This window comes from Ranitomeya variabilis, chromosome 2 (genome assembly GCF_051348905.1).
Source record: "Ranitomeya variabilis isolate aRanVar5 chromosome 2, aRanVar5.hap1, whole genome shotgun sequence".
Taxonomy (NCBI): domain Eukaryota; kingdom Metazoa; phylum Chordata; class Amphibia; order Anura; family Dendrobatidae; genus Ranitomeya; species Ranitomeya variabilis.
The window spans coordinates 971,299,797-971,541,524 of NC_135233.1; the positions used below are offsets into that span (position 1 = coordinate 971,299,797).

At 44.0% G+C, this 241,728-nt stretch overlaps 2 protein-coding genes and 1 long non-coding RNA gene across 5 annotated transcripts; 2 read left to right on the top strand and 1 right to left on the bottom strand.

Annotated features, from left to right (window-relative positions):
* Nucleotides 1–4,229: 4,229 nt before the first annotated feature.
* Nucleotides 4,230–186,231, bottom strand: TM4SF18 (transmembrane 4 L six family member 18). Of its 3 annotated transcripts, none has more exons than XM_077290840.1 (6): nucleotides 185,933–186,231; nucleotides 180,013–180,223; nucleotides 9,100–9,195; nucleotides 8,741–8,883; nucleotides 4,939–5,119; nucleotides 4,230–4,484 (listed from the first exon to the last, which is right to left on the bottom strand). In XM_077290840.1, exons 1-6 carry the CDS (start codon nucleotides 186,127–186,129, stop codon nucleotides 4,470–4,472), a joined length of 843 nt encoding a protein of 280 aa, XP_077146955.1. In that variant the 5' UTR covers nucleotides 186,130–186,231; the 3' UTR covers nucleotides 4,230–4,469. The 3 variants fall into 3 exon arrangements, with proteins under 3 accessions (XP_077146955.1, XP_077146954.1, XP_077146956.1); XM_077290839.1 differs by having other exon boundaries at nucleotides 180,013–180,226; nucleotides 185,933–186,230; XM_077290841.1 differs by lacking the exons at nucleotides 180,013–180,223; nucleotides 185,933–186,231 and adding an exon at nucleotides 28,708–28,960.
* On the top strand, nucleotides 55,292–142,528 carry LOC143808315 (uncharacterized). The gene is made up of 26 exons (XM_077290838.1): nucleotides 55,292–55,573; nucleotides 55,941–55,972; nucleotides 73,422–73,460; nucleotides 82,351–82,404; nucleotides 86,722–86,844; nucleotides 91,041–91,079; nucleotides 91,605–91,658; nucleotides 94,607–94,750; nucleotides 97,998–98,036; nucleotides 98,554–98,607; nucleotides 108,060–108,158; nucleotides 116,971–117,009; nucleotides 117,529–117,582; nucleotides 121,741–121,779; nucleotides 122,957–123,010; nucleotides 123,157–123,408; nucleotides 125,671–125,733; nucleotides 131,024–131,062; nucleotides 131,800–131,838; nucleotides 133,369–133,407; nucleotides 134,975–135,010; nucleotides 136,588–136,650; nucleotides 137,480–137,518; nucleotides 141,009–141,046; nucleotides 141,241–141,306; nucleotides 141,758–142,528. Exons 1-26 carry the CDS (start codon nucleotides 55,544–55,546, stop codon nucleotides 141,820–141,822), a joined length of 1,632 nt encoding a protein of 543 aa, XP_077146953.1. The 5' UTR covers nucleotides 55,292–55,543; the 3' UTR covers nucleotides 141,823–142,528.
* A 23,662-nt stretch (nucleotides 186,232–209,893) lies between the features above and the next one.
* On the top strand, nucleotides 209,894–220,513 carry LOC143808318 (uncharacterized). Its single transcript, XR_013221920.1, has 3 exons — nucleotides 209,894–210,092; nucleotides 218,873–218,963; nucleotides 220,266–220,513. It is a non-coding gene; the product is annotated as an uncharacterized LOC143808318 (long non-coding RNA).
* Nucleotides 220,514–241,728: the final 21,215 nt, after the last annotated feature.

Sequence of the window (241,728 nt, forward strand, 5' to 3'; positions counted from 1 at the left end):
TAAAAAATATATCCAGTGGTCAGCATATAGAAAGCAGGGAGGGAAATAAAGCCATGTAAACCGATGTATTTACCTTTAGACATGCGGTGCCACTGCCCCTACAGCCGTTTCGGCTTATGTGCCTTCTTCCCTATAATACAACATTTAGTAAAATATTTTTCACCAATATAAATAGTAGTACAAAGCGACAGGTAGATTGTAAAGGACTCAGGTAAAGCGAGTCTGGGAGTCAACATAAAAGATTATAGCTAGTGATGAGTGAATATACTCGTTGCTCGGGTTTTCCTGAGCACGCTCGGGTGGTCGTCTCTGAGTATTTATGACTGCTCGGAGATTTAGTTTTCATCACCGTAGCTGAATGCTTTACAACTACTAGCCAGCCTGAGTACAAGTGGGAGTTGCCTGGTTGCTAGGGAATCCCCACATGTATTCAAGCTGGCTAGTAGCTGTAGAAAACTAAGTCGGAGACCACCCGAGCGTGCTCAGGAAAACCCGAGCAACGAGTATATTCGCTCATCACTAATTATAGTACAAGGATCGGGAGAATCATAAAGTGTAGTTTTCTAGTTCAGGACTGATCCTTAACTAGCCACTACACGCTGTCAGTGTTTGACAGCGGCATTTAACTAGTTAATAGCGGCAGGTGAATCACGATTCCACCGGCCGCTATTGCGGGCACATGTCAGCTGTTCAAAGCAGCTGACGTGTCCCGACTTTGAAGCGGGCTCACCACCGGAGCCCGCATCAAAGCAGGGGATCTGACCTCGGACGTTCTTTCCTGTCTGAGGTCAGAAAAGGGTTAAAGGAGAACCTGCTAGTCTCTGCGTCACTCAGTGGATCATACGGGTGCTTGCATAGCACATTGAGTACCAGGTTCAAGTCCCAAGGTGGGATGGATTTCCACACCAAGGGCTTCAATCTTGGGACAGCCCTGGAAAATCTCGCTATCCAAGAATGAGCAGCTAGAGGAGAATCAAAAAAGCTGAAATTTGGACTCTCAGGGTACTTGGTCTTAATCCTTCGTTAAATCCTGCTTACAGGAAATCCAGGATTCTCGGTATATCTGGGTGCGATATATTGACCGAGGATCCCTCACATTCTGTACAGAAATACTTCCAGATTTTGGTGCATATGGCCAATGTTACTGGCTTCCTACTTGCCTGAATGGTAGATGTAACCTCGCCAAACAAACCTCCTAACCTTAAGACTCGCCTTTCAGGATCAATGCTGAAAGATGCAGCCTGTCTGAGTTCTGATGATGCACTGGGATCTGGAAGAGAAGATCTTTTCTCTGTTGGAGCAGGATACAGTTCAAGCTGTCATTGATGTTAGAGGTGGCAATACACGGTATTAAGAAATGGGGTATGTGAACTTTTGATCAGGGTCATTTGGATGTTTTGTGTTGTCATTATGATTTATAAAGAGAAAACACAGTAGTTTGACAATAAATGGCTTCACCCAACCACTAGCCATGAGTGGATAAAACGTTTTGGTGTTATCATTCATATTCTCTGAAAAAAGGCGAAGAAAGCAAAAATTCTGCCGGGGTATGTAAACTTTTGAGCACAACTGTAGGTTCTTCCACATGCATCTTTTTTAGTAGGGGAAATCAGCTCCTCCTTGGCCAGAAGGGCACTATTAATATTGTTATTGCACTTTCCTCTTGTAGCTTTCTCAGTACCCTTGGAATTAATGGAAGTTGAGGGAATGCGTAGACCAGTTTTTTTTGCTCCAGGAGTGAGATGATGGGTCTACCCCTGCCGGACTGTCTAGGGGATTTAATGAATAGAAATTTATGACCTTTGCATTCTCTCTGGTAGCAAAGAGTTCTATTTGTGGGGTCCCTCAATGTTGACACAGCATGTGGACAACTTCCTCATTCAGTTACCACTCTGTGGGAGAAATTTTCTGCCTGCTCAGGAAGTCTGCCACCTGGTTCTGGGACCACTCCAGGTAAACCGCTGAAACGGACAGAACCATTTCCTCCACCCACCGAAAGATTCTCCCCACCAGCTACTGCAGTAAGGGAGGTCTTGGGCCACTCTGATGACGTAGGAAGGCCACAGTAGTCATACTGTCTGACAGGATTTTTACATGCCAGTTTTTGACTACCGACTGGACATGGCGTAGGACCTCCCAAACTGCACGCAGTTCCATGTAATTTGACGACCTAACCTGGATTTCCGGAGTCCATGTTCCCTGGAAGAAACTTCCTTACAGATGACTGCCTCAACCTAGCTGGCTTGTATCGGTGGAAACCAACACGCAGGGGGAGAGGAATTCTATGTTTTGCCTGAATCCTCCTTGCTGAGCATACAGTAGGGCAGCAATACAGACAACCGCATTTATACGGTACCATGTCTGATGAAGCATCATCCAGGTCCCTGCTTGAATCCAGCACTCTCTGCGTTCCACCGTGGAATGCACGCTGATTGTGAACCCGAAAGTGCAAGATGCAGACACCAGAGCCGAGAGCCCTCCCTCGGGATTAAGCGTCTCACAGCCTGGAAGCAGTGCTCTAGCGGGTTGGCTGAGGAACCACCCCTTGGGGGTGTCTTTCACAGACCGCTTGACAGCGAGAAGGAAGAGGCTGGGTCCCCTGATCTCTCTGAATCTATTCCAGGTACGATCAGAGATAAACGCTGGAGCTCTTTTCTTGCCGTTCCTACCTCGTCAGGACAGGATAAAAACTAAGGGGTGGAGGTGGAAGGGTCCTTTTAACCTCTCGTTGTTTCCTGTCTCAGTAAGGATAAGAAGGACAACCTCCATAGTGCTGTCAGGAGGGATGACCTGGAAAACAACACTATTTTCGGATTGCAATTGGACAACTACACTACTCCCTTTTTGAAATACATTCTTGAGTCCCGATACCAGGACATTAAATACATTCATCTTGTTATCTTATATTTCTATCTACTATCCACTATATGCTCAATATCTTCCTTCTGCATATACGCTTTTATACAGGGGTACACATAGGAATTATGGCGTCTCATAGAAATATATATGGTACTTTCAGTGCAGCAGGTGCAATATAGTTAGATTTTCTCTCCCACTGAACTGAGTCCCAGAAGTACAGACTGAATAGTGGAAGATAGAGCCGAAGGAAGGATGCAGAAATCGTTGCTTCAGGGTTCATACCAGACAGTAAGTGTCCGGTGCTAACCGTTGAACAAGGACTTCTCCGAGAAGTCTGCTGCAGTGTTCGGAGTTCCAGGGGAAGTGAGAGAGAGAATATTTTCCAGCTCAAAAGTTCGGGTCCCCAATGTTTTCAATGGGGTTCTGGTTCAATTTCAGGTGCAGTTCTGGTACCTGAACCGAACTATGGAATAAAGTTCAGGTTGGGTATCAAAACCCGAACTTGCATGGGTCCACTCATCCCTAACTGTCTAACTTTCTGCACAGATTCCTTTGAAAAAGGCAAAATTAATTGAAATGTTGGATGAATATTATCTTTATACTCACCCCTCACATTCATTGAACGACACTCTAAAGGGGTTTTCTACTTTTAAGAAAGTGGACCGCAAACACTCTAAAATAACAAGCAGCGCAGCTACTCACACTCCCAGGGTCCAGCTCCCCACTGCTGCTCAAATTTCGGTGTTTTGGCTGCAGTGGTGCCATCACATCGACAGTGCACATTACCGCTGTAGCCAACCACTTAAGGGTTGTGCCGAGGTATACTGCAAAAGCTGCTGAACTCAGTGATTGGCTACAGCAGTGATGTGATGTCATGTTACCACTGCAGCCAAAGCACCAAGACAGGAGTGCTGAAGGGGTGCTGGACTCAGGGAGTACGAAACCTGCGCTGTTTGTTAGTTTAGAGTGTTTGAGGTTCACTGTCCTAAAAATATAAAACTTCTATAGGCAATTGTGTGGTTCATATTACTATTTTCTGTGCTGGGGAGTTTAATACATTAAACACATTTTAAATCCCTTTCATCCATTTTTGAATGCTACAGAATATGGACACATATATAGACGCATAAAATGTAAGATTCCATACATAGAAGACAATTGTACACTAATCAGTGCAGGTCTTGGAAAGGTGTAGAGTATATATTCAAATATTAACCCCAACATACTGTATGACTCTACATGCCCTTAATTTATGGACTTTAACATCTCAGTGAACCTGGAGAATTAACGTTTTGCCTCGTGTATAATTGCAATGATAACTATTCTGATAATTTACTAAAAGCAGAGTGAAATAAACCAGTAATTTAAAATATGTGCCGTGCAGTCACTTTAATGTAGACAGAAGAATCCACAAATTAACAATGAAAATGTAATAAACAGAAGTAACCACAAGAGGGAGCAAATATAGCGCTACAGGCAATTGGCAGTAATATTTGTGTTTATTTATTTATTTATTTATTTATTTAGTATAAAGTCCAACTGTTCTTCATGTTCTTTTATGTTTTCTATTATAGTATATCTGGTTCAAATCTTGAAAAAAATGTCCTTTTTTATATGTGATCAGGCTGCAAAAGAAATATTATTATTATTATATAGATAGATCTTAAAGGAGTTGTCCACCTCACTGTTTTTTTAAAGGTTACGCTCCTAGCCCCCCTCCAGAAAAAGAAATAATATTCAGCTCCTTGATTCCCCTACTTTTTCACTTCTGATGCTGCCATTCTCTACTTCGTGGTACAGCAATGAAGTCCAGACAAGGGAACATGTGACTAACAGCAACCAATCAATAGCTGAGATATGTCAGTGATTGGCTGAGCAATCATTTCCTGCTGTATGTTAAGGAGTAAAACGAAGCAAAGACCAGAGGGAGACACCGAAAGCATCAGAATGAGAGTGGAGGAGCAATGAGGTGAGTATATTCTTTAATGGCCATGCTAACCATTTTTTTTATTCTAACGTGAACAAGCCTTTTAATTTAATAGTTGATGTTGGTGCTGAAAATTCAATTAATATTATTACCTGTGCTAAAATCTTATGCGTCCCACACAATGCGATCATACAATCATGTATGGCTTTACAGATGCAAATTATCACTTGAAGGGCACTGAGTGCAATTAGGATGGAGAATAAAATGATGTTCCACTCCACAACTTTGCTTGGTTCTATACACTGAGACCAGGAAGAATAATCCACAAGGTACCTGGAATAAAACATTAATATATCATATTAATATTTACAATTTTGTAAAGTTCAGCATTCAGCTATAAGTTGGGTACAGCTGAGCTGAGAGTTGCGCACAGCTGAGCGTTGAGAACAGCTGAGCTGATAGTTGAGAACAGCTGAGCTGATAATTGAGAACAGCTGAGCTGATTGTGGAATACAGCTAAACAGAGTTGGGAGAGGTTGGTACAGCCTGGCTGATAGTTGGATACAGCTGGGCTGAGAGTGGGTTACAGCCGAGTTGAGAATTGAGAACAGCTGAGCTGAGAGTTGAGTAAAGCCTAGCTGACAGTTGGGTACAGTAGAGCTGAGAGTTGAGTAAAGCCTAGCTGACAGTTGGGTACAGTAGAGCTGAGAGTTGAGTAAAGCCTAGCTGACAGTTGGGTACAGTAGAGCTGAGAGTTGAGTAAAGCCTAGCTGACAGTTGGGTACAGTAGAGCTGAGAGTTGAGTAAAGCCTAGCTGACAGTTGGGTACAGTAGAGCTGAGAGTTGAGTAAAGCCTAGCTGACAGTTGGGTACAGTAGAGCTGAGAGTTGAGTAAAGCCTAGCTGACAGTTGGGTACAGTAGAGCTGAGAGTTGAGTAAAGCCTAGCTGACAGTTGGGTACAGTAGAGCTGAGAGTTGGATACAGCTGAGCTGAGAGTTGATACTGGTAAGCTGAGCATGTTATGTGGAACATTGGTGACATCATGATCATGTGGGTTTAATTTTACGTTGGGCTACAGGTAAGCATACTGAAATGTTTTATATAGTTATTACAATACAAATGTTTGCTGCCAAAGGATTGAGTTATCTTTTCAGCGCTGCTACCTCTGAATGCATAGAGATTAATTCACTCCATTTCCTGATCTATGAGCAATATTGTGTGCACATAGCTGAGCATTTCATCATACAAAAGTCACATATTATTTACTACACTTCACTATGTTTACATTAAAAATCCTCTCCTTTGACACTTAGGAACTAGGCTAGTTTTGCCAGTTTTGCGGTGCAGAATATTTTATTGTTTTTTTCACAAATCATAACTTTTATATTTCTTGCTTTACATTTTCTCCTAAAAGTATATAAGCAGGTTGCGGGATGCAGTGACGCAAGGGAGGCAGAGCAGGGGTTAACAATATAACATTTTAATTGACACAAAAGAGAAACTCCTTACAGGGAGATAAATAGTTAAATTGAAAAGAGAAAATGTAAGATAAGTGCAGTCCAATTATCAAACATCCTGTCCCTATGTTCCTCCACCGCAGATGGTCCATTGGGGGTTGTAGTACCGGTAACGGCCGGGGTAGTATCCACAGATAGGGTCCCACAGACGACGGCTTTACCCATTGAGCCCCTAGTCCATGAGCCTGTGCAGCTAAAGTAACAAGAGCTGCAGCAATCCTGGGATTAAACGTGGGCTAATGTGCACTGCCCAGCAGAAAGGACAGCGGCCCTTAACCGACCCTCGCTTCTCTGTACTTGCGCGGTATTAACTGTCACTGGGCGCGCGGCGCTCTCTACACTCACTGTCCCGCTAGTGGTACCAGGAGATGTCAGCTTCAGTCCGTCGCAGCGCCGGCGCTCGGGGTGCAGAGCAAACTGCTCACCCTCCGGCACTCTTCCTGACGGCCGGACACTCCCTGCCAATACAGGTACCCGCAGTCCGGTCTTCCTCCTTACAAGTACACAGACAACTGATTGTCCTAATGTAGGGGGGGGGGGGGTGTGCTGTTATGGACAGTAAGGAACATGCTGCCACTTTAAGAGACAGCACCCCCTTGTCTGCTGTGATGGAATGTTCTGCTTCCTCCTGCAATAGACTGTGTAAATGAACTGCCCTGTGGGAGGAGTTGAGCCTTGGGAGTGTGTGAGCAGGAGCTGCAGAGAGCGTCTGTGCTAAGCTTGTACCTGTAAAAGAGGTCCCACAGCCTGAGACGGAGTGGACTTGTGAAATTGGATGGACTCTCCAGGTGCAGCAAGGGTGGCTGTCCTGTGTCAGTTTGAGAAGCCACGAAGATACCGAGAAAGGGATTTAAGGTTTCCAGGAGCACCTCCTGGACCCAGAAGCAAGGAGAAGACCACATTTCATGGAGCTGGCAGAGAGTCGTGCGCACCACCGTACTAGTCTGTTGGGGGCCCCGGGACTGTATCTGAGTCCCCAACATCACCGTGAGTTTGTTCCTGTTTTGTGCACATGTCAGGGCCTAGTGTAGGCTTCAATAGTCAGAACACGGCAGCCGTGTGGCCTGCTTAGTAGAGGCCAGGGAGGGTATACGTAGAGTAGCATCATTCTTTGTTTATTATTTGCATTTGATTGTGTGACATATATTGAGTCTGTAATAGTTGGAGCACCGTGCTATTTGTTGGCCCAGCTAAAGAATACAACTCTTGTAAATCTTTTGCCATGGCATACCCATTTGCACCTTCTTCATCCACTTTATTCCTTGCCTTCCTAAAAAATGACCTTTTGTTGTTTGCACCTCATCTTGTGTATGGTAGTCTCCGTGCACCATGGTGGTCCCTCTGCCATCGCTTCACTAATGCAAGTAAACATTGCCAGATAGCCAAGGGGACTTTAAGTGGACCTTGGGCTTTTTGCCTATCATAGGTATGAGCTTTAATCACGTTAGAAAGTTTCGTGTTCAAACGGAGGTTCCACTCACTTCATCCATATGAATGCAGTGATCAGGGTTGTAGCATTTGTAGGGCTAACCTGTAGAGGTTCTTCTGATTTGCTCCATTAGGGTAAGATTGTACCTGTGTATTACTTTTAAATGCCAGGCTGCATTGTCAGGTGTTTAAAAGGGTATTCCTATGTTATAAAATTGGTATAGTTAGATAAACAGCATCAATATAAGAAAGTTTGCAATTGACTTGTTTTTCTATCTGCTTTCATTCTCTTGCTGTAAGACCTTTTATCTTAGGTAGCATACAGCTTATTGAAAAGGAGCTCTGCCACCAAAACCTGACCAAGTGTGCACAGAAGTTACATTCCAGGAGAGGAGTTAACTCCTGAGATACCAGCCACCTCTCTTCAGCGCACTAATTTCTATACAGCAATTAGCTGCTCACCTTCCTCCCCTAGACTGTCAGCTACTAACCTCTTATCAATCTTGAATAATCACAAGCCACCCCCTTCCTGGCCCTCACCATCACCAGTTTTTACTCATGCAATATGCGCTTGTTCAAATGCACTGTTATCTGTAGATGCAAATTCATAGCAGGCACTGTTAACGGGTAACAGCAGTATGATGAAGCTATTGCACCAGAACTGGCGTTCAAGGAGGCATACAGGCCCCTCAGGAATAAGGAAGTAAGGAGACTGGAGACCTGTGTGCTGAACAAGGGACAACTTGAGAATAAACCTTTAAAGGGGTTGTCCCCTTTCAGAAAATCCCAACGCCCATCCTCGAGTACAGTCAACGTGACATCATCATGGCAGCCAATACCTGACACTAGGAGCAGCAGCAGAGACTCAATGATAGACTTGGAGATGGTTTAAGCCCAATTTTTTTTTTTATAACAATCATCGCCTGGCAACCAACATTTTCTGAAAGGGGATAACCTCTATAGTCATTATTCTCTGCTTTCTACATTTAATTTGAAAAAGAAGCGTACCCTCCAGCTGTGTTCACAAAGGGGTAACTCCATCCAGTCTCCGTCTTGCAGTATGGGCCCTGAGACAATCCCAGTGAGGAGATAATCAAGGAATATCCAGAAAACAACACTCCCAGAAGAGCAAAAACTGCAGACCCCAGTCTCTGAAATATAGCAAATAATTGACATGTGATCGGGGCTTACAATCAGCTTTATTCCTCTCAACGGAATATATAATGAAAAAATAGTATCTGAATTTAACATCATTGCATCTAGTCAATAGTAATGTGTATATAATCACATATCTTACATGGATGCCATAGAAATTAGTTGTCCAATCATGTACAAGGCAGGCATAAAATATATCAGGTTATACTTACAGAACAATGCATGCGATACACATGTTTCCGAGTACAGCAAGTTGAGCTGCATTTATAGAAATCTACCAACAGGAGGACAATGGATAAAATGATCATCTGTAATGAGAATAAGCCAGGTGTAAAAAGTATTTTAAAGATTATTTTTTTATTAATAAAGACGTACCGTATATACTCGAGTATAAGCCAACCTGAGTATAAGCTGAGACCCCTAATTTTGCCACAAAAAAACTGGGAAAACTTAATGAATCGAGTATAAGCCTAGGGTGGAAAATACAGCAGCTACCGGTAAATGTCAAAAATAAAAATTGGTACCAATAAAAGTAAAATTAATTGAGACATCAGTAGGTTAAGTGTTTTTGAATAGCCATATTGAATCAGGAGCCCCATATAATGCTCCATACAGTTCATGATGGGCGCCATAAGATGATCCATACAAAATACGCCCCATATAATGCTCCATACAGTTTATGATGGGCCTCATAAGATGCTCCATACAGACATTTGCCCCATATAATGCTGCACAAATGCCGATTATGGCCCCATAAGATGTTCCATAGAGATATTTGCCCCATATAATGCTGCACAAATGCTGATTATGGCCCCATAAGATGCTCCATAGACTATTATGCCCAGGGCCGGACTGGGACTAAAATTCAGCCTTGGCATTTGAAGTTACACAGGCCCACTTGTCACATGGTGACTGTATAATATCTTTGTACACTTGTAGGCAGGGCTGGCTTTAGTCAAAGTGGGGCTCTAGGCAAAGTTTAAAATGGAGTCCAAAATGCTAACATATTGCACATCACACAAAAGCATTTCGGTTGTATTTACATGCGCTGATCTCAGGACGCTAAATGAGTTTGATCGACAATACTGAAGTTGTTCAACGCTTGTTTCCCGGCCTCTTTCCACCGTCTGAGAAAGAATGATGGGAACAGAACGATCACTAACAGATCACTAACCGATCCCCATACAGTATCATGTTATCAGCAGCACATCTACAGTTTACAGCGGCGATATGCTGCTGAGAACAATGATTTTTGTTCCGGCAAAAACAATCTGAATATGCAGCATTTTACTTGTTTAGTAAAATACACCCCATAGTCCTCCATATATTATAATGTGCTCCACAGTCCTCCATATAGTATAATACACTCCCTATAGTCCTCCATATATTAAAATACACTGCTCAGTCCTCCACATAGTATAATACACTCCTCACAGTCCTCCATATAGCATAATACACTCCTCATAGTGCTCCATGTAGTATAATGCACCGCCATAGTCATCCATGTAGTACAATTCACATCCCATAGTATAATGCACCCCATAGTCCTTCATATAGTATAACGTATTCCCCATAGCCTCGATACAGTATAATGCAGCCCACATATAGTATAATGTAGCCACCACCCTACAGAATATAATGCGGCAACCACAGAGTATAATGCAGCCACCCCACAGTATAATGCAACCACCCACAGTATAATGCAGCCACCCCACAGAGTATAATGCAGCCACCCCACAGAGTATAATGTAACCCCATAGAATATAATACAGCCCACCTCCCCATAATATATAATGTAGCCCCCCATAGAATATAATGCAGCCCCCCATAGTATATAACACAACCTCCCCCATGGTATATAACCCAACCTCCCCCATAGAATATAATATACCCTGTTGTGAATTTGGATTCTGGGCTCCCCCGGTGGCTACTGGTGGAATTGAACTGGTGTCTTCATCTTCTCTGTTCACCTGTTCCCATCAAGATGTGGGAGTCGCTATATAACCTTGCTGCTCTGTTAGTTGCTTGCCGGTCAACAATGTTATCAGAAGCCTCTCTGTGCTTGTTCCTGCTCCTAGACAACTACTAGATAAGTTGGACTCTTGTCCATGTTTGTTTTTGCATTTTGTTCCAGTTCACAGCTGTAGTTTCGTTACTGTGTCTGGAAAGCTCTTGTGAACAGGAATTGCCACTCTGGTGTTATGAGTTAATGCCAGAGTCTTAAAGTAATTTCTGGATGGTGTTTTGATAGGGTTTTCAGCTGACCATGAAAGTGTCCTTTCTGTCTTCTGCTATGTAGTAAGTGGACCTCAAATTTGCTAAACCTATTTTCATACTACGTTTGTTATTTCATCTTAATTCACCGCCAATACATGTGGGGGGCCTCTGTCTCCTTTCGGGGTATTTCTCTAGAGGTGAGCTAGGACTAATATTTTCCTCTGCTAGCTTTATTTAGTCCTCCGGCTGGTGCTGGGCATCTAGAATCAACGTAGGCATGCTACCCGGCCACTGCTAGTTGTGCGTTAGGTTTAGTTCATGGTCAGCTCAGTTCCCATCTTCCAAGAGCTAGTTCCTATATATGCTGATGCTATGTTCTCTTGCCATTGAGATCATGACAGTTTGACCGGCCCACAAAGTGTTAATTGTATTGGCTGAAGTAGGAGGAAAAGAAGTCTGAGGAACCTTTTTTTTTTTTTTTTTTTTTTCCTCTCTCTTACTCAGAGTGTGCTGCCTAGCCATAATTGCAGCCTGCTGCTTCTTTCCTCCTCTTAATCCTTGAATGGCTCTGTGTCCACCTGTTTGTAATGGATCTTCAGAGTGTAACTGCAGGTTTGAATAATCTCGCCACGAAGGTACAAAATTTGCAAGACTTTGTTTGTCATGCACCTGTATCTGAGCCGAGAATTCCTTTGCCGGAATTTTTCTCGGGGAATAGATCTGGGTTTCAGAATTTTCGAAATAATTGCAAATTATTTTTGTCCCTGAAATTTCGCTCTGCCGGAGACCCTGCACAGCAGGTCAGGATTGTGATTTCCTTGCTCCGGGGCGACCCTCAAGACTGGGCTTTTTCATTGACACCAGGGGATCCTGCGTTGCTCAATGTGGATGCGTTTTTTCTGGCCTTGGGGTTGCTTTATGACGAACCTCATTTGGAGCTTCAGGCAGAAAAAACTTTGATGTCCCTATCTCAGGGGCAAGATGAAGCGGAAATTTACTGCCAAAGATTCCGTAAATGGTCTGTGCTTACTCAGTGGAATGAGTGCGCCCTGGCGGCGACTTTCAGAGAGGGTCTCTCTGATGCCATTAAGGATGTTATGGTGGGGTTCCCTGTGCCTGCGGGTCTGAATGAGTCCATGACAATGGCTATTCAGATCGATAGGCGTTTGCGGGAGCGCAAACCAGTGCACCATCTGGCGGTGTCCACTGAGAAGTCGCCAGAGAGTATGCAGTGTGATAGAATTCTGTCCCGAAGCGAGCGGCAGAATTTTAGACGGAAAAATGGGTTGTGTTTCTATTGTGGTGATTCTACTCATGTTATATCAGCATGCTCTAAGCGCACTAAAAAGCTTGATAAATCTGTTTCCATTTGCACCTTACCGTCTAAGTTTATTCTATCTGTGACCTTGATTTGCTCTTTGTCATCTATTACCACGGACGCCTATGTCGACTCTGGCGCCGCTTTGAGTCTTATGGATTGGTCCTTTGCCAAACGCTGTGGGTATGATTTAGAGCCTTTGGAGACTCCTATTCCTCTGAAGGGGATTGACTCCACCCCATTGGCTAATAATAAACCACAATACTGGACACAAGTAACTATGCGTATTAATCCGGATCACCAGGAGATTATTCGCTTTCTGGTGCTGTATAATCTACATGATGATTTGGTGTTAGGATTGCCTTGGCTGCAATCTCACAACCCAGTCCTCGACTGGAGAGCTATGTCTGTGTTGAGCTGGGGATGTAAGGGGGCTCATGGGGATGTACCTGTGGTTTCCATTTCATCATCTATTCCCTCTGAAATTCCTGAGTTCCTGTCTGACTATCGTGACGTCTTTGAAGAATCCAAGCTTGGTTCGTTACCTCCGCACCGAGAGTGCGATTGTGCCATAGATTTAATCCCGGGTAGTAAATACCCAAAGGGTCGTTTATTTAATCTGTCTGTGCCTGAACATGCTGCTATGCGAGAATATATAAAGGAGTCCTTGGAAAAGGGACATATTCGTCCATCGTCATCTCCCTTAGGAGCCGTTTTTTTCTTTGTGTCAAAAAAAGACGGCTCTTTGAGACCATGTATCGATTATCGGCTTTTGAATAAAATCACTGTTAAATATCAATACCCATTGCCGTTGCTGACTGATTTGTTTGCTCGCATAAAGGGGGCCAAGTGGTTCTCTAAGATTGACCTTCGTGGGGCGTATAATTTGGTGCGAATCAGGCAGGGGGATGAGTGGAAAACCGCATTTAATACGCCCGAGGGCCACTTTGAGTATTTAGTGATGCCTTTTGGTCTTTCAAATGCTCCGTCAGTTTTCCAGTCCTTTATGCATGATATTTTTCGCGATTATTTGGATAAATTTATGATTGTGTATCTGGATGATATTCTGATTTTTTCGGATGACTGGGACTCTCATGTCCAGCAAGTCAGGAGGGTTTTTCAGGTTTTGCGGTCTAATTCTTTGTGTGTGAAGGGTTCTAAGTGTGTTTTTGGGGTACAGAGGATTTCCTTTTTGGGATATATTTTTTCTCCCTCTTCCATTGAAATGGATCCTGTCAAGGTTCAAGCTATTTGTGATTGGACGCAGCCCTCTTCTCTTAAGAGTCTTCAGAAATTTTTGGGCTTTGCTAACTTTTATCGTCGATTTATTGCTGGTTTTTCGGATATTGCTAAGCCATTGACCGATTTGACTAAGAAGGGTGCTGATGTTGCTGATTGGTCCCCTGATGCTGTGGAGGCCTTTCGGGAGCTTAAGCGCCGTTTTTCCTCTGCCCCTGTGTTGCGTCAGCCTGATGTTGCTCTACCTTTTCAGGTTGAGGTCGACGCTTCTGAGATCGGAGCTGGGGCAGTGTTGTCGCAGAAAAGTTCTGACTGCTCCGTGATGAGGCCTTGTGCCTTCTTTTCCCGTAAATTTTCGCCCGCTGAGCGGAATTATGATGTTGGGAATCGGGAGCTTTTGGCCATGAAGTGGGCTTTTGAGGAGTGGCGCCATTGGCTTGAGGGGGCCAGACATCAGGTGGTGGTATTGACTGACCACAAAAATTTGATTTATCTTGAGACCGCCAGGCGCCTGAATCCTAGGCAGGCGCGCTGGTCATTATTTTTCTCTCGGTTTAATTTTGTGGTGTCATACCTACCGGGTTCTAAGAATGTTAAGGCGGATGCCCTTTCTAGGAGTTTTGAGCCTGACTCCCCTGGTAATTCTGAGCCCACAGGTATCCTTAAGGATGGAGTGGTATTGTCAGCCGTTTCTCCAGACCTGCGGCGGGCCTTGCAGGAGTTTCAGGCGGATAGACCGGATCGTTGCCCACCTGATAAACTGTTTGTTCCTGATGATTGGACCAGTAGAGTTATCTCTGAGGTTCATTCTTCTGCGTTGGCAGGTCATCCTGGCATTTTTGGTACCAGGGATTTGGTGGCAAGGTCCTTCTGGTGGCCTTCCCTGTCACGAGATGTGCGAGGCTTTGTGCAGTCTTGTGACGTTTGTGCTCGGGCCAAGCCTTGTTGTTCTCGGGCTAGTGGATTATTGTTGCCCTTGCCTATTCCTAAGAGGCCTTGGACGCACATCTCGATGGATTTTATTTCAGATCTGCCGGTTTCTCAGAAGATGTCTGTCATCTGGGTGGTGTGTGACCGTTTCTCTAAGATGGTCCATTTGGTTCCTCTGCCCAAGTTGCCTTCTTCTTCCGAGTTGGTTCCTCTGTTTTTTCAAAATGTTGTTCGTTTGCATGGTATTCCTGAGAATATCATTTCTGACAGAGGGACCCAATTCGTGTCTAGATTTTGGCGGGCATTCTGTGCTAGGATGGGCATAGATTTATCTTTTTCGTCCGCTTTCCATCCTCAGACGAATGGCCAGACCGAGCGGACTAATCAGACCCTGGAGACATATCTGAGGTGTTTTGTGTCTGCTGACCAGGATGATTGGGTTGCTTTTTTGCCATTGGCGGAGTTCGCTCTCAATAATCGGGCCAGCTCTGCCACTTTGGTGTCCCCGTTTTTCTGTAATTCGGGGTTTCATCCTCGATTTTCCTCTGGTCAGGTGGAATCTTCGGATTGTCCTGGAGTGGATGCTGTGGTGGAGAGATTGCATCAGATCTGGGGGCAGGTGGTGGACAATTTGAGGTTGTCCCAGGAGAAGACTCAGCTTTTTGCCAACCGCCACCGTCGTGTTGGTCCTCGGCTTTGTGTTGGGGATTTGGTGTGGTTGTCATCTCGTTTTGTCCCTATGAGGGTCTCTTCTCCTAAGTTTAAGCCTCGGTTCATCGGCCCGTATAAGATATTGGAGATTCTTAACCCTGTTTCCTTCTGTTTGGACCTCCCTGCATCCTTTTCTATTCATAACGTTTTTCATCGGTCATTATTGCGCAGGTATGAGGTACCGGTTGTGCCTTCCGTTGAGCCTCCTGCTCCGGTGTTGGTTGAGGGTGAGTTGGAGTACGTTGTGGAGAAAATCTTAGACTCTCGTGTTTCCAGACGGAGACTCCAGTATCTGGTCAAGTGGAAGGGATACGGCCAGGAGGATAATTCTTGGGTGAATGCATCTGATGTTCATGCCTCTGATCTGGTTCGTGCCTTTCATAGGGCCCATCCTGATCGCCCTGGTGGTTCTGGTGAGGGTTCGGTGCCCCCTCCTTGAGGGGGGGGTACTGTTGTGAATTTGGATTCTGGGCTCCCCCGGTGGCTACTGGTGGAATTGAACTGGTGTCTTCATCTTCTCTGTTCACCTGTTCCCATCAAGATGTGGGAGTCGCTATATAACCTTGCTGCTCTGTTAGTTGCTTGCCGGTCAACAATGTTATCAGAAGCCTCTCTGTGCTTGTTCCTGCTCCTAGACAACTACTAGATAAGTTGGACTCTTGTCCATGTTTGTTTTTGCATTTTGTTCCAGTTCACAGCTGTAGTTTCGTTACTGTGTCTGGAAAGCTCTTGTGAACAGGAATTGCCACTCTGGTGTTATGAGTTAATGCCAGAGTCTTAAAGTAATTTCTGGATGGTGTTTTGATAGGGTTTTCAGCTGACCATGAAAGTTTCCTTTCTGTCTTCTGCTATGTAGTAAGTGGACCTCAAATTTGCTAAACCTATTTTCATACTACGTTTGTTATTTCATCTTAATTCACCGCCAATACATGTGGGGGGCCTCTGTCTCCTTTCGGGGTATTTCTCTAGAGGTGAGCTAGGACTAATATTTTCCTCTGCTAGCTTTATTTAGTCCTCCGGCTGGTGCTGGGCATCTAGAATCAACGTAGGCATGCTACCCGGCCACTGCTAGTTGTGCGTTAGGTTTAGTTCATGGTCAGCTCAGTTCCCATCTTCCAAGAGCTAGTTCCTATATATGCTGATGCTATGTTCTCTTGCCATTGAGATCATGACAATACCCCCACAATAGTATATACCACAGCCACATAGTACATAACATGGCCTCCCCATAGAAGATAATATACTCCCCATAGTATATAGCAAAGCCCACATAGTATATAGCACAGCCCGCATAGTAGATAACACAGCCCACACAGTAGTATATACAGCACAGCCCGCACAGTAGTATATACAGCACAGCCCGCACAGTAGTATATACAGCACAGCCCGCACAGTAGTATATACAGCACAGCCCGCAGTGGTATATCCAGCACAGCCCGCAGTGATGTATCCAGCACAGCCCGCACACTGGTATATCCAGCACAGCCCGCACAGTGGTATATGCAGCACAGCCCGCACAGTGGTATATGCAGCACAGCCCGCACAGTGGTATATGCAGCACAGCCCGGACAGTGGTATATACAGCACAGCCCGCACAGTGGTATATACAGCACAGCCCGCATCTCTCCTCCTCCTCCCCCCCCAAGAATGTCCCCACAGTCCAGTAAAAAAAAAAAAAAAACACTCCTCACCTTTTCTCTTGCCCGCGTTGCTTCCTGCTCCTGTCTCGGTGGCTGCAGTCTGCCCGGGACACAGCAGGTGCGCCATGATATGACGTCATCGCGCACCCGCAGTGTCAGAGGCAGAGCGGGGAATGATGGGAGAGGGAGCGTCTGTAGACGCTCTCTCCTCCATCATTGCATTCAACTGTACCGGCGTCATAGACGCCGGTATAGTTGAATGCAACGGCAGGGGGGTGAGTCGGCGGCGGCAGGGGGAGGAGGATCGAGCGGCCCACGACTGGCACCGGCCCTTCTGGCATTTGCCAGAAGTGCCCGATGGCCAGTCCGGCCCTGCCAAGGAGAATGAAGTTCATTTTCTCCCCGCAGCGTTCGGCTACGTGCAGGCATCGGACAGGTTAGTAACGCTATTAAAATGAAGATTAGCCCCATATCTGCAGGTTAATAGTGTTTTTGCTGGTGACAGGTTCCATTTAAAGGGCCACTATCACCCCCTCCAGCCGTTATAAACTAAAAGAGCCACCTTGTGCAGCAGTAATGCTGCATTCTAACAAGGTGGCTCTTTTAGTTTTTGGTTCAAGTATACCCAAAATAAAGCGTTTTGAAACTTATCCAAAATACCTGTCTTTATCCAGGGAGGCGGGTCTGAACCCCCCTCTTTGAAGCGCCCAACTGCCGTCAGTCATCTCTTCTGGGGCGCTGGTCGCCGCCCCCTCAGCGATGTTTACCTCTGAAATCCGGCGCCTGCGCTGTGCTCTTCTGCCTGGGGCAGGCGCATTGAGCATTGGCCGTCAGCTCAGATGCCGGGTTCCGGACTGCGCCTGTGCCGTGCCTAGGAATCCCAGCCCCGCACTGTGCATAATGCATAACACACTGCGGGGTGGGGATTCAGTAGCAGGGTGGCCGCACTGCCCGCACAGGCGCAGTCTGCAAGCCTGACTGGGACGTCAGACGGCCAGAGCTTAAACACAGCGCAGGCGCCGGTTTTGAAGCGAAAAAAGCACGGAGGGGGCGGCGCCGAAAGCCCCTGAAGATTTGAGTGACGGCAGAGTAGCGGTTCAAGCTGGGGAGTGAGGACCCACCTCCCTGGCTAAAGACAGGTATTTTGGATAAGTTTCAAAACGCTTTATTTGGGGAATACTTGAACCAAAAACTAAAAGAGCCACCTTGTTAGAATGCAGCATTACTGCTGCACAAGGTGGCTCTTTTAGTTTATAACGGCTGGAGGGGGTGACAGTGGCCCTTTACAGGGTTGTTTACTATTGAACAACCCCATTTGAATGCCCCAAATGTGCTACAGAAAATTTAAAAAACAAATTTAACCCCCAGACCGATGCAGCTCCTCTGCTCTGACTTCCCCAGGGACATTGTTTATGTCACATGAGTGCTCCACATGCTCAGGGTGGCGGAGCAGTGCTGATCTGGGAGGTAAGTATGCTGTTTTATTTTCATGTTTGATATCTAAAAATAATTGTTACAAAATGAAGAACACATTTTTAAATGTATTTTATTGGTTCTTTGTGGTACAAAAAAAAAATTAGATAACTGGACACTAATTTCCCTTATTTTTCCACTGATACCGCCCGGTATCAGAAAAAAAGAGAAAATTTAACAGTGACATAAAAATGAAGCCAACGCATCACGAAAAAAAAAAGATGTAGCTATTAGTTGAATATCTGAATGAGAATTTTTTTACAGCTCTTTAAACCACATGCACAGAATAAAAATAAATAAAAATGTGCCCGGCCAGAAACCGGCGGTAAATGGCCTGGTATTAAAAGTCAGGGCTAGTGACCAGAGTGGCAACATTTCTTATGACAACAATAATACTTTATTATTAGCTAGTGACCCCCGCTGACCACCAGAAACTGAATGAATTGCTTGAATATAGCAAACAGCACTAGCCACGTGCAGCCAGAACAGAAGAAACATTTCTGAATGGAATACCTTATCCTTTGATCTAAAAATGGCCACATAACAGAACAAAGATGGTTCCCATAATAATTAACCCCTTTCTGACATTAGACGTACTATCCCGTCGAGGTGGTATGGGCCCGTATGACCACCGACGGGATAGTACGTCTAACTGTTTCAGCTGCGCTCATGGGGGAGCGCGGCCGATCGCTGCCAGGTGTCAGCTGACTATCACAGCTGACATCCAGCACTGTGTGCCAGGAGCCATCACGGACAGCTCCTGGCACATTAACCCCCAGAGCACTGAGATAAAACATGATCGCAGCGTTCCGGTGGCATAGGGAAGCATCGCGCAGGGAGGGGGCTCCCTGCGTGCTTCCCTGAGACTCTTGGAGCAAAGGGATGTGATCACGAATTGCTGGTTTTTGTTCATTCTGCGTAACAAAAATCTCAATAAAAAGTGATTAAAAAATGTCATGTGCCCGAAAAGGATACCAATAAAAACTCATCCAGCAAAAAAACAAGACCTCACATGACTCTGTGGACCAAAATATGGGAAAATTATAGCTCTCAGAATGTGGTAACGCAAAAAATATTTTTAGCAATAAAAAGCGTCTTTTAGTGTGTGACAGCTGCCAAACATTAAAACCCTCTATAAAAACCAGCTATAAATAGTAAATCAAACCTCTCACTATCACCGCCTTAGTTAGGGAAAAATAAAATAAAAAAATGTATTTATTTCCATTTTCCCATTAGGGTTAGGGTTGGAGCTAAAGTTAGGGTTAGGGTTGGAGCTAAAGTTAGGGTTAGGGTTGGGGCTAAAGTTAGGGTTTGGATTATGTTTATGGTTGGGTTAGGGGTGTCTCAGGGTTAGGGGTATGGTTAAGGTTGGGATTAGGGTTAGGGGTGTGTTGGGGTTGGGATTAGGGTTAGGGGTGTGCTCTGCAAACGCAACATGATGTCCAATCTCAATCCATACAATTCTGCGTTGAAAAAGTAAAACGTTGCTCCTTCCCTTGGGGGGTCTACTTTCCAAAATGGTGTCACTTCTGGGGGGTTTCCACTGTTTAGGCACGTCAGGGGCTCTCCAAACGTGCATGGCGTCCTATCTCAATTCCAGCTAATTTTGCATTGAAAAGTCAAATGGCGCTCCTTCCCTTCCGAGCTCTGCCATGCGCCCAAACAGTGGTTTACCCCCACATATGGGGTATCGGTGTACTAAGGACAAATTGGACAATAACTTTTGGGAAAAAAATTTCCAGGTGAGCTGACTACTTGTGTGTTTTTAAAAACTTTTGAGGTCCAGTTTCTCCTGTTACCCATTGGGAAAATACAAAACTGGGGGCTAAAAAATATTTTTACCTTTGCCTGACATTGCCATCTCCGTGTGCGGTTCAATCATTACTCCAAAGCAACATGCCCGCTGCCTTGGGGTCATCCTTGATTCCGAGCTTTCATTCACCCCCCACATCCGATCACTGGCTCGCTCTTCTTATCTGCATCTCAAAAACATTTCTAGAATTCGTCCTTTTCTTACTTTCGACTCTGCAAAAACTCTTACTGTTTCTCTTATTCATTCCCGTCTGGACTATTGTAACTCTCTACTAATCGGCCTCCCTCTTACCAAACTCTCCCCGCTCCAATCTGTCCTGAATGTTGCTGCCAGGATCATATTCCTCACCAACCATTACACCGATGCCTCTACCTTGTGCCAGTCATTACAATGGCTACCCATCCACTCCAGAATCCAGTACAAAACTACTACCCTCATCCACAAAGCACTCCATGGCTCAGCACCACCCTACATCTCCTCTCTGGTCTCAGTCTACCACCCTACCCGTGCCCTCCGCTCCGCTAATGACCTCAGGTTAGCATCCTCAATAATCAGAACCTCCCACTCCCGTCTCCAAGACTTTACACGTGCTGCGCCGATTCTTTGGAATGCACTACCTAGGTTAATACGATTAATCCCCACAGTTTTAAGCGTGCCCTAAAAACGCATTTGTTCAGACTGGCCTACAGCCTCAACTCATCAACCTAACTATCCCTGTGTGGCCTATTAAAAATAGAAAAAAAAACCAAAACACATAATCAGGTTCCTCGCATCGTGTTCTCATACACTTTATGCAGTTAATAGCACTCTGTGTCTGTACTGCTACATACTTAGGCTGTTAACTAGTTCATGCAGCTTTACATGAACACCCGAGCCTTACACTATGGCTGGTCCAAATAACTAAAGCAATTGTTACCATCCACCTCTCGTGTCTCCCCTTTTCCTCATAGTTTATAAGCTTGCGAGCAGGGCCCTCATTCCTCCTGGTATCTGTTTTGAACTGTGATTTCTGTTATGCTGTAATGTCTATTGTCTGTACAAGTCCCCTCTATAAGTTGTAAAGCGCTGCGGAATATGTTGGCGCTATATAAATAAAAATTATTATTAAAATTATTATTATTTTTTGTGGAAAAATAAGATTATTTATTTTCATGGCTCTGCGTTATAAACTTTTGTGAAACACTTAGGGGTTCAAAGTGATCACCACAATCTAGATAAGTTTCTTGGGGGGTCTAATTTCCAATATGGGGTCACTTGTGGCGGGTTTCTACTGTTTAGGTACATCAGGGGCTCTGCAAATGCAGCGTGATGCCCACAGACCATTCGATCAAAGTCTGCATTCCAAAACGCTACTTCTCTTTGATCTCTGCCATGCGCCCAAACAGTAGTTTTCTCCCACATATGAGGTATCAGCGTACTCAGGACAAATTGTACAACAACTTTTGGGGTCCAATATCTCCTGTTACCCTTGGGAAAATAAAAAATTGGGGGCAAAAAAATCATTTTTGTGAAAAAAATAAGATTTTTAATTTTTACGGCTCTACAATATAAACTTCTGTGAAGCACTTGGGGGTTCAAAGTGCTCACCACACATCTAGATAAGTTCCTTGGGGGGTCTAGTTTCCAAAATGGTGTCACTTGTGGGGGATTTCAATGTTTAGGCACATCAGGGGCTCTACAAAAATGAGACATGGCGTCCTATCTCATTTCCAGCCAATTTTGCATTGAAAAGCATGACAAGTTGCCCAACAATGTTTGAGGTCCAATTTCTCCTGTTACCCTTGGTAAAATAAAACAAATTGGATCAGAAGTAAACTTTTTGTGAAAAAAAGTTAAATGTTCAGTTTGTTTTTTTTAAACATTCCAAAAATTCCTGTGAAACACCTGAAGGGTTAATAAACTTCTTGAATGTGGTTTTGAGCACCTTGAGGGGTGCAGTTTTTAAAGTGGTGTCACACTTGGGTATTTTCTATCATATAGACCCCTCAAAGTGACTGCAAATGTGATTTGGTCCCTAAAAACAAAATGGTGTTGTAAAAATGAGAAACTGCTGGTCAACTTTTAACACTTATAACTCCCTAACAAAAAAAAAATTGGTTCCAAAACTGTGCTGATTTAAAGCAGACATGTGGGAAATGTTATTTATTAAGTATTTTGTGTGACATATCTCTGTGATTTAAGGGAATGAAAATTCCAAATTTCTGTTTTTTTCACAAATATACTCAAGTAATGGCAAGGAAATTTTACCACTAACATGAAGTACAATATGTCACAAGAAAACAATGTCAGAATCACCGTGACCCGTTGAAGTGTTCCAGAGTTATAACCTCATAAAGGGACAGTGGTCAGAATTGTAAAAATTGGCCCGGTCATTAACATGCAAACACCCCTTTGGGGTAAAGGGGTTAACCCCTTCCCGACCCATGACACCACGTAGGCGTCATGAAAGTCGGTGCCAATCCGACCTGTGACGCCTATGTGGCGTCATGGAGGGATCGCGTCCCTGCAGATCGGGTGAAAGGGTTAACTCCAATTTCACCCGATCTGCAGGGACAGGGGGAGTGGTACTTCAGCCCAGAGGGGGTGGCTTCACCCCCCCCCCCCCCCCGTGGCTACGATCGCTCTGATTGGCTGTTGAAAGTGAAACAGCCAATCAGAGCGATTTGTAATATTTCACCTGAAAATGGTGAAATATTACAATCCAGCCATGGCCGATGCTGCAATACTGGCCATGGCTGGAAAACCTAATCTGCCCCCCCACCACCACCGATCGCCTCCCCAGTCCTCCTTTCTGCCCCGTACTCCCCTCCGTCCGCCTGCCCGCTCCCCCGTCCTCCTGTCCGCTCCCCTGTGCTTCGATCCACCCCCCCGTGCTCCGATCCCCCCGTGCTCCGATCCCCCCCCCTCATACTTACCGAGCCTCGCGGTGTCCGTCCGTCTTCTTCATGGGCGCCGCCATCTTCCAAAATGGCGGGCGCATGCGCAGTGCGCCCGCCGGATCTGCCGGCCGGTACAAGTACATTTTGATCACTGTGATAAAACCTATCACAGTGATCAAAATAAAAAAAATAGTAAATGAACCCCCCCTTTATCACCCCCATAGGTAGGGACAATAATAAAAATAAAGAAAATATATATATATATTTTTTTTTACCCCACTAGGGTTAGGGTTAGGGTTTTAGGCCATGCGCACACGTTGCGGATTCTGCTGCGGATTTTTCCGCAGCGGATTTGGAAAATCCGCAGTGCAAAATCACTGCGGTTTTCACTGTGGATTTTCTCGCGGTTTCTTCTGCGGATTCCTCTGCAGGTTTTCAACTGCACTTTTCTATTGGTGCAGGTTGAAAACCGCTGCGGAATCCACAGAAAGAATTGACGTGCTGCGGAAAATAATCTGCTGCGTTTCCGCGCAGATTTTTCCGCAGCATGTGCACAGCGGGTTTTTTTCCCCATAGGTTTACATGGTACTGTAAACTTTGGGAAAACTGCTGCGGATCCGCAGCGTCATATCCGCTGCGGATCCGCAGCGTGTGCGCATGGCCTTAAGGTTACATTAGACTGTGCACACATGGTGCGGATTTGGCTGTGGATCCGCAGCGGCCAATCCGCAGTCGTAGCAGTTTTCCATCAGGTTTACAGTACCATGTAAACCTACTGCAAACCAAATCCACTGTGCCCATGGTGCGGAAAATACCGCACGGAAACGCTGTGCTGTATTTTCCGCAGCATGTCAATTTTTTGTGTGGATTCCGTTTTACAACCGCTCCTCAATAGGAATCTGCAGGTGAAATCCGCACAAAAACACTGGAAATCCACAGTAAATGCGCAGGTAAAATGCATTGCCTTTTACCTGCGGATTTTTCAAAAATGGTGCGGAAAAATCTCATACGAATCCGCAATGTGGGCACATAGCCTTAGGGTTAGGGTTGGAATTAGAGTTAGGGTTGGAATTAGGGCTAGGGTTGGAAATAGGGTTAAGATTAGGCTTGTGTTTAGGGTTATGGTTAGGGTTAGAGGTGTGTTGGGGTTAGGGTTGTGGTTAGGGTTGGGATTAGGGTTAGGGTTGGGATTAGGGTTAGGGGTGTGTTGGGTTAGGATTGTGGTTAGGGGTGTATTGGGGTTAGGGTTATATCTAGAGTTGGGATTAGGGTTTGGGGTGTGTTGGGGTTAGTGTTGGAGTTAGAATTGAGGGGTTTCCACTGTTTAGGCACATCAGGGGTCTCCAAATGCAACATGGTGCCACCATTGATTCCAGCCAATCTTGCGTTCAAAAAGTCAAATGGTGCTCCCTCCCTTCCGAGCCCCGACGTGCGCTCAAACAGTGGTTTATGCCCACATATGGGCTACCAGCATACTCAGAACAAACTGGACAACAATTATTGGGGTCCAATTTCTCCTGTTACCCTTGCGAAAATAAAAAATTGCTTGCTAAAACAATTTTAGAGGAATGAAAAATTATTTTTTATTTTCACGGCTCTGCGTTATAAACTTCTGTGAAGTAATTGGGGGTTCAAAGTGCTCACAACACATCTAGATAAGTTCCTTGGGGGGGTCCAGTTTCCAAAATGGTGTCACTTGTGGGGGGTTTCTATTCTGTAGGCACATCAGGGGCTCTGCAAATGCAACGTGACACCCGCAGACCATTCCATCAAAATCTGCATTTCAAAACGTCACTGCTTCACTTCTGAGCCCCGACGTGTGCCCAAACAGTGGTTTACCCCCACATATGGGGTACCAGCGTACTCAGGACAAACTGGACTACAACTCTTGGGGTCCAATTTCTCCTGTTACTCTTGCAAAAATAAAAAATTGCTTGCTAAAACATAATTTTTGAGGAATGAAAAATGATTTGTTATTTTCACGGCTCTGCGTTGTAAACTACTATGAAGCACTTGGGGTTTCTAAGTGCTCACTACACATCTAGATAAGTTCCTTGGGGGTCTAGTTTCCAAAATGGGGTCACTTGTGGGGGGTTTCTACTGTTTAGGTACATCAGGGGCTCTGCAAATGGAATGCGACGCCCGCAGACCACTCCATCAAAGTCTGCATTTCAAAACGTCACTACTTCCCTTCCGAGCCCCGACTTGTGCCCAAACAGTGGTTTACCCCCACATATGGGGTATCGGCATACTCAGGACAAACTGGGCAACAACTATTGGGGTCCAATTTCTCCTGTTACCCTTGAGAAAATAAAAAATTGCTTGCTAAAACATCATTTTTGAGGAAAGAAAAATGATTTTTTATTTTCACGGCTCTGCGTTGTAAACTTCTGTGAAGCACTTGGGGGTTCAAAGTGCTCACCACATATCTACATAAGTTCCTTGGGGGGTCTAGTTTCCAAAATGGGGTCACTTGTGGGGGGTTTCTACTGTTTAGGCACATCAGGGGCTCTGCAAACGTAACATGATGCCCGCAGACTATTCCATCAAAGTCTGCATTTCAAAACGTCACTACTTCCCTTCCGAACCCCGACGTGTGCCCAAACAGTGGTTTACCCCCACATATGGGGTATCAGCGTACTCAGGAGAAACTGGACAACAACTTTTGGGGTCCAATTTCTCCTGTTACCCTTGGCAAAATAAAAAATTGTGGGCTAAAAAATCATTTTTGTGAAAAGAAAAATTATTTTTTATTTTCATGGCTCTGCGTTATAAACTTCTGTGAAGCACTTGGGGGTTCAAAGTGCTCACCACACATCTAGATTAGCTCCTAGGGAGGTCTAGTTTCCAAAATGGGGTCACTTGTTCGGGAGCTCCAGTGTTTAGGCACACAGGGGCTCTCCAAACACAACATGGTGTCCGCTAATGATTGGAGCTAATTTTCCATTCAAAAAGCCAAATGGCATGCCTTCCCTTCTGAGCCCTGCCGTGCGCCCAAACAGTGGTTTACCTCCACATATGGGGTATCATCGTACTCAGGACAAACTGGACAACATTTGGGGTCCAATTTCTCCTGTTACCCTTGGGAAAATAAAAAATTCTGGGCTAAAAATCATTTTTGAGGAAAGAAAAATTATTTTTTATTTTCACGGCTCTGCGTTATAAACTTCTGTGAAGCACCTGGGGGTTTAAAGTGCTCACTATGCATCTAGATAAGTTCCTTGGGGGGTCTAGTTTACAAAATGGGGTCACTTGTAGGGGAGCTCCAATGTTTAGGCACACAGGGGCTCTCCAAACGCGACATGGTGTCCGCTAACGATTTGAGCTAATTTTCCATTCAAAAAGTCAAATGGTGCGCCTTCCCTTCCGAGCCTTGCCGTGCACCCAAACAGTGGTTTACCCCCACATATGAGGTATCTATGTACTCAGGAATAATTGCCCAACACATTTTAGGATCTATTTTATCCTGTTGCCCATGTGAAAATGAAAAAATTGAGGCTAAAAGAAATTTTGTGTGAAAAAAAGTACTTTCTCATTTTTACGAATCAATTTGTGAAGCACCTGAGGGTTTAAAGTGCTCAATATGCTTCTAGATAAGTTCCTTGGGGGGTCTAGTTTCCAAAATGGGTCACTTGTGGGGGAGCTCCAATGTTTAGGCACACAGGGGCTTTCCAAACGCAACATGGTGTCTGCTAACGATGGAGATAATTTTTCATTCAAAAAGTCAAATGGCGCTCCTTCCCTTCCGAGCCTTACCATGTGCCCAAACAGTGGTTTATCCCCAATGTGAGGTATCGGTGTACTCAGGAGAAATTGCCCAACAAATTTTAGGATCCATTTTATCCTGTTGCCCATGTGAAAATGAAAAAATTGAGGCTAAAAGCACCTGGGGGTTTAAAGTGCTCACTATGCTTCTAGATAAGTTCCTTAGGGGTCTAGTTTCCAAAATGGGGTCACTTGTTGGGGAGCTCCAATGTTTATGCACACGGGGGCTCTCCAAACGCGACATGGTGTCCGCTAAAGATCGGAGCTAATTTTCCATTCAAAAAGCCAAATGGCATGCCTTCCCTTCCGAGCCCTGCCGTGCGCCCAAAAGTGGTTTACCCCCACATATGGGTTATCATCGTACTCAGTACAAACTGGACAACAACATTTGGGGTCCAATTTCTCCTGTTACCCTTGGGAAAATAAAAAACTCCAGGCTAAAAATCATTTTTGAGGAAAGAAAAATTATTTTTTATTTTCACGGCTCTGCGTTATAAACTTCTGTGAAGCACCTGGGGCTTTAAAGTGCTCACTATGCATCTAGATAAGTTCCTTGGGGGGTCTAGTTTCCAAAATGGGGTCACTTGTGGGGGAGCTCCAATGTTTAGGCACACGGGGGCTCTCCAAACGTGACATGGTGTCCGCTAAAGATTGGAGCCAATATTTCATTCAAAAAGTCAAATGGCGCTCCTTCCCTTCCGAGCTCTGCCGTGCGCCCAAACAGTGGTTTACCCCCACATATGAAGTATCGGCGTACTCAGGACAAATTGGACAACAACGTTCGTGGTTCAGTTTCTCCTTTTACCCTTGATAAAATAAAAAAAAATGTTGCTAAAAGATCATTTTTGTGACTAAAAAGTTAAATGTTCATTTTTTCCTTCCATGTTGCTTCTGCTGCTGTGAAACACCTGAAGGGTTAATAAACTTCTTGAATGTGGTTTTGAGCACCTTGTGGGGTGCAGTTTTTAGAATGGTGTCACTTTTGGGTATTTTCTGCCAAATAGAACCCTGAAACTGACTTCAAATGTGAGGTGGTCCCTAAAAAAATGGTTTTGTAAATTTTGTTGTAAAAATGAGAAATCACTGGTCAAATTTTAACCCTTATAACTTCCTAGCAAAAAAAAAATTTGTTTCCAATATTGTGCTGATGTAAAGTAGACATGTGGGAAATGTTATTTATTAACGATTTTGTGTCACATAACTCTCGTTTAACAGAATAAAAATTAAAAATGTAAAAATTGCGAAATTTTCAAAATGTTCGCCAAATTTCCATTTTTTTCACAAATAAACTCAGAAATTATCGACCTAAATTTACCACTAACATGAAGCCCAATATGTCACGAAAAAATAAATCTCAGAATCGCTAGGATCCGTTGAAGCGTTCCTGAGTTATTACCTCATAAAGGGACACTGGTCAGAATTGCAAAAAACGGCCAGGTCATTAAGGTCAAAATAGGCTGGGTCATGAACGGGTTAATGGTGACCTTCAGCTTCTATTTGCGTCAATTTTGGGAAATGAATTATTTTTGTTCTGAATTCCATTTGTCTATTCCTATAACAGAAGAGATAAACGGAACTCCCACACGGACATGTGAACAGATCCTTAGACAGTTACGTATTGACATTCACGCTTTCTAGATAGATGATAGATAGAAAGATAGATAGAGACCGGCAAGTGCATGTTACATGGTAGCAGTTATATGTGTAAAGTCCTAATCTTATAGAAAGCTTCCATCTCTTGCTCACTAGTCTTCGCTATTTTCTAAATCCCACATAGTTTCACATTATTAAGTGTACCCAGCAGTCAATGCAATGAGACAGAATACGATACTTACCAAAATGCCCCCAAAACAGATGCCTTGGAAATACCAGACATAATTTGTGAGCTGATTGTTGGCAGCATACATGTTCTCCCCATTTGGAAAGTATAGCAGGATATTCACAACAATGCTCCATACGGCCAGAGGAATAACAGCAAGAATGGAATATTCTGAGCAATTCTTAAGAAACATCTTTGAATAGCAACGACCTAATACACAGAGCGCCGGGCTTGTATAACATCACTATGGTTTCTGCACGTGGCTGAGTAAGTGGACAAAGCAGCAGCTGAACGAGCAAGTTGCTGGGAGATGAACCAGTACACACAATCGTTGACTCACAAACAGTACAGCAGACACATAAGTGACAGCAGTATTTATGGGAGATCTGGACTGAACAAGAAACCGTGACTGCTTAAAAGTGAAGTAATTTCTAGGCTGGATTCATACATGTAGTTATGATGCAGTGTTTTACACAAAGCTGAAATTCAAATAATTGCATAATGAAATGTAGAAAAAATCTATCCTCTGTCCCATCGAACTTGATATGTGTAGTAAAGTATGCATTATTGGTGACTTTACAGGTTTTCAATAAAATTAAAATGTCAGGAAAATTCCTGTTCCACATAGACACATTATTAATGGAAATATATTTATTACTAAAGACTTCTAAATTATTGTACATATGGCCACAGAGTTATAGTCAAATGCCATTCAAAGTGTCAGGAATTGATCACAGTATAGTGACCGGTGACTGTAAGAGCTCCCTCTACCTTCCCCGTGACAGCAGCATCAGGACTTCTGGGAGGTGCTACAAGTTTATTTCCACCCGACAGCCGCACTTTCAGTAAGACGGCCAGGTAGCATTTTAACGCTTTTTACCTGCAGATTGACCCCATATCTTCATGTAAATAGTGTTATTGCATATGACAGGTTCCGTATAAACTGTGGCAAATTTATGATACTGACTTATGGCGTTTGATGAACCTAGATTAGCATAAGCTTACTTCACCTATTATCTTGTTTTGTGCCAGAAACGTGCGCTAAAATCTTGGTGCATTCCTTGGCACTTTGCTATGATTCAGAACTAAGCATTTGAAACACGTTGACCTGATACAGCGGACTTGGTGTATTGCTAATAACATGCATTAAAGCTGAAGTTATTAAGTGAATCGGACTATGTGTTGAATTGATTGATTTTTCTGGTTCATATTACCAATGAGTCCATATTTCCATGTACCGGAGAACCTAGCAGGATCTCCTAGCCAGTGCAATGAGCTGGAGTTTTTTTTTATTGCATACTTTGTCACACATTGTAGTTGTGAATAATATTGGATGCATAATTTCATGTCAATCATTTGAATCCTATTTGGCATGGGATTATCCCCTTCCTTTGTGCAGCTGTAACAGGACACCTAGCTCAGCAGGGGGTCAAAACTTAAAAGGCTGTGCGTGACAGATCTTACACCATGAGCCAGCTAAGATCATCCTCACACTCCCCGTGCCTCCCTGGTCCTGTGTGGACAGGCGGTGTCTGTGTGAAACTGCACCAAGCTGACCTTACGTGCCCCCATGGGGTGCAGAACGTTGGTGCACGTGAGGAGACAGCGCTAGGTGATCCTTCTGACTGTTATGACCTGGTGGTTACGGAGCAGCACTGATATGACCTGGTGGGTAAAACAAATCATGGACAAGCTCTGAGGAGGTGGTAGCTTTACTGACCGCAGTTCCTACTCCTAACACCAACACTAGAAATAGCCGTGGAGTGTTCCTGACTCTCCCTAGACACCTCGTCACAGCCTAAGAACTAACTACCCCTAAAGATGGAAACAGAAAACTATCTTGCCTCAGAGAAATTCCCAAAAGGAAAGATAGCCCCCCACAAATATTGACTGTGAGTGGAGAGGGAAATGACACACACAGAAATGAAAACAGATTTTAGCAAAGGAGGCCAATTTCTAATCTAGATAGACAGAGATAGAAAAGGATACTGTGCGGTCAGTATTAAAAACTAAAAATCCAAGCAGAGTTTACAAAAATAGTCTCCACACCGACTCACGGTGTGGAGGGGCAAATCTGCTTCCCCAGAGCTTCCAGCTAGCCAGAATATTTCATGGTGACAAGCTGGACAAAAAGATACATAACTTAAACTGAGCAGTAAATCCAAAGCAAAGGAACAACCCAAGAACTAGCAAGAACTTATCTTATGCAGAAATGGACAGGTCATCAGAGAAATCCAAGGAAAGGTCTGAATCTAACCCAGAAAACATTGACAGCTGGCATGAATTGCAGACCAGAGCCAAGTTAAATAGCAAGGCCAGGGGAGCCGATTAGTGAAAGCAGCTGCTAAGGCTAAACTCAAGGAGCAGCAGTTCCACTCAAAACCACCAGAGGGAGCCCAAGGGCAGAACTCACAAAAGTACCATTCATAACCACAGGAGGGAGCCCAAGAACGGAATTCACAACAGTACCCCCCCTTGAGGAGGGGTCACCGAACCCTCACCAGAGCCCCCAGGCCGATCAGGACGAGCCAAATGAAAAGCACGAACCAAATCGGCAGCATGGACATCGGAGGCAACAACCCAAGAATTATCCTCCTGGCCATAACCCTTCCACTTGACCAGATACTGAAGCCTCCGCCTCGAAAGACGAGAATCCAAAATCTTCTCCACCACATATTCCAACTCCCCCTCAACCAACACCGGAGCAGGAGGGTCAACGGAGGGGACCATGGGCACCACATATCTCCGCAACAAAGATCTATGGAACACATTATGAATGGAAAAAAAAACTGGAAGGGCCAAACGAAAAGACACCGGATTGATAATTTCAGAAATCTTATAAGGACCAATAAAGCGAGGCTTGAACTTAGGGGAAGAAACCTTCATAGGAACATGACGAGAAGACAACCAGACCAAGTCCCCAACGCGAAGCCGGGGACCAACGCACCGATGGCGGTTAGCAAAACGTTGAGCCTTTTCCTGAGACAACGTTAAATTGTCCACCACATGAGTCCAAATCCGCTGCAACCTGTCCACCACAGAATCCACACCAGGACAGTCCGAAGGCTCAACCTGCCCCGAAGAAAAACGAGGATGAAAACCAAAGTTACAAAAAAAAGGCGAAACCAAGGTAGCCGAACTAGCCCGATTATTAAGGGCAAATTCGGCCAACGGCAAGAAGGTCACCCAACCATCCTGATCAGCAGACACAAAGCATCTCAAATAGGTTTCCAAGGTCTGATTGGTTCGCTTTGTTTGGCCATTTGTCTGAGGATGAAATGCTGAAGAAAAAGACAAATCAATGCCCATTCTAGCACAAAAGGACCGCCAAAACCTAGAACAAACTGGGAACCTCTGTCAGACACAATATTCTCCGGAATGCCATGCAAACGAACCACATGCTGAAAAAATAATGGAACCAAATCAGAGGAGGAAGGCAACTTAGGCAAAGGTACCAAATGGACCATCTTAGAAAACCGGTCACAAACCACCCAGATGACAGACATCTTCTGAGAAACAGGAAGATCAGAAATAAAATCCATGGAAATATGCGTCCAGGGCCTCCCAGGGACCGGCAAAGGCAAAAGCAACCCACTAGCACGGGAACAGCAGGGCTTGGCCCGAGCACAGGTCCCACAGGACTGCACGAAAGAACACACATCCCGCGACAAGGAAGGCCACCAAAAGGACCTGGCAACCAATTCTCTGGTACCAAAAATCCCAGGATGACCAGCCAATACAGAACAATGAATCTCAGAAATTACCTTACTAGTCCATCTATCAGGAACAAACAGTTTCCCCACTGGACAGCGGTCAGGTCTATCAGCCTGAAACTCCTGAAGCACCCGCCGCAAATCAGGGGAGATGGCAGAAAGAATCACCCCCTCCCCGAGAATACCAGCCGGCTCAAGGACTCCCGGAGAATCAGGCAAAAAACTCCAAGAAAGGGCATCAGCCTTCACATTCTTAGATCCCGGAAGATACGAGACCACAAAATCAAAACGGGAGAAAAACAGAGACCATCGAGCCTGTCTAGGATTCAACCGCTTGGCAGACTCGAGGTAAATCAGATTCTTATGATCGGTCAAGACCACAACATGATGCTTAGCTCCCTCAAGCCAATGTCGCCACTCCTCAAATGCCCACTTCATAGCCAACAACTCCCGATTGCCGACATCATAATTACGCTCAGCAGGCGAAAACTTTCTGGAGAAGAAAGCACACGGTTTCATCAAAGAGCCATCAGAACTTCTCTGAGACAAAACGGCTCCTGCCCCAATCTCAGAAGCGTCAACCTCAACCTGAAAAGGGAGAGAAACATCTGGCTGACGCAACACAGGGGCAGAAGTAAAACGACGTTTAAGCTCCTGAAAGGCCTCCACAGCCGCAGAGGACCAATTCACCACATCAGCACCTTTCTTTGTCAAATCGGTCAGAGGTTTAACCACAGTAGAAAAATTAGCAATGAAGCGGCGATAAAAATTAGCAAAGCCCAAAAATTTCTGAAGGCTCTTCACAGATGTGGGTTGAGTCCAATCATGAATGGCCTGGACCTTAACAGGGTCCATTTCAATAGCCGAGGGAGAAAAAATGAAACCCAAAAAAGAAACCTTCTGAACTCCAAAAAGGCACTTAGACCCCTTCACAAACAATGCATTAGCATGAAGGATCTGAAATACCATCCTGACCTGCTTCACATGAGACTCCCAATCATCAGAAAAAACCAAAATATCATCCAAATATACAATCATGAATTTATCCAGATACTCCCGAAAAATATCATGCATAAAGGACTGAAACACAGATGGAGCATTAGAGAGCCCGAAAGGCATCACAAGATATTCAAAATGGCCTTCGGGCGTATTAAATGCTGTTTTCCATTCATCACCCTGTTTAATACGAACAAGATTATACGCCCCTCGAAGGTCGATCTTGGTAAACCAGCTAGCCCCTTTAATCCGAGCAAACAAATCAGAAAGCAAAGGGTACTGGAATTTGACCGTGATCTTATTGAGAAGGCGATAATCTATACAGGGCCTCAAGGAGCCATCCTTCTTGGCAACAAAAAAGAACCCCGCTCCCAACGGGGACGAAGACGGGCGAATATGCCCCTTCTCTAAGGACTCCTTTACATAACTCCGCATAGCGGCATGCTCTGGCACAGACAGATTGAAAAGTCGACCCTTAGGGAACTTACAGCCAGGAACCAAGTTAATACCACAATCACAGTCCCTATGAGGAGGTAGGGAACTGGACTTGGGCTCATCAAATATATCCTGGAAATCCGACAAAAACTCAGGAACTTCAGAAGAGGAGGAAGAGGAAATTGACATCAAAGGAATATCACAATGCATCCCTTGGCAACCCCAACTAGTCACAGACATAGATTTCCAATCCAGCACCGGATTATGTACCTGTAACCGTGGAAAACCCAGCACAACAACATCATGCAAATTATGCAAGACCAAAAAGCGAATATTTTCCTGATGTGCTGGAGCCATGTACATGGTCAACTGTGTCCAGTACTGAGGTTTATTCTTGGCCAATGGCGTAGCATCAATCCCCCTCAAGGGAATAGGGCTCTGCAAAGGCTCCAAGGAAAAACCACAGCGTTTGGCAAATTCTAAGTCCATTAAGTTCAGGGCAGAGCCAGAATCCACAAATGTCATTACAGAAAAGGACAACAATGAGCAAATCAGGGTAACAGACAAGAGAAATTTAGGCTGTACAGTACTAATGGTAACAGACCTAGCGACCCTCTTAGTACGCTTCGGGCAATCAGAAATAGCATGAGTAGAGTCACCACAGTAAAAACACAGCCCATTCTGACGTCTGAATTCCTGCCGTTCTGCTCTAGTCAAAATCCTATCACATTGCATAGGCTCCGGACTCTGCCCAGAGGACACCGCCATATGGTGCACCACCTTATGCTCGCGCAGGCGCCGATCAATCTGAATGGCCAGAGACATTGATTCGTTCAAACCAGCAGGTGTGGGGAACCCCACCATAACATCTTTAAGGGCTTCAGAAAGACCCTTTCTGAAAATAGCCGCCAGGGCATCCTCATTCCATTTTGTAAGCACAGACCACTTTCTAAACTTCTGGCAGTATACTTCTGCTGCTTCCTGACCCTGACACAGAGCCAACAAGATTTTTTCTGCCTGATCCACAGAATTAGGTTCGTCATAGAGCAGTCCGAGTGCTTGAAAAAATGCGTCTACATTGAGCAATGCAGGATTCCCTGGCTCAAGGGAGAATGCCCAGTCCTGCGGGTCGCCACGTAGCAGAGAAATGACAATCTTCACCTGCTGAATGGGGTCACCAGAGGAACGGGGTTTCAGAGCAAAAAACAATCTGCAATTATTTTTAAAGTTAAAAAATTTAGATCTATCCCCAGAAAACAAATCAGGAATAGGAATTCTAGGCTCAGAAACAGGAGTCTGAACAACATAATCTTGGATACTCTGTACCCTTGCAGCAAGATGATCGACACGCGAGGACAGACCCTGAACCTCCATATCAGCACCAGAATACTGAACCACCCAAAGATTAAGGGGAAAAAAAAAAGACAAAACAAGCTACAAAGAAAAAAAAAATGACTCAGAACTTTCTTTTCCCTCTTTTGAGATGCATTTAACACATTGTGGGCCAGCTGTACTGTTATGACCTGGTGGTTACGGAGCAGCACTGATATGACCTGGTGGGTAAAACAAATCATGGACAAGCTCTGAGGAGGTGGTAGCTTTACTGACCGCAGTTCCTACTCCTAACACCAACACTAGAAATAGCCGTGGAGTGTTCCTGACTCTCCCTAGACACCTCGTCACAGCCTAAGAACTAACTACCCCTAAAGATGGAAACAGAAAACTATCTTGCCTCAGAGAAATTCCCAAAAGGAAAGATAGCCCCCCACAAATATTGACTGTGAGTGGAGAGGGAAATGACACACACAGAAATGAAAACAGATTGTAGCAAAGGAGGCCAATTTTTAATCTAGATAGACAGAGATAGAAAAGAATACTGTGCGGTCAGTATTAAAAACTAAAAATCCACGCAGAGTTTACAAAAATAGTCTCCACACCGACTCACGGTGTGGAGGGGCAAATCTGCTTCCCCAGAGCTTCCAGCTAGCCAGAATATTTCATGGTGACAAGCTGGACAAAAAGATACATAACTTAAACTGAGCAGTAAATCCAAAGCAAAGGAACAACCCAAGAACTAGCAAGAACTTATCTTATGCAGAAATGGACAGGTCATCAGAGAAATCCAAGGAAAGGTCTGAATCTAACCCAGAAAACATTGACAGCTGGCATGAATTGCAGACCAGAGCCAAGTTAAATAGCAAGGCCAGGGGAGCCGATTAGTGAAAGCAGCTGCTAAGGCTAAACTCAAGGAGCAGCAGTTCCACTCAAAACCACCAGAGGGAGCCCAAGGGCAGAACTCACAAAAGTACCATTCATAACCACAGGAGGGAGCCCAAGAACGGAATTAACAACATCTGACGTAATATGCCCTTATTTGAAACCTCATTGGCATTAATATTTCGTTTCAGGCAACTGGGGGCTATTAGGTCCCTGATAGTGGGAGCCCTTCGGAATGTGATCGAGGGATTCCTTGCAAGGAATTTATTCAATATAGGGATTGAGACCATAGGGCATATTTAAATGTGGTACCAAGAATTGCGTTTGCTGCCTCAGTATTAATCACAAAACTAAGAATATTATTTGTTTCACTACCAAAGAGTTTTATGGTCCCCTTTTTCTTGAACTGCAACTCCAATTTTGTGATTTATGTTATTGAATGCCCCTGCGGAAAACAATATGTCGGGAGAACTACACAAGCATTACACCTCCGACTTAATTCACATCGATATACTATAAAAAATGGTCTCCTTACCCATGGCCTTTCTAGGCACTATACCTTGGTACATAATAAAGATTTTAAAGCTGTAAAAATTAGTTCTATTGATCATATCTCAGCACATGTCCCTAATAGAGTCATGAAGCTGAACAGAAAAGAGGTTTATTGAATTTACACGCTAGGCAGCCTGAAACCTCATGGTCTTAATGAAATTACTGAAGTTTTTATCTGATTTTTGCAGGCTTTTAATGTATGTGGGCTGACTATTTTTTCATATACCGTATATACTCGAGTATAAGCCGACCCGAGTATAAGCCGACCCCCCTAATTTTGCCACAAAAAACTGGGAAAACTTATTGACTCGAGTATAAGCCTAGGGTGGAAAATGCAGCAGCTACCGGTGAATTTCAAAAATAAAAATAGATGCTCCATACCGTTCATTTGGCCCCATAGATGCTCCACATAAAGCTGTGCCATATAGTGCTCTGCACCGTTCATTATTGCCCCATAGAAAGCTGTGCCATATAGTGCTCTGCACCGTTCATTATTGCCCCATAGCTGTACCATAGAAAGCTGTGCCATATAGTGCTCTGCACCGTTCATTATTGCCCCATAGCTGTGCCATATAGTGCTCTGCACCGTTCATTATTGCCCCATGGCTGTGCCATATAGTGCTCTGCACCGTTCATTATTGCCCCATAGCTGTGCCATATAGTACTCTGCACCGTTCATTATTGCCCGAAAGATGTACCATAGAAAGATGTGCCATTGCTGCTGCTGCTGCTGCAATAAAAAAAAAATTACATACTCACCTCTCTTGCTTGCAGCTCCTCAGCGTCCCGTCCCGGCGTCTCTCTGCACTGACTGATCAGGCAGAGGGCGGTGCGCACACTATATGCGTCATCGCGCCCTCTGACCTGCACAGTCAGTGCGGAGAGACGCCGGGAAGATGGAGCGGCGCCCGGCGTGTGGAACGCGGACAGGTGAATATGTAATACTTACCTGCTCCCGGCGTCCCGCTCCTTCCCCCGGACAGCTGGTCTTCGGTGCCGCAGCCTCTTCCTCTATCAGCAGTCACCATTATCGCTCATTAGAGAAATGAATATGCGGCTCCACCCCTATGGGAGTGGAGTCCATATTCATTTCTCTAATGAGCGGTCCCACGTGACCGCTGAACAGGGGAAGAGCTGCGGCACCCGAAGACCGTGGGACTGCAGGGACAGCGCCAGGAGCCCCGGAAGCAGGTAAGTATATGACAGACCTCTCTCCCCCTCAGCCGCCGACCGTGACTCGAGTATAAGCCGAGAGGGGCACTTTCAGCCCAAAAATTTGGGCTGAAAATCTCGGCTTATACTCGAGTATATACGGTATATATATATATATATATATATATATATATATATATATACAGTGGGGCAAAAAAGTATTTAGTCAGTCAGCAATAGTGCAAGTTCCACCACTTAAAAAGATGAGAGGCGTCTGTAATTTACATCATAGGTTGACCTCAACTATGGGAGACAAACTGAGAAAAAAAAATCCAGAAAATCACATTGTCTGTTTTTTTTATCATTTTATTTGCATATTATGGTGGAAAATAAGTATTTGGTCAGTAACAAAATTTCATCTCAATACTTTGTAATACATCCTTTGTTGGCAATGACAGAGGTCAAACGTTTTCTGTAAGTCTTCACAAGGTTGCCACACACTGTGGTTGGTATGTTGGTCCATTCCTCCATGCAGATCTCCTCTAGAGCAGTGATGTTTTTGGCTTTTCGCTTGGCAACACGGACTTTCAACTCCCTCCAAAGGTTTTCTATAGGGTTGAGATCTGGAGACTGGCTAGGCCACTCCAGGACCTTGAAATGCTTCTTACGAAGCCACTCCTTCGTTGCCCTGGCGGTGTGCTTTGGATCATTGTCATGTTGAAAGACCCAGCCACGTTTCATCTTCAATGCCCTTGCTGATGGAAGGAGGTTTGCACTCAAAATCTCACGATACATGGCCCCATTCATTCTTTCATGTACCCGGATCAGTCGTCCTGGCCCCTTTGCAGAGAAACAGCCCCAAAGCATGATGTTTCGACCACCATGCTTTACAGTAGGTATGGTGTTTGATGGATGCAACTCAGTATTCTTTTTCCTCCAAACACGACAAGTTGTGTTTCTACCAAACAGTTCCAGTTTGGTTTCATCAGACCATAGGACATTCTCCCCAAACTCCTCTGGATCATCCAAATGCTCTCTAGCAAACTTCAGACGGGCCCGGACATGTACTGGCTTAAGCAGTGGGACACGTCTGGCACTGCAGGATCTGAGTCCATGGTGGCGTAGTGTGTTACTTATGGTAGGCCTTGTTACACTGGTCCCAGCTCTCTGCAGTTCATTCACTAGGTCCCCCCGCGTGGTTGTGGGATTTTTGCTCACCGTTCTTGTGATCATTCTGACCCCACGGGGTGGGATTTTGCGTGGAGCCCCAGATCGAGGGAGATTATCAGTGGTCTTGAATGTCTTCCATTTTCTAATTATTGCTCCCACTGTTGATTTCTTCACTCCAAGCTGGTTGGCTATTGCAGATTCAGTCTTCCCAGCCTGGTGCAGGGCTACAATTTTGTTTCTGGTGTCCTTTGACAGCTCTTTGGTCTTCACCATAGTGGAGTTTGGAGTCAGACTGTTTGAGGGTGTGCACAGGTGTCTTTTTATACTGATAACAAGTTTAAACAGGTGCCATTACTACAGGTAATGAGTGGAGGAAAGAGGAGACTCTTAAAGAAGAAGTTACAGGTCTGTGAGAGCCAGAAATCTTGATTGTTTGTTTCTGACCAAATACTTATTTTCCACCATAATATGCAAATAAAATGATAAAAAAACAGACAATGTGATTTTCTGGATTTTTTTTTCTGAGTTTGTCTCCCATAGTTGAGGTCTACCTATGATGTAAATTACAGACGCCTCTCATCTTTTTAAGTGGTGGAACTTGCACTATTGCTGACTGACTAAATACTTTTTTGCCCCACTGTATATATATTTATTTATATTTTTTATATCTATTTATATATTATTAGAATATTTTATATATATTTGTAGAACTAAAAATTACCTAAATGATTTTAATACTAAGTTTTAATGGCTGTAAGGTTTTGCTTATATTTATATATTATGTCTATGTGCTTCTTCTTTGTCTAAATCATTAAGTTTCTGTGGCTTTCTGGGAAGCCGAACCCCTTTTTTGCACCCTGCTGGCACTTGAACCCGTCAGCTTTATTCCATACGACTGGGGGAGCATTTGTCCTCTGGACTCTCCATGAATTGATCAGATGTGCCCATTTTCTCTCTCTCCTAGCGAAGTGATCCTCATTTGGTGTATGCTCCAGTGTTTTAACTCCCCGTTCCTTAATTATTTCTTTTTGTGGTATGACATACTCCCAAATAATTTGACAAACACATTTCCACTTTTAATACAAAAAAATTATTTTAATATTTATTAATAAAGAAGTATTTTAACTATGGTTCAACACTGACAACCTGTGTTCTCCAAGAGTCTATCCTTCCAGCTCAGTAGCTCAAAGTAAATGCCTTCACCTCTGAATTTGTTTCATTTTTTACGATGTGAGTTCGGTTCCATTCTCAGTGAGACCGTTCTTCTCTTTTTTTTTTCCTTCTCTCTTTTCAATTTTTGTTATCCTATAAACAAAAATAAGGCTAAATGTGTAAAATATAAATTTGTATTTCTCTGATGATTTTTAATCTTGTCATGTGAACTTCCTGATGAGCCTGAACTCTGACACTGGGTGTTATCTGATCCATTGGGCGTTGCTTCCAAATACTGACATGTACTCAAACCCTGTATACCTATGACTCTTGTACAATATTTGTGGTATGTTCTGATGAAGGGGTCACCTGAACCCTGAAACGCGTACAATAAACCACGTTGAAACCTCTACAATTTTTGGAATTCTTCTTGCGGCAGCGCGGGGATGATCCTTTTTTCTCCTACCTAAGTGTGTGTTTCAATCAGGTCTTGCACTGACCTGTGGATCTGCAGCAGCCGCCATTAATATATGTCCTTCCTTCAATCTCACCAGGTGAGTAGTTCTCTTGGTGGGCAACTTTGTGTAACGTTTGATAAGACCCTATTTGCACTTTTTGTGTCTCCCTCTTTTCTCCTTTTGACTTAATAAAATTCCTATTTTTATAATAATAAAAAAATTTGGTTTCTTTGGTGCTATTTTTCTCTTTGGTTATCCAAAACAGAAAACAAGAAGAGATGTGTTTATACGGAGGATCACAGATAAAATATAACAGATAATTTTTATATATCAAAAAGCTAGAGATAAACATGGATGAAAACACTCAGAAATCCAAAAGGCTAAAAAGGAGTAAATATGGAGTATGCCAAAAATGTACAAATGACCATACCTACACCGACTCTGCAGAACAATATTAGTGAAAAGGTAATGTGATATATGTGATGGTGTAGTGACCCCTGTGGCAGTTAGGGGGCGCTCTGTGCGCTCTGCGGGATATGCATGGAGGCGTATCTGTTGTGGTGATATTCGTGGTGAACCTGTGATCGGCAGTGTTGTGAATGGCCGATATGTGTCGCAGAGGGAGTCTGCGTAGTAAGTCTGATGTTTTGTGTTTATGCTGGGACCTGTAGACCCTCAAGAGTTTCTGTAATGTGTATAGTTAAGTTTGGGTGACTTACTAGGCTAGTCATGAGAGACGGGAGGGTCAGACTAGCCACACATCCACACACACATCCAGGGGTGTGGTTTCAGGTATATAATGTGACCAGGATGTGGGTCACATGGGAGGCGTGTCCGGCAGGTCCTGTGTGGTTCCTGTGTGGAACCTGTGTATGGACCTGACTGGTGAAGGTGCTGGATTGGCCTGGGAATGACCAGGGTCCTGCAAGCACCTGGGAACGGTGCGGGATTGCCCTAGGAATGACTAGGGTCCCGGGGACTGTCCTAGGAATGACTAGGGTCCCGAATGGTGCTGGATTGGCCTAGGAATGACTAGGGTCCGGAGAGCACCTGAGAACGTGGACTAGGCCACTGGCGTGATCCTGGTAACCTGAGGTAACGGGTGGAGGACGGGGTCCAGGACCTAAGCTGATAGGTGGAGGACGGGGTCCAGGACCTAAGCTGACAGGTGGAGGACGGGGTCCAGGACCTGTTGTGACAGGTGGAGGACGGGGTCCAGGACCTAAGCTGATAGGTGGAGGACGGGGTCCAGGACCTAAGCTGATAGGTGGAGGACGGGGTCCAGGACCTGTGGTAACGAGGTGACGACCAGGATCTGCAGAGCCAGTGTCCGTTACGGTGTGGGGAAGCTGCAGTCCTTCGGTGAGGTCCGGACTGACTACTGTGTGCCGGACAGGCAAGTTGGGGATCCCCGTTAGGCAGCTTACCCAGAAGAGTGTGAACAGAGTGTGGGGAAGCTGGAGTCCTTCGGTGAGATCTGGACTGACTACTGTGTATGGACCAGGCGAGTTGGTGATCCCCGTTAGGCAGCTTACCCAAAGGCTGTTGGAAGAGTCGGCAAGGTGGAGCAGGAGCTCCCGTCAGGTACCAAAGAGACTGTTGGTGCCTGTTGTATTCTATGTAATGAACTGTGCTTAACCCGGTTTATGTGGCTTAATAAACCGTATGGACTGCTTTCTTTTATAAACCCGTGCTGTGTGCTTAAATATCGCGGTCAAGCGAGTGTCCCCCAACACTCTCAGTAAGAGAAACCTTACAGTAAGATAAAGATCACCAAAAGAATAATTGTAATAAACAGTGGCTCAGAATGATAAAACAAAGTATGATAAAAAAAGCCTCCAGCACTGACAACCATAGTGAACAAAACTCAGAGAGCAATAATATCAGATAATGGTAATGACGTAATAAAAAAGACTGGAATGGTAGGAAAACACTGCAAAAATAGTGCAAAAGTGACAGCATGTAAACAGAGTAAAAATATAGTAAGATACATGGACAAGTGGAAAAAGTGAAAATCCAAACACCAGGAAAACTAATGAGCTAGCTAAGATTTGGACTGTCGATTGAACAAGCAGTAAATGGAGCCTAAAATGTTAAAAGGGAACTTGTTAGCACAATTTTGTAATGTAAAGTAAAGACATGGCTGTATTGGTGCTGTAATATTATTACATTGATACTATTGATGAGCGAACAGTCAATCCCTACATGTGTTGTGGCTGTCTAAACAGTCGCGACTCGCGAATAATGCAGCTGCAGAGACTTGCACATATTTGAGCACAACCAAGATACTCAGATAACACATGTTCGCTCATCAATAATTGATACCTTTGGTGAAGAAAAACATTTTGTGGTTCTTCTTTAATTACCATTTGAAGATTTCTGCAAATTAGACTTCAGTGCAAAGGGGCCAAGTGTCACGGGGTTACCGCAACAGAGAGAGGAGCAGAAGACCGCAGCGTCTGATTGCTCCTACTCCTGCTCTGAAAAGAAGCACTTCATCTTCTTTTTAAATGATGTAAATTTCTTTTGGCAGTACAGGGGTTAATTGGCCATGTTGGGAGCTCTGGGTACTAGGCCTCTCAGCTGATCACTGTTAGCCACTCCTATCCCCTATATAATTTGGGTCCTGACTGACACACATCGTCAGGGGTAGCTCATGCATGGTTGGGAGGATAGTAATTGGTGGTTATATGATAAGGCGTTTGGTGGGTTTATCTGTAACTGTTGCTTGGTTAAGTAAGTGTGATAATTCCCTTACCTTCTCTTACTTTGGTTTTACTCCATCCTCCTCTCCACAGCGCATAACTCTGTTATATGTGAGTAATTGTATGCCTGGTATTTTCTTGTTTCCCCTGTTCGTATTACCTTGTTCGTCTGGTTGGTGTACTATGGTGCACAACTTCTCCCCTCTTCCCTGGGTGGGGGAAAGGTACAGACGGAGGGCAGATTCAGGAGATAAGGCAAGGTACTTGGCCCCAGCATCTTCACCTTCAGAAGTACCTGGGGAACGAGGCGAGCTGGGGCGCCCCCTAGTGTTAGAGACAGAGAAGGAGCCCCTGACATAGTCGTGACACCAAGTCTTTCCCTGCCTGTCGGTTATTTCCAGGCCTCCACTAAGTTTGTATTTTCACTTTTTCCACTTGTTAATTTATCTTCCTATACTGTTTACAAGCTGGCACTATTGCACTATTTTTTGATTTTCATACTACTCCCGGTTTCTATTATTGGGTCATTACCATGATCTGATATTTTTGCTCACTTATTTTTGGTTTCTATGGCTGTCAGTGCTGGAGGCTTTTACTATCAAACTTTTTTTTATCATTTTGAGCCATTGTTTATAGCAACTTTGGTGTTCTGTTACAACAGTATCTCATGGTTGTACCTTATTATTAGTATTGCTCTTACTGCCATTACTGGTGTATGGGGCCCAGTGAGCAGAGAGGGCATCGACCAGGTCCCCCATCTTTTGCTCACCGGGCCGCAGGGGCAGGAGCATCTAGCCAGTGCAGTAACTGAACCTTCGTCCGATACACATGGGACACCTGGAGCAGGATCATGAGACACATGTAGCAGGAACATGGGATAGATGAGGCAGGATCGTGGGACAGATGGGGCAAGATTATGGGACAGATGGGGCAGGATCATGGGACACATTGGGCAGGATAGACAGATGGAGCAGGATGGGGAGATCACATGGAGTAGGATGGGACATCACATGGGGTAGAATGGAGACACATGAGGGTAGGATGGGAGAAGATATGGAGCCAGGAATAAGACACAAGGGGCTGGATGGGGGATATTGGCTGGAGCAAGGAATAAGACACAAGGGGGCCAGGATGGGGGATATTATTACTGTAGGGGCTAATTAAGGGATATTGTTACTGCAGCGATGTATTTTATTTTTGAGAATACTGCTTTCAATGGGGGGTGCTGGTACTGTGCAGGGTGACACTGACAAGTCGCCTTTTTTTCTTCATCTGGTGTAGTATAGGGAAAAAATTAAATAATGTGATGTGCAAGCAGGGCTGTGTTATTTCCTGCAGAGACGATTCCTGACTACAAGAAATGGTGGTCTGTGCTGGATGAAGACGAAAAGCGAAGATGAAAGACTTCAACTAGCGATGTGTTATGAACTGGTGGTTTAGGAGCAACATGGGACGAGCTCTGGAGGAGGTGGTACCTGTACTGACCGCAGTTCCTGAGCTTAACACAACACTAGAAGTAGCCGTGGGATGTTCCTGTCACTCCCTAGACGCATCGTCACAGCCGGAGGACTAACTACCCCTAAAGATAGAAACAGGAAAGCTATCTTGCCTCAGAGAAAATCCCCAAAGGATAGACAGCCCCCCACAAATATTGACTGTGAGTGGAGAGGGAAATGACATACGCAGAATGAAACCAGGATGAAGCAAAGGAGGCCACTCTAGCTAGATAGATAGAATAGGACAGAATACTGTGCGGTCAGTAGTAAAAAACTAGAAAAATCCACCACAGAGTTTACAAAAATCTCCACACCTGACTAAAGGTGTGGAGGGTAAATCTGCTTCCCAGAGCTTCCAGCTTAACTGAATAAATCCATACTGACAAGCTGGACAAGAAAAAACATAGAAAATGCAGAACGATAAAGTCCACAAAATGTGGACAGCAAAAGAACCAAGCAAGGACTTATCTTTGCTGAACTGGTCAGAATATCAGGGAAATCCAAGCAGAGATGTGAATCCAACCAGGAACCATTGACAACTGGCACTGGCTGAAGGATAGAGCCAGGCTTAAATAGCCGAGCCAGAATAGACGATCAGTGGAAGCAGCTGCTGACTGCTAAATCCAAGGAGCAGCCGTTCCACTTAAAACCACCGGAGGGAGCCCAAGAGCAGAACTCACAACAGTACCCCCCCTTGAGGAGGGGTCACCGAACCCTCACCAGAGCCCCCAGGCCGATCAGGACGAGCCAAGTGAAAAGCACGAACCAAATCGGCGGCATGAACATCGGAGGCAACAATCCAAGAATTATCCTCCTGGCCATAACCCTTCCACTTGACAAGATACTGAAGCCTCCGCCTCGAAAAACGAGAATCCAAAATTTTCTCAACCTCATATTCCAACTCCCCCTCAACCAACACCGGGGCAGGAGGGTCAACAGAGGGAACAACGGGCACCACATATCTCCGCAACAAAGATCTATGGAAAACATTATGGATGGCAAAAGAGGCTGGAAGGGCCAAACGAAAAGATACCGGATTGATAATATCAGAAATCTTATAAGGACCAATAAACCGAGGTTTGAACTTAGGAGAAGAAACCTTCATAGGAACATGACGAGAAGATAACCAGACTAAATCCCCCACCCGAAGCCGGGGACCAACACACCGATGGCGGTTAGCAAAACGTTGAGCCTTTTCCTGAGACAACGTCAAATTGTCTACCACATGAGTCCAAATCTGCTGCAACCTGTCCATCACAGAATCCACACCAGGACAGTCAGAAGGCTCAACCTGCCCCGAAGAAAAACGAGGATGAAAACCAAAATTACAAAAGAAAGGCGAAACCAACGTAGCTGAACTAGCCCGATTATTAAGGGCAAACTCGGCCAACGGCAAGAAAGCCACCCAATCATCCTGATCAGCAGACACAAAGCATCTCAAATAGGTTTCCAAGGTCTGATTAGTTCGCTCAGTTTGGCCATTTGTCTGAGGATGAAACGCCGAAGAAAAAGACAAATCAATGCCCATCCTAGCACAAAAGGCCCGCCAAAACCTAGAAACAAACTGGGAACCTCTGTCAGACACAATATTCTCCGGAATGCCATGCAAACGAACCACATGCTGAAAAAACAATGGAACCAAATCAGAGGAGGAAGGCAATTTAGGCAAAGGTACCAAATGGACCATTTTAGAGAACCGGTCAAAAACCACCCAGATAACAGACATCTTCTGGGAAACAGGAAGATCCGAAATAAAATCCATGGAAATATGCGTCCAGGGACTCTCAGGGACCGGCAAAGGCAAAAGCAACCCACTAGCGCGGGAACAGCAAGGCTTGGCCCGGGCACAAGTCCCACAGGACTGCACAAAAGAACGCACATCCCGCGACAAGGAAGGCCACCAAAAGGACCTAGCAACCAAATCTCTGGTACCAAAAATTCCAGGATGACCAGCCAACACCGAACAATGAACCTCAGAAATTACCTTACTTGTCCATCTATCAGGAACAAACAGCTTCCCCACTGGACAGCGGTCAGGTTTATCAGCCTGAAATTCCTGAAGCACCCGCCGTAAAAAAGGGGAGATGGCAGAAAGAATCACCCCTTCCTTAAGAATGCCAACCGGCTCAAGGACTCCAGGAGAATCAGGCAAAAAACTCCTAGAGAGGGCATCAGCCTTAACATTCTTAGATCCCGGAAGATACGAGACCACAAAATCAAAACGGGAGAAAAACAGGGACCATCGAGCCTGTCTAGGGTTCAGCCGCTTGGCCGACTCGAGGTAAATCAGATTCTCATGATCGGTCAAGACCACAACGCGGTGCTTGGCTCCCTCAAGCCAATGTCGCCACTCCTCAAATGCCCACTTCATAGCCAACAACTCCCGATTGCCGACGTCATAATTGCGCTCCGCAGGCAAAAACTTTCTGGAAAAAAAAAGCACACGGTTTCATCAAAGAACCATCAGAATTCCTCTGAGACAAAACGGCCCCTGCCCCAATCTCAGAATCGTCAACCTCAACCTGAAAAGGAAGAGAAACATCCGGCTGACGCAACACAGGGGCAGAAGTGAATCGGCGTTTAAGCTCCTGAAAGGCCTCAACAGCCGCAGAGGACCAATTCGTCACATCAGCGCCTTTCTTCGTCAAATCGGTCAGGGGTTTAACCACACTGGAAAAGTTGGCAATGAAACAGCGATAAAAATTAGCAAAGCCCAAAAATTTCTGAAGGCTCTTCACAGATGTGGGTTGAATCCAGTCATGAATGGCTTGGACCTTAACAGGATCCAATTCTATAGACGAGGGAGAAAAAATAAAACCCAAAAAAGACCTTCTGAACTCCAAATAGGCACGTAGACCCCTTCACAAATAAAGCATTATCACGAAGGATCTGGAATACCATCCTGACCTGCTTCACATAAGACTCCCAATCATCGGAAAAAATCAAAATATCATCCAAATACACAATCATGAATTTATCAAGGTAATTGCGGAAAATATCATGCATGAAGGACTGAAATACAGAAGGAGCATTAGAAAGCCCGAAAGGCATCACAAGGTATTCAAAATAGCCTTCGGGCGTATTAAATGCAGTTTTCCATTCGTCACCCTGTTTAATACGAACAAGATTATAAGCCCCTCGAAGGTCAATCTTAGTAAACCAACTAGCCCCCTTAATACGAGCAAACAAATCAGAAAGCAAAGGCAAAGGAGATTGGAATTTGACCGTGATCTTATTAAGAAGGCGATAATCAATACAGGGTCTCTAGGAGCCATCCTTCTTGGCAACAAAAAAGAATCCCACTCCCAATGGTGACGAAGACGGCCGAATATGCCCCTTCTCCAAAGACTCCTTAACATAACTCCGCATGGCGGCATGCTCTGGCACAGACAGATTGAAGAGTCGGCCCTTAGTTCTATCAGCATACTCAGCAGCATACTCAGGACAAATTGGACAACAACTTTTGGGGTCCAATTTATCCTGTTACCCTTATGAAAATACAAAACTGGGGGCTAAAAAATCATTTTTGTGAAAAAAATGAATTTTTATTTTCACGGCTCTGCGTTATAAACTGTAGTGAAACACTTGGGGGTTCAAAGTTCTCACAACACATCTAGATAAGTTCCTTGGGAGGTCTAGTTTCCAATATGGGGTCACTTGTGGGGGGTTTCTACTGTTTGGGTACATCAGGGGCTCTGCAAATGCAACGTGACGCCTGCAAACCAATCCATCTAAGTCTGCATTCCAAATGGCACTCCTTCCCTCCCGAGATCTGCCATGCGCCCAAACAGTGGTTCCCCCCAACATATAGGGTATCAGCGTACTCAGGACAAATTGGACAACAACTTTTAGGGTCCAATTTATCCTGTTACCCTTGTGAAAATACAAAACTGGGGGCTAAAAAATCATTTTTGTGAAAAAAAAAGAATTTTTATTTTCACGGCTCTGCGTTATAACCTGTAGTGAAACACTTGAGGGATCAAAGCTCTCAAAACACATCTAGATAAGTTCCTTAGGGGGTCTACTTTCCAAAATGGTGTCACTTGTGGGGGGTTTAATGTTTAGGCACATCAGGGGCTCCCCAAACGCGACATGGCGTCCCATCTTAATTCCAGTCAATTTTGCATTGAAAAGTCAAATGGCGCTCCTTCCCTTCCGAGCTCTGCCATGCGCCCAAACAGTCGTTTACCCCCACATATGGGGTATCAGCGTACTCAGGACAAATTGCACAACAACTTTTGTGGTCTAATTTCTTCTCTTACCCTTGGGAAAATAAAAAATTGGGGGCGAAAAGATAATTTTTTGTGAAAAAATATGATTTTTTATTTTTATGGCTCTGCATTATAAACTTCTGTGAAGCACTTGTTGAGTCAAAGTGCTCACCACACATCTAGATAAGTTCCTTAAGGGGTCTACTTTCCAAAATGGTGTCACTTGTGGGGGGGTTTCAATGTTTAGGCACATCAGGGGCTCTCCAAACGCAACATGGCGTTCCATCTCAATTCCAGTCAATTTTGCATTGAAAAGTCAAATGGTGCTCCTTCCTTTCCGAGCTCTGCGGTGCGCCCAAACAGTGGTTTACCCCCACATATGGAGTATCGGCGTACTCAGGACAAATTGTACAACAACTTTTGGAGCTGAAATAAATTTTGTGTAAAAAAAAAATTTAAATGTTAATTTTTATTTAAACATTCCAAAAATTCCTGTGAAACACCTGAAGGGTTAATAAATTTCTTGAATGTGGTTTTGAGCACCTTGAGGGGTGCAGTTTTTAGAATGGTGTCACACTTGGTTATTTTCTATCATATAGACCCCTCAAAATGACTTCAAATGAGATGTGGTCCCTAAGAAAAAAAATGGTGTTGTAAAAATGAGAAAATTGCTGGTCAACTTTTAACCCTTATAACTCCCTAACAAAAAAAAAATTTTGGTTCCTAAATTGTGCTGATGTAAATTAGACATGTGGGAAATGTTACCTATTAAGTATTTTGTGTGACATATCTCTGTGATTTAAGGGCATAAAAATTCAAAGTTGGAAAATTGCGAAATTTTCAAAATTTTCGCCTAATTTCCGTTTTTTTCACAAATAAACGAAAGTTATATCGAAGAAATTTCACCATTATCATGAAGTACAATATGTCTCGAGAAAACAGAATCGCCAAGATCCGTTGAAGCGTTCCAGAGTTATAAACTCATAAAGGGACAGTGGTCAGAATTGTAAAAATTGGCCCGGTCATTAACGTGCAAACCACCCTTGGGGGTAAAGGGGTTAATAAGCACAAACTGCAAATTTTTAATGTGCTGGTACCTAACTTTTTCCAGAGCATTTCTTGACTATTCCCCTCATAGTTTATGAAGCTGTTTAGCTCTAGGTGATGTGTTCCTGTCCAAAGGTTGTTTGCCTCTGGATAGATCAAACCATAGCAGCAAGGTAAAAAAAACATTGGACTTCACTTAATGCAAATGTCCCCCGTGCTATATGAGCAACAACAAAAATGAAGGCATTCTTCGGGATAGTCTGGAACAATTTAGGAAAATCTGGGCCCACGTGTATGATAACACTCATTATATTCCAGAAGTAAACTGAACAGCTCTATTAACCCCTTCACGCCGCAGCCCTTTTTCATTTTTGCGTTGTTTTTCGCTCCCCTCCTTCCCAGAGCTATAACTTTATTTTTCCGTCGATATGGTCATATGAGGGCTTATTTTTGGTGGGACGAGTTGTACTTTTGAATGACACCATTGGTTTTACCATGTCTTGTACTAGAATATGGGAAAAAAATTCCAAGTGTGGTGAAATTGCAAAAAAAGTTGGCTGGGGATAATTTATAACTTAGATGATTATTAAATGTTCGAGTGGGAACAAATGTGATTTTTTTTTTCCCCACAAAGGCCCATAATATGTTTTAATTTTTCCTAGAGACAGAATTAACCAGATAGGGCAGAATTTTTGATTGTGGCGATTCCAATGTTTTGGTGCAGTTTGCTAGTTTTTCTCAATTTAATGAAAAAGTCATAAAGCTTAAAACACAAATTACCTTCTAGCTTTATCTCGTAATGTATGTAGCTAAGGAATCGTTCCAGCTGATGAGCACTAAGAATGGATGGTAATTAGACACTAAAACGCTTTAGTTTGTAGGCAGACCTCACCTCTGTAGATAAAGCTGTAGATGGGGAACTTTTTTCAATTCTATTACTCGATGGGTGCTTTTAGCTATTGGCATCAATTTCCACCCCCTAAGAAAATTACAAGTGGGTAACGTGCCCAAATAGTTTCATCCTTGGAAAATGTTGCCTCCTGCAGTCAGGAAAGGATGCCGCCGAGGTTTTTCCCTTATCTTCACTAATGCGCCCCTGCTGATACCTTGGATAATCTTCCACAATCTTACAACAGCATTAGCTGAAAGTTATACACTAATCAAACAATATCTCTGCTTTTTAGGGTGCTAAAACCTATCGTAGGGTTACCGATTCTACCAAAGGGATAAACCCGTAACCCGCTCACAATAGGACTCACCTGGGAGAAGGGTATCATCCAATCTTAAAATTCATCTAGTGGCAAATATAAACATTTATAATCTTTAATACAATGTATACAGTAGCCGTTTGGCTTCTAAAAATATACTTTGTAACCTCATTTTCAAATGTATCACCATGTCCTATATCTCATCCAATACCATCTTCATTTTTCTATCACATTTTTATCATATGAATGTATCGATATAACCGATTGGAATATGTTTAACTTCAGAAATGTCTAAATTAAAGACAAGTCTTGTTATAAATTAAAAAAAAAAGTTATTCTATACTGTATAATTTATGTATCTCTATACTTACTGTGTTTCCTAACATAATAAAAATGAATGGTGACGGGGAGCGCATTACTTTCCAGAAATGTCCTTGATATATGCCATTAGAAAAGGAGCAGCAATACCAAACATACTGTAGACTAGGAATAAGTAGGTGGAAAAAAAAATGAATGTTTACCCACATGCACCCTGGTACATGCTTCCAACAGTAAGGAACTGTAGAATTGTATACTACAGGTAAGAGACGGGACAAGCCTGTCACATGCCCCTGCCCAACGCAACCGCCTATGATACGACCCTATTATCACACATGCGCCATAGGGTAAGATGCATTCTCTGAAGGATAATGGTCAGTATATGGAATTCAAGGTATATTTATAAGGCAGCACGGTGGCTCAGTGGTTAGCACTGCAGCACTGGGGTCCTGGGTTCAAATCTCACGAAGGACAACATCTGCAAGGACTTTGTATGTTCTCCCCGTGTTTGCGTGGGTTTCCTCCGGGTTCTCCAGTCTCCTCCCACATTCGAAGACATACTGATAGGGAATGTAGATTGTGAGCCCCAGTGGTAATGTCTTTAAAATGTTGTAGAATTAATAGCGCTTTATAAGTGAGTAAAATAAATAAGTAATGCAGCTAACTTAGTGAGGCGTCCTATGACACTTTGTACAAATATTTATACCATGTTAATGATTGACACATGGTTAGGGTCCCTGCCCACGGACACATAATGGTACAGACACGTCATTAAATCTTCCAAACATGTCAAATTCAATGTACAAAAAATACTGCATATGAATGAAACCCACAGAGACTGTTGTAAACTGTCTACATGTAAATATATTTTTAGCCAAGTGGGTGTGGTCCTCAACTCTTCCCCATGTGTTTCTTCTTGAGAATCACATCCCCTTGCTAAATAAAGATGTGTTTCATACAAGGAAGAGGAGGTCATAGCTCAACAATGGAGATATGTAGGGACAAAAGAAAAACGACACCCGAATTCAGGCAAATGGCAGCATTTACACCAGGTAATATCGCGTACATATTTATGGCAAGAGGTGGGTCCTCTCTAAATCATCCCTCACCTTTATATGTTGTATATTTGCATGAGGTTGTTACCGATTCTCTATAAATGAGGCTTTGAGCACGTGCTCTCTGTCTAATGCACTGGCCTCTCAGCGGATCCTGCTTGATTAAATTGATTTTAATTGAATATGTTATTAAAATAAAAATAGGAATATAAGGTGTAGAAGTTTCTTCTAGTACAGTTTCATGGGTCCTGATCAATAGTTGGACGGTGCCCTCTGTACAATGCATTACCTTGGTAATTTCATATGTATCAAGGTGAAATATGTGACAACTCTTTATTTTCTGTGCTGAGATCTCTTACTGTATTAAAGTCTATTTCCAGTTATGTCAATAAAATGTTGTGTTCCACATAACACTTACCTTTCTTTTTATGTACTTATGTCATACACATGCTACTTATTAATTAAAAAAAAGCTAAGAAGGATGTAAGGTATTGAAATAACTAATCATTACCTTACAGAGCTCCTGGGTTCCCCACCAGTCTCTGCATTTCCTGCATTATCTGGAGGGACATGTGACCAACATATCACTGCTTCAGTAAGTGATAGGCTGCCATAGTCACATGTCCATGTCATGAGAACAAGAAGTACAAGAGGAAGATCTGTGACAGTGGATGATAAGGTGAATATTAGATATTTCAGTATTTTACATCATTTGGATACCAGATCATCCCTTTAAATACCAATCAATGACCTCCGTCACTAATATCACTACTGGTATTTCCCCCCTGATCTTTTTACTTTACAATCTAAATAGTTAGTGCTATGATAACTAAATAGAGCATAACTCAAGATTAAAAAAAAAAATCTTAAAAATGTGGATGCCGCTCATGACATCGTTTGCGCCAGGTTGGTATCTACCCTATAGATATACATGGTCGCCATTCAGATAAAAGGCTATCAATGTAATGCAAAGGCAGCTGAAGTCTATCAGAACGGGAACAGCTTGTACCACCCGGTGTTGTGTTCTGGCTCATAGAAGGGGGTCCGAAGCAGAGGGTTCCCCCCTGTATAGTAAGGTCGAAATGGGGCGGTCAGACAATGGTTGTGAGAGCAAAACAAGATGACCTCAAACAGCTAGAATTGCAGACTATAGACTTCTCACAAGTGTTACATTCAGGAGTACAGCGAAGTTTTCTGTTTCGGTTAGAGCTCCGCTCTAGAATGTCTGCATTGCAGTTACAGTAAATGGCATTCTACCTTACATTCTTCTTGGTTAAGATTACACCTGCATTTTTCAACTCCATTTGTCTATTCAACTTTAAGAAAAGAGAAATGGAATTCACACATCTTATTACATATGATAACGTAAGAGGGTCTGCTAATATATGAGCACAGGCTGGCCTTTGGTAGAGCAAGAAATGCAATATTCCTATCTTGACATTGACTTATGATGCAAATAAACTATAATTCAGGTTGAGATGCTGCCTTATTATTTTGCAGCCATTAGTGGTGACATCCAGGCCTCTTATTACCATAGATGCAATTGTTTAGTCATAAATGTTCTACCACTGAATAACTGACCTTAACTTGCATTTGTCAACTTCCTCCCTTAATGTCCCATTCTTGACCTCACATGACCTTCTAAACTTTTCAGATTTTTAAAGCTTACTTTTCAAAATAAACTGTGTACATGAGACTAATACTTTCTGGCCATTTTGACTTGTATTCTGCCTTTTTAACCAGTTTTCCCTTTTGCACACTTTATCTAGTTTCCAGTTGCCTCTGAGTTAGTGAGTGGAGACTAACTGCTATGATGTTGTTTAGGCTCAATTGGTGAAGTGGAGCCATTAAGCCCCAGGTCCAGGTGGATATACGGGCCCCGAGAGTTGGTGCAACTGGTAGGATGACATATGGAGAGAAGACAAGGCACCCTCAGGAATTTTGGAAACAGCAGAATGGATACAGCAAAATCGGCGGAGATGGAAGCAGTAACTCCGTGTGCACAAGAGGAGGAGAGTAACAAACTAAAGTGTTGAATAACAATCCAAAGACACAGGTTTCTGTCCTAATGAGCCTTAAAAGGCCCAGGGAGATGATGTCACATACCAGGCAAGCTGCAAACCCAATGTGGAGCACAACAGAGGGCAGTGGACCGAGGTGAAGGGAGCAGAGGCTAAACTGGGGACAGGGGACAGGTGTGCAACAGACGTCGCCCATACATAGAGACAGAAGAGCAGGAATCCATCTTGTCTATGTACTATATGTTAAAGGTAGTCTGTCAGCACAGAATGACTGTTCAAACTAAGTCCACCTGCTTGATTTCCATCTCTCCCCCTTCATCTTTGATTCATAGCTTTGTCTCCATAGAGCCACAGAGGGGTGAAGATAGATGGAAAACAAGCAGGTGGGAAGGTGTATATAAATGACTGGCCCCGTCATGTGTAGCTACATATCAGATAAGATCCCAATAGAGCACATTTAAGTTTGTGGGTGTAAAGTGAAACGTGGAGCAGTTCACAGGGTATATTGTGTCTATTATAGAGAGTTTCCAGGTTACAGGTAACAGCTGCTGTGAATGGTGATGTCACAGAGTAGCATGTGCTGGGCCTGCGCACTGTGACATCACACCTCTATATAAGCAGCTGCGCTTCGGAATGCTCGCTGAGGGTTCCGTAGAGTTGGAGTGTGAGTACGCTGCGTCTGAGTCTCCTGCTCTCTTTATTAGTTTCTATAATTCTCTATTCCTTTCCTATGTTTCCTCCATATAATGGCCACGTCCTGCTCTTCTCTTTCTTATCTCCCTCCAGTCTTTCCTCCTGATACTGAGCTTGGTGTCCCCAATTTGTTTCTGAGTAACCATTGGTCTGTTATTACTGACTATAAACTTTCTCCTCTTATCTCAATCCATTTTCAGTGCGATTGTCAAGAGTTTTCTTTATTGACTATTAGCAAGAGTTTTTCTGCATAATGGAGAACATTTCCCGTCAGCTCATGGATGTAAGTCATGAATTACCACCCAGAATGAATGTGCAGAATGGGGAGAAGTGAATAATATAGATACTAAATAGAATCTCCATGATGTCAGCAGATATCAGTGTTATATACTCCACTGAGATCTATAGAAAACATAGAGCGGGAGGTTATGGCTGGTACATGGTAATTCCAGGATAGATGTCTCATCTTTATGGGCCCTATGAGATAATCATCAGGAGAGTCTGGGGGACACTGATCACCCTCTACCTTATTGAAAATGCATATATGAAAGTGTGTATTTATGGAGAAATCAGGGCTGATCGCGACATTGCGGCCAATCGTAGAATTACTCTCATCACACTAAATATTATTATTATTTCTACATTTACAGATTTCATCTTCCAATGAAGTTGATGATTTTCAGTAAGTAAATGTTCATTAAGAGGTTGTAATATCTAGAGACCTATATATTTTATCATTGGTTTTATTTTTTTATGTTGTTTTGGTCCCTTTGAATCTGAATTTCCTTAAATAATGAAATACAAACGTAAATAAAAAATGATATATCCCCCATGTGTTATGTATTCTTACACTTGTGCACTTATTCTTATAGGATTGGTGTTCGTCCACATAATATATAAGTACCGTGTATCTCTGCAATGTACTATTTACATTGTGTGGTCAGTGGTGTACTGCTAATAGTGACAAGCCACTGGTCACTATGGGGCCTAGGAATCTGGAAGGCTTGGTGCCAGCACCGATCCCCCTTCCCCCATGCTCCCTCCCAGTACCACATATACAGTGGGTAAGGAAAGTATTCAGACCCCTTTAAATTTTTCACTCCTTGTTTCATGGCAGCCATTTGGTAAATTCAAAAAAGTTCATTTTTTTTTAATTAATGTGCACTCTGCACCCCATCTTGACTGAAAAAAAAACCAGAAATATTGACATTTTTTGCAAATTTATTAAAAAGAAAAACTGAAATATCACATGGTCATAAGTATGCAGACCCTTTACTCATACACTCATATTTAAGTCACAGGCTGTCCATTTCCTTGTGATCCTCCTTGAGGCCAGTCTCACACGTCCAGATAATTCCGGTACCGGAGAAAACAGTACCGGAGTTATCCGTGTCCGTGTGCCGCCCGTGGACCACACAGACCGTGCAGGAGAGACAGCGCTACAGTAAGCGCTGTCCCCAGCATGTGGTGCTGAAGGCGGCATTCATCTCTTGTCCCCTGCAGCGCTCGCAGGAGAGAAGAGATGAAAAATCTATTTTTTATTTTTGTTAAAAATAAAGTTTGCGGTCACCTCCCGCCTCCTTATGGGAGGTGGAGCTGCATATTCATCACTGTAATGAGCGGTACCACGTGACTGCTCACACAGGACAAGCTGCCGGTGCTGAGAGGAGGCATCGCGGGAGCTGGGTGAGTATTTCTCTGCAAGCGGGCGGGTGCGCTGGGGGTTGGGAGGGGTGGGACGCGGGAGGTGACCCCAAACTTTATTTTTAACAAAAAAAACTCGATCTTTCATCCCTTCTCTCCTGCAAGCGCTGCTTTCAGCCGAGCAGGACAGAAGGGATGAATGCCGGCTTCAGCACCACATGCAGGGGACAGCGCTTAACTGTAGCGCTGCTTCTCCTGCGGCGGGACGTGCACACGAAGGAGAGTGCACACTGTTCTCCGTGTGCTTGTGTGCGGGACCCTTTGCTGCCGGAGAAAAGCGGACATGTCTCTGTGTTTGGGACACGGACACACGGTCCGTGAAAACACGCAGGCATGTGCATAGACCCATTCATTTGAATGGGTCTACGTGTGTCAGTGTCTCCGGTACGTGAGAAAACTGTCACTACACGTACCGGAGCCACTGACGTGTGAAACCAGCCTGAGATGGATCTACTCCTTCATTGGAGTCCAGCTCTGTTTAATTAAACTGATAGGACTTGATTTGGAACGGCAGACACCTATCTACATATAAGACCTCATAGCTCACAGTGCATGTCAGATGAAATGAGAATCATGTGGTCAAAGTAACTGGCTAAGGAGCTCAGAGACAGAATTGTGGCAAGGCACATATCTGGCCAAGGTTACAACAGAATATCTGCAGTACTCAAGGTTCCAAAGAGCACAGTGGCCTCCATAATCCTTAAATCAAGGAAGTTTGGGATACCCAGAAGTCTTCTTGGACCTGGCCATCCAGCCAAACTGAGCAATCGTGGGAGTAGAGCCTTGGTGAGAGGTAAAGAAGAACCCCAAGATCACTGTGGCTGAGCTCCAGATATGCAGTAGGGAGATGGGAGAAAGTTCCACAAAGTCAACGATCACTGCAGCCCTCCACCAGTTGGGCCTTTGTGGCAGAGGTGCCTGACGGAAGCCTCTCCTCAGTGCAAAACAAGCCCACATAAGAGTTTGCTAAAAAACACATGAAGGACTCCCAGGCTATGAGAAATAAGATTCTATGGTATGATGAGACAAAGGCAGACTTTTTTGGTGATAATTCTAAGCGGTATGTGTGGAGAAAACCAGGCACTGCTCATCACCTGCACAATACAATACCAACTGTGAAACATGGTGGTTGTGGCAGCATCATGCTATGGGGGTGTTTTTCAGCTGCAGGGACAGGATGACTGGTTGTCATTGAAGGAAACGAATGCGGTCAAGTGCAGAGATATCCTGGATGAAAACCTCTTCCAGAATGCTCTGGACTTCAGACTTGGCCGAAGGTTCACCTTCCAACAAGACAATGACCCTAAGCACACAGCTAAAATTACAAAGGAGTGGCTTCAGAAAAACTCTGTGACCATTCTTGACTGGTCCAGCTAGAGCCCTGACCTAGTCCCAATTGAGCATCTCTGGAGAGACCTGAAAATGGCTGTCCACCAATGTTCACCATCCAACCTGACGGAACTGTAGAGGATCTGCAAGGAAGAATGGCAGAGGATCCCCAAATCCAGGTGTGAAAAACTTGTTGCATCATTCCCAAGAAGACTCATGGCTGTACTAGTTCAAAAGTGTGTTTCTACTCAATACTGAGCAAAGAGTCTCAGATTCAGCCAAGAACATAAACAAGTGTGTGCAGTCTATGGGGGAAACAATTCCCCTTTTCATCATGCATGAGAAGTCTGGAGTCTTACAGGTTTTGCTTGCATTGTCAAAAGCTGATTTTCTATTGCATAAAGAATACTGCAAAAACACTATGTGTGCCCATAGCCAAAGACAACCTCTTCATCTCATCTCCTGGAGAAATAGCAGATGAAACATAGTCATGTCTGATACACGTGTCTCATCGTACTGACCATACAAGTGCTGTGTATACTTGTGGTATATGACGAGGTCTCGCCCCGCACCACCCCAGGATTCACATAGGAAATACTTACCTTACTGGAGATTTCATAACCAGGGACAACAGAAACTTTTTCTGGAATTGTGTGGATGTGACACTTGATAACTATCATTGTCTTTCTTTATTCTTATAACAGATATACACTCACTGGCCACTTTATTAGGTACACCTGTCCAACTTCTTGTTAACACTTAATTTCTAATCAGCCAATCACATGGCGGCAACTCAGTGCATTTAGTCATGTAGACATGGTCAAGACAATCTCCTGCAGTTCAAACCGAGCATCAGTATGGGGAAGAAAGGTGATTTGAGTGCCTTTGAACGTGGCATGGTTGTTGGTGCCAGAAGGGCTGGTCTGAGTATTTCAGAAACTGCTGATCTACTGGGATTTTCACACACAACCATCTCTAGGGTTTACAGAGAATGGTCCGAAAAAGAAAAAAAATCCAGTGAGCGGCAGTTCTGTGGGCGGAAATGCCTTGTTGATGCCAGAGGTCAGAGGAGAATGGGCAGACTGGTTCGAGCTGATAGAAAGGCAACAGTGACTCAAATCGCCACCCGTTACAACCAAGGTAGGCCTAAGAGCATCTCTGAACGCACAGTGCGTCGAACTTTGAGGCAGATGGGCTACAGCAGCAGAAGACCACACCGGGTACCACTCCTTTCAGCTAAGAACAGGAAACTGAGGCTACAATTTGTACAAGCTCATCGAAATTGGACAGTAGAAGATTGGAAAAACGTTGCTTGGTCTGATGAGTCTCGATTTCTGCTGCGACATTCGGATGGTAGGGTCAGAATTTGGCGTAAACAACATGAAAGCATGGATCCATCCTGCCTTGTATGGAGCATCTTTGGGATGTGCAGCCGACAAATCTGCGGCAACTGTGTGATGCCATCATGTCAATATGGACCAAAATCTCTGAGGAATGCTTCCAGCACCTTGTTGAATCTATGCCACGAAGAATTGAGGCAGTTCTGAAGGCAAAAGGGGGTCCAACCCGTTACTAGCATGGTGTACCTAATAAAGTGGCCGGTGAGTGTATAAAGATAATATCCTGGTTCTCAGCATTCAGGGAAAATATTAATTTCCCTTAATGTTACAATTAGAGATACAGGATTATATCAGCAGATTGATGAGTGGGGACAAGACTGGTGACTAGGGTTGAGCGAAACGGGTCGATCATTTTCAAAAGTCGCCGACTTTTGGCTAAGTCGGCGTCTCATGAAACCCGATCCGACCCCTGTGCTTGTCGGCCATGCGGTACGCGACTTTCGCGCCAAAGTCGCGTTTCAATGACGCGAAAAGCGCCATTTCTCAGCCAATGAAGGTGAACGCAGAGTGTGGGCAGCGTGATGACATAGATCCTGGTCCCCACCATCTTAGAGAAGGGCATTGCAGTGATTGGCTTGCTGTCTGCGGCGTCACAGGGGCTATAAAGGGGCGTTCCCGCCGACCGCCATCTTACTGCTGCTGATCTGAGCTTAGGGAGAGGTTGCTGCCGCTTCGTCAGAAGCAGGGAGAGCGTTAGGCAGGGTCCACTAACCACCAAACCGCTTGTGCTGCAGCGATTTCCACTGTCCAACACCACCTTCGGTGTGCAGGGACTGTGGAAGCTATTTTTTTTTTTTTTTCCCCTCAGCGCTGTAGCTCATTGGGCTGCCCTAGAAGGCTCCGTGATAGCTGTATTGCTGTGTGTACGCCACTGTGGAAACCAACTGCTTTTTTCAAAGCACATATCCTCTTGTTCCTTCCTTTCTGCACAGCTATCTTTTTTGTTTGTCCACACTTTTTATTTAATTTGTGCATCAGTCCACTCCTATTGCTGCCTGCCATACCTGGCTTACATTACTGCAGGGAGATAGTAATTGTAGGACAGTTTTTTTTTTTTTTTTTTTTTTTTTTTGTGGGAGATTAAGATTGGCATTTCTGCTACAGTGCCATCCCTGTGTGTGCCATCTCTCACTGAGTGGGCCATAGAAAGCCTATTTATTTTTTCCGTGATTTGTGTTCTAAAATCTACCTCAACACAAAAACACTACATCAATCAGTGGGAGAAAAATATTGGCCTCAGTCAGGGCTTGTGTGCCACTGCTGTGTGTGCTATCTCTCATTCAGTGGGCTATAGCAAGCCTATTTTTTTTTTTTTTTTTTAATATTATTTGGTTTCTAAAGTCTCCCTGAAAAAAAAAAAAAACCTAAAAAAACAGTGGGAGAGTAATATTGCCCTTTCAGCTTGTGTGCCAGTCTTGACTCCTGGGTGTGCCACCTCTCTCCCTCTCATTCAGTGGGCCATAGAAAGCCTATTTATTTTTTTTAAAAAATATTATTGGGTTTCTAAAGTCTCCCTGAAAAAACAAAAAATACATAAAAAAACAGTGGGAGAGTAATATTGCCCTTTCAGCTTGTGTGCCAGTCTTGACTCCTGGGTGTGCCACCTCTCTCCCTTTCATTCAGTGGGCCATAGAAAGCCTATTTATTTTTTCCGTGATTTGTGTTCTAAATTCTACCTCAACACAAAAACACTACATCAATCAGTGGGAGAAAAATATTGGCCTCAGTCAGGGCTTGTGTGCCACTGCTGTGTGTGCTATCTCTCATTCAGTGGGCTATAGCAAGCCTATTTTTTTTTTTTTTTTTTTTTAATATTATTTGGTTTCTAAAGTCTCCCTGAAAAAAAAAAAAAAACCTAAAAAAACAGTGGGAGAGTAATATTGCCCTTTCAGCTTGTGTGCCAGTCTTGACTCCTGGGTGTGCCACCTCTCTCCCTCTCATTCAGTGGGCCATAGAAAGCCTATTTATTTTTTTTTTTAAATATTATTGGGTTTCTAAAGTCTCCCTGAAAAAACAAAAAATACATAAAAAAACAGTGGGAGAGTAATATTGCCCTTTCAGCTTGTGTGCCAGTCTTGACTCCTGGGTGTGCCACCTCTCTCCCTTTCATTCAGTGGGCCATAGAAAGCCTATTTATTTTTTTTTTAAAATATTATTGGGTTTCTAAAGTCTCCCTGAAAAAAAAAAAAAAACCTAAAAAAACAGTGGGAGAGTAATATTGCCCTTTCAGCTTGTGTGCCAGTCTTGACTCCTGGGTGTGCCACCTCTCTCCCTCTCATTCAGTGGGCCATAGAAAGCCTATTTATTTTTTTTTTAAAATATTATTGGGTTTCTAAAGTCTCCCTGAAAAAAAAAAAAAAAACCTAAAAAAACAGTGGGAGAGTAATATTGCCCTTTCAGCTTGTGTGCCAGTCTTGACTCCTGGGTGTGCCACCTCTCTCCCTCTCATTCAGTGGGCCATAGAAAGCCTATTTATTTTTTTTTTTAAATATTATTGGGTTTCTAAAGTCTCCCTGAAAAAACAAAAAATACATAAAAAAACAGTGGGAGAGTAATATTGCCCTTTCAGCTTGTGTGCCAGTCTTGACTCCTGGGTGTGCCACCTCTCTCCCTTTCATTCAGTGGGCCATAGAAAGCCTATTTATTTTTTCCGTGATTTGTGTTCTAAATTCTACCTCAACACAAAAACACTACATCAATCAGTGGGAGAAAAATATTGGCCTCAGTCAGGGCTTGTGTGCCACTGCTGTGTGTGCTATCTCTCATTCAGTGGGCTATAGCAAGCCTATTTTTTTTTTTTTTTTTTTTTTTATATTATTTGGTTTCTAAAGTCTCCCTGAAAAAAAAAAAAAAACCTAAAAAAACAGTGGGAGAGTAATATTGCCCTTTCAGCTTGTGTGCCAGTCTTGACTCCTGGGTGTGCCACCTCTCTCCCTCTCATTCAGTGGGCCATAGAAAGCCTATTTATTTTTTTTTTTAAATATTATTGGGTTTCTAAAGTCTCCCTGAAAAAACAAAAAATACATAAAAAAACAGTGGGAGAGTAATATTGCCCTTTCAGCTTGTGTGCCAGTCTTGACTCCTGGGTGTGCCACCTCTCTCCCTTTCATTCAGTGGGCCATAGAAAGCCTATTTATTTTTTTTTTAAAATATTATTGGGTTTCTAAAGTCTCCCTGAAAAAAAAAAAAAAACCTAAAAAAACAGTGGGAGAGTAATATTGCCCTTTCAGCTTGTGTGCCAGTCTTGACTCCTGGGTGTGCCACCTCTCTCCCTCTCATTCAGTGGGCCATAGAAAGCCTATTTATTTTTTTTTTAAAATATTATTGGGTTTCTAAAGTCTCCCTGAAAAAACAAAAAATACATAAAAAAACAGTGGGAGAGTAATATTGCCCTCTCAGCTTGTGTGCCAGTCTTGACTCCTGGGTGTGCCACCTCTCTCTCTCTAATTGTGGGCCATAGAAAGCCTTTTTTTTTTTTTTTTTTAATATTATTTGGTTTCTAAAGTCTCCCTGAGAAAAAAAAAAAAATAAATTAGGTGGGAGATTAATATTGACATTAGTGCTTGAGTGACAGTCCTGCGTGTGTGTCATCTCTGTGATTTTGTGCCACAGAAAACAGAGTGTGTAACATTGTGCCTGATTTTCCTTGTGGTCTCACCAACCTGTTAAGGGATATTGAAATCATACTGAAGTTATAGCTCACCGTGTAAGTTGTTTGACAGCAACAAATAAAGTTACTTTGGTTAAGATTTTAAAACAATGAGGAAGTCTGGTGCAAGAGGTCGTCGTGGGCGTTCATTGTCAGCTGGTAATGATGGTAGTGGTAGAGGAGCATCAGGTGGTCGTGGGGATAAAAATATTCCACCTAAGTCTGGAGCTGTGGAGCCAGTTTCGTCGTCAGGCTACACAAGGCCTCGAACGCTCTCTTTTCTGGGAGTAGGAAAACCGCTTTTAAAGGCGGAGCAGCAACAGCAAGTTTTGGCTTACATTGCAGACTCAGCCTCTAGCTCTTTTGCCTCCTCTTCCGAAACTGGTAAATGTAAAAGCAGCGCGTCGCTTGTGGATGTTCACGGTCAGGGACAAGTCGCTTCCTTGTCCTCCTCAGCAAAAACTACAACAAGAGAGAAGGATGCAGCAGGCGACACAACGGGTCACTCCATGGAGCTCTTTACACATACCGTCCCTGGCTTAGAAAGTGAAACATTTAACAGGCCATGCCCATTACAAGTATATTCTGACATGGAGTGCACTGATGCACAGCCACAGCCAGAGTACTATGCTGCTCCTTTGACTCAGACCACCACATTGCCCTCTCAGGGTACAGATCCACAATCAGACCCTGATGAGACTATGTTGCCCCGCCACGAACGCTATACCACCGACCGACACAGTGACACAGACGAAGTTGCACACGAGCTCGAAGAGGAGGTAATAGATGACCCAGTTATTGACCCCGATTGGCAGCCATTGGGGGAACAGGGTGCAGGCGGCAGTAGTTCAGAAGCGGAGGTGGAGGAGGGGCCGCAGCAGGCATCAACATCGCAACAGGTTACATCTGCCGGGCCCGTATCTGGCCCAAAACGCGTGTCAAAGCCAAAACCTGTTGGAGCACAGCGTTGCCATCCGGTTAAAGCTCAGTCTGCAATCCCTGAAAAGGGATCCGAGTCTAGGAAGAGTGCAGTCTGGCATTTTTTTAAACAACATCCAACTGATCAGCGCAAAGTCATCTGTCAAAAATGTTCAACTAGCTTAAGCAGAGGTCAGAATCTGAAAAGTCTAAATACTAGTTGCATGCATAGACACTTAACCACCATGCATTTTCAAGCCTGGACTAACTACCAAACGTCCCTCAAGGTTGTAGCACCCTCGGCCAATGAAGCTAGTCAGCAACGCAACATCCCTTCCATCACTGTAAGGCCACCATTTTCCGCACCACAGGCAGTATCTGTGCAGGTTTCTTTGCCAGCCAAAAGCAGTCAGGGTCAGGGAATCACCAGTTTTGTAGGAGGAAATATTGCATCTAGGGCACCGGCGGAAACAATACCGTCTCCAACCGTCTCTCAGTCTGCCATGTACACCGGCACACCCGAAAGTTCCACGATCTCCAGCTCTCCAGTCCAGCTCACCCTACATGAGACTCTGGTTAGAAAAAGGAAGTACTTATCCTCGCATCCGCGTACACAGGGTTTTAACGCCCACATAGCTAGACTAATCTCGTTAGAGATGATGCCCTACCGGTTAGTTGAAAGCGAAGCTTTCAAAGCCCTGATGGAGTACGCTGAACCACGATACGAGCTACCCAGTCGACACTTTTTTTCCAGAAAAGCCATCCCAGCCCTGCACCAGCATGTTAAACAGCGCATCGTCCATGCACTCAGGCAATCTGTGAGTACAAAGGTGCACCTGACTACAGATGCATGGACCAGTAGGCATGGCCAGGGACGTTATGTGTCCATCACGGCACACTGGGTGAATGTGGTGGATGCAGGGTCCACAGGCGACATCAATTTAGGGACAGTTGTGCCTAGCCCACGGTCTAGGAAACAGTTGGCTGTAGGCGTTCGCACCCCCTCCTCCTCCTCCTCCTCGTCCTCCTGCAGAAGCTACAGCTCTTCCACAGAACGCAGTCTGCCAACCACTCCATCGGCAGATGACACTGTTGCACACCAGTTGTCCCATTATGGGCCAGCTACTGCCAAGCGTCAGCAGGCTGTATTGGCTATGAAGTGCTTGGGCGACAATAGACACACCGCGGAAGTTCTGTCCGAGTTCTTGCAACAAGAAACGCAGTCGTGGCTGGGCACAGTAGATCTTGAGGCAGGCAAGGTAGTGAGTGATAACGGAAGGAATTTCATGGCTGCCATCTCCCTTTCCCAACTGAAACACATTCCTTGCCTGGCTCACACCTTAAACCTGGTGGTGCAGTGCTTATTGAAAACTTATCCTGGGTTCTCCGACCTGCTCCTCAAAGTGCGTGCACTTTGCTCACATATCCGACGTTCGCCTGTACACGCCAGCCGTATGCAGACCTATCAGCGGTCTTTGAACCTTCCCCAGCATCGCCTAATCATAGACGTTGCAACAAGGTGGAACTCAACACTGCACATGCTTCAGAGACTGTGCGAACAGAGGCGTGCTGTTATTTATTTGTGGGAGGATACACGGGCAGGCAGTAGGATGGCAGACATGGAGTTGTCAGGTGTGCAGTGGTCTAAGATACAAGACATGTGTCAAGTCCTTCAGTGCTTTGAGGAATGCACACGGCTGGTTAGTGCAGACAACGCCGTAATAAGCATGAGCATCCCCCTAATGCGTCTGCTGATGCAAAGTTTGACGCACATAAAGGAGCAGGCGTCTGCACCAGAGGAAGAGGAAAGCCTTGATGACAGTCAGCCATTGTCTGGTCAGGGCAGTGTACAGGACGAGGTAGCGGGCGAAGAGGAGGTGGAGGACGAGGAGGATGATGGGGATGAGTATATTTTTAATGCCGAACCTTTCCCGGGGGCACAGGAATTTGGTTGCGTGTCACGGCCGGGTTCTGGTTTTTTGAGGGACACAAGTGACGTAGATTTGCCTGCAACTGCCCCTCAACCAATCACAACCGGAGATTTGACAACTGGAACTTTGGCCCACATGGCGGATTATGCCTTACGTATCCTAACAAGGGACACACGCATTACGAAAATGATGAACGATGACGATTACTGGTTGGCCTGCCTCCTTGATCCACGCTATAAAGGCAAATTGCAAAATATTATGCCACATGAGAACTTGGAACTAATATTAGCAACCAAACAATCAACTCTTGTTGACCGTTTGCTTCAGGCATTCCCAGCACACAGCGCACGTGATCGTTCTCACACGAGCTCCAGGGGGCAGCAGACTAGGAGTGTTAGGGGTGCACACATCAGAAGTGGCATTGGACAGAGGGGTTTTCTGACCAGGTTGTGGAGTGATTTTGCTATGACCGCAGACAGGACAGGTACTGCTGCATCAATTGAAAGTGACAGGAGACAACATTTGTCCAGTATGGTTACTAACTATTTTTCATCCCTTATCGATGTTCTCCCTCAACCGTCATTCCCATTTGATTACTGGGCCTCCAAATTAGACACCTGGCCAGAATTGGCAGAATATGCATTGCAGGAGCTTGCTTGCCCGGCAGCAAGTGTCCTATCAGAAAGAGTATTCAGTGCTGCAGGTTCAATATTAACCGAAAAAAGGACTCGTCTGGCTACCCAAAATGTTGACGATCTAACATTCATTAAAATGAACCACAACTGGATTTCGAAATCTTTTGCCCCACCTTGCCCGGCCGACACCTAGCTTTCCTATGAAAAGCTCTTGCCTGTGAATTACTTTTCTAATGTCTAATTTGCTGCAGCTGATTGTACAGCATACGACATGTTTACACCTCCCTAAATGGCAAAACTCCCCACACGGGGCCGTGGTATCGCGACTTGGCGCAAGCACCCGTGAGACTGCTGTTTGTCTGAAGAGGTGGGTGTGCTCGCTTTTGGTTGACGGCATTGCTACTGGGTCCCTCATAGTACAATGTAGTGTCTCTGGCGGTGGTGGTGCGCACCCAACGTCAGACACACCGTTGTAACATGAGGGGCCCTGGGGCGGTCCCGCCGGCCTCAAGAGAGTTCCCCCCTACCCCAGCTCAAAATGTGCTCTACCACGTGCAAAATTATGTCGCACAGCTCCACCAATCTTTAGTCTATTCGCTGACATCATTCAATGTCTGGCACTGACAATACAAATTTGTAGACATCTATGATGCAACTTAAAGTAGTCTGTGTCTGTGTCCTATATTGGCACCATTAAATAGTTACTGCCAAATTACTATGTCAGAAACTCAGTAGATGAGCCCACCCCTGTACCTAAGTATGCCACCTTTTTTTTTTGTTTTGGTTGTTTTGCGAGACATTAACATCTATTTATATTTTGGGAGTACTGGGACAGACACTCCTTGCACTACTCCTCCACTCACCACCAAGCTGCCTGTGTATCCATGTAACCGCTGTAAAACTGCCATGAGCCTATTGTTTGTTATTTTAGGCCTTTGATAGCCTGTCTGCAGCCCCTACTTGCAATACTCCTCCACTGACCACCAAGCTGCCTGCCCGTGTATCCATGTAACCGCTGTGAAACTGCCATGAGCCTATTGTTTGTTATGTTAGGCCTTTGATAGCCTGTCTGCGGTCCCTACTTTAAATACTCCTCCACTGACCAGACCACTGCTGCCCGTGTACCCCTGGAACCAATTATAAAGTGCCTACAGCCAGCCCATTTTCTTATGTTAGGCCTTTGAAGCCTGTCTGCGGTCCCTACTTTAAATACTCCTCCACTGACCACCAAGCTGCCTGCCCGTGTATCCATGTAACCGCTGTAAAACTGCCATGAGCCTATTGTTTGTTATTTTAGGCCTTTGATAGCCTGTCTGCGGCCCCTACTTGCAATACTCCTCCACTGACCACAATGCTGCCTGGAGTGCCTGCCTGTGTATCCATGTAACCGATGTAAAACTGCCATGACTGCCTACTGTTTGTTATTTTAGGCCTTTGATAGCCTGTCTGCAGCCCCTACTTGCAATACTCCTCCACTGACCACACCAATGCTGCCCGTGTACCCCTGGAACCTATTTAAAAGTTCATAGAGCCTAGTTATATATTTTATTTACTATTAATAAGGCCATGATGGACTACGCTGTACCACGCTACAAGCTAACCAGTCGACACTTCTTTTGCGAGAAAAGCCATCCCAACCCTCCACCAGCATGTAGAAGACCGCATTGTCCATGCACTCTGGCAATCTGTGAGTACAAAGGTGCACCTGACAACAGACGCATGGACCTGTAGGCATGGCCACGGAAGATTACGTGTCCATTACGGCGCAATGGGTTAATGTGGTGGATGCATGGTCCACAGGGGACAGCCTACTAAGTCTGTCTGCAGTCCCTAATTCAAATTGTCCTCCACTGTCTAAATCGGAACTTCCACCTTCTGGCTTTCGGCCTATAGTATCAGAAATTAAACTGCATTTGGCCTTCAACTTTGGTTAGGGCCTACTAACGGCTTCTGCCCCTCCCTGGTGTTGCCCTCAACTAAATAAAGCTGAGCTTCAACCTTCCGGCTCTCATTATGTGGTTTAAAAAAAAAAAATGGTGGTTAGGGCCTACTAACGGCTTCTGCCCCTCCCTGGTGTTGCCCTCAACTAAATAAAGCTGAGCTTCAACCTTCTGCTCCAAATTACCATTTTAAAAAATGCAATAGGCTTTTCAGGCCTACTAAAGGTGTCTGTCTGTGTGCCCCTCCCTGGTGTTGTCCTCAACTAAATAAAGCTGAGCTTCAACCTTCCGGCTCTCATTATGTGGTTTTAAAAAAAAAATGGTGGTTAGGGCCTACTAACGGCTTCTGCCCCTCCCTGGTGTTGCCCTCAACTAAATAAAGCTGAGCTTCAACCTTCTGCTCCAAATTACCATTTTGAAAAATGCAATAGGCTTTTCAGGCCTACTAAAGGTGTCTGTCTGTGTGCCCCTCCCTGGTGTTGTCCTCAACTAAATAAAGCTGAGCTTCAACCTTCCGGCTCTCATTATGTGGTTTAAAAAAAAAAAATGGTGGTTAGGGCCTACTAACGGCTTCTGCCCCTCCCTGGTGTTGCCCTCAAGTAAATAAAGCTGAGCTTCAACCTTCTGCTCCAAATTACCATTTTAAAAAATGCAATAGGCTTTTCCGGCCTACTAAAGGTGTCTGCCCCTCCCTGGTGTTGTCCTCAACTGAACAAAGCTGAGCTTCCACATTCTGGCTTTCGCCCTATACTATCAGATATTAAACTGCATTTGGCCTACTAGTGTGGTTAGGCCCTTGAAACAGTGTCTGCTGCTCTTGGGTTTGCTACTCCACTGAACAAAGCAATGCCGCCTGTTTAGTCCTGTTACCAATTTTGAACTGCATGTAGCCTACTTTATTCTTTGGCCCTATATCTGTTTCCTCCTCATCCTGCCCATTGCCCAGCCACTGCTAAATGAGTCTGCTGGTACATTGACCTAGACCACTACATTCCCCTTGTACTCTACACAGCCAGAATCTGTCCCTGCTGAAAGTAAGGTTCCCCTTCCCGCATGTTATACCACCTTACACAGGGACAAAGAGGAAGGTGCAGATGAAAGTGCAGGTTCCTTCATCAGGTGGGGGGGCATACTCGTTGGCGACGTCACTGGCACAGGGCCCCTCAGAGTACGCAAAAGTGTCGCTGCTGGTGGGAGGCGCCCCCGCCATGCAAACACACCGCCGTACTTTGAGGGGCCCTGTGCCAGTGGCAATGCGAACGAGTGGGCCCCCCCCCTGCTTGCTCAGGATCACAGCACTTGCAACTTTTAAATACTTACCTTTCCCTGCAACACCGCCGTGACGTAGTCCGCATTTCCTGGGCCCACGAAAAACTTGAGCCAGCCCTACTCCCCCCACAACTTTCACCCAATTCCCTATGCCCAACTATTATTATACAGTTAATTAAGATTGGCAAGCTTCAGAAACAAGAATGGATGTTTTTGGCATTAAAATGGGCACTGTAGGTGTTTTCCTGGCCTCCACTCACTGCCGACTATGCTTCCCCATTGACTTGCATTGGGTTTCGTGTTTCGGTCGATCCCCGACTTTTAGCGATAATCGGCCGACTGCACTCGACTCGACTCTGGACAAAATCGGGTTTCCCAAAACCCTACTCGATCTTAAAAAAATGAAAGTCGCTCAACCCTACTGGTGACAATTTCCCTTTAAATCCATGTATTTACATGAGTGATGTGTCTTATGTCCTCTCTGTACTCCCCTGAGACGTATATACTCAGCTGTATACAGACATATGCTGGCGTATGACAACTTTTCAAAATTGTCCCCCCTCCTATGACTTTTCTGTTATAATATCTCCTTTCTGGGCCTCTTCCTGTTATTAATGTCATCCATCCTGGCTCCCTTCCTGGTATTATATCCCCCATCATGGTCCCCTTCCTGGTATAATGGCCCCTATACTTTAAAATTGTCCCCCACCTTGGTATACTGTCCCCCATCATGGGCCGTATTCTGGTATGACCCTCATCCTAGGCCCCTTTCTGATGTTCAATTCCTGGTATAATGCCCTCCATTCTGGTATAACCTCCCCAATCCTGGGCCCCTTCCTTGTATAATGCTACTCATCCTGGGCCCCTTTGTTGCATAATTCTACGCATTATGAACCCCTTCCTAGTATAGTGTCCCCTATCCTGGACCCCTTTCTTGCATAATTCTACCCATGCTGGGCCCCTTCCTTATACAATGCTCCCCATCCTGTGCCCCTTACTTATACAATGTTCCCCGTCCTGGGTCCCTTTTTTGTACAATGTTCCCCATCCTGGACACTTTGTACAATGTTCCACATCCAGGGTCCCTTGTTTGTATTATGTTCCCCATCCAGAGCCCCGTGTATGTACAATGTTCTCCATCCTGGGCCACTTGCTTGTACAATGCTCCCCATCCTGGGTCCCTTGCTTCTACAATTTTCCCCATCCTGAGTCCCTTGTTTGTTCAATGTTCCCCATCATGGGTCCCTTGTTTGTACAATGTTCCCCATCCTGGGCCCCTTGTTTGTACAATGTTCCCCATCCTGGGTCCCTTATTTGTACAATGTTCCCCATCCTGGGTCCCTTGTTTGGTCAAGGTTCCCCATCCTGGGTCCCTTGTTTGTACAATGTTCCCCATCCTGGATCCCTTGTTTGTACAATGCTCCCCATCTTGGGTCCCTTGTTTGTACAATGTTCCCCATCCTGGGTTCCTTCCTGATATCATGTTCTACTACTCTTTTACTCGTAAATAAAAAAAAATAAAAAAACAATTCTTCTTCCTCCCATGACATGTGGCTTCCTCTTCTGTAGCTGACTTCAGTGTGCTGGCAGAGGCTGTGCATGACGATACTACCATGTGCTGCTTGTGATTGGCACTCTGACATCAGCTGCCAGCCTCTACGACCACGATTGTTACACCCTTGCTTCTATGTACTAACTAACTTCCAGATGTCATCTCATAGTTCTATCAACTCTCACCCTTCACCCGAACTTACTGTCATGAGATGAGATCTGGAAGTGTTTGTAATGATACATAAGTCAGCCCTGCTGTATCTCTTCACAGAGGCTGCAAGGATCAGTGAAGAGAGGAGGATGTGTTCTTTTCTTCTCTGCGTGACCCTGCCTACTTATGATTGGTCAATCTCATGTAGGGGAAGAAGTGCGTGACCCAAGAGACAAATCTGGCATTTTTGATCCACTCTATATATTACATGTGGCCGGAATTATAGTTCCACTTTATAATATAATAACGGGCGGCATGGTGGCTCAGTGGTTAGCACTACAGCCTTGCAGCGCTGGAGTCCTGGGTTCAAATCCCATCAAGGACAACATCTGCAAGGAGTTTGTATCTTCTCCCCGTGTTTGTGTGAGTTTCCTCCCATACTCCAAAGACATACTGATAGGGAATTTAGATTGTGAGCCCCAATGGGGACAGCAATGATAATGTATGTAGAGCGCTGTGGAATATGTTGAAGCTATATAAAAATAAAGATTATTATTATAAGGATTATTAATATTATATATAATTAATACATCGTGTATAGATTTCTATATTTGTATAAGACTAAAAAGAAAACTATATACCGTATATACTCGAGTATAAGCCGACCCCCCTAATTTTGCCACAAAAAACTAGGAAAACTTAATGACTCGAGTATAAGCCTAGGGTGGAAAATACAGCAGCCACCGGTAAATGTCAAAAATAAAAATAGATACCAATAAAAGTAAAATTAATTGAGACATCAGTAGGTTAAGTGTTTTTGAATATCCATATTGAATCAGGAGCCCCATATACTGCTCCATACAGTTCATGATGACCCCATAAGATGCTCCATACAAAATACACCTGTATTTGCTGTACAAATGCTGATTATGGTCCCATAAGATGCTCCATACAGTCATTTGCCCCATGTAATTCCCCATATAATGCCGATTATGGCCCCATAAGATGCTCCATACAGACATTTGCCCTTTATTGCTGTTGCTGCGATAAAAAAATAAAAATCACATACTCACTTCTCGTCGCCCAGGCCCCCGGCACTTGCTATATTCACCTGCTCCCCGTTCCACCGTCGCCAGCTGCCGCTACGTACCCCGTCCACTGCACTGACTGTTCAGGCTGAGGGCGGCGCGCACCCATCACGTCACCGCGCCCTCTGACCTGAGCGTCACTGCAGAGGATGCAGAAGACGCAGCGGCGGCGGTGGAACGGGGAGCAGGTGAATATCGCGCACTGCTTATACTCATCTGCTCCTGGCGCGGTCCCTGCTTTGCTTTCCCGGCACCGGCAGCTTCTTCCTGTAATGAGCGGGCACATGGTACCGCTCATTACAGTAATGAATATGCGGCTCCACCCCTATGGGGGTGGTGAGTAGGAGCAGGTGAGTATGCTTAGACCGCTGCCACTCCACCTCCCCTGCCGACCCCTGGGTATGACTCGAGTATAAGCCGAGAGGGGCAATTTCAGCCTAAAAAAATGGGCTGAAATTCTCGGCTTATACTCGAGTATATACGGTAATATTATATCACTATTAATATTATACCAGTAGTATAAATGATATAATGTCACATAAATGTCTCCTCTGTTTCTTCAACAGATTCAGGCGTAATGTCATGAACGCCATCCCAGCATTCAGGTATTTATCTAGAATCTCCCATATTCCTCTGTTCTTACTATATGAGTCTTGGATATAAAGAGCAGCAGGAATAATCCTGGTGATACTTCTTATAGATGATATTGTCGGGGTCGTAACGACAATATACCCTCATTCACCAGTCATTCCAAATTAAAGTATGAGCCGAGCATCTGGTACCGGGTAAGAATGACTCAGACAAGGTGCTGATTCAATCTCAATTGAATGCCCGTGCATCTACTCATGTCTGCAACGGTCACAACAACTGGCTTTATTCTAAAATACACAATACTATATTGAGTGTTAGGGGAAGGCGTGCATTAGGCGGGGTTTAAGTTAGCATCCAGTCTTCCTGATTTGTCCTGACGTCTTCTGGTGAATCCTCCTTTTCTTCACATTCCTGAGTTTCGATTTCTGAAGAAATGAAAGTTAACTCTTCGGATACTAAACTGAAACGAAACTGAACACTGGCGGCCATCTTTAAATACAATTACATTTGCATTAGCAGGGGAAAAACTTATTGTTTTACAGTATAAGATATAAAAGTACAAAAAGTATATAAGGAAATATATTTTCACCTTGACAATCCCCCCTAAACACTAAGTTTTTCCCTTAAAGAAAGATCCTTTGAGACTGTCCATGTGATGGGAAAAGGGGAGGTGGATTTCTTCATCCAGACACCTCAGAAACTCTCCCCTAGCGAGAGGCCTCCAGGCAGCTTAACCCTTCACTAACTTCACATGGAGTTCTCCCACTGTCCCTAAACTAAATCTCTTAGCATCATCTGAGAATGGGGGGTTCTGTCTACTCTCTTGAGGGGGACATACTTAGGGATCTCCCCTGGATCAGTACCATCGTACTCTGGTGGGTCTACTTCTTGACTGAGGAAGGTGCCAGTCGGGATTGCTTTCACTAACTACCTAGGCCTGCCCAGGTGTACTTATACATCTATCATATTGTCATTATTTGTTTGTAAAATGAGAAAGGTTGGTTCTCAGGGTCAGCCAATTGCTTTTGCGTAGCTAGCTAGTCAGAGGGCCTCCAGGGATAATACTCCTGTATCTGTCTTACCCTACCTGATGTGGTTGGTTCTCTGGTGGTGGGGGCATGACATGACATGCTGGTCTACAGCTCCTTCCCAAAAGGATTACTGTCAGCCTACTTCCAAAAGTTAATGTCCCCACTATCCACCAACCACAATCCTGTGTCAGCTTCTTATATCACTACATGTGATCTTGTCTGGACAGGATTCAGTGTAATTCTCTTAGGTCGGGTTGCAGCACGGGTCATACAAGTGTTAGGGCCCAAATCCTCAACTATACCCTGGAAGGCATCACAGCTATAATTGACAAATCTTTGTTCACTGTAATATATATATATATTTGATCCATTCAGCATTTTTATTAATCTGCACTTGTGGGATTGTAGAAGCAATGCCAGCATAAATCTGGTTCTGGGCTTTAAACTGGTCAGGCACCCCCCTTGGCACTCCAATAGCATCAATATATACTAGTGGATCTTCTTCATAACTCGTGTGGAGCTGATCAAGGCTTCTCCTCTTTCTGGTAGGTTCATCAGGTATCTTTGGTGTACATATATTGTGTATGTTTAATTAGAAAATCAGTATCTAGAGAACTGTTCCCTTTGCAGAAACTTGTCTTGAAGATCCCTACTGGTGTACCTGTGGTGTCTTGGGAATTATAGCAGGTGTAATTGTCAGCTAATACGGTTACTTCTCCTGGGACCTTTAGTCTAGGTTCCTTATGAAATAGTGGGACATAATCTGGGCAATCAGTGGACTTCAAACCTTTCAACAAATTCATGACACAGGCAGTGGTGTTGTCATCAGGAAAAAGCAGTGCATGTGTGTATAGGTGTGTATTCGCAGCAGCACAAGCAATACATCCTATAGAGATATTCTGGACTCTTACATTGTATCTCACCCATTCTAACCACAGGTTTTTCCTTGGGGCTGTTTGTGTTTCTATGGAGAAAACCTCTTGCCAACTGAGACCTGGAATGGGGATCACTTCATTAACTTCATTTTGCGAACGCTCACCTGGGCTTGCTTTAACTGTACTGGTAACAGGGGCCTTGGTTGGTCTGAAACTAATATCCTGGAGCTGTATATGGCCTAAATTCCCATGGTATCCACTACTAAATACATAATTATAATGCCTTCCCAGTACAAATGTCTGCAGATCAGCAGATTGGGGGCTTTCGAGATTTAGGAGGAGGGGGTGACAACTTTTACCCCATTTACAGCCCCTAAGTGGTTGCAGAAGGGCTGTTAGATGCATTCTCCCACGAAGACTCCTACCCGTCCCATCCTTGGGAACATGGCTTCACTAGGTTTATATCCCCAATCATCTCCCATATTCCAGGCAGCATCTGTCTAATAATAACAGTTATTGTTGTCATTTCTGGTAACACATATATAAAACTGGATGATCCCCTCTACCACCCGTTCAGTCTCGAGGCACTTGACTACATCACAGAAATCAAATCGCCAGATATTTGCCGGGGCTGCCAGGTTTACCCAGAGAATAGTGGGACCAGAATTCTCATTTTTACAATAGGGACCAAAGAGGTAGGGGCGAGGATAGCCCTCAGTTCCAGGATCAAAAACAACAGCAACATTTCCCTTCAGTCACTACTGTGACTAAACACTGGTTCGGTCTCTTTTACAGTGTGAGGCGTGGATCCAGGTGCTCTTTCCTTCAAGTTTTACTGCAGTGGGGGTGACCAGGATCACCGTGTGGGGTCCTTCAAATCTCGGCTGGAGACAATCTCTGCGCACAAACTTTTTCACATACACCAGGTCTCCTGGCACAAAGGGATGGTGTCCAGGAACCTTGTCTGGTTCTGGAAGAGAACTGAAGACAGTTAAATGCACTTTGGCAAGGTGTCCATGTAAGGCCTGCACATAGCTAGTCAAGTCCTGGTACTTGAGCTGCAACTGTTGTGGAAAGAAACATTCAAGATTGGGGCCCCTGCCAAACAGAATCTCATACGGTGACAGTCCTGTCTTCCTGTTTGGGGTATATCTTACTGAAAACAAAGCTAGAGGAAGGCATTCTGTCCATGGTTTACCAGTCTCTGCCATTACCTCCGACATGATCTCTCCAGTAAAATGGGAACTCCGATCGCTTTCAATGACTTCAGGAACTCCATACCTGCATATGATCTCAGCCATCAGTTTCTTCACCGTTGTCTTAGCCGTAGCTTTGGCAACTGGGTAGGCTTCTGGCCAACCTGAAAATAAATCAATGCAGACCAACACATTCTCATACGTCCCTACCCTGGGTAACTGAATTTAATCAATCTGCAGTCTCTGCAATGGGTAAAAGGGCCGGGGAGTGTGTTTGGATGGAGTTTTCACTGTCCTACTCTGATTATGTGTGGCACATATCATGCAGCTCTGTACCTGCCTTTTTGCGCAGGTGGAAAACCCGGGGGCAATCCATTGTTTCTGTAGGGTGTCACACATGGCCGTCTTCGAGTCGTGCACATTCCCGTGCAGAACCTGTGCCATCATTGGGTACAGTACCTGTGGTAGGCAGACCTTTTCACCCCTCCCCCATAGTCCAGTGACGGTATCAGAGCAAGCCCCTATCTTTTGCCACCTATTTTTCTCCTCCTTACTTGCCTGTTCTTGTAACCGGGCTAAGATGTCTTTCAACACAAGTGGAGATGGTGGGGTGTCTAGGTGATGTACTTTAGAGGCTACAGGAGTGCTTGCTGCTTTCTTGGCAGCCTGGTCTACCAGTGCGTTACCCTTTGTCCGTCCATCAGTGCCTTTGGTATGTGCCTTTACCTTTATGATGCCTGCTTGGGTGGGAAGCTGTAGTGCATTCATAAGTTGCTGGACTGCCTCAGCATGTTTAAAGGGGTGGCCATTTGCTGTCAGGAAAGCCCTGGCTCTCCAGATAGGCCCATAACTGTGTGCAATGCCAAAAGCATACCTGGAATCAGTGTAGATATTTACAGTCTTACCTTCTGCTAGTTTGCTCTGCTTCTTGTGCAGACATATGAGCTGGCATTGACTCTGCCTTGATTACCTCATGTTCTGAGACCACAGCATATCTGGTACAGTAGCGTCCTTGGTCATCTTGGTGACGGGATCCATCTACAAAAAGCTCAAAATCAGCATTAGAATGGGCACACTAGAGACCAGCCGTTTCCTGAAACATCAATTCTAGACAATCATATGGTTTGGAAACCTACTCTTGTTCCTCTGGATCCATTTTAGAAAGAAAAAGAGTGTCCTTTTTCATGTCACCTACTCCTCCCCCCTTTGGATCCATAGGAACTAGGAGAAGAGTAGCGGGGTTTAGGACAGTGCACCTTTTCAAAGTCATATTAGTAGGCATGAGAATAGCACACTGAAGTCGCAGCTGTCCAGCCATGGACATGTGGCTAGGTTATACTTGATTAAGGATACTATGTACATCGTGCGGGGTGGCCATAGCCTCTCCTGGTTGCAAGGGGCCATAAGTGGCAAGGGAGGCCTGACACTCTTGGGCTATGGCTGGACTTCCCTTTTCTAGCTATCTGTTGGGCCAAACCACCTCTATATGACAGGGTAGAATTAGCCACTATGGCTCCTACCTGGTGGGTACCGTAATTATGTCCCCATACCTCACTGAGAAAAGAACCTGGGAGCCCTGAGGTGTGATGTAGTAGCGTGAATGACAGGGGAACCAACTTCAGGTTCTTGGAGAGTCTGGCCTTGTAAGTGTGAAGGTTTCACGGGAAGAGGAGATGTAGGGGCCTTTCCGGGCTGGGGGGGTCTGCCATTTACACCGATTAAAACAAGCTCTTGGTCTGAAAATTGACATGACGCAGCTGGGAGGGAGTTAGATTCCTATACAGGGTTAAAGGCGTATTGGAGTGTGAAGCTGGACTTGCATGTACGATAGGAGGGGGCAGAAACTGGAGTCTGTTACATGGAGATAAGAAACACTGATCTCGCAGCTGCAGCGATGGGGGCCAGTGAGCGAGCAAGAATTACTACGGCTAGTGATTTAACCCTTGTCTTTCCTGCTGGGCTAAATTCTTTTGAAAACCTTTTACTATTTTCAATGCATCATCCGGAGTGGAAATCTCAATATCGGGTCTACTACAAAAAGGTATGAATGGGCTTTTTGTTACAGTGAAAATCCCAGATCTTCAAACACTACCATAAGACGCCCATAGAACTTCTCGGCAATCCAGTATATATTGCTGCCTTGACTGTAAGGGGCACAGGGTTTACAGTCGGGAGTAGAGGCTTAATTTCCTGGGGAGGGACCATATTATCTAACAGGGAGCCCCCCTGTTGATCTTCAATTTGCTATATATCAATCACTCAACTTGATACAGGTAATTACCAATCTTTCAATTACTTACAAGTTTTCCTCTATGACTAAGCACAGGTCCATTTCACTTCCAATTTCATACAGTACTTATTGCTTTAAACATAAATCTCTCAGCGTGTACTAAACCAAGGACAGAGAAAACTTTGGAATGCAATACATGGCCCCCCTTCCCTTTAGCCCACAGCACCGAAGGGAGAAATTGCAAGCAGGTCGCACAGGGATTCACTCACCCCCTCCCATCTAGTAACACGGAGATAAGAACTTTCACTGCATTCTTCAGCGCTGAAGGGAGAGCAAAAGCCCAACTCTATACCCCCCCTTTCTCCAGCACGTAGCGCAGATCAGGAGAAAAGAGGAGAACTGACAAAGAAATCTCGCAGCGGTCCGCTCCCCCCCTCCCATCTCCTACAAAGTAACAAATTGCAGCAGTTTTCAGACTTAATTTCTACAAAACTTTCCTATGATCCTCCGTGGTCTGAGCGGAGCCCCAAGGACGGCCCGTACGCACACACACGGCAGGTTTCCACCCAGGTTGGATTCTGCACAACACAAACAGGACACACCCACGCTTCTGGAGAGCTCATCCCGTCGCCATTACAGGGCGCTGGCTGGGACTGCATTTTCATCATCAGTGGCACGGCGGCCATTTTTCAATCTGTAAGATCACAGTTCAAAGGCATTTTATAACCAAACACGGGCTCTACATTGTCTGATCCTCCCTCTCCATCAACCTATTTTCATCCTTTGTTCTTTAAGCTTTGCGCAACTCGCAGATAAGCTTCTTGACTGCCTCTTGCCCTCCCGTGACTCAACTATTGCCTTGACTTCCACAGAATCCTCATCTAACTTGTGGGGCACAGACTTCTTTTGCTTTAAGATACGCAGCATGACTCACAGAATACTGCGCCCTGCTGCAGCTCAGGATCGCTGGCAGCGATATCAACACTGGGTTCCACAATACGGAATCTCGCTCAACGTATTAGAAAAAGAGCCTCGCGCTCAATATTTCCGTCCCTAACCTGAACACCAGTGATTAACAGACTATCCTGCCACGATATTCTAAACAGTCGGGAGGCGGTCTCCTAGTGAGAGCCCTCCACAGAAATACAGGTGGTCCCTGCTCAGGACGTCTTAATTACCTAGCTGGTACAATATCACAGAGGCTGCGTCTCCTATCCCTTCCTCTAAGCTGCCCCACAGTCTACAACTTGCTCAATTTATCACTCCACTTCACTACTAGACAACAGTCACGGGTAGGGTGGTTGAACGGAGTACAATGACCGGTGGAGGAGGTGTGGTGTACACAAGGACGCGCAGAATGCGACGTCTCTCAGTTGCTGGTTCAGAGCGTGGCACAGGATCGCGTTCGATCTCACCACTCGACCGGTCACCTCCCGGACCCAAGGAGACCACAGACAAACCAATAACGGCTGAGACACTAGCAAGTGTGACACATACAGTGTATATGATCGTCACTTACCGTGTACGGAGGGTGATCAGTCCTCGAGGTCAGCCACTACGGGTATCATCCACATACATCCAGGCATGGGTCCAGAGGGTCTCGGATCGCTGGCCACGCCCCCCGTTGGGCTCCAAATTGTCGGGGTCGTAACGACAATATACCCTCATTCACCAGTCATTCCAAATTAAAGTATGAGCCGAGCATCTGGTACCGGGTAAGAATGACTCAGACAAGGTGCTGATTCAATCTCAATTGAACGCCCGTGCATCTACTCATGTCTGCAACGGTCACAACAACTGGCTTTATTCTAAAATACACAATACTATATTGAGTGTTAGGGGAAGGCGTGCATTAGGCGGGGTTTAAGTTAGCATCCAGTCTTCCTGATTTGTCCTGACGTCTTCTGGTGAATCCTCCTTTTCTTCACATTCCTGAGTTTCGATTTCTGAAGAAATGAAAGTTAACTCTTCGGATACTAAACTGAAACGAAACTGAACACTGGCGGCCATCTTTAAATACAATTACATTTGCATTAGCAGGGGAAAAACTTATTGTTTTACAGTATAAGATATAAAAGTACAAAAAGTATATAAGGAAATATATTTTCACCTTGACAATATAAAGTCGTGGCCAAAAGTTTTGAGACTGACAAATTTTGGTTTCACACAGTTTGGTGCTTCAGAGTTTAAGATCTTTTAGTCGGATGTTTCTATCATTACTGAAGTACAATTATCAGCATTTCACATGTTTTTAAACTTTTATTAACAAATACATCAAGTTTATTAGTTAAAAAAATAGTTGTCATTCCACAGCATTTGGCCCAGAAACTGATATCCAGCTGCCAGGGTTAATGGCAGTCTTGAAAAATAAGGGTCAACACTATAATTATTGAGTCTTCTGACTAAAAGATACATAAGAGAAAGGTTGGTGTGGACTCTGCCTAGTTACGAGGTGCTGGAGGATTGGACCGTATAGGCCCGGTCATCAAAAGAATTCAAAATTCACCGCACAATCTTTCAATGCATTTCAGATAGAGTGTTCAATTAATTACAAAAACAGAAATTGGGAGCACAAGGCACAAAAAATAGGAAAAGTGATATGTGAAAAAAAAATAATGATGTTTCGACCCATCCAGGGTCTTAATCATAATATCACTGTAAAAACAAGAAAAAAGGTATATCAATACAACACAATAAAACTTTTCAAGAAAATGGTACATGATATCCCTTTCAGAAAATGGTAAATGATATTTAAATTTATGAAATTTATGAAATAACAATAGCAACATGATACCCAGTATATAAATGCCAAAATTGAAATCAATTAAAAGCACAAAAAACAAGAAAACATTAAGTATTGTCATCAAGTCATAGTACTTTGGAAGTGGAGAAGGAAATTGGGTTAAGAAGGTTAAAGTAAATGACCTTTATCCGTAGTGTAGAAGATAGAAAGGGCACATACACGAGTATAGGAAGCCCTGAGGGACACTCATATATGTGCCCTTTTCTGTACAAGTTTCTGAAAGGGATATCATGCATCATTTTCTTGTAAAGTTTTATCGTGTTGTATTGATATACATTTTTTCTTGTTTTTTTCAGTGATATTATGATTGAGACCCTGGATGGGTCAAAACGTCATTATTTTTTTATATATGCAAATTGCCTCTTCTGAGAAAAAGAGGACTTAACTCTATAGTGCCACCTGTTGGAAGTAGCGATCCTACAAGTCACAATCAACCCTTTAACGAGTCGTGCAATATGACTTAGGATAAAAGCCAAATCAGTATCTCAATTCGCAGACACGGTGTTATTATTTTTATTATTTTTTTAGCACTTTTCCTATTTTTTGTGCCTTGTGCTCCCAATTTCTGTTTTTGTAATAAATTGAACACTTTATCTGAAACGCATTAAGAGCGTGTGCGGTGAATTTTGAATTCTTTTAAAAGATGTAAAAACACTGAAGAAGAAAACTTTGTGAGAACCAAAATTTGTGTCAGTCTCAAAACTTTTGTCACAAACTCAATTATAGAAATCTGTGAATCAATCTTTGTAACTGGAGCTTTATTTTACAGACCAGGCCAATTTCCAACCTGGGTCTACTTGCTGCCAGATCTGGACACCATAATGTAAGTGTAAAAAATTAAAAGGTCCTACCGTCCACAACCACAGATCATTCCACAGAACATTCAGAACATTTCTCTGGTTATACTACATTGGGGAATATAGTTCTAGGTCTTAACACAATTCTTAGCATCTCAGGCAAACCTGAAAACATGACTATGTATAAGCAAGGGAAAAGGAAGGGGAAATATTCAGCTCACCAGTGTGAAGCAGAAGTCCTTGTGTGCAAGCTTGGACAGGAACAAAAGTCTGAACAAAACCTGTGACTCATTGTATGTCAATTGCATGTGTTCCAATGTTGGGACTTTTTTTTTTCCTTTTTCCTGATTCTAATTGTTGACCCAGTTAGGTGTTCAATTTTTTCCAACTTTGTTTTGTTGCTTTGACCCTATAACATACCATGATTAAAACCTTAAGGCTGTGTGCACACGTTGCTGATCGCGTTTTTTTCGTGTTTGTTCACAATAAAAACGCTATAAAACTGCAAAAAAACAGCATACAATATGCATCCCATCATTTAGAATGAATTCCGCAATTTTTGTGCACATGATGCGTTTTTTTTTCCGTGAAAAAAACGCATCGCGGTAAAAAACGCAGCATGTTCATTAATTTTGCCTTTTTTGCGGATTTCCCACTATAAAATGCATTGGGAAATGTCCGGGAAAAAACGCACCAAAAACGCGGCAAAAATGCATGCAGATTTCTTGCAGAAAATTTCAGGTTTTTCTCAGGAATTTTCTGCAAGAAATCCTGAACGTGTGCACATAGACTAACGGGTCAAAACGCGTTGGTCGTATCATGTACTCCACTAATTGCTGTACCACTATGAAACAAGGATTTTAATGGATTTGTCTAAATAAATTGAACTTTTATCCAAGTTTCATGCTGGGGATTTACTTCCTTTTTTCTTCTGAAAACATGACTATAGACCAGTAAGAATGTAATATATAGTTATATTCAGTGGTGCACCGGTAATAGAAGCAGACCACGCAGCCGCTGTCAGGCCTGGTGCTAGTGCCACCACTGCGCACCCTCATTCCTCAATGCCGATACATTTGAAAGCAATGATGGAAGAGGAGCGGTTAGCTGACACTCCCTCCTCCATCATTATCCCTGTGAGTCTGACGTCTCAGCGCAGCGGGCGCAATGAAGTCACTACGTTGTACCTGTTGTGCCGACCAGCACCAAAGATCAGACCACATGCTGCAGAGACCTGAACAGTGGGGGAACAAGAAGAGGTGAGTATTTTTCATTTTTTTTAAATTAATGAGTACATTATGGGGGCCATCAAACTATTTGGAGGGCCACTTAGGAAACAATCATAGTAATTAGAGGGCTACTTGGTGGGCCATCATGCTACTTGGAGGACTATAGACTTGGGGTCTATTATATTATTTGCAGGACTGTATGGGCCAGTTATATTGTGTGTAGGGCTGTATGGGCCAGTTATATTGTGTGTAGGGCTGTATGGGGGGCAGTTATACTGTGTATAGGGCTGTGTGGGGGCCATTATATAGTTTGGAGGTCTGTGTGGAGGGGGCATTATATTATTTGGAGGGATGTGTGGGTTTGCCATTATACTGTTTGGAGGGCTAGTGGGGGACATTATACAGTGTGGAGTGATTTCTATTCTATGTACACCCCTGGTTATATATAATATACATCCTGTAGTGGGACAGCAACATCTTCTACTACACGGCCTATAAGAACAGACTGAGCCTAATGGTAAACCAATCCTGAGAGGAGGACGGGTGTTCAGTGGATATAAATACGAGGGGCCACCAACACCAGCATCTATTTCAGCTGGATGGTGCATCTGAAGACACATTCAGCTGAAATGCAGTAAGACGCAGAGGGCCGCCATGTCCTTGCACTGCAATACACACTGCTGGCCAATCAGGGGTGGCATTAAAAGTCACTTGCGACGCTGCCTGTCGCCCACACACCGAAGTCAGGAGCCGGCTATAGAAAAAGATGCCACACAAGGAGGGAGCTAGAAAAGGTGAGTAGAAGCGTTTATTTGTTTTTATAATTGTTGTAGAAGAGAACACTATACCGTGCTGGGGATCACATATTACTGGAAGGGGACAGGAATGGTGGATTATACCAGGATGGTGAACATTATTACTGGAAGGGTCCCAGGACATTATACCAGGATGGGGGACACATATTACTGGAAGGGGCCAAGGATGGTGGATATTACACCAGGATAGGTGACATATATTACTGGAAGGGTCCCAGGATGGGGGACATTATACCAGGATGGGGGACACATATTACTGGAAGGGGCCAGGGATGGTGAATATTACACCAGGATAGGTGACATATATTACCGGAAGGGTCCCAGGATGGGGGACATTATACGAGGATGGGGGACACATATTACTGGAAGGGGCCAAGGATGGGGGACATTTTACCAGGATTGGTACATATATTACTTGAAGGGTCCCAGGATAGGTGATGTTATACCAGACAGAAGCACAGGTTGAAGAACATTATACCTGAAAAGGGAAACATTATATCAGGATGGGTAACATAGTACTAAAGGGGCCCAGGATGGGTCACGTACAGCTCTGGCAAAAATTAAGAGACCACCACATCAAAAGCCTGTCATGGGCAGCCCAATCTCCAGACCTGAACCCCATTGGAAACCTCTGAAATGTAATGAAGAGGATGATGGATAGTCACAAGCCATCAAAAAAAGAAGACCACCTTAAATTTTTGTGTCAGAAGCAGTCTGAACTAGTGGAAAGCATGCCAAGATGAATGTAAGGTGTGATTAGAAATCATGGTTATTCCACAAATTATTGATTCCTGAACTCTTCCCTTGTTAAAACATTAGTATTGTTGTTTCTAAATAATTATGAACTTGTTTTCTTTGCATTATTTGAGGTCTGAAAGCAGTGGGGTTTTTTATTTTGACTTTTTCTTTTTCAGAAAAAAAAAAATACAAAATTTATTGCTTGGAAATTCGGAGACATGTTGTCACAAGTTTATAGAATAAATGAACAATTTACATTTTACTCAAAAATATACCTATAAAGAGAAAAATCATACAAAATGAACATTTTGCAGTGGTCTCTTAAATTTTGCCAGAGCTGTATATTACTAGATGAGGAGATTATACCAGGATGGGTGACATATAAAACTGGAAGGAGTCCAGGATAGAGGACAGTTTACTTGGAAAATTAGCTAAATTATGTAGCAGTTTCTATGTACCCTACAATAGCAGTAAAAAAAATATATAATTTGTCCGACATGAAACAAAGCTTCATACAGCCACGTAAATGAGAAAAGAAAAAAAGATGGCTGGTCATTCCGGCTTTTCAGGTCTGATTTATCGGGTTAATGACAGTTTTACATCAGACATCCCCATTAGTGATCACAATAACCATCTCATCATGGATAACCTCAATGTCAGGAGAAATATTTGTATAAATCTACATATGCCATGTTACATCTTACAGTGAGGAAGAAGAACCAGATGAGGATGCTGCAGAGGTCATGTATGTAGAGAGATTTAATGACATAATTGTATGGACATTCTATATTACACGTTATAGAAATGTAATTATGGAGGGAGTGATATACACAGCACCTTGCTACTTTGTGTTCACATAAAATCCCAATAAAATATATTTAAGTTTGTGGGTGTAACGTAAAAAAATGTGGAAAAGTTCACAGAGTATGGATACTTACCGTATATACCACGGCCTCACTTATACCCGGCTGCAGAAATAGTAGGTTTTGGTGGTACAAGTCATGACACATATCAGTGGTGTAGCATGAGAGGAGCCCAGGTGCAGTTGTTCTGGGCACCAAAGTCTGTGGGAGCAAAAATTTCCCCCTTCCCCTCATCATGCACAAGTATTCTGAAGTCTCAGAGATTTTGCTGGAAATGTAAAAAGGAGTTTTTAGTTTGCCTGAAAAATGCTAAAGACAACAAGACAATCTCTTCCCGCCTTCTGGAGAAATAGTAGATTATACATAGTCGTGTGTTATACACGTGTCCCATCGTACTGACCGTACAAGTGCTGTGTATACTTGTGGTAAATGACGAGGCCTCGCCCCGCACCACCCCAGGATCCACATAGGAAATATGACCCTTACTGGAGATTTCATAAGGGAAAGTATCCGAAAGTATCTTCACTACCTAGACTGGACACTATAAAGTAAGTGTATAGAATGAGGGATGGAATATATTATGTCACATCAAAAATCCCCACTAGTGACCACAATAATCATCTGTCTGTGGATGAATCCATCGCCGCCACAAGAAATATCTCTGGATTTCTGTATGTGATGCTTTATATCTTTAATAGTGAGGAGGAAAAAGAGGAGGACAAAGAGGAGGAAGAAAAGGAGGACAGAGAGGAGGAAGATGAGGAGGACACAGAGGAGGAAGAACAGGAGGACAACCCACCAGACACTGACGAGATGAGTGTGTAAGTGGAGAATCATAATGAGATGATTATACACAGACACTATCGATGATACATTATAGAGAGGATATAAAGTATGGCGGCACATGTACCCGGCTGTAGATATAATATCTTCTGCCAGTTCTACCATGGAGCCACCGTCCTCTCTGTACTCCTCTGAGACATACACACATGGTCAAAATTGTTGGTACCCCTCGTTTAGTGACAGAAAAACCCACAATAGTCACAGAAATAACTTGAATCTGACAAAAGTAATAAAAAATAAAAAATCTATGACAATGAACAAATGAAAGTCCGACATTGCTTTTCAACCATGCTTCCACACAATTAAAAAAATAAAAAAATAAAACTCATGAAATAGGCCTGGACAGAAATGATGGTACGCTTAACTTAATATTTTGTTGCACAACCTTTTGAGCAATCACTGCAATCACACGATTCCTGTAACTGTCAATGAGACTTCTGCACCTCTCGACAGGCATTTTGACCCACTCCTCAGGAGCAAACTGCTCCAGTTGTCTTGTGTTGAAGGGTGCCTTTTCCAGACGGCATGTTTCAGCTCTTTCCAAAGATGCTCAAATTCAATGTTTTCCTCTTAGCCATTCTTGGATGTTTTTAGCTGTGTGTTTTGGGTCATTATCCTATTGCAAGACCCATGACCTGCGACTGAGACCAAGCTATCTGACACTGGGCAGCACATTTAGAGATACAGGATTATATCAGCAAATTGATGAGTGGGGACAAGACTGGTGACAAATTACCTTTAAATCCATGTATTTACAGGAGTGATGTGTCTTACGTCCTCTCTGTACTCCCCTGGGAAGTATATACCGGATATACTCGAGTATAAGCCGATATTTTCAGCCCATTTTTTTAAGGCTGAAAGTGCCCCTCTCGGCTTATACTTGAGTCATTGTCCCAGAGGGTGGGAGGGGGAGCGGCGGCTGTCACATCATACTCACCTGCTCCTGGCGCGGTCCCTGCATCTCCGGTGGTCTCCGGGCACCGGCAGCTCTTCCTGTGTTCAGCGGTCACATGGTACCGCTCATTAAAGTAATGAATATGGATGTGACTCCACTCCCATGGGGGTGGAGCGCATTTTCATTACTTTAATGAGCGGTACCAGTGACCGCTGAACACCGGAACAAGCTGCCGGCGGCAAGACCATCTGTCAGTGAGAAGCAGGGAGCGGCCGAGAGCAGGTGAGTATAACAGGGGAGGGTGAGCATTGTGATATTCACCTGTCCCCGTTCCATCGCCGGGTGCCGCTGTCTTACACTTCCTCTGACTGTGACGTTCAGGTCAGAGAGCACGATGATGTGTTTAGTGTGGGCGCCGCTCTCTGCCTGAACAATCACTGCAGAGAGCAGGAAGATGGAGCGGCGCCCGGCGGTGGATCGGGGACAGGTGAATATCGCAAGTGCCGGGGGCCTAAGTGACGAGAGGTGAGTATGCCATATTACTCTATGGAGCATCTTATGGGGCCATAATCAACCTTTATGCTGCATTATATGGGGCACGTGTTTCTATGGAACATCTTATGGGGTCATAATCAACCTTTATGCAGCAATTCTATGGGGCAAATGTTTCTATGGAGCATCTTATGGGGCCATAGTCAATCTTTATGCAGCATTGTATGGGGCAAATGTTTCTATGGAGCATGTTATGGGGCCATAATCAACCTTTGTACAGCATTATATGGGGCAAATGTTTCTATGGAGCATCTTATGGGGCCATTATTAACCTTTGTGCAGCGTTATATGGGACATATTTTAATATGGAGCATCTTAAGGGTCCCCATCATAAACTGGAGCATTATATGGGGCGTATTTTGTATGGAGCATCTTATGGGGTCCATCATGAACTGTACGGAGCATTATATGGGGCTCCTGATTCAATACGGATATTCAAAAACACAACCTACTGATGTCTCAATTAATTTTACTTTTATTGGTATCTATTTTTATTTTTGAAATTTACCAGTAGCTGCTGCATTTCCAAGCAATTTCCCACTGCGCTGATGTCAGCTGCCAGCCTCCGATTGGCTTGCAGCCTTTAACTATTGTCGTGCAGGCCCACGCTGGTCTTGGATGCAGGTTCAGTTACTGCACTGGCAGGAGCCTGCCGCTGGGGCCTGATGAGCAGAAGAGGGGTGGCCCGATGCGAGCCCCCTCTGTTCATCGGGCCCCATACGCCAGTCAGGGCAATAATGCCCTGATTGCGGCCCTGCCTACTTATGATTGGTCAACCTCATGTAGGGGAAGAAGGGAGTGACCCCAGAGACAAATTTGGCATTTTTGAGCCACTCACTCTATATATTACATGTGCCCGATGTTATAAATCCACTGTATAGTATTTTATGTGCCTCGCATTATAGATCTTCCACTGGTTTATTAAAGATACTGCATAAACCAGTGCAGTGTTAGCAAAACAAAGACGGCGTTTCTGTCCTAACAAGAAAACCAAAATATAACGTATGGAACAGTCCATGTCCATGAAAACAGCAGTGGAGCTTGCATCTCCAGGACCACCCAACACTGAATGAGCCAGAAGGCTGAGTATTTATCCTCTGAATCCCACCCACTCTACAGATATTCACTCAACCTAGCTCTAAACATGACCAATTAACCCCTCTCAGCACTTAGTGTGCTGGATCGTTTTCCTAGGTTCATATCCTTGAAGTTATTAACCGCAACGATACAAATCTCCCCTCCAGTACTTTGCCAGTGACTTTGTCAAAATATATAGAGAGTATTATATGTGCCTGGCATTATAGATCCACTCTATATATTACACTAGATGGTGGCCCGATTCTAACGCATCGGGTATTCTAGAATATGTATGTAGTTTATTTATGAAGTTTTCAGAATAATGCAATTCATACAGAGGATTTGGCCGGCCGGCCGCGACCAATTAGCGAAGCGTGGTTCAAAATACGCGCCAATTCGCAGGCGGACTGCGACTGTCGCTGATTGTTTGCGGCCGGGCGTGACCAATCAGTGAAGCCAGGGCCGGCTCCAGGTTTTTGAAGGCCCCGGGCTAAAGAGTCCCAGTGGGCCCCCCTCTTGAACACATACCATGATTCATGATGCACAGATAAAGCAGAGAAAAATAGCACAGCCAAGTAGCGTATAACACAGCCCACGTAGTAAAGAGCACAGACACGTAGTATATAGCACAGATACGTAGTATATTGCCCAACCACGTAGTATATAGCACAGCCACGTACTATATTGCCCAGACACGTAGTATATAGCACAGCCACATAGTATATTGCCCAGCCACGTAGTATATAGCACAGACACGTAGTATATTGCACAGACACGTAGTATATTGCACAGACACGTAGTATATAGCACAGACACGTAGTATATTGCCCAGCCACGTAGTATATTGCCCAGCCACGTAGTATATTGCTCAGCCACGTAGTATATTGCCCAGCCACGTAGTATATAGCACAGACACATAGTATATTGCACAGACACGTAGTATATAGCACAGACACGTAGTATATTGCCCAGCCACGTAGTATGCAGCCCAGCCACGTAGTATATTGCCTGCTACGTCATCATCTCGTGAGACCGCAATGCATGGACCCGAGCGTCGCGAGGAGCGGGAAAGGCCTGTGCTGTATCCGGGGGCCGACAGAAGGTGAGTATATAACAAATTTTTATTTTTTTTATTATTTTTAACATTAGATCTTTTTACTATTGATGCTGCATAGGCAGCATCAATAGTAAAAAGTTGGTCACACAGGGTTAATAGCAGCGTTAACGGAGTGCATTACACCGTGGTGTAATGCAGCCATTAACCCTGTGTGAGCGCTGATTGGAGGGGGGTATGGACGGGGCACTGACTGCAGGGGAGTAGGGAGCGGCCATTTCGCCGCCGGACTGTGCCCGTCGCTGATTGGTTGTGGCCGTTTTGCCGCGACCAATCAGCGACCTTGGATTTCCGTCACAGACACACAGACAGACAGAAATAAAGAAGGAAGTGACCCTTAGACAATTATATAGTAGATGTGCCTGGCATTATAGTTCCACTTTATAATATTATATATAATTAATACATCGTGTATAGATTTCTATAGGTGAATAAGACAGACAAGAAAACTATATAATATTATATCGCTATTAATATTATACCAGTAGTATAAATAATATAATGTCACATAAATGTCTCCTCTGTTTCTTCAACAGATTCAGGCGTAATGTCATGAATGCCGTGCCAGCATTCAGGTATTTATCTAGAATCTCCCATATTCCTCTGTTCTTCCGATAGGAGTCTTTGAGTCTTGTATATAAAGAGCAGCAGGAATAATCCTGGTGATACTACTTATAGATGATATAAAGTTGTGGCCAAAAGTTTTGAGACTGACACAAATTTTGGTTTCACACAGTTTGCTGCTTCAGAGTTTAAGATCTTTTAGTCGGATGTTTCTATCATTACTGAAGTACAATTATCAGCATTTCACATGTTTTTAATCTTTTCTTAACAAATACATCAAGTTTTTTAGTTAAAAAATAGTTGTCATTCCACAGCATTTGGCCCAGAAACTGATATCCAGCCACAAGGGTTAAGGGCAGACTTGAAAAATAAGGGTCAACACTATAAATATTAAGTCTTCTGCCTAAAATATTTAAAAACACCGAAGAAGAAAACTTTGTGAGAACCAAAATTTGTGTCAGTCTCAAAACTTTTATCACAAACTCAATTACAGAAATTTGTGAATCAATCATTGTAACTGGAGCTTTATTTTATAGACAAGACAGATTTCCAACCTGGGTCTCCAAGCTGCCAGATCTGGACACCATAATGTAAGTGTAAAAAATTAAAAAGTGGATGATGGATAGTCACAAGCCATCAAACAAAGAAGAACTTCTTAAATTTTTGTGCCAGAAGCAGTGTGAAAGACTGGTGGAAAGCATGCCAAGACGCATGTAAGCTGTGATTAAAAATCATGGTTATTCCACAAAATATTGATTCCTGAACTCTTCCCGAGTTAAAACATTAGTATTGTTTCCAGGGCCGGACAGGGACTAAAATTCAGCCCTGGCATTTGAAGTTACACAGGCCCACTTGTCACATGGTGACTGTATAATACCTTTGTACACTCAGAAGTGAGGGGAGCGTAACACGAATATGTAACATATAATCACAGCTGTATCCAGCATTACAGCTCAGTCCCATTTATTGCTTTTAGTTGCAGTACCAAGAAAAGCCGCTACTTAACCTACATAACTGGATCTCGTAGATAATGAAGGGATGAGACGACCAAAGGCTATGGAACCTCAATCTGATGCTCCATAAACTTTGCCTACAGCCACTTTTTGTTCCGCTGCGCAGCACGAGACCCGGTGACTCTGAAGAGCGGTGACATCAGTAACGTGACTGTGAAGAGCGGTACTGTTCCTACCGTCACCACTCTTCATAGTCGCTGGGTCTCGCCAGGTCTGGGCTAGTAGTGGGGGGCTGATAGACACCTCTCCATTACTTACACCAGGGATTGATGGCAGCTGACATAAACCCTAAAAATCATTACACATACCATAATTAAATGCTTTGGCGGCTGGGAAAAACAGTAGAGTTAGCGCTATTCCCAGGCGCCGGGTGCTAACTACAACTGTTATCATCCTTGCCTGGGCTCCCTGCGAAGCATTTCTGTTGTATTTACAAGCGCTGATCTCAGGCCACTAAACGAGTGTGATGGACAATACTGAAGTCGTTCGCTTGTTTCCCGGCCTCTTTACACCAACTGAGAAAGAATGAAGGGAACAGAACAAACACAATTAGATCAATCTGTCCCCATACAGCATCATGTTATCAGCAGCACAACTACAGTTTACACCAGCGATGTGCTGCTGAGAACAAGGATTTCAGTTCCCACATAAACAATCCAATCACTCAATGAATAGGCAGCATTTATTATAATGTGCACCTCAGTCCTCCATATAGTATAATACAGTCCTCAGTCCTCCATATAGTATAATACAGTCCTCCATATAGTATAATACACTTCTCAGTCCTCCATATAGTAGAATACACTCCTCAGTCCTCCATATATTAGAATACACTCCTCAGTCCTCCATATAGAATACACTCCTCAGTCCTCCATATATTAAAATACACTGCTCAGTCCTCCATATAGTATAATACACTCCTTAGTCCTCCATCTAGTATAATACACTAATCCATATAGTATAATACACTCCTCAGTCCTTCATATAGTATAATACACTCCTCAGTCCTCCATATAGTATAATACACTCCTCAGTCCTCCATATACTATAATGTACTGCCACAGTCCTCCATATAGTATAATACACTCCTCAGTCCTCCAAATAGTATAATACATTCCTTATAGTGCTCCATATAGTATAAAGCCCCGGCATTGTCATCCGTGTAGAACAAGTCACTTCCCATAGTATAATGCACCCCACAGTTCTTCATATAGTATAATGTATTCCCCATAGTCCTCGATACAGTATAACGCAACCAACATATAGTACAATGATGCCACCCCAGAGTATAATGCAGCCACCCCACAGAATATATTGTAGCCTCCTGAGTATAATGGAACCCCCTAGAGAATATAATGCAGCCCCATCATATAGTATAATGCAGCCCCTGCATATATAATATATGGTAGCCCCCTCATAGAGCATAATGCAGCCCCCATAGAATATAATGTAACCTCTCCATAGAATACAATGCAGCCCTCCTCATATAGTATAATGCAACTCCCCATAGAATATAATGTAGCCTCCTCATAGTGTATGATGCAATCACCCCTCATGGAATATAATGCAGCCCCCCACAGAATATAATGTAGCCCCCAGAGAATGTAATACAGTCCTCAAAGAATGTAATACAGCCCTCCCCATAGAATGTAATACAGCCCCCCATAGAATGTAAGACAGCCCTCCATAGAATGTAAGACAGCACAACCCCATAGAATGTAAGACAGCACAGCCCCCATAGAATGTAATACAGCCCTTCCCCATAAAATGTAATGCAGCCAGCCACCAGAGAATGTAATGCAGCCAGCCCAATAGAATGTAATGCAGCCAGCCCCCATAGAATGAAATGCAGCCAGCACCTATAGAATGTAATGCAGCACAGCCCCCATAGAATGTAATGTAGCACAGCCCCCATGGAATGTAATACAGCACAGCCCTCATAGAATGTCATAAAGCCAGACCCCATAGAATGTAATGCAGCCAGCCCCCATAGAATGTAATGCAGCCAGCCCCCACAGAATGTAATGCAGAAGGCCCCCATAGAATGTAATACAGCACAGCCCGCATAGAATGTAATACAGCACAGATTTTGCTGGTATTGTAAAAAGGGGTTTTTAGTTTGCCTGAAAAATGCTAAAGACAACGAGACAACCTCTTCCCGCCTTCTGGAGAAATAGTAGATGATACATAGTCGTGTCTTATACACGTGTCCCATCGTACTGACCGTACAAGTGCTGTGTATACTTGTGTTAAATGACGAGGCCTCGCCCCACACCACCCCAGGATCCACATAGGAAATATGACCCTTACTGGAGATTTCATAACAAGGGAAAGTATCCGAAAGTATCTTCACCACCTAGACTGGACACTATAATGTAAGTGTATAGAATGAGCTACGCAATATATTATGTCACATCAAAAATCCCCACTAGTTACCACAATAATCATCTGTCTGTGGATGAATCCATCGCCACAAGAAATATCTTTGGATTTCTGTATGTGATATATCTTTATATCTTTAATAGTGAGGAGGAAGAAGAGGAGGACACAGAGGAGGAAAAACAGGAGGACACAGAGGAGGAAGAACAGGAGGACAAAGAGGAAGAACAGGAGGACAGAGAGGAGGAAGATCAGGAGGACAACCCACCAGACACTGACGAGATGAGTGTGTAAGTGGAGAGATATAATGAGATGATTATACACAGACACTATCGATGATACATTATAGAGAGGATATAAAGTATGGCGGCACATGTACCCGGCTGTAGATATAATATCTTCCGCCAGTTCTACCATGGAGCCACCGTCCTCTCTGTACTCCTCTGAGACATACACACTTGGTCAAAATTGTTGGTACCCCTCGTTTAGTGACAGAAAAACCCACAATAGTCACAGAAATAACTTGAATCTGACAAAAGGAATAAAAATAAAAAATCTATGACAATGAACAAATGAAAGTCAGACATTGCTTTTCAACCATGCTTCCACAGAATTTAAAAAAAAAATTAAAAAATCATGAAATAGGCCTGGACAGAAATGATGGTACCCTTCACTTAATATTTTGTTACACAACCTTTTGAGGCAATCACTGCAATCAAACGATTCCTGTCAATGAGACTTCGGCACCTCTCGACAGGTATTTTGACCCACTCCTGAAGAGCAAACTGCTCCAGTTGTCTTGTGTTGAAGGGTGCATTTTTCAGACGGCATGTATCAGCTCTTTCCAAAGATGCTCAAATCCAATGTTTTCCTCTTAGCCATTCTTGGATGTTTTTAGCTGTGTGTTTTGGGTCATTTTCCCGTTGCAAGACCCATGACCTGCGACCGAGACCAAGCTATCTGACACTGGGCAGCACATTTAGAGATACAGGATTATATCAGCAAATTGATGAGTGGGGACAAGACTGGTGATAAATTCCCTTTAAATCCATGTATTTACATGAGTGATGTGTCTTACGTCCTCTCTCTTTACTCCCTTGGGAAGTATATACCGTATATACTCGAGTATAAGCCGATATTTTCAGTCCATTTCTTTAGGCTGAAAGTGCCCCTCTCGGCTTATACTTGAGTCATTGTCCTAGAGGGTGGGAGGGAGAGCGGCAGCTGTCACATCACACTCACCTGCTCCTGGCGCGGTCCCTGCATCTCCGGTGGTCTCCAGGCACCGGCAGCTCTTCCTGTGTTTAGCTGTCACGTGGTACCGCTCATTAAAGTAATGAATATGGATGTGACTCCACTCCCATGGGGGTGGAGCGCATATTCTTTACTTTAATGAGCGGCACCAGTGACCGCTGAACACTGGGACAAGCTGCCGGCGCAAAGACCATCTGTCAGTGAGATGCAGGGAGCGGCCGAGAGCAGGTGAGTATAACAGGGGAGGGTGAGCATTGTGATATTCATCTGTCCCCGTTCCACCGCCGGGTGCCGCTCTGTTTTCCGAATAATCTGACTGTGACGTTCAGATCAGAGGGTGCGAGGACGTATTAAGCGTGCGCGCTGTCCTCTGTCTGAACAGTCACTGCAGAGAGCCGGAAAACGGAGCATTACCCGGCGGTGGATCGGGGACAGGTGTATATCGCAAGTGCAGGGGGCCTGAGCGACAGCAACAGCATATGGGGCATATTTCTCTATGGAGCATCTTATGGGGCCAGAATTAACCTTTGTGCAGCATTATATTGGGCATATTTTAATATATAAATCCACTGTATAGTTTTTTTTGTGCCTGGCATAATAGATCCACCCTTTATACTACATGTGCCAGGTGTTATAGTTCCACTGAATAGAATTATACAGTATGTGCCTGGCATTATATATATACTCTATATATTGTGGTACATCAGCTCACTTTGCTGCACACAGAGGTAGACACAGGAACGCTGTCTCTTTAAATCTTCCACTGGTTTATTAAAGATACTGCATAAACCAGTGCAGTGTTAGCAAAACAAAGACGACGTTTCTGTCCTAACGAGAAAACCAAAACATAACGTATGGCACAGTCCATGTTGCTGCGGGGATCCGCGCCTGCTCAGGAACAGACAGCAAAAGTTCAGCTTTCCAGAGCATGAAAACACAGCAGTGGAGCTTGTATCTCCAGGACCACCCAACACTGAATGTGCCAGAAGGCTGAGTATTTATCCTCTGAACCCCACCCACTCTAGAGCTAGGTTGAGTGAATATCTGTAAACATGGCCAATTCACCCCTCTCAGCACTTAGTGTGCTGGAGCGTTTTCCTCCCCTCCAGTACTTTGCCAGTGACTTTGTCAAAATATATAGAGAGTATTATATGTGTCTGGTATTATAGATCCACTCTATATATTACATGTGCCTGACATTATAGATGCACTCTATATATTACATGTGCCTGGCATTATAGTTCCACTTTATAATATTATATATACCGTATATACTCGAGTATAAGCCGAGATTTTCAGCCCAAATTGTTGGGCTGAAAGTGCCCCTCTCGGCTTATACTCGAGTCACGGTCGGCGGGTGAGGGGAAGAGGGCACTGAGGCATACTTACCTGCTTCCGGGGCTCCTGGCGCTCCCCCTGCCCGTCCCACGGTCTCCAGGTGCCGCAGCTCTTCCCCTGTTCAGCGGTCACGTGGGACCGCTCATTAGAGAAATGAATATGGACTCCACTCCCATAGGGGAGGAGCCGCCTATTCATTTCTCTAATCAGCGGTAACGGTGACCGCAGATAGAGTAAGAGGCTGCGGCACCCGGAGACCAGCTGTCCGGGGGAAGGAGCGGGACGCCGGGAGCAGGTAAGTATGTCATATTCACCTGTCCGCGTTCCACACGCCGGGCGCCGCTCTGTCTTCCCGGCGTCTCTCTCTCCGCACTGACTGTGCAGGTCAGAGGGCGCGATGACGCATATAGTGTGCGCGCCGCCCTCTGCCTGATCAGTCAGTGCAGAGAGACGCCGAGACGGGACGCTGAGGAGCTGCAAGCAAGAGAGGTGAGTATGTCTTTTATTATTTTTATTGCAGCAGCACAGCTTTCTATGGCACATCTATGGGGCAATAATGAACGGTGCAGAGCACTATATAGCACAGCTATGGGGCAATTATGAACGGTGCAGAGCACTATATGGCACAGCTATGGGGCAATAATGAACGGTATGGAGCATCTATTTTTATTTTTGAAATTCACCGGTAGCTGCTGCATTTTCCACCCTAGGCTTATACTCGAGTCAATAAGTTTTCCCAGTTTTTTGTGGCAAAATTAGGGGGGTCGGCTTATACTCGGGTCGGCTTATACTCGAGTATATACGGTAATTAATATATTGTGTATAGATTTCTATATGTGTATAAGACAGACAAGAAAACTATATAATATTATATTGCAATTAATAATAATCCAGTAGTATAAATAATATAATGTCACATAAATGTCTCCTCTGTTTCTTCAACAGATTCAGGCGTAATGTCATCAACGCCGTCCCAGCATTCAGGTATTTATCTAGAATCTCCCATATTCTTCTGTTCTTACAATACGAGTCTTGTATATAAAGAGCAGCAGGAATAATCCTGGTGATACTTCTTATGATTGATATAAAGTTGTGGCCAAAAGTTTTGAGACTGACACAAATTTTGGTTTCACGCAGTTTGGTGCTTCAGAGTTTAAGATCTTTTAGTCGGATGTTTCTATCATTACTGAAGTACAATTATCAGCATTTCACATGTTTTTAAACTTTTATTAACAAATACATCAAGTTTTTTAGTTAAAAAATGGTTGTCATTCCACAGCATTTGGTCCAGAAACTGATATCCAGCTGCAAGGGTTAAGGGCAGTCTTGAAAAATAAGGGTCAACACTATAAATATTAAGTCTTCTGACTAAAATATTTAAAAACACCGAAGAAGAAAACTTTGTGAGAACCAAAATTTGTGTCAGTCTCAAAACTTTTATCACAAACTCAATTACAGAAATTTGTGAATCAATCATTGTAACTGGAGCTTTATTTTATAGACAAGACAGATTTCCAACCTGGGTCTCCAAGCTGCCAGATCTGGACACCATAATGTAAGTGTAAAAAATTAAAAAGTGGATGATGGATAGTCACAAGCCATCAAACAAAGAAAAACTTCTTAAATTTTTGTGCCAGAACTTGAAGCAGTGTGAAAGACTGGTGGAAAGCATGCCAAGACGCATGTAAGCTGTGATTAAAAATCATGGTTATTCCACAAAATATTGATTCCTGAACTCTTCCCGAGTTAAAACATTAGTATTGTTTCCAGGGCCGGACAGGGACTAAAATTCAGCCCTGGCATTTGAAGTTACACAGGCCCACTTGTCACATGGTGACTGTATAATACCTTTGTACACTTGTAGGTTACAAGAAGTGAGGGGAGTGTAGCACGACTATATAACATATCACAGATGTATCCAGCATTACAGCTCAGTCCTGTTTATTGCTTTTAGTTGCAGTACCAAGAAAAGCCGCTACTTTACCTACATAACTGGATCTCGTAGATAATGAAGGGATTGAGACGACCAAAGGCTATGGAACCTCATTCTGATGCTCCATAAACTTTGCCTACAGCCACTTTTTGTTCCGCTGCGCAGCATGAGACCCGGTGACTCTGAAGAGCGGTGACATCAGTAACGTCATCGCTCTTCAGATATTCCGGGTCTTGCGCTGAGCTCAGCGGCTGAAGAGCGGTACTGTTACTGCCGTCACTGCTCTTCATAGTCACTGGATCTTGCCAGGTCTGGGCTAGTAGTGGGGGGGCTGATAGACACCTCTCCATTACTTACACCAGGGATTGATGGCAGCTGACATTACGCAGCTGACATCAAGTCTAAAAAACATTCAGATCTCTCCTTGGATTTCTCTGATGGCCTGTCCATTTCAGCATAAGATAAGTTCTTGCTAGTTCTTTGGTTGTTCCTTTGCTTTGGACTTTTCTGCTCAGTTTAAATAATGTTTCTTTTTGTCCAGCTTGTCATTATGAAATATTCAGGCTAGCTGGAAGCTCTGGGGAAGCAGATTTGCCCCTCCACACCGTGAGTCGGTGTGGAGCTCATTTTTGTAAACTCTGCATGGATTTTTAGTTTTTAATACTGACCGCACAGTATCCTTTTCTATTTCTGTCTATCTAGATAGTATTGGCCTCCTTTGCTAAAATCTGTTTTCATTTTTGTGTGTGTCATTTCCCTCTCCACTCACAGTCAATATTTGTGGGGGGCTATCTTTCCTTTTGGGAATTTCTCTGAGACAAGATAGTTTTCTGTTTCCATCTTTAGGGGTAGTTAGTTCTTAGGCTGTGACGAGTTGTCTAGGGAGAGTCAGGAACACTCCACGACTATTTCTAGTGTTGGTGTTAGGAGTAGGAACTGCGGTCAGTAAAGCTACCATCTCCTCAGAGCTTGTCCCATGATTCATTTTACCCACCAGGTCATATCAGTGCTGCTCCGTAACCACCATGTCATAACACACAACTACAGTTTACACCAGCGATGTGCTGATGAGAACAAGGATTTCAGTTCCTACATAAACAATCCAATCACTCGATGAATAGGCAGCATTTTGCTTGTTTAGTATAATGCACCCAATAGTCCTCCATATATTATATAGTGCACCTCAGTCCTCCATATAGTATAATACAGTCCTCAGTCCTCCATATAGTATAATACACTCCTCAGTCCTCCATATAGTAGAATACACTCCTCAGTCCTCCCTATAATAGAATACACTCCTCAGTCCTCCATATAGTATAATACACTCCTCAGTCCTCCATATAGTAGAATACACTCCTCAGTCCTCCATATAGTAGAATACACTCCTCAGTCCTCCATATATTAAAATACACTGCTCAGTCCTCCATATAGTATAATACACTCCTCAGTCCTCCATATAGTATAATACACTCCTCAGTCCTCCACATAGTATAATACACTCATCCATATAGTATAATACACTCCACAGTCCTTCATATAGTATAATTCACTCCTCAATCCCCCATATAGTATAATACACTCCTCATAGACCTCCATATATTAAAATACACTGAAACTCCTCCATATAGTATAATACACTCCTCAGTCCTCCATATAGTATAATGTACTGCCACAGTCCTCCATGTTATGGTTTACAATGGCAAGGAAACATCAGAAGCATAGAATAAACGGACAAGCTCTCGGGTGATGGAAACTAGAGCTGACCGCGATGCTAAACCTACACACCACACTAGAAGTAGCCAGGGGGCATTCCTGCGTTGTCTCTAGATGCCGCGCGCCAGCCGGAGAACTAACTACCCCTGGTAGAAGAAAACACAGTCCTGGCTTGCCTCCAGAGAATGTCCCCACAGGAGATAGCAGCCCCCCACATATAATAACGGTGAGAGCAGATGAAAAGACACACGCAGTATGAAAGCAGATTTAGCACAGAGAGGCCCGCTAACTAAATAGCAGAAAGATACAACAGAGGACTTCGCGGTCAGCTGCAAAACCCTTCAAAACACCATCCTGAAATTACCTTAACTCATGTGACAACTCATGCCACTGGAGTGGTAATTTCAGCCCAACAAGAGCTTCCAGCTGCAGAGATTCATATAAGTGCAAACTGGACAAAACATACAAAAATAGACTTAAGGACTAAAGTGTCCAACTTAGCTGAGCAGAAAACTGGGAGCAGGAACATGCAACAGAATCACTCTGGATACATTGATGGCCAGCATAAGAATGACTGAGGAGCAAGGTTAAATAGGATACTCCCACATCCTGATAGGAACAGGTGAACTGAAGGCAAAGCTTACAGGACACCAGTACCACAAGAGACCACCGGGGGAGCCCACGAACCGAATCACAACAGTACCCCCCCCCTTAAGGAGGGGGCACCGAACCCTCACAAGAACCACCAGGGCGATCTGGATGAGCCCTATGAAAGGCACGGACCAAATCAGAAGCATGAACATCAGAAGCTGTAACCCAAGAATTATCCTCTTGACCGTAGCCCTTCCATTTCACCAGATATTGAAGTCTCCGTCTGGAAACACGGGAGTCCAAGATTTTCTCCACCACGTACTCCAATTCACCCTCAACCAGCACAGGAGCAGGAGGCTCAACAGAAGGCACAAGTGGTACCTCATACCTCCGCAATAATGACCGATGGAAGACATTATGGATAGCAAAGGATGCAGGGAGGTCCAAACGAAAAGACACAGGGTTAAGAATTTCCAAAATCTTATAAGGACCGATGAACCGAGGCTTAAACTTAGGAGAAGAGACCCTCATAGGGACAAAACGGGAGGACAACCACACCAAGTCCCCAACACGAAGACGAGGACCAACACGACGATGGCGATTAGCAAAACGTTGAGTCTTCTCCTGGGACAACTCCAAATTGTCCACCACCTGCCCCCAAATACGATGCAACCTATCCACCATGGTATCCACTCCAGGACAATCCGAAGACTCCACCTGACCAGATGAAAAACGAGGATGGAACCCTGAATTGCAAAAGAAAGGGGAGACCAAAGTGGCAGAACTGGCCCGATTATTAAGGGCAAACTCAGCCAACGGCAAAAAGGAGACCCAGTCATCCTGATCAGCAGACACGAAACACCTCAAATAAGTCTCCAAGGTCTGATTAGTACAATCCGTCTGGCCATTTGTCTGGGGATGAAATGCAGACGAAAAAGACAAATCAATGCCCATCCTGGCACAAAACGCCCGCCAAAATCTGGACACAAACTGGGATCCCCTGTCGGAAACGATATTCTCCGGAATACCATGCAGCCAAACCACATTCTGAAAAAACAGGGGCACCAACTCAGATGAGGAAGGCAGCTTGGGCAAGGGCACCAAATGAACCATCTTAGAAAAGCGGTCACACACCACCCAAATGACGGACATCTTCTGAGAAACAGGGAGATCAGAAATAAAATCCATAGAGATGTGTGTCCAAGGCCTCTTAGGAACAGGCAAGGGCAACAACAACCCACTAGCCCGAGAACAGCAAGGCTTGGCCCGAGCACAAACATCGCAAGACTGCACAAAAGTACGCACGTCCCGAGACAGGGAAGGCCACCAGAAGGACCTAGCCACCAAATCTCTGGTACCAAAAATTCCCGGATGACCTGCCAACGCAGAAGAATGAACCTCCGAGATGACTCTATTGGTCCACTCATCCGGCACAAACAATCTACCAGGCGGACAACGATCAGGCCGATCCGCCTGAAACTCTCTAAAGCACGTCGCAGGTCTGGGAAGACAGCAGACAATATCACCCCATCCTTATGTATACCCGTAGGTTTAGAATCACCAGGGGAATCAGGTTCAAAACTCCTAGAAAGGGCATCCGCCTTCACATTCTTAGTACCTGGCAGATACGAAACCACAAAATTAAACCGGGAGAAAAACAACGACCAGCGCGCCTGTCTAGGATTCAGACGTCTGGCCGACTCAAGATAAATCAAATTTTTGTGATCAGTCAAGACCACCACCTGATGTTTAGCACCCTCAAGCCAATGACGCCACTCCTCGAATGCCCACTTCATCGCCAAAAGCTCCCGATTACCGACGTCATAATTTCGCTCAGCGGGCGAAAATTTTCGAGAAAAGAACGCACAAGGTCTCATCACTGAACAATCTGAACTTTTCTGCGACAAAACCGCCCCCGCTCCGATCTCGGAAGCATCAACTTCCACCTGAAAAGGAAGAGAAACATCAGGCTGGCACAACACCGGAGCAGAAGAAAAACGGCGCTTAAGCTCCCGAAAGGCCTCCACAGCAGCAGGAGACCAATCTGCAACATCAGCACCCTTTTTAGTCAAATCAGTCAAAGGCCTGACAACGCTAGAAAAACCAGTTATGAATCGACGATAAAAGTTAGCAAAGCCCAAAAATTTCTGAAGGCCCTTAAGAGAAGTCGGTTGCGTCCAGTCACAAATAGCCCGAACCTTCACAGGATCCATCTCAATAGAAGAGGGGGAAAAAATGTACCCCAAAAAAGAAATCTTCTGAACCCCAAAAACACACTTTGAACCTTTAACAAACAGAGAATTGGTCCGCAAAACCTGAAAAACCCTCCTAACTTGTTGAACATGAGATTCCCAGTCATCCGAAAAAATCAAGATATCGTCCAAATACACAATCATAAATTTATCCAGATATTCACGGAAAATATTGTGCATAAAAGACTGAAAGACCGAAGGGGCATTTGACAGACCAAAAGGCATCACCAAATACTCAAAATGGCCCTCGGGCGTATTAAATGCGGTTTTCCACTCATCCCCCTGCTTAATTCGCACCAAATTATACGCACCGCGAAGATCAATCTTAGAGAACCACTTCGCCCCCTCAATGTGAGCAAATAAATCTGTCAGCAATGGCAAAGGATATTGATACTTGACTGTGATCTTATTCAAGAGTCTATAATCAATACAAGGTCTCAAAGAACCATCGCTTTTAGCTACGAAAAAGAACCCCGCTCCAAGAGGAGACGAAGAAGGACGAATATGTCCCTTTTCCAAGGACTCCCTAATATACTCTCGCATGGCAGCATGTTCAGGTACAGACAGATTGAATAGACGACCCTTAGGAAATTTACTGCCAGGGATCAAATCTATGGCGCAATCGCAATCTCTGTGAGGAGGAAGAGAATTAAGAGTAGATTCCTCAAAAACCTCACGATAATCAGACAAAAACACAGGAATTTCAGAGGGAATAGATGAAGCAATGGAGACCAAAGGTGTGTCCCCATGATTTCCCTGACATCCCCAGCTTAGTACAGACATTGTTTTCCAGTCAAGGACTGGGTTATGAGTTTGCAACCATGGCAATCCCAGCACCAACACATCATGTAGATTATACAGTACAAGGAAGCGAATCACCTCTTGATGGTCTGGAGTCATACGCATAGTCACTTGTGTCCAGTATTGTGGTTTATTACTAGCCAATGGTGTAGAATCAATACCCTTTAAAGGTATAGGAACTTCCAGAGGCTCTAGATCAAACCCACAGCGCCTGGCAAAGGACCAATCCATAAGACTCAAAGCGGCGCCAGAATCCACATACGCATCCGCAACAATTGAAGATAACGAACAAATTAGAGTTACAGACAAAATAAACTTGGACTGCAAAGTGCCAATAGCAGAGGATTTATCAACTTTCTTTGTTCGTTTAGAGCATGCTGATATAACATGAGTAGAATTTCCACAATAGAAGCACAAATGATTTTTGCGCCTGTAAATCTGTCGTTCGCTTCTGGACAGAAAGCTATCACATTGCATACTCTGTGGTGCCTCTTCAGAAGACACCGCCAACTGGTGCACAGGTTTGCGTTCCCGTAAACGCCGATCAATCTGAATTGCCATTGTCATGGACTCATTCAGACCAGTAGGCGCAGGAAACCCCACCATGACGTCTTTTACAGCATCAGAGAGACCTTCTCTGAAAATTGCCGCCAGAGCGCACTCATTCCACTGAGTAAGCACAGACCATTTTCGAAATTTTTGGCAATATATTTCGGCTTCATCTTGCCCCTGAGAGAGGGCTATTAGGGCTTTCTCAGCCTGAATCTCCAAATTTGGTTCCTCATAAAGCAACCCCAAAGCCAGAAAAAACGCATCCACATTGAGCAACACAGGATCCCCTGGTGCCAATGAAAATGCCCAATTTTGGGGGTCACCCCGCAGTAAAGAAATAACAATTTTTACTTGCTGGGCAGGATCTCCAGCAGAATGAGATCTCAGCGAAAGAAACAATTTACAATTGTATTTAAAATTTAGAAAACAAGATCGATCTCCAGAAAAAAACTCCGGTATAGGAATTTTAGGTTCAGACCGAGGAGCATGTAACAAAAAATCTTGTATATTCTGAACTTTAGAGGCAAGATTATTCAAATTGGTAGCCAGACTCTGGGGATCCATATTTCAACAGATAAAGTCTGAGCCATACAGGGGTTAAGAGGAGAGGAAAACAGGAGACTGCAATTAGAGCTGGAGTGCAACTTCAGAGGAAGGAAAAAAAAAAAAAAAAAAAAAGGTTTCACACAGTTCCTTTTCTCTCCTGCTTCAGCCTATAGATTAAACATTTGGGCTGGCCATACTGTTATGGTTTCCAATGGCAAGGAAACATCAGAAGCATAGAATAAACGGACAAGCTCTCGGGTGATGGAAACTAGAGCTGACCGCGATGCTAAACCTACACACCACACTAGAAGTAGCCAGGGGGCATTCCTGCGTTGTCTCTAGATGCCGCGCGCCAGCCGGAGAACTAACTACCCCTGGTAGAAGAAAACACAGTCCTGGCTTGCCTCCAGAGAATGTCCCCACAGGAGATAGCAGCCCCCCACATATAATAACGGTGAGAGCAGATGAAAAGACACACGCAGTATGAAAGCAGATTTAGCACAGAGAGGCCCGCTAACTAAATAGCAGAAAGATACAACAGAGGACTTCGCGGTCAGCTGCAAAACCCTTCAAAACACCATCCTGAAATTACCTTAACTCATGTGACAACTCATGCCACTGGAGTGGTAATTTCAGCCCAACAAGAGCTTCCAGCTGCAGAGATTCATATAAGTGCAAACTGGACAAAACATACAAAAATAGACTTAAGGACTAAAGTGTCCAACTTAGCTGAGCAGAAAACTGGGAGCAGGAACATGCAACAGAATCACTCTGGATACATTGATGGCCAGCATAAGAATGACTGAGGAGCAAGGTTAAATAGGATACTCCCACATCCTGATAGGAACAGGTGAACTGAAGGCAAAGCTTACAGGACACCAGTACCACAAGAGACCACCGGGGGAGCCCACGAACCGAATCACAACACCTCCATATAGTATAATACACTCCTCAGTCCTCCAAATAGTATAATACATTCCTCATAGTGCTCCATATAGTATAATGCCCCGCCATTGTCATCCATGTAGAACAAGTCACTTCCCATAGTATAATGCACCCCACAGTTCTTCTTATAGTACAATGTATTCCCCATAGTCCGTGATACAGTATAACGCAGCCAACATATAGTATAATGATGCCACCCCAGAGTATAATGCAGCCACCCCACAGAATATATTGTAGCCCCCTAAGATAATGGAACCCCCCAGAGAATATAATGCAGCCCCATCATATAGTATAATGCAGCCCCTGCATATAGAATATATGGTAGCCCCCTCATAGAGCATAATGCAGCCCACCATAGAATATAATGTAACCTCTCCATAGAATACAATGCAGCCCTCCTCATATAGTATAATGCAGCTCCCCATAGAATATAATGTAGCCTCTGCATAGAGTATGATGCAATCTCACCTCATAGAATATAATACAGCCCCCCATAGAATATAATGTAGCCCCCAGAGAATGTAATACAGCCCCCATAGAATGTAATACAGCCCCCCATAGAATTCAGCACCCAATAGAATGTAATACAGCCCCCATAGAATATAATACAGCCCACCTCCCCATAGAATATAATACAGCCCTCCATAGAATATAATGTAGCCCCCAGAGAATGTAATACAGCCCCCATAGAATTTAATACAGCCCTCCCCATAGAATGTAAGACAGCTCACCATAGAATGTAAGACAGCACAGCCCCCATAGAATAAAATACAGCACAGCCCCCATAGAATCTAATACAGCACAGCCCCCATAGAATGTAATACAGCCCTTCCCCATAGAATGTAATGCAGTCAGCCCCCAGAGAATGTAATGCAGCCAGCCCAATAGAATGTAATGCAGCCAGCACCCATAGAATGTAATGAAGCCAGCCCCTATAGAATGTAATGCAGCACAGCCCCCATAGAATTTAATGCAGCACAGCCCCCATGGAATGTAATACAGCACAGCCCCCATGGAATGTAATACAGCACAGCCCCCATAGAATGTAATAAAGCCAGCCCCATAGAATGCAATAAAGCACAGTCCCCATAGAATGTAATGCAGCCAGCCCCCATAGAATGTACTGCAGCCAGCCCCCACAGAATGTAATGCAGAAGGCCCCCATAGAATGTAATGTAGCCAGCCCCCATAGAATGTAATACAGCACAGCCCGTATAGAATCTAATACAGCACAGATTTTGCTGGTATTGTTAAAAGGAGTTTTTAGTTTGCCTGAAACATGCTAAAGACAACAAGACAACCTCTTCCCGCCTTCTGGAGAAATAGTAGACGATACATAGTCGTGTCTAATACACGTGTCCCATCGTACTGACCATACAAGTGCTGTATATACTTGTGGTAAACGACGAGGCCTCGCCCCGCACCACCCCAGAATCCACATAGGAAATATGACCCTTACTGGAGATTTCATAACACGGGAAAGTATCCGAAAGTATCTTCACCACCCAGACTGTTCACTATAATGTAAGTGTATAGAATGAGCTACGCAATATATTATGTCACATCAAAAATCCCCACTAGTGACCACAATAATCATCTGTCTGTGGATGAATCCATCGCCACGAGAAATATCTCTGGATTTCTGTATGTGATATATCTTTATATCTTTAATAGTGAGGAGGAAGAAGAGGAGGACAGAGAGGAGGAAGAAGAGGAGGACACAGAGGAGGAAGATCAGGAGGACAACCCACCAGACAAAGACGAGATGAGTGTGTAAGTGGAGAGATATAATGAGATGATTATACACAGACACTATCGATGATACATTATAGAGAGAATATAAAGTATGGCGGCACATGTACCCGGCTGTAGATATAATATCTTCTGCCAGTTCTACCATGGAGCCACCGTCCTCTCTGTACTCCCCTGAGACATACACACGTGGTTAAAATTGTTGGTACCCCTCATTTAGTGACAGAAAAACCCACAACAGTCACAGAAATAACTTGAATCTGACAAAAGTAAAAAATAAAAAATCTATGACAATGAACTAATGAAAGTCAGACATTGCTTTTCAACCATGCTTCCACAGAATTAAAAAAAATAAAGAAAAATCATGAAATAGGCCTGGACAGAAATGATGGTACCCTTAACTTAATATTTTGTTGCACAACCTTTTGAGGCAATCACTGCAATCAATCGATTCCTGTAACTGTCAATGGGACTTCTGCACCTCTCGACAGGCATTTTGACCCACTCCTCAGGAGCAAACTGCTCCAGTTGTCTTGTGTTGAAGGGTGCCTTTTCCAGACGGCATGGCTCAGCTCTTTCCAAAGATGCTCAAATTCAATGTTTTCCTCTTAGCCATTCTTGGATGTTTTTAGCTGTGTGTTTTGGGTCATTATCCTGTTGTAGGACCCAAGACCTGCGACTGAGCCAAACTATCTGACACTGGGCAGCAAATTTAGAGATACAGGATTATATCAGCAAATTGATGAGTGGGGACAAGACTGGTGACAAATTCCCTTTAAATCCATGTATTTACATGAGTGATGTGTCTTACGTCCTCTCTGTACTCCCTTGGGAAGTATATACCGTATATACTCGAGTATAAGCCGATATTTTCAGCCCATTTCTTTAGGCTGAAAGTGCCCCTCTCGGCTTTTACTTGAGTCATTGTCCTAGAGGGTGGTAGGGAGAGCGGCGGCTGTCACATCTTACTCACCTGCTCCTGGCGCGGTCCCTGCATCTCCGGTGGACTCCAGGCACCGGCAGCTCTTCCTGTGTTTAGTGGTCACATGGTACCGCTCATTAAAGTAATGAATATGGATGTGACTCCACTCCCATGGGGGTGGAGCGCATATTCTTTACTTTAATGAAATGTCTGAGTAGTTGTGGCCGAGTGGTTAAGGCGATGGACTAGAAATCCATTGTGGCTTCCCCGCGCAGGTTCAAATCCTGCTGACTACAAATATGTTCATATAGTTTTGTCTGTTTACTTTAATGAGCGGCACCAGTGACCGCTGAACACTGGAACAAGCTGCCGGCACCAAGACCATCTGTCAGTGAGAAGCAGGGACCGGGCCGAGAGCAGGCGAGTATAACAGGGGAGGGTGAGCATTGTGATATTCATCTGTCCCCGTTCCACCGCCGGGTGCCGGTCCATTTTCCGCATCCTCTGACTGTGACGTTCAGGTCAGAGGGTGCGATGAAGTATTTAGTGTGCGCGCTGTCCTCTCTCTGAACAGTCACTGCAGAGAGCTGGAAGACAGAGCAGCACCCGGCGGTGGATCGGTGACAGGTGTATATCGCAAGTGTCGGGGGCCTGAGCGACAGCAACAGCATATGGGGCATACTACTGTATGGAGCATCTTATGGGGCCATAATCAACCTTTATACCGCATTATATGGGGCAAATGTTTATATCTAGCATCTTATGGGGCCAGTATTAACCTTTGTGCAGCATTATATTGGGCACGTGGTTCTATGGAGCATCTTATGGGGCCATAATCAACCTTTATGCAGCATTGTATGGGGCAAATGTTTCTATGGAGCATCTTATGGGGCCAGTATTAACCTTTGTGCAGCATTATATTTGGCATATTTTAATATATAAATCCACTGTATAGTAATTTATGTGCCTGGCATAATAGATCCACCCTTTATACTACATGTGCCAGGTGTTATAGTTCCACTGCATAGAATTATACAATATGTGCCTGGAATTATTTATATACTCTATATATTGTGGTACATCAGCTTTGCTGCACATAGAGGTAGACACAGGAACGCTGTCTCTTTAAATCTTCCACTGGTTTATTAAAGATACTGCATAAACCAGTGCAGTGTTAGCAAAACTAAGACGACGCTTCTGTCCTAACGAGAAAACCAAAACATAACGTATGGCACAGTCCATGTTGCTGCGGGGATCCGCGCCTGCTCAGGAACAGACAGCAAAAGTTCAGCTTTGGGCGTGGCTATGTAAGCTGTGAGGGAAGACGCACCTTCTGGAGGCTCCTGCTATCCTGGTTCTAATCCTGCCTTTAATCCCCCTGATTTGTGGTCTGCACCGGCTGGAGCGGTGCCTCTGGACCCCGGGAGCCCGGTAATCCCCTTGAACGGCGACTTTGGAGCCCCAGGACGCCGGTGGCAGCGACGCCTTGAACGAGCGACGGAGTCTCTGAGCTGCGGCGGCCATCTTTGAGTGCGGCTCCGGCGGGAAGGACACAGCGCCGGCGAGAGAGACACAGCGGCGGCGGCGGCCGTGGCCGGGTGCATTCCCCGAACATCAGCACACAGCGGGGACGCAGTGAGTCACTGAGGAGAGGAGCAGGTGCCGGGTCCGAGCGGCGGGCGGTCCCTAAAAAGGCTGCAGCCATTATTACAGCGCGCACTCCAACAGCAAGGAGAGCGGCGCTATACTATACAGCTGCGGTGCAGCTCAGGAGGTGAGCCAACACCCTGCATTAATAGAGGGGTGGTGCGGCGTGTGCCCTGGAAAATTGGGCCCTGCACCCACCTTGTTAGACGAGCTCTTGTCTGCGCCATAACTTTGGAGGGATTATCCCCCCTCCCTGCTGTTTTGCCTGTGGGGGCTGTGGGCTGCTCTGAGACTCTGTGCCTGATAAATTCTTAGCTGCTGCTCCTGTTCATACTTGGTGATTCCCTGCCTGGCTGCCTCTTTGAGGTATATCCTAGTTTGACTCTGCCCTGCTATTGGAGAATAGACTGCCATAACCATAAGCTTGATCCTTTTGTGGGGACCTTCTGTTAATCGCCATGCAATCTTCTAAAGGAGGGGGGGCTGCTGAAAAGTTAAAGAAATATGCCAGAGATGATACTCCTGACAGTGTACGTACCCTCAGAAATAACTCCTCACAGAATCAACGCAAAAATCGCCCTTCTGACAGTAATGAGGAAAGGGAACAAGGCGAACTAACTCTTAAGCAAGCATCTGAGCAATTGATGCAAGCTATATCCCTCACTAGGTCCTCTCTCACTGAGAAAATAGAAGACGTACATACTGAGGTGGGCCGCCTGCGACATGATATGCAGGCTATGAGAGGGCGTATCTCTGAGGTTGAAACAAGAGTGTCTCAGATAGAGGACACCATTACCCCAATGGAGGCTAAGCTCTCGAAAGCCGTCGGCTCTGTGAATGCTTGGAAGCAAAAAGCAGATGACCTGGAAAACAGACTGCGCCGCAATAACATTCGCATTATTGGCCTACCAGAACGCTCGGAGGGTCAGCAACCTGAGCAATTTATAGAGGACTGGCTTAGAACCTCTCTGGGAGATGGATTCTCCTCAACATTTTCCGTGGAGAGGGCCCATCGGGTCCCAACGAGACCTCTACCCCCCGGAACCCCACCTCGGCCCTTCTTGGCGCGTCTCCTCAACTGCAGAGACAGAGATGCGATCCTTCGCTTGGCGAGGCAGAAGAGCCCCATTAAATTTAATAATGCTACTATCTCAATCTTCCCGGACTTTTCTATGGAACTTCAAAAGCAGCGAGTCCGATTTGTGGAAGTTAAAAAGCAGCTCAGGGATAAGAACATCATCTACTCCATGCTTTATCCGGCTCGGCTCCGCATTGTCCATGAAGGCTCCTCCCTGTTCTTTACTGATCCGGCGGAGGCAACCGAATGGTTGCGGTCATATAAGGGGTCCAGTGTGCCGAACTCCTAAGCTGCTCTCCTTACTCCATGGCAACATAAATTGGAGCTCTCCGTATTGGTGCTGAGCTAATCTACAATACCGGACGCTGGTTCCAGTGAGGGTATCCCCTTTTCTATCTGACTGTAGGAGTGTAAGATTATACTCCTCCACTGTTCGAGTTTTGTTTTGTTTGGGTTTTTACACCAGTTTTGACTGTTTGATATGTTTGCTAGTCGCCAATGATAATTTTGTGCTCTACGTGATGTTCCTGATCCCTGCCCGAATTGCGATGTATGTTATTCTTTTTTTTTAGGCGTGGATATGGGGTCTGAGATTATATTTATGACATGGAATATACGGGGTATTAAAACCCCCCGTAAGAAAATCAAGGTATTCTCTCAGATTAAAAGGTATCATCCCCATATTGTAGCCCTTGTAGAGACACATCTGACCAGGGACACAGTTAAATGTATACAAAAGCCGTGGGTGCAGTGGTCCCTTCATGCATTCCATACCAGTTACTCCAGAGGGGTCTCTCTGTTGATACATAGAAATGTTAGGTGGGAGGCTAGGGAAGCACGACGTGATCCCGAAGGTCGCTTTGTTTTTGTACATGCCTTTATTAATACGCGAGAATATGTGATACTATGTGTTTATAACCCACCCCCGGCTAGTATATCGATTCTCCGCATGGCAATGGGTTTCTCCCTAAATTATCCTAATGCTAGTGTTATTTGTATGGGAGATTTTAACTTGGTTATGGATAATTTTAAAGACAGATTGAGACTAGACGGGGGGACGTTTGGAGGACCTTCTCCTCAATCCCCCTCTCAATTGGCGCTATTTATGAGTAATAGCGGATGGTTGGATTTATGGAGGGCACGCCACCCTGAAATAAAAGAATATACCTGTCATTCGTCAACTAGACAGTCTCTATCTCGCATAGATTACATATTTGGATCTAGTGATCTGGCATTATGGGTAGATAATATCGAACATGGTAATAGGGGGATATCAGATCACAGTCCAATCATTCTCAAATTTAAATACGGTCAGCCAAACAACTATATACCTTGGAAATTGAATCCCTTCTGGTTGAAGCTGATAGATTCTAGTGATAGAACGGTTGATCAGTTGAGCTGTTTTGTCTCTACTCACCCAGACCTCTCGAATCTTAATCTGTTCTGGGACACTCTAAAGGCATACTTACGGGGATGTCTGTCTTCCACAATTTCCTACATTAAAAGGGTGACGGCGGGGGAGGATGATGAGATGGAGCGGCGACTGAGGGATACGGAGGCCGCCTATGTGGCCAATCAGACCAGTGGTAACAGGGTGGAATGGCTTACTTCCCAAAGATTATACACCCAACATATAGACACTAAATCGAAACGCAAACTATTTTTTACCCGTCAATCCTATTTCGAATTGGGGAATCAGGCCAGTACACTCCTAGCCTTTTTAGTACGCCAACATAATACCTCTAATACAGTATTACAGATTCGGGCACCTGATGGTTCGTTGGTATCCTCAACTGAAGAGATTCTTCAATGTTTTTGTAATTACTATAAATCATTGTACAAATCTGATGGTGGTTTTGGTATCCCTGAATGTGTGGACTATTTATCAGACATAGCGTTCCCCTCACTGAGTCCAACCCAACAGGCCTTTATGGAGGCCGAGTTTACTCTAGAGGAAGTGGAACATGCTATAATGGACATGGCTTCCGGGAAGGCCCCTGGACCTGACGGGTTTCCCGCTGAGTTCTATAAAAAATATCGGAGCCATCTGGCACCACATTTATTGAAGGTGCTCCGGGGTATATGGGAGGGAGAGTTTATGCCTGAAACCTTTTACGATGCAAATATTATTGTACTTAAGAAGGAGGGAAAGGACCCCCTGGAATGTGGGTCATATCGCCCCATATCATTGGTGAATGTAGATTATAAGATCTTCACTAAAATCTTGGCCACCAGACTAAATACGATCATACTAGACCTTATACACCCAGATCAAACTGGCTTTATGCCCGGGAAGAGTACCTCCATCAATATTAGACGGGTCCAATCAGTGATTCAATATAGCTCTTTAGAATTGGACAATAACTGGGCATTGGCGTCACTAGATACAGCCAAAGCATTCGACTCTCTTGAATGGTCTTTCCTTTCCGCATGCCTACGGAGATATGGTTTTGGGGATAAATTTATTAGAGGGATAGATACGCTATATAGGAATCCTAGGGCATGGGTAATTGTGAATAACTCTATCTCTGATTCTTTTACTTTGCACAGAGGAACCCGTCAAGGATGTCCTCTATCCCCGGCTCTCTTTGCCCTCGCGATAGAAGCGTTAGCAATACGTATAAGGTCCTCTATAGATATCAAAGGAATTAATATTGCGGATCGTGTGGATACCATTGGTCTTTATGCCGATGACATGATTATATTTATGGATAAAATAGAAGAAACGTTACCGCAAGTAATAACGACCATCGACAAATTTAGTAAAGTCTCTGGTCTCTATATAAATTGGGACAAATCTACCCTAATGCCTCTGTCTCATGCTCCGATGCCCTGTCTCGAAAACCTCTCATCGTTACCTGTAGTCTCCAGTTTCAAGTATCTGGGTATTCATATGTCCCAATATAGTCGGCTAGACCTACAACTTAACATTTATCCACTATTGGACCTGGTCAAATCTAAATTTATAGCCTGGAGCAAACTCCCCCTCTCTGTTGCAGGCCGCATTAATCTAATTAAAATGATATTACTCCCCAAACTTAATTATTGCTTCCAACACAGTGCAGTGCCAATACCCAAGTCTTTCTTCGCAAATCTAAATTCCCTAACCACATCCTTTATATGGGGAAAGACTAGACCCAAACTTAAACTATCTACTTTACAGAGACCAAAAAGGGGGGGTGGGGCGGCTTTACCAGACTTTTATCTGTACTATCTTGCCGGACAGGCCAAGGCATTAAGCAAATGGATGCCTAATAACTATATACCTAATTCAGAGAGCCATTTACTTCACTCTGCCCGGATTGACTGTCCATTGGGATTTCTGGAAACAGAGAGAGTCAATGCTCCTCGTTTGCTGCCTTTGCTTCGACTGGCGACATTGATATGGAGACAGATCAAAAAAGTTATCACATTTGCAGATGTAATAGCTGAAATGCCATTATGGCATAATAGTTATTTCCCAGAACTACTAAATCACTCATCTACTGAGTTCTGGATCTCATACGGTGTTCTTTCAGTGGGCAATGTACATGACCAAGGGGTTTTTGTATCTTTCGAACAATTACGGGATACTTACAATATTCCAAGATCCCAATTCTTCTGTTATTTACAGCTAAGGTCAGCTTTCCAATCACATATGCGAAATGTGGGTGCGGGTCGAGCGATCTCATCTCTACCTCTAATAGGCATTCTCAACTCACAAGGCCCTCAGGGACTCATTTCCTCTTTATATACATATTTGTTATCCGTGGGAGATGGATCCACTATTAGCTCTCTTAAAGAGAAATGGGAGGGACTTCTTCCCGATACAATGGGAGAGGAATGGGAAGATATTCTAGAGTCTCCAACTAAAGTTTCTCCTTCAGTTAATAACAGGATGACCCAGCTATATATTATATATCAGACCTATTTGACCCCAACGCGGCTCTTTAAAATGGGTCGCCTCCATTCGTCAGATTGCTTGCGATGTCATGCACAAGATGCAGATTTTATCCATATGATTTGGAGGTGCCCGGTAATCTCGCACTATTGGAAAGAGGTCACGACATTATTAACATCTTTATTGTCAATCCCTGTTCCACTTGAGCCATTGACCTGCTTATTCGGGGTGTGGGATGCAGAGGCCTGGGATCACTATACTGGGATCTTTCTTAGAGAGACGCTCTTCTTGGCACGGAAGGTACTGGCGCTGAGGTGGATGGGTGGTTCCTCCCCGTCTCTCGGAGCTTGGATCGATTTGGTGAACTCGGTCGTCCCATATGAGAAAACACTGTACCAAAATAGAGGATGCCCAGGTAAATTCGAAAAAATCTGGGGTAGATGGAACTCCTCTCATCATACTCTGTAGTCTGCGTTGATTAGATACATGCACGGGAGGATGGGCTTGTGGTTCTGGGACATCGCTGGTGGAGTAGGATTCAACTCTGTTTTTTTTTCTTTTGGCGACTTACTGTTTAATGTTAACGGTTAAAGTTGTATAGTAGGTAGATTTTAGATGCTAGTGATTTAACATGCACAGTTTATCACCTCTGTAAGTTCTGGATATGATGATATTCTATGACCTTTTATATCTGATGGTATAATTGATGATGATACATGCTAATGTGTGCATTATTTGTTTATTCTGAAATTAATAAACGAATTTAAAAAAAAAAAAAGTTCAGCTTTCCACAGCATGAAAACACAGCAGTGGAGCTTGTATCTCCAGTACCACCCAACCCTGAATGTGCCAGAAGGCTGAGTATTTATCCTCTGAACCCCACCCACTCTACAGATATTCACTCAACCTAGCTCTAAACATGGCCAATTAACCCCTCTCAGCACTTAGTGTGCTGGAGCGTTTTCCTCCCCTCCAGTACTTTGCCAGTGACTTTGTCAAAATACATAGCGAGTATTATATGTGCCTGGCATTATAGATGCACTCTATATATTACATGTGCCTGGCATTATAGATCCACTCTATATATTACATGTGTCTGGCATTATAGATTCACTCTATATATTACATGTGCCTGGCATTATAGTTCCACTTTAGAATATTATATATAATTAATATATCGTGCATAGATTTCTATATGTGTATAAGACAGACAAGAAAGCTATATAATATTATATCGCTATTAATATTATACCAGTAGTATAAATAATATAATATCATATAAATGTCTCCTCTGTTTCTTCAACAGATTCAGGCATAATGTCATCAATGCCGTCCCAGCATTCAGGTATTTATCTAGAATCTCCCATATTCCTCTGTTCTTACAATATGAGTCTTGTATATAAAGAGCAGCAGGAACAATCCTGGTGATATTTCTTATGAATGATATAAAAGTTGTGGACAAAAGTTTTGAGACCAACACAAATTTTGGTTTCACACAATTTGGTGCTTCAGAGTTTAAGATCTTTTAGTCGGAGGTTTCTATCATTACTGAAGTACAGTTATCAGCATTTCACAGGATTTTAAACTTTTATTAACAAATACATCAAGTTTTTTTAGTTAAAAAATGGTTGTTATTCCACAGCATTTGGCCCAGAAATTGATATTCAGCTGCAAGGGTTAATGGCGGTCTTGAAAAATAAGGGTCAACACTATAAATATTAAGCCTTCTGACTAAAATATTTAAAAACACCGAAGAAGAAAACTTTGTGAGAACCAAAATTTGTGTCAGTCTCAAAACTTTTGTCACAAACTCAATTATAGAAATTTGTGAATCAATCATTGTAACTGGAGCTTTATTTTATAGACAAGACAGATTTCCAACCTGGGTCTCCTCCCTGCCAGATCTGGACACCATAATGTAAGTGTAAAAAATTAAAAAGAACCGCCGTCCACAACCACAGAACATTCCACAGAACATTCAGAACATTCTGAAGATTTCTCTGGTTATACCACATTGGAGAATATAGTTCTAGGTCGTCACACAATTCTTACTATCTCAGGAAAACCTGAAAACATGACTATAAACCAGTAAGAATGTAATATATAGTTATATTCAGTTGTGCACCGGTAATAGAAGCAGACCACGCAGCCGCTGTCAGGCCTGGTGCTAGTGACACCGCTGCGCACCCTCATTCCTCAATGCCGATACATTTGAAAGCGATGATGGAAGAGGAGCCGTTAGCCGACACTCCCTCCTCCGTCATTCTCTCTGTGCGTCTGACGTCTCAGCGCAGCGGGCGCGATGAAGTCACTACGTTGCACCTGTTGTGCCGACCAGCACCAAAGATCAGACCACATGCTGCAGAGATCTGAACAGTGGGGGAACAAGAAGAGGTGAGTATTTTTCTTTTATAAATTAATGAGTATATTGTGGAAGCCATCATAATATTTGGAGGGCCACTTAGGAAACAATCAAAATAATTAGAGGGCTACTTGGTGGGCCATCATGCTACTTGGAGGACCTCTTGGGGTCCATTATATTATTTGCAGGAATGTGTGGGCCAGTTATACTACTGGTGTGCTGTTTGGGGGGCAGTTATACTGTGTGTAGGGTTGTGTGGGGGGCAGTTATACTGTGTGTAGGGCTGTGTGAGGGGCAGTTATACTGTGTGTAGGGCTGTGTGAGGGGCAGTTATACTGTGTGTAGAGCTGTGCGGGGGGGAAGTTATATTGTGTGTAGGGCTGTGTGAGGGGCAGTTATACTGTGTGTAGGGCTGTGTGAGGGGTAGTTATATTGTGTGTAGGGCTGTGTGAGGGGCAGTTATATTGTGTGTAGGGCTGTGTGAGGGGCAGTTATACTGTGTGTAGGGCTGTGTGGGGGGAAGTTATATTGTGTGTAGGGCTGTGTGAGGGGCAGTTATACTGTGTGTAGGGCTGTGTGAGGGGCAGTTATATTGTGTGTAGGGCTGTGTGAGGGGCAGTTATAGTGTGTGTAGGGCTGTGTGGGGGGCAGTTATATTGTGTGTAGGGCTGTGTGAGGGGTAGTTATATTGTGTGTAGGGCTGTGTGAGGGGCAGTTATACTGTGTGTAGGGCTGTGTGAGGGGAAGTTATACTGTGTGTAGGGCTGTGTGAGTTTGTCATTATACTGTTTGGAGGGCTAGTGGTGGACATTATACAGTGTGGAGTGATAGTGTTGGCCATTGTATAGTACATGAGCCATTATAGAATGTGAATTTTGTAGAGACCATCATACTGTATGGAGGGCTGTGTCAGGGCCCTCATACTGTGTCTGGGGGACTTTGCGGATGGGGGCTGGTACTGTAGGGTTATCATACTGTGCATGAAGCGGGTACAGTGGAAGAATTCTTTTTGGGTATATCTTACTGTGTTTAGGGGGCAGATTTGTTGGCATCATACTGTATGGGGGCCATGGAAGGGGTGTCCTAGTGTGTGGGAACACTGAGGGGCTTCAGTAGGGGCAAAATTACTTCATACGGGTTGCAAAGTTGCGAGATATGTGCCTCTGTGATCCCACTGAATATTATTAATTTTTTTGGGGGAGGGGGTGGGCTGTGGCAATTTGGACTTCATGATTTTTATTCTATGTACACCCCTGGTTATATAATATACATCCTGTAGTGGGACAGCAAAGTCTTCTACCACACAGCCTATAAGAACAGACTGAGCCTAATGGTAATCCAGTCCTGAGAGGAACACAGGTGTTCTGTGGATATAAATACGAGGGGCCACCAACACCAGCATCTATTCCAGCTGGATGGAGCATCTGAAGACACATTCCGCTGAAATGAATTAAGGCGCAGAGGGCCGCCATGTCCTTGCACTGCAATAAACACTGCTGGCCAATCAGGGGTGGCATGAAAGTCACTTGTGACGCTGGCTGTCGCCCACACACCGAAGTCAGGAGCCGGCCATAGAAAAAGATGCCACACAAGGAGGGAGCTGGAAAAGGTGAGTAGAAGCGTTTATTTGCTTTTATATTTGTTGTAGAAGAGAACACTATACCGTGCTGGGGATCACATATTACTGGAAGGGGACAGGAATGGTGGATTATACCAGGATGGTGAACATTATTACTGGAAGGGTCCCAGGACATTATACCAGGATGGGGGACATTATACCAGGATGGGGGGCACATATTACTGGAAGGGGCCAAGGATGGAGGGAATTATACCAAGATGGGGGACACATATTACTGGAACAGTACAAGAATGGTGGATTATACCAGGATGGTGAACATTATTACTGGAAGGGTCCCAGGACATTATACCAGGATGGGGGACATTATACCAGGATGGGGGGCACATATTACTGGAAGGGGCCAAGGATGGAGGGAATTATACCAAGATGGGGGACACATAGTACTGGAACAGTACAAGAATGGTGGATTATACCAGGATGGTGAACATTATTACTGGAAGGGTGCCAGGATGGGGGATATTATACGAGGATTTGGGACACATATTACTGGAATGGGCCAACGACGGTGGTCATTATACTAGCATGAGATACATACTGTATATTACTGGAAGAGTGCCAGGATAAAGGGCATTATACCAAGTTGGGGGACACATATTACTGCAAAGGGCCAAGGATGGTGGTCATTATACTAGGATGAGGTCCATATATTACTGGAAGTGTCCCAGGATGGGGGATATTATACGAGGATTTGGGACACATATTACTGGAAGGGGCCAAGGATGGTCGACATTTTACCAGGATTGGTACGTATATTACTTGAAGGGACCCAGGATAGGTGATGTTATACCAGACAGGAGTACAGGTTGAAGAACACTATACCTGAAAAGGGAGGCATTATATCAGGATGAATGACATATATTATTAGAAGGGGCCCAGGATGAAAGGCGTTATGCCAGTTGGGTCACATATTAGTAGATGGGGATATTATGCCAGAATTGGTGACATATAAAACTATAAAACTGGAAGGGGTCCAGGATAGGGGGTATTATACCAGAATGGGGGCATATATTACTGGAAATGATCCAGGATAGGGGATGTAATACCAGGAAGAGGGGCAAATATTACTGGAGAGGGTCCAGGATGGGGGATGATATACAAGGAGGGGCCACGGATGGAGAACATTATACCAGAAAAGATAAATATTACATCAGGAAGTGGCCCAGGATGGAGCACACTATGATAGGAAAGGGAGACATATTAGGAAAGGACCCAAGGTGGAGAACATTATACCAGCAAAGGGAAACATTATACAAGGAAGGGACCCAGAATCGAGACAATATACCAGGAGGGCGAACATTATTACTTTAAAGGGCCCAGGATAGGGAACATTTTACCAGGAAAAGGCTCAGGATGGAAGGCATTATACCTGGATCAGGCCCAATATGAAGGATATTATTACAGGAAGGTGCCAGGATGGAGGACAGTTTACCTGGAAGGGACAATGGATGGTGGACAATATTACAGGAAGGGGCTAGGACCAGGGACATTATTACAGTATGGGGAACATTGTTACATGAGAATGTGAACACATAAGTCTTCACGGGATCTGGAACGCTACAAGGGTCCATACATCTGACAAACATGTAGGTGGGGGGGCTCGGGTTCAAATTTTGCACAGGGACCAATCGGACTCTAGTTACGCCAATGAGCCCTATACAAATTAAATATGTTCACAACTGTAATAACCTCAAGAACTTATTCAACAGGCTATTTGGTGTGAAAAGTGAACTGTAAAAAATGTGAACACAAAAACTAAAAAAAAAAATAGTTGTTTTTTCTATATTTGTGTTGCAAAGAAAAACTGACTAAATTATGTAGCAATTTATATGTCCCCTATAATAGAGGTAAAAAATATAATTTGTCCGACATGAAACAAAGCTTCATACAGCCACGTAAATGAAAAAAGAAAAAAAGATGCTGGTCATTCCGGCTTTTCAGGTCTGGTTTATCGGGTTAATGACAGTTTTACATCAGACATCCCCATTAGTGATCACAATAACCATCTCATTATGGATAACCTCTATGTCAGGAGAAATATTTGTATAAATCTACATATGCCATGTTATATCTTACAGTGAGGAAGAAGAACCAGATGAGGATGCTGCAGAGGTCATGTATGTAGAGAGATTTAAAGAGATAATTGTATGGACATTCTATATTACACGTTATAGAAATGTAATTATGGAGGGATGATATATACAGCACCTTGATACCTTGTGTTCACATAAAATCCCAATAAAATATATTTAAGTTTGTGGGTGTAACGTAAAAAAATGTGGAAAAGTTCACAGAGTATGGATACTTACCGTATATACCACGGCCTCACTTATACCCGGCTGCAGAAATAGTAGGTTTTGGTGGTACAAGTCATGACACATATCAAAGTCTGCGGGGGCAAAAATTTCCCCTTTCCCCCCATCATGCACAAGTATTCTGAAGTCTCAGAGATTTTGCTGTTATTGTAAAAAGGAGTTTTTAGTTTGCCTGAAAAATGCTAAAGACAACAACACAACCTCTTCCCGCCTTCTGGAGAAATAGTAGATGATACATAGTCGTGTCTAAGGCCTCTTTCACACTTCAGTTGTTTGGCGTCAGTCTAAAACCGCCAGTTTCCTCAAATAACGGATCCGTCATTTTTTTTTGGCGGATCAGTTATTTTCCCATAGACTTGCATTGGCGACGGATTGTGACGGATGGTCGTCCGTTCCATCCGTCATGCGACGGATCCGTCGAAATTTGGCGGACGTTGTCTAGACATAGACGGACATTGAAACGTTTTTTGTCAATGCCGAAATGACGGTTCGCGGCGGATCCATCGCGTCCGTCATTCCATAGAATGGCCGCCTATGGGCGACGGATCCGTCGCGACCGTCATTTTGGCGGATTCGTCGCCCCAATCCGTTTTTTCAATTGCGCATGCTCCAAAAAGTAGATACTTTTCCCAGACAACCCCCAAGTAACGGATCCGTCAAAAAAACGGATCCGTTAGAACCGTTTTCTCAACAATTGTGATGGATCCGTCGATCCGTCACTATGTCGGAAGTGACTGACGCCAAACAACTGAAGTGTGAAAGAAGCCTTATACACATGTCCCATCGTACTGACCATACAAGTGCCGTGTATACTTGTGGTAAATGAGGAGGCCTCGCCCCGCACCACCCCAGGATCCACATAGGAAATATGACCCTTACTGGAGATTTCATAACAAGGAACAATAGAAAGTTTTTTCTGGAATTGTGTAGATGTCGCAATATCATTGATTCTCACTGGTGCTGTATTTTTCTATTATAGCCCCGGATTATATTATCTGATAGAATCTGAGCCACCTACACTGGACACTGTAATGTAAGTGTATGGAATGAGGGACGGAATATATTATGTCACATCAAAAATCCCACTGGTGACCACAATAATCATCTGTCTGTGGATGAATCCATCGCCACGAGAAATATCTCTGGATTTCTGTATGTGATGCTTTATATCTTTAACAGTGAGGACAGAGAGGAGGAAGATGAGGAGGAAGAATTGGAGGAAGATGAGGAGGACAGAGAGGAGGAGGAAGAGGAGGACAAAGAGGAGGAAGATGAGGAGGACAAAGAGGAGGAAGATGAGGAGGACAGAGAGGAGGAAGAAGAGGAGGACAGAGAGGAGGAAGATGAGGAGGACAAAGAAGAGGAAGATGAGGAGGACAGAGAGGAGGAAGAAAAGGAGGGAAAACCACCAGACACAGAGGATATGATTGTGTAAGTGGAGAGATATAATGAGATGATTATACACAGACACTATCGATGATACATTATAGAGAGGATATAACGTATGGCGGCACATGTACCCGGCTGTGGATATAATATCTTCTGCCAGTCCTACCATGGAGCCACCATCCTCTCTGCACTCCCCTGAGACGTATATACTCAGCTGTATACAGACATATGCCGGCGTATGACAACTTTTGTGTAATGGATAATATAGCGGGCTGTGTTATTCTATATAGCATCTAAAGACGCTCAGACCTAAACCGGCCTCCATCGTTCAACAAGTTATCAACTATTCTCTGGATAACTTATTTAACCGGACAACCACGTTAAAATAATGATGATTGTATGTGTAGATATTATATATTTTTACTGGATAAATTATTATTTCCTTGTCATTGGTTGCTTTGGTAATTTTCTTTTTATACTTTGTCAACTGGACCAGAGATAGGTAGTGTAATTAGCTATTGTTAGTTATATGATTCTGTCTGTATGTAGTAATATGTGTATATACTAGGAAAATGTGTGTATGGTAATAATACGTGTGTATACCAATAATATTTGTAGGATCAAGGGAGGTTCAGCATCCAAAAAATCTTCAATTAAAGTGCCATCTTATAAAAAATCCATGGGACATGCAAATCGCAATCTTAAAACCATTTTAATATACAAGCAGATGCGTTTAGCTCAAACAATCATATTCATTTCTCTGTTTATAGAGTAGTCATCTTCTATTTGTCAACTCTCACCCTTCCCCCAAACTGACTGTCGTGGCATGAGATCTGGAAGTGTTTGTAATGATACATAACTCAGCTCTGCTGTATCTCTACACAGAAGCTGCAGAGATCAGCGAATAGAGGAGGATGTGTTCTTTTCTTCCCTGGTCAACCTCATGCAGGGGAAGAAGTACATGATTCCAGAGACAAATCTGGCATTATAGATTTTCTCTATATACAATATTATATGTGCCAGGCATTAGAGATGCACTCTATATATAGTATTAAATATGCCAAGAATTACAGATCCGCTCTATATATAGTATTATATGTCCCAGGCACTATAGATACACTCTCTCTCTCTCTCTCTCTCTCTCTCTCTCTCTCTCTCTCTCTCTCTCTCTCTCTCTCTCTCTCTCTATATATATATATATATATATATATATATATATATATATATATATATATATATATATATATATACATAGTATTATAGGTGCCAGGCATTATAGATCCACTCTATATATAGTATCATAGGTGCAGTTATTATAGATCCACTCTATAGATATAGATGTGTATATATATATATATATATACACTCACCGGCCACTTTATTAGGTACACCATGCTAGTAACGGGTTGGACCCCCTTTTGCCTTCAGAACTGCCTCAATTCTTCGTGGCATAGATTCAACAAGGTGCTGGAAGCATTCCTCAGAGATTTTGGTCCATATTGACATGATGGCATCACACAGTTGCCGCAGATTTGTCGGCTGCACATCCCAAAGATGCTCCATACAAGGCAGGATGGATCCATGCTTTCATGTTGTTTACGCCAAATTCTGACCCTACCATCCGAATGTCGCAGCAGAAATTGAGACTCATCAGACCAAGCAACGTTTTTCCAATCTTCTACTGTCCAATTTCGATGAGCTTGTACAAATTGTAGCCTCAGTTTCCTGTTCTTAGCTGAAAGGAGTGGTACCCGGTGTGGTCTTCTGCTGCTGTAGCCCATCTGCCTCAAAGTTCGATGCACTGTGCGTTCAGAGATGCTCTTAGGCCTACCTTGGTTGTAACGGGTGGCGATTTGAGTCACTGTTGCCTTTCTATCAGCTCGAACCAGTCTGCCCATTCTCCTCTGACCTCTGGCATCAACAAGGCATTTCCGCCCACAGAACTGCCGCTCACTGAATTTTTTTTCTTTTTCGGACCATTCTCTGTAAACCCTAGAGATGGTTGTGCGTGAAAATCCCAGTAGATCAGCAGTTTCTGAAATACTCAGACCAGCTCTTCTGGCACCAACAACCATGCCACGTTCAAAGGCACTCAAATCACCTTTCTTCCCCATACTGATGCTCGGTTTGAACTGCAGGAGATTGTCTTGACCATGTCTACATGCCTAAATGCACTGAGTTGCCGCCATGCTGATTAGAAATTAAGTGTTAACAAGAAGTTGGACAGGTGTACCTAATAAAGTGGCCGGTGAGTGTATATGGACTTGTGACTTTTTGACCTTGGGACTTTTTCTTCTTTTATAGATCAGATACATATAAAGTCAAAGTCACCATCATATCAAAGCGGGCAATGATGGACATGTTATTGTAAGTATAGAAAATAAAAAGGAAATACCTCCTCCAAAACCATGGAACATCCCACAGAACCTTCCACAGAACATTCCACAGAATATTCTCAAGCTTTGTCTTTTTACAATACAGAGGATAATATAGGCCAGATTTAAGGGGTTACATCACATTTTTACATCAGACATCCCAAGTAGTAATCCCAGTAATGAGAAAAATCAAATCCAGTGGGTGCATAGTAAAATTACAAATTAGACCATTTCATAAGCAACTCCACAACTATTCTATACAAAGGAGCCAAAAAAGATAGGTACACAATAATCACAATAATGGTCTGATCGTGAATGAATTTAACCCATTAGTGACCAGGCCAAATTCACTTCTTTCAATTCTGACGTGTCACTTTATGTGGCAATAACTCTGGAATGTTTCAACATTTCCCAGTGATTTTGAGATTTTTTTGTGACACATTACACTTTATGTTAATGGTAAATTTAGGTCGATATGTTTTGAGTTTATTCATAAAAACATCACAAATTTGGCACAAAAATAGCAATTTTCAAACTTTGAATGATTTTCACTTTAATCCAGATAGTCACACCACAAAATAGTTAACAAATACCATTTCCCTCAATCTGCTTTACATCAGCACCATGTGTAATATGTCCTTTTATTTGGTTAGGATATCAGAAGGTTTAAAATGTAGAAGCAATTTTTCATTTCTTTCAAGGAAATTTACAAAACTTAGTTTTTTAGGGACAGATTTTTTTTTTAGGTGAAATTGGAGGTCCTAAATATTGGAAAACCCCCTAAGGGCTGTCCCACACGTCCAGATAATTCCGGTACCGGAATAAATTGGTACCGGAGTTATCCGTGTCCGTGTGCCTGGGAACTCACGTAGGCCATACGTGCGGCACACGTGTGCCGCCCGTATGGCGAGTGGGTACCACACGGAGCGTGTGGTACCCACGCGTGTGGTCCCCTGCATCGTGCTGAAGCCGCGATTCATATGTTCCCTGCAGCAGCGTTTGGTGCAGAGAAAATATGAATAACAGTGTTTAAAATAAAGATCTATGTGTGCGCCCCCCCGCTGTTCTGAAAATACTTACCCGCCTCCCTCGCTGCTTCCTGGTCTGGCCGCGGCTTCTAGTGTATGCGGTCACGTGGGGCCGATCATTTACAGTCATGAATATGTGGCTCCACCTCCCATAGGGGCGGAGCCGACTATTCATGATTGTAAATGAGCGGCCCCACGTGACCGCATACAGTAGAAGGCGCGGGGCAGAGAGGAAGGAGTGACAGCCAACGTGGGAGCGGGTGAGTATTTTCAGGACAGCGGGGGGGCGCACAGGGGAAGGGGGGGCGGCGGACACATAGATCTTTATTTTAAACACTATTATTCATATTTTCTCTGCAGCAAATGCTGCTGCAGGGAACATATGAATCGCGGCTTCAGCACCATGTGGGGGGGACAGCACTTACTGTAGCGCTGTCTCCTGCACGCACACGGACCCCAGACGGAGACCGTCCGTGTGAGGTGCGTGTTTTACACGGACCCATTGACTTTAATGGGTCCGTGTAATACGTGCGCTCCCACGAACACTGACATGTCTCCGTGTTTGGCACACGGAGACACGGTCCGCAAAAAATCAATGACATCTGAACAGATGCATTGATTTTTATGGGTCTACGTGTGTCAGTGTCTCCGGTACGTGAGGAAACTGTCACCTCACGTACCGGAGCCACTGACGTGTGAAACCGGCCTAAAATGATTCCATTAAAAAAAAAAAAAGTGACTCTACACATATTGAACCAATCAATGTATAATGAACAGCGCTCCATCCAGGTGTAGAAATCTTCAAAACACCAAACTTGACAAAGACCAAGTTGTGGTCGAAACGTTGCTGCTGTACCATGGCTTAATAAAGCGTGTTTTGAAGATTTCTACACCTGGATGGAGCGCTGTTCATTATACATTGATTGGTCTGGTGATATCCGGGACGGTTCCCTGGATGTGGAACGGGCGCCCCAGAATAGTGAGTGCTGTCAGCCTTTGTTTTTCTTTCTACACATATTGAAAATTGCTGTCAGGTAGTTTATTTATTAAGTGGTATGAAACGAATGAAAATATTCATTTTTACCACCTAAATGTTACTAACATCTTCACAGACCCTTAGGGTATGTGCAAACGTCAGGATTTCTTGCAGAAATTTCCTGAAGAAAACCGGAAATTTTCTGCAAGAAATTTTTTTTTGCGTTTTTTTTAGCATTTTGCAAGCGTAATTAGCTTGCAGAATGCTAACGTTTTCCAAGCGATCTGTAGCATCGCTTGAAAAACTGATTGACAGGTTGGTCACACTTGTCAAACATAGTGTTTGACAAGTGTGACCAACCTTTTACTATAGATGCAGCCTATGCAGCATCAATAGTAAAAGATAGAATGTTTAAAAATAATAAAAAAAAATAAAAAAAATGGTTATACTCACCTGCAGACAGCCGATCTCCTCAGCGGCGTCCGTTCCTATAGATGGTGTGTGTGTACAGGACCTTCGATGACGTCGCGGCTTGTGATTGGTCGCGTGAGCGGTCACATGAGCGGTCACGCGACCAATCACAAGACCGCGACGTCATCGCAGGTCCTTCACACAGAGCATCTATAGGAACGGAAGCGGCAGCATGCACCGGAGAGGCGGGAAGACTCCGGGGGCCATCAGAGGGTGAGTATATCACTATTTTTTATTTTAATTCTTTTTTTTTTACCAATTACCGTATATACTCGAGTATAAGCCGACCCGAGTATAAGCCGACCCCCTAATTTTGCCACAAAAAACTGGGAAAACTTATTGACTCGAGTATAAGCCTAGGGTGGAAAATACAGCAGCTACCGGTGAATTTCAAAAATAAAAATAGATGCTCCATACCGTTCATTATGGCCCCATAGCTGTGCCATATAGTGCTCTGCACCGTTCATAATTGCCCCATAGCTGTGCCATATAGTGCTCTGCACCATTATTGCCCCATAGCTGTGCCATATAGTGCTCTGCACCATTATTGTCCCATAGCTGTGCCATATAGTGCTCTGCACCATTATTGTCCCATAGCTGTGCCATATAGTGCTCTGCACCATTATTGCCCCATAGCTGTGCCATATAGTGCTCTGCACCATTCATTATTGCCCCATGGCTGTGCCATATAGTGCTCTGCACCATTATTGCCCCATAGCTGTGCCATACAGTGCTCTGCACCATTATTGCCCCATAGCTGTGCCATATAGTGCTCTGCACCATTATTGCCCCATAGCTGTGCCATACAGTGCTCTGCACCATTATTGCCCCATAGCTGTGTCATATAGTGCTCTGCACCATTATTGCCCCATAGCTGTGCCATATAGTGCTCTGCACCATTATTGCCCCAAAGCTGTGCCATACAGTGCTCTGCACCATTATTGCCCCATAGCTGTGCCATACAGTGCTCTGCACCATTATTGCCCCATAGCTGTGCCATATAGTGCTCTGCACCATTGCCCCATAGCTGTGCCATACAGTGCTCTGCACCATTATTGCCCCATAGCTGTGCCATATAGTGCTCTGCACCATTATTGCCCCATAGCTGTGCCATATAGTGCTCTGCACCATTATTGCCCCATAGCTGTGCCATACAGTGCTCTGCACCATTATTGCCCCATAGCTGTGCCATACAGTGCTCTGCACCATTGCCCCATAGCTGTGCCATATAGTGCTCTGCACCATTATTGCCCCATAGCTGTGCCATATAGTGCTCTGCACCATTATTGCCCCATAGCTGTGCCATATAGTGCTCTGCACCATTATTGCCCCATAGCTGTGCCATACAGTGCTCTGCACCATTATTGCCCCATAGCTGTGCCATATAGTGCTCTGCACCATTATTGCCCCATAGCTCTGCCATATAGTGCTCTGCACCGTCCATTATTGCCCCATAGCTGTGCTGCTGCTGCTGCAATAAAAATAATAAAACACATACTCACCTCTCTTGCTTGCAGCTCCTCGGCGCCATCTTCCCGGCGTCTCTCTGCACTGACTGATCAGGCAGAGGGCGGCGCGCACACTATATGCGTCATCGCGCCCTCTGACCTGCACAGTCAGTGTGGAGAGAGAGAGACGCCGGGAAGATGGAGACAGCGCCTGGCGTGTGGAAAGAGGACCGGTGAATATGCGATACTTACCTGCTCCCGGCGTCCCTGGCTCCTTCCCCCGGACAGCTGGTCTTCGGTGCCGCAGCCTCTTCCTCTGTCAGCGGTCACCGGCACCGATGATTAGAGAAATGAATAGGCGGCTCCGCCCCTATGGGAGGTGGAGCCGCCTATTCATTTCTCTAATGAGCCGCTCAGGGGAAGAGGCTGCGGCACCCGGAGACAGTGGGACGGGCAGGGGGAGCGTCAGGATCGCCGGGACTAGGTAAGTATGCCTCAGCGCCCTCTCCCCCTCACCCGCCGACCCCACCGCCGACCGTGACTCGAGTATAAGCCGAGGGGGCACTTTCAGCCCAAAAATTTGGGCTGAAAATCTCGGCTTATACTCGAGTATATACGGTATATGGTGCCCAGTCTGTGGAGGAGCGTCTCCTCTCCTCCACCCTGGGTACCAACCACACATAATCTGCTTACTTCCCGCATGGTGTGCACAGCCCCGTGCGGGAAGTAAGCAGATCAATGCACTCCTAGGTGTGCGGAATCCCCGCAATTCCGCAAATTTAATGAACATGTTGCTTTTTTTTCCGCGATGCGATTTTTTTGCGGAAAAAAATGCAACATTTGCACAAAAAATGCGGAATACCCTGTAAATAATAGGAGGCATAGGTTAGCGTTTTTTTCGCGTTTTCATCACGTTTTTATAGCGAAAAAAACACGAAAAAAATGCGAAAAATCCTGAACGTGTGCACATGGCCTTATAGCCGGCAGACCCTTAAGCCGTTATTTTGTCGTAAATTGCCATGGCAACCATCAGGACCACATAAACATGATCTCCGGGTGGTGATTGGGTTAAAGCAGAAGCCCCCACACTCTGTTAACCATCTAGATGCTGTTGTCCGTATTGACCCCTTACACGGCCATAGCCGGTGCCAACACTGATAGTGGCTGATGCAGCAGGTTGGCAGCTATAGTGACAGCTGAGCGCTACTGCGTCTTTACCCGCCCGGGGAGGACATTATATCTCAGGTCAGTGACAATATATAGTGGTGTCACTAAGTGGTTTTAATAGGAGGTAGATATATCGATATAATTCCATATGTGCCGTGTTCTATATCTATATGTTCACATTATTTCTTATAGTGAAGAAAAACAACAAGAAGAGCAAGATGGAGCCATAATGTATGTAGAGAGATATAATAACATGATTGTATGGAGAATATATAGTGTATATTATATGTACATGTGGTTATACAGGTAATGAGGATATACGGCATGGCCTCACATGTAGCCGGCTGCAGAGATTACACCTTGTGGTGCCAGCCATGACGCATGCCAGTGGGGTGGCATGAGAGGACTACAGGAGCTGTTGCCCTGAGCATCAAAGTCATTGGAGCACAAATTTTCCATTTTCTCAATGTCAAACGAGCAGCATCATCAAGCGCCACTTCCTCTTCCAGTAATGCAATGAGTTCCTGCCTATGCAGAGCGCAGCAGTCAAGATAAGTTTGTCATCAACTGCTACACATTGTATAGGCAGCCATCGAGGTGACAAAGCTCATTTCATAATACTTGGAGTTTTAACACCTTGGTCTCTGCCCATGCAAATCCATCCTGACTGCTGCGCTCTGCATAAGCAGCAAAAGAGATGACAACATGTGAGCAGCTACTGACTGAAGACAGTATTGAATCTTGTGCACTGCACTATTCTCTCTTCATTCACTACGAAAAGCTACTTTTATGTTTTCACTTTTATGTCCTGGAGTGAAAACTCCCGAAAATCCCCAACATTTTTATGCAACTTCGAGTTGCCTGTAAATTTTATAACTTTTTAAATTGTTTTACACCAGAAACAGTTTGATGAATCGGCCCTGATACGTTGTAGACTTTTCTGACTAGAGATTTATTTTCTCATATAGACCAAACTTGATGGACTCTGCAACACTGGACACCTTATTGTAAGTAAATAGAATGTGCCTCCTCTACAACCACGGAACATTCCACAGATCATTCTACAGAACATTCCACAGAATATTCCACAGATCATTCCACAGAATATTCCACAGAACATTCTACAGATCATTCTACAGAACATTCCACAGAATATTCCACAGATCATTCTACAGAACATTCCACATAATGTTCCACAGATAATTCCACAGATCAATCTACAGAACCTTCCACAGATCATTCCACAGATTATTCCACAGATTATTCCACAGATCATTCTACAGAACATTCCACAGAACAATCCACAGATCATTCCACAGATCATTCTACAGATCATTCCACAGAATATTCCACAGATCATCCCAAAGATCATTGCACAGAATATTCCACAGATCATTCCACAGAACATTCCACAGAACATTCCACAGATTACACAGATCATTCTACAGAACATTCCACAGATCATTCTACAGAATATTCCACAGATCATTCCACAGATCATTCTACAGAACATTCCACAGATCAATCTACAGAACCTTCCACAGATCATTCCACAGATCACTCCACAGATTATTCCACAGATCAATCTACAGAACCTTCCATAGATCATTCCACAGATCAATCTACAGAACATTCCACAGAATATTCCACAGATCATTCCACAGATCATGCTACAGATCAATCTACAGAACCTTCCACAGATCACTCCACAGATTATTCCACAGATCAATCTACAGAACCTTCCACAGAATATTCCACAGATAATTACACAGAATATTCCACAGATCATTCTACAGAACATTCCACTGAATATTACACAGAACATTCCACAGAAAATTACACAGATCATTCCACAGATCCTTCCACGGATCATTCTACAGAACCTTCCACAGATCACTCCACAGAATATTACACAGAACATTCCACAGATCATTCCACAGATCATTCTACAGAACATTCCACAGAATATTCCACAGATCATTCCACAGAATATTACACAGAACATTCCACAGATTACACAGATCATTCCACAGAACAATCCACAGAATATATTACAGATCATTCTACAGAACCTTCCACAGAATATTCCACAAAACATTCAGAACCTTTGTGTTGTTACTATACAGAGAAGAATTTAGTTCTAGTCCTGAACACATTTTTACCATCTGAGAAACCTAAAAACATGACTGTAAACCAATGAGAATGTAATACATGTGATATATAATACCTGTGCAGTCCTCTGAGAAGCAGCCTCCTCCTCTACAGGGTTATGGCTCAGTTTAGGGTCAACGTGATAAATTAGTTACACAAAAAGTAGGATAAAAAATAAAAGCTTGAAAATTGTAATAATTTATAAAAATATTTTTATTTAAAATCTCAAAACACAAAAAACAGAAGGTCAAAGAGCAAAGTATTATGATATGGGTTTTTTTTTAAACTCAAAATATAATAAATGTGCTTGTGAGAATATTCCCGGTGACACATGTTATAGATGAGATATTCTAGACATTTCTACTGGTGTTTTTCTTCTTTTATAGTGCGAACATCTCAGATTGCACAAAACTGGACACCTTGTAGTAAGTATAGACAATGGAAAGCAGATGCCTATTCCACAACCACAGAACAATCCACATTACATAGAACAGTCCACAGAGCAGTCCACAGAATATTCCACAGAACATTACATAGAACATTACACAGAACATTACACAGAACAGTCCACAGAGCAGTCCACAGAATATTCCACAGAACATTACATAGAACATTACACAGAACAGTCCACAGAATAGTCCACAGAATATTCCACAGAACAATCCACAGAACATTCCACAGAACATTACATAGAACAGTCCACAGAGCAGTCCACAGAACAGTCCACAGAACATTACATAGAACATTCCACAGAACATTACATAGAACAGTTCACAGAGCAGTCCACAGAATATTCCACACAACATTACATAGAACATTATACAGAACATTACATAGAACAGTCCACAGAGCAGTCCACAGAACAATCCACAGAACATTACATAGAACATTACACAGAACAGTACATAGAACAGTCCACAGAGCAGTCCACGGAATATTCCACAGAACATTACATAGAACATTACACAGAACATTACATAGAACAGTCCACAGAGCAGTCCACAGAATATTCCACAGAACATTACATAGAACATTATACAGAACATTACATAGAACAGTCCACAGAGCAGTCCACAGAACAATCCACAGAACATTACATAGAACATTACACAGAACAGTACATAGAACAGTCCACAGAGCAGTCCACGGAATATTCCACAGAACATTACATAGAACATTACACAGAACATTACATAGAACAGTCCACAGAGCAGTCCACAGAATATTCCACAGAACATTACATAGAACATTATACAGAACATTACATAGAACAGTCCACAGAGCAGTCCACAGAATATTCCACAGAATATTACATAGAATATTACACAGAACATTACATAGAACAGTCCACAGAGCAGTCCACAGAATAGTCCACAAAGCAGTCCACAGAATAGTCCACAGAATATTCCACAGAACAATCCACAGAACATTCCACAGAACATTACATAGAACAGTCCACAGAGCAGTCCACAGAACAGTCCACAGAACAGTCCACAGAATATTACATAGAATATTCCAATGAACAATCCCCAGAACATTGAACAGAATTTTCCTCAGAACAATCCAAGGAAAAAGTAGAATTTTATTTTATTTTTTGGCTGAAAATACAACTCACGTGTTTGGGTAACAAGAAGTTCAGTACTGGTCTAAGGAGTGTTAGCAAGTCATGGGTTATGGGTCACAAAATACTGCTTTGCCCAGGTCACAGGCAACCAACACTACACCAATGCCACACACTGAAATTTACCTGTTTTGGAGGGGAATTACAAGGGGTCATAAATATTGGGATATTGGTTATTTTACTAGTCATTACAACATGCCGAGCCAGCGCTTATCAAGAATCCCCGATATCCCTTTAGTCTTACAATATAATCTTTTATAATAAGGAACAGTAAGAATATTCCCGGTGACACTTGTTATAATGTTATAGATTAAATATTCTACACGTTTTTGAATCAATCATTGTAACTGGAGTTTTTTCTTCTTTTATAGCAAAAACATCTTGGAATGGACACCTGACACTGTATTGTAAGTATAGAGAATGGAAAGGAGAAGCCTATTCCACGATCACAGAAGATTCCGCAGAACATTCCACAGATCACTCCACTAGGGATGAGCAAATATACTCGTTGCTCGGGTTTTCCAGAGCACGCTCGGGTGGTCTCCGAGCATTTGTTAGTGTTCGGAGATTACATAGACAGCTTGATTACATGTGGGGATTCCTTAGCAACCAGGCAACCCCCACATGTACTCAGGCTGGCTAGTAGCTGTAAATCAAGCAGCTGAATCAACAAAAACTAAATCTCCGAAGTTACAAATACTCGGAGACCACCCGAGCGTGCTCAGGAAAACCCCAGCAATGAGTACACTCGCTCATTACTACACTCCACAGAACACTCCACAGAACACTCCACAGAACATTCCAGGGATCATTCTGAGTTTTGTCTTGTTACAATCAAGAGAAGAATATAGATCTAGTCCTGAAGACAATCCTTACAATCTCAGGGAAAGACTAAGAACATGACTGTAAACCAGTGAGAATGCAATATAATGTGATTTATAATCTATGTCCTGTCCTCTGAGGAGCGGCCTCTTCTACCACACCGCCTACAGGAACAGACTGAGCCCAATGGATAATCCAGTCCTTAGAGGAACACAATAGTTCTGAGGATATAGATAGGATTCCGCCATTACAAGCCGTCTGTGTCCATATTAATCACAATGAGGTTATTAGTGACAGTTTTACATCAGATCTGCCCACTAGTGATCACAATAAAGATCTGATCATGGATGAACTTAATACCAGGAGGAATATCTATATAACTTGAGGAGGAGGCTGGAGATGCCATGTAAGTGGAGCTATAATGCAAGGATTATATGGACTTTTTTGTCGTACAGATTTCCATAAGGAGTATGTGGGGACATGGATATGGGGTTGGAGAGCGTTTCACTAGTTATCAGAGCAGATATGGAGCAGTGGTCTAAACTGACAGCATTGTATAGAGATGAGATATGACCCATGGGAGGGGACTCTGAAACTCTATTGTCCTAAGAGTCACCTCAACCACAGAACATTCTATGACTGAGGCCTCATGTACACAACTCCATATGATGTAATATGTGAGAACTGGTTATGATCTATCGAAGTATATGGGGCCAGACTTTCCCGCTATACACCTTCTCTGTTACATAGAGGCCTACAGAAGCATGCTCGATATGCTGCCATATTACACCAATAATTTCCCCTATAAATCTGAATTCAGACGTCTGGGTTTCTCAGTCGGTTTACAGACCACAAGGCCCAGACCAGACACGGGTTTCCTCACCCAAACTTGAGGGCATCATATAAGGCTATAAGGCTCTTGAGTTTAGGTCAGGAGACCCTCAGTCAGTCTGCACATCGCAGTCCACACAGGGATCATGAATGTCAAATGTGTGAAAGTGGCCTAGGACACACAACTCCGCCATATGCATTATTTCTAATGACTAACATTATGTCCATAGTAATCTCAGTGTAAATCATCACAGAAGACCTGATCATGGATGAATTTACTGTCAGGAGAAACATTGATATAATTGTTATATGATGTTATTATTTCTAATAGAGAAGAAAATAAAGAACAGCGAGAAAATGAGAAAGAGCAGAATTTGAGTGAGGAGGAGATTGTGTAAGTGGAAAGACCCCGACTCCATGACAGACCCAAGTCCTGGAGTCAGTGAGACAGCCCTGCCCTCCCGTCATTGTCCCAGGATGTCACACCTGTCCTGATAGAAGGGAGGAAATCATTGATGGCTTCTACCGCACAGGAATCTTTATCGCTGATCATAGAGAATGATATGGGAAGTGGGGGCCATGTCCTCCTTAAAGGGAGTCTGTCACCCGCAAAATGCAAATTCAGGTGCTGAAACAAGTATATAGGGGACTAGAGAGTGTAGCGAGCAGCTTCAGAGAGGAGCTGGAGATCAGAGTGTGCCCGCATACACACTGAGTGTGTGCCCGCTCTGCCCAGTGAGCGCCGCTGGGCTCCTCCAGTGTCAGTGCGCACACACACGAACAGGGATTTCAGTTTAGGGAGCTCTCGCTGTGAGAACGCACCGTCAATCATGGTCAGAGACAGCGCTGGATATGCAGATCGGAGAGTGTAACAGAGCAGCGAGCCAGGGGGGCACGAAAGCATCCTCATTATCATATGGAGTAAACGAGAAATTTCCTGCAACTACATCAGTAGAATGTATATTGCTACTATGATTTCTACAGGGGCTGGGTCCTCTGTATAAATGTTTAAGTAGCTTAATTTGCATTTCGGGGGTGACAGACTCCTTATAAAATAATGGAGAGAAAATGTATGTATGAATGTAACCTAAAGCTGAGACAGTGAGGGAACATCAGACAAGGAGCAGAGACCTCACATGTACATCGGGCGTTCGGATATAACGGACTAGTTATAATTATTGGGGACTGATCATATAATGTCCTATTTTTTCTTTCTGAACTAGAAAACCGAGAGGCTGGATCAGGAGATGGATGAGAAGCATGTAAGTAATATAAGGAAATGACATATTTCCAGCTCCGTATTCTCCTTCTGCTGATCTTTGTTACACATTATCATGTATTACAAATCACATAGCGAGTAAACATGGACGTCAAAATGTTAGCCGTGACACCCTGAGTGGTAGTCGGCATCTAGAGGGGGAGATGGGGCACATATATATCTTAATGCATGGAACTTTCAACCACTCTTTTGTGTCCTTCAGTCACTGACATATCAGATGTCAGCCCTTTTATTATGTCCTTCAGTCACTGAAGTGTCAAATGTCAGTCTCTCTGTTGTGTCCTTCAGTCACTGAAGTGTCTGATGTCAGTCTCTCTATTGTGTCCTTCAGTCACTGAAGTGTCTGATGTCAGTCTCTCTGTTGTGTCCTTCAGTCACTGAAGTGTCAGATGTCAGCCTCTCTGTTGTGTCGCAATGCGTCGTTTTGTAGAAAAAACGCATCCTGCAAGATTGTGCGTCGGTACGTCGCAACGTCGCATTGTGAAGTGCGTCGTACGACGCTAGTGTGAAAGTAGCCTTAGATGTCAACTTCTCTGTTCTGCCCTTCAATCACTAAGGTCTCAGATGTCAGCCTCTCTCTTCTGTCCATCAATGAGGTGTCAGATGCCAGCCTCTAAATTCTGACCTTCAGTCACTGAGGTGTCATATGTCAACCTCTCTATTCTGTCCTTCAATGAGGTATCAGATGCCAGCCTCTCAATTCTGTGCTACAGTTACTGAAATATCAGATATCAGCCTGATTTTTCGGTCCTTCAATCACTGAGGTGTGGGAGCATAGTTCATGCTGTTTATCATTGTTCTCTATTACTGATATATGACTTTCTTCTTGATAGTCAAAGGGGCAATATCTCATGTTGAGGCAAATATCTTTTGATAGGCAAGAATTTATTACACAATTTTGCAGGACGAGAGAGAGTTTTGTTTTTGGCGATTATCTGGACTCTATAATTTATATGGTTTTATTTCTTTGCAGCTGAAATTTTTAGGGTTTGTGCACACGTTGCAGATATCCTGCGGATCCGCAGCATTTTTTTCCACTCAGAAACGCTGCAGATCCGCAAGTGATTTACAGTATAATGTAAACCAATGGAAAAAAATTGCTGTGCTAGTGGTGCGGAAAATCCCGCACAGAATACACAGCGGATTAAAAGAAGGAGCATGTCAATTCTTTGTGCGGATCTGCAGCATTTCTGCACCCATTGCATATTAGAAATCCGCAGGGGTACAAAAGCATGAAATCCGCACAGAATCCGCAGTAAATCCTCAACAAAAATGCACAAAATCCGCAAAAAAAAACCGTACAGATTTTGACCTGCGTTTTATGCCAGAATCCGCACAGAAAATTCACCAGGCAAATCCGCAACGTGTGCACATACCATTACATAGTTACATAGGTTGAAAAAAGACCTAGGTCCATCAAGTTCAGCCTTTCTCCACCAGTTGTACAGTGGGTACGGAAAGTATTCAGACTCCTTTAAATTTCTCACTCTTTGTTTCATTGCAGCCATTTGTAAATTCAAAAAGTTCATTTTGTCTCATTAATGTACACTTTACATCCCATCTTGGCTGAAAAAAAACAGAAATGTAGAAATTTTTGCAAATTTATTAAAAAAGAAAAACTGAAATATCACATGGTCATAAGTATTCTGCCCCTTTGCTCAGTATTGAGTAGAAGCACCCTTTTGAGCTAGTACAGCCATGAGTCCTCTTGGGAATGATGCAACAAGTTTTCACACCTGGATTTGGGGATCCTCTGCCATTCTTCCTTGCAGATCCTCTCCAGTTTCTTCAGGTTGGATGGTGAACAGCCATTTTCAGTTCTCTCCAGAGATGCTCAGGGAGGTGTAGGTCTGGGCTCTGGCTGGGTCTGTCAAGAATGGTCACAGAGTTGTTCTGAAGCCACTCCTTTGTTATCTTAGTTCTGTGCTTAGGGTCATTGTCTTGTTGGAAGGTGAACCTTCGGCCAAGTCTGAGGTCCAGAGCATTCTGGAAGAGGTTTTCATACAGGATATCTCTGTAATTGGCCGCATTCATGTTTCCTTCAATAGCAACCAGTCGTCCTGTCCCTGCAGCTGAAAAACACCCCCATAGCGTGATACTGCCGCAACTACCATGTTTCACTGTTGGGATTGCATTGGCAGGCGATGAGCGGTGTCGGGTTTTCTCCACATGTACCACTTAGAATTATCACCAAAAAGTTCTATGTTCATCTCATCAGACCAGAGAATCTTATTTCTCATAGTCTGGGAGTCCTTCATGCGTTTTTGTTTAGCAAACTCTATGAGGGCTTTCATATGATCTTGGGGTTCTTCTTTACCTCTCTCACCAAGGCTCTTCTCCCACGTTTGCTCAGTTTGGCTGGATGGCCAGGTCTAGGAAGACTTCTAGTGGTCCCAAACTTCATCCATTTAAGGATTATGGAGGCCACTGTGCTCTTAGGAACCTTAAGTACTGCAGAATTTCTGTTGTAACCTTGGCCAGATCTGTGCCTTGACACAACTCTGTCTCTGAGCTCCTTGGCCAGTTCCTTTGATCTCATGATTCTCATTTGGTCTGACATGCAGTGTGAGCTGTGAGGTCTTATATAGACAGGTGTGTGCCTTTCCAAATCAAGTCCTATCAGTTTAATTAAACAGCTGGACTCCAAAAAGGAGTAGAACCATCTAAAGGAGGATCACAAGGAAATGGGCAGCATGTGGCTTAAATATAAGAGTCTGAGCAAAGGGTCTGATTACTTATGACCATATCATATTTCAGGTTTTTTTTTTAATAAATTTGCTGAAAATTCTACATTTCTATTTTTTTTCAGTCAAGATGGTGTGCAGAGTGTACATTAATGAGAAAAAAATGAACTTTTTTAAATTTACCAAATGGATGCAATGAAACAAAGAGTGAAACATTTCCGTACCCACTGTACATTTTGTCTCTAATTTAACTATAACCCACAATGTTAAGTGTACTGAGGAATTCATCCAGCCCTTATTTAAAAGCTGCTATAGTGTCTGCCATTGCTACCTCTTGTGATCGGGCATTCCACTGTCTTAGTGCTCTAACTGTAAAGAACCCTTTCCTATTCAGCTGCCGGAATCAAAATAAAAGGACGAGGAAGGAGAAGCGTCTATCAACGTAAATACAATTGCAGGAATGTCTGTAATCACCCCGTGTAACAGGCCCTTTAGTTATTCTAAGAGTCAGTCACGATCTTCACATCTTTCCATAGCATCCTGTAGATAAGGGGCGGCTTTATATACAGAATAGTAGAAACACGGTCCGGTGTGATGTACGGTACCAGGTGTCAGACCCAATGTCTGCAGTGAAAGCATAAACCCAGGGGCTGTAGCAATATTCCGTAAGAATAAAACTCCAGAGATGAAGTGGGGAACAATATACTCAAATCCAAACAATTGTCACATTTTTCGTGGGACTCAAAGTAGACCGTGCTCTCATGAACATGTTTTTGTATTTTTTATTAGATTTCTCTCCTTGGTCTGCTGTAAAACATCAGAAAAAAGTGAGTATCCAGCATCTCCCCGATAAGGACATTCTGCTCCCCCATATTCTCCCCCAACCCAGATGCCATATTTCATCACATTATCAGTGAGTTGTATAAGTAGCAGCTTCCTGCTAATACCCCCGATAGTGCAGAAAACATGGCGGTGCACCGGGCGTCATATGTTCTTATCATTTCTCACTGTTACATTGTAGAAACCAAGAGGTCGGCAGCTTCAGCTGCACGTCAGACACAAGGGCCTGAAATCAGACAAGTCTATGGTAAGTATTCTGGTTTATAGATGGGATTTGTGTAAAAGCCAAGTATAAAGGACCAAACTGGCCTAAGATTCCTCTCCCCTCTGATTCCAGTCTACAATCTGCAGCCTGATTTGCATAAGAGAAACAGAATTTAGAAATACCTTTTCTTAAGATCTGCTTAGATGTCAAATGCAATAAAGAGCTTGTTAGGCAGAGAGTTTATACAGGAAGACACGAGTGCTGGTGGAGCATGGGCGACCTCTCCGCTGCCCTGCAATGGGTTACACATTCCTATACATCTATATTCCAATGGTTTTTCCTTATCAATGTCATCTTCTCTTAAGTTACAACAAAGGATAATAATAATAATAATAATAATAATAATAATGACGATGATACAACTAAACGAAATAGAGTAATTTATTTCTGATTTCATGTATACATATTATAAAATCTGCTTTTCCCCTTTCAGAAAGCTGTGAAAAAAATGATGGACTTGGAGGAGAGCCTGATGCTGTGGACAGCAGGGTCCATTAATACCTTGGACTCACTTTAATTAAAAAGTTAAAAGCAGCCAATTTGTTTATGGGGGATTATAATGTGAGAGATTATTTGGGGCAGGGCAAGGTGTTATGGTGCCTAAATGACCCCTCTCCAGCATGTTCAATCAGGGATGTGGCGGAGCACTTCCCTATAGCTGGCCGTACACAAGAGACACTGTACAGAAGACAGGACGGTCATTCAGCAGACATCATGTATCCCGCCATCCATGCACCATTGTACATCGCTAAATATGGAATGATGATCCTTCACCAATGTCTCCTGATGACCCCAGACTGTGGAAGGGGAAACATGTAGGTGCAGGACATATGGATTGGGATAAGTGAGGGATACAGGTTATCTATTCTGGAAGTTTTCTGTATCTTTTTAAATATTAACTAAGACAGAAAGTAGTGTTTGCTTTTTCAAGTTTTTCATGATTTTTTGATTACTCACCAGTCGGCCGGGCATCCTGGGTTCTCTCCTGACTATCTAGTCCCTGTGGAAAAGCCGATATGATGGTGTGTTCTGCTCTCACTGCACTGGTGTAAAACTTTCCTGAAAAGTTAAAAGTAGCCATATTGTACATGGATGATTATAATGTGAGAGATTGTTTGGGGGCAGGACTAAGTGTTCTGGTGCCAAAGACAAATAGGACAAATGTCGCCCCTGCAGCGTGTTCAATCAGGGAAGTGGCGGAGCACTTCCCTATAACTGACCATACACAGGACACACTGTAGCTGTAGAACGGACGGTCATTCAGCAGACATCATGTATCCAACCATCCATGCACCATTGTACGTCATCGCTACATATGGAATGATGATTCTTCACTCTACCAAGGTCTCCAGCGGCGCCCAGCGGTGGAACGCGGACAGGTGAATATCGCACAATACTCACCCTCCAGTCCCCCATTATACTTACCTGCTCCCGGCGAGGTCCCTGGCAGCTTCTCACTGACAGGTGATCTTTGGTGCCCGCAGCTTCTTCCTGTGTTCAGCGGTCACATCGTACCGCTCATTAAAGTAATGAATATGCATCCATATTCAATACTCCTTGCTGTTATGTTCGGGTCATAGTGACCCGTAGAGAATTTTTGAGGCCCTGTAGATATTTTTCTATATGTTTCTAAAACTTAAGGTTACTTGACTTTTCCTCATTTGGGGGGACTTATCTATGAGTATTTTTTTTTTTTTTTATGCATTTACTTTTTGCTACACGTCGATTTGTACACTTGTCGTGTTCGGGTCATAGTGACCCGGCATCATTTTTTACAGCTGTGAGGCCATATTTTCAGTGAAATAAAGGAGTTATAACCTCAGTTGGATCTATTTATTGCATCTACTATTGTATATCAATTTATTTATTTCCTAAATTATTTCAATGGGGTCGTACACGCGCTCTGCCGGGTGTATGCATTGAGATCTGCGCACCATAAATATGGCTTTATATTGATTATTTTTGGTGCACAGTCTATACTAAAATGTAGAGCGCATCCAGAGAGATCACTAGGTGTGCACTACACGTGTATATTCTGCGCAGAACGGACTGCGCAGAACGCGCTGTGTAAGAGGGCCTTATTTTGTAAAGCTGAGCTCTAAAGGCCAGCAAATGATTTTTTTGGCTAAGTAAGTCTGTCTTCCTGGCTCATCTCCTTGTTTTCAGAATGGAGCAGCAGGCCTTGTACAGAGCATCCAGCAACATGCTCAGGAAAGTGAAACCATGGCCTCCACAAGCACTTCTACCCCCCTGGCCTCTACCAGCGGTGCCTCCAGAATAAAAAGAAAAAGGTGCAGCTATTGCCCTTATTCTTGTGAAAATAAATCAAGTATTACATGTTCTGGATGCAAAAAATTCTTATGCAAAGCCCATGTTTATTGTTCTTCATGCAAGAATACATAAATTTATATTACCATGTAAATATGTTCAAGTTGAAGTGTTTATTATCTTTAATTTTTTTCACCAAATGTTTGATTTGCTTGTTTTAGTTTTTTTTTTTTTACCACATATGTGTAGTTTGCTATTTTTCGTTTTGCTTATTACTAAGGTTTTTTTGAATAAAAAAAAAAATAAAGATTTCAATTTCATTTTTCTTTTTTTCATTTCCAAACATGTTCCCATACAATCTAGTATGCAACAGGTATAAAAATAATTGAGTTCGAGTATCAAGATTTAATAAACCGGGTCATAGTGACCCAGGAGCAATACAAGTGTATAGTACATGGGAACAGAACAGCAGGGTTTTAATGAGTGGTACCACGTGACCGCTGAACACAGGAAGAAGCTGCGGGCGCCGGAGAAGCAGGAACGTGCAGAGACGCGCCGGGAGCAGGTAAGTATGATTTGACAGATGCCACTCCCCCTCCCCCGCCGACCCCTGGGACAATGACTCGAGTATAAGCCGAGAGGGGCACTTTCAGCCAAAAAAAATGGGCTGAGAATCTCGTCTTATACTCGAGTATATACGGTAGGTAACCAAGACACTAAGTAGTGTTTGCTTTTTCCAGTTTTTGATGATTTTTTTGATTACTCATCAGTCAGCCGGGCATCCTGAGAAGTTGAACTCACCTGCCTATCTAGTCTAGACCCTAGCCATATTGTACATGGGAGATTATAATGTGAGGGATTATTTGGAGGCAGGAATAGGTGTTCTGGTGCCAAAGACACATAGGAAATATGGGTCCCTCCAGCATGTTCAATCAGGGAAGTAGGGGAGCACTTCTCTATAGCTGGCCATACACAAGAGACAGTGTAGCTGTAGACCGGATGGTCATTCAGCAGACATCATATATTCCACCATCCATGCACCATTATACATCATCACTACTTATGGAATGATTATGATTATTTTTTCGACCAATGTCTCCTGATGACCCCAGACTGTAGAGGGGGAAACATGTAGACAATTGAATTAATTCATGTAGACGCATGAATTGGGCTAAGTGAGGGACACATGTAAATTATTCTGGAGGAATTCTGTATCTGTTTTACTATTAGCTAACCAAGATGCTAAGTAGTTGGGCTCCTTCTATCTGAGAAATGTCTTATGTTACTTAACTATTCCTAGCAATTTTCTTTTGGTTCTATACCATCCTGTGCCCTACTGTATAGTTCTGTGCATTTCTGCTGGTACTAGACACGACTGGAGATGCTACTTTGACATCTTTTTGCAGGTGATCTTTCTGCTTTCCGCATTGCTGGGTCGCTGTCTTTTCATTGTGAGAACACAATAAACTTGCTTCCTCACTACTTTTTGTGCCATCTGTGTGTAAATTTTACAGTTTGTTTTATATGCAATAATTTTATATGTAGTTTTATTTTTGTGTTAAAAAAAAACAAATTATCAGCTATCCACTAAACATGTAATAACTGTATGACTGACAGGTCCCTGAAGTGCCATGAGAGATCAACATGTGCATGGTGATCTTTACCCTGGGCCTTCTCTATGGCCAGCCTACCCAACACCCATTATTACAAGAAGCCACAGTCTGTATCTCACCTTCTTATCTATGAAGCAGCTGAACCAAGTTTCTACCAAAGAGTCACCCAGGAAAGGCTGCAGATAGCTGTGAGGGAAAGGAGGCACCAAGGAAACCTCACGATTGCCAACTTTCCCAGATACCATCTATAGTCGAGCAGAGAGACAATCAGCTCCCTGCTTCATCTTTGGCTAGACTACGGTAGGCCATAGTATGCTTTTGGCCTATGTTCTGCCTGGCATGCACAGTGGGATTTGGACATGAGGCTGCACAATGCAGGAATATAGAAGACACTATGAAGATGCACAGGTGGTCCTGTGGAGTGATGTTAATCCTCAGACTGCAGGGAGCAAGAAGATAGGAGACAACACCAGGGTGAAGTCAGTTTAAAGGGCCACTGTCACCCCCCTCCAGCCGTTATAAACTAAAAGAGCCACCTTGTGCAGCAGTAATGCTGCAGTCTAACAAGGTGGCTCTTTTAGTTTTTGATTCATTTATTACCTCAATAAAGCGTTTTAAAAATTGGCCACACATACCAGATATTGTACCAGGAGGCGGTCCGAAGCGTCCTGTATGAATCCCCCAACTGCCGTCACTCTTCTCTTCAGGGCCGATGGTACCCGCCCCCTTCGCGTTGTTGCTTCTTAAATCCGGCGCCTGCGCTGTGCGTGCCTGCCTGGGGCCTGCGCAGTGTTCTTTGTCAGTCACATCTCAGATGCCGGGTGCCTGACTGCACCTGTGCGGGCAGTGCGGCCGCCCTGTTACTGAATCCCCGCCCCGCACTGTGTTATTCATTATGCACAGTGCGGGGCTGGCATTCCTGGGCATGCGCACTGCACTGTTCAGGCGCTCCCCCATCTCGGACGCTCTCCCATCTCTGACGCTCCCCCGCCTTCCCAGGAACCCCAGCCCCGCACTGTGCATAATGAATAACACAGTGCGGGGCGGGGATTCAGTAACAGGGCGCAGTCAGGCACCCGGCATCTGAGATGTGACTGACAAAGAACACTGCGCAGGCCCCAGGCAGGCACGCACAGCGCAGGCGCCGGATTTAAGAAGCAACAACGCGAAGGGGGCGGGTACCATCGGCCCTGAAGAGAAGAGTGACGGCAGTTGGGGGATTCATACAGGATGCTTCGGACCGCCTCCTGGTACAATATCTGGTATGTGTGGCCAATTTTTAAAACGCTTTATTGAGGTAATAAATGAATCAAAAACTAAAAGAGCCACCTTGTTAGACTGCAGCATTACTGCTGCACAAGGTGGCTCTTTTAGTTTATAACGGCTGGAGGGGGGTGACAGTGGCCCTTTAAGGTTTTTCAATTGCAGTAAACATGAGAAGGGTGTCCTGGCTGGCCATGTGAGTGGACACAGGGAAGAGTGCTCCCGCTGCTAAAGGGACAAATATCCTGTGCAAACATTGATTACCGGACTTTTTTTGCCACAAACCGGTTAGCTGAAGGTCTGGGGAGCAAAGCGGTGCTGAGTGCTGGATCCGGCATCAGAGGCAATGACCAGACGGAGGCAGAAGGATGCAGGTGCCGGCGATGCAGGAGCCAGCCAAGATGGCGCCGAGGTCAGAGAAGAAGCTGACAGGGAGAACGCCGCATGTTTACGGCGTATGGAGGTGGCGGCGAAGCTTCAGCAGTATGCCGGAGTGGAAGCTGTGGAGGAGGCAGAGCAAGGAACCGGAGCTGGAGCTAATAAGGAGGAGGATATAGTCATGGCTGCTAAGCATGAGGTACAGAGGGGAAAGGAGAGAGGCAGCATGGTGGGGGCAGGGGGGGACCTGAAGGCTTAATGCAGAAAGAGGAGCCGACCCTCAGAGACGTTGTTGTGCTGATATCCTCGTGCCAGCAATCCTTGAATTGAGGGGACACAGCACAGATTAATGCAGCCCTGCAAAAGATGGACAGATGTATGGGAGCGGTGGAGGAGAGGGTGAGCACTGCAGAAGACCACATAGTAAAACTGCAAACAGCTGAGAAAAAGTTCGCCCAAGCAATATCAGAGCTCGCTGCCAAGAATGAGGATCTGGAAAATAGATCCAGAAGGAATAATATACGTATAGTGGGGCTGCCTGAAAAGACTGAGGGGAGAAACCCCACAGAGTTTGTTGAAAGCTGGCTGCTGGAGAAAATTTGGGGCACAGTGCTGACAAAAGTATTTGCTGTTGAAAGAGCGCTTAGGGTCCCGCCGCAGCCCCCTGCCCCAGGAGCGAATCTGTTATGGTTTCCAATGGCAAGGAAACATCAGAAGCATAGAATAAATGGACAAGCTCTCGGGTGATGGAAACTAGAGCTGACCGCGATGCTAAACCTACACACCACACTAGAAGTAGCCAGGGGGCATTCCTGCGTTGTCTCTAGATGCCGCGCGCCAGCCGGAGAACTAACTACCCCTGGTAGAAGAAAACACAGTCCTGGCTTGCCTCCAGAGAATGTCCCCACAGGAGATAGCAGCCCCCCACATATAATAACGGTGAGAGCAGATGAAAAGACACACGTAGTATGAAAGCAGATTTAGCACAGAGAGGCCCGCTAACTAAATAGCAGAAAGATACAACAGAGGACTTCGCGGTCAGCTGCAAAACCCTTCAAAACACCATCCTGAAATTACCTTAACTCATGTGACAACTCATGCCACTGGAGTGGTAATTTCAGCCCAACAAGAGCTTCCAGCTGCAGAGATTCACATAAGTGCAAACTGGACAAAACATACAAAAATAGACTTAAGGACTAAAGTGTCCAACTTAGCTGAGCAGAAAACTGGGAGCAGGAACATACAACAGAATCACTCTGGATACATTGATGGCCAGCATTAGAATGACTGAGGAGCAAGGTTAAATAGGATACTCCCACATCCTGATAGGAACAGGTGAACTGAGAAGGCAAAGCTTGCAGGACACCAGTACCACAAGAGACCACCGGGGGAGCCCACGAACCGAATCACAACAGTACCCCCCCCTTAAGGAGGGGGCACCGAACCCTCACAAGAACCACCAGGGCGATCTGGATGAGCCCTATGAAAGGCACGGACCAAATCAGAAGCATGAACATCAGAAGCTGTAACCCAAGAATTATCCTCTTGACCGTAGCCCTTCCATTTCACCAGATATTGAAGTCTCCGTCTGGAAACACGGGAGTCCAAGATTTTCTCCACCACGTACTCCAATTCACCCTCAACCAGCACAGGAGCAGGAGGCTCAACAGAAGGCACAAGTGGTACCTCATACCTCCGCAATAATGACCGATGGAAGACATTATGGATAGCAAAGGATGCTGGGAGGTCCAAACGAAAAGACACAGGGTTAAGAATTTCCAAAATCTTATAAGGACCGATGAACCGAGGCTTAAACTTAGGAGAAGAGACCATCATAGGGACAAAACAGGAGGACAACCACACCAAGTCCCCAACACGAAGACGAGGACCAACACGACGATGGCGATTAGCAAAACGTTGAGTCTTCTCCTGGGACAACTCCAAATTGTCCACCACCTGCCCCCAAATACGATGCAACCTATCCACCATGGTATCCACTCCAGGACAATCCGAAGACTCCACCTGACCAGATGAAAAACGAGGATGGAACCCTGAATTGCAAAAGAAAGGGGAGATCAGAAATAAAATCCATAGAGATGTGTGTCCAAGGCCTCTTAGGAACAGGCAAGGGCAACAACAACCCACTAGCCCGAGAACAACAAGGTTTGGCCCGAGCACAAACATCGCAAGACTGCACAAAAGTACGCACGTCCCGAGACAGGGAAGGCCACCAGAAGGACCTAGCCACCAAATCTCTGGTACCAAAAATTCCCGGATGACCTGCCAACGCAGAAGAATGAACCTCCGAGATGACTCTATTGGTCCACTCATCCGGCACAAACAATCTACCAGGCGGACAACGATCAGGCCGATCCGCCTGAAACTCTTGTAAAGCACGTCGCAGGTCTGGGAAGACAGCAGACAATATCACCCCATCCTTAAGTATACCCGTAGGTTTAGAATCACCAGGGGAATCAGGTTCAAAACTCCTAGAAAGGGCATCCGCCTTCACATTCTTAGTACCTGGCAGATACGAAACCACAAAATTAAACCGGGAGAAAAACAACGACCAGCGCGCCTGTCTAGGATTCAGACGTCTGGCCGACTCAAGATAAATCACATTTTTGTGATCAGTCAAGACCACCACCTGATGTTTAGCACCCTCAAGCCAATGACGCCACTCCTCGAATGCCCACTTCATCGCCAAAAGCTCCCGATTACCGACGTCATAATTTCGCTCGGCGGGCGAAAATTTTCGAGAAAAGAACGCAGAAGGTCTCATCACTGAACAATCTGAACTTTTCTGCGACATAACCGCCCCCGCTCCGATCTCGGAAGCATCAACTTCCACCTGAAAAGGAAGAGAAACATCAGGCTGGCACAACACCGGAGCAGAAGAAAAACGGCGCTTAAGCTCCCGAAAGGCCTCCACAGCAGCAGGAGACCAATCTGCAACATCAGCACCCTTTTTAGTCAAATCAGTCAAAGGCCTGACAACGCTAGAAAAACCAGTTATGAATCGACGATAAAAGTTAGCAAAGCCCAAAAATTTCTGAAGGCCCTTAAGAGAAGTCGGTTGCGTCCAGTCACAAATAGCCCGAACCTTCACAGGATCCATCTCAATAGAAGAGGGGGAAAAAATGTACCCCAAAAAAGAAATCTTCTGAACCCCAAAAACACACTTTGAACCTTTAACAAACAGAGAATTGGTCCGCAAAACCTGAAAAACCCTCCTAACTTGTTGAACATGAGATTCCCAGTCATCCGAAAAAATCAAGATATCGTCCAAATACACAATCATAAATTTATCCAGATATTCACGGAAAATATTGTGCATAAAAGACTGAAAGACCGAAGGGGCATTTGACAGACCAAAAGGCATCACCAAATACTCAAAATGGCCCTCGGGCGTATTAAATGCGGTTTTCCACTCATCCCCCTGCTTAATTCGCACCAAATTATACGCACCGCGAAGATCAATCTTAGAGAACCACTTCGCCCCCTCAATGCGAGCAAATAAATCTGTCAGCAATGGCAAAGGATACTGATACTTGACTGTGATCTTATTCAAGAGTCTATAATCAATACAAGGTCTCAAAGAACCATCGCTTTTAGCTACGAAAAAGAACCCCGCTCCAAGAGGAGACGAAGAAGGACGAATATGTCCCTTTTCCAAGGATTCCCTAATATACTCTCGCATGGCAGCATGTTCAGGTACAGACAGATTGAATAGACGACCCTTAGGAAATTTACTGCCAGGGATCAAATCTATATAAAATAAACTTTGGCACTCAACTTGTGATCGTATGAAAAAGTTTTAATGGCAGCCACTTGTACAAACGTTTCGGTCAGAAACTTTGACCTTCTTCAGTGTACTGCAGTAATATTAAACAATAAAGTAAATAATGTCAATAACAAAAACAGGAAATCAAATAACCATAAAGTAACAAGGATAACAGAATATAGGGAGACTAGTATATATTTGTGCATATATGGTGATGGATGGGAAAGGGGATGGGGATAGTATAAAGGAATATAGAGAAGCACTCGTACCTTGGTCCCTAAGACACTATTGGTGTGTGGCTGGAGATCAGGATAAGGTCCTGTATGGATCCTAAAGTAGAAAGTGTGTCTATTGAGCTGGATACACTTAATAGGGGTCATGATAAGATATTGAATATAGGACTAACCTATGTATCCATATGGATGGGGATACAATGGTGAGGGACGGTATCTTGAACCGTGCTGTGAACGTCTGGAGAGTAGATTGGATCTAATGGAATGAGTAGATAGTTCATTTATATATGTGGACCTGAATCGTCCAGGAGTGACCGCAGTATTGAACCAAATGTATAGGTAGAGCATAAATACATATGGCAGAGAAAGGTTCCCATATCGATCCTATATAGGTACATACCCAATGTGGTAGTGAGTCACAGTATACACACTGGAATGTAGATCCAAGAATGGACTCAGATGTGGGGATCCCTTTGCCTATAGGGGGAGAAGTGTCCGGATTTGAAAATAAAGAATGGCAGGGCTTCAAAGTGCAGAAGCGCTGACGGTGGTGACAGGTCTTACCAGGTGCAGGCAGAGGGCTGGATCCAGAACGCGGTGTCCACCGCTGGTTCTAACGTGTGCTGCCATGGTAGAAAAGCGCCGTTATATGTCTGGGGGGCGGGACTGTCCTTAGCGCGAAACCGGAAGTGCGTCACCGGAAGTGACGCACTATCAGTGCCGGTCACTGTGCGTGTCAGCGCTGAGCAATAGTAATGGAGGTGCGTTCCACCCCATTTTAAACATGCCATAGAAGCGGGCGGTGGAATTGACTAAGTGTGGGAGGAACTAAAAGGACTTACTCAGTTAATAGAAGCAACGATAACTATGTATATTTGTATGTCATCACACATAAACCACCTAAGGTCAGGACGGAGGCATGAAAATAGCAGTAATGGAGGGTTTAGAGTAAATAAGTAAATAGAGACCAAGGTGCTGAGGTAGGGATCCAGAGGGAGGGAGGAACAGGATGTGAACATTTTCGTGCCGTCACATTCAATATTGAGGATTCTGTAAAACAAAATTACGTATTAATACAGTGTTTGTCGATATGAGTATATACATGTGCATAATCAAGGAATAATATAATGGCAGTTGTTATACCAAAACCGAACATATACAAAGGAAATCATAGATAACCATTATAGGAAGGCCAGGAGATCATAGTCCCTGTTGAGACCCTTAGGTGTCAAGGTCTCCAACTCGTGTATCCAGAAGGCCTCTCTTCTTTTGAGGATCTGGATACGATTGCCCCCCCGCCTTGGTATTGGGACATGTTCTAATACCTGAAATCTGAGTTGAGGTATAGTGTGTCCTGCGTCAGTGAAGTGGTGGGGTAATGGCAATAATGTATTTTTGCATCTTATTGTGGACTTGTGTTTACTGATACGGTCCCGTATCGGTTGTGAGGTCTCGCCAATATATAACAGGCCACATGGGCATTTAATGGAGTACACCACAAAAGATGTATCACAGGTACTGTAGTCTTTAATTTGGTATCTTTTCCCCGAATGTGGGTGAAAAAAATGGTCTCCCTTCAAAACATTTCCACACTGGTTGCAGTGGAGGCATGGGTATGTGCCAGTCCTGGGTCTAGAGAGAAACCTTTGGGTGGAGGATCGTGAGCCCGAGCCAATGTCAGCCTTGACCAGTGTGTCACGGATATTGCGTGATCCAATTTCAGAGGGTGGAACGTATTGTCACGAACCCCATCAAAAAACAAGAGAGGTTGGACGAGATGTATAATAAATTCACTGAACGGGGATATCCACCGGACATATTACATAACGCCTTACATCCAGCCACCCGTCCCCAACAACCCGTGACAAACCGAATACCTTTTGTACATACGTACCATCCCTACGTCCACATACTTCATCACAGCATTAGGAAACATTGGAGGATATTACAGGAGGCATATCCAGACATACCTGAGTTTCGCAACCATTTCTTACCATGCTACAAACGATCACGCAATATCCGTGACACACTGGTCAAGGCTGACATTGGCTCGGGCTCACGATCCTCCACCCAAAGGTTTCTCTCTAGACCCAGGACTGGCACATACCCATGCCTCCACTGCAACCAGTGTGGAAATGTTTTGAAGGGAGACCATTTTTTTCACCCACATTCGGGGAAAAGATACCAAATTAAAGACTACAGTACCTGTGATACATCTTTTGTGGTGTACTCCATTAAATGCCCATGTGGCCTGTTATATATTGGCGAGACCTCACAACCGATACGGGACCGTATCAGTAAACACAAGTCCACAATAAGATGCAAAAATACATTATTGCCATTACCCCACCACTTCACTGACGCAGGACACACTATACCTCAACTCAGATTTCAGGTATTAGAACATGTCCCAATACCAAGGCGGGGGGGCAATCGTATCCAGATCCTCAAAAGAAGAGAGGCCTTCTGGATACACGAGTTGGAGACCTTGACACCTAAGGGTCTCAACAGGGACTATGATCTCCTGGCCTTCCTATAATGGTTATCTATGATTTCCTTTGTATATGTTCGGTTTTGGTATAACAACTGCCATTATATTATTCCTTGATTATGCACATGTATATACTCATATCGACAAACACTGTATTAATACGTAATTTTGTTTTACAGAATCCTCAATATTGAATGTGACGGCACGAAAATGTTCACATCCTGTTCCTCCCTCCCTCTGGATCCCTACCTCAGCACCTTGGTCTCTATTTACTTATTTACTCTAAACCCTCCATTACTGCTATTTTCATGCCTCCGTCCTGACCTTAGGTGGTTTATGTGTGATGACATACAAATATACATAGTTATCGTTGCTTCTATTAACTGAGTAAGTCCTTTTAGTTCCTCCCACACTTAGTCAATTCCACCGCCCGCTTCTATGGCATGTTTAAAATGGGGTGGAACGCACCTCCATTACTATTGCTCAGCGCTGACACGCACAGTGACCGGCACTGATAGTGCGTCACTTCCGGTGACGCACTTCCGGTTTCGCGCTAAGGACAGTCCCGCCCCCCAGACATATAACGGCGCTTTTCTACCATGGCAGCACACGTTAGAACCAGCGGTGGACACCGCGTTCTGGATCCAGCCCTCTGCCTGCACCTGGTAAGACCTGTCACCACCGTCAGCGCTTCTGCACTTTGAAGCCCTGCCATTCTTTATTTTCAAATCCGGACACTTCTCCCCCTATAGGCAAAGGGATCCCCACATCTGAGTCCATTCTTGGATCTACATTCCAGTGTGTATACTGTGACTCACTACCACATTGGGTATGTACCTATATAGGATCGATATGGGAACCTTTCTCTGCCATATGTATTTATGCTCTACCTATACATTTGGTTCAATACTGCGGTCACTCCTGGACGATTCAGGTCCACATATATAAATGAACTATCTACTCATTCCATTAGATCCAATCTACTCTCCAGACGTTCACAGCACGGTTCAAGATACCGTCCCTCACCATTGTATCCCCATCCATATGGATACATAGGTTAGTCCTATATTCAATATCTTATCATGACCCCTATTAAGTGTATCCAGCTCAATAGACACACTTTCTACTTTAGGATCCATACAGGACCTTATCCTGATCTCCAGCCACACACCAATAGTGTCTTAGGGACCAAGGTACGAGTGCTTCTCTATATTCCTTTATACTATCCCCATCCCCTTTCCCATCCATCACCATATATGCACAAATATATACTAGTCTCCCTATATTCTGTTATCCTTGTTACTTTATGGTTATTTGATTTCCTGTTTTTGTTATTGACATTATTTACTTTATTGTTTAATATTACTGCAGTACACTGAAGAAGGTCAAAGTTTCTGACCGAAACGTTTGTACAAGTGGCTGCCATTAAAACTTTTTCATACGATCACAAGTTGAGTGCCAAAGTTTATTTTATATACCTGTGGGTTTGGGAACCCTCTTTGTGCACCGTCTCAGCTGTGCCACGATCTATCACACTATATGTACTCACCCTTCCGTGTGCACGCTGTTCATTATGACCTCACTGGTTTTTTCATACAATCAGGAGGAGACTAACTCTATTCTTTCTAAGTCCAACTTATCTAGTGACTTCCTCAAGGTCCCACCTAGGGAAACCAGGGGAAGGGATCTTGAACGGGAATCACGACATCTGATCAATTTGGAACTACACTGTGCAACACTGTCGGAATATCTTAGAGTCATGCATCCCGAGGGGCCTGAGAGTACCTCTGCGACCAACACTGTTCAGCGACTCCACCGCCTTCTGCTCCAGATTCGAGCAAATACTCAACAAGTGCTCGTTTGACTTAATGACACTGACTGTTGAACATTTACAAAGTGCTATCACTCAATCCAGTGACACTATCAAAAATATTGAGTCACAATTAGCCTCATCGAGTACTGCGGAAGAATTGGGCACTCTTAAAGCCAGAGTACAGACTGTCATCGAGCAACACAAGAGAGACACTGAGAATAGAAAAAGGATTAAGTTCCAGAGGGATTTAGAAGATTATGATAATAACCGCGTCTATCACTGGCGCAATAACCTTGTTCCCCGCTCTGACCCCCCTAGGTACAACCAGTACTCATCAAACGAGGCATCAACTTCTGGATCAGACACAGACAGAAGGGACAACCGTACCAACACGACTCGCCATTTTTTAGATCAACGCAAGCGGTACCCAAGGAGAAAAGGACCCGTCGGAGCCAGCGGAGGAAGAAATCCAGATTTCTACAGAGTAACACGCTCCCAGGTACTAATTCCTTAGTTATCAATATCTCCTCAAGGACGCTCAGCATTGCTGAACACAATCTCTTGCAAAAAGGACTCTCGTTTTGCCCATATTCTAAATTAAGTACATTTGGACTTGATATGGAATTGCAACGGTTTTACCGCCGCATTAGATTATTGACGCACTTTGCTAAGGGTAATGATACACGTAGTGTTTTCCCATCTACACACCAGGCCTTGATATCTATAGACCAACTTGGCCTACGCAACAAGAGCACATATCGTCCACCAACAGAGTCACATGCGGTGGAAACTTTTGTTGGATTTATAGACAGAGCCTTTACCCAGCTTCGGCGAGATGCCGAAGGAGGGAGATTACACTACTCCTCCAATTTGTCAAATCTAGACACTCAGGCATCACGGGCCCTATGTGAGGACAAGACCATTATTATCAAACCCGCCGATAAAGGTCGGAGCCATAGTGGTCATGAACAAGACAGACTACATTCAGGAAGCCCATCGTCAGCTCAATGACAGTAGGATCTACATCAAATTAAGCAGAGACCCTATAGGTGACATACGCAACAGCATATCTGCTATACTTATGACATATTCTGACATGGGAGTAATTGACTCTAAAACCAAAGACTTCCTTACCAAAACAAATCCAGTGACGCCCGTACTATACTTACTTCCTAAGGTACATAAGAGCCTTATTAACCCACCTGGCCGACCAATTATCGCAGCGACTGATTCAATCTTGTCCCCTCTCTCCATATTTTTGGAAAAGGTACTCACCCCTCTGACACAAAAATCCCAATCATACCTACTTGATACTGGGGCTTTCCTTAGAACATTACGGACACTGGACACTGTCCCGAGTAACTCCTTTCTGGTATCCTTTGATGTAAGGGACCTCTATACATCCATTCCCCACAATCAAGGTATTAATTGTGTCAGACAGTTGCTGACCACATCTGAATTACATCATAACACGATTGATTTTTGTCTGGAACTACTGACAACGGTCCTCACCAAAAATTACTTTCTATTTGAGGATACCTATTACCTCCAAGCGCAGGGGACCGCCATGGGGTCCAATATGGCACCCCCGTATGCAAACACTTACATGACCACCTTCGAGGAAGAGGTGGTATATCCCAACACCCTCTTTAGAACCCATTGTATAACTTGGAAAAGGTTCATTGATGATATTTTTTGCATATGGACAGGGCCATCAGATTCTCTGGATGAGTTCTTTAAGACCCTAAACTCCTCCTGGCCGGGCCTCTCCTTTACCATGACGAAAGACGTACATCAGGTTAACTTTCTTGACACCCTTGTATTGAAGGATGCGGGTGGCAATATCAGTACGGATTTATACAGAAAGTCCACTGACCGCAATAGTCTGCTCCATTATAAAAGTCTGCACCCCACAACCACCAAAAATGCCATCCCCCGGTCCCAATTTCAGAGGGTGGAACGTATTGTCACGAACCCCATCAAAAAACAAGAGAGGTTGGACGAGATGTATAATAAATTCACTGAACGGGGATATCCACCGGACATATTACATAACGCCTTACATCCAGCCACCCGTCCCCAACAACCCGTGACAAACCGAATACCTTTTGTACATACGTACCATCCCTACGTCCACATACTTCATCACAGCATTAGGAAACATTGGAGGATATTACAGGAGGCATATCCAGACATACCTGAGTTTCGCAACCATTTCTTACCATGCTACAAACGATCACGCAATATCCGTGACACACTGGTCAAGGCTGACATTGGCTCGGGCTCACGATCCTCCACCCAAAGGTTTCTCTCTAGACCCAGGACTGGCACATACCCATGCCTCCACTGCAACCAGTGTGGAAATGTTTTGAAGGGAGACCATTTTTTTCACCCACATTCGGGGAAAAGATACCAAATTAAAGACTACAGTACCTGTGATACATCTTTTGTGGTGTACTCCATTAAATGCCCATGTGGCCTGTTATATATTGGCGAGACCTCACAACCGATACGGGACCGTATCAGTAAACACAAGTCCACAATAAGATGCAAAAATACATTATTGCCATTACCCCACCACTTCACTGACGCAGGACACACTATACCTCAACTCAGATTTCAGGTATTAGAACATGTCCCAATACCAAGGCGGGGGGGCAATCGTATCCAGATCCTCAAAAGAAGAGAGGCCTTCTGGATACACGAGTTGGAGACCTTGACACCTAAGGGTCTCAACAGGGACTATGATCTCCTGGCCTTCCTATAATGGTTATCTATGATTTCCTTTGTATATGTTCGGTTTTGGTATAACAACTGCCATTATATTATTCCTTGATTATGCACATGTATATACTCATATCGACAAACACTGTATTAATACGTAATTTTGTTTTACAGAATCCTCAATATTGAATGTGACGGCACGAAAATGTTCACATCCTGTTCCTCCCTCCCTCTGGATCCCTACCTCAGCACCTTGGTCTCTATTTACTTATTTACTCTAAACCCTCCATTACTGCTATTTTCATGCCTCCGTCCTGACCTTAGGTGGTTTATGTGTGATGACATACAAATATACATAGTTATCGTTGCTTCTATTAACTGAGTAAGTCCTTTTAGTTCCTCCCACACTTAGTCAATTCCACCGCCCGCTTCTATGGCATGTTTAAAATGGGGTGGAACGCACCTCCATTACTATTGCTCAGCGCTGACACGCACAGTGACCGGCACTGATAGTGCGTCACTTCCGGTGACGCACTTCCGGTTTCGCGCTAAGGACAGTCCCGCCCCCCAGACATATAACGGCGCTTTTCTACCATGGCAGCACACGTTAGAACCAGCGGTGGACACCGCGTTCTGGATCCAGCCCTCTGCCTGCACCTGGTAAGACCTGTCACCACCGTCAGCGCTTCTGCACTTTGAAGCCCTGCCATTCTTTATTTTCAAATCCGGACACTTCTCCCCCTATAGGCAAAGGGATCCCCACATCTGAGTCCATTCTTGGATCTACATTCCAGTGTGTATACTGTGACTCACTACCACATTGGGTATGTACCTATATAGGATCGATATGGGAACCTTTCTCTGCCATATGTATTTATGCTCTACCTATACATTTGGTTCAATACTGCGGTCACTCCTGGACGATTCAGGTCCACATATATAAATGAACTATCTACTCATTCCATTAGATCCAATCTACTCTCCAGACGTTCACAGCACGGTTCAAGATACCGTCCCTCACCATTGTATCCCCATCCATATGGATACATAGGTTAGTCCTATATTCAATATCTTATCATGACCCCTATTAAGTGTATCCAGCTCAATAGACACACTTTCTACTTTAGGATCCATACAGGACCTTATCCTGATCTCCAGCCACACACCAATAGTGTCTTAGGGACCAAGGTACGAGTGCTTCTCTATATTCCTTTATACTATCCCCATCCCCTTTCCCATCCATCACCATATATGCACAAATATATACTAGTCTCCCTATATTCTGTTATCCTTGTTACTTTATGGTTATTTGATTTCCTGTTTTTGTTATTGACATTATTTACTTTATTGTTTAATATTACTGCAGTACACTGAAGAAGGTCAAAGTTTCTGACCGAAACGTTTGTACAAGTGGCTGCCATTAAAACTTTTTCATACGATCACAAGTTGAGTGCCAAAGTTTATTTTATATACCTGTGGGTTTGGGAACCCTCTTTGTGCACCGTCTCAGCTGTGCCACGATCTATCACACTATAGGGATCAAATCTATGGCGCAATCGCAATCTCTGTGAGGAGGAAGAGAATTAAGAGTAGATTCCTCAAAAACCTCACGATAATCAGACAAAAACTCAGGAATTTCAGAGGGAATAGATGAAGCAATGGAGACCAAAGATGTGTCCCCATGATTTCCCTGACATCCCCAGCTTAGTACAGACATTGTTTTCCAGTCAAGGACTGGGTTATGAGTTTGCAACCATGGCAATCCCAGCACCAACACATCATGTAGATTATACAGTACAAGGAAGCGAATCACCTCTTGATGGTCTGGAGTCATACGCATAGTCACTTGTGTCCAGTATTGTGGTTTATTACTAGCCAATGGTGTAGAATCAATACCCTTTAAAGGTATAGGAACTTCCAGAGGCTCTAGATCAAACCCACAGCGCCTGGCAAAGGACCAATCCATAAGACTCAAAGCGGCGCCAGAATCCACATACACATCCGCAACAATAGAAGATAACGAACAAATTAGAGTTACAGACAAAATAAACTTGGACTGCAAAGTGCCAATAGCAGAGGACTTATCAACTTTCTTTGTTCGTTTAGAGCACGCTGATATAACATGAGTAGAATTTCCACAATAGAAGCACAAATGATTTTTGCGCCTATAAATCTGTCGTTCACTTCTGGACAGAAAGCGATCACATTGCATACTCTGTGGTGCCTCTTCAGAAGACACCGCCAACTGGTGCACAGGTTTGCGTTCCCGTAAACGCCGATCAATCTGAATTGCCATTGTCATGTACTCATTCAGACCAGTAGGCGCAGGAAACCCCACCATGACGTCTTTTACAGCATCAGAGAGACCTTCTCTGAAAATTGCCGCCAGAGCGCACTCATTCCACTGAGTAAGCACAGACCATTTTCGAAATTTTTGGCAATATATTTCGGCTTCATCTTGCCCCTGAGAGAGGGCTATTAGGGCTTTCTCAGCCTGAATCTCCAAATTTGGTTCCTCATAAAGCAACCCCAAAGCCAGAAAAAGCGCATCCACATTGAGCAACGCAGGATCCCCTGGTGCCAATGAAAATGCCCAATTTTGGGGGTCACCCCGCAGTAAAGAAATAACAATTTTTACTTGCTGGGCAGGATCTCCAGCAGAATGAGATCTCAGCGAAAGAAACAATTTACAATTGTATTTAAAATTTAGAAAACAAGATCGATCTCCAGAAAAAAACTCCGGTATAGGAATTTTAGGTTCAGACCGAGGAGCATGTAACAAAAAATCTTGTATATTCTGAACTTTAGAGGCAAGATTATTCAAATTGGTAGCCAGACTCTGGGGATCCATATTTCAACAGATAAAGTCTGAGCCATTCAGGGGTTAAGAGGAGAGGAAAACAGGAGACTGCAATTAGAGCTGGAGTGCAACTTCAGAGGAAGGAAAAAAAAAAAAAAAAAAGGTTTCACACAGTTCCTTTTCTCTCCTGCTTCAGCCTATAGATTAAACATTTCTGGCTGGCCATACTGTTATGGTTTCCAATGGCAAGGAAACATCAGAAGCATAGAATAAACGGACAAGCTCTCGGGTGATGGAAACTAGAGCTGACCGCGATGCTAAACCTACACACCACACTAGAAGTAGCCAGGGGGCATTCCTGCGTTGTCTCTAGATGCCGCGCGCCAGCCGGAGAACTAACTACCCCTGGTAGAAGAAAACACAGTCCTGGCTTGCCTCCAGAGAATGTCCCCACAGGAGATAGCAGCCCCCCACATATAATAACGGTGAGAGCAGATGAAAAGACACACGTAGTATGAAAGCAGATTTAGCACAGAGAGGCCCGCTAACTAAATAGCAGAAAGATACAACAGAGGACTTCGCGGTCAGCTGCAAAACCCTTCAAAACACCATCCTGAAATTACCTTAACTCATGTGACAACTCATGCCACTGGAGTGGTAATTTCAGCCCAACAAGAGCTTCCAGCTGCAGAGATTCACATAAGTGCAAACTGGACAAAACATACAAAAATAGACTTAAGGACTAAAGTGTCCAACTTAGCTGAGCAGAAAACTGGGAGCAGGAACATTGTAAAATCCAATAATAATATATATAATCACTTACATATGGATAATTACATGAAATCAAACAAAGAACCAAGGGTATAGGGAAAGTGTATGATACAGTTTCTGAAGGTCTTGTCATTGATCATCTGTCCTCTGCATGTCAAAAGCTAGAGGTGTTTGTGAAGCCCAACCTATATTTGGATGTCTAGCGTTATTTCTAGCCGATAAACAAGTGTAACTAAGATAAGGAATATTCTGGAATCTACTTTTATGGTACTATAGACCATTGGCATGGAACTGGGTTTACCTTATATGGATATTATGTAGGAGAAAATAGAAACCCATGAAAGCCTATGGGACGGATTTGTATATAAACCGTCTCTTCTCAGCATGTGGGGGAGTCCTCATACCTTGAGCCTCTCTACACGGACGAACACATCATCATGCCACAAGATCATATGTAAGATCTCTGCTTGCTTTCAGTTTCTTTTTAACCTAATACTTGAATTTGTGTGCAATGAACTTATAATTTACTTTTTCTTCATTTTTGTAATCACTCTTTTTGAATGGACATTAAATGAGTTCTGTTTTATCCAAACAATTCTATTTTTTGCTTTTCTTCCCAATCCTCACTAAGATACATTTTTTTCTAACATTTTGGCGAGCCTTAGCCAGATCTGATTTTTGTCTTTTCTGTGAGGAATTTCAGCCTTTTCAGGGGGGAGTTTGCTAAAACACCTGTTTTGAGTTGTTAAAAGGCGCAGAAATTCTACTATATCGTGTTACAAAAGTCAGACTGAACCTACACACAGAAGTGAGGATACGTGATACAAGTATCATCTACACGGAACTCTGAGGAATCCATAAAGACACAGGAGGACCCTCCATTGACGATTGGATCATTCCAGGAGGAAAAGAAATTACATAGGTAAGAGGAATGGAGTTTATCCATGAATTTTCTAAAAAGAGTAATATACAGTTTCAGTTTGATCATAGCCATACAAACGCACAATTATGGTCTAGTTTGTATAACCAATGTGAAACAGAGAATCTTAAAATTGATAAGAAGTTTTTTTCTATAAAAAAGTTGCAAAGGAAGCTTCAGAATGTAAGCACATGGTCCGAGTGTACAATAATTTAGTTTTTGATAAAACTGAAACACAGACACAAATATGTACTATTACACAAGACATTGATCATACTGACATACAAGGTGTCACACAAGAAGCTGATGGAGATTACTTTGACTGTCCAAATTGTTTGATATTGTCTGAACATATTGAACAATTGGAAGATCAAATTGATACCAGAACAGAATTATTGTCCAAATTGAGACAAGATATTAAAAAAGCTTCTGTTGTTACACGATCAAAAGATCGAGAAGATAATGCTGCTTCTGCCTCATTTATACCTGACACACAAGAATTAGATGAATCAGTAGATTTACATGCAGAAGAATTGCAACGGAAAAAATTCCATGACAGAGCTGCACGCATTAATCTAAAAATACACGATCAGTTAATGAAAATTGCAAAAGACATTCCAAAATTCAATGACAAGATGGATGTCTTTTACAATGCAGACATTTTTGAATCAAACACAGACAAATACAATCTTAATGATGAACAGAAAAACAAGATTTTCAAAGTATGGTTACCCTCACATATGGGAAGAAGGTTACAGACCACACCCAGATTAAATGAGAACCATGAATTGACACATAGTACAAGAGAGGACAGACTTAGGCAATTAAATTCTTACATCACAGGAGAGGCCACTCCGAATGCTGAAATTTTGGAACAATTAAAAACTAATATTAATGAGGATCCATTTGTATTTTTGGTAAAATTTGAGCAGGCCTATAGAATGGTGATGGAAATTGGGCCTAATCAGGAACCAACATCCATGATCAGATTTTTTGTGAAAAAGTTCAAATATTTGGATCCTGCCTCAGAACAGATGGCTAGTACTCAGCCATCATTGCAAGAAGCAACAGTTTTTATCGACAGAGTAAGGAGATCCATGAAGCAAAATCAGGTAAAGGCTAAAATAGCTGTAATTCATGGAAAAGAGGATAGTCAGCTGAAATCTAGACCCACAGTAACATTCAAGAGCAGAGATTACGTAGAACAAAGAGGTAAAAATACTACACAAAGAAACAATATCCATTGTTATTTCTGTGGTATACCTGGATACTTAAAGTGGCAATGCAGAAAATTCTTGAGAGCAGAATCAGAGACAGGTACACAAGGGACAGGTAATCTTGGAAGGGAAAATGGTCTCATGCCAAAATTATCCACCAGACCTTCTGCACCTCCATTACAGTCTAATGCCCCCACTCACACTGACAACAGACAAACGCAGTCTCCATATGCACCATTAATCAGACAGATCCGAGAGATGACAGTTAAGGAGACTGAGTCCAGAAATAGAATGCCGAGTGTTTTCAAGAAGGACACTGGACTTCTCCCATCTCCTTCATCCTTCTGACAATCACAGACAATTCCAACACCTCATCCACTGGAATTTGTGACTCGAGTTACATTAGATGAATGTGGAAGACCATTTGTCAAGGTAAATCTAGCAGGACAGAATGTTGTATTTCTCATTGATACAGGAGCTCAGTTAAGTGTCACAAATCTTGATCTGAAGCTACAACCAGATTCACCAGTTTGTACAATTGTTGGTTTTAGTGGAAAAGGTGGAACTAGAGCAACCTTAGTTACTGATGTGATATTGGAAATACCTAGTTCTTTCAAAACAGGAATTGACATTTGGTATTGTCGTGACTCTGAAAATATACTTGGCACGGATTTTATGCAGAAATTTGGATGGGTTGTTGATCTAGGAAATCAGGTGATCTGGAAGGATTCTAATGGTTGTAAACCTGTAGTCATTGATCCTAGTGATTATAGCCATGTTGGAAGTATTTGCTTAAATGATGTTGTGTCAACAGATCATCTGTGGCCTGAAACTGGTGGTGATGAGGTATTGACAGAAATTGTACAGCTTTTTCCTTCTCTTTGGGCTCAGTTCAGGAATGAAGTAGGGACCATGAAAGATGTAATTGTAAATGTCGAGGGGCGTGATCCCCCACCTCAGCGTCAGTATAAATTGCCTCCAGAATCAATTGAGTCTATGTCAAAGATCATACAGGAATTGTTAAAACAAGGTGTCATCCGAAAGGCTAATTCTGTAAGTAACAATCCTTTGTGGTGTGTTTTGAAATCTGATGGTTCTTATCGGATGATATTGGATCTGCGGATGTTTAATAAACATACTCCCAATGTAGCACCCATTGTTGCAGATACTCATGACATGATGGCAAGGTTGAATGCAAAGGCAAAATACTTTTCTGTACTAGACATCAGTAATGGTTTTTTCAGTATACCTCTTGAAAAGAGTTGTCAGTACAAGTTTGCTTTTACTTTCTTGGATGAGCAATACCTGTTTTGCAGGTTACCTCAGGGAGCTCATTTGTCACCGAGTATATTTCATCAGGCATTGGCAAAGGTATTAGCTAAATTTTCAAGGCCAGACTGTATTTTACAGTATGTGGATGATATTTTGCTATCCACAGAAGATAAGGAGTCACATGTTTCACTTCTGAAAGAGTTGTTTGAGCTGCTGCATGATGCAGGGTTGAAATTGAACACAAAAAAGGTCAAATTGCTGCAGACTGAAGTCAGATTCTTAGGGGTATTGTTGAGCCCAGGTAAAAGACAACCATTGCAGGAACGGATCGATGCAATTGCTTCTTTGCCAGTTCCAACATCATACAAGGCAGTACGACATTTCTTGGGTCTTATAAATTTTTCAAGGGAGTTCATTGAGAATTTTGCAGACAAAGCCAGGCCTTTGTATGATCTTTTAAAATTTGAAAATAGTGAGTATTTTGGTCCTTGGGGTGATGAACAACAAACCTCATTTGAACAATTGAAAATGAATTTACAAACTGCACCTGCTTTGTCCACAGTAGATCCTACGGCTCCATTTGCTTTGCAAGTGCACACATCAGAGACTTCTGTGTCTGCTGTGCTGCTACAGTTGCAAGGAGAAGAGTGGAGAATTTTGGGCTATTTTTCTAAGCTTCTCTCACCTGTTGAAAGAGGGTTTGAGACATGTGCAAGACACCTGGTAGGTGTGTACTTTGCAGTCAAAGCAACTGAACACATTGTTGGGTTCAACAAAATTACTTTGCAAACTCCTCATTCTACACTAAAACTTCTCTTTGAGAATAATATCCCAGGTGTGTCACATCAGAGATTTGCTCATTGGTTATTGTCATTGTCTCCCAAACAAATTGAGGTAGATTACAAAGCCAAATATGTTCTTCCTCAGTTGATGCAATATGAAGGACAAACTCATGATTGTTTGCAGTCTTTTCAGGATCCATGTCCATCGCTTTTCAGACGGAAGGCAGAGGCAACAGATGAACCAATTTTTGTTGATGGTTCCAGATTTTATGCAGATGGACATTACTATGCAGGATATTCCATTTTTTATCCTAAAAGAGAACAGGTAGTAAAACACAAATTACCAAGTCATTTTTCAGCTCAAAGGGCAGAGCTAGAAGCAGTGAAAATGGTGCTACAGCTGAACGAAGCTGATGATCAGTGTCCCATTGTAATCTACAGTGATAGCTCCTATGTTGTTAGATCACTGACAGATTATTTGCCAGTTTGGGAAAAAAGAGGCTATGTAGATTCTTCAAATAAGACTCTTGTACATAGTGACACACTGAAAACAATTTTCAAAATAGCATCAAAAACCCCTAATGGTTTTGCTATTGTCAAAGTACCAGCCCATAAAAAAACTGATGATGAATTATCTGTAGGAAATGCTACTGCAGATAGGTTAGCCAAAGAGGCAGCCCTGACAGGAGAAGAAGTGTTTCAACCAGAGACTATTGAGCTTTTAGCAGTTCAAAGAACGGACACGCATATCCCTTCTTTTGCGGAAGAACAGGAGAAAGACACATCTCTTGTTGCTTCCCGGGTTGATCCAAAACCTCCCTTTGTTTGTGAAAACGGGGTTTTGTGTCATGACTTAAACGGGGAGTTGCGTCCTGTTGTACCAAAACATCTACAGGCTGAGTTCACAAAATATAATCATGAAAGTTTGGGTCATTTGGGCCAACAGAAATTGTTAGACATTCTCAGAGAGAAATTTTACTGGGAAAAGATGGAAGAGACAGTACAAAGTATTGTCCAATCATGTCTCATTTGTGCCCAAATTAATCCAAGACCAAAAGGACAGAAACCGCCACTACTCCGAACCGCACCTGCAGATGGTCCATGGTCTACACTACAAATCGACTACATTGGTCCGTTACCATCAGGTAAAAATGGTCTCAGGTATGCATTAGTTGTGGTAGATGTTTTTTCCAAATGGGTTGAAATTTTACCTGTCAGAAAAGATGATGCTTTGTCTACAGCTAGAGCATTAGTTAATCATGTCTTTTGTACTTGGGGGATCCCAAGAATGATCTCCTCTGATCGAGGAAGTCACTTTACAGGAAAAATCATGCAAGCCGTTTGTACTATTCTAGGGGTACAACAACAGTTCCATGTACCTTACCATCCACAGTCTGCTGGTATTGTGGAAAGGATGAATAGGACAATAAAATCCAGAATTGCCAAGATGCTATTGGACAAAGGCAATACTTGGGTTGATGCCGTACCTTTTGTATTGTTGAGTGTGAGAGGAACAACTTCTTCCACAACTCAGTTCACTCCTTTTGAACTAATGACAGGAAGAAAAATGCCATTGATTTTTCCACATGAACCATTTTTGTCCACATCTCAAAAAGATGCTGTTGCAAGGTCCAAATGGTTGCAATTGTTGCAGGAAAATTTGAAAACAATTCTTCCTCATGCTGCATCAAGAATGCAGAGAATGGAGCCACCATATGAGTCTAAATTCAAAAAAGGGGCTCAGGTGATGATCAAAACTTTCAGGAAGAATGGACCTTGGGAAAGTAACTGGGAAGGTCCCTTTGATATCATTGAAACCATGGGACAAGTTATGATTCTTGTGCAACGAGCATCAAACGTGGTTAAAAATACCCGCAGGCAACAAAGAGTGTGGGTACATGTTGATCAATGCAAATTGTATATTGCAAAATAATGATACTGCATTTCTTTTAGGAAGAAATGAATTCCAATAAGAGCTGGAATACGGAACACCATGACCTTGATGGAAGGGATTCAACACCAATCCTTCGAGAAAAGACGACAGTTCCCAGGAAAAGTTACTATCTGATGGGAATCGCATTTCTGCTGCTATGTACTATTTCAACTGTGATCTACGCAGAAGACATCTTACATCGTGAAACAGACACTAGTGAAGTGAATGAACCTTTCAGAAGAACTCTACATTCGAGGAAACCAAGAGGATCAAGTTTACAAAACCTTAAAGATGAAGATATACCGGACAATTCAGTAGATATTACTGGAAACATCTGCATGGGTTATGGGGTGAAATGCTGTATTGAGCTACACTTCATACACGACACTGACATAATATTACATGCTACTACAGGACTTAATCCAGATTGAATATTCCACCAATCTAAAAATGATTGCACAAGCCTTACAAAGTGGAATTACTCCTTTAGGACTAATGAGAAATTTGCCTACAGAATATAATTTTGCATTAAATCATACAGATTTGTGGGTAAATAAGTGGTTAGGATGTGACCAGGATATTTGTGTAGGAACATCACTGATTCCAGTGTCGGGAAGAGAAGAAACCCTGGTTCCTATAACTGTTCTGGGAATTCCTGTTAGTCACACACAATTGCTATATTATCAATTACAGTACACAGATTTTGCATTTGACGGAACAAACACTGAACAATTAGACATTTCTTCATGTTTAAATTTTGTTTCTAAGGTAATGTGTTTACCTGGACAGGATAAAGTCATTTATCATTCATGTTTCCATAATCATACCTCATGTCATGCCAGAGTGGAGAATGTACACACGATCCATGACTTGGTGACACCAGTAAGCGCTAATAAGATTTGTTTCCAAGTTATGTCAGAGAAAGAAGTTGTTTCTGCATACTTTTCATCTTGTGTACATGCTGAAAATCTGACAATAGGTTTATATTGTATTGAGGGAAATGTGAAAACTCTCTCAAAGAAGGAAGGAAGTATTAATATTACATTAATAAGTTCAAGAAACCTAAAAATCCTTCCAATACAGTTCAATTTGTCCCAAATAAATACTTTTCCTTGGAATATGTGGACAAATGAGATAAAGAAAGACAAGGGTTTGTTAAATTTGTTAACAAAACAATTAAAAGAAGCTGAAATTGTATTCAGACATGAGCAAGGTAATTTAAATGATATTGAACATGAATGGGCGAGTATGTCAGGCTCATCTTGGTGGAAAAATTTAGGAAAATCAGTAACTAGTTGGTCACAGTCTTCAACGAAAATGGCAGTAGGAAATGTATTATCTAATCCGATTGTTATTATATTTATTATAGTTTTGCTGTGTATAATATATCAAATAGTTATTATGTGTAAAATTAAGAACATTTATAAAAAGATAAAGACAGAAATGAAAAAGGAAGATGACATTTTAAGAGAAATGCTGAAAAGAAAAATATAATTCTCTAATCTAATTTTAGTTTTCAAAACTCAGGTGACATTCGAGACAGATGTTAATACAAGGTTTTCAGAATAAAGAATGAATGTGATACGAATGGTGAGAGAAAGATTTTAGGGTTAATTATGATATTCTCAAATCATAATCAGGGGGGAATGTAAAATCCAATAATAATATATATAATCACTTACATATGGATAATTACATGAAATCAAACAAAGAACCAAGGGTATAGGGAAAGTGTATGATACAGTTTCTGAAGGTCTTGTCATTGATCATCTGTCCTCTGCATGTCAAAAGCTAGAGGTGTTTGTGAAGCCCAACCTATATTTGGATGTCTAGCGTTATTTCTAGCCGATAAACAAGTGTAACTAAGATAAGGAATATTCTGGAATCTACTTTTATGGTATAGACCATTGGCATGGAACTGGGTTTACCTTATATGGATATTATGTAGGAGAAAATAGAAACCCATGAAAGCCTATGGGACGGATTTGTATATAAACCGTCTCTTCTCAGCATGTGGGGGAGTCCTCATACCTTGAGCCTCTCTACACGGACGAACACATCATCATGCCACAAGATCATATGTAAGATCTCTGCTTGCTTTCATTTTCTTTTTAACCTAATACTTGAATTTGTGTGCAATGAACTTATAATTTACTTTTTCTTCATTTTTGTAATCACTCTTTTTGAATGGACATTAAATGAGTTCTGTTTTATCCAAACAATTCTATTTTTTGCTTTTCTTCCCAATCCTCACTAAGATACATTTTTTTCTAACAAACATACAACAGAATCACTCTGGATACATTGATGGCCAGCATTAGAATGACTGAGGAGCAAGGTTAAATAGGATACTCCCACATCCTGATAGGAACAGGTGAACTGAGAAGGCAAAGCTTGCAGGACACCAGTACCACAAGAGACCACCGGGGGAGCCCACGAACCGAATCACAACACGAATCCCCGTACCATGCTTGCCAAAATGCTGAACTACAGGGACAGACATTATCCTGAGAAAGGCTAGAGAAATGGAGGATCTGATGGCTGGAGGTCAAAAGATTGCCATCTACCCGGATTATTCTGCTCCAGTTCAGAAACAACGGATGAAATTCACTGGAGTTAAGAGACGACTGAGGGAACTGGGAGTGCAATACTCTATGCTGTTCCCTGCAAAGTTGAGAGTGGTGGCTTTTGATAAAATCCACTTTTTCCTGACACCAGAGGACGCTACCCAGTGGATTGATACTAAGGCGAAAAAACTTAAAGAAAAGGGCGATTGACATCTCGGCGAGATCCGGACGGGAGTTGTTTCTCTGTTGCTGGAGGAGGGATTTGCGTTTAATGGCACATTTGTTAAAGGGTTGAGCAGCGGTTGAGGGCTCGGCTGTGCCATATTGAGTGATTGACCGGAGGGGATAGTAACGATTAATAAGTATGGGGGAGGTGGGTTACGCCAGGTACTGCAAATTGGGTTGGTAATTTCTCTACATGTTTATTTAAGTTGGAATGTTGGAAAAAACAAAAACTGTGGGAAATTCGGATTGTTACTCCAGCGGGAGGCGCATGGAGAGGGTTAAGTAAGGGAGAGTGTTCGCAATGGGCGGTGGAGCCCCACTCTTGATGAGAGGAAGAATGTGTTGTATTGGGTGGATTAGGGGGTAAAGTTGGGAGTTGGTAGGGGGGGGTGGGAGGGATTAGACAGCTCATACTTGGAAAAGTGGATACTATGAAGGATGATGAGCCGTATGATGGGGGACCGCATTAAAATACTGAGTTGGAATGTAAGAGGCCTAGCGGATAAAACTCGGCGGGCGGCAAGTCTGCAGTATGTTCGAGAACAGAGGGTCTGAATGATATACCTGCTGGAGACACATTTGGTGCTGGAAAAGGTGGATGTATTGAACAGGCGCTGGATACAGAGGGCATACCATTCTACCTTCTCTACGTACTCTAGGGGTGTGTCGGTGCTGGTACCTGTGAGAGTGCAGTATGAAGAGGTGATGGTACAGGAGGATGTGGATGGTCAGTATGTGGTGGTGCATTGCAAAATAAATGGAGTGTCGATGTGTATAGCGGCGATGTATATTCCACCTCCATACTCAAGTAAGAAAATTAGAGAGGTGCTGGAGAGGGTGGAAAGCTGGGGCCCGATACCATTTCTAATTATTGGGGATCTTAATAATATATGTGATGACTTTTGGGATAAAAATAAAAACTCCCAGAAAAGGACAGTGGGACACATTACTACGTTTGGGACTTATATTCGTGAAGTGGGTATGACTGATCTATGGAGAGTTAGGCATGTTGGGGAAAGGGGGTATTCATGTTATTCACCGGCTCATGGTACTCTATCCAGAATTGATTTGGCACTGGGCAACCGTCTGTTGGACACGATGGTAGGGGATGTGAGATATTTGCCTAGGGCCCTCTCGGACCATAGTCCAATTGAGGTGGAGTTTCGGCCGATGGGGACAGGGGCCGTGAACAGGAGAGAGTGGAAGATACACCCTAACTGGCTGCACAGTATAGATCTAGATAAGATAAAACGGGAGTTGGTGGAATTTTTTGAGCTGAATGATGGGAGTGTAGATGCTCTTACTGTATGGGAAGCCATGAAGGCGTACTTAAGAGGGCTGCTGTTTAGAGACATTAGTAGATGTAAGCAGAAGTCGAGAGAGGCAGAGAAGGCAGCGATTGATGGGTTGAGGGCAGCGGAGGATGAGATGGTGACACTGGGTACTCCGGAAGCTGGGAAGAGGCAGCTCAAAGTCATCTGGAAGAAATTTTTCTGGGTAAAGCTGAAAGGAAGCGGGAATTCATGAAGCTGGCTTATTATCAGGAGGGTGAAACTGTAGGTCACATGCTGTCGCTGGTGGCTTCTGCACAGAGAAGTGCTTCGTTTGTCCATTCTCTGGTTTCCGGAAGTGGTACGAGTGTCTCTGAGACTCCAGAGATTTTGCAGGTTTTTGCGGATTTTTACGAGGACCAATATTCCTCTCGGGTGGATGGGACGGTGGGAGACACAGTGGCGTTCCTTGAGGGACTGGAACTCCCGAGGTTGAGGGTATGTGCACACGTCAGGATTTCTTGCAGAAATTTCCTGAAGAAAACCGGAAATTTTCTGCAAGAAATCCGCATTTTTTTTGTCGTGTTTTTTTCCCGTTTTTTTCGCGGTTTTTTTTAGCATTTTGCAAGCGAAATTAGCTTGCAGAATGCTAAAGTTTTCCAAGCGATCTGTAGCATCGCTTGGAAAACTGACTGACAGGTTGGTCACACTTGTCAAACATAGTGTTTGACAAGTGTGACCAACTTTTTACTATAGATGCTGCCTATGCAGCATCAATAGTAAAAGATAGAATGTTTAAAAATAATAATAAAGAAAAAAAAAAATGGTTATACTCACCTGCAGACAGCCGATCTCCTCAGCGGCGTCCGTTCCTATAGATGGTGTGTGTGTGCAGGACCTTCGATGACGTCCCGGTCACGTGAGCAGTCACATGACCGGTCTCGCGACCAATCACAAGACCGCGACGTCATCGCAGGTCCTTCACCACACCATCTATAGGAACGGAAGCGACAGCATGCACCGCTGAGAGGCGGGAAGACTCCGGGGGCCATCGAAGGTGAGTATATCACTATTTTTTATTTTAATTCTTTTTTTTTTTTTACCAATTATATGGTGCCCAGTCTGTGGAGGAGAGTCTCCTCTCCTCCACCCTGGGTACCAACCGCACATGATCTGCTTACTTCCCGCATGGTGTACACAGCCACATGCGGAAAGTAAGCAGATCAATACATTCCTAGGTGTGCGGAATCCCCGCAATTCCGCAAATTTAATGAACATGTTGCTTTTTTTCCGCGATGCAATTTTTTCGCGGAAAAAAATGCAACATTTGCACAAGAAATGCGGAATACACTGTAAATAATAGGAGGCATATGTAAGCGTTTTTTTCGCGTTTTTATCACGTTTTTATAGCGAAAAAACGCGAAAAATACTGAACGTGTGCACATGGCCTGAGTGATGCAGATAGAGAGGGCTTGGAGGCTCCTATCACGGAGGAGGAACTGGGTCGGGCATTACAGTCTATGGCTAATGGGAAGGCGCCTGGAGTAGATGGGTTTCCTGCTGAGATCTATAAACATATGGGGGAGGTGCTAATTCCCAGATTAAAGGCGGTCCTAGAAGAGGCTAAGACTAGGGAGTGTCTGCCTACATCCATGAGAGAGGCCATAATAGCGGTGATTCCTAAGGAGGGGAAAGACTTGGGGCAACCTGAGTCATATTGGCCAATCTCCTTGCTCACTATAGATGTCAAGATTCTGGCCAAGGTGTTGGCGATGAGGTTGACAAGTGTAATCTCCGGCCTGGTGCACCCAGACCAATCTGGCTTTATGTCTGATAGATCCACGGCGGTCAACCTACGGAGGCTATTTATGAATCTGCAGCTTAGGTCTGATAACTGTGGCCAGAGAGTTATTGCATCTTTAGACGCTAATAAGTGGTTCGACAGTGTGGAATGGGGATATCTCTGGCAGGTGTTGCAATATATGGGGTTTGGCTCGCGGTTTGTGTCCTGGATTCGGCTGCTGTATTCGCAGCCGATGGCCAGAGTCCGGGTGAATGGGGAGTTATCACGGACTATACAATTAGCTAGAGGGACAAGGCAGGGATGTCCGCTCTCTCGTCTTTTGTTTGCTCTGGCCATGGAGCCATTGGCTGCTAGACTTCGACAGTCTGACGAGGTGTCTGGGTTTAAATATGGGATGATTGAAGAGAGGGTGGCCTTGTATGCGGACAATATTCTACTGTTTGTAGCTGACCCGGTTGCTTCCTTGGGGGGGCTATTGGGATTATTGAAAGGTTTGGCTCACTGTCAGGACTGACGATAAACTGGAGTAAGTCCATTTTGTTTAAAGTGGACGATGTAGGGGAGTGAGCTGCTGGAGGATGGGCGACTCAAGGTGGTAAGTCAATTTAAATATCTTGGGATATGGGTATCTATGCCGGTTACGGATTACATACATATGAATCTGACTCCGATCTCAGGTGTTCTTAAGGCAAAAGTGGATGCTTGGATTAAGCTGCATTTATCTGTGGTGGCAGGGTGAATCTTATCAAAATGATTTTGATGCCGAAGATTCTGTATGTTTTTCATAATGCGCCAGTTTGGATACCGCGTGGGAAATTTCGGCAGATTAACTCCCTGTTCAGGAATTTGGTATGGGGGAGACAACATCCACGTTTCAGACTAGAGACACTTCAACGACCCAAGGAAGAAGGGGGCTTGGCATTGCCTAACCCTGAAGTATATTTTCTTGCAGCCCAGAGTCAGCACTTAAAGGGCTGGGCGCATGAATGGTCGTCCTGGGCAGTACAGCAATTAATGGAAAAGGTGACAAAAAGAAGGCCAGCAGTACAATGTCTGGAGGATGGCTCCCTGGGGGCTTTGGGGAAATTGTATCCGACTATGTTATTGATATGTAAGCTGTGGGGTAGACTAAAACATATACGTGGGATTACGGGTCTGACCAGATTCTCCCCGCTATGGCATAATAATAATTTAAAGGAGTTTGTGGCAATGGGGGCACTACCAGAATGGCAGGCCAAGGGGATTCAATATGTCTATCAGATAATTGAGCAGGGAGAGTTGAAATCCTTTTCCCAATTGCAGGTGGAATTTGATCTCGGGCCTGCGGGGGAATATCAATATTTGCAGATGAGACACGCATTTGGAGCTCAGAATAGGGACGGAGGCATTAGAATTCAAAGGGATATAGTGTTAAGGTGCCGTCACATTAAGCGACGCTGCAGCGATATAGGCAACGATGCCGATCGCTGCAGCGTCGCTGTTTCGTTGCTGGAGAGCTGTCACACAGACAGCTCTCCAGCGACCAACGATGCCGAAGTCCCCTGGTAACCAGGGTAAACATCGGGTTACTAAGCGCAGGGCCGCGCTTAGTAACCCGATGTTTACCCTGGTTACCATTGTAAATGTAAAAAAAAATAAACAGTACATACTTACATTCCGGGGTCTGTCCCCCGGCCTCAGCTTCCCTGCACTGTCTCAGCGCCGGCCGGCCGTAAAGCAGAGCGGTGACGTCACCGCTGTGCTTTACGGCCGGCCGGCGCTCAGTCAGTGCGGGAAGCTGACGGCGAGGGGACAGACACGGGAATGTAAGTATGTACTGTTTGTTTGTTTTTTACATTTACAATGGTAACCAGGGTAAACATCGGGTTACTAAGCGCGGCCCTGCACTCAGTAACCCGATGTTTACCCTGGTTACCAGTGAAGACATCGCTGGATCGGTGTCACACACACCGATTCAGCGATGTCTGCGGGAGATCCAGCGATGAAATAAGGTGCTGGCTTCTAGCTCCGACCAACGATGTCACAGCAGGATCCAGATCGCTGCTGAATGTCAAACACAACGATATCGCTAGCCAGGACGTGCAACGTCATGGATCGCTAGCGATATCGTTGTTAAGTCGCTCAGTGTGAAGGTACCTTTAGAGTATGTGTGTGGTGAAGGGACTACTGGGGGGGTTATTTCCACTCTTTATAAAGACTTGCTGCACACTTTCCTGTTAAGGTTTCCAATACTGGCGAGAGCTAAGTGGGAGAGGGATCTGGGCCCAATGGAGAATGAAACTTGGGAGTCGGTGCTGGAGTGGGTTCCACGGCTGTCTCTGAGCGAACCGTATAGGCTGTCACAGCTTTATGTAATACACAGAGTTTACAAATCTCCGAAGGTGTTATATAAGGCACGTTTGCATGATGATTCTGAGTGCCCGAGGTGTAAATCTACAGATGCAGATATATTTCATATGATGTGGACGTGTCCGAGACTGGCTGCTTTTTGGTTGGTAGTTTTGAGTCGTGTGGAAGGAGCGTATAGATGCACGGTGCCAAGGGACCCGATGGTGTGCTTGTTGGGGTGCGTGGATGAGATTGGAGTGGATAACAACCTGAAGACAGCTATTGCCAGATTGCTGTATATGGCCCGGAAGGTAATAGCGCGAAATTGGATTAAGGACGAGCCACCTTCAAAGAAGAGAATTCCTCCAATATGTGAAGCAGGGCCTGAAACTGGAAAAGGGGTTTTATCAGAAAAGAGGGAAAACTGAAATGTTCGATAAGCTTTGGTCTCCGTGGCTTGCCATGGGATAGGTTTGTTATAGAGACCGGGTGAATCAAGACCCTGAATTGGTGAAAACATAACACGTGGCCTATGGTCCTAACTGAGGGGATAGTCATCCTATAGATTTGAGTGTGGAGCTATTAAACAAGGTGGGCTGTCTTATTTGGGGGGGGGGGCAATATAAGTTGGGATTGCGGGGTTCGTTTGGGGGGAAAACTTTGTACTGAAAACAAGAATGTAACATGTCAATTGTAAATGTTATTCTTAATAAAAATTTATTTGAGTTAAAAACAAAACATGAGAAGGCTATGTGGGATGCCATTGGGGATCATTACTAATTGTCAGCACAAATAGGAGAATTTTACTAAGTGGGGCACAAGTGGTAACATTTGCCACCGCACAATATTAATAATGCTCTTTGTGCTCCCACATAGTAATGTCTCCTGGTTGAGCCCTGTAGTGCAGCGGGGTTGGTGCAGTGTGACAGACAGGCAGTGACCCAGGAAGGTCCAAAACAAAGTCTCTTTTAATAGTCAGCTTTTTCACAAAACAGAAAGTAAATAGAAACCTCCGGATCGCAGCCGGTAAACAAGATAGTCCGGGACCTGTTACCGTGGGCAACTGCACAGTAGTGTACGCTGAGGGGTGTCAGGCTTTTGACTTTGCTTGGCTCCATGTTGCTTCACACAGGCTGAAGTTATGGCAGAGCCTTCTGCAACACTGACAGACCCAACATGGAAAACCCAGCCGGGAAGGAAAACCACCGCCCCACTACCATCCTTTAGTCCGTTTCAAAATTTAAAAGCCCATGGCAGGTTTTCCTAAATCTGCCTTGGACAAATAGCTCGCCCAAAACCAACACTTACTTTTATTTTGCATTGCAATCACAGCTATACCTGTCACCAGGGATGCTACTAGGAATTTCAGGGCCCCATTCTGGCAAAATTTTCGGGGATCCCTTGAGACTCTGCCTAGGTTCTACCCCTAGGTTCATGCGACAGATCCGTCAAAATTTGGCGGACGTCATCTAGACATTGACGGTCATTGCAACGTTTTTTGTCTGCGTTGAAATGGCGGATCGCGACAGATCCGTCGCGTCCGTCATTTCATAGAATGGCCACCTATGGGCGACGGATCCGTCGCGACCGTCATTTCGGCGGATCCGTCGCCCCAATCCGTTTTTTCAATTTTTTTCAATAGCGCATGCTCCAAAAAGTATATACAACCCCCGAGTAACGGATCCGTCAAAAAAACGGATCCGTTACATCCGTTTTTTCAACTATTGTGACGGATCCGTCGATCCGTCATTATGTCGGAAGTGACTGACGCCAAAAAACTGAAGTGTGAAAGAAGCCTTAGCCACAAAAGGCCATTGCTAAAGAAGCTGACTGTTCACAGAGTGCTGTATCCAAACATATTAATGGAAAGTTGAGTGGAAGGAAAAAGTGCCGTAGAAAAAGGTGCACAAGCAACCGGGGTAACCGCAGCCTTGAAAGGATTGTTAAGAAAAGGCCAGTCAAAAATTTGAGGGAGATTCACAAGGAGTGGACTGCTGCTGGAGTCATTGCTTCAAGAGCCACCACACACAGATAATCATAACATAATCATCAACATTAACAGAAATAAACACTTGAAATAGATGACTCTGTTTGTAATGACTCAATATAATATGTGAGTTTCACTTTTTGTATTAAAGAACTGAAATAAATTAACTTTTTGATGATATTCCATTATTTGTGAGGAGCACCTGTACCTGTGCTCTTTCGGGATTTTTAAATGTCATATGCCATAGCAGTTTCCCAGCTGATAGGTACTAGGACGGGCTGGGTAAAAAACATCTGCTCCAGACAGATGTCAGGTGAGAGCAGCGTCCTCCTCTACTCACTGAGCCTGACAGGAGCTGCTGGAATTCACTGTCTTCAGCCGGACAGGGCATTTCTGCTCAGTCTGACAGAATCCTCTCTGTATCGTGAGTAATCTGAGTAAAAGTGTACGGTAAGTGTTGTTTATTCCAGCAGCTCCATGCCGTCCTGCCCTCCACTAAACCGATCTCGAAGAATATTTTCAGCTAAGCGCACAGATGGATACTAAGAATTACAAATATATGTACAGTGGGGCAAAAAAGTATTTAGTCAGTCAGCAATAGTGCAAGTTCCACCACTTAAAAAGATGAGAGGCGTCTGTAATTTACATCATAGGTAGACCTCAACTATGGGAGACAAACTGAGAAAAAAATCACATTGTCTGTTTTTTTATCATTTTATTTGCATTTTATGGTGGAAAATAAGTATTTGGTCAGAAACAAACAATCAAGATTTCTGGCTCTCACAGACCTGTAACTTCTTCTTTAAGAGTCTCCTCTTTCCTCCACTCATTACCTGTAGTAATGGCACCTGTTTAAACTTGTTATCAGTATAAAAAGACACCTGTGCACACCCTCAAACAGTCTGACTCCAAACTCCACTATGGTGAAGACCAAAGAGCTGTCAAAGGACACCAGAAACAAAATTGTAGCCCTGCACCAGGCTGGGAAGACTGAATCTGCAATAGCCAACCAGCTTGGAGTGAAGAAATCAACAGTGGGAGCAATAATTAGAAAATGGAAGACATACAAGACCACTGATAATCTCCCTCGATCTGGGGCTCCACGCAAAATCCCACCCCGTGGGGTCAGAATGATCACAAGAACGGTGAGCAAAAATCCCAGAACCACGCGGGGGGACCTAGTGAATGAACTGCAGAGAGCTGGGACCAATGTAACAAGGCTTACCATAAGTAACACACTACGCCACCATGGACTCAGATCCTGCAGTGCCAGACGTGTCCCACTGCTTAAGCCAGTACATGTCCGGGCCCGTCTGAAGTTTGCTAGAGAGCATTTGGATGATCCAGAGGAGTTTTGGGAGAATGTCCTATGGTCTGATGAAACCAAACTGGAACTGTTTGGTAGAAACACAACTTGTCGTGTTTGGAGGAAAAAGAATACTGAGTTGCATCCATCAAACACCATACCTACTGTAAAGCATGGTGGTGGAAACATCATGCTTTGGGGCTGTTTCTCTGCAAAGGGGCCAGGACGACTGATCCGGGTACATGAAAGAATGAATGGGGCCATATATCGTGAGATTTTGAGTGCAAACCTCCTTCCATCAGCAAGGGCATTGAAGTTGAAACGTGGCTGGGTCTTTCAACATGACAATGATCCAAAGCACACCGCCAGGGCAACGAAGGAGTGGCTTCGTAAGAAGCATTTCAAGGTCCTGGAGTGGCCAACCAGTCTCCAGATCTCAACCTTATAGAAAACCTTTGGAGGGAGTTGAAAGTCCATGTTGCCAAGCGAAAAGCCAAAAACATCACTGCTCTAGAGGAGATCTGCATGGAGGAATGGGACAAAATACCAACAACAGTGTGTGGCAACCTTGTGAAGACTTACAGAAAACGTTTGACCTCTGTCATTGCCAACAAAGGATATATTACAAAGTATTGAGATGAAATTTTGTTTCTGACCAAATACTTATTTTCCACCATAAAATGCAAATAAAATGATAAAAAAACAGACAATGTGATTTTCTGGATTTTTTTTTCTCAGTTTGTCTCCCATAGTTGAAGTCTACCTATGATGTAAATTACAGACGCCTCTCATCTTTTTAAGTGGTGGAACTTGCACTATTGCTGACTGACTAAATACTTTTTTGCCCCACTGTATCTTCAATATTGTTCATCTTCTGATTTACCCAATATATAGAAGCTTGTGCTGATTTGTAATTTTTCTTTAAATAATTATACCTACCACTCCTGTATAGTAACGCAATCCAACCACACTGCCTCTCAGCACACCGAATAACAGCAGAGAGTCCAGATCTTCCTCTCCAGATGCAGAATCATCCGCTGAAGATGTAATGTCTTGTACTTCATCAAAAAATATATTGGGAGAAGCGTGCACCACATGGCTACCTCTTCTGTTATACTGCGGAGACTGCAGGAACTTCCAAGCTGAGCCCCTGCTGAATTTGCAAGAGGAACAAACAGTTAATTGGGTTGTGCAGGACTGATGAGCTACGCTTAAAGCCGTGGCCTAAGGCCGGAGTCGCACTAGAGCATAATACGGACGAGTGCAATGCGATAAAAAAAGAAAAAAAATCGCATAGCACTCGGACCAATATTAATCTATGGGGCAGCTCACATCAGGCGGAATTTTCTCCGCCTTATTATACATGCGTAGGAAATCCCAGCATGCTGCGAATAGAAGAAGAAGGAGCAGCAACCATTCCAGGTGAAAAAATTCTGTCAAAATCTTTATTCCGCCATAATAAAAGTTACAACGTTTCGGCCATGATGGCCTTTATCAAGTATACAATTGATCACATATGGCCATCTTAAATAGTGTGGAGCCTATGTAGCCACCAATCACCACTAAGAGGCGGCCTTTATTTAAACATATTAAAAAACCATATAATATACATCTGCACCAAATCTTAAATAGAGAGCATATTAAATCACATTTAATTATATACACATCATATAAAAACTGTGTCTACAGTACATCAGAGAAGCACATTATCAAGGTAAACACATCGCTAGCCCAATCCTAACACAGCTCCTCCGTTGTTATGGAGATAGTACCACCAATCCCTGGCTGTGAATGCAATAAATAAAACCCCTTGACCAATCCTGGTTTTATCTAAAAAAAAAAGCGCTAAAATCCCGCTGTCCAATCATCACATACGATACTTTCCATGAGGCATCGCACGCCAGCGCCTGCGCACACTGACACACCCGGCAAAGGACCACATGACCATTACCGGAGTACGTCGGGCGCACGCGCCGATCGTCGCGCCTCAGCGTCATCCCTAGGGGCGCCCAACCAGATGAACACGTGATCACCCAAGGGGCGGAGGACCACTCGCTCAAGAGACACACGTGACACACCAGAACGGCGCTCACAGGGAGACGCAGACCAAGCCATTACCATGGCAACAGACTTACTTATATACCCCAAAGTATATCGTGATTTGGCACGCAAGGACCAAAGAGGAGAGGAGGAAATATAATCGCACATAAATTGTGCATAGTTAGAGAAGGGCTGTAGTTACAATCAGAGCACAAGAAGGAAGGAAAAAGCAACCAAGGAGGAAAATCCTCCACATCCTCCACATGTTCCTTATATATCAAATCGCCGATGCACTGTAAAACAATAAAGCCAAAAAAAACAAAAAACAAGTTAAAAAAAATGTACATAGCAGTGCATAATAAAAACTACACACATGAGAACACCCTATAGCGGAGAGGGGGGATTTAGGACATACATATTTGAAGGTTGTAATCGATATTTAACCCTCTGGGTTGTAGGGTCTCCAACACCGAGATCCACCTTAACTCTTTTTGTTTTAATTTTCGTGTCCTATCACCACCTCTCCGCAAAGGTGGGACCCCATCAATAACTCTAAAGCGCAATTGATTTATCGAATGTCTGCAGTCACTGAAATGTTTTGGAATAGGTAATTCCAATAATTGCGTTCTTATAGTGCTTTTGTGCTTACTTATTCGGGCTCGAATTTCCATAGTAGTCTCGCCAACATACATAAGTCCGCAAGGACATACTATTAGATAGATGACAAATTTCGAAGAGCACGTATAGCGTTCATTAATCATAAACCTCTTACCCGTCCGAGGGTGGTTAAAGCTATCGCCCTTCAACATATTGCCACAGCAAGCACAATTGAGACAGGGAAAGTTGCCCATCCGAGGTGGACACAATGTCCTTTGGACGGCAACTTTACCTGTGCCAATATCGGACCTAACCAATTTATCTCTCAAATTACGTCCCCGTCTATAGGATAGAATAGGTCGTGCATGAAAGTCCTGAATCTGAGGCATACCTTTCTTCAGTATCCCCCAGTGCCTATTCAAAATATTGGCAATACCATTGCTGGCAGGACAATATGTAGACACAAAAGGTATACGTTTTTGTTTGGCTTTTCTTTGAGTTCGTAAATCTCCATTGGATAGTTGTAATATTTTATCCCTGTGGCCAGTCACCTTAGATTTCGGATAGCCTCTATGTAAAAATTTTTTACACATTTCCTCCAATCTCATTTCACAGATTTCATTGTCTGTCACAATCCTCTTAACCCTCTCCACCAATTCGATATAAGATTCAACAAAATGATTTTTAACATGGGGTTGAAAAGAGCTTTTGTTGTATAAACCCACCCCTTAAAGGTTTATACAACAAAAGCTCTTTTCAACCCCATGTTAAAAATCATTTTGTTGAATCTTATATCGAATTGGTGGAGAGGGATATAAAATTACTGAAGACTGGTTTCCATAATGCTGGATATAATAATCTGTCCAGGTCAGAGAGACAGGCCCTTGATCGCTTGGCGGATAATGCTGAAATCACAATAAAACCAGCCGACAAAGGCGGAGCAGTGGTAATAATGGACACTGTTAAATACAGAGCGGAAATTATGAGACAACTGTCAGACACTGCAGTCTATAAAAAATTGAGATGTGATCCTACCACTACCTTTCAGGGGGAGTTGCAGCTCCTGATCAGTGACTCCCTTCTTAATGGACTCATTGATCAGAAACTGTTTGAATTTCTATATGTGGATGCACCAATTACCCCAATCCTGTATACACTACCAAAGATACACAAAGATTTGGAAAACCCCCCCGGGTGTCCAATTGTATCTGGTAGGGGGTCTATGTGCAATAAGGTGTCCATTTTTTTAGACAAAGTCCTTCGATGTTTTTCCACCTCTGCACGTTCGTATATTAGAGACACCAATGATTTCTTGGAGAAGTTAAGTGGTGTCCCTATTAGTGCTTCTACTCTTCTAGTATCGTTCGATGTTGTGTCTTTGTACACATCAATCGAACATGAAAGGGGTCTGCAAGCCGTCGGTGTGGTGCTATCAGGCTCGGACGTGCCTCCGGATTGTGCACAGTTGGTCCTCACACTGCTGGAGTTCATCCTCAGGAGGAATTTTTTCCTCTTTGGGGATGATTACTACCAGCAGTTAAGGGGTACCGCCATGGGGTCCAATGTGGCCCCTACTTATGCTAACATCTATATGGCGGTACTCGAGGATCATCATGTGTACAGCTCCAGCTTCTGGGGCCACGTCCGAGCCTGGTGGCGCTATATCGACGACATTTTTTGTGTATGGGAGGGTACTGACGAGGTCCTTTTTGATTTCCTTACGGAGCTGAATAACATACACCCTGAATTAAAATTCACTATGACATATTCTGTTGATAGGGTACAATTCTTGGACACTATGGTGTATAAACAAGATGGTAACCTGTGTACTGATTTGTTCACCAAGGTAACGGATAGGAACAGCCTCTTATGTTATGATAGTTACCATCCAAGGAAGATGATGGATTCACTTCCTTGGAGTCAATTGGTCCGGGTTAAGAGGATTGTGACAGACAATGAAATCTGTGAAATGAGATTGGAGGAAATGTGTAAAAAATTTTTACATAGAGGCTATCCGAAATCTAAGGTGACTGGCCACAGGGATAAAATATTACAACTATCCAATGGAGATTTACGAACTCAAAGAAAAGCCAAACAAAAACGTATACCTTTTGTGTCTACATATTGTCCTGCCAGCAATGGTATTGCCAATATTTTGAATAGGCACTGGGGGATACTGAAGAAAGGTATGCCTCAGATTCAGGACTTTCATGCACGACCTATTCTATCCTATAGACGGGGACGTAATTTGAGAGATAAATTGGTTAGGTCCGATATTGGCACAGGTAAAGTTGCCGTCCAAAGGACATTGTGTCCACCTCGGATGGGCAACTTTCCCTGTCTCAATTGTGCTTGCTGTGGCAATATGTTGAAGGGCGATAGCTTTAACCACCCTCGGACGGGTAAGAGATTTATGATTAATGAACGCTATACGTGCTCTTCGAAATTTGTCATCTATCTAATAGTATGTCCTTGCGGACTTATGTATGTTGGCGAGACTACTATGGAAATTCGAGCCCGAATAAGTAAGCACAAAAGCACTATAAGAACGCAATTATTGGAATTACCTATTCCAAAACATTTCAGTGACTGCAGACATTCGATAAATCAATTGCGCTTTAGAGTTATTGATGGGGTCCCACCTTTGCGGAGAGGTGGTGATAGGACACGAAAATTAAAACAAAAAGAGTTAAGGTGGATCTCGGTGTTGGAGACCCTACAACCCAGAGGGTTAAATATCGATTACAACCTTCAAATATGTATGTCCTAAATCCCCCCTCTCCGCTATAGGGTGTTCTCATGTGTGTAGTTTTTATTATGCACTGCTATGTACATATTTTAACTTGTTTTTTGTTTTTTTTGGCTTTATTGTTTTACAGTGCATCGGCGATTTGATATATAAGGAACATGTGGAGGATGTGGAGGATTTTCCTCCTTGGTTGCTTTTTCCTTCCTTCTTGTGCTCTGATTGTAACTACAGCCCTTCTCTAACTATGCACAATTTATGTGCGATTATATTTCCTCCTCTCCTCTTTGGTCCTTGCGTGCCAAATCACGATATACTTTGGGGTATATAAGTAAGTCTGTTGCCATGGTAATGGCTTGGTCTGCGTCTCCCTGTGAGCGCCGTTCTGGTGTGTCACGTGTGTCTCTTGAGCAAGTGGTCCTCCGCCCCTTGGGTGATCACGTGTTCATCTGGTTGGGCGCCCCTAGGGATGACGCTGAGGCGCGACGATCGGCGCGTGCGCCCGACGTACTCCGGTAATGGTCATGTGGTCCTTTGCCGGGTGTGTCAGTGTGCGCAGGCGCTGGCGTGCGATGCCTCGCCTCATGGAAAGTATCGTATAGGTATGTGATGATTGGACAGCGGGATTTTAGCGCTTTTTTTTTTAGATAAAACCAGGATTGGTCAAGGGGTTTTATTTATTGCATTCACAGCCAGGGATTGGTGGTACTATCTCCATAACAACGGAGGAGCTGTGTTAGGATTGGGCTAGCGATGTGTTTACCTTGATAATGTGCTTCTCTGATGTACTGTAGACACAGTTTTTATATGATGTGTATATAATTAAATGTGATTTAATGTGCTCTCTATTTAAGATTTGGTGCAGATGTATATTATATGGTTTTTTAATATGTTTAAATAAAGGCCGCCTCTTAGTGGTGATTGGTGGCTACATAGGCTCCACACTATTTAAGATGGCCATATGTGATCAATTGTATACTTGATAAAGGCCATCATGGCCGAAACGTTGTAACTTTTATTATGGCGGAATAAAGATTTTGACAGAATTTTTTCACCTGGAATGGTTGCTGCTCCTTCTTCTTCTATTTTGAGTATTGGTCCTATTGGATCCTTGGACTTTAGAGCGTGCAGCCTTCAGCTGTGTGCTGCTGGTTTTCTTTGATTGAAGCATGCTGCGAATGTCACCGTATTATGCCCGAAATACGGCAATGAAAGTCTATGGGTGGGAGAAAAACTGGCACACCTCACGGACCGTCAGTGTGACTTGCCAAAAATAAGCATCGGTGTCCTATAGAAAAGCCGGCAATTCAGTGCGGTGTACAGTAAAATCACACTGACAGGTTAGAATAGAATAGAATAGATAAAATAAATGTCTACACACACACACACATATATATAGATATACACACACATACAATAATGAGGAAAACAGATAGACCGCACGACTGCCTATAGAATATAGTGGAAGCTGCTCACCTGCGTTGGAAATCAAGACGTCCGATCACGGGTGCTGTACTCAACAGAATGTCAGTCGTATCCAATTGCAAAGTAAAGAAGAAGAGAGCACTCTCCAATCGTCCGAAGCAGGTAACTTTATTCACATACGGTAAAACATCTTCACGACCGGGGGTGCTGTACAATGAGAGCGGCAAGCCTGAAATAAAAAGCTTCATGGCCGGGGGAGTGAGAAAAGGAGCTATTGCGAGCAGGAGCAAACAGCAGCCTCAGCTTTGTTCAGATAGTGCCGTTTTTTGTTTGTTTTGGTCTATGGTATATATATATATATATATATATATATATATATATATATATATATATATATATATATATATATATATATATATTTCATAGAGATCTGGATAGCAGAATAGCCGATAATTCAATTGTCGAGTTCTGTAAAATCACTGCAGAAGCCGATAGAATATGAGACATGGTTTACATACAGTAAACCATTGCATATCTGTTAGATTTTTATATGTCCCTCACAAATAATGTTAGTAGTGTGTGTGTGTGTGTGTAAAATTTTGGAGCTGTAGGTGTTAAATGAAAGGGTTAAATCACGGAAAAAATGGCTCCTGAGCCATTTTCTCCGCCAGAGAGGGAAAGCCAGTGACTGAGGGCAGATATTAATAGCCTAGAGAGGGACCATGGTTATTGCCCCCCCTCCCCCGCTAAAAACATCTGTAGGATGCACCAATTCTGCCACTTAGCCTCTCTCTTCCCACTGCTCTGTAGGGGTGGTATATGGGGTAATAAGGGGTTAATGTCACCTTGCTATTGTAAGGTGACATTAAGCCTAGTTAATAATGTTGAGCTGTCAATAAGACACCTATTCATTATTAATCCAATATTATGAAAGGGTTAAAAATACACACACTAAGAATAAAGTCTTTTAACCCCTTCACCCCCAAGGGTGGTTTGCACGTTATGGACCGGGCCAATTTTTACAATTCTGACCACTGTCCATTTATGAGGTTATAATTCTGGAACGCTTCAACGGATCCCGGTGATTCTGACACTGTTTTCTCGTGACATATTGTACTTCATGATAGTGGTAAAATTTCTTTGATATTACCTGCGTTTATTTGTGAAAAAAAGGGAAATTTGGCGAAAATTTTGAAAATTTAGCAATTTTCCAACTTTGAATTTTTATGCAATTAACCCCTTCGCGACATGCGCCGTACTAGTACTGCGCTGCCGGCACTGCATTAGTGCCAGCAGCAGTACTAGTACGGCGCCCCGATCACCGCGGTCTCACGCTGAGCGCCGCGGTGATCGGGTGCGGGTGTCAGCTGTATATGACAGCTGACACCCCGCAGCAATGCCCACGATCGGCGCTGTCGCCGATCGCGGGCATTTAACCCCTCTGATGCCGCTGTCAATAGTGACAGCGGCATAGAGGGGGATCGCGCAGGGACGGGGGCTCCCTGCGCTCTCCCACCGGAGCAGCGCGATGAGATCGCGCTGCTCCGGTGACCTGGAAGGAGTCCCCGGATCCAAGATGGCCGCGGGACTCCTTCCGGGTCATGAGATGACCCTGCTTGCCGGCGTCTGCTGAGAATTCCTCATAGCAGGCGCCGGCAAGCCTCTGCAATGTGCCTGTCAGATCGATGATCTGACAGAGTGCTGTGCACACTGTCAGATCACCGATCTGTGATGTCCCCTCCTGGGACAAAGTAAAAAAGTAAAAAAAAAAATTTTCCACATGTGTAAAAAAAAAAAAAAAAAAAAATTCCTAAATAAAGAAAAAAAAAATATATATTCCCATAAATACATTTCTTTATCTAAATTTAAAAAAAATCACACAATAAAAGTACACATATTTGGTATCGCCGCGTCCGTAACGACCCCACCTATGAAACTATATCACTAGTTAACCCCTTCAGTGAACACCGTAACAAAAAAAAAAAAAAACGAGGCAAAAAACAACACTTTATTCTCATACCGCCAAACAAAAAGTGGAATAACACGCGATCAAAAAGACGGATATAAATAAGCATGGTACCGCTGAAAACGTCATCTTGTCCCGCAAAAAAAAAGCCGCCATACAGCATCATCAGCAGAAAAATAAAAAAGTTATAGCTCTCAGAATAAAGCGATGCAAAAACAATTATTTTTTTATATAAAATAGTTTTTATTGTGTAAAAGCGCCAAAACATAAAAAAATTACATAAATGAGTTATCGCTGTAATCGTACTGACCCGAAGAATAAAACTGCTTTATCCTTTTTACCAAACGCGGAACGGTATAAACGCCCCCCCTAAAAGAATTTCAGGAATTGCTGGTTTTTGTTCATTCCGCCTCCCAAAAATCGGAATAAAAAGCGATCAAAAAATGTAATGTACCCGAAAATGGTACCAATAAAAACGTCAACTCGTCCTGCAAAAAACAAGATTTCACATGACTCTGTGGACCAAAATATGGAAAAATTATAGCTCTCAAAATGTGGTGATGCAAAAACTATTTTTTGCAATAAAAAGCGTCTTAGTGTGTGATGGCTGCCAACCATAAAAATCCGCCAAAAAAACGCTATATAAGTAAATCAAATCCCCCTTCATCACCCCCTTAGTTAGGGAAAAATAATACAATTTAAAAAAATATATTTATTTCCATTTTCCCGTTAGGCCCGACATACCGACGCATACTGTGCAAGCGCTGCACAACGGGGGCAGCGGATGCTGTTTTTCCACGCATCCGCTGCCCCATTGTGAGGTGCGGGGAGGTGGGGGTGGAGTTCCAGCCGCGCATGCGCGGTCGGAAATGGTGGACCGTCGGCACAAAAAAAGTTACATGTAACGTTTTTTGCTGCTGGCGGTCCGCCACAACACGACGCAACCATCGCACGACGCTTGCGACGTGTGTCAATACGTCGCTAATGTTAGTCTATGGGGAAAAAACGCATCCTGCAGATGACTTTGCAGGATGCGTTTTTCGCCAAAACGACGCATTGCGACGTATGGAAAAAAACGCTAGTGTGAAAGTAGCGCTAGGGTTAGGACTAGGGATAGGGCTAGGGTTGGGGTTAGGGTTTCAGTTAGAATTGGGGAGTTTTCACTGTTTAGGCACATCAGGGGCTCTCCAAACGCAACATGGCATTCGATCTCAACGCGTTTGTTTGCGTAAAAAACGCATGCGTTTTTATAGAGAAAAAACAGAACACACACTGAAAAGTCACCCACCACCATCAAGGTGATAAAGGGATCCAAACCCTAACCCTACCCCTAAACTCACCCCTAACCGTTTAATGAACATTTTCTGACAGTCATAGTGCCACGTATTTCAGTGCCACGTATTTCAGTGCCACGTATTTCAGTGCCACGTATTTCAGTGCCACGTATTTCAGTGCCACGTATTTCAGTGCCACGTATTTCAGTGCCACGATATTTCAGTGCCACGTCTTTCAGTGCCACGATATTTCAGTGCCACGATATTTCAGTGCCACGTATTTCAGTGCCACGTCTTTGAAATATCGTGGCACTGAAATACGTGGCACTGAAATACGTGGCACTGAAATACGTGGCACTGAAATACGTGGCACTGAAATATCGTGGCATTTACGTGAAATACGTGGCACTTAAAAACGTGGCACTTATATACGTGGCACTTATATACGTGGCACTTATATACGTGGCCACTGAAATATCGTGGCACTTATATACGTATATAAACGTATTTCAGTGCCACGTATTTCAGTGCCACGTATTTCAGTGCCACGTATTTCAGGTTAGGGTTAGGGGTAGGGTTAGGGGTAGGGTTAGGGTTAGATTTTTTTGGTTTTTTCTTGTTTTCTTGTGTTTTTCTATAAAAACGCATGCGTCTAAAAAACACATGCGTTTTACCGCGTTTACATGCGTTTTTTCACACATGCGTGTTTTTTAAAAATGCATGCAGATAAAAATGCAAGTGTGAAACCAGCCTTACCCTTGGGAAAATAAAAACATGGGGGCTAAAATATAATTTTCGTGGAAGAAAATATATTTTTTATTTTCGCGGCTCTGCGTGATAAACTGTAGTGAAACACTTGTTGGTTCAAAGTTCTCACAACACATCTAGATAAGTTCCGTGGGGGGTCTAGTTTCCAATATGGGGTCACTTGTGGGGGGTTTCTACTGTTTAGGTACATCAGGGGCTCTGCAAATGCAACATGACACCTGCAGACCAATCCATCTAAGTCTGCATTTCAAACGGCGCTCCTTCCCTTCCGAGCTCTGCCGTGCGCACAAACAGTGGTTCCCCCCCATATATGGGGTATCAGCGTACTCAGGACAAATTGGACAACAACTTTTGTTGTCCAATTTCTCCTGTTACCCTTGAGAAAATAAAAACGTGGGGGCTAAAATATAATTTTCGTGGAGAAAAAAAATTATTTTTTATTTTCACGGCTCTGCGTGATAAACTGTAGTGAAACACTTGTTGGTTCAAAGTTCTCACAACACATCTAGATAAGTTCCGTGGGGGGTCTAGTTTCCAATATGGGGTCACTTGTGGGGGGTTTCTACTGTTTAGGTGCATCAGGGGCTCTGCAAATGCAACATGACACCTGCAGACCAATCCATCTAAGTCTGCATTTCAAACGGCGCTCCTTCCCTTCCGAGCTCTGCCGTGTGCCCAAACAGTGGTTCCCCTCAATGTATGGGGTATCAGCGTACTCAGGACAAATTGGACAATAACTTTTGTGGTCCAATTTCTCCTGTTACCCTTGGGGAAAAAAAATTGCGGGCTAAAACATCATTTTGTGGAAAGAAAAAATGATTTTTTAATTTTCACAGTGCTACATTCTAAACTTTAGTGAAACAACTGGGGGTTAAAAGTGCTCACCACACATCTAGATAAGTTCCTTAGGGGGTCTTCTTTCCAAAATGGTGTCACTTGTGGGGGTTTCCACTTTTTAGGCACGTCAGGGGCTCTCCAAACACGACATGGGTTCCGATCTCAATTCCAGCCAATTTTGCATTGAAAAGTCAAATGGCGCTCCTTCCCTTCCGAGCTCTGCCATGCGCCCAAACAGTGGTTTATCCCCATATATGAAGTATCAGCGTACTCAGGACAAATTGCACAACAACTTTTGGGGTCCAATTTATCCTGCTACCCTTGGGAAAATAAAAAATTTGGGGCAAAAAGATCATTGTTTGTGAAAATTAATATTAATTTTTTTTTACAGCTCTACATTATAAACTTCTGTGAAGCACTTGGAGGTTCAAAGTGCTCACCACACATCTAGATTAGTTCCTTAGAGGGTCTACTTTCCAAAATGGTGTCACTTGTGGGGGTTTTCAATGTTTAGGCACGTCAGGGGCTCTCCAAACACGACATGGGTTCCGATCTCAATTCCAGCCAATTTTGCATTGAAAAGTCAAATGGCGCTCCTTCCCTTCCGAGCTCTGCCATGTGCCCAATCAATGGTTTACCCCAACATGTGGGGTATCGGCGTACTCAGGACAAATTGTACAACAACTTTTTTGGTACAATTTCTCCTGTTACCCTTGGTAAAGTAAAACAAATTGGATCTGAAGTAAAAATTTTGTGAAGAAAAAGTTGAATGTTCATTTTTTTTTAAACATTCCAAAAATTCCTGTGAAGCACCTGAAGGGTTAATAAACTTTTTGAATGTGGTTTTGAGTACCTTGAGGGGTGCAGTTTTTAGAATGGTGTCACTTTTGGGCATTTTCTGTCATATAGACCCCTCAAAGTCACTTCAAGTGTGAGGTGGTCCATAAAAAAAATGGTTTTGCAAATTTTGTTGCAAAAATGAGAAATCGCTGGTCAACTTTTAACCCTTATAACTCCCTAACAAAAAAAAATTATGTTTCCAAAATTGTGCTGATGTAAAGCAGACATGTGGGAAATGTTGTTTATTAACTATATTATGTGATATAACTCTCTAATTTAAGGGCATAAAAAAGAAAAATTTGAAAATTGCTAAATTTTCATAATTTTCGACAAATTTCTATTTTTTTCACAAATAAATGCAAGTCATATCGAAGAAGTTTTACCACTATCATAAAGTACAATATGTCACGAGAAAACAATCTCAGAATCACCAGGATCCGTTGAAGCGTTTCAGAGTTATGACCTCATAAAGTGACAGTGGTCAGAATTGTAAAAATTGGCCGTGTCACTTAGGTGAAAACAGGCTTTGGGGTGAAGGGGTTAAATCACAGTGATATGTCACACAAAATACTTAATAAGTAACATTTCCCACATGTCTACTTTACATCAGCACAATTTTGGAACCAAAATTTTTTTTTGTTATAAGGGAGTTATAAGGGTTAAAATTTGACCAGCAATTTCTCATTTTCACAACACCATTTTTTTTTAGGGACCACATCTCATTTGAAGTCATTTTGAGGGGTCTATATGATAGAAAATACCCAAGTGTGACACCATTCTAAAAACTGCACCCCTCAAGGTGCTCAAAAGCACATTCAAGAAGTTTATTAACCCTTTAGGTGTTTCACAGGAATTTTTGGAATGTTTAAATAAAAATGAGCATTTAACTTTTTTTTCACACAAAATTTACCTCAGCTCCAATTTGTTTTATTTTACCAAGGGTAAAAGGAGAAAATGGACCCCAAACGATGTTGTACAATTTGTCCTGAGTACGCCGATACCCCATATGTGGGGGTAAACCACTGTTTGGGCGCATGACAGAGCTCGGAAGCGAAGGAGCGCCATTTTACTTTTCAATGCAAAATTGACGCCAATTGGGACGCCATGTTGCGTTTGGAGAGCCACTAATGTGCCTAAACATTGAAACCCCCCACAAGTGACACCATTTTGGAAAGTAGACCCCCTAAGGAACTTATCTAGAGGTGTGGTGAGCACTTTGACCCACCAAGTGCTTCACAGAAGTTTATAATGCAGAACCGTAAAAATAAAAAATCATATTTTTTCACAAAAAATTATCTTTTCACCCCCAATTTTTTATTTTCCCAAGGGTAAGAGAAGAAATTGGACCCCAAAAGTTGTTGTACAATTTGTCCTGAGTACGCTGATACCCCATATGTGGGGGTAAACCACTGTTTGGGCGCATGGGAGAGCTCAGAAGGGAAGGAGCGCCGTTTGAATTTTCAATGCAAAATTGACAGGAATTGAGATGGGACGCCATGTTGCGTTTGGAGAGCCACTGATGTGCCTAAACATTGAAACCCCCCCTACAAGTGACACCATTTTGGAAAGTAGACCCCCTAAGGAGCTTATCTAGAGGTGTAGTGAGCACTTTGACCCACCAACTGCTTCACAGAAATTTATAATGCAGAGCCGTAAAAATAAAACAAACATTTTTTTCCCACAAAAATTATTTTTTAGCCCCCAGTTTTGTATTTTCCCGAGGATAACAGGAGAAATTGGACCCCAAAAGTTGTTGTCCAATTTGTCCTGAGTACGCTGATACCCCATATGTGGGGGGGAACCACTGTTTGGGCGCATGGGAGGGCTCGGAAGGGATGGAGCGCCATTTTGAATGCAGACTTGGATGGAATGGTCTGCAGGCATCACATTGCGTTTGCAGAGGCCCTAATGTACCTAAACAGTAGAAACCCCCCACAAATGACACCATTTTGGAAAGTAGACCCCCTAAGGAACTCATCTAGATTTGTTGTGAGAGCTTTGAACCCCCAATTGTTTCACTAGAGTTTATAACGCAGAGCCATGCAAATAAAAAAAAAAAAAATTCCCCCCAAAATTATTTTTTAGCCCCCAGTTTTGTATTTTCCCAAGGGTAACAGGAGAAATTGGACCCCAAAAGTTGTTCTCCAATGTGCTCCGAGTGCACTGATACCCCATATGTTGGGGTAAACCCGTTTGGGTGCACGGGAGAGCTCGGAAGGGAAGGAGCACTGTTTTACTTTTTCAACGCAGAATTGGCTGAAATTGAGATCGGACGCCATGTCGCATTTGGAGAGCCCCTGATGTGCCTAAACAGTGGAAACCCCCCAATTATAACTGAAACCCTAATCCAAACACACCCCTAACCCTAATCCCAACGGTAACCCTAACCACACCTCTAACCCAGACACACCCCTAACCCTAATCCCATCCCTATTCCCAACCGTAGATGTAATCCAAACCCTAACCCTAACTTTAGCCCCAACCCTAATCCTAACTTTAGCCCCAACCCTAACTGTAGCCTTAACCCTAACCCTAGCCCCAACCCTAACCCTATCCCCAACCCTAACCCTAGCCCCAACCCTAGCCCCAACCCTAACCCTAGCCCCAACCCTAGCCCTAACCCTAATGGTAAAATGGAAATAAATACATTTTTTACATTTTTTTTATTTTTCCCTAACTAAGGGGGTGATGAAGGGGGGTTTGATTTACTTTTATAGTGGGTTTTTTAGCTGATTTTTATGATTGGCAGCCGTCACACACTGAAAGAAGCTTTTTATTGCAAAAAATATTTTTTGCGTTACCACATTTTGAGAGCTATAATTTTTCCATATTTGAGTCCACAGAGTCATGTGAGGTCTTGTTTTTTGCGGGACGAGTTGACGTTTTTATTGGTAACATTTTCGGGCACGGTAGATTTTTTGATCGCTTTTTATTCCGATTTTTGTGAGGCAGAATGACCAAAAACCAGCTATTCATGAATTTCTTTTGGGGGAGGCGTTTATACCGTTCCGCGTTTGGTAAAATTGATAAAGCAGTTTTATTCTTAGTCTTTTAGTCAGTACGATTACAGCAATACCTCATTTATATCATTTTTTTATGTTTTGGCGCTTTTATACGATAAAACTATTTTATAGAAAAAATAATTATTTTGGCATCGCTTTATTCTGAAGACTATAACTTTTTTATTTTTTCACTGATGATGCTATATGGCGGCTCGTTTTTTGCGGGACAAGATGACGTTTTCAGCGGTACCATGGTTATTTATATCCGTCTTTTTGATCGCGTGTTATTCTAATTTTTATTTGGCGGTTGTGGTTGCGGTTGTTTTTTGCCTCGTTTTTTTTTTTTTTTTTTTTTACGGTGTTCACTGAAGGGGTTAACTAGTGATATAGTTTTATAGGTGGGGTCGTTACGGACGCGGCGATACTAAATATGTGTACTTTTATTGTTTTATTTTTTTTATTTAGATAAAGGAATGTATTTATGGGAATAATATTTTTTTTTTCTTTATTTAGGAATTATTATTATTTTTTTTTTTTTACACATGTGGGAATTTTTTTTTTTTAACTCTTTTACTTTGTCCCAGGGGGGGACATCACAGATCGTTGATCTGACAGTGTGCACAGCACACCGATCTCACTTACAGCCGTGCAGGCTTACAGGCACCTGCACAGCACCCGGAAGTAATCCCTGCAGGACCCGGATGCAGCCCCGCGGCCATTTTGGATCCGGGGCCTGCAGGGATAGGAGGTAAGAGACCCTCGCAGCAACGCGATCACATCGCGTTGCTGCGGGGGTCTCAGGGAAGCACGCAGGGAGCCCCCTCCCTGCGCGATGCTTCCCTGTACCGCCGGCACACCGCGATCATGTTTGATCGCGATGTGCCGGGGGTTAATGTGCCGGGGGCAGTCCGTGACCGCTCCTGGCACATAGTGCCGGATGTCAGCTGCGATAGGCAGCTGACACCCAGCCGCGATCGGCCGCGCTCCCCCCGTGAGCGCGGCCGATCGTGCTGGACGTACTATTCCGTCCTTGGGAATTAGGGCCCACCCCACATGGACGGAATAGTACGTCCAATGGCAGAAAGGGGTTAATGAAATATTAAACACACAGGTTTAAAAATTTTATTGCATGCTCAATCCAAGCGAAGCCCTTGTTCTTCTGTAAAAAATTCCAAAATAAAAAACCAAGAACATCCCATACCTGCCCGCCGTACAGTCAAGTCCCACGCTGTAATTCATCTCAAGTAGCATTAGCAGCGCTCCGGGTTGTAAACTAATTAACCTCTTGAGATGGATTTACAGCGTGGGACGTGACTGTACTGAGGACAGGTATGGAATATTTTAAGTTTTTCATTTTGGATATTTTTTTACAAAAGAACGAGGGCTTCGCTTGGATTGAGCGTGCAATAAAGATGTTAAACCTGTGTGTTTAATTATTTCATTAAAAGACTTTACTCTTAATGTGTGTGTATTTTTAACCCTTTCATACTATTGGATTAATGATAGATAGGTGTCTTATTGACACCTCTCCATTATAAACCAGACCTAATGTCACCTTACAATAACAAGGTGATATTAACCCCTTATTACCCCATATGCCAATGCCACTGTCGTGATCCATGTTTGGATTTGTGGTAGCTCTGGTTTCACACACTAATGGCTCCGTCTCACACAGCGATACAGACAACGATGCTGATCGCTGCAGCGTCGCTGTGTGGTCGCTGGGGAGCTGTCACACAGACCGCTCTCTCCAGCGACCAACGATCAGGGGAACGACTTCGGCATCGTTGAAACTGTCTTCAACGATGCCGAAGTCCCCCTGCAGCACCCGGGTAACCAGGGTAAACATCGGGTTACTAAGCGCAGGGCCGCGCTTAGTAACCCGATGTTTACCCTGGTTACCAAAAAAAACAAACAGTACATACGCACCATCTGTTGCCCGTCAGGTCCCTTGGCGTCTGCTTCCTGCTCTGACTGAGCCGCCGTACAGTGAGAGCAGAGCGCAGCGGTGACGTCACTGCTGTGCTCTCACTTTACGGCGGCAGTCAGAGCAGGAAGCAGACGCCAAGGGACCTGACGGGCAACAGATGGTGCGTATGTACTGTTAGTTTTTTTTTTACATTTACGCTGGTAACCAGGGTAAACATCGGGTTACTAAGCGCGGCCCTGCGCTTAGTAACCCGATGTTTACCCTGGTTACCAGTGAAGACATCGCTGGATCGGTGTCACACACACCGATTCAGCGATGTCAGCGGGACCTCAACGACCCAAAAAAGGTCCAGGCCATTCCTACACGACCAGCGATCTCGCAGCAGGGGCCTGATCGCTGGTACGTGTCACACATAGCGAGATCGCTACTGAGGTCGCTGTTGCGTCACAAAACTTGTGACTCAGCAGCGATCTCGCTAGCGATCTCGCTATGTGAGACGGGGCCTTAAAACTTTTTTCCCCTCAGGCCATTGGGGGTTAAATGCAGCTTTTTCCCCGCTGGCAACCTGGTGTTACTGTAGAGTTGCTGGGTCAGCTGATGTTGTTGGTGACCACTCCCACATTCTTTAAAAGGTCACCTGATGCATCAGCTGACTGTTGGTGATACAGGTCCTTTCTGGAGACCAACCTAGCAGGAGCAGCTCCCTGGTATCAGCCAAGTCCGGTGTTTGGAGTCCTGTTGCTCTGCTATCTCTGGTGTGGAGTTTAGCAGCAGTGTGCACAAGCCAAGTGCTGAGTTTTTGTTACATTGTCCCTCTGTTGTTTGTGTATTCCCCTTTTGGTATTGTGTTCCCCTCACTCTGATATTGTGTCATCTTGTTTATTTGCTTTGTGGTGCAGTTTACATTGTTCACCTCCTGGGGTGGGGATTTAGCTCAGGGTTTAATAGTAGATAGGGACAGGTCAGTGACTTGGGCCTCCCTACCTTCAAGGGTACCCCCAAGTTAAGGGGCAGTTCAGGGCCCCAGATCCCTCATCTCCTGTTTTCCCATTATTGCCCCGTGACAGCCACAGGGCAGTGGGAAGAGAGTGGCTAAGTGCCGGAATAGGCGCATCTGACAGATGTGCCTTTTCTAGTGTGGCTGGGGGCAGATGTTTTTAGCAGGGGGGGGGGCAATAACCATGGTCCCTCTCTAGGCTATTAATATCTGCCCTCAATCGCTGGCTTTCCCTCTCTGGCAGAGAAAATTGAGTGGGAGCACATGCCAGTCTTTTCCGTGAAATAATTCTTTAATTTAACACCTACAGCTCCAAAATTTTACACACACCTCTAACACATTATTAGGAAGGGACATATAAATAACTAATGGATATGCCATGGTTTACTGTATGTAAAACATGTCTCATATCCTGTCGGGTTCGGTAATGAGTTAGCAAAAGCCGACAAACGAATTACCGGCTTTTCTGCTACCTAGCTCTGTATAAAAAAAAAATAAAATATATATATATGTTTTCACGACTATTTGAGCCCATGAATCCATTATAGGTCCATTTTGCAAGCTGGCGAGAAAATCTCACCATATGGATGTAACACGGATACTTTTTTGAAAAAAAAAAACAAAAAAAAAAAAACACATCCTCGCATTGCACACAGATGACATACGGATCACTGTTCGGGAACATTTCTGCGGATCTCGGCCGTAAAAAATGGATCCTATTTTTAGACGTTATGTGTGACGCCGGCCTAAAGTTTTCATACCGATACAAATTTTGTTCTGCTTCTATGGTTACACAATTATATGGAAGCACAAATTATAACCAGTCCATACATTTTTAAGCTTTTATTAACAAACACATAAGTTTATGAAAATACTTAAAGGTGTTTTCCACTACAAGGACAATTTCTTCTGAATCTGAATGTTTGCCCAGGTTAAAATAAAAACCTCTGGTTTCAGCACCATTCCAGTGGTGTCAGCACTCGCGTTCCAGAAGCCCATGTTTGGTTGCTACGTCCCGTGAGCCCTGCGCCCAATCAGAACTGGAGTCACCATCTCCGCCTTCGAACAAATCGAACATCACGGGCATGTCGGAGAGCAGCCGCAGCCCTGGCTTCCTGATGTTCGATTCGGCGAGGACAGTGAAGCCGGCGCTCATTGGGCACAGATGACGTAACTACCTCACGTGAGCCCCGGGTACTCGAGTGCTGAGACCGGAGCGGAGTAGAAGTGTTTGTAACTTAATGCGGGCAAACAATCAGATTGAGAAGGGGTTGTCCTAGAGGAGTACAATGCCTTTGAGATTATGTTTTGACCCTTATTTTTTAAGACTTCTGCACTTCACTCTGACATGTTAGGTACTGGCTTCAGGGCCAAATTATGATTTATGACAACCTATTCTTGCCAAATCAGTGCTTATACTTTACAATTATCATTTTTTGTTCGTCCTCCAGTAGGATTGAGATCTGGGGTGTTTCCTGGCTGTGGACCCAAAATTTCAATATTTTGTTCACTGAGCACTACGTTACCACTTTCGTCTTGTGACATGGCCTCCACTATGCAGGAAGATACATCCACATTGCTCCTGGAGGATGCTTCAATGTTTAGATCCTATTCTTTATTCATGACAGAGTTCTTAGGCAAAATCATGCATGAGCCCCCTCCATGGACGAAAAGCCCCCAAACATGAATGGTGTCAGGATACTTTTCAATTGGCATGATAAGACTCACGGTAGCGTTCACAAGGTCAATCATTGCAGATGTCCCAAATAGTCTGATGGTCTTGATCACAGATGGCCTCTCTACCCCAGTCCAATCCCTGTAGTTCCTGCAAATGTCAATCTGTGGTGCTTCTATGGGACAGAAGAGGCCATCCTGTCACCCGGCCAGCAGATGACGTCACACCGACCTGCTGTTATTTCTGAGCACAGTCTGCGCTGGAGTTAAACTGATCCTGGAGCTGAATCCTCTTTTGAAGATGGACCTAGCACTTACTGAACTTTCTTAGGAGACAGCTGGGACCCCCTTAAAGTGAACCTGTCACCATGTTTGGCCGATAGGAGATACGGCCACCACCTTTCAGGGCTTATATACAGCATTCTATAATGCCGTATATCAGCCCCCAAGCCGACTTGTAAGGCTATGTGTACACGTTCAGAGTTCTTTGCAGAATTTTCCTGGACAAAACCGGACTTTTTCTGCAAGAAATCCGTTGGCGTTTTTATCATGTTTTTTTCGCAGATTTTTCCGGAGCTTTCCACTACTATATTATATAGCGGCAAATCCAGGGATTTTCTGCAAAATTAATGAACATGCTGCGGTTTTTTTGCGGAAAAAAAACACAACATGAGCACAAAAATTACGGATTGCATTCTAATAATAGGGTACTTAATGTAAGCTCTGAAAAAATGCGAAAAATCCTGAACGTGTGCACATAGCCTAAGAGATGAAAAATAACTTTCAGGCTATGTGCACACGTTGCGGATTTTGCTACGGATCTGCAGCAGTTTTCCATGTGGTGTACAGCACTATGTAAACGTATGGCAAACAAAATCTGCAGTGCACATGCTGCAGAAAAGAACACGCGGAAATGCAGCGTTGTTTTTTCCCGCAGCATGTCAATTCTTTGTGCGGATTCCGCAGCGGTTTACACCTGCTCCTCAATAGGAATCCGCAGGTGTAAAACCGCAGGTGGAATCCGCACAAAAACCACAGTAAATCCGAGGGTAATCCGCAGTGCGGTTTACCTGCCGATTTTGCAAAAACAGTGCGAAAAAATCCACACACCAATCCCCAACGTGTGCACATAGCCTTATTAGGCTATGTGCACACATTGCAGATTGGGGTGCAGAATTTTCCGCACAAAATCCGCATCTCCTGGCAGAAACCGCAGGTGCGGATTTGCCACGGATTTTCTACGGATTTTGATTCGGAATTGATGCGGATTGTGGGCGGATTTTCTGCGGTTTTTACCGCTGCGGATTTCTATTATGGGAGGGGTCAGAAACGCTGCAGTTCCGCACAAAAGAAGTAGCATGCTATTTCTTTTGTTCTGCAGCGGTTTTCATGCGGATTTTTCCGCACCATTAGCACAGCCATTTTTTTTTTTTCAATTGATTTACATTGTACTGTAAATCACAGTGCGGAACTGCAGCGTTTCTGCGCGAAAAAATCTGCAGCGGATCCGCACCAATTAAGCATCGTGTGCACACAGCCTTATACTTACCTGCGGGGCGGTCCGATGGGCGTTGCTGGTCTTGGTCCAGCACCTCCCTTCTTTTGATGCGTCCTTTTTCTTGGTTTGTGTGGATGACACGTCTCCTCGGCACCGCGCTCCTGCGCATGCGTATTTTTCTACACTGTCGAGGGCAGAATAAAGTACTCCAGTGCGCTGGGAAAGGTCAAAGTGGGCGGCATCGCAAGAAGAAGGGAGACACCAGACCAAGACCAGTGACGCCCCTCAGACCAGACCGCCCCGCAGGCGAGTATAACAAATGTTATTTTTCTTCTCTTGCAGGTCGGCTTGGGGGCAGATATACAGCATTATAGAATGCTTTATTGGTGGTTACTGCAGGTTGTAGGCTTGTTAGAAGAGGTGAGTCTTCAGGTTCCTTTTGAAGGTTTCGATGGTAGGCGAGACTCTGATATGTTGTGGTAGAGAGTTCCGGAGTTTGGGGGATGCGTGGGAGAAATCTTTTATGTGATTGTGGGAAGAGGAGAGTAGAGAAGGAGATCTTGTGAGGATCGGAGGATGAGTGCAGGAAAATACCGGGAGACGAGGTCACAGATGTATGGAGAAGACAGGTTGTGGATGGCTTTGTATGTCATGGTTAGGGCTCATTTCCACTTGAGAGAACCACGTCCGTGTCTCGCATCTGGAAACCAAGCTCTGGCGCCGGCACTTTGGAGCGGAGCGTGCAGCTCCATGTGTTCCTATGCGGCCGCACGCTCCGCTCTGGAGTGCCGGCGCCACAGCTTGGTTTCCACATGCGAGACACGGACGTGTATCTCGCAAGTGGAAATGAGCCCTTAGGGTTTTGTGCTGGAGTCTCTGGGTAATGGGGAGCCAGTGAAGGGATTGACAAAGGGGAGAGGCCGGGGAATAGTGGGGGGACAGGTGGATTAGTCGGGCAGCAGAGTTTAGAATAGATTGGAGGGGTGTGAGAGTGTTAGAGAGGAGGCCACAGAGAAGGAGGCTGCAGTAGTCAAGGCGGGAGATGATGAGGGCATGGACTAGGGTTTTTGCAGATTCTTGGTTGAGGAATGTACGGATTTGTGAAATATTTTTGGGTTGAAGGCGGCAGGAAGTGGAAAGGATTCGGATATGTGGTTTGAAGGAGAGATCAGTGTCACGGATTACCCCAAGGCAGCGAGCTTGTGGGACTGGGGAGAGTGGGCAGCCGTTTACTGTAATGGATAGGTCCGTTGGGGGGGTCACGTGAGATGGGGGAAAGATGATGAATTCTGTTTTGTCCATGTTAAGTTTTAGAAATCTAGCGGAGAAGAAGGATGAAATAGCAGACAGACATTGAGGGATTCTGGTTAATTGCAAAATAAAGTTTGTCATCGCCACAACCGTACAGTCCTGGAGAATCAAGTAACTGGGTCATTTTTATACCACAATGAACGCCATAAAAACAAAAAAAATGGCAGCTTTGCTTCTTTTTTAACCCCTTCATGACCCAGCCTATTTTGACCTGAATAACCTGGCCGTTTTTTGCAATTCTGACCAGTGTCCTTTTATGAGGTAATAACTCAGGAACGCTTTAACGGATCCTAGCGGTTCTGAGACTGTTTTTTCGTGACATATTGGGCTTCATGTTAGTGGTATATTTAGGTCGATAATTTTTGCGTTTATTTGTGATAAAAAAAAGGGAAATTTTGCTAAAATTTTGAAAATTTCGCAATTTTCAAATTTGAATTTTTAATCTGTTAAACAAGAGAGTTATGTGACACAAAATAGTTAATAAATAACATTACCCACATGTCTACTTTACATCAGCAGAATTTTGGAAACAATTTTTTTTTGCTACGAAGTTATAAGGGTTAAAGAAGTTGTCCACTCCTATAACTTTTTGTTTTTTCATAAATCTTGCTATTATGTGCCACTGAAAACATCTACTGTGTTTATTTTAACAATATTACCTTTTATCATGCAGTAGCTGCACATCTTTAGTGCTGGATCCAGCTCTCATGGGGTTAGGCTTCTTTCACACTAGCGTCGGGCTCGGCCCGTCGCTGTGCATCGGGCCGACGTTCCCGACGCTAGCGTGGTCTCCGCCGCACAACGGGGGCAGCGGATGCATTTTTCCAGCGCATCCGCTGCCCCATTGTGAGGTGCGGGGAGGCGGGGGCGGAGTTCCGGCCGCGCATGCGCGGTCAGAAAAGACGTTTACGACGGAGCAAAAAACGTTGCAAGCAACGTTTTTTGCCCCCGACGGTCCGCCACTGCACGACGCACCCGTCGCACGACGGGTGCGACGTGTGTAAATCCGTCGCAATGCGTCGTCTAATATTAGGCTATGGGGAAAAAACGCATCCTGCAAACACTTTTGCAGGATGTGTTTTTTCGGCAAAACGACGCATTGCGACGGATTTCAAAAAACGCTAGTGTGAAAGTACCCTTAATCGACAACTTCCTTTCTCCTGAGTTATTGTGCTCTAATACTACAAGTTCCATGATGCATTGCACTCGCCTGTAACTCTGCACCTGGCACACCCACTCCAAAACACACCCCCAACCCCTCCCTCCTCTCCCCCCTCTATCTTCAAAAAGATTTGTGAAGTCATTTCTGTCCAACCTCCTCTTTTACATTTGTCCAACCCACACTCCATTACACACAGATGGATGGATAGATAGATAGATAGATAGATAGATAGATAGATAGATAGATATATCTGTATGTATTCATCTATGTCTATTTCCATAGATATGTCTATATCCATGTTTCTAAACCCCTTCACCCCTGGAGCTTTTTTATTTATCGCTCCCCTTCTTTCCAGGGCCATAATTTTTCCGTCAATATGGCCATGTGAAGGCTTATTTTTTGCGGGACAAGTTCTACTTTTGAATGACACCATTGGTTTTACCATGTCGTGTAACAGAAAATGTGAAAAAAATTCAAAGTGCGATGAAATTGCAAAAAAAGTGCAATCCCTCACTTGTTTTTTGCTTGGCTTTTTTGCTAGGTTCACTAAATGCTAAAGCTGTGCACACGTTGCGGATTTGATTGCAGATCCGCAGGGTTTTTTGCCACACAGAATTGTATCAAATCCGCAGTGTAGTGCACAACCAATGTAAGTCTATGGGAGCCGCAGACTTGTGCACATGCTGCGGAAAAAGCCGCAGCTTTTTTTTCTCACGGAATATCACTTCTTTTGTGCGGAACTGCAGCGTTTCTGAACCCTTAGACTTTCATTGAGTCAGGCACATCCGCAGCAAAACCGCAGATGTAAAAAAGATCTGCAGTTTTGTTGCGGATGTGGGTCCGAGAAACGCTGCAGTTCGGGAGGAGGGAAGTGTGTGGGCGGAATGTGGGCGGTGACGGTGTGCGTGTATGTGTGTGCGGGGTCTGCAGGCTGTTCGGATGTGTGCGGGACTGTTCGTGTGTGTGCGGGACTGTGCGGGGGGTCTTTTGGGGTGTGTGTGCAGGCATCATCCGATGGGACTACAAGTACGCAGCATCCAATCTGCAGCTCATTCGGATGTAATCCGGACAGTGGACACGCACCCTACGCTGTCCATACATCTATCAATTGACATATCTATCCAGATATATCTATAGAAAGATATATGAATAGATAGATGTATGCATCTATAGATCTATCTATATGTAGATCTGTCTATCCATTTCATCTATCATCTATGTGTCTATCTGTGTGTAATGGAGTGTGGGTTGGACAAATGTAAAAGAGGAGTTTGGACAATAATGACATCACAAATCCTTTTTTTTTTTGTTCAATAATACATCTTTATTTAGCTTTCAAAAACGCACCAAAACGCATAAAAAACACGCAAAAACAGCACCAAAAGCAAATTTAAAAATGCATCAAAACCGCACCAAAATTGCATCAACACTGCACCAAAACTGCAAAACTGCACCAGGTTTTGATGCAGTTTTTGGTGCAGTTTTGATGCTGTTTTTGGTTGGGGGTTTTGCACGGTTTTGATGCAGTTTTTGGAAATAAATAAATAAACGGAAAATGTGCATGATTTGAATGGAAACATGATTGAAAAAACGGATTCGGAGGCCGGATTCATCATTTCACATCTCAGTTTCATACGTTTCTCGCCGGATCCATCGCTGTGGGTTTTTTCACCGGGGAGAAAAACCGTTCCTCTGTATGTTTTCCGTCTGGCGGAAACAGCTTTTCTGACAGATCCGGCAAAAAACGGATGAAACGTGTGGCCATCAGGCGCAATCCGGCGCTAATACAACTCTATGAGGAAAAAAACGGATCCGGCGGAAAAAAACGGAATCCGCTTTTTTCAAAACTCGCCGGATTGTGCCTGACGGCAAAAACCTGATGTGTGAAAGCAGCCAGATATATGGATAGATACCGTACATCTATGTATCTATAGATATATCTATCTATAAATATATCTATAGATAGATATATAATAGAAAGGCCAATGTTTCTAAGGCTACTTTCACACTTGCGTTTTTAGCAATCCGAGGCAATCCATCTTTTTGGGAAAAAAAAGGATCTTGCAAATGTGCTCGCAGGATGCGTTTTTTTCCCATAGACTTGTATTAGCGACGGATGGCCACACGTCGCATCCGTCATGCAACGGATCCGTCGTGTTTTGTCGGACCGTCGGCACGAAAACGTTCAAGTGAACGTTTTTTTGTCCGTCGCGTCCGCCATTTTCTACCGCGCATGTGCAGCCGAAACTGTGCCCCATCCTCCCTGGACATCAGAATGGGCAGCGGATGCGTTGAAACACTGCATCCGCTGCCCACGTCATGCACAAATTTCACAACGTGCGCCGACGGCCGGGGGCCAATACTTGTAGCCTGCTATGAATATCAGCCCGCAGCTGTCTGCGTAGCCTTTACTGGCTATTAAAATAGGGGGACCCCCCAAAAAAATGACGTGAGGTCCCCCTATATGTTATAGCCAGAAAGGCTATGCAGACAGCTGCAGGCTGATATTCATAGCCTAGAGAGGGGCCATGGATATTAACCCCCCCCCCCCCCCCCGGCTACAAATACCAGTCCGCAGCTGCCCCAGAAATGGAGAATCTGTAAGATGCGCCAAATCTGGCACTTAGCCCCTCTCTTCCCACTCCCGTGTAACGGTGGGATATGGGGTAATAAGGGGTTAATGTCACTTTGCTATTGTAAGGTGACATTAAGCCGGGTTAATAACGGAGAGACGTCAATAAGACGCCTATCCATTATTAATCCTATCGTAGTGAAAGAGTTAATAAAACACACACACATTAGGAAAAAAGTATTTTAATATTCTTCATTTCACCATACTTACCATACTTCAGCGCCTGCAAAAAACGTAAAATAATAAACCGTATACTACCTGTCCGCCGTAGTCCAATTAATAACGAGTGTCCCACGACGATGTCCCCTATAGAACAGTGACATCGGGTGATGTCACTGCTCTATAGGACCTTCAGTGACACACTGACAGGAGACAATGCTCCTGCAGTGCATCACTGAACTATAGTAACCTCTCAGAGTCTCACTTTATGGCATTTGCTGCATGGGAAATTTCTCACTCAGCAATGCCAAAAGTGAGACTAGGGACTATTTTCTCACAGGGGCGTAGGAATACATTGTGAGGAATACATTGTGGAAGGATACCCTCCATCATTGTATTCCTGGAGCCCCTGGAGAGCGGTCGCATCAGCTGATGCTCCTGCTCTCCACGGGAGATCGGGGAGGGACACTCGTTTTAAATGGATTTCTGCGGATCAGGGAGTATAGTGTTAGTTTATTATTTTAATATTTTTTACAGGTGACACTGGCTTCGGGGAACAAAGTGACAAGTGATGATGAATATGTAATCTGTTATATGTACTTATATCTGTATGTATGTTGTATGTATGTACTGTATGTGGCATGTTGCATGTCGTATGTTGCATGTCGTATGTCCCATGCCGTCGCATGTCGCATGTCACACATCGCCGCATGTTACATTTCGCATGCCTTCGCATGTTGTCACATGTTGCGTGTTACATGTCACATGCTGTATGTCTGTATGTACTGTATATGTGTTTTTTTTTTTTTACATTCAACACATTAGCCGGATGATGGGACTACTACTGTCCCATCATTGGCTAATGTGTCACCTACTGTCTCTATAGCAGGCATCGTCCGATGGGACTTGTAGACCCATCGGACGATGCCTGCACACAGAGACACACAGCAATGATGCCCGCCCGCCGCAGACCCCAGCACGGCTAGCGGACCCACCGCACCGCCCGGCGCAGCCCCACGGCACATCCCGGTGCCGACAGATCCCGGCGCAGGCACCAGCACCTGCCGGCACCACGGCACATCCCGGCGCCGGCACCACGGCACATCCCGCAGACTCCTCCGCGCCCGCCCTTCCCAGAACACAGCGTTCACATCCCTGCCTACTACCTAGCCCCGCCCGCCCCAGCACAGCCCTGCAGCCCAGTCACTCTTGATGAGTGACTGCTGTCTGTGGCGGCTGGGTCACGCCTGCTCATGACGTCACGTCAATTTCCAGAGTCTGGAAATTGACGTGACGTCGGAGGAAATAAGCGGCGCCGCTCACAGACGGAAACGACAACGGAAGGTAATTACACAATTCATTAGGGGCCCCTGGGGGATACATTGGGGGGGGTTAATTGAAAGTAGTGGACAACCCCTTTAAAATTTGACCAGCGATTTCTCATTTTTACAACAAAATTTACAAAACCATTTTTTTTAGGGACCACCTCACATTTGAAGTCAGTTTGAGGGGTCTATATGGCTGAAAATACCCAAAAGTGACACCATTCTAAAAACTGCACCCCTCAAGGTACTCAAAACCACATTCAAGAAGTTTATTAACCCTTCAGGTGCTTCACAGCACCAGAAGCAACATGGAAGGAAAAAATGAACATTTAACTTTTTAGTCACAAAAATGATCTTTTAGCAACAATTTTTTTATTTTCCCAAGGGTAAAAAGAAAAACTGGACCCGAAAAGTTATTGTACAATTTGTCCTAAGTACGCCGATATCCCATATGTGGGGGGGGGGAACCACTGTTTGGGCGCACGACAGGGCTGGGAAGGGAAGGTGTGCCATTTGACTTTTTCAATGAAAAATTGGCTCCAATCTTTAGCGGACACCATGTCGCGTTTGGAGAGCCACTGTGTGCCTAAAGATTGGAGCTCCCCCACAAGTGACCCCATTTTGGAAACTAGACCCCCCAAGGAACTTACCTAGATGCATAGTGAGCACTTTGAACCCCCAGGTACTTCACAAATTGATCCGTACTTTTTTATTTTTCACAAAAAAAATTCTTTTAGCCTCAATTTGTTCATTTCCACATGGGCAACAGGATAAAATGGATCCTAAAATTTATTGGCCAATTTCTCCTGAGTACACCGATACCTCACATGTCGGGGTAAACCACTGGTTGGGCACACGGCAAGGCTCGGAAGGGAAGGAGCGCCATTTGACTTTTTGAATGAAAAATTAGCTCCAATCGTTAGCGGACACCATGTCGCGTTTGGAGAGCCCGTGTGCTTAAACATTGGAGCTCCCCCACAAGTGACCCTATTTTGGAAACTAGACCCCCCCAAGGAACTTATCTAGATGTGTGATGAGCACTTTGAACCCCCAAGTGCTTCACAGAAGTTTATAACGCAGAGCCGTGAAAATAAAAAATAATTTTTCATTCCTCTAAAATTATGTTTTAGCAAGCAATTTTTTATTTTCGCAAGGGTAACAGGAGAAATTGGACCCCAATAATTGTTGCCCAGTTTATCCTGAGTATGCTGTTACCCCATATGTGGGGGTAAACCACTGTTTTTGAACGCAAGATTGGCTGGAATCAATGGTGGCGCCATGTTGCGTTTCGAGACCCCCTGATGTGCCTAAAAAGTGGAAACCCCTCAATTCTAACTCCAACACTAACCCTAACACACCCCTAACCCTAATCCCAACTCTAACCATAAACGTAAAAACAACCCTAACCCCAACACACCCCTAACCACAACCCTAACACACCCCTAACACTAATCCCAACCCTAATCCTAACCCTAATCCCAACCCTAACCCTAACCACAAGCCTAATCTTAACCCTATTTCCAACCCTAACTCTAAGGCTATGTGCCCACGTTGCGGATTCGTGTGAGATTTTTCCGCACCATTTTTGAAAAATCCGCAGGTAAAAGGCACTGCGTTTTACCTGCGGATTTCCAGTGTTTTTTTGTGCGGATTTCAGCTGCGGATTCCTATTGAAGAACAGGTGTAAACCGCTATGGAATCCGCACAAAGAATTGACATGCTGCGGAAAATACAACACAGTGTTCCCGCACGATATTTTCCGCACCATGGGCGCAGCAGATTTGGTTTTCCATAGGTTTACATGGTACTCTAAACCTGATGGAAAACTGCTACGAATCCGCAGCGGCCAACCCGCTGCGGATCCGCAGCCAAATTCGCACCGTGTGCACATAGCCTAATTCTAACCCTAACCCTAGTTCTAACCCTAATTTTAACCCTAATCCTAACCCTATAGCCCTAACCCTAGTGGAGAAAAAAAAATATTTTCTTTATTATTGTCCCTACCTATGGGGGTGATAAAGGGGGGGTTCATTTACTATTTTTTTTTTATTTTGATCACTGTGATAGGTTTTATCACAGTGATCAAAATGTACCTGGAACGAATCTGTCGGCAGGCAGATTCGGCATGCGCCCGCCATTTTGGAAGATGCCGAAGCCCATGGAGAAGATGGACAGACACCGGGTGGCTCGGTAAGTGTGAGGGGGTGGGATCGGAGCACGGGGGGTGGGATCGGAGTACGGGGGGAGCAGACAGGAGGACGGGGGAGCGGACAGGAGGATGGAGGGGAGTATGGGACAGAACGAAGGACTGGGGAGATCGGTGGCGGGGGGCACATCAGGGTTTCCAGCCATGGCCGATGATATTGCAGCATCGGCCATGGCTAGATTGTAATATTTCACCACTTGTCATAGGTGAAATATTACAAATTGCTCTGATTGGCTGTTTCACTTTCAACAGCCAATCAGAGCGATCGTAGCCACGGGGGAGGGGGGGGCACCAAGCCCCCCCCCCCCCCCCGGGCTGAAGTACCACTCCCCCTTTCCCTGCAGATCGGGTGAAATTTGGTTAACCCTTTCACCCGACCTGCAGGGACGCGATCATTCTGTGACACAGCATATGCGTCACAGGTCAAGGGGTTAAGCATTTCACGTGGTGCACACTGTGCGGTAAAGTCACTAACGTCATTCAAAGCTACAACTCCGCTGATTCGACCACAACTCCCGGCCGCAGTGCACACTGCACAGACACAGCGTTACCTCATGAACCCCGACATGGTGACACACACGACAGCCGCAGCGGTACAGGCCGCCTTCCCGCTCTCACAGTCCCAGTACAGTGAGTACACCCCTCAAGTCACAGCCAATGAGCGCGCAGCAAAGATCCCGACACCCAATTAAAGCCACAGGAATACAATGTTATCCAATAAGAAACGGGTGGGGGCGGAGCCATGATTGAAGCCGGGGTGATGCGAGCAGTAGTCACAACCGGAGCAGTCCGGTGTTATTTGTGTCCTCCTGGTCACGTCTCGGTACACGGGGCTGAGACTACAAATGTATCCGCCTCCTCCCGTGTCACTGACAGCGGAGGGTGACGGGCCTGAGGGCTTCTCTCATTACACAGACTAGATACACGCCAACCGGGACTTGTTTAGGATAAATCACGTGGTTTATATGTCACGTGACCGCACTTACAGGGTAGGGATAGCAGGAACGGAAGGCAAGTGTAGAGGAGCTGGGTTGAGGGGAAGCTGCTAAGACAACAGAGCAACCAGTGAGAACAGAGGCCACGGGGAGCAGCCTGTGATATGGAGGGGCCACGGGGAGCAGTCTGTGATGTGGAGGGGCCACGGGGAGAAGTCTGTGATGTGGAGGGGCCACGGGGAGCAGCCTCTGATGTGGAGGGGCCACAGGGAGCAGCCTGTGATGTGGATGGGCCATGGGGAGCAGTGTGTGATATGGAGGAGCCATCTGTGATGTGGAGGGGCCACGGGGAGCAGTCTTTGATATGGAGGGGCCACGGGGAGCAGTCTGATATGGAGGGACCACGGGGAGCAGTCTGTGATATGGAGGGACCACGGGGAGCAGTCTGTGATATGGAGGGGCCATGGGGAGCAGTCTGTGAAATGGAGGGGCCACGGGGAGCAGTCTGTGATATGGAGGGGCCACGGGGAGCAGTCTGTGATATGGAGGGACCACGGCGAGGAATCTCTGTGAAATAGGAGTGCTATGCGGAGCAGTCAGTGATATGGAGGGGCCACGTGGAGCAGTCTGATATGGAGGGGCCACGGGGAGCAGTCTGTGATATGGAGGGGCCATGGTGAGGAGTCTGTGAAATGGAGGGGCCATGGGGAGCAGTCTGATATGGAAGGCTACGGGGAAGAGTCTGTGATAGACACATCACTCACATAGTGAGAGAACATAGAGGAGACGTGGTCACATTGAAGTGTACAGAGCTTGCAGTGGCCACGAATTTGAATCTCCTGGATCTTTCCTTCTTCTGATTGGTGTCTGGAGCTTGCCGAAATCCTAATAGTATGAATAATATTGTTTTCAGTTATATTGCATTAACCCATTAGTGACAGAGCCAATTTGGTACTTAATTACCAAACCAATTTTTACAATTCTGACCACTGTCACTTTATGAAGTTATAACTCTTGAATGTTTCAATGTATCCCACTGATTCTGATAGTTTTTTTGTGACATATTGTACTTCATGTTAGTAGTAAAATTTCTTCAATATAACTTGCATTTATTTATGAAAATAACGGAAATTTGGCAAATTTTAAAATTTTCACTTTTAATTTTTGTACCCTTAAATCAGAGAGTCATATCGCTGAAAATAGTTAATAAACAACATTTCCCACATGTCTACCATATATACTGTAGTATAAGCCGAGATCCCTAATTATGCCACAAAAAACTAGGAAAACTTACTGACTCGAGTATAAGTCTAGGGTGGGAAATACAGCAGCTACTGGTAAATTTAAAAAATAAAAATAGATACCAATAAAAGTAAAATTGATTTAGACATCAGTAGGTTGTGGTTTTGAATATCCATATTGAATCAGGAGCCCCATAAGATGCTCCATACAAAAATATGCCCCATATAATGCTGCACAAAGGTTAATAATGGCCCCATAAGATGTTCCATATTAAAAGATGCCCCATATGCTGCTCCATAATGGTTGATGGCCCCATAAGATGCTCCATAGAATAATATGCCCCATATAATGCTCCATAAGGCTACGTGCACACGTTGCGGAAAGTCTTGTGGATTTTTCTGACCTGATTTTGGTAAATCTGCAGGTAACCAGCACTGCCGATTACCTATGGAATTACCGTGGCATTTCCGCGGTTTTGGTGCTGATTTCACCTGCGGTTTTACACCTGCTTCTTCCTACTATGGAGCAGGTGTAAACCGCTGCGGAATCCGCACAAAGAATTGACTTGCTGCGGAATAAACAACGCAGCATTTCCGCGCATTTTTTTCTGCAGCATGTTCACTGCGGATTTTTTTTCCATAGGTTTACTTGGTACTGTAAACGCATGCAAAACTGCTGTGAATCTGCAGCGGCCGATCCGCTGCAGATCCGCAGCGTGTGCACATACCCTAAAAGTTGATGACCCCATAAGATACTCCATAGAATAATATGCCCCATATGCTGCTGCTGCGATTCTTAAAAAAAAAAAAAAAACATACCTCATCACTGGGCGCCGAGTGCCGGTGTCCTGAGCAGGCGGGGACACCAGCGTGCTACAGGGGCCAGGTGCCGGAGTCTCCGCTGGCTCGGGCCCCCAGCACTGGCGATATTCCCCTGTTCCCATTCCACTGCCGCACGCCGCTGTGTCTTCCGGCTCTCTGCAGTGACTGTTCAGGCAGAGGGTGCGCACTAAACACGTCATCTCACCCTCTGACCTGAACGTCACAGCCAGAGGAAGAGTTAGACAGCGCGGAGGTGGAACGGGGACAGGTGAATATCGCATGGCTCACCCTCCCCCGTCATACTCACCCCATCCTGGTGCGGTCTCTGCACTTCCCTGTTTCTCCCATGGCCTCCGATGTGCGGCGGCAGCTTGTTCCTGTGTTCAGCGGTTACATGGTACCGCTCACTAAAGTAATGAATATGCGTTCCATGCCTATAGGAGTGGAATCGCGTCCATATTCGTTACTTTAATGAGCGCTACCATGTGACCGCTGAACACAGGAAGAGCTACAGGCACCAGAGAGCATCTGAGAAGCAGGGACGTGCAGAGACGCATCACGTGGGGGTGAGTATGATGTGACAGCCGCCACTCTTGCAGCTCCCCCTCCCCCGCTGACCCCTGGGGCAATCACTCATTTATAAGCCAAGAGGGGCACTTTCAGCCTAAAAAATTGACCAGCGATTTCTCATTTTTCCAACAAAATTTACAAAACCATTTTTTTTAGGGATCACCTTACATTTGAAGTGAGTTTGGGGAGTCAATATAACAGAAAATACCCCAACCCTTCAGGTTTTTCATGAGAACTAAAGCAATGTGAAAGGAGAAATGAACATTTTACTTTTTTCACAAAAAATTTACGTTGGAACCAAGTTTTTTTTCACAAGGGTATCAGGAGAATATGGACCACAAAACTTGTTGTGCAATTTCTCCTGAGTACGCCGATACCCCATATGTGGGGAAAACCACTGTTTGGGTGCATGGCAGGGCTCAGAAGGGAGGGAGCACCGTTTGACTTTTTGAATGCAAAATTGGCTGGAATCAATGTGCCATGTTGCGATTGAAGACCCCCTGATGTACCTAAACAGTGGAACCCCCTCAATTCGAACTCCAACCATAATCCCATCACACCCCTAACCCTAAACCCAACCATAACCCTAATCAGCCTTAACCCTAATCCCAACCCTCACACACCCCTAACCGTAATCCCAACCCTAACCCAACCCTAACTTTATTCCGACTCTGACCCTAACTTTAGCCCAACTCTAACCCTAATGGAAAAATGGAAATACTTTTTTCTTTTCTTTAATTATTTTTCCTAACTAAGGGGGTGATAAAGGGGGGTTTGGTTCACTTTTTTTTTTATTTTGATCAATGTGATAATCACAATGTCAATCACAGTGATCAAAATAAACCAATAGGAAAAATTTCCTATTGCGTTGCCGGCCGGCAGATCTCGGTGGGCTCACTGCGCATGCGCCCACCATTTTCTCCCAGAAGAGAACAGCGGCAGCCCATGGTACTCCAAGGGGGGGGGGGGGGTGCAGGGACAACAGAGGTACCGAGGGGGAGAATTGGGAGAGAAATAAAATGTGAAATTGGACTCTTATTTTCTTTGCTGTCGTTGTTATTCCGTTAATAACAGCGATTGCAACACTGGGGTCGGCAAAATCCAACCCGAATCATGTTCTCTGGGGTCTCAGCTACCCCCGGTAGCAGAGACCCCAGAAAAATTCAGACTCTGGGGGTGCTATACACTTACCGTATTTTTCGGACCATAAGACGCACTTTTTTCCTCCAAATTTGGGAGGAAATGTGGGGTGCGTCTTATGGTATGGATGTAACATGTGGGGAGGGGGCAGCGGCAGGAGGGATCCCACTCGTAGGAGGCAGGAAAATGTCCCCGCTGTAGGAATCCAGCGCTGGGGAAACCACGTGGTCCCGATGCTTAAAGTGAAGGAATATTCATTAGCAACTTCCCCGCCCACCCGTCAGCGCCGAGCAGTGAGCAGCAAAGGAATATTCCTTCACTTAAACAGCGGACACACACGGTTTCCCCAGCGCCAGATTCTTGCAGCGGCTGGGGAGATCGTGTGTCCGGTGGAGGAGGGGGCAGGAACAGGGTGCCACAGGAGAGAGGGATGCGCATACCTAACAACACAGCCCCGGAACGGGCTGTGCTGGATGTTGAGTGCTCCGGCATAGGACCTGTGTGAGGTCATGAAGAGGGCGGGCTGGAGTATCACATGACAGCACAGAGCACTCCCTTTTCATGATGTCATCACAGGTCCTTCAGACATGGCACTAGAATCTGCATGCTTCTTCTTATGACCTGTGGAGAGGCAACAAGAGGGAGGGCTCTGTGCGGTTATGGGATGCTCCATCTGTCAGCGTGGCTGGCTGCAGGACCTGCACAGCCTGAACAACTAAGGCTGCGTGTCCACGATCAGGATGGCCGGCGGTATCGTCGGAGCGGCTAAGCCGCTCGGCGCTAAGCCCCGCCCCCTTTCTGGGTCGCGATGATGCCGGATGTGTACTGTACACATCCGGGATCATCGCACCCCTCGCCATAGGGCCCTGTGATATTACTTGCGGCGACGCAGCGTCGGCGCAGGTAGCACGGACATGCTGCGATCTGAAAAGACGCGCAGCATGTCCGGAGTCGCAGGGCCGCCGCGTGCGGGTTTCCACGCATAGTGGACACGGGATTTCAAAAAATCCCCTCCACTATGCTGGAACATCTGGACGCTGCGTGTTTGACGCTGCAGCGTCAAACAAGCAGCGTTTACTTACCGTGGACACACACCCTTAGAATTAAAAGGCTAGTCATTACAACACACAAAAAAGCACTCTGCCACTCCTGTGGTGAACTATAACTCCCAGCATGGTATAGGATCTGCAGGACATACTGGGAGTTATAGGGAACGGGAGAGGTGAGGATTTTTTTTTTCTTTATGTCTGACTGGGGCGGTGGCCCATAATAAATATGGAGGAGCGGGGGCATAATACTGTGCCGGGGAGGGGGGGGGAATAATACTGTGCTGGATGGGCATAATACTGTGCAGGGAGAGGGGGGCATAATACTGTGTGGAGGAGCTGGGGGGGAAATACTGTGTGGAGGAGCTGGGGGGGAAAATACTGTGCGGGGCCCGGGGCATAATACTGTGTGGAGGAGCTGGGGGGGAACTACTGTGCGGGACCCGGGGCATAATACTGTGTGGAGGAGCTGGGGGGGAAATACTGTGCGGGGCCCGGGGCATAATAATGTGTGGAGGAGCTGGGGGGGAAATACTGTGCGGGGCCCGGTGCATAATACTGTGTGGAGGAGCTGGGGGGAAAATACTGTGCGGGGCCCGGGGCATAATACTGTGTGGAGGAGCTGGGGGGGGGGAAATACTGTGCGGGGCCCGGGGCATAATACTGTGTGGAGGAGCTGGGGGGGAAATACTGTGCGGGGCCCGGGGCATAACACTGTGTGGAGGAGCTGGGGGGAAAATACTGTGCGGGGCCTGGGGCATAATACTGTGTGGAGGAGCTGGGGGGGGGAATACTGTGCGGGGGCATAATACTGTGTGGAGGAGCTGGGGGGGGAATACTGTGCGGGGGCATAATACTGTGTGGAGGAGCTGGGGGGGAAAATACTGTGCAGGGGGACAATAATACTGTGCAGGGGGGTGGGCATAATACTGTGCGGGGGGGCATAGTACTGTGTGGAGGAGCTGGGGGGAAATACTGTGCGGGGCATAATACTGTGGAGGAGCTGGGGGGGAAATACTGTGCGGGGCAATAATACTGTGCAGGGGGCAATAATACTGTGCGGGGGGCAATAATACTGTGCGGGGGAGGATAATACTGTGTGGAGGAGCTGGGGGGGAAATACTGTGTGGGGGGACATAATACTGTGTGGAGGAGCGGGGAGCCCATAATACTGTATGGAGGAGCTGGGGCATAATACTGTGTGGAGGAGCTGGGGGGGCGTAATACTGTGTGGAGGAGCAAGGGTCCCATAATACTATGTGGAGGAGCTGGGGGGCATAATACTTTTGTGGAGAAGCACGGGGCCCACAATACTGTATGTAGGAGCAGGGGGGCCATGATGTGCTGTATGGAGGAGCATTACATGGGGCCCATAATACTGTATGGAGGAGCATTATATGGGGCCAAAAATACTGTATAGAGGAGCATTATATGGGGCCAATAATACTGTATGGCGGACTATGTGGTTGGCCATAATGCTGTATGGAGGACTGTGAGGTCCCCATAATACTGTATGGAGGAGCATTATATGGGGCCAATAATACTGTATAGAGGAGCATTATATGGGGCCAATAATACTGTATGGCAGACTATGTGGTTACCCATAATACTGTATGGAGGACTATGAGATGCTATGTGTTGGTAATTTGTGGTCTGGTCACGGCGTGGAAGTATTTCTCCATGTATGTGGTATCATTTGGTCCCTATATGCTGGTAATATTTATTTTTACTCATTTATATAGCGCTATTAATTTCACAGCGCTTTACAGACATTATTGCCACTGTCCCCGATTGGGCTCACAATCTAGATTCCCTAGCAGTATGTCTTTGTAAATGTGGGAGGAAACCAGATTACCCAGAGGAAACTCACGCAAACACGGGGAGAGCATATAAACTCATTGCAGATGTTGTCCTTGGTGGGATTTGAACCCAGGACTGCAGTGCTAACCTCTGAACCGTGCTGCCCTAATATGTCATATTATTCGGTCACTATGTGGTGGTAATGTGTGATCTGGTCATGGTGTGGCGGTATTTGTCCCTTGTATGTACTGTATTATTATTCGGTCACTATGTGGTCTGGTCATGGTGTGGTGGTATTTCTTCCTGTATATGGTAATATTGGTCTTGGTATAGTGGATTGTGTTGTGTATGGCGGTCATTTGTTCTCTCTGATATTAATTAGGAGAGGATTCTTTGTTTCCATTAGAGTTTTAATGCTTTGTACACAGCGGCGGAGATGCACTTACAGGGGGTTTCCTGTGGAAAAAAGTAATCACCTCTCCACAGGATAAGTGATAACGTATTGATTGGTGGGGGGTCTGACTGCTTGGACCCATTCAGCAAAATGTGGAACTTTTTATCCCCATTAGACTGGAGTGGCATGTCCAAATAGATCACTGATCCATTCATTCACTCTGTGGCTGCACTTGTTTTTTTCTGGAAGCCCCAAAGAGAATGAATGGAGCTGCGGTCAGAAATCCCACCTGCCGCTGCATTTTAAAATAGTGATAAAAGTGTCCTGTCAGGGATAAAACTTCCCCAGTTTCTAATGGTCGGATCTAAGCGATCACCTATCCTGTGGAGCCCATGGATCGGTGATAACTTGTTTTAACCAAGAACCCCATTAATGTAAACTACCGTAATTATACATCCCAGTTATTGGGGCACACGGTAGATGTGCAGCAGCCGCTAGTGTTTTACAGCTGATGCTCCACTATAATGACAGATATTTGCATATAGCTGTAGGGTGGGCCCCTAGTCCATTCCCCTGGTGGGCCCCAGACACCACAGTCCGACGCTGTACATTGGAATTACAAGAGTTATAAATACAAAAAAAATCTTTTGCAGCTGCTGCTTGACATTGAGGGCTGCTGCTTAGCTTACTTGTAACCAGAATAGAAGTCCGTCTTGTTCTGTACTCCCTAGTATATTTCCATTGAATATGTACGATGCCATACAATTACTCCGGCCTAGGTGCTCCACATTTATCAACATTAACCTTCATCTGCCTTGTTTTTGCCCACGCGACCGGCTTATTCTGGTTTTTCTGTAATATTATTCAATCTAGCTGAGTTTAAGAATCCTACAAAGTGTTGTACCATCACCAAAAGCGATGAAAAATAATTAGGCCGAACTGATTCCTGTGGCCCCCACTGCTGACTTTAGCCCATGGTGACAAGCATGCAGACTTTCACGTACTACCTCGTACAAAGCAAGCATGTTGATTAGGCCCAACCTTCTTTTACTGAATATATTGGAAGTATACTAAATTAAATTATTTTTTTTCACTCTTATAATACCTTAAAATATTCTACTTGCTACACACCCTAGTTACACACCTCTAGCTTTGTACCCTTTCTAAATATGATCCATTAGCCGCCATGAAATCCTGTGGCGCTGCCTGTTATTCAAGAGACTGAAAAAGTAAGATACATTTATCTATTAACTAGCTCAGTCTCCTAAATACTCATGGGTGAATTACATGAACTTCCACTTTGTTTATATAAATATTTTTTTTTTTTTTTCAGGTTTATCATCGTTATTACTGATTAATGATTTTGGGTTTTTTTGTGACTAATTTTTCTCACTTGATTGTAATTTTTAGATTTTCTGTAAAGATCTTTGTACTTCATTATTATTTCTGTTTTGGATTGTAGACCCTGTGGGGGAACAAGTTGTTACTTGAGCTCTGCAATAAGGTTCGTGAGAGTGAAAACACTAATGAAGTATTCATTTCTTCTTTAAAAGGTAAAGTTATTACTTTGTTGGGTCATCTACATTTGATGCTGGCGCTGTAAGCTACAATTATGATTTGCCAGGAATGGCAAATGCCGTGTGGCAAAACATACACTTCACCACACATTGAGGTGACAAGTAAAATGCCACATGTTGTTAGTCTGATGGCCTTCAGTGAGAAGGGGTTACCCTACGTTTTGAAGTCCTTTTTAAAGGGTCTTTTTTACTTAGCACTCTTGCTCTGACTCTATTACCTGGCATAACATATTATTCCAAATTACCAAAGTGGAGGAAACCTTTTCTTATGACGGGTTCCAATTAATAAAACAATCTGTGGTATCTAATTTCTCTTCTGTAGGGTTGAGCAATTCATTTTGTAAAAGGGCCATGTGAGAGACTGTGGCTCTTGTGCAAGGCCAAACTAATAGGCTAAATTTAATTCTGCTCATTTATTAATATTTTCCATCACCTAGTATTGAGCTAATGTGATCTGTTGCAAATCTACCAGTTCTCTGACTGCTGATCTCTGTATAACCCCGCTCACACCACTGATTGGCAGCTTTCTGCCTATGCACAGTGTACACAGAAAGCTGCCAACAGTGGTGGGGCGAGGTTATACACAGCTCATGAATATGGAGGACTACATGGCAGCAGGTTTACTAGTTCTCTAGTGATGATCTCCTGCTGCTTAAACTGTGATTGTTTTCAAAACTGCAGCAGGCAGCCCAGTAAGGGACACTTCGCTGAAATCAGGGTCTTTGTCTTGTGCATTAAGCTCTTAGATTAGGAGGAAAAACCCTGTGACAGATTCACGTTAAATATAAAGTATAGATGTACCTTTATTAACAACTTCCCCTCCCCCCACACACATACACGATGGTCCCCAATAGTGACCTAAAATAACACTACTCCCCTAACCGTGCTCTCCGATGCACTGCTCCGGTCTATGTAGAGTATGGACTGAGGCTCCACACAGCAGGCACGATCTAGTGACGTTGTCAGGTCTGTTGCAATGAGACACAGTCTCCTCTTCGACCATTGTATCCGCAACCTGAGGATGTAGATATCTTGGAAATTGAGATGTAAGGCGATGTAGGAGAAAGAGGGCCGTGTGGGGCAGTAGTCCACTGTTTCCTGCTCTTTGTCGGTGCCGGGCAGGAAAAGACAAAGGCGCAGATGTGACCCATGGGCCGCACTTTACCCACATTTCCTCTTCTGGAATCAGGGTATTGTTACATGGAATGAGCGGTCACTAAATGATGTTGTACCAGATGTGTGAGAATCTGTATTAATTTTAGGTTTGTCTCTTTTTAGAAACTTTCGATGTTATCGCCGCTGAACTTGACCTTCAAGATTTCCTCAACCTGCTGCCCGACGATGGAAATGCAGCATTTTTCTTGCCTTATCTTTTGTACCAAAGCCAAATAAAATTTGTATCGTAAACTGTAAACTATAGTTTGTATCTTGGGAGAACTTATGTTACATAGACGGCACTCCGAAATCTGCGGTGTCCAATAAACCATACAAAAAGGTAAAATGTGAACATACTGATCAAAAATTGGTTATTAAACTATATTGAATCAAGAAGTGTTTCTCTCTTTTTTTGAATAAAATTACACCTTTATTTAAACATGTTAAAATAAACAAACAGTTAAAAAAGTGACTGCACAAAAAACAATTGTATATATGAGGTCAGCTGAAGCACATACATATTAGAATCCAGTCAAAATATGAAAGCTGCAAACACCCTTATGTTGCCATATAAAATGTTCACACTGGTGTTTTCTATCCTATTTACACCCACATTTTTCTGGATCAATTAGTGAATTCCCTTTAAAATGATCTTAAGTGCAAGGTATACAAATCACTTCATACCGCATTGAACTGCGCCAAAGTAGTTAATACAGAAGGGAAATCCACAACGTTAATACTAGCGCTGCATGCGTCTATAATACAAGTGCATACCGCATTGATACATGTGGCTAACAATTGAGCCACTTAGGAGGCATACGCTGGATCTCTTATCTGATGCATCCTAGTCCATACAAACTGCTTCCTAAAGTTAGTGACATTCAGGGTTTGCAAAATCTAATAGGCACATATTACCTGGTTTTGTATGCTGCTTCCCAAACACTGCTGCCGAGTGGCACGCTGTACCTCAAAGGACCCCGACGCGCGTTTCGCGATTGCTTCTTCCTGGGGGCATGTCTATGGCTGGGCATCATAGGATTTTATAGCATGAAGTGGCCAATAAGGTTGCAGCAGGGCGGGGCTAATAGCGGCGTGTCATGAAAGAAAGCATTTAAACTGCATTCTAAATAGGTATTCTAAGCTAGCCAATAAGGTACCAGGGCTGAACTCCGACCACCAATGAGGTTGTAGCAGGGCAGGGCTATTAGCAGCATCTCACAGGAGGAACATGCATATGCTGGACAGATCTACCAAAACAAGCCTTAATATTGTGACGGCACAGAACTGCTGACAGTGCGTCATATACTAACAATCCATATAGCTGCTGTTTGGTAAAACGTAATTCATTGCAGCACAAACAACCAGATGGAAGGCATAAAACCTATGCTACTAATAAGACACAAATTATTAAAAGGGTAAATTTAGCTTTTTTATATCTTTGAAAGGAGAACACACATGAGGTGAGTGCCCGAGTGTCCATCGTTGGGGCATAAGTAGTGTCACTGATATTTATAAATCTCCATACTGAAGCCAAAGATAAAATTGGAGGCGTGGGAAGTGAAACATCACATTGTGTATAGAATAATAGAAAAGTAAAGAAATTAGAAAGGGTAAGATGAAATTACCTGAAAATTAAATAATTAAGTAAATAGGTACTAATGTGAAATAACAATAATTAATGTGATTATATATATATATGTTTTTATAATAATAATTGTATTAATTATATGTGATAATGAAAATCCAAGAAAGAAAATAAAAATAATCGCTACCGACACCAGAAAACCCGATAGTGAGGAGCAACCACTACCTCCCCTGCAGGATGGAGGCAGATGGCCGCTACCATCACTCCTTGTATGATCCAGGGTTCTATTGCTGTTAGAATCTATAGAACAGAATCCATACACCAAGATACCAGAAAGTGCACAATATTTAATTATAAAATAATGTGTCTATACAAAGCTCTAATGTGTTTGTACTTCTATATGTCAGATACCTTCCAGCGGTTCTTGGCATATATTGCAGTGAACTAGCAGTGCTCATATCCTATGTACTAGACCCCAATCCTGAGCCTACCCAGAACTTGTCACCAGATGGCTGGTTGCCTTCACTATATAAAGCCGCCTTATACTGGCACTGGATTCTAATATGTATGTGCTTCAGCTGACCTCATATATACAATTGTTTTTTGCGCAGTCACTTTTTTAACTGTGTGTTTATTTTAACATGTTTACATAAAGGTGTAATTGTATTAAAAAAAAGAGAGAAACACTTCTTGATTCAATATGGTTTAATAACCAACTTTTGATCAGTATGTTCACATATCTAGTGAAGTGGTGCCCATCCTCGGCATAGGAAAATGGGCTTGGCTTATGTGTTTACTAAAAAGGTAAAATGGCTGCAAATGAAGTTTGTTCGGTACACAAAGCGCCGACCTGTTCATACTGCAGTTTTCAGCATTATGTTGTAATTCTGACATCGGAACATGAGCTGCTAATGAACTAGTTCCGGACTGGGCTATTTTCCATCTTCCTGACCAGGCACACACATTTTTATTTATTTGTTTTTTTGTACATGAACGTTTATCAGCTCTAAAAAATAAAAAATCTACCGTAATTTGGATATTTAAGTAATTGTTTCTGCTTCCTTTTGCTTTAAACGAGGCTTCATTTTTGTCAGTTTAAAAAATAAAAGTTTTCAACTTCAGAATTTTTTTTTTCAATGTCACTAAGTGTTTTACCACCAATAAATACTGTAAAAACAAATCTAAAAAAAAATTAGAGAAATTACATTTATTTGTCTGTTTTTATTGCATTATTTCAGCTGTCATCTCATTTAGCAGGAACACTAGAATCAGCACTTCCAGCCGTCCGCTGTGACATTGTCCACATGTCAGTACCGCAGTGCCATCGCCAGCAGAGTGCTGCACTGTGATCCTAAACTTTGTCCCCCCCACTTCAGCAAACACCCAGCAGGTGATGGGAGTCCTGACATGGGACAAGCCGATCCTGCCCACATTTACTATAGTCGTAGTGTGAGCTAGCTGTACACTTGGAAGAGGAAGTCCAGCATAAAATGTTCCAAAGCTTTATTGGATTTTCCCAAAAAATATAATGCACCTATTGGCAATTCCAAAACGTGTGCATAATGCCAACGCGTTTCCAGCTGAACACATTTCGTGTTTACAACAGAAATGAAAATGAGACAAACATTTCTAAAAACAAGGATGACAATTACACAGGGGAACAATTTGAAAAAAAAATTTCTGTTGAGTTAGGTTTTTGAGCTGATTTATACTAAAATTGCCATGCTGATTCCAAAAATGTAGTCAGTTTTTTTCTAGCACGTCAAGTTTTTCCTACACAACTTACCTGCCAGAGAAGCACAATTGCACTGATATCTGTAATAAGACTTGTTATCTGATTAGAATTCGACTCATATAGAGCTACGTGACAACTTGTAAGAGTAGTCACAACTTTGTCATGCCTATTTCTTATATATTTCATTTTTTGTTCATATTTGTACTATTTAAAAAAAAAAAAACACTTTTTAGGTACAGTAGTTTACATAGTTTTGAGAAGACAAAAATCCTATAGTTCAAAAACTTGACGTGATAGAGAAAAACTGAGATCATTTCTGGATTCAGCATCCAAAAATTAATTAAGAACAGTTGTCTGACCTAACTCTTAAAAAATTGTGTTCCCCAGTGTTATCAATCGAGAACGGCTGAGATCTTAGATCCAAATGAAAAGCACTAATAAGTGAATGGAGTTCTTATAGGAAAATCTCCCAGAAAATCCCCTGATAACGGTGCTATATCCAAATGGTGTGCAGGTAACACTTTGTATTTATAGAAGCAGTGTATGGCGCACAATACCAGGAATACAGCTGTATGGAGCAAGAGACACAATAATAACAAAAAACATATCTGCTATTCTTGACTGATAATTGGGCCACAAAAATGCAGAAATGTCAGTTTTGATCCAAGTCACTAATTGAAATCACGGAGAGCACATGGATGGCGTACATCTGTATTCTGTGCATTAACTCCTTCCCCCAAAAGACCTCATGTATGAAGGGGACCCTAATCCTTCTACAATGGGCAGATACTGGCTATATTATACAGTAGGCATCTGCCTTTAACAGCCACGGCTGGCACCAAGTTCTGACATCAGCATTTAAATGTAATGTGCCCAGGTGCCTGCCCCGGCTCCCATCGCCCCATCACCCTCTATCCCACAACGTGATCGCGGGGTACAGATGTGTCACTGCAAAGGGTCTGCTGAAAACTCATCACTGTCCTCCTGCCTGTTGGCTGAGCTCCGTAGGAAAGAATGGAGTGACCTGGACAATCATGTATCAAGGTTATTTTTACCGCAAAATTAACACCATAACCTCCCTCCACCACACCAAAGAAAAGCTGCTGGAATTTAATTTTTCTCTCACCGTTATACTAATCGCTGGAAGTTTTTCCCTATGTTTCAGTACATTAAATGGTAAAATGAATTGTGGCATTCAAAACTACAGCTCTTCCTGCAAAAAAAAGTGTCAGGGCTATTGAAACAAAGTAAGGAGAAAACAAAAGCACAAGAATGAAACACTCTGTCCCTTAAAGGGTTAACATTGTAATAGGTAGGAGAAGTTTGGGAACTTTATTTTTTTTTCTTACAAGTAAATTATTGATGAAACGCTTATGGTAAAAATGGACACACTGGGGAAAATGTGATGAAAATAGGCCTCATTCAGAAGTTTGAAGAGAAACACAGGCAATTTCTGTGTTTACTGTAAGTTCATGAAACCCCTTAAATATCTAAAAATAATAAACAACCTTTGTAGAGAGGAGGACGACTTCACCCCCAGCGCCACTTATTAGATGTAGCAATCCTAAAAGTCAGTGTCAACCCCTTAATGAACCTTGCCACGTAACTTAGGATAAGAACCCAAACCATTTACAGACAAGTGTTTCTGGGTATTTGCCCTATAAGTCTCCTCTCGTCAACTTTTCATTCTCCTTCGGTTCAAATGTTACCACTTGCCAAGTGTCACCATTCGTTTTCTGTAACGGGCAATGACCGTAACTGTGCAGTGCAGAAGTTTAATGCAGCCTCTGCCTTCTCTTTCCAGCTGTCAGATGTATTTCTAAGCTTTCTATAGACTTCTACTCTGGACCTTCAGAAGATGGATTCAACTCACTTTCTCTGCGATTCTCAGACTGAAGACGACGTAACTGTGTGTGTAGATATAGATAGATATCAAGCACCGTCCAAGTCATATTAGTCAGATGACCTGAAAGGTCCTGGAATTACTGGTGCAGAAGGTCCTGTAGCCTCCGTTCATTCCTTTCCTGCTCTGATCACACAGATCAGTGTCACAGGAGGACGGTCAGCAGCTCTCTGTGATAGGAGAGGACACGGTGTCTGCGTTCTCCTCCATCACAGCCTTAGCCCTATAAGACGCACACACTTTTTAATGAGTTTTTCTTGTGAAAAATGCGCCTTATAGTCCAAAAAAATGCTGTACCTCTGTTCATGTGCTGAGCTAGTTGTACAGTTAATAATAATCAGAACTCTTTATCCTTCATATTTTGGGACCACATCAGGGTTCTTAAAGGAAATTATGTTAACCCCTTCACGATGCATTCATTCCGGCAAACCGCCCTACATATACGGCACAATGATTGCACCATCTGACGAACAGATCCATCAGTCATCATCACTAGCTGACGCCCTGCAGAATATGCCTGCAGTTGGTACTAGCACCAATTGGTGGGTGTTTAACCCCTCTAATGCTGCTTTCAATAGCGGTAACTGCATTTATCTGCTTATAGAGGGATGGGGCACCCTCTTTGCGATCATATCATGATGATTAGTCTCCATTGTGCTCATAGGCCGAATAATGGCTACGAGGTCACCCAGTAGGGTGGCCTGTTAGGTGTTAACTTGAGCAGGACCTGACAAGCCTCCTGCCTGTGTGTGATTCACAGATTTAATACCATGCAATATATAAGCATTGTAGTGTATTAAACCAGCGATCACAGCAGGGAAAGTTGATGTTGTCCCATACTGGGACTAGCTAAAAAAGAAATTGTGAAATAAAATTTGAAAAAATGTGCAAAAATAAAAGGTAAAGTTCCCCCAAAAAAAGGAACAAGGAACAATGCTTTGCAAGAAAAAATGCTGTTTTTCTGTAACAAAAGTAAAGTGAAGAAAAAGGACACATATTTGGCATTGCCATGTTCAAAACAAACTACTCAATAAAACTCATATGTAGTTCATATGGTGATCCTCGTAAAAAAAACCATATAAAAAATATTGCTTTTTCGTCATACTGACACAAAAACCATAGAATAAAGTGATTAGAAAAATCACATGCAAAAAAATTGGTATCGATAAAATCATCCCTTTTGTCCCACAAAAAAAACAAGCCTTATATAGCTTCATCGACAAAAAAAATAGAGTATGATGGAAAAACAAATTATTGATGGTAAACATTTATTTTAGCTTGCAAAAGAAGCAAAACCTGAAAACACCTGTATAAATCTGGTATTACCGCGATCATACTGACCCAGAGAATAAAGTTGCCTGATCACTTTTACTGCGCGGTGAACAGCATGAAAAAAAAATAACCATTTATGAATTTCTGGTTTTTGGTCACGGTGCCACTCAAAAAAAATCGATCAAAAAATGTAATGTAGTCCAAAATGGTATGAATAAAAACGTCAACTCATCCCGCAGAAAACAAACCCCACACTGTAAAAATAGAAAAGTTATAGGTCTCAGAATATGGCGATGCAATAACAAATAACTTTTTTGTAAATCTGTGTTTTAGCATGCAAAAATAGCAAATTCTAATAATGCTAAATAACACTGGTGTCGCTGTAGTTTCTGACCTGAAGAATAAAGTCATCTAATCACGTTTACCTCATGGTGAACAGCATAAAAAAAATTAAGACCATTCCTGAATTGTTTTATGTTTGTTCATTTTGTTTCTCAAAAATTGGAATAAAAAGAAAATAAAAAATGTTATGTACTTTCAAATGACACCAATGAAAACTTAATTTAATCTCGCAAAACAACAAGCCCCTAGTCAGATCTGTTGTCTGTTAACAAAGGAGGTTGTAAAGTTCTTAGTAGTTCAGAGGCACTGGATAAGTGACATGGCTCCCAAGAAACCAATCCAATAAAATCCACTCTTGGAAAGTCAAATGGCTCCGTCGTCTTAGCCCTGCACCGTACCCAAACCACACTTAGCGTCAACATGTATGGCACTACTGCAAACAAGAGAACGCACTAAAAAGGGGGTTATCTGGGTCTAACCATTGATGATTCACTGGATATTTCTTCAATATGAGATCAGTGGTGTTACCTGTGGGTTCAGTATTCCCAATATACCCCTAGATGAAATGCTTCAGGTGGGGTGTAGTTTCCAAAATGGGGTCATGTGTGATGGGTTACTGCACTTCTGGCAGAACAAGGGCTCTACAAATGCAACATGGTACCCGAAACCGATAAACCATAGTCTGCATTTCACAACAGTACTCCTTTCTTTTGGAGCTCTACTGTGCGCCCAAACAGTAGTTTACCCCACATATGTGGTATTGGCGTACTCAGGAGAAATTGTGCAACAAATTGGGTGGTGCATTTTCTCTTGTAACTCTTGTGAAAATGAGAGACTTGCCACTTAAGCAATATTTGGGGGAAAAAATGTGGCATCGGCGTTCTTAGGAGAAATTGCACATCAAATTAGGTGGTCCATTTTCTCCTGTTACCCTTGTGAAAATGAAACATTTGCGACTCAAGTAACATTTTTGGGGAAAAATATATCATTTTTCATTTTCACTGTCCAATATTTTAAAATTCTGTGAAGCACGTGTGGCTACAAAATGGTGATGAGCCTTAGGTAAATGTCTTAAGTGGTGTAGTTTCCAAAGTGGGGTCACTTATGAAGGAGGGTTTCTGCTGTTTTGGCACCTTGAAGGGCTCTTTAAATGTGATAAGATGTCTGCAGTCTATTCTGGCCAAGTCTGCACTCTATAAGTCAAATGGCGCTCCTTCACTTCCGAGCCTCCCATGTGCCCAAACAGTAGTTTCACCCAACATATGGGGCATCGGCATACTCAGGAGAAATTGCGCAACAAATTGGGTGGTGCATTTTCTCCTGTTACTCTCGTGAAAATGAGAGATTTGCCACTTAAGCAACATTTTTGTGGAAAAAATATGTGGCATCGGGGATCTTAGGAGAAATTGCACATCACATTGGGTGGACCATTTTCTACTATTACTGTTGTGAAAATGAAACATGTGCGACTCCAGCAACATTTTTGGAAAGAAAAAACGTAAATTGTCATGGTCCAATGTTTTACATTTGTCTGAAGCACCTGTGGGTTTAAAATTTTCACCACACCCCTAGATACATTACTTGAGGGGTGTAGTTTCCAAAATGGGGTTACGTGTAGGGTGTTTCTTATGTTTTGGCACTTTGGGGGCTCTTCAAAAGTGACATGGCTTTCACAGTCTGTCTGAGCTCAAAAGACAAATAGCGCCTGTGCCCAAACATGAATTTTCCATCACATATGGTGCATCCGCATACTCAGGAGAAAATGCACAACATATTGGGCACTCCATTTTCTCCTGTCACCCTTGTGACAATGGGAAAAAAAGCTAATATTTTGAGGGAAAAAAATCACTTTTCATTACTTCCACATCAGGTTTCAAAAATGATGATGACATGAGGGCATAAAAAATGTAAAGTTCAAAAATTGCACATTTTTCTAAATGTTCGTCAAATTTTAGGTATTTTCATAAAGAGTTTGCCTAGAGTACTCTGGTTTGAACGGAATATCGTGGGTGCTCGAGTGATATTTTTGAGTCCCTGTGGCCACATGTTTTGCAGCTATTCGACATTCACAAAACATGCTGGGATTGCCTGACAAACACAGGCAATCCCCATATATATTGTGACCAACAGCTACAAAACATGCAGCTGTGAGGACTCGAACATGTCACTCGAGCACCCACAATACTCTGTGCATACCTGAGCATCCTAGGCAAGCTTGAGTAACGAGCACTTGCGCTTATCACTAATTACCATATTAGGGTATGTGTCCATGGTCCAGAATCCCAGCGCTTTGGACTCAACGGATACCCCGCTCTGCCCAAAGCGCTGCCCCTTTTGTACGCACGGTGATTCCGCCTGTGTTCATGTCTATTGCTCCATTCCCTGACAGCAAGCAGCTTGAATGGTAAACATATCATTCATTCTCTGAACTGAAATATCCTGCATGTCTATTGCTCCATTCCCTGACAGCAAGCAGCTTGAATGGTATCTGTGTCATTCTATCTTCGGCATTGAATCCTGCATATATCTATATATGTTAGTCATCTTATTATGCATTTGTTTGTGTTTATAGATATTTAACTCACTTCTGCTTGTCCTTATGCAGAGAGATCACATACAGTGGGGCAAAAAAGTATTTAGTCAGTCAGCAATAGTGCAAGTTCCACCACTTAAAAAGATGAGAGGCGTCTGTAATTTACATCATAGGTAGACCTCAACTATGGGAGACAAACTGAGGAAAAAAAATCCTGAAAATCACATTGTCTGTTTTTTTATCATTTTATTTGCATATTATGGTGGAAAATAAGTATTTGGTCAGAAACAAACAATCAAGATTTCTGGCTCTCACAGACCTGTAACTTCTTCTTTAAGAGTCTCCTTTTTCCTCCACTCATTACCTGTAGTAATGGCACCTGTTTAAACTTGTTATCAGTATAAAAAGACACCTGTGCACACCATCAAACAGTCTGACTCCAAACTCCACTATGGTGAAGACCAAAGAGCTGTCAAAGGACACCAGAAACAAAATTGTAGCCCTGCACCAGGCTGGGAAGACTGAATCTGCAATAGCCAACCAGCTTGGAGTGAAGAAATCAACAGTGGGAGCAATAATTAGAAAATGGAAGACATTCAAGACCACTGATAATCTCCCTTGATCTGGGGCTCCACGCAAAATCCCACCCCGTGGGGTCAGAATGATCACAAGAACGGTGATCAAAAATCCCAGAACCACGCGGGGGGACCTAGTCAATGAACTGCAGAGAGCTGGGACCAATGTAACAAGGCCTACCATAAGTAGCACACTACGCCACCATGGACTCAGATCCTGCAGTGCCAGACGTGTCCCACTGCTTAAGCCAGTACATGTCCGGGCCCGTCTGAAGTTTGCTAGAGAGCATTTGGATGATCCAGAGGAGTTTTGGGAGAATGTCCTATGGTCTGATGAAACCAAACTGGAACTGTTTGGTAGAAACACAACTTGTCGTGTTTGGAGGAAAAAGAATACTGAGTTGCATCCATCAAACACCATACCTACTGTAAAGCATGGTGGTGGAAACATCATGCTTTGGGGCTGTTTCTCTGCAAAGGGGCCAGGACGACTGATCCGGGTACATGAAAGAATGAATGGGGCCATGTATCGTGAGATTTTGAGTGCAAACCTCCTTCCATCAGCAAGGGCATTGAAGATGAAACGTGGCTGGGTCTTTCAACATGACAATGATCAAAAGCACACCGCCAGGGCAACGAAGGAGTGGCTTCGTAAGAAGCATTTCAAGGTCCTGGAGTGGCCTAGCCAGTCTCCAGATCTCAACCCTATAGAAAACCTTTGGAGGGAGTTGAAAGTCCGTGTTGCCAAGCGAAAAGCCAAAAACATCACTGCTCTAGAGGAGATCTGCATGGAGGAATGGGCCAACATACCAACAACAGTGTGTGGCAACCTTGTGAAGACTTACAGAAAACGTTTGACCTCTGTCATTGCCAACAAAGGATATATTACAAAGTATTGAGATTAAATTTTGTTTCTGACCAAATACTTATTTTCCACCATAATATGCAAATAAAATGATTAAAAAAACAGACAATGTGATTTTCAGGATTTTTTTTTCTCAGTTTGTCTCCCATAGTTGAGGTCTACCTATGATGTAAATTACAGACGCCTCTCATCTTTTTAAGTGGTGGAACTTGCACTATTGCTGACTGACTAAATACTTTTTTGCCCCACTGTAACTGTTTCAAAGGGGTTTATGATCCATGTAGACCTGGACATTTGTTTATCTGATCACTACATTTATTGTGTCCTGCTGTCTCAACTGAGTTAGATTGATTGTTAACGAGAGGGGGAGAAAAAAAAAAAAGTGAGATCTAAGAGTTAGCCTTCTATAAATGTAGACATAGCTTGGGGATGAATTCGTGCAGGGGTGCTTTCGTGCACTATTATTTGTGTACATTTATTCAAAGTACTTTTTTCTAAGTACTCGGCAGTTATAACATGGCAGTTAGACAGGGCAGGAGACAGGTAAGACAATCTAAATCTATTCACTATTCATTTGGAACAGAACAAATACTCACCATATGTATTTGTATAATCTATATCCTGGCTGCTGCATTCACTCACATTCACCGCCCTTGCATAAACTCTTTACACTCCATCCATATCGGCCCCTCTGTCCTTGCCTCTCCTATGTATACCACTCATGCTCTGTTCACATTGCTTAACAGCGCAGATCCATTCAGTCCCACCATCCAACACAAGAGACGCTCTCACAAATCACTTAACCATCTGCTCACTCTTTCTATCCTCCTTCTCCTAGTCGCTGGAGACATCTCTCCCAACCCCGGCCCCCCATGTTATAGCCAGTCAAACCTCCCAATTGCTACACCCAGAAACCCCTCTAACCTTATTAATATTCCATGCATGCCTTCTGTCTCTTTCAATTGTGCCCTTTGGAATTCTCGCTCTGTGTGTAATAAACTCTCCTTCATCCATGACTTCTTCCTTTCTAATTCTCTTAATCTCCTGGCTCTTACTGAAACCTGGATCCAGCAGTCAGACACCACCGCTGCTGCTGCTCTTTCATATGGTGGACTACACTTTTCTCATACCTCAAGATCAGACAACAGAGCAGGTGGAGGCGTTGGTCTGCTCCTTTCACCCAAATGTACCTTTCAAGTTATCCCCCAAGTACCCTCACTTGTATTCCCTTCCTTTGAGGTCCATGCTGTCAGACTCTACGTCCCCTTCTCCATGCGAGTGGCGGTGGTGTATCGTCCTCCCGGCCCCTCTCATCAGTTCCTGGATCACTTTGCCACCTGGCTTCCACACTTTCTCTCCTGTGACACCCCCACCCTTATCATGGGTGATTTTAACATTCCCATTGCTTCTCCCCTCTCCCCATCTGCTTCTCACCTTTTATCTCTAACCTCCTCTTTCGGCCTCTCGCAGCATACTAACTCTCCAACGCATGAAGATGGAAACTCCCTTGACTTGGTCTTCTCCCGGCTTTGCTCAGTGAATGATTTCACAAACTCCCCTCTCCTGCTCTCTGACCACAACCTTCTTTCATTCTCTATCAAGAACTGCCATCCCGCTCAGGTCACCCCCACTTTCCACACTTATAGAAACATACAGGCCATTAACACCCAGAAACTTATGAAGAACTTGCAGTCCTCATTGGCCCCAATCTTCTCCATCTCATGTCCTGATTCTGCTCTGAAGCATTACAATGAAACCCTGCAAAGTGCCCTGGATGAAGCTGCACCTCCTATACATAGAACAACTCGGCACAGACGGCGACAACCGTGGCACACGCTGCAAACACGTTTCCTGCAGCAGTGCTCCAGGTGCGCCGAACGTCTGTGGAGAAAATCTAATCTACCCGAAGATTTCATCCATTATAAGTTCATGCTAAAAACATACAACTCTGCCCTTCACCTCTCCAAACAAACCTATTTCAACACCCTCATCACCTCACTGTCAAATAACCCTAAACGTCTCTTTGACACTTTCCAGTCCCTACTCAACCCAAGAGAGCAGGCCCCAACCACAGATCTCCACGCTGACGATCTGGCCAATTACTTCAAAGAAAAAATTGACCACATTTGACAGGAAATCATCTCCCAATCTCTTCATACCATGCACTGTCCTCCCTCCCCCACTGCATCTAGTTCACTCTCTGACTTTGAACCAGTTACAGAAGAAGAAGTAAGCAGGCTCCTTGCATCTTCTCGCCCGACCACTTGCACCAGTGACCCCATTCCGTCACATCTCCTCCAGTCCCTTTCCCCGGCAATCACCACTCACCTAACAAAAATATTCAACCTTTCCCTCACTTCCGGTATTTTTCCCTCCTCATTTAAGCATGCCATCATACATCCATTACTTAAAAAACCCTCCCTCGACCAAAATTGTGCCGCTAATTATAGACCTGTCTCTAATCTTCCCTTCATCTCTAAACTCCTCGAACGCCTGGTCCACTCCCGTCTTACCCTCTATCTCTCAGATAACTCTCTTCTCGACCCTCTTCAATCTGGTTTCTGCTCTTTACACTCTACTGAAACTGCCCTCACTAAAGTCTCTAATGACCTATTAACAGCTAAATCTAATGGTCACTACTCCATGCTAATTCTCTTGGATCTCTCTGCAGGATTCGATACTGTGGATCATCAGCTCCTCCTCACTATGCTCCGCTCCATCGGCCTCAATGACACCATTCTCTCTTGGTTCTCCTCCTATCTCTCTGACCGATCCTTCACTGTATGTTTTGCTGGTTCCTCCTCCTCTCACCTTCCCCTTACTGTTGGGGTTCCTCAAGGATCAGTCCTAGGCCCCCTCCTCTTCTCTTTGTATACCGCCCCTATTGGTCAAACAATCAGTAGATTTGGTTTCCAGTACCATCTCTATGCTGACGACACCCAATTATACACTTCTGCTCCTGTTATAACGCCGACCTTTTTAGAAAACACCAGTGATTGTCTTACCGCTGTTTCTAACATCATGTCCTCCCTCTATCTGAAACTGAACCTGTCAAAAACTGAACTCCTCGTGTTCTCTTCCTCTACTAACCTACCTTTGCCTGACATTGCCATCTCCGTGTGCAGTTCCACCATTACTCCAAAGCAACATGCCCGCTGTCTTGGGGTCATCCTTGATTCCGAGCTTTCATTCACCCCCCACATCCGATCACTGGCTCGCTCTTCTTATCTGCATCTCAAAAACATTTCTAGAATTCGCCCTTTTCTTACTTTCGACTCTGCAAAAACTCTTACTGTCTCACTTATTCATTCTCGTCTGGACTATTGTAACTCTCTACTAATCGGCCTCCCTCTTACCAAACTCTTCCCGCTCCAATCTGTCCTGAATGCTGCTGCCAGGATCATATTCCTCACCAACCGTTACACCGATGCCTCTACCTTGTGCCAGTCATTACACTGGCTACCCATCCACTCCAGAATCCAGTACAAAACTACTACCCTCATCCACAAAGCACTCCATGGCTCAGCACCACCCTACATCTCCTCTCTGGTCTCAGTCTACCACCCTACTCGTGCCCTCCGCTCCGCCAATGACCTCAGGTTAGCATCCTCAATAATCAGATCCTCCCACTCCCGTCTCCAAGACTTTACACGTGCTGCGCCGATTCTTTGGAATGCACTACCTAGGTTAATACGATTAATCCCCAATCCCCACAGTTTTAAGCGTACCCTAAAAACTCATTTGTTCAGACTGGCCTACCGCCTCAACACATTAACCCAACTATCCCTGTGTGGCCTATTAAAAAAAAAAAAACAAAGAAAAAAAAAAAAAAAAACATAATCAGGTTCCTCGCATCAGTTTCTTATACACTTTATGCAGTTAATAGCACTCTGTGTCTGTACTGCTACATACTTAGGCTGTCAACTGGTTCATGCAGCTTTACATGAACACCCGAGCCTTATACTATGGCTGGTCCAAATAACTAAAGCAATTGTTACCATCCACCTCTGGTGTCTCCCCTTTTCCTCATAGGTTGTAAGCTTGCGAGCAGGGCCCTCATTCCTTCTGGTATCTGTTTTGAACTGTGATTTCTGTTATGCTGTAATGTCTATTGTCTGTACAAGTCCCCTCTATAAGTTGTAAAGCGCTGCGGAATATGTTGGCGCTATATAAATAAAAATTATTATTATTATTATTGAACACAGGCGGAATCACCGCATCCTATTCATAGACTGTGTTGTTTATCTTGCGGAGATGGAGTGTCTCCGCAAGATAAATAGACATGCTGCGGTCTATAAAGACGCGCCATGTGCGTATACGCTGGTCTGCCACCTGTGTGTTTGTACGCATAGTGGATATGAGATTTCATAAAATTCCCTCCACTATGCTGTAACATCTGGATGCTGCGTCTGTACGCAGCGTCCAATCCGCAGCAATTACTGAAGGAATACGCCCCATGGAAACATACCCTAAGGGCTCATTTCCACATGTGAGACATACGTCCGTGTCTCGCAGGTTAAAACCCTCTTCTGGCGCCGGCACTTGGGAGCGGAGTGTGCGGCTCCATGTGTTGCTATGCGGCCGCACGCTCCGCTCTGGAGTACCGGTGCCAGAAGAGGGTTTTAACCTGCGAGACACGGACGTATGTCTCGCATGTGGAAATGAGCCCTAAAAGTGAAACTGGTCAGAATTAAAAAAGTTTGGCCTGGTCAGGAAGGTGAAAACCTTTTGCCGTGTGAAGGTATTAAAGACGCACTCTGCATGTATACAGGACAATTACATTGTACGCAATTAAATCAACAACAATTACACAGAACATACTGTACACATCTCTGTGGATTGGGTCATAAGAAATAGAACTTGGTGGAAAGTGATTGACTTCAAATAACCCTTGAGAGCAAGTTTTCAGCCACAGACACTTGAAGGTACTACGTGAAAAAATATTTGTGCTACAACATTAAGGGTAAGTTTACACTAGGCGGTTTTTCTGCTTTTTTCTGAAGCTAAACCTGATCTCTTGGCAGGAAAGAAGCTGCAGAAAAAAAGCATGTTTCCTTTTTTTTTCTTGCATTTTTACTGTGGTTTTGGCATGCTAGATTCGTCTCTTTAGCAAGCTGATAAAGTTTAGTATTGAAAATAAAAGTCCTATTCTATACAATCAGGTTTGACGCCAATAGAAACAGCAAAACCCGATGCCTGTGTGTTTGGTGCTTTTTTTTCAGTGTTTTTTCACCACCCATTCAAGTCAATGGGTGAGAAACACTGAAAAAACACAGAAAGAAGTGACATGTTTGTGCAAAAAAACATGCAAAGAACAAAATCCTGATGACAATAAAAACAAGATGTGTGTGTGAGATTTCTGAAATCTCGTAGACTTATCTGGTACTGTAAAATGCATCTGAAAACTTGCATAAAAAAACGCTACAAAAACGCCTAGTGTGATCTTAGCCTTAAACTAGGTAGAGTAAGTTGGAATAGATTGATGAATCTAAATTTGCAGTCAATACAAAGCAATTGTGTACATCCATGGGGGCAGCAGAACTCAGCTGCTTAATCAGCATCCTGCCATCAGTAGCTGAACGTCCTTGACCTCATTTCTCAGCATGTACTTTTAGGGTATGTGCACACGTTGCGGATTTCTTGCAGAAAATTCCTGAAGAAAACCTGAAATTTTCTGCAAGAAATCCGCATTTTTTTTTTTTGCGTTTTTTTTCCGTTTTTTTAGCATTCTGCAAGCGTAATTAGCTTGCAGAATGCTAAAGTTTTCCAAGCGATCTGTAGCATCGCTTGGAAAACTGACTGACAGGTTGGTCACACTTGTCAAACATAGCGTTTGACAAGTGTGACCAACTTTTTACTATAGATGCAGCTTATGCAGCATCTATAGTAAAAGATAGAATGTTAAAAATAATAAAAAAAATAAAAAAATGCTTATACTCACCCAGACATCTCCTCAGCGGCGTCCGTTCCTCTTTCTCTAGCTGGCGTGTGCGCACAGGACCTTCCGTGACGTCACGGTCCGGTCACGTGAGCGGTCACATGACCGCTCACGACCAATCACAGGACAGTGACGTCATTCGGCGAGGTCCTTCAGCGCACACCAGCTACAGGAACCAGCCAGCGTGCAGCACAGAGGCGGGAACACAGCGCCGGACATCGAGGGTGAGTATAGGACTGTTTTTTATTTTATTTCTTATTTTTTTACCAATTATATGGTGCCCAGTGCGTGGAGGAGAGTTTCCTCTCCTCCACCCTGGGTACCAACCGCACATAATCTGCTTACTTCCCGCATCGTGGGCACAGCCCCGTGCGGGAAGTAAGCAGATCAATGGACCCCTAGGTGTGCGGAATCCCCGCAATTCCGCATTTTTAATGAACATGTTGCTTTTTTTTCCGCTATGCGATTTTTTCGCGGAAAAAATCGCAACATTTGCACAAAAAATGCGGAATACCTTGTAAATAATAGGAGGCATAGGTTAGCGTTTTTTTCGCGTTTTTATCACGTTTTTATAGCGAAAAAAACGCGAAAAAAACGCTAACAATCCTGAACGTGTGCACATACCCTTACTGTCACTGTCTTCGGCCTCTCTGTTATGACTATTCTGCTTGACAGACAGAAGAACAGGAACAGAGACAAAGATCGGCCTCCGCTTCTGTAATTTGTATCAGCAATCGTACAGCAAATTACACAGAAGGTAGATACCTAGTGACCAACACTATAGAGTGATTTTTCAGGATGAGCAGTCAACCCCCTGCCTGTGAGCTGTAGATGCTGCTGTCAGAGATTAAAAGTGTCATTTAACAGGTCAACAGAATTGGGCAGAGCTCTGCCTCACATATGGCTGTTTACAGGCAGATGATGGCTGAGATTCAGCCATCACCTGCCATCAAAGATGTGGGTTCAGCTCCTGAGTTACTCCATGGCAAGGAACTAATATCCATCTCCTCTCTTCACACAGGTATGCACTGAATATCCCCAGCTCTCCCTGGATCCTGAATGTCTTTGTATATTGCAATGATTTTCTGTGTGTCAGCAAGCACCCTGAATGGTAATTTCATGTCATTCAACTCCTTTGCTAGAATTCATCATCAGTTACATGGTTTTCAGTGCTCAATATTGTAGCTCCGGGGGGGGTCTCTGTAGATGTTCACCACAGGAGAGGTGTTTAGTATAGAGATGTAATCAGGACTGCATCTTTGATCATCTATCCACACCAGGATGTGTTGAGCAGCTGTCCCTAATTTGTAACTAACCAGCTCCCATAATCCCGCTGTCCTCTCCCTGCACTGGGGGCCTATAAATTTAGACTCATTTTTAGGGGTGCACGCATGTGTGGGGTCGCACGCATTCAGCAAACCATTGCATTAGACAAGCATCAAGTTATAGGGCAGTTGTTCCATGGCAGTTAGTCAGGGCAGGAGTCAGGTAACCCACACTCTGCTCTCCCTTCTATACATGTGCTATATTCCTATCCTCCTATGTACCCTTACCATCCACATCCACCGCCCAATCCCCCCTCCATCACCACTCATATACATCAGCTCCTCTCTCCTTCCCTCTCCCATGTACAACTCTCATGCACTTCTCACCTTCCTGAAAAACCTCAGCCCGTCTCGCCCAAACACACTGCACAAAAAATCTTCTTACAATTCCAAAAACTTCTTGCTTTTTATCTTCCTACTCCTACTGATTTCGGGAGACATCTCCCCCTACCCTGGTCCACCATCCCACAACCTCAACTGCTACCCTACCTCACATGAAAACCATTCTAACCTTATTAATATTACTTGCACTCCCTCATCTCCTTTTAATTGTGCCCTTTGGAATCCACGGTCTGTATGTAACAAGCTTCCTTTCCTGCACAACTACTTTCTAAACAACTCTCTAAATCTATTGGCCCTCACTGAAACCTGGATCCAGGATTCTGACACTGTCTCCCCTGCTGCCATTTCCCATGGTGGCCTACAATTCTCCCATTCCCCGAGACCCACAAACAGACCTGGTGGTGGAGTCGGCATACTCCTCTCCACACAATGCACCTTCCAGGTCATCCCCCCCAGCCCCATCACTCTCATTCCCTTCTTTTGAGGTCCACACCATCAGGCTCTTCCGTCCCCTCTCCCTCAGAGTAGCAGTCATATACCGGCCCCAGGCTCACCCTCCCACCTCCTGGACCATTTCTCTGCCTGGCTGCCGCACTTCATGTCCTCAGAACTCCCAACCCTTATCCTGGGAGACTTCAACATCCCCATAAACAGCCCCACTTCTACATCTGCATCCCAGCTTCTATCACTAACCACTTCGCTTGGCCTATCACAGCTCTCAACCTCTGAGACACACAAGGACGGTAACACCCTTGACCTGGTCTTTGTCCGGCTGTGTTCAATCTCCTACCTAAATAACTCACCGCTTCCCCTCTCTGACCACAACATTCTCTACTTCATGCTCACAAATCCTTGCTCACCCAGCACCCTCCTACCTACCATTCAGTCAGAAACCTACAAGCCATTAACCCTCATACACTTTCAGACTCCTTACACTCATCACTGTCCCCAATCTCTTCTCTTTCCTGTCCTGATCTGGCTGTACATCACTACAATGACACTCTTAAAAGCACCCTGGACCAAGTAGCTCCCCTCACCATCAGAACCTCCAAACACAGATTAAAACAGCCCTGGCTCACATCGCAAACACGATTTCTCCAGCGATGCTCTAGCTGTGCTGAACGCTTATGGAGGAAAACTCGCACACCAGAAGACTTCATACACTTCAAATTTATGTTAAAAACCTATAACTATGCCCTTCACCTCGCCAAACACACCTACTTCATCACCCTGATCTCCTCACTATCCAACAACCCCATGAAACTGTTTGACACCTTTAACTCCCTCCTCAGGCCAGAAGCACAAGCCCCTATCACAGATATTTGTGCTGATGACCTGGCCTCCCACTTTATAGAGAAAATAGACAATATCCGTCATGAAATCCGCTCTCAATCACCAAGTTCAGTGACTCCCATCCCTCCCTGCATCTCCCCTGGCTCACTCTCCACATTTGATCCCATCACAGAAGAAGTCTCCAGGCTCCTCTCTTCTTCTCGTCCGAATACATGCACTACCGACCCCATTCCCTCTCATCTCCTCCAGTCTCTCTCTCCAGTTGTAACTACTCACCTAACTACAATCTTTAATCTCTCAGGCATTTTCCCGTCCTCATTCAAGCACTCTATCATTACTCCATTACTAAAGAAACCCAGCCTCGACCCATCCTGCACAAATGACTACAGACCGGTCTCCAACCTCCCCTTCATCTCTAAACTATTGGAGCACCTAGTCTACTCCTGCTTTACCCGTTACCTCTCCATTCACTCCCTCCTAGACCCTTCACAGTCCGGCTTCCGCCTGCTACACTCGACAGAAACTGCACTCAAAGTGACCAACGACCTTCTGACAGCAAAATGTAACGGTGACCACTCTCTGCTCATTCTTCTTGATCTTTCTGTAGTTTTCGACACTGTTGACCACCCTCTCCTACTCTCTAGGCTTTCTGACCACTCCTTCAGTGTTCTGTTCTCTGGCTCCACTTCATCTCCTCTTCCTCTCACTGTTGGGGTACCTTAGGGCTCAGTCCTTGGCCCCCTTCTCTTCTCTCTCTACACGGCCCCAATTGGACAGACCATCAGCAGATTTGGCTTTCAGTACCATCTGACCACAACACAGATTGTACAGCAACAGAGCTCCAAACACCAGACTAGGCTGACACCAGGGAGCTGCTACTGCGAGGTTGATCTCCAGAAGGACCTGTATAACCAACAGTCAGCTGATGCACCAGGTGACCTTATAAAGGATGGTGGGAGTGGTCACAAACATCAGCTGACCCAGCAGTAATGCAATAACACCAGCGGCCACGGGGGGGGGGGGGGGGGGAGACTGCATTAACCCCCAATGACCAGAAAGGAAAAAAGGTTTAAATCAGAGGGAAACCAGATCTGCCACAGATCCAAACATGGAACGTGACACATCCCTTGCAGGCATCAACATGACTCACAGACTCATATATCCGTCGCCTCCCCCTTTATAATTGCCACCGAACCTAGGGATTGTTAGAGCCATCGGAGTCACCGTGACTGAACCATCCTCCGAGATATTAGGCCCTGCATCTCACAAGGCGGTGCGTCACTGGCCGTCTGCTCCCCTGACCTGAACTGCATAGACAAACGTCACGCAGTCGTGCTAAGGTCAGGAGTAGTGATGAGCGAATATACTCGTTGCTTGGGTTTTCCCGAGCATGCTCGGGTGACCTCCGAGTATTTGATAGTGTTCGGAGATTAAGTTTTCATCGCCTCAGCTGAATGATTTACAGCTACTTGCCAGGCTGAGTACATGTGGGGGTTGCCTGGTTGCTAGGGAATCCCCACATGTAATCAAGCAGGCTAGTAGCTGTAAATCATTCAGCTGCTGCAATGAAAACTAAATCTCCAAGCAGTCATAAATACTCGGAGGTCACCCGAGCGTGCTTGAGAAAACCCCAGCAACGAGTATACTCGCTCATCATTAGTCAGGAGAGGAGCCGGGTCAGTCCATGCACTGCGATGCTATCATGAGCTGCAGTCACTATTCAGTGTTACACTATGTCCTATACTCCAGTCACATCCAGAGCTGCAGTCACGATCCAGTGTTACTCTGTGTCCCATACTCCAGTCCAATCTAGAGCTGCAGTCACTATTCTGCTGCTACATTATATCATATACTCACGTCACCTCCAGAGCTGCAGTC

Coding starts and splice junctions, on each gene's coding strand:
- LOC143808315 (XM_077290838.1), top strand. CDS start 55,544: ATGGAGAACATTTCCCGTCAGCTCATGGAT. Junction 123,011..123,156: donor CCTACACTGGACACTGTAAT/GTAAGTGTATGG, acceptor TATCTTTAACAG/TGAGGACAGAGAGGAGGAAG. Junction 137,519..141,008: donor AGGAGATGGATGAGAAGCAT/GTAAGTAATATA, acceptor ATTTTTTATTAG/ATTTCTCTCCTTGGTCTGCT.
- TM4SF18 (XM_077290839.1), bottom strand. CDS start 186,129: ATGAAGCTTTTTATTTCAGGCTTGCCGCTCTCATTGTACAGCACCCCC. Junction 180,227..185,932: donor CGTCTTGATTTCCAACGCAG/GTGAGCAGCTTC, acceptor TTGCAAATTCAG/CAGGGGCTCAGCTTGGAAGT. Junction 9,196..180,012: donor TGCGTTACTATACAGGAGTG/GTAGGTATAATT, acceptor TTCTCATTACAG/ATGATCATTTTATCCATTGT.